Source organism: Choloepus didactylus, chromosome 9 (assembly GCF_015220235.1).
Source record: "Choloepus didactylus isolate mChoDid1 chromosome 9, mChoDid1.pri, whole genome shotgun sequence".
NCBI classification, from domain to species: Eukaryota; Metazoa; Chordata; class Mammalia; order Pilosa; family Megalonychidae; genus Choloepus; species Choloepus didactylus.
Window position 1 is genome coordinate 130,821,462 of NC_051315.1, and position 209,761 is coordinate 131,031,222.

Genomic DNA, 209,761 nt, shown 5'->3' on the forward strand with positions numbered 1-209,761 from the left:
GGTAGAGAGAGTTTGGCCAGTTAAAAGTGCATGCTTTTGCTAATTTTTAATTGCTAGTTGTTTATTTTGTGTTTCAAACATGGCTGGTTAAGCAAGCCAGCTTTTCAGGATAGTAGCAGGTGCAAGCCAACACGGTTTCATCCAAAACTGTGTGTAGTGTTGCTCACTGAGCCTGGGGCCTGGGGCCCGGGGCCCACGGGGTTGAGTGTAAATAATTAAGAAAACACTTCCCATGTCCTACTGTAGAGGCAGCGCGAGTGCAGTCTCCAGCATCCCATTGGTCTGGAGTAGGTAATGTAGAGAGAAGTTCGTTACTTCGGATCTCCTCCTCCTCTTCGGTTACTCTGGTGGGTAAAGTCATCCAGCTGCTAACCCCCTGTCGGTGTTGCAGCTTAGCTGCTTTCATTCAAAACCAGAGCTTTTATACAGGAATCACCCCTGCACTGGGCCCGAGAGAGCACCTACTCTTTGCAGCAGTATGGCTTTCTGTTGACCTAGGATTTGTCAGAACAAGTCTCAGAATGATTTTATTTTAAGAGATTTCTCTTAAGTTTAAAACTCTGTTCAGTAAGAGAGAAGAGATCCAAGTTCTTTAAAAAAATGCAATTGTATCAGTCAGGGTCTGGTCAGAGACAGGAACCATCCAGTTTGAACAGGAAAATCTTAATACCAAGATAGATTAATCTGTAACCAGAGGTTAACCATTAAGAAGGAATGAAAATGCGTTCCAGAGGGGGCCCTCGGGCTGCTGAGAAAGCCCAAGCAAGGACGGACAGACTTGGAAGTGGCTCCCTCCCCTTCCCCAAGGCTGAGCTTCAAAGACACGGGATGACAGAGAAGTGGCCTGGGTTCCCTGGGCTGAGGCTGGCAAGCAGGAGACTATGGGCCAGGATGGGGGTGTAGAATTTGCTGGAGGGTGGGTGCCACTGGGTGACCAGCTTCACACACCGCGGACAGAGTGAACGAGGAGATGGAAGGAAGCACAGCGGAACCAGGGAGGGAGACCCTGCACCCTGCAATGCCCCCCCCCAGCCCCCTCCGCTGATAATAATCTGCCAGCCACAAAGAGGAAACACTTGCTTTAGTATCCTGGAATACAGGCACGCTGCACCTATGCATCCATTTAAGTCGCAAATAATTATAGTAGCAAACAATTATATAGTACTTACGTCGGGGACTAGTCTAACACTTCTGCATATTTTCATTCATTTAATTCCCGCTGCATCCTATGAGATAGATGCTACTGTGAAACCCATATTACAGATGAGGGAACAGAGCCCCGGGTGGCTCCGTGGCTGGCCTGTGGTCACACAGCTGCACAGCCACGGTTCACAGTGGCCTCAGCTGCACCAGGAAGGGGTGTTTTCCAGAACAGCGGCTCTGAGGAAGGCACACCTTAAGTCGCCCCCTCTCTCGCGGATCCTGACCCAAACAGGAAACCAGTATTACACACACGTCCAGCCTTAGTATCCCAACTGCTATGACAAATACACACCGTGGGCTGACTTTTGCAACAGGAATGTATCGGCTCGGGGTTTCGTAGGCTGGAAGGCACACTTCCTCCCGGGGCCTAGTAGCGTCCTTGGCTTCCTTGGCTTTCCCATCACATGGCAACGTCTTCCCCTTTCTTGACCAGGTGCTGTTGACCCCCAGCTTCCAGCTCCTCCCCATGGCTTTCTCTCTGTAAGGCTCCGGTAATAGGATTAAATCCATCCTGATTCAGCTGGTCACACCTGGACTAAAAATAAGATCTTCAAAAGTTCCTCTTGACAGTGAGTTCATACTCACGGGAATTTGGGTTAAGATTAAGAGCATGTTGTTTTTATTTTCTGGGGTGCATAACTCAATCTGCCATACTCACTAATCCAAAGCAAAAAAAGGATATAGTTTTTAAATTTGCTTCATAAATTAAAACTTCCTAATGGAGCTATTGGGAATTGTTCTGGCTCTTTTTATCCCTGTAACCCGGTGTTCTCAACCTCGGCGCTATGGACCTCTGGGGCCGGATGGTTCTTTGAGGTGAGGGTCTGTGCATCAAAGGACGTCGAGCGGCTTCCCTGGCCTCTACCCACTGGATACCAGGAGCTGCCCACCCCACCACTGCAACCAAAAATGTCTCCAGGCATTTCCAAATAGTCCCGGGGATGGGGGAGAGAAGGGGTTGCAAATGTGCTCCCCATCAAGAACCACTGCTGTTACCTGAATTAGAAGATTGAGAGGAGAAAAGAGGCATTTGAAAACCTGGACCAGGATCCCTACTGTTGGTTTCTTGCAAATAGTTCTCATTTCTCAAAACGGAATGACACATACGACATAGACACTCAAAAGACATCGGGATGGGCAACATCAATCAAATGCAGTTCAGAACTGCAGAGACCTGTTATTTCCCACCTTAATAGTCCATATTAATTTTTAGATAATATAAACTAGAGAATCCAAAGTTACTGTTGACAATTTTTTAGAAAGTGCCTCTCTAACCTGCGGTCCAGATGTGGCCCCTGGTGTCCACAAGACCATCTTGGTGTGTGAAGGTAACAGGTGATATCTACTGACCTGCCCAGCTCCCTGCGGCTACACTTAGGGAGCCCCAGATCCCCAGTGTCCAGGATACATGGGGATTTAGAGGAGCGCAGCTCAGCAGGCAGCTGGCTCTGCCCTTGTGCCCATGAGTCTCCAGGAGGTGGTCCCCAGCTAGCTCTCCAGTGTCTGCAGCCACATCTCTCGAGGCCACTGCCTGTCTGCTCGCTGCTGTGTGTCTCCTTTTATGGCTGCTCCCCAACTCCTTAGCCCTGCCCCCTTCCCCTCTTGGCAGAACATCATGGTTACCACTTGCTGGAGGGCTCCTGCCCGGATCCCGGGCTCGCTGAATGCTAAGCAGCCCCCACTCTTCCTGAGCAAAGTTGCATTAACCTGGCTGGATTAGTCTCCCTTGTCAACTGCCCCCCAAGAACACAACAGCTGGTGGCAGTCATACTGAACTAGGACTTTGTAAAGCTTGATATTAACCTAAATGCCAAGAGGTCCCTTCACTGTGCTGGGATGTGGAAGGCAGCAACACTGAGGGAAGAGGTCCCCTTCGGTGTTTCTCCCTTACCCTGGCCTTTGGGCCCACCATCACCATGGCACTCGTGAGTCCCCCCCCAATCTTGGCCCCCCACCACAGCACCCCTACCTGACTCACCATGGCTTGGAATAAATCATTTCCCCACCACCAGTCCAGGTGTGCTGAGTTCTCCCTGCCTGGACTTCCCTCATCCTTGTTAGCCCAGCCACTGGCATGTAGCCCCAGGGAAACGTGGCCACAATGTCACTGCTTCCCGGGATTTTCTTAGCCAGGCTGGAATTTTGTAGATACTCAGCGCAGTCATTCTTCATCAACCATGGTTTTAAGATAATGTGGCTTAATATTTCCATATCAAAAATTTAAATCCACTATCTTTTTAAAATCTAGGTATAATTTGATTCAGATCTATCTTGGGATTCTCCAGAGAAACAAATTTATCATGAGGTCTAGGCTCATGCAACCAAGGGGCTGGCAAGACCAAACCCTGTAGAGCAAGTCGCAAACTAGAAACGCTGATAAAGATAAGGCTGAAGTCCGGCAAATCTGTATTCCCCCAGGTGAAGCTGGCTGAAACACAGGCAGAAATTCTTTCTTACTGTTGAAAACCCCAGTGCTGGCTTTAAGACCTCCAACTGATTGGATAAGGGGACTCCCCTCATTGCTGACGGCAATCTCCTTTGTTGATTGCAGATGCAATTAGCTGTAGACGCAATCAAATGACTATAGATACGAATCCATCTATGAAATACACTCACAGTAACAATCAGAATAGTGCTTGCCTGCAGCATAACCTAGCCAAGTTGACATATGAACTTAACCATCATGGATGCCTTAAAAGAACAAAACAATTGTTGCTCCCTTCTCCCATGAACCACATGGGCAGTCTGTGGGGTAATGTAAAAAGAGAAGTTGTCTGGCTTCTCCCGTTCATCCCCCCAAAAATAAAGGATCAGACACCGAAAAAACTGCCCTAAATACCAAGATTGCATAAAGTTAGCAAGGTTAAAATTTAGCGTTATGCAAAGTAAAACAAGGGAGAATGCCAAGTACAAATGTGTTAATACGACAGCAGTAGAAATAGCAAGAGAAATTGCTAAATATATAGAGACGAATGAAAATGAGAACATAACATACCAAAACCTATGGGATGCAGCAAAAGAGGTACTGATGGGGAAATTTATAGCACTAAATGCATATATTAAAAAGGAAGAAAGAGCCAAAATCAAAGAACTAATGGATCAACTGAAGAAGCTAGGAAATGAACAGCAAACCAATCCTAAACCAAGTAGAAGAAAAGAAATAACAAGGATTAAAGCCGAAATAAATGCAATAGAGAACGAAAAAACAATAGAGAGGATAAATATCACCAAAAGTTGGTTCTTTGAGAAGCTAGAAGCCCCTAGCTAGACTGACAAAATCAAAAAGAGAGAAGACCCATATAAACAAAATAATGAATGAAAAAGGTGACATAACTGCAGAGCCCGAAGAAATTAAAAAAATTATAAGAGGATACTATGAACAACTGTATGGCAACAAACTGGATAATGTAGAGGAAACGAACAATTTCCTGGAAACATATGAACAACCTAGACTGACCAGAGAAGAAACAGAAGACCTCATCCAACCCATCACAAGCAAAGAGATCTAATCAGTCATCAAAAATCTTCCCACAAATAAATGCCCAGGGCCAGATGGCTTCACAGGGGAATTCTATCAAACTTTCCAGAAAGAACTGACACCAATCTTGCTCAAACTCTTTCAAAACATTGAAGAAAATGGAACACTACCTAACTCATTTTATGAAGCTAACATCAATCTAATACCAAAACCAGGCAAAGATGCTACAAAAAAGGAAAACTACCGGCCAATCTCCCTAATGAATACAGATGCAAAAATCCTCAACAAAATACTTGCAAATCGAATCCAAAGACACATTAAAAAAATCATACACCATGACCAAGTGGGGTTCATTCCAGGCATGCAAGGATGGTTCAATATAAGAAAATCAATCAATGTATTACAACACATTAACAAATCAAAAGGGAAAATCAAATGATCATCTCAATAGATGCTGAAAAAGCATTTGACAAAATACGACAGCAGTAAGGGCATGTTTGAAAAGAAAATACATGGGAAAATCTGATTTAGCAGATCTGAAAAGGGAGCTGCAGCAGTATAGACAACTGAAGAAGCTGAGTCAGGGGAGGGTAGAACTGCCAGAGCAGGTTTTTAATGTCTCCAGATCTCTTTTTTGTTAGAAGCAGATGTCTTGTCTTTACTGTGATTTTAAAAATATATTTAATATTGTTGTTTTTATTCTTAAACACCTAGTGTGTGTGTGTGTGTGTGTGTGTGTGTGTATGTTTGTGTGTGTGTGATCATTTTATCAAGTAAGACTTCCACATTTTCTGGAAGAAGTCCTCTCTGGAGTGCATTATAACTCACTAAATATTGATCAAGTCCCTATTCAAGCATTAGGGATACAGCAGTTTTATTCTAGCAGGGAATGTAGACAATAGACTGGCAAATAAAAAGTAAATAACATTTCAGATGGTGAAAAGTGCTATGAAAAAGCTGAAACCAGGCAATGGGATAGAGAATGAGCTGGTGTGTGTGTGGTCGGGAGTAGAGCAGGGTAGACTGCTGCTTTACTGGGTAGTCAGGGAAGGCTTCATGGAGTAGGTGACATTTGAAAGTTTGTAGTAGTGCTGTCCAATAGAAACACAGTATGTCCAACAGAAACATAATATGAGCCATGTGGCTAATTTAAAAATTTCTAGTAGCCACATTAAAAAAATAAAAAGAAACAGGTGAAATTAATTTTAATAATATATCCAAAATATTATCATTTCACCATGTAATAAACATTTTTAAAATATTAATGAGATAGTTTACATTCTTTTTTCACACTAATTCTTCAAATCTGGTATATAGTTAATAATTACAGCACATTTCAATTTAGATACTAAATTTTCATGGGGAATACTTGATCTTCCTTAGATGTCATAAAATGTATTGATGAAAAACTAGATTCACATCCCTGAGTTGTTCCAAACATGCTTTAAAGTTTTCCAGTAATCAAATCCAGTACAAAAACATCACTTTCCTGTAACACCTGCACTGACAACTGAGTCACCTTTTTTGGAAGAATTGATTTGACTTTGAAGCACAAAGAAATCAGTTTCAAAATTTTATCTGTCCAAGTTAAGTAAATGTATCAACTCTATGTTGATTCTGGATTATTATCATTGAATTCAAAGAGATATTGCATACATTGAAAAGCAACTCAAAATCTATCCATATCAACAAAGCATTTTTAAAATTTTTCTTGTAGTTTTTGTAACTAATTTATATGAGGCTGTTGATTACAATTAAAATCTTCTCCATATGGATTCATGTGTAGAAATCATTATTATTCCACTATGAAGTAATAGAATGTAACACAAACTCCTGTACCTACTTAGATCAGTCACAAATAAGCATTTTCTCCTCTTGGAGCTTCAGATTTAGCTTGCTCATAGGTGATGTGACATGAGAAAACACAAATCACGCTGCCATTTTTTAAATCTTGATTATTGAATATCTGATCTTTCTTTTGTTTCAAGAAAATTGAAGTTAAGAGCACAGTAAATCTGTAAAAATCCTTCACGACTTAAACAATGAGCAAAGAACATAAGATCATTAAATCATTGTCATTTACTGTTTTCTATTTCAACCATTTCATAAACTAACTGGCAGAGCTTGACAACATTTTCATGCATATACTGAATGATTTGAACAACTGTATCATGAACCTTTTCATAGAGACTGCTTCAGGAAACTCAGAACAAATATTTTCAGTATGTGTCAAAGCAATGAAGGGGAAACAAAGCAATAAAGGGGTCATCCGTTTCTTGTAAATCCAGATTTTTGACTCTGTATATCCAGACTGCCATCGATCGTGAAAGAAACTAATTTTTTCAAATCCAGCTAAAATTCTTCTTTGAAATATACAGAGGTCACAAGTTCAATCTTTTAGGCTGTCAATTGATATTCCTTTGTAAATTTGGAAGTCCTTTGAAACAAAATGTACCCAACGTAATTTTTTTTATATCAAATGATTTCTCTAAAGTTAAAGAAAAACACTTGCAATTTTTCCAATTTTGAAACAGTCACTCTTTGGGACTGTTAGGAAGGTTTTGCATTATATGAGCAATTGTACAGGTGGCTTAACTGCAGATTTTTTACTTTTTATGAAATATCTTTAAGTGTATCCCTCGTAATTTTCTAACAAAATTTCCATCTCCATTTAAAAATGTTTTTCTTTTATGGGCAAGAATCCAAGCCATTTTATAGCTGGCCAACAGTTACAAGCTCAGATCCTGCAAAATATCACTTAAAATTTTTTTTATTGGGTGTTTAATTCTTTATCCAGGTGACTAATTTTGTTGATCCTATTCGGACTATTAAGAAGAAATGTCTTATCAATTCACTGTGTGTTAGTTTCCTATTGCTGTGTAACAAATTACCCCATAACCTGCTAGCCTGAAACAGCAAACATTTCTTAACTCACACGGCATCTGTGGGTCAGGAGTCTGGGAGGGGTTTGCTGGTGGTTCTGGCCCAGGGAGTCTCGACTCGGGAGGTGGCAGCCAACTTCCTCCAGAGGGAGAGAGCCGGGAGAGGGAGAGAACCCAAGGTGGGCAGGGCTGTCTTCTGAGAACCTAACCTTGCTGGTGGCATCCCATTGCTTCAACATTCAAGGTAAGGCAATTAAGCTTCCCTTCTTGAGGAGAAGAACATCAAAGAATTTGCGGACATATTTTTACATACGTATTTGCCTCAAAATATCTCGATTATCTTGTGCATCTTGTTATCTACAGACATGTTTTAACACAACAGTTTTTGCATTTTGCTCCTCCCAGAACACTTCCTCATGAAATTTGCAACATTTCTTCTTCCAGTCTTTTTCCTTTATTGCTCTGGTCATAGTGTTATCTTCTGGGGCTCCACTTGATTGTGAATCAGTAGTACTTCTTTGTTTTAAATCTAAAAGTTTGTTCATACTTATTTTTAACTAGATAAATAATTATAATTTTAAAAATCATAAGCACCTCCATTTAATTACCAAATACTATATATATGTGTGTGTGTATATATATATACACACACACATATATATACACACATATATTATTGGAACTTCTGTGGTCTGCATGAAACAATGAAATAAACACATTAGAATGTTATATTGGTACACAGGAAAAAAATCATTTGAACAGAATCCATCTGTTGACACCATATTGAGTTTAATGAGAATTCCTTAAAAGATTAGGATCTATAATTAATATACAGAAATCAATAGCCTTCCCATGTATCAAAACTGAATAGTTAGAATTAGACAATGGAGTAAAATCTCATTCATGATAGCAAAACAAACCAAAAAGCAATCTCCTCAAAAATAAAAAATATTAACGACCTTAACAAGAAATCTAAGGACCTATATTAGGAAATCTATACATTCTGCTAAGAGATAGAAAAGGTTTGAAAAAAAGTAGCCTGCAAACTGGTAATAAATATCATAAAGATGTAGTTTTCGATAATACGGAAAAGCACAGGCAGGGCAGACTGGTGAGCTGTAAGTTTTAGTTACTCCTCCAGGAAAGTAGGTAAAAAGCCAGGAACTGCGTGGACTGGACACCACAGAGCAATCTGTCTTTGGGCATACTTCATACAACACTCATGAAAACGTGGAACTGCTGAGATCAGCGAAATCTGTAAGTTTTTGCGGCCAGGGGACCCGCGCCCCTCCCTGCCAGGCTCAGTCCCGGGGGAGGAGGGGCCGTCAGCTCCAGGAAGGAGAAGGGAGAACTGCAGTGGCTGCTCTTATCGGAAACTCATTCTACTGATTCAAACTCCAACCATAGATAGACTGAGACCAGACACCAGAGACTCTGAGAGCAGCCAGCCCAGCAGAGAGGAGACAGGCATAGAAAAAAAACAACACGAAAAACTCCAAAATAAAAGCAGAGGATTTTTGGAGTTCTGGTGAACACAGAAAGGGGAAGGGCGGAGCTCAGGCCTTGAGGCGCATATGCAAATCCCGAAGCAAAGCTGATCTCTCTGCCCTGTGGACCTTTCCTTAATGGCCCTGGTTGCTTTGTCTATTAGCATTTCAATAACCCATTAGATCTCTGAGGAGGGCCGTTTTTTTTTTGTTTTTTTTTTTTTTTAAATCCTTTTTTCTTTTTCTAAAACAATTACTCTAAGAAGCCCAATACAGAAAGCTTCAAAGAATTGCAATTTGGGCACGTCAAGTCACGTCAAGTCAAGAGCAGAACTAAGAGAGCTCTGAGACAAAAGGCAATAATCCAGTGGCTGAGAAAATTCACTAAACAACACAACTTCCCAAGAAAAGGGGGGTGTCCGCTCACAGCCACCATCCTGGTGGACAGGAAACACTCCTGCCCATCGCCAGCCCCATAGCCCAGAGCTGCCCCAGACAACCCAGTGTGACGGAAGTGCTTCAAATAACAGGCACACACCACAAAACTGGGCGTGGACATTAGCCTTCCCTGCACCCTCAGGTGAATGTCCCAGAGCTGGGAAGGTGGAGCAGTGTGAATTAACAAAGCCCCATTCAGCCATCATTTGAGCAGACTGGGAGCCTCCCTACACAGCCCAGCAGCCCAGAACTGCCCTGGGGGGACGGCACTCACCTGTGACATAGCACAGTCATCCCTCAACAGAGGACCCGGGGTGCACAGCCTGGAAGAGGGGCCCACTTGCAAGTCTCAGGAGCCATATGCCAATACCAAAGACTTGTGGGTCAGTGGCAGAGACAAACTGTGGCAGGACTGAACTGAAGGATTAGACTATTGCAGCAGCTTTAAAACTCTAGGATCACCAGGGAGATTTGATTGTTAGAGCCACCCCCCCCTCCCCGACTGCCCAGAAACATGCCCCACATACAGGGCAGGCAACACCAACTACACACGCAAGCTTGGTACACCAATTGGGCCCAACAAGACTCACTCCCCCACTCACCAAAAAGGCTAAGCAGGGGAGAACTGGCTTGTGGAGAACAGGTGGCTCGTGGACGCCACCTGCTGGTTAGTTAGAGAAAGTGTACTCCACGAAGCTGTAGATCTGATAAATTAGAGATAAGGACTTCAATAGGTCTACAAACCCTAAAAGAACCCTATCAAGTTCAGCAAATGCCACGAGGCCAAAAACAACAGAAAATTATAAAGCATATGAAAAAACCAGATGATATGGATAACCCAAGCCCAAGCACCCAAATCAAAAGACCAGAAGAGACACAGCACCTAGAGCAGCTACTCAAAGAACTAAAGATGAACAATGAGACCATAGTACGGGATATGAAGGAAATCAAGAAGACCCTAGAAGAGCATAAAGAAGACATTGCAAGACTAAATAAAAAAATGGATGATCTTATGGAAATTAAAGAAACTGTTGACCAAATTAAAAAGATTCTGGACACTCATAGTACAAGACTAGAGGAAGTTGAACAACGAATCAGTGACCTCGAAGATGACAGAATGGAAAATGAAAGCATAAAAGAAAGAATGGGGAAAAAAATTGAAAAACTCGAAATGGACCTCAGGGATATGATAGATAATATGAAACGTCCGAATATAAGACTCATTGGTGTCCCAGAAGGGGAAGAAAAGGGTAAAGGTCTAGGAAGAGTATTCAAAGAAATTGTTGGGGAAAACTTCCCAAATCTTCTAAACAACATAAATACACAAATCATAAATGCTCAGCGAACTCCAAATAGAATAAATCCAAATAAACCCACTCCGAGACATATACTGATCACACTGTCAAACATAGAAGAGAAGGAGCAAGTTCTGAAAGCAGCAAGAGAAAAGCAATTCACCACATACAAAGGAAACAGCATAAGACTAAGTAGTGACTACTCAGCAGCCACCATGGAGGCAAGAAGGCAGTGGCACGATATATTTAAAATTCTGAGTGAGAGGAATTTCCAGCCAAGAATACTTTATCCAGCAAAGCTCTCCTTCAAATTTGAGGGAGAGCTTAAATTTTTCACAGACAAACAAATGCTGAGAGAATTTGCTAACAAGAGACCTGCCCTACTGGAGATACTAAAGGGAGCCATACAGACAGAGAAACAAAGACAGGACAGAGAGACTTGGAGAAAGGTTCAGTACTAAAGAGATTCGGTATGGGTACAATAAAGGATATTAATAGAGAGAGGGAAAAATATGGCAAGCATAAACCAAAGGATAAGATGGCCGATTCAAGAAATGCCTTCACGGTTTTAACGTTGAATGTAAATGGATTAAACTCCCCAATTAAAAGATATAGATTCGCAGAATGGATCAAAAAAAATGAACCATCAATATGTTGCATACAAGAGACTCATCTTAGACACAAGGACACAAAGAAACTGAAAGTGAAAGGATGGAAAAAAATATTTCATGCAAGCTACAGCCAAAAGAAAGCAGGTGTAGCAATATTAATCTCAGATAAAATAGACTTCAAATGCAGGGATGTTTTGAGAGACAAAGAAGGCCACTACATACTAATAAAAGGGGCACTTCAGCACGAAGAAATAACAATCGTAAATGTCTATGCACCCAATCAAGGTGCCACAAAATACATGAGAGAAACACTGGCAAAACTAAAGGAAGCAATTGATGTTTCCACAATAATTGTGGGAGACTTCAACACATCACTCTCTCCTATAGATAGATCAACCAGACAGAAGACCAATAAGGAAATTGAAAACCTAAACAATCTGATAAATGAATTAGATTTAACAGACATATACAGGACATTACATCCCAAATCACCAGGATACACATACTTTTCTAGTGCTCACGGAACTTTCTCCAGAATAGATCATATGCTGGGACATAAAACAAGCCTCAATAAATTTAAAAAGATTGAAATTATTCAAAGCACATTCTCTGACCACAATGGAATACAATTAGAAGTCAATAACCATCAGAGACTTAGAAAATTCACAAATACCTGGAGGTTAAACAACACACTCCTAAACAATCAGTGGGTTAAAGAAGAAATAGCAAGAGAAATTGCTAAATATATAGAGACGAATGAAAATGAGAACACAACATACCAAAACCTATGGGATGCAGCAAAAGCAGTGCTAAGGGGGAAATTTATAGCACTAAACGCATATATTAAAAAGGAAGAAAGAGCCAAAATCAAAGAACTAATGGATCAACTGAAGAAGCTAGAAAATGAACAGCAAACCAATCCTAAACCAAGTACAAGAAAAGAAATAACAAGGATTAAAGCAGAAATAAATGACATAGAGAACAAAAAAACAATAGAGAGGATAAATATCACCAAAAGTTGGTTCTTTGAGAAGATCAACAAGATTGACAAGCCCCTAGCTAGACTGACAAAACCAAAAGGAGAGAAGACCCATATAAACAAAATAATGAATGAAAAAGGTGACATAACTGCAGATCCTGAAGAAATTAAAAAAATTATAAGAGGATATTATGAACAACTGTATGGCAACAAACTGGATAATGTAGAAGAAATGGACAATTTCCTGGAAACATAGGAACAACCTAGACTGACCAGAGAAGAAATAGAAGACCTCAACCAACCCATCACAAGCAAAGAGATCCAATCAGTCATCAAAAATCTTCCCACAAATAAATGCCCAGGGCCAGATGGCTTCACAGGGGAATTCTACCAAACTTTCCAGAAAGAACTGACACCAATCTTACTCAAACTCTTTAAAAACATTGAAAAAAATGGAACACTACCTAACTCATTTTATGAAGCTAACGTCAATCTAATACCAAAACCAGGCAAAGATGCTACAAAAAAGGAAAACTACCGGCCAATCTCCCTAATGAATATAGATGCAAAAATCCTCAACAAAATACTTGCAAATCGAATCCAAAGACACATTAAAAAAATCATACACCATGACCAAGTGGGGTTCATTCCAGCCATGCAAGGATGGTTCAACATAAGAAAAACAATCAATGTATTACAACACATTAAAAATTCAAAAGGGAAAAATCAATTGATCATCTCAATAGATGCTGAAAAAGCATTTGACAAAATCCAACATCCGTTTTTGATAAAAACACTTCAAAAGGTAGGAATTGAAGGAAACTTCCTCAACATGATAAAGAGCATATATGAAAAACCCACAGCCAGCATAGTACTCAATGGTGAGAGACTGAAAGCCTTCCCTCTAAGATCAGGAACAAGACAAGGATGCCCGCTGTCACCACTGTTCTTCAACATTGTGCTGGAAGTGCTAGCCAGGGCAATCCGGCAAGACAAAGAAATAAAAGGCATCCAAATTGGAAAAGAAGAAGTAAAACTCTCATTGTTTGCAGATGATATGATCTTATATCTAGAAAACCCTGAGAAATCAACGATACACCTACTAGAGCTAATAAACAAATTTAGCAAAGTAGCGGGATACAAGATTAATGCACATAAGTCAGTAATGTTTCTATACGCTAGAAATGAACAAACTGAAGAGACACTCAAGAAAAAGATACCATTTTCAATAGCAACTAAAAAAATCAAGTACCTAGGAATAAACTTAACCAAAGATGTAAAAGACCTATACAAAGAAAACTACATAACTCTACTAAAAGAAATAGAAGGGGACCTTAAAAGATGGAAAAATATTCCATGTTCATGGATAGGAAGGCTAAATGTCATTAAGATGTCAATTCTACCCAAACTCATCTACAGATTCAATGCAATCCCAATCAAAATTCCAACAACCTACTTTGCAGACTTGGAAAAGCTAGTTATCAAATTTATTTGGAAAGGGAAGATGCCTCGAATTGCTAAAGACACTCTAAAAAAGAAAAACGAAGTGGGAGGACTTACACTCCCTGATTTTGAAGCTTATTATAAAGCCACAGTTGCCAAAACAGCATGGTACTGGCACAAAGATAGACATATAGATCAATGGAATCAAATTGAGAATTCAGAGATAGACCCTCAGATCTATGGCCGACTGATCTTTGATAAGGCCCCCAAAGTCACCGAACTGAGCCATAATGGTCTTTTCAACAAATGGGGCTGAGAGAGTTGGATATCCATATCCAAAAGAATGAAAGAGGACCCCTACCTCACCCCCTACACAAAAATTAACTCAAAATGGACCAAAGATCTCAATATAAAAGAAAGTACCATAAAACTCCTAGAAGATAATGTAGGAAAACATCTTCAAGACCTTGTATTAGGAGGCCACTTCCTAGACTTTACACCCAAAGCACAAGCAACAAAAGAGAAAATAGATAAATGGGAACTCCTCAAGCTTAGAAGTTTCTGCACCTCAAAGGAATTTCTCAAAAAGGTAAAGAGGCAGCCAACTCAATGGGAAAAAATTTTTGGAAACCATGTATCTGACAAAAGACTGATATCTTGCATATACAAAGAAATCCTACAACTCAATGACAATAGTACAGACAGCCCAATTATAAAATGGGCAAAAGATATGAAAAGACAGTTCTCTGAAAAGGAAATACAAATGGCCAAGAAACACATGAAAAAATGTTCAGCTTCACTAGCTATTAGAGAGATGCAAATTAAGACCACAATGAGATATCATCTAACACCGGTTAGAATGGCTGCCATTAAACAAACAGGAAACTACAAATGCTGGAGGGGATGTGGAGAAATTGGAACTCTTATTCATTGTTGGTGGGACTGTATAATGGTTCAGCCACTCTGGAAGTCAGTCTGGCGGTTCCTTAGAAAACTAGATATAGAGCTACCATTCGATCCAGCAATTGCACTTCTCGGTATATACCCGGAAGATCGGAAAGCAGTGACACGAACAGATATCTGCACGCCAATGTTCATAGCAGCATTATTCACAATTGCCAAGAGATGGAAACAACCCAAATGTCCTTCAACAGATGAGTGGATAAATAAAATGTGGTATATACACACGATGGAATACTACGCGGCAGTAAGAAGGAACGAGCTGGTGAAACATATGACAACATGGATGAACCTTGAAGACATAATGCTGAGCGAAATAAGCCAGGCACAAAAAGAGAAATATTATATGCTACCACTAATGTGAACTTTGAAAAACGTAAAACAAATGGTTTATAATGTAGAATGTAGGGGAACTAGCAGTAGAGAGCAATTAAGGAAGGGGGAACAATAATCCAAGAAGAACAGATAAGCTATTTAACGTTCTGGGGATGCCCAGAAATGACTATGGTCTGTTGGTTTCTGATGGATGTAGTAGGAACAAGTTCACTGAAATGTTGCTATATTATGTAACTTTCTTGGGGTAAAGTAGGAACATGTTGGAAGTTAAGCAGTTATCTTAGGTTAGTTGTCTTTTTCTTACTCCCTTGTTATGGTCTCTTTGAAATGTTCTTTTATTGTATGTTTGTTTTCTTTTTAACTTTTTTTTTCATACAGTTGATTTAAAAAAGAAGGGAAAGTTAAAAAAAAAAAAAAGAAAAAAGACAAACAAGGAAAAAAAAAAAAAAGATGTAGTGCCCCCTTGAGGAGCCTGTGGAGAATGTAGGGGTATTCGCCTACCCCACCTCCATGGTTGCTAACATGACCACAGACATAGGGGACTGGTGGTTTGATGGGTTGAGCCCTCTACCATAGGTTTTACCCTTGGGAAGACGGTTGCTGCAAAGGAGAGGCTAGGCCTCCCTGTATTTGTGCCTAAGAGTCTCCTCCTGAATGCCTCTTTGTTGCTCAGATGTGGCCCTCTCTCTCTGGCTAAGCCAACTTGAAAGGTGAAATCACTGCCCTCCCCCCTACGTGGGATCAGACACCCAGGGAAGTGAATCTCCCTGGCAACGTGGAATATGACTCCCGGGGAGGAATGTAGACCCGGCATCGTGGGATGGAGAACATCTTCTTGACCAAAAGGGGGATGTGAAATGAAATGAAATAAGCTTCAGTGGCAGAGAGATTCCAAAACGAGCCGAGAGATCACTCTGGTGGGCACTCTTACGCACACTTTAGACAACCTTTTTTAGGTTCTAAAGAATTGGGGTAGCTGGTGGTGGATACCTGATACTATTAAACTACAACCCAGAACCCATGAATCTCGAAGACAGTTGTATAAAAATGTAGCTTATGAGGGGTGACAATGGGATTGGGAAAGCCATAAGGACCAAACTCCACTTTGTCTAGTTTATGGATGGATGTGTAGAAAAGTAGGGGAAGGAAACAAACAGACAAAGGTACCCAGTGTTCTTTTTTACTTCAATTGCTCTTTTTCACTCTAATTATTATTCTCGTTATTTTTGTGTGTGTGCTAATGAAGGTGTCAGGGATTGATTTAGGTGATGAATGTACAACTATGTAATGGTACTGTAAACAATCGAAAGTACAATTTGTTTTGTATGACTGCGTGGTATGTGAATATATCTCAATAAAATGATGATTAAAAAAAAAAAAAAAGAAAGCATAATACAATATTTCTGTCAATTATAAAAAAAAAAAAAAAAGATGTAGTTTTCTCCAAAATGTATAGATTTAATTCATTTCCTAAGAAAATCACTTTTAAGATTTCTTTGAGGATAGTCTCAAAAAAGTATTCTAATTATTCTAACATTCCTCTGGAAGGGAAAAAAAACCAACATTGCGCCTAGCCTAGATAATCTTGAATGCGGATGGGATGGGAGCAGTGCGTGGCCTCCTGCAGGTATTTTAGGCAGGTTAGAAAGGTCAAGGACACACACGGCCCTGCGATGGGGTGGCCCGCCTGGCTCACCAGCGAGCCTGCCGCCTTTCCGCTGTCTTTTCCGCATTTCCCTCGGGTTCCCAAGGCGCGGCTTCCGTATTCCTGAGACTGCTCCGAAGATGCCGGGCTCTTCCACCTGCGTCTGAGCCACACATTTAGCCCCAGCTAAGTCGTCTCTGGCATCAGCTGGACTGCACGGTCTTTGAGAAGATGTTCCTTATGCTTTGCCCTCAGGGCCTGCCTGATACACAGCATGAACTCAGTAGATGTCTGTGGAATAAAAATCCAGCGGCTCCTGTACAGAAGCTGGATATGTGTATGGGCGATGCCGACAACGTGGAGAAGATGGCAGCGTGTTCCCATCCACTCCCCCAAAACATCCACAGTGAGGCTCGGTGAGAAGTGGGATCGGAGGAGATGTCTGTCTTTTTCTGCACATTTTTCTGCATTTTCTATATTAAACACACGACTTTAATAACGTTAAAACTAGTTTAAAATATAAGCAAAAAAATTAAACGTAAGAAATCAAACCATAAAAAACAAATAGAAAACATTGTGTGAATACTATTATTCTGCATGTGAGATGGGGTAAGATTTCCTTGCTAAAAACACTGAAGTACATCACAAAATAATTGAGGATTTCATAGAAATGTAAAATTTCACATAAAAAAAAAAAAACATAAACCTCAAATCGATGTCCTAAGTCCAGACCTGGTAGGGCTGGCCTGGTGTACAGACATGGGGGACCCAGACTGAGAGAAGCAAGGGTCCCTCTGCCTCCAAGGCTGTTGGGGAGTGTGCCGGTTTGAATGTATTATGTCCCCCAGAAAAAAAAGCCATATTCTTTGATGCAATCTTGTGGGGCAGACGTTTTGGTGCTGATTAGATTTGCTTGGAATTTGCCCCACCCAGCTGTGGGTGATGACTCTGATGAGATACTCCCATGGAGGCATGGCCCCACCCATTCAGGGTGGGGCTTGATCAGTGGAGCCATATAAATGAGCTGACTCAAAGAGAAGGAACTCAGTGCAGCTGTGAGTGACCTTTTGAAGAGGAGCAAGCTTGCTAGAGAGGAACGTCCTGGAGAAGGCCATTTTGAAACCAGAACTTTGGAGCAGACGCCAGCCACGTGCCTTCCCAGCTAACAGAGGTTTTCCGGACGCCATTGGCCATCCTCCAGTGAAGGTACCTGATTACTGATGTGTTGCCTTGGACCCATCTCTGGTGTTTTGCATTCTGCAGCATTAGCAAACTAGAACAGGGAGTATCTGGAGACAGTGTCCCCCAAATTCAAAGAGGGTCAGAGGAAGGCAGCCAGCACAGCAAGGGCACTGGAGCCCACAGTCACACGGGGCTGAGGTCACTACACAGGCATGTGTTTTCACCTGCAATAACGTGTGACTGAGTGTCTTCTGTTCAAGTGGCTCATCCTTTCCACCTTTCACCGGCCTCCCTGCCATGGACAACCGTGGCAGCCCTGCCCGGCAGCTTGTCTGTAAGCGACATCATCACAATCAGCACAGCTTACCTTTTAACACCATCTCTGTCACCCTCAAGATGTGCTTCTCTCCACTCCCTGCCCTCGATAGTCATCCAGAAGGATTGTCATGACCCCTGTCTTCAGTGCTGTGAAGCGAAGATTTCACGGATTCTGTGTTGGACCCACAGAGTAGAGATGGATCCAACAGTTCAATTTACAGTTGACAGACTTTTGTTCAGCATAGGAAAGAAATTTCAAAAAATTCTAACTACTGGAGGGGCTTTTGTGAGAAGGGCCAGGAGCTCAGAGTATAATGTGGTTTTCCACTGTCTTTCATCAAGGCTGTCATCTCATGGGCACTTTCCAGGTCACTGTGGCTCAGAACAAGAGGCCCTGCTCCAGGTGCTGTTTGCCCAGCCCAGGGGACAGTGTCCAGCCTAATATGACCCTCAATCTGGACCCTTCTTGATAGGAAAGGTCAGACTTCAGGATCTTGTCAGCAGCTTTGGCATGTCACTGCTTGGTTGCTCTTTTCACCCACCAGCAGGAAATTTAAGTCACATCAAGATGACTTTGGCTATGCCCCGTTCATTGTGCCATTTGCCACTGCCCCCCAGGGCCCAGCGCAGGAGCTGGGACCCCGTAGGCCCCTAAAAATCTGGTGAATAAGTGGTGAATGAATGAATGGAGTGCATCAGTGCATTTCAGAGGCCTACAGCCTCCTTTGGAGGGATAATTTGGGTGTAGACACAGCTTTATAGTCCCCCTCTTCAATCTGCCATTTATCCAAAGGGTCACGCATTATTCTTTAAAAGCCAAGCTCATATTCACACAAATTAATAAAGCCATGTGCAGCTCCAAACTATCAGCATCCCTTCAAAATTGTTTCTTTTTGTGCAAGTTAAAATAAGGTCTCTATCAGGCTGGGAGTGCACCCAAAATACAAGGGAGTGCCCAAAAACTCAGTAATCAAAAATATTTCAATGCAACCATCTAAAAAATCAAAATTAATGCAAAAAAAAAACAAGATGCACCAAATATCCAAATCAGCCTTCCTGATTTTCCTTTTTGCTCCAGCCCTACTTTGGCTGCACAGGGCACTGTTAATGAACCTATCTTTATTTAGAATTTGGATATTTGGTTCATCTTGTATTTTTTTTTGCATTAATTTTGATTTTTAGCCAAATGCATTTAAATATCATTTATCTTGATTCCTGAGTTTCTTAGCACTCCCTCAGATTTTGCACCCAAGGTCTCATCCACTTCACCCTATTCCTTGGGCTACGGGCATTTCAAAAACACTGTGAGATGACTGGCTGAGCCACGGTTGTGTTGAACACGAGAAGGGGAATTCATGACCGTGAAAACGACCTAAGAAGGTTTTCTGGCCACTGTGGCCGGGCCAGGTTCCCGCGGACATGAGGCGGTGATTTGGCCTCGGCTGGCAGGGGCGGCGCCTCCCTACGTTTTCATGCGGTGGCTTTGCTCGGCCGCGCGGTCCAGACCAAGGTCTCGGGCTGCGAAGCAGGAAGGTCTTCTGCCCGTGGCTCTGCTGGCGGATCCGCCACCCGCGCCGCCCCAGCGCGGGCTTCTTGCGCCACAAGTTCGAAGTCCAAGGCCTCGGGCACCTTCCCGCGCTTTTCGAGACCGCACACCCGGGCCAACCACGGCACCGCCCCTGTTCGCCCTGACCAATGGGAGTGCGCCCCGCCCAGCGGTGGGCAGGCCGGCGGCGGCCGTTACCCGACAGGCTTCGCGGCTGGACGCGCGTTTCTCTCGCTGAGGCGCTGGCGAGGAGCGGACGCTTCACGCGTGGTGGCGGCAAAGCGCTCCGAGGTGTGGCGGGGGCGGACGCGCGGGGGCGAGCGGAGCGGGGCTGCGGGGCTGCGGGGCAGTGCGGGGCGGCGGGCGCCGAGGGTAGGCGGCAGAGGACCTTCAGGGGCGGTCGGCGCGGAGGCCCGGTCCTGGCTGCGGGCGCGGCGCCTCCAAACGGCGGGGCGAAATTGGCCGTCGGCTCCTCCGGCAGGTCCCAGGAGGGAAGCCTGGTCTGCGGAGGGGCTGCGGGGCCCAGCAGGGTTTGCGGTTCGGTCAGGTGGGCTTGGCGTTCCAGAACCCCCCAATTCTGGCACATTTACATTCGCTTCCAAGCGAGTTCCCGCGGCCTCTCCTCGCGTGCGCCGAGGTGGACCTCCGAAGCTCCTTGGAGCCGAGTGGTGGGACCTGTCGTGTGAATGTAGTTATTTTCCTGGGGAAGGTGGAAATTCGTGTTTAGTCTTGAAGCAACTATTTCCTGAGCCCTTGCAACGGTCGGACACAGGTCGCAGCAGCGACAGAAACATTGTCTAGAGGGAGGCTGGATCTGCAGTGAGTTCCCCAGCCTCATGGGACGCTTCGCGGAGGTGTAGGCTGTTTCGGAGTCTGACCAACGGCTAGGGAGGTTTCCCTAAGAAATGAATATTTGGGGTGAGATCTGAGCATTGAACAGGAAGTAAAGGGATGGATGGGGTAGGCAGAGAGAATGCGTGTCCACGGCCCGACTTGTTCGGGAAATGAAGAAAGGCGGGTGTTTTCTGGAATAGGGGGGTGTCCGGGTTGAATGAGGCAGGGCCCAGACACTGTAGGGTTCTGTAAGCCATGCTAGAGCTTTTATTAAAAAAAAAAATTTGCTCTTTATTTTTTCAATTCATATTTTCATATAAATTTTTTTCTTTAAGCTCTTTGCCTTGAAATAGTTTCAGACTTCCGGTTAGTTGCAAACATAACACAAGCCCCACATCAAAAACTCCAATGTACCCCCAGATCCCAAGATCCACCAGTTTCAGCATTTTGTCTACCTTTGCTGTATCGTTCTATCAATCCATCTGTGTTTGTCTATCAGTTTTCTGAACATTTAAGAGTAGGCTGTATACATCATGCTCCTTGAATACTTTATACCTCAGTGTACATTTCCTGAGAACAAGGATGTTCACTTATGTAACCATCATAAGTCCAGTTTTCAAGTTTAAGAAATTTAACATTGATATAAAGCTTACAGTCTATATGTCTGGTTTTTTTTTAATTATGTTCTAATTTCCTTTGGAGCCTTGTGTCCATTCTTAGATCCCATCTAGGCTCAGATGTTGCATTTAAGTGCATTGTCTCTTTAGTTGCTCTTTTTTTTTTTTTCCTTCTTTTAATTGAGGAAACTTATATACAACATATACATTCCTGTCTCAGCCACTCCCATGCATCTTTCAGGCCCACCTGGTAGTAAAGGACTCCCTCAGCTATTGTTTAGGTGGAAATGTCTTAATCTTCCCCTCCTTTTTGAAAAACAATTTTGCCAGATATAGGACTCTTGGTTCAAAATTTTTTGCTTTCAGCACTTTAAATATGTCTTCCCACTGCCTTCTTGCCTCCATGATGGTTTCTGATGAGAAATGGGCACTTAATCTTATTGAGACTCCCTTGTACATGACACATTGCTTCTCTTTTACAGCTTTCAGAATTCTCTCTTTGGCGTTTGACAGCTTGATTATAATATGTTGTGGTGTAGGTCTACTTGGGATTATCCTGTTCAGAGTTAGTTGAGTGTCTTGGATGTGTATAGTCATGTCTTTAGTCAAATTTGGAAGTGTTTGTTCAGCCATTGTATCTTTGAATGTTTTCTCTGGCCCATTCTCTCTTAATTCTTCTGGAACTCCCACAGTGTATATTGAAATGTTTGTTGGTGTCCTACAGATTCCCCATCTCTGTTGACCCTTCTCCCATTTCCTTTCTGTTCCTCAGACTGAATTATTTCAATTGTCTTTATCTTTGAAATCACTGCTCATTCTTCTGCCACCTCCAATCTGTGGAAGAACCCCTGTAGGGGATATTTTTTTTTTTCTTCTATTACTGATGTCTTCAGCTCTTGTTTGGTTCCTTTTCATAATCCCTATTTATTGATGCTGTCTTTGTGTTCATCTGTCATTTTCCTGATGTCCTTTAGTTCTTTGTCCATATTTTCCTTTAGTTCTTTGAACACATTTAGGACCATTTTTAAAATTTAAGTTACTTATTCTCTACAGCAAACTAAGGAAGTAGTGCTATAGGACCATTTTTTTTTAAAAGTGTTTATCTGGTATATCCCAAGTCTAGTCCATCTTGTTGATGGTTTCAGTGCTTTAATCTTCTCTTTGCCTGAGCCATTGCTTCCTATTTCTTTGTCTGTTTTATAATCTTTTGTTGAAACCTGTACATTTTGATATCTTAATGTATTATTTGCTGAAATTTGGCATCTGTCCCTTAAGCTTATTTGCAGGAAGTGTTATGACACAGCTTTCCTTGAATGCCAGGAGTTAACAAAAACAAAAACAAAACCTTCTTGACCAAAAGGGGGCTGTGAAATGAAACGAAATAAAGCTTCAGTGGCTGAGAGATTTCAAATGGAGTCAAGAGGTCATTCTGGTGGACACTCTTATGTACTATATGGATAACAGTTTTTAGGTTTTAATGTATTGGAATAGCTAGAAGTAAATACCTGAAATTATCAAACTCCAACCCAGTAGCCTTGACTCTTGAAGATGATTGTATAACAATGTAGCTTACAGGGGGTGACAGTGTGATTGTGAAAGCCTTGAGGATCACCTTCTTTATCCAGTGTATGGGTGGATGAGTAGAAAAATGGAGACAAAAATTAAATGAAAAATAAGTTGGGATGGGGGAGATGATTTGGGTGTTCTTTTTGCTTTTATTTCTTATTCTGATTCTTTCTGATCTAAGGAAAGGGGTAAAAGATATATGGGGGTGATGAAGGCATAACTATATGATGGTACTGTGAACAGTTGATTGTAAACCATAGGTGAATGTATGGTATGTGAATATATATCATTAAAAGTGAATTTAATTTTTTAAAAAAGTAAATCAGCATTGGGGGGAGGAGGAGAATGGAATGTTTTGGGTGTTCTTTTTTATTTTAATTTTTATTTTATCTTTTGGAGTAATGAAAATGTTCAAAGATTGATCGTGATAAATGCACAACTATGTGATGATACTGTGAACACTGATTGTACACTTTGAAGGATTGTATGTTATGTGACTATATCGCAACAAAATTGCGTTTAAAAAAAAAAGAAGAGGAAATGCTTTCCCCAGTCTTTGCAGATTGGCCTGAGTGAGTGCTCCCCTTCAGAGCTTACCCATACAATGAGTTTAAAGAATAGCTTGACTAGAAGAAAATACCTGAATCTGTTGAACAGTAATCCAGTAGACTTGATTCTTGATGATAATTAATAAGTATATAACTTGTATCATGTGACCATCTGATAGTGAAAACCTGGTGACTGACACTCCCTTTACCCAGTGTATAGGTAGATGAGTATTAAAATAATGACAAAATGTATATATAAATAATAGGGGGATAAGGAATATGGGGTGGTTTGGGTGTTCTTTTTTATTCTTATTTTTTATTTTGGAGTAATGAAAATGTTCTAAAATTGATTGTGGTGATGAATGCACAACTATATGATGATACTGTGAGCCATTGATTATATGCTTTGGATGGATTATATGTTGTGTCAGTATATCTCAATAAAGTTGCATTTAAAAAATTAAGTGAAACACAAATAAAAAAAAAAGAATAGGACACTAAAGCATAGTGTCCTCCTGGATCCTTTCTGCACATATGTCTTGTCCTGAGCATGTGCACATATCCCTTATTTATATGGACCCATATGTTCCCTCTTGCCTGGGAAACAGTGTTTCCTTAAAGTGCAGGGCACTGCTTTATATGACCCACAGCCAGCAAACCTTTGCCCCAGGCCATTGCAGTTTGGCTGTTCTACAGTGTTCTGTAGAATACATGCAGGGCCGATTCTGGGACAGCAAGCCTTTGACGAGTGTCCTGATGTTGTCCTTCAGACTGTCACCAAACAAACTGACCAGACATATATGCTCCCAGTATGTACACGAGGGTTGCTCTGCTCCTTCTGGTACTGGGACCAGTGGCCTACTCTGGGAGCATGGGCCAGCTTGTGCTTAGCAGTGAGGGGAGAAGGCGCCTGCCAGGGCCCTAGGGATCCTACCACTTTTAAGTTGCCTCTTTTTTCATTTGGTGCTTGTCCTGTTAGTGTGCTCCTTTATTTCTGGAACTTTGAGAGAAAGATGTTTCTTTCTGTTTTTGATGGTTGTTCCAAACTTCTGTAGGGGACAGAGCCCTGGAGCTTCATATACTGCCATCTTGATCAGGGCTGCCTTACTAGGTTTTTAATCTTTACCTTAAGAATAATACTGATCTGTTGAAGAGTTTTAAGCAACGGGGTGAAGTATGAGATCTGCATTTTGGCAAGATTATTCTGACCAGATACAAGAGTCAGTTGTCATTTGACCAAGGTGGTGTTGGGGATTAAAATTGACAAGACCTAGTAGGGATGAGAGAGGTATCAAGGGGGTTTCCTACAATTTCTGGTTTGGTTTTGGTGGTCCCATTCCCTGGGATTGAAAACACTGGAAGAAGTAGTTTGGAGAATGAGGACTGGAAGAACAGAATAAAAAGAAAGTCAGATCTGGGTAAAATGACTATAGTCATATCATGATTATTATTTTAAAAGCACAGTGAAGATACAGCTGTAAAAATTGTAATAAAATTCAGACATAAGAAAATGTAGAAATGTCTCTAGCCTACATATTTAGCTTTAATATTGGTGTCAAGTACTCCTGCCCTACCAACTACAAAACATAAAATGACCATGTATGAACCATTCAGTGAGCCCTGGGAAACAAGGGATGCTCACCTGGCCATCTGTAGCAGCAGTGGAGACAGATGATGGCCTTGTCTAAATCAGCATTTCCCAATTGGTTCAGAAACTAGCAGAGAATCACAGACTTCTCTACGTGATACATTTCCTAATGGAAGTGCTGAAAATGTGTGCATGCATATAGACCGAACAGGAATGAAAATGACTATTGGCAATCATATGTGCAGCTCCAGCCTCCAGCCCTAGGCAATTACTAATCTACTTTCTGTCTGTATAGATTTGCCTGTTCTGGGCATTTCATATCAGTTGATTCTTACAATATTTGTCCTTCTGTGCCTGGCAGATTTACTTCGCTTAGCATAATGTTTTCAGGCTCCATCCATGTTGTAGCATGTAACAGAACTTCATTCTTTTTATGGCTGAATAATATTGAATTGTATAGATGTACCACATTGCTTTATCTGTTCACCAGTTGATGGACTTTTGGATTGTTTGTACTTTCTGGCTATTAAGAATAATGCTGCTATAAACATTCATGTACATGAATTGGCACTTCAACGAGCCAGCTTCTCTTCGGGAATTCATCAAAACCTTCACTGGATGAATTCAGACTTGCCCATCCCACAGTTGCGTGAGCCAATTCCTATAATAAATCACATAATATTTGCATACATGTGCATATACATCCTGTCAGTTCTATTCCTCTGTACAGTGGTTCTTTGCATTAAGCTGTTTTCTGGAATACAAAGTGGCAGAGGGGATGGGGAATATTTCTTAACCTTTGCTATTTTTCAGGATCACAAGGCTCAGGTAAAATTTAACATTGTCACCACTTTTGTCCAGATTATAGGAATTTTCTAGGGTATTTGTTGTTTTGGGGTCCCAATGTAGGCTACAGAATAATCTGTATTTTTTAACAAGTGCTCCAAGTGATTCTAGGGTCAGGCAAGTTTGAGAGGAAAGTACTCTGTAGTAAGATTTATGTGCATCCTTCCCACCACCCCCCATTCCATTTTTGGTAATTACTTGCTTGCATGTGCTTGCCATGCTTCTTAAAGCAAGGATTGAATACCTCTCTGCTCTGTCCTCAACACTTATTGCATGACTTAATAAACAGAGGTTCAGTCATTATTGAATAATATATTAAAGAATGTTTCCCTAGAGAAGGGTATTCATCCCTGAAACCAGAAATGTAATTGCTGGGTAATAGGGGAGGTCTATGATGAATTTTAGGAACTGCCAGACAGTTTTCCAAAATGGTTTTAACAATTTACGTTCCCTCCAGCAATGCATAAGAGTTCCAGTGTTTCCACATCCTCGCCAATATCAGTCTTTTTTTATTTTAGCCATTCTAGTAAGCGTGAAGTGGTATCTTAGTGGTTTAAATTTGCATTTCACAGATGATTAATGAAGTTGAGCACTTTTTCACATGCTTAAGAGAAATTTGTATGCCTTTTGTGTGTATGAGAGAAGTGAATATCCCAGTTTTTTTTTCCTTTTTAAAATTAGATTGCCTTTTTAAAAAAATTCTATCTGTAGGAGTTTTTTTTATATAATATGGATATGAGTTCTCTGTTGAATTTATGGATTGTGAATGTTTTCTTCCAGTCTGTCCTGTCTTTTCACTGTTCTGTCAGTGTCTTTTGATGAGAAGTATTTTTAATTTTGCTGAAGTCCTAATTGACATTTTGATCAATGCTTTTTGTATTCTAAGAAATCTTTGCCTACCCTAAAGTCATGAATATATTCTCCTATGTTTTCTTTGAGAAACTTTATAGATTTGATTTTAACACTCAGAAATATGATCCATCTCAGTTTTGTTATTGTGCTTGGTGTGAGATAGGGGCCCAGGCATTTTTTTTTCCCTAGCAAAAATCTGGTTGCTCTAGCTCCATTTACTGAATATACCTTAGCGCTTCCTTTTTTTTCTTTCTTTTTACCCTTTTAGTTACCCTTACTGCTAATCTTTATTTCTATGCTCTTCTCCAAACCTCTCTCTCCTGTCTTTTCCTGTCTGTAGCACTCTGTTTAGTGTTTCTTGTAGAGCAGGTGTCCTGTTCGCGAACTCTCTCAGTGTTTATCTGTAAATATTTTAAACACTTCCTCATTTTTGAAGGACAGTTTTGCTGGATATAGAATTATTGGTTGGCAGTTTTTCTCTTTCAGTATCTTGAATATATCATACCACTGCCTTCTCATCTCCATGCTTTCTGCTGAGAGATCCTCACTTAGTCTTACTGAACTTCCCTTGTATGTGATGGACCACTTTTCTCTTGGTGCTTTCAAAAGTCTCTCTTTGTGACATTTGACAGTCTGATTAGTAAGTGTCTTGGAGTTGGTCTATTTGGATCAGTTCTGTTTGGGGTATGCTGCTCTTGAACCTGTAATTTTATGTCTTTCATAAGAGTTGGGAAATTTTCATTGATTATTTCCTCTGTTATTCTTTTTGCTCTTTTTCCCTTCTCTTCTCCTTCTGGAATACCCATAACATGTATATATGTGTGCTTCATGTTGTTGTTCAGTTCCCTGAGACCCTGCTTGTATTTTTTCATTCTTTTCCCTATCTGTTTTTTTGCATGTAGGATTTCAGATGTTTTGTCCTCTGGTTCGCTAATTCTTTCTTCTGCCTCTTCAAGTCTGCTGTTGTATGTCTCTGTTGTGTTTTTCATCTCTTCTGTTGTGCCTTTCATTCCCATAAGTTCTGACATTTGTTTTTTTCAAGTTTTCAAGCTCTTCTGTTTGGATACTGTGTCTTTTTTATATTCTCTTTTGCCACATTTTCTTTCAACTCATTGATTTGATATAGAAGATTTGTTTGAACATCTCTAATTAGTTGTTTCAATTCCTATATCTCAATTGAGGTGTTAGTTTGTTCTTTTGACTGGGCCATATCTTCATGTTTCTTGGTGTGACTTGTGATGTTTTACTGTCTAGGCATCTGATTTTCTTAATTAGTTTATTCTGGAGGTCTTTTTCTCTCTTTTGCCTAGGGTTTTCTTGTGGGTTGTCTTTGATCTCTATGTGTTCTCTGTTTCTCTCACTTGTCAGTAGTCAGACTGGCTCTGCTCCCCAGTTCCCCCCTCCAAAAATTAGATGCCCGCAGAGTCCTCTGCCAGGGATGGGGGGTAGACACTGGACACCCCAGCAAGTTCACTGCGTGTGGTAAAACAAATCTGCTGTTTTCCAGTAGTGCTGTTTTTTACTGGCCCACAAGACCTGGGTTTGTTTCAGAGCCCTGTTTTAACAGTTGGGTGTCTCTATTTCTCAGCCAAAAGAGGGCTGGATTTCCATGCAGTGAGTGCAGACCAGCACGCGTGGTCCTAAGAGATGGTCTGGAGCATCTTTTAAAAAGTGTTTTAATTCCCTTGCACCTTCTGGACTGTCCAGCAAATGGTACTGTTTAGTAACTTAATTATCCTCAGCGGCTGGTTTGCCTCTAAGCACAGGCTGCGTCTGCACAGGCGAGCGGAAACTGCAGGATTCCTATGCCCTCACTTTGCTGGCCAAAACCTGGCTCAATGTGGGGCTTGTCCCCCACTCCACCTGTGGCAGAGGACTCCCAGCTGTATCAGTTTTCAGCCATTCCCCAAGCAAGGAAATAGCCATCTGCTGCTATTTCCCTTAGGGGTGGGGGACAGGCCTTCGGACCCAGATGTGTATGAGGTCCCCTTGAGACGTGTCAAATGCTACTATGTTCATCTGTGGTAACATGTAAATTTGAGGCTATTCTATGCTTTAATCTTAGAGCGATTCCAATTTCCTCTGCTCAAAGCACCCTGTCCACAAGGAGTCATGTGACAAGCAGTTTTTAGACGTGGTGAGGAATATAGGGAGTAGAAAAACTTAGGTGAATACCCCTTTATTTGCCAGAGTATCTACTTTAACATTTCTCGGTTTTGGAAGATTCTTATTTTTTTCCTTAAATTTCCCCAAACTGCCTATTTTCTTTTTTTATCATAATTTTTATTGTGGAATATAACATATATATGTAGAAGTGATAACTTTCCAAGTGCAATTTAACAAGTAGTTAGCAAATTTCAAAGGATGTTATGGGTTACAGTTCCACAGTTGTGGTTACTTCCTTATTGTGAAATATAATATATATGCAAAAAGGTAATAACTTTTGAAGTACACTTTAATAAGTAGTTATATAGGAAATTTCCAAAAATGTTGTGAGTTACAGGACCGTAGTTTCAATTATTTCCTTATTGTGAAATATACATACCAAAAGGTGATAACTTTCAAATAACAATTTAACAAGTAGATATAGAGCAAATTTCAAAGAATGCTATGGGATACAGTTCCACCAATTCATTTCTTCCCATCTAGCTATTCTAGTACCCTAGCAACTAAGAAAAAGAAAATTATATACATATTTGGTATTCATACTCATTTGTTAAATTCCATCATGTCTGTTGCTAGCCCTTCCTCTAGTTTAATCACTTTCCCAATCTTCAGGGATGTCTAGGCAGTGACCACCTGTGCTGGTTTGGATGTATTGTGTCCCCCAAAATGCCATGCTCTTTAATGCAGTCTTGTGGAGGCAAACATACTAGTTGATGAGGTTGGAATCTTTGGATTAGGTTGTTCTGTGGAGATGTGACCCACCCAACTGTGGGTAATATCTTTGATTAGATTATTTCCATGGAGGTGTGGTGTTAAAGATGTGTCCCTATATTATCTTCTAAGAGTTTTATTATGCTGTATCTTATATTGAGGTCTTTGATCCACTTTGAGTTAATTTTTGTATAGGGTGTATGCCACTTTGGATGTATTATGTCCCCCAGAATGCCATTATCTTTGATGCAGTCTTGTGGAGGGCTGAGTATTAGTGTTGATTACGTTGGAACCTATTGGTTCAGTGTTTCCATGGAGATATGACTCAATCAACTGTGGGCAAGACCTTTCATTGGATCATTTCTATGGAGGTGTTACCCCACCCATTCAGGATGGGTCTTTATTGAATCACTGGAGTACTTTAAAAAGAGCCATGTGGGCCCAGATGCAGAGCACATTTTGAAGAGCAGCTGCAGCTTAAGAGAGGGTGAAACACCCCAAGAGCAACACTTTGGAGAACGCCATTTTGAAATGCAACCTGGGAGCAAGCAAACACCAGCCACATGCCTTTCCAGCTAACAGAGGTTTTCCTATGCTAATGACCTTTGTCCAGTGAAGGTACCCTTTGTTGATGCCTTACCTTGGACACTTTATGGCCTTAAGACTGTAACTTTGTAACCAAATAAACTCCCTTTATAAAAGCCAATCCATTTCTGGTGTTTTGCAAAAGGGCAGCATTAGCAAACCAGAACAGGGTGTGAGGTAGGGGTCCTCCTTCATTCTTTTGGATATGGATATTCATTTCTCCTAGCCCCATTTGTTAAGAGACTGTTCTGTTCAGTTCACTGGATTTGGAGGCCTTATAAAAAAGTTGGTAGACCATAGATCTGGGGATCTATTTCCACACTCTCAATTCGATTCCATTGATTAATGTTTTGACCACTGTGGCTCTATAGTAGGCTGGAAGTATAAGTCCTCCCACTTCTTTCTTCAGTTTTTAGAATGTTTTTGGCAATTCAAGACATCTTTCCTTTCCAAATAAATTTGATAACTAGCTTTTCCAAGTCTTCAAAGTAGGTCATTGGAATTTTGATTGGAATTGCATTGAATCGGTAGATCAGTTTGGTAGAATTGACATCTTAACAATGTTTAGGCTTCCTGTCCATGAGCATGGACTACCTTTTCACCTATTTAGGTCCTTTTTTGTTTCTTGAAGTAAAGTTTAGTAATATTATATGTAGAGGTCTTTTATGTCCTTGGTTAAGTTTATTACAAGATCCTTGATATTTTTAGTTGCTATTGTGAATGGAATTTTTTTATTGCCTCTTTGGTTAGGTCATTACTGGTCTCTAGTAGCATTTCTGACTTAAGTAAATTAATCTTGTATTCTGCCACTCTGCTGAATTTATTACCTAAAGTTGCTTTTTCTTCAATTTCTCAGATTTTTCCAAATATAAGATTATATCATCTGCAGGTAATGACAGTTTTACTTCTTCCTTTCCAATTTGGATACCTTTTATTTCTTTCTCTTGACAAATTGCTCTGGCTAGAACTTCTAGCATAATGTTGAATAATAGAAGTTACAGTGGGCATCCTTGTCTCATTTCCAATCTTAGGGGGAAGGCTTTTAGCCTCTCACCATTGAGTTCTGTGCTGGCTGTGGGATTTTCATATATGCCCTTTATCATGCTGAGGGAGTTTCCTTCAATTCCTACCTTTTGAAGTGTTTTTATCAAAAAGGGATGTTGAATATTGTCAAATGTTTTTTTCAGCCTCTATTGAGATCATTTGATTTTTCCCTTTTGATTTGTTAATGTGTTGTATTATATAAATTGATTTTCTCATGTTGAACCACACTTGCATGCCAATAATGAACCCAGTTTGTCATGGTGTATAATTCTTTCATTGTGCCTTTGGATTTGATTTGCAAGTATTTTGTTGAGGATTTTTGCATCTATATTCATTTGGGAGATTGGCCAATAGTTTTCCTTTTTTGTGGTATCTTTATCTGGTTTTGGTACCAGAGTGATGTTAGTGTCATAAAATGAGATAGGTAGTGTTCCTTTGTGTTCCTTTTTCTTCAGTTTTTTGAAAGGGTTTGGGTAGGAATGGTATTAATTCTTTTTGGAAAGTTTGGTAAAATTCCCCTATGAAGCCATCTGGCCCTGGGCTTTTATTTGTAGGAAGCCTTTTGATGACTGGTTGGATCTCTTTGCTTGTAATTGGTTTGTTGATGTCTTCTGTTTCTTCTTGGGTCAGTGTAGGTTGTTCTTAAGTTTCCAGGATATTGTCCATTTCCTCTAAATTTTCTAGCTTGTTGGCATACAGTTCTTTATAGTATCCACTTATGATTTTTTTTTCAGTTCTTCAGAATCTATTGTATTGTCCTCTCATTTCTGATTCTGTTTATTTCAGTCTTCTCCCTCTTTGACTTTGTCAGTCTAGCTAAGGGTCTATCAATCTTGTTGATCTTCTCAAAGAACCAACTTTTGGTTTTATTTATTCTCTTTATTGTTTTTTTTGTTCTCCTGCTCATTTACTTCTGCTTTTATCTTTGGTATGTCTTGTCTTCTATTTGCTTTAGGGTTAGTTTGCTGATCATTGTCTAGCCTTTGCAGTTGTTCAGTTAGGTCTTTGGTATAAGCTCTTTTCTTGTTTTTGATATATGTATTCAGAGCTATGAATTTCCCTCTCAGCATTGCCTTCACTGCATCCCATAGGTTTTTTGTTTTTTGTTTTGTTTTGTTTTGTTTTGGCTTTTACGAAGGGGGTTTATTTGGCTACAAATTTACAGTTCTGAGGCCATAAAAGTGTTCCAGCTAAGGCATCAACAAGAAGATACCTTCAATGAAGAAAGGCTGATGGCATCCGGAACACCTCTGTCTGCTGGGAAGGCACGTGGTTGGCGTCTGTTGGTCCTTTGCTCCCAGGTTCTGGTTTCAAGATGGCTTTCTCCAAAATGTCTCTCTCAGCTGCTCTGAGTTCTTTTTGTCTGTGAGCTCTTATAGACTCCAGTGATCTAATTAAGACCCACCCTGAGTGGGTGGGGTAACACCTCCATGGAAATAATTCAATCAAACATTTCCACCCTAATCAACAGACTAATCAGTCTGTCCCAACAAGATTTCTTTTTGGGGGATATAATATACCCACCCCGGCACAGGGCCCTAACATCGCAGCTTGCCCCGCAGAGGACACACCCCTGGTGGGGTTTCCCTTCCCTGAGGCGGCAGCTGGTGGAGGTGGAGCTCAACACTGTGGCCCCAGCCCAGGCCCCTGCCCCAGCAGTGGGGTGGCCTCCAGGGCAGTGCAGACGCTGGGATGCGACTAACTTCTCAGCCTGGTGGTTGAAAAGCGAAGACATCTGTCCTCATGGCATGACCGTGGCCTCTGGTTGGGGACTGGGCCCGCCCTCCCAGCAGGAGCGCAGTGAAGGAATCAGGGCCTCCAGTGGCCCCGCTGGGTGTGAAGCGGAGAGCCCCTGACCGACATCCAGCAGTGTCAACACTGGTGGCGCGTGCTGGTCACTGTGGGAGCTGTCCCAAAGCGAGGGCAGGCAGCCCTGCCCGGTGGGGTGCCGGTGGGGGCAGCGAGCACACGAACAGCGTGGCGGTGGTACTCGCACCTTGTTGAATGGATTTGGGATTAGGTTACCTGGGTTTGACCACGGTCACAAAGTGAACGAGTGGCATAAGAAGATTGCTTTGCTACCAGAGATCTGCCCTGGACTGTGTTATAACTCAGTACCGGGAGTTGTTCCGGCATCAAGGAAACCAGAGAAACATAAAAGCAGACCTGTCTCTGGGTGGCCTCCTGGCTAGGGGGAGGGGATGCTTGAACGTGGACCTCCCAGGAGATGACAGCGGCATCCCATAGGTTTTGGTATGTTGTGTTCTCGTTTTCATTCATCTCTAGAAATTTACCTATTTCTCTTCCATTGCTTCTTTGACCCACTGGTTGTTAAGGAGTATGTTTAACTGCCATATATTTCTGAAATATCTGGTTCCTTGGAGATTATTGATTTCTGGTTGCATCCCATTATGGTTAGAGAATGTGCTTGGAATACTTTCAATCTTTTTAAATTTATTAAGACTTGTTTTGTGTCCCAGTATATGATATATCCTGAAGAATGTTCCATGGACACTAGAAAAGAACACATATCCTGGTACTTTGAAATCTAATGATCTGTATATGTCTGTAAAGTCTAATTTGTTTATCACATTGTTTAGGTTCTCAATTTCCTTATTGGTCCTTTGTAGAAGAGAGTGGTGTATTGAAGTCTCCCACTATTATTGTAGACATATCTATTGCTCCCTTCAGTTTAGTGAAAGTTTACCTCATGTATTTTGGAACTCCTTGATCGGTTGCATAAACATTTATGATTGTTATTTCTTCTTGGTGAATTGTCCCTTTAATTAATATATAGTGTCCTTCTTTGTCTCTTACGACATCTTTGCATTTAAAGTATATTTTGTCCTATATTAGTATTGCTACCCCAGCTTTCTTTTTGTTGCAGCTTGAGTAGAATATTTTTTCTATCCTTTCACTTTCAGTCTCTTTGTGTTGCCAGGTCGGAGTCCCTTGTAAACAGCATATTGATAGGTCATACTTCTTAATCCATTCTGCCAGCCAGTATCTTTTAATTGGAGAGTTTAATACATTCACATTCAAAATTATAACTGTAGGGAGTTCTTGAACCAGCCATCTTATCTTTTGGTTTTTAGTTGTCAGATCTGTTTTCCCCCCTCACTTTTTTTTTTTTTTCAAGTTACCCTTACTAATACTCCTCAATTCTGTGCCCTTCTCCAGACCTCTCTCTCTTCTTTCTTTCATTCTTTTTTTTTTTAATCTTCATTTTATTGAGATATATTCACATACCACGCAGTCATACAAAACAAATCGTACTTTCGATTGTTTACAGTACCATTACATAGTGGTACATTCATCACCCAAATCAATCCCTGACACCTTCGTTAGCACACACACAAAAATAACAAGAATAATCATTAGAGTGAAAAAGAGCAATTGAAGTAAAAAAGAACACTGGGTAACTTTGTCTGTTTCCTTCCCCTATTTTTCTACTCATCCATCCATAAACTAGACAAAGTGGAGTGTGGTCCTTATGGCTTTCCCAATCCCATTGTCACCCCTCATAAGCTACATTTTTATACAACTGTCTTTGAGATTCATGGGTTCTGGGTTGTAGTTTGATAGTTTCAGGTATCCACCACCAGCTACCCCAATTCTTTAGAACCTAAAAAGGGTTGTCTAAAGTGTGCGTAAGAGTGCCCACCAGAGTGACCTCTCAGCTCCTTTTGGAATCTCTCTGCCACTGAAGCTTATTTCATTTCCTTTCACATCCCCCTTTTGGTCAAGAAGATGTTCTCCGTCCCACAATGCCAGGACTACATTCCTCCCCGGGAGTCGTATTCCACGTTGCCAGGGAGATTCACTCCCCTGGGTGTCTGATCCCACGTAGGGGGGAGGGCAGTGATTTCACCTTTCAAGTTGGCTTAGCTAGAGAGAGAGGGCCACATCTGAGAAACAAAGAGGCATTCGGGAGGAGGCTTTAAGGCACAATTATAGGGAGGCCTAGCCTCTCCTTTGCAGCAACCGTCTTCCCAAGGGTAAAACCTGTGGTAGAGGGCTCAACCCATCAAACCACCAGTCCCCTATGTCTGTGGTCATGTTAGCAACCATGGAGGTGGGGTAGGCGAATACCCCTGCATTCTCCACAGGCTCCTCAAGGGGGCACTACATCTTTTTTTTTCCTTGTTTGTCTTTCTTTTCTTTTTTTTTTTTTTTTTTAACTTTCCCTTCTTTTTTAAATCAACTGTATGAAAAAAAAAGTTAAAAAGAAAACAAACATACAATAAAAGAACATTTCAAAGAGACCATAACAAGGGAGTAAGAAAAAGACAACTAACCTAAGATAACTGCTTAACTTCCAACATGTTCCTACTTTACCCCAAGAAAGTTACCTAATATAGCAACATTTCTGTGAACTTGCTCCTACTATATCCATCAGAAATTAACAGACCATAGTCATTCCTGGGCATCCCCAGAACATTAAATAGCTTATCTGTTCTTCTTGGATTATTGTTCCCCCTTCCTTAATTGCTCTCTATTGCTAGTTTCCCTACATTCTACATTATAAACCATTTGTTTTACATTTTTCAAAGTTCACATTAGTGGTAGCATATAATATTTCTCTTTTTGTGCCTGGCTTATTTCGCTCAGCATTATGTCTTCAAGGTTTATCCATGTTGTCATATGTTTCACGAGATCTTTCCTTCTTACTGCCGCGTAGTATTCCATCGTGTGTATATACCACATTTTATTTATCCACTCATCTGTTGAAGGACATTTGGGTTGTTTCCATCTCTTGGCAATTGTGAATAATGCTGCTATGAACATTGGCGTGCAGATATCTGTTCGTGTCACTGCTTTCCGATCTTCTGGGTATATACCGAGAAGTGCAATCGCTGGATCAAATGGTAACTCTATCTCTAGTTTTCTAAGGAACTGCCAGACTGACTTCCAGAGTGGCTGAACCATTATACAGTCCCACCAACAATGAATAAGAGTTCCAATTTCTCCACATCCCCTCCAGCATTTGTAGTTTCCTGTTTGTTTAATGGCAGCCATTCTAACCGGTGTTAGATGGTATCTCATTGTGGTCTTAATTTGCATCTCTCTAATAGCTAGTGAAGCTGAACATTTTTTCATGTGTTTCTTGGCCATTTGTATTTCCTCTTCAGAGAACTGTCTTTTCATATCTTTTGCCCATTTTATAATTGGGCTGTCTGTACTATTGTCATTGAGTTGTAGGATTTCTTTGTATATGCAAGATATCAGTCTTTTGTCAGATACATGGTTTCCAAAAATTTTTTCCCATTGAGTTGGCTGCCTCTTTACCTTTTTGAGAAATTCCTTTCAGGTGCAGAAACTTCTAAGCTTGAGGAGCTCCCATTAATCTGTTTTCTCTTTTGTTGCTTGTGCTTTGGGTGTAAAGTCTAGGAAGTGGCCTCCTAATACAAGGTCTTGAAGATGTTTTCCTACATTATCTTCTAGGAGTTTTATGGTACTTTCTTTTATATTGAGATCTTTGGTCCATTTTGAGTTAATTTTTGTGTAGGGGGTGAGGTAGGGGTCCTCTTTCATTCTTTTGGATATGGATATCCAACTCTCCCAGCCCCATTTGTTGAAAAGACCATTATGGCTCAGTTCGGTGACTTTGGGGGCCTTATCAAAGATCAGTTGGCCATAGATCTGAGGGTCTATCTCTGAATTCTCAATTCGATTCCATTGATCTATATGTCTATCTTTGTGCCAGTACCATGCTGTTTTGGCAACTGTGGCTTTATAATAAGCTTCAAAGTCAGGGAGTGTAAGTCCTCCCACTTCGTTTTTCTTTTTTAGAGTGTCTTTAGCAATTCGAGACATCTTCCCTTTCCAAATAAATTTGATAACTAGCTTTTCCAAGTCTGCAAAGTAGGTTGTTGGAATTTTGATTGGGATTGCATTGAATCTGTAGATGAGTTTGGGTAGAATTGACATCTTAATGACATTTAGCCTTCCTATCCATGAACATGGAATATTTTTCCATCTTTTAAGGTCCCCTTCTATTTCTTTTAGTAGAGTTATGTAGTTTTCTTTGTATAGGTCTTTTACATCTTTGGTTAAGTTTATTCCTAGGTACTTGATTTTTTTAGTTGCTATTGAAAATGTTATCTTTTTCTTGAGTGTCTCTTCAGTTTGTTCATTTCTAGCATATAGAAACATTACTGACTTATGTGCATTAATCTTGTATCCCGCTACTTTGCTAAATTTGTTTATTAGCTCTAGTAGCTGTATCGTCGATTTCTCAGGGTTTTCTAGATATAAGATCATATCATCTGCAAACAATGACAGTTTTACTTCTTCTTTTCCAATTTGGATGCTTTTTATTTCTTTGTCTTGCCGGATTGCCCTGGCTAGCACTTCCAGCACAATGTTGAATAACAGTGGTGACAGCGGGCATCCTTGTCTTGTTCCTGATCTTAGAGGGAAGGCTTTCATCTCTCACCATTGAGTACTGTGCTGGCTGTGGGTTTTTCATATATGCTCTTTATCATGTTGAGGAAGTTTCCTTCAATTCCTACCTTTTGAAGTGTTTTTATCAAAAAGGGATGTTGGATTTTGTCAAATGCTTTTTCAGCATCTATTGAGATGATCAATTGATTTTTCCCTTTTGACTTGTTAATGTGTTGTAATACATTGATTGATTTTCTTATGTTGAACCATCCTTGCATGCCTGGAATAAACCCCACTTGGTCATGGTGTATGATTTTTTTAATGTGTCTTTGGATTCCATTTGCAAGTATTTTGTTGAGGATTTTTGCATCTATATTCATTAGGGAGATTGGCCAGTAGTTTTCCTTTTTTGTAGCATCTTTGCCTGGTTTTGGTATTAGATTGATGTTAGCTTCATAGAATGAGTTAGGTAGTGTTCCATTTTCTTCAGTGTTTTGAAAGAGTTTGAGTAAGATTGGTGTCAGTTCTTTCTGGAAAGTTTGGTAGAATTCCCCTGTGAAGCCATCTGGCCCTGGGCATTTATTTGTGGGAAGATTTTTGATGACTGATTGGATCTCTTTGCTTGTGATGGGTTGGTTGAGGCCTTCTATTTCTTCTCTGGTCAGTCTAGGTTGTTCATATGTTTCCAGGAAATTGTCCATTTCCTCTACATTATCCAGTTTGTTGCCATACAGTTGTTCATAGTATCCTCTTATAATTTTTTTAATTTCTTCAGGATCTGCAGTTATGTCACCTTTTTCGTTCATTATTTTGTTTATATGGGTCTTCTCTCCTTTTGGTTTTGTCAGTCTAGCTAGGGGCTTGTCAATCTTGTTGATCTTCTCAAAGAACCAACTTTTGGTGATATTTATCCTCTCTATTGTTTTTTTGTTCTCTATGTCATTTATTTCTGCTTTAATCCTTGTTATTTCTTTTCTTGTACTTGGTTTAGGATTGGTTTGCTGTTCATTTTCTAGCTTCTTCAGTTGATCCATTAGTTCTTTGATTTTGGCTCTTTCTTCCTTTTTAATATATGCGTTTAGTGCTATAAATTTCCCCCTTAGCACTGCTTTTGCTGCATCCCATAGGTTTTGGTATGTTGTGTTCTCATTTTCATTCGTCTCTATATATTTAGCAATTTCTCTTGCTATTTCTTCTTTAACCCACTGATTGTTTAGGAGTGTGTTGTTTAACCTCCAGGTATTTGTGAATTTTCTAAGTCTCTGATGGTTATTGACTTCTAATTGTATTCCATTGTGGTCAGAGAATGTGCTTTGAATAATTTCGATCTTTTTAAATTTATTGAGGCTTGTTTTATGTCCCAGCATATGATCTATTCTGGAGAAAGTTCCATGAGCACTAGAAAAGTATGTGTATCCTGGTGATTTGGGATGTAATGTCCTGTATATGTCTGTTAAATCTAATTCATTTATCAGATTGTTTAGGTTTCCAATTTCCTTATTGGTCTTCTGTCTGGTTGATCTATCTATAGGAGAGAGTGATGTGTTGAAGTCTCCCACAATTATTGTGGAAACATCAATTGCTTCCTTTAGTTTTGCCAGTGTTTCTCTCATGTATTTTGTGGCACCTTGATTGGGTGCTTAGACATTTACGATTGTTATTTCTTCTTGCTGAATTGCCCCTTTTATTAGTATGTAGTGGCCTTCTTTGTCTCTCAAAACATCCCTGCATTTGAAGTCTATTTTATCTGAGATTAATATTGCTACACCTGCTTTCTTTTGGCTGTAGCTTGCATGAAATATTTTTTTCCATCCTTTCACTTTCAATTTCTTTGTGTCCCTGTGTCTAAGATGAGTCTCTTGTATGCAACATATTGATGGTTCATTTTTTTTGATCCATTCTGCGAATCTATATCTTTTAATTGGGGAGTTTAATCCATATACATTCAACGTTATAACCGTGAAGGCATTTCTTGAATCGGCCATCTTATCCTTTGGTTTATGTTTGTCATATTTTTCCCCTCTGTCTATTAATATCCTTTATTGTACGCATACCGAATCTCTTTAGTACTGAACCTTTCTCCAAGTCTCTCTGTCCTTTCTTTGTTTCTCTGTCTGTAGGGCTCCCTTTAGTGTCTCCAGTAGGGCAGGTCTCTTGTTAGCAAATTCTCTCAGCATTTGTTTGTCTGTGAAAAATTTAAGCTCTCCCTCAAATTTGAAGGAGGGCTTTGCTGGATAAAGTATTCTTGGCTGGAAATTTTTCTCACTCAGAATTTTAAATATATCGTGCCACTGCTTTCTCACCTCCATGGTGGCTGCTGAGTAGTCACTACTTAGTCTTATGCTGTTTCCTTTGTATGTGGTGAATTGCTTTTCTCTTGCTGCTTTCAGAACTTGCTCCTTCTCTTCCGTGTTTGACAGTGTGATCAGTATATGTCTCGGAGTGGGTTTGTTTGGATTTATTCTATTTGGGGTTCACTGAGCATTTATGATTTGTGTATTTATGTTGTTTAGAAGATTTGGGAAGTTTCCCCCAACAATTTCTTTGAATACTCTTCCTAGACCTTTACCCCTTTCTTCCCCTTCTGGGACACCAATGAGTCTTATATTTGGACGTTTCATATTATCTATCATATCCCTGAGGTCCATTTCGATTTTTTCAATTTTTTTCCCCATTCTTTCTTTTATGCTTTCATTTTCCATTCTGTCATCTTCGAGGTCACTGATTCGTTGTTCAACTTCCTCTAGTCTTGTACTATGAGTGTCCAGAATCTTTTTAATTTGGTCAACAGTTTCTTTTATTTCCATAAGATCATCCATTTTTTTATTTAGTCTTGCAATGTCTTCTTTATGCTCTTCTAGGGTCTTCTTGATTTCCTTTTTCTCCCGTACTATGGTCTCATTGTTCATCTTTAGTTCTTTGAGTAGCTGCTCTAGGTGCTGTGTCTCTTCTGGTCTTTTGATTTGGGTGCTTGGGCTTGGGTTATCCATATGGTCTGGTTTTTTCATATGCTTTATAATTTTCTGTTGTTTTTGGCCTCGTGGCATTTGCTGAACTTGATAGGGTTCTTTTAGGATTTGTAGACCAATTGAAGTCCTTATCTCTAATTTATCAGATCTGCAGCTTCGTGGAGTACACTTTCTCTAACTAACCAGCAGGTGGCGTCCACGAGCCACCTGTTCTCCACAAGCCAGTTCTCCCCTGCTAAGCCTTTTTGGTGAGTGGGGGAGTGAGTCTTGTGGGGTCCAATTGGTGTACCAAGCTTGTGTGTGTAGTTGGTGTTGCCTGCCCTGTATATGGGGCGTGTTTCTGGGCAGTCAGGGAGGGGGGGTGGCTCTAACAATCAAATCTCCCTGGTGATCCTAGAGTTTTAAGGCTGCTGCAATAGTCTAATCCTTCAGTTCAGTCCTGCCACAGTTTGTCTCTGCCACTGACCCACAAGTCCTTGGTATTGGTGTATGGCTCCTGAGACTTGCAAGTGGGCCCTTCTTCCAGGCCGTGCACCCCCTGGTCCTCTGTTGAGGGATGACTGTGCTATGTCACAGGTGAGTGCCGTCCCCCCAGAGCAGTTCTGGGCTGCTGGGCTGTGTAGGGAGGCTCCCAGTCTGCTGAAATGATGGCTGATTGGGGCTTTGTTAATTCACACTGCTCTCCCTTCCCAACTCTGGGACATTCAGCTGAGGTTGCAGGGAAGGCTAATGTCCACGCCCAGTTTTGTGGTGTGTGCCTGTTATTTGAAGCACTTCCGTCACACTGGGTTGTCTGGGGCAGTTCTGGGCTATGGGGCTGGCGATGGGCAGGAGTGTTTCCTGTCCACCAGGATGATGGCTGTGAGCAGACACCCCCCTTTTCTTGGGAAGTTGTGGTGTTTAGTGAATTTTCTTAGCCACTGGATTATTGCGTTTTGTCTCAGAGCTCTCCTAGTTCTGCTCTTGACTTGACCTGCCCAAATTGCAGGTCTTTGAAGCTTTCTGTATTGGGCTTCTTAGAGTAATTGTTTTAGAAAAAGAAAAAAGGATTAAAAAAAAAAAAAAAAAAAAGGGCCCACCTCAGAGATCTAATGGGTTATTGAAATGCTAATAGACAAAGCAACCAGGGCCATTAAGGAAAGGTCCACAGGGCAGAGAGATCAGCTTTTCTTCAGGATTTGCATATGCGCCTCAGGGCCTGGGCTCCGGCCTGAGCTCTGCCCTTCCCCCTTCTATGTTCACCAGAACTCCAAAAATCCTCTGCTTTTATTTTGGAGTTTTTCGTGTTGTTTTTTTTCTATGCCTGTCTCCTCTCTGCTGGGCTGGCTGCTCTCAGATTCTCTGGTGTCTGGTCTCAGTCTATCTATGGTTGGAGTTTGGATCAGCAGAATGAGTTTCCGATAAGGGCTGCCACTGCAGTTCTCCCTTCTCCTTCCCGGAGCTGACAGCCCCTCCTCCCACGGGACTGAGCCTGGCAGGGAGGGGCGCGGGTCCCCTGGCCGCAAAAACTTACAGATTTCCCTGATCTCAGCAGTTCCACGTTTTCATGAGTGTTGTATGAAGTATGCCCAAAGTCAGATTGCTCTGTGGTGTCCAGTCCACGCAGTTCCTGGCTTTCTACCTACTTTCCTGGAGGAGTAACTAAAACATACAGCTCACCAGTCTGCCATCTTGCCCCGCCTCCCTTTGTTTCATTCTTAGCTGGTAGAGCTCCCTTTAGTATTTCTTGCAGGACAGGTCTCTTGTTAACAAATTTTCTCAACAGTTGTTTGTGAAAATTTTAAACCCTCCCTCAATTTTGAAGGAGTGATTTGCTGGATAAAGAATTCTTGGCTGGCAATTTTTTCTCCGTCAGATTTTTAAATATGTCATGCAACTGCCTTTTTACCTCCATGGTGCCCGCTGAATAGTCAGTACTTAGTCTTATGTTGTTTCCCTTGTATGTGGTGAATCGCTTCTCTTTTGCTGCTTTTAGAACTTTCTCCTCCTCTTCAGAATCTGACAATCTGATCAATATATCAATATAGTATTGGTATAGTACATTTGTTACTATTGATGAAAGAGTGTTAAAATACTAACTGTAGTACATAGTTTGCAATAGGTATATTTTTCCCTATTCACCCCTCTATTATTAACTCTGAGTTATAGTGTCATACATTTGTTCTAGATCACGAAAGAGATTTCTAGTGTTTGTACAGTTAATCATGAACATTGCCCACCACGAGATTCACTGTTTTATACATTCCCATCTTTTAACCTCCAGCTTTCCTTCTGGTGACATTCGTGACTCTAAGCTTCCCCTTTCCACCACATTCACACACCATTAAGCACTGTTCGTTATTCTCACAATAGCATGCTACCATCACCTCTGTCCATTTCCAAACACTTAAGTTCAACCTAGTTAAACATTATGCTCATAATCAGCAACTGTTCCCAATTATTTAGCCTCGTTCTATATCCTGGTAACTTATATTTCATGTCTATGAGTTTACATATTATAATTAGTTCATATCAGGGAGGCCACACAATATTTGTCCTTATGTGACTGACTTATTTCACTCCGTATAGTGTCCTCAAGGTTTCTTCATCAGCCCTCCTTTTTAAGATGGTTTGTTCACCTACCATACATTCTGTCCTAAGTAAATAACCGATGATTCCTTGTATAATCACGTATTTATGCATTCACCACCATCACCACAATCTGTTTAAGGACATCTCCATCTCTTCCACAAAGAAGGGGGAAGAGTCAAAGAAGGTAGAGAGACAAAAGAAAAAGAAAGAAAAAAAATGACAGCTAAAAAGCAACAAAAGGAAAGATAGAATTAAACTAAAAGTAGAATAAAAGAGTCAGACAATGTCACTGATGCCAAGAGTCCCATACCCCTCCCTTATGTCCCACTCTTATAGGCATTTAGCTTTGGTATATTGCCGTTGCTACATTAAAGGAAGTGTAATAAAATGTTTCTGTTAATATAGTCTCTAGTTTGCATTGATTGTATTTTTCCCCCAATACCACTCCATTTTTAACACCTTGCAAGGTTGACATTCATTTCTTCTCCCTCATGAAAAAACATATTTGTAAATTTTATCACAATTGCTGAGCACTCTAGATTTCACTGAGTTATACAGTCCCAGTCTTTATCTTTCTTCTTTACTTCTGGTGTCCCACATGCTCCTAACCTTCCTCTTTCAACCATACTCACAGTCATCTTTGTTCAGTGTACTTACATTGCTGTGCTACCATCACCCAAAATCATGTTCCAAACCTCTCACTCCTGTCTTTTCCTGTCTGTCTGTAGTGCTCCCTTTAGTATTTCCTGTAGTGCAGGTATCTTGTTCACAAACTCTCTCATTGACTATCAGAGAATATTTTAAACTCTTCCTCATATTTGAAGGACAGTTTTGCCAAATATAGGATTCTTGGCTGGTGGTTTTTCTCTTTCATTATCTTAAATATATCAACCCACTTCCTTCCTGCCTCCATGGTTTCTACTGAGAAATCCACACATAGTCTTGTCAATCTTCCTTTGCATGTGATGGATTGCTTTTCTCTTGCTGCTTTCAGGATTCTCTCTTTGTCTTTGACGTTTGATAATCTGATTATTAAGTGTTGTGGTGTGGGTTTATTGAGATCTATTCTGTTTGGGATACGCTGCGCTTCTTGGATCTTAATTTTATGTCTTTCATAAAAGATGGGAAATTTTCGTTGATATTTCCTCTCTTATTGCTTCTCCCCGTTTTCCCTTCTCTTCTTCTGGGACACCCATGGCACGTACATTCATGGACTTCATGATGTCATTCAGTTACCTGAGACGTTGCTCATATTTTTCCATTCTTTTCCCTGTCTGTTCTTTTATGTGTAGGATTTCAGGTGTCTTATTCTCCAGTACCTGAGTGTTTTCTTCTGCCTCTTGAGATCTGCTGTTGTATGTCTTCATTGTGTTTTTCATCTCTTGTGCTGTGCCTTTCATTTCCATAGATTCTATCAGTAGTTTTTTCAAACTTTTGATTTCTACCTTATGTTCACCCAGTGTTTTCTTTATGTCCTTCATCTCTTTTGCCATATCTTCCGTGAACTTGTTGGTTTGGTTTTTGATTTGATTTAGCATATTTCTTTGAAAATCTTTAATTGAATGTTTCATTAAAGTTAAACAATATCTCAACTGTATCTTGATTGATGTGTAAATTTGTTCCTTTGACTGGGCCATATCTTTGTTTTATCTATTGTAGTTTGTAGTTTTCTGTTGTCTAGGCATCTGGCTTCCTTGGTTACTCCAGTCAGATTTTCCCAGACCAGAACGGGTTCATATCTCAGAATGGGGTTATATTCAGTTTCAAGTCTCCCTGCAGGTGTGTCTTAGAGATTGACAGACTTTCCTGTGAGGCCTCTAGCTGCTGTACTTTTCCTAACCTGCTCAGCAGGTGGCACCTGTCAGCCTGTTGCTCCCCTCTTGTGTAAGGAGGTGTGGCCACTTTAATTTCTGTTTTGGCTGTTTTTCCCCAGGCTCTGGGGTCTGGGTTCTGAAGGGAAGGCTGATAGTAGAGCTTGGCCCCACCTCCTTCCTCTTGGGGAAGATATACCCCCTCAGGAGTTATCTTCTGCATTTCAATTGCTTCTTTGTCTCTCTGACTGTGTTATCTCCACCCCTGTATGGGGCAGAGCATTATGAACTGGAAAATGGCTGAGGCTCTCTCCACTGAGCCACTCAGGTTGAGAGAGAGAAAAAGGGAAGGAAAGCCACCTTTTAGAGCCAGTCCACGGGCCCCCAGTTTCGCCCATCGGCCAGAGATAGCACCTGGTCTTCTGGGCTCCCTTTCCCAGGACACGGGAGATCTCTGGCTGTTTAAATTCAGTCATCACTAAAAGCCTCTGTCTGCTTGTTAGGGGTTTGTCTACGTTTGTAGCTTGCATTCAGCAGTCTACATTTGTTAATTAAAACCCTAGTTGGAGCTGGGCTGAGCTGTATTCACTTGCTCCGGGACTGCTGGTTTCTCCCACAGTGAGATTTTGCAGCTCCCTGCCATAGGCGGAAGGAGATTCCAGTGTAGTTCCACAGTTTTTACTTACAGATTTTGTGCTGCGGTCTCAGCTATTCCACCAAATCCAGGTTGGCATACAATGTGTGGACAGTCATGGTTCTCCCCCAGCAGTTGTTCCAGTTTATTTACTAGTTGTTCCTGGTTGTTTATTAGTTGCTCCAGGGGACTAACTAAATCCAACTCCTCTCTATGCTGCCATCTTGCCCCTCCTCCTCTAGTATATTTTTAATTTGATCCACAGTGTCTTTTATTGCCACAGGATCTGCTGTTTTTTAAAATTTACTCTTTCAAATTCTTCTTTATGCTCTTCTAGAATCTTCTTGATGCCCTTATGTCTTCAGCCATCTCTTTGAAATTGTTTTGGAGATTTGTGTGTACTTCTTTAATTGCTCCAAATTTTGTGTCTCTTCCAGCTTTTAAATTTGTTTGTTTGGCTTGTCCATATGTTCTAGATTCTTCAAGTGCTTTACGATTTTCTGTTGGCTTTGGGGTATTTGCTTCTCTTGATAAGGTTGTTTTGGGAAATGCAGGATTATTTGAGCATTTATATATAATTTGGTAGAATTACAGCTTGCTGGAGTGCGGGTTCCCTATCCCACCAGCTGGTGGTGCTCTTGAGCCAGCTTTTGCTCTCAAACTGGTCTTCCCCAAACTTCTCCTATACTCTGCGTGGGGTCCTAACCGGGTGGGACCCCTATGCACCAGTTCTCCATGCGATGTGGGCCATGTGCCTGCAAGCCTCGGGTGTGGGAGGGGCTCTTGGTACCTCTGTATGGTGTCCTCCTATTCCCACTTCTTGCCAGTGCACCCCGGACTTCCGTGTGGGGAGAGTAAATGCTGCCTCTCATGTTCTTTCATGGAAGCTCCTAGCCCTGTGGCTTTTGAGGATCACCTCCCTAACTAACTGCCAAGATGGGTGCAATGGAGTGGAGAGCCTCTGTTCACTCCCTTGCCTGGCGGCCGTCTCACCACTGCTGGCCCCAGGAGGCAGTCCTGGCCAAAGAAATTCACCCCATCCCTTGCAGTGCCGTCTCTCCATTTTTTTTTTCCACATCCCCTTCACATATTGTAGGGGTCCCTCTGTGACCAGTCACACCCCAAAACCACAGACCCGAGCGTCTCCAGCCTCTCTTTAGTTTCTTTCTCAGAGAAGAAGCCCGCTGTGCCTCACCCGTTCCACCATCTTTCCCGATGTCCTCCCCTGTTTTCTAAGTAGATAAACTTGGTAAATGTTCTAAAATAGCTTATTTGAATGGTTTGCTCTTAAATCAGGAGATTTCACTTGTGTCATATAAGAACTAGTTTTAAATTTAAATATTAACGATAATTGCCAGGGTAAGTAATTTCAGGCCTATTACCAAATGAAGACAGTCTAAAAACCTAGAAGATTATTTTTTATAATTCTTTCTAAAAGAATCTAAAAACTAACAATATAAGGAGGGACCACTAGGCCATGATCCTGGAAAAAATGGGAACCCCAAGACTTAAGCCTAAATTAGGAATGACTTTTGTTCCAAAGGTATTTGCTAATTTGGAAGAAATGGCTAAAAGACTAAACTGTGCATTTGACATCCCCATTGGACTGAAATGACAAAAGTCATATTCCTTGTTCCATCAAGGTCAGGAACCAGGTTAACTGTCCTTTCCAGTGTGCTTATTAAACCAAAGGGCTGTGCCCTAGAATTAAAGGTGAACTGCAAGTAAAGCAGCCCTCCTACAGGTAGCCTAGGAAATCTCAACTCCTGGTAGGATTAAAGGGATTCTAGATTACTCATTCCCCATGGCATCTAGCAGAAGCAAACAAAAATTCCCTCTGAAGGAAGATAACATCATCCTTGTGTTAAAGTTATTTATATATGCAAATTACCAAATACAGCATTCAGCACACAATCAAAATATAAGCAGGCACCCAAGGAGTTAAGATGTGATGAGTCAGAAAACAACATACAACAAAAACAGATCCACAGGAATTCCAATTACTGGAATTATGAAATATAGACCATAAAACAACTATATTTACTTTCTTTAGGGAGAGAATAACCAGTATTAAAAATTTTACTACAAACTGGACAACATAAAAATTAACCTCACGGATTTGAAAAAGAACTGTATGAAAATTCTAGAACTGAAAATTTCAAATAAACATATTTAGGTGGGTTTCAAACCAGAATTAGTTACAACTGAAGTGATAATCTGAAATGAAAGGTAAGTCAGAAGAAACTAACCAGACTGAAGCATGGGGAGACAAAAGGTTGGAAAAATACAGAAGCAATGTGATGTGATGAATATAGTGAAAAGGTTTAACATGGGTTTAATTGCAGTCCCATAAAGGAAATTACTTCTAAAACTCCATAGTATTTTATAAACATTTTCCCTGTCAGTAAATAGATATACCTCTTTTTTTTTTAAGCTGCATGATAGATATACCATTCTATGAAAAGGCCTTATCCCCTTGTGACAGAAGTTCTGATTGTTTTCAAAAATACTTGCTAAAAAATAATTCTTCTGTGAACATCCTTATGCATCTATTCAAATATTTGGTACCATCTTGTTTCATAGGAATATTCTTAGAAATAGAATTTCTAGGTCATAGAATAGGTGCATTTTAAAATTTAGCATTGCCAAATCACCTTCCAAAATGTTGGAACAATGTAAATTCTCATATGAATGTCTATTTCCCTGTACTCTTGATGATGCAAGGTATGATCAGTCTTTGCTAACATGATAAGCAAAACCACATCCATATTAATTTACATGTTTTGATCCATAATGAAATTATGTATCTTTTTAATGTGTTTGACTCTTAGGCATCTTCTGAATTGCTTGGTCACAACTTTTATACACTTTTCTTTTGGTATGTTATTAGCTTGCAGGGGCACTTTATGCATTATGCCTGTTACCCAGTTTGAAATGGTTTCCCTCAGTTTGTCATTTTGTTTAATTTTGCTTTCTATTTTAATTGTTTAAAAATAAAAAGTTTTTTCCTTGACATCCCCGCCATCTCCTTCCAGTTACCTCATTTTTCCATTTTCCTTTACAGCAAAAAGTTTTGTATGAGTTGTATATTCTTACTGTCTCCAGTTCTTTTTTAAGTCTACTCCAGTCATTCATCCCATTATTTGACCAAATCAATCTTTGGTGCAGGTTATTAATGTCCTCTCAGTTGCCAAATACAGTGATGAGTTGCAGTCCTCATCACACTCCATGTCAATTATACCCCTCCTTCTTTAAACACCCTCTTCACTTGTATTCCGGTGGATTGTTCACGCATCTATTGGCTTTGCTCCCACCATACATGGTGCTCCTTCTCAGACTCTGTTAGTTTCTCGTCTCTTCAGCCTTTAAATTTTGTAATGCCTCAGTGCCTAATCCTTGGGCATTTTCTCTATCTATTTTTACATTCAGTGCAGGAGATCATGGTTAGGTTTATGTACAGAGTGAAATAGCTTCTCTATTCTGATGTCTCCCAAACTTATAGTACTAATTAGTGCTGTACAGTAGAAATACAATGCAAGCAATATATGTGATTTTAAGTTTTTAGTAGCCATGTTAAAAAGCAACAAGAAACAGGTGAAGTTAATTTTAATATATTTTAACCCAATATACCGCAAATATAATTTTTTTTTAATTGAGACTTTTAAATCCAGGTGTGTGTTTTTATACCACATCTCAGTGAACCCTATTTACATTTCAAATGCTGGATAATTGCATGAGACTATTGAACAGCACAGCTCTAGGTAACTTTTCCCCTAATCTCTAGACTTCTATATCTCCATTGGGATGTCTAATAGACATCTTAAAGTTAACATGTGTAAAACCTTTCAGGAGTTACTCTTGATTCCTTTTTCTCTCACAGTTTACACCCATTCTAACAATAGCAGAAACAAATCCTCTCAGTTGTAACTTCAAAGTATCCCAGATCTAATCATTTCCTGCCACCTCTGCTGCAGTCACCATGGTCCTGGCCATTGCCACCTGTCCGAGTTTGCTAAAGCTGCTGAAATGAAATACGATAGAAATGGATTGTTATTTTCAATGGGGATTTATTAGCTTGCAAATTTACAATTCTAACTAAGGCCATGAAAATGTCCAAATTAAGGCATCAAGAGGTAGATGCCTTCTCCGAGGAAAAGCTGAGGGCATCTGGGGTTCCTCTGTCACATGGTAAGGCACATGGCTGGCTCTGCTGAACCTTCTCTCCTGAGTTTAGCTTCTGGTTTTACTGGCTTTGTTGAAAAGGTCTCTGGGCCTCTGTCTCAGCTCCTGTGGGTCCTTGCTTGCTTCTTCCAGGGCAAACTCTGGTTTACATTTCTTAGCTTCTCTCCTCGTTTTGGTTTCAGTGGCTGTTTCTAAAATGTCTATTGGCTTCTGTCTCTCTTAGCTTCTCTGAACTCTCTCTATCCGTGAACTCTATTAAAGGACTCCAGTAAAGGATTAAGACCCATTTTGAATGGGTGGGGTCACATCTCCATGGAAACTGTCTAATCAAAAGATCCCACCCATAATAGGTCTGCCCCCACAAGATTTGATTAAAAGACCTTAGTCTTTTTTGGGGTACATAACAGATTCAAACCAGCATGCCATCTTTCATCTAGATTATTATAGTGGCTTCCCACCTGGCTAGGTATCTGTGTGACTCTCTCCCTCTCCTTCAGTTCCTTTTTCAAGTATTACTTTTCGAAGAAGTGTTCCTTGACTTCTGTTTAAATTGCATACCTCTTAAAAGTACTGGAGAAAACATGGAGAGAAGGATGTACCTGTTTACTGTTGATGAGGAGGCAGAATGGTGTAGCCTTTCTGGAGGTCACTGTGGTGGCTTCACAAGAAGCTAAGTATGTGGGGCCATAAGGTCCTAAAATCTCATTATGGGGTATGTATTTGGAAGATCCAAGAGCAGAGACATAAATGGACATTTGCACACTGGTGTTTATGGAGGCAGTATTCATGATTTGCAATGGGCGGAGGTGGCCTAAGGGTACACGGACTGAGGAACGGAATGGTGAACTGTGGTGTATGTGTACAGTGGAATATTGAGCAACTGCGAGAATGAGTGAACCTGTGAGACATACAATGAGGTGAATGGATCCTGTAGACAGCATGTTGAGTGAAGTACACCAGAAACCATGGCAAACACTATAATGCCTCACCAATATGGACTAACTACAATGTGTAAGCTCAGAATTAAATCTTAGAGTACAGCCTAACAGGGAAATGATTATTGTAATGGTCCCTAGATTGTAAGCTCTTAAAACAGTCAAATCTATTCCTGAATTCTAATGGCCATCTCCAGACTCTGAGATGTTGATCCCTTAATGTATAACCTGATTGGTCTCTGGAACATTGGGTATATGTGTTACACCTGAAACTCAGAGCTAGAGCTCGGAGATATGAATATCAGTATTAACGCATACAGCAACTGTTAAAAAAAAAAAAAAAGCTGAAATAGATCCCAGACTTCAATTAGAGAGATGAATAAAGCAGATCCGGTTAAGACTAGAGCAAATCGGGCCAAAGGGTAAAGGTTGAAACTGACTGTGTTCAAACTTCAACTTCCTAGTGAGACCAAGGGAAGAGATGTTTGTTTGGTGTAGGATCTATATTTTCTAAACAATATGACTTTTACAGTCAGTTTGTTCACACTACAGTTACATGGAACTTTGACTAGGAAGTGAGCTGTGGTAGGTCTGTACAGATTAGAATGAAATAGCTACACATCCTATGCTTGTTTGAATGTATTATGTGCCCCAGAAAAAGCCATATTCTTTGATGCAATCTTGTGGGGCAGACATATTAGTGGGGATTAAGTTGGAACCTTTAGATTAGGTTGTTTGCATGGAAATGTGCACCACCCAACTGTAGGTGATAACTCTGATGAGATATTTCCATGGAGGCATGGCCCCACCCATTCAGGGTGGGCCTTGATCATTGGAGCCATATAAATGGGCTGACAAACAGAAGGAACTCAGTGCAGCTGAGAGTGACATTTTGAAGAGGAGCTACAGCCAAGAGGGACACTTTGAAGAAAGCGCAGGAGCTGCAGATGAGAGACAGTTTGAAGATGGCCATTAAAAGCAGACTCTTGCTCCAGAGAAGCTAAGTGAGGACAAAGGCCCCAAGAGCAACTAAGACTGACATTTTTGAGGAACTGCAGCCTAGAGAGGAACATCCTGGGAGAAAGCCATTTTGAAACCAGAACTTTGGAGCAGGCACCAGCCACATGCCTTCCCAGCTAACACAGGTTTTCCGGACACCATTGGCCATCCTCCAGTGAAGGTACCGGATTGCTGATGTGTTACCTTGGACACTTTATGGCCTTAAGACTGTAACTGTGTAACCAAATAAACCCCCTTTTATAAAAGCCAATCCATCTCTGGTGTTTTGCATTCTGGCCCCTTTAGCAAACTAGAACACATCCTAAAGTAATTTGGGTGTCAAATAAAAATATATATTCGGGGTCCCCTGAAGAGCTGGAGGAGAATGCAGAGGTGTTGGACTTCCTCACCTGGATTGTTGCTGATGTTCTCACTAACAGTGGGGACTGACTGATGTGCTGAGCCCTCTGTCTTGGGGCTGGCCCCTATGAAGCTTGTTGCTGCAAGGAGAGGCTAAACCTGCTTAAAATTGTGCCTAAGAGTCTCCCCCTGAGTGTCTCTTTGTTGCTCAGACGTGGCCCTCTCTCTCTCTAACTAAGCCACCTTGTCAGGTAATCTCACTGCCCTCCCCCCCTACATGGGACCTGACTCCTAGGGGTGTAAATCTCCCTGGCATCACAGGATATGACTCCCAGGGATGAATCTGGACCCAACATCATGGAATTGAGAACATTCTCTTGACCAAAAGGGGGGTGCAAAATTGAACAAAATAAAGCCTCAGTGGCTGAAGAGATTCCAAATGGAGTCGAGAGGTCACTCTGGTGGACATTCTTACGCACTATGTAGATAACACTTTTAGGTTTTAATATATTGGAATAGCTAGAAGTAAATACCTGAAACTACCAAACTCCAACCCAGTAGCCTTGACTCTTGAAAATGATTATGTAATGATGTAGCTTACAAGGGATGAGAGTGTGATTGTGAAAACCCCGTGGATCGCACTCCCTTTATCCAGTGTATGGTCGGATGAGTAGAAAAATGGGGAGAAAACCTAAATGAAAAATAGGGTGGGATGTGGGGGGGGAGGTGATTTGGGTGTTCTTTTTTTATTTTTATTTTTTATTCTGATTCTGATTCTTTCTGGTGTAAGGAAAATATTCAGAATAGATTGGGGTGATGAATGCACAACTATAAGATGGTACTGTCAACAGTTGATTGTACACCATGGACGATTGTATGGTATATGAATATATCTCAATAAAACTTCATTTAAAAAAATTGCATACCTCTCCTCCTCACACACATAAATATATAACCTTAATAGAGTCAGTATTCTCTAACCTCTTTCATGCTTAATTTTTCTCCACAATATTTTCACCGTCAGATATGCTATATTTTTGACCTGTTTGTTCATTTCTTGTGTTCTACCAGAAGAGTATGAGTAATGTAAGGGCAAGAGTTTATTTCTTTCAGTTTTTAGTGTTTTTTTTTTTTCAGCCTGGCAGATGGTAGGCATTCAAATAAGCAGTTACTGAATGAATGAGAAAAAGAGAGACATGGTTGTTGTTTTCTTGTGCTAGGTTTTAGAACAAGGGTTATGCTGAATAAGGGAGCTTGTCACCATTTCTTCTTTGCTTTAAGAAAGTTTGATGGCCCTCAGTTTGTTTCTATGGTTTGCTCTCTATTCAGCTTCTTCTATTTGTCCTTGAGTCTTTCTTAAAAAATTATTTTTCTAGAAAATTGCTTATTTTGATTGAAATTTTAAATTATTTGTCAGGGACATATATAGCAGTCGCAGTGTTTAAAAGTACCTCATTATATCTTGTTAAAATGCTCTTTTTGTTATTGCTATTTGTTTTAGTCCTTTCTTAGTGAGGTTGGTCAGTTATTTATCTACATTTATTAATCATTTTAAAAAACAGCTTTCAAATTTAGTTATTTTTACTGTGTGGTTTTATCTTAACTAATTTTATTCTAAATCTTTTTGGTTTATTTTCTTTTGAAGAATCTTGAGTTGACTGCTTAAATTGTTTATTTCTAGTTTTGTTTAATAATAAAAGCATCTAAAGCTGTGACTTCTTTTGGTCCTAACTAGCCATGTCTCAGAGGTTTTGATATTCCAATTTCTCGTTGTTGATTTAAAAAAATTTTTCCCAAATTCACACCATTTATTAAGTGGCAAAGGCAGGATTCAACAGGCTGCCTCTGTGGAACTGAGCTCTTACTGCAGTTTTATAGTGTCTTCTCATTGTAGAACAGGAAGAGTGAACTTAAATGATTTGTTCAGGATCACTGATTGAAATAGTTTATTGAGAATTAGAACAAAAATCAGTTCTTCTTTTCAAACTCATCAGAAACTTTGCAATGTCTGATCACAGAACTCCATTGAAGAATACCTCTATTTCTTAGTGGTATGGACAGTAAAGGTAAGTAGTAAGTAGGGTCAGAGGGTTCAAAATAATTTTGTGGGTTGGCTGGATATTTCTTGTGCTGGTTTTCTCTGGGGATACCACTGGAGTATCTTGGTTTTCCTGTAAGTTGCTAGCTTGGACTTCCTAATATGGCAGTTGGGTTCCACGAGCCACTGTCATTAACTTTTTTTTTTCTTTTTTTTTTTTCTTTTTTTTATTGTAAAAAGTAACATATACAGAAAAGTGATTATCTTTCAAATGACTATTTAACAATTAGAGAGCAAATTTCAAAGAATGTTATGGGTTACGGTTCCACAATTTCAATTATTTCTTTATTGTGAAATATAACATATATACAGAAATGTGATCACTTTCAAGTATGATTTAACAAGTAGCTATATAGCGAATTTCAAAGCATGTTATGGTTTACAGTTCCACCATGTCAGTTATTTCCTTTTAGCTATTCTAGTACCCTAGAAACTAAAAATTACATATTTATATAAAGATTCAGTATTTGTAATCCTTTGTTAAATGCTAGCTTGTCTGTTTCTACCCCTCTCTCTCATGTGATCGCATTCTGAATTTTCAGGGGTATCTGGGCAGTGACCACCCTGACTTGTTCATATTGAAAAGGGATGTTGACATTATGGGGAAGGGGGAGTGCGTCTGGTTGATGTTTTTGGAGAGGCTGTTGCCTCTAGATTTTGGGACTTACCTGGCATAGGAATACTCTGGAGGATTTAAGTTTCTAAAAAGTAAACTTGGTGAGTGAAACTTTTATAGAGTCTCAGATAGGGACCTAGGTATTCTTTAGTATTTTCAGGACTACTATTGATTAGGGCTTGGCTTACGGTGGACATTTGAAATATCTAGCTGAAGCTTGCATAAGAGGAACCTCCAGCATAGCTTCTCAACTCTATTTGAAATCTCTTAGCCACTGAAACCTTATTTTGTTACCTTTCTTTTCCCTCTTTCAGTCAAAAAGGCATTCTTAATCCTTCGATGCCAGAGTCATGGATACCACGATTCCTATGAGTCATATCCTATGTTGCCCAGGAGATTCTCCTCTAGGAGTCATGTCCCACGTAGGTGGGAGGGTAATGAATTTATTTGCAGTGTTGGGCTTAGAAAGAGAGAGGCCACATCTGAGCAACAAAAGATGTTCTCTGGAGGTGACTCTTAGGCTTAATTATAGGTGGGCTTAGCTTTGCCTTTATAACCGTAAGTTTCACAAGAGCAAGCATCAAGATTGAGGGCTTGACTTATTTATTAAGCAGGAGGCTCCTAATTTCACATAACATCTATTCTGTCAAAGATAAACGATTGGTGTCTCACATTATCTTCACTTAATTGTATAATCATCGTCACTCTCAATTTGAAACAATTATAACCCAAAATACCCCAAAACTCTTATCAGCTTCTAATTATTTATACTGAGCATTAGTGTGGTACTGGTAAGGTATTCGTATTAAATATAGTTACAATATGCAATAGGTAGTTTTTCCCATATACCATTCTGTTGTTAACTCTTTGTACCAGTGTCATCCCTTAGAAGTAGATCATGCAAGCACTTATTTATATTTTTAGTGCTTATCTGTGGGATACATGCCTTTAAACAACCCCTTTCAATCATGTTTGCCTTCAGTGTGGCACTGATACTTATAATCCCATTAACGAACCATCATGACTTCTGTCCATTCCCATACCTTTAAGTTTACCCTCATTAATATGTCTGTACATATTAGGTAATCATTCCCCCTTCACTAGCTTCTTTCTATCTCTCCACCTGTATTCTGCATTATATGACACTGATTTTGCATTTTCCTTTGTTCAGGGCATTCATGTTAGTGATAACATACAATACCTCTCCGTTTGTGTCTGACTTATTTCACTCAGCATTATGTCTTCAGGGTTCATCCATGTTGTCAAATGTTTCAGGACCTCATTCCTTCTTACTGCTGTATAGTATTCCATCATATATATATATATATACACACACCACATTTTGTTTATGCACTTGCCTGTTGATGGACACTTGGATTGTTTCCATCTCTTGGCAATTGTGAACAATGCCACTATGAACATAAGTGTACAAATGTCTGTTCATGTCACTGCTTTCAGATCTTCTGAGTATATACCGAGAAGTGGAATTGCCAGATAGTAGGGTAACTCGATATCTAGTTTTCTAAGGAAACACCAAACTGTCTTTCACAGGGGCTGTACCATTATGCATTCCCACCAGCAATGAATAAGAGTTCCAATTTCTCCACGTCCTCTCCGGCATTTATAGTTTCCTGTTTGTTTAATGGCAGCCATTCTTATTGGTGTGAAATGATATCTCATTGTGGTTTTGGTTTGCATTTCTCTAATCGCTAGTGAAGATGAAACTGTTCGTTTGCTTTTTAGACATTTGTATTTCCCCTTTAGAAAAATTTATATTCATATCTTTTGTCCATTTTATAATTGGGTTTTTTGTTCTTTTGATGTTGATTGTAGGATTTTTTTATATATGCTGGATATCAGTCTCTTAACAGAAAACATGGTTTCCAAATTTTTCTCCCATTAACTGCCTCTTCACTTTTTTGAGAAAGTCCTTTGAGGCACAGAAGCTTTTGCTTTTTTAGGAGTTCCCATTTATCTGTTTTTTCTTTCACTGCTTGTACTTTGGGTGTAAGGTCTAAGAGGCTACCTATTATTACTAGATCTTGAAGGTTTGTTTCCCTATATTATCTTCTAGGAGTTTTATGCTACTGTCTCTTTTTTTTTCCCCCTCAGATGTTTTTTAATTGTAGAATATAACATATATACATAAAAATGATAAGTTTCCAAGTGCAATTTAACAAATAGCAAATTTCAAAGAATATTATGGGTTATAATTCCGCAGTTTCAGTTATTTCCTTATTATGAAATATAGCATATATATAAAAAGGTAATGTCTTTCAAAGTATGATCTAACAAGCAGATATATAGGAAATTTCCAAAATTATTATGAATTATAGTACCATAGTTTTAGTTATATCCTTATTGTGAAATATGACATATATACAAAAAGGTATGGCTTTCAAATTACAATTTAATAAGTAGCTATAGAACAAATTTCAAAGGATGTTACGGGTTACATTTCCACCATTTCAATTCTTTCCTTCTATATATTCCAATACCCTAGCAACTAAGAAAAAGCAAATTATATAAAGATTCAGTATTCATAATTCTTAAATTCCATCTTGTCTGTTGCTACCCCTTCCTCTAGTTTAATTACTTTCCCGATCTTCAGGAATATCTGAGCAGTGACCGCCCTAACCTATTCATGTTGACAAGGGATGTTGACTTCATGAGCAAAGGGGACATATCTGGTTTATGTTCTTGAAGAGGCTATTGCCTCTGGGTTTGGGGACTTAGCTGGCATAGGAGCACTCTGAAGAATTTAGGTTCAACAATCGTCACCCCTACCCATTAGCACACCTTTGAATTCACCATCAACATATCTGAACATATTAGATTATCATCCCCTCTCACTAGCTACTGTCTATCACTAGATCCCCGATATTCTTATACGACATTGATTTTACATTATTCAGATAGTTCATAGAAGTGGTAACATACAAAATCTCTCCTTTTGTGTCTCATTTATTTCACTCAGAATTATATCTTCAAGGTTCATCCATATCGCTATATGTTTCAAGACCTTGTAGCTTCTTACTGCTGCATAGTATTCCATCTGATGAATGTACCACATTTTGTTTATCCACTCATCTGTTGAAGGACACTTGGATTGTTTCCATCTCTTGGCAATTGTGAACAATGCTGCCATGAACGTCAGTGTACAAATGTCTATTCGTGTCAGTGCTTTCAGATCTTCTGGGTGTATACCAAGAAGTGGAATTGCCAGATCATAGGGTAATTCAATATCTAGTTTTCTGAGAAACTGCCAAACTGTCTTCCAGAGTGTCTGTACCATTATACAGTCCCACCAGCAATGAATAAGAGTTCCAATTTCTCCACATCCTCTCCAGCATTTGTAGTTTCCTGTTTGTTTGATGGCAGCCATTCTGATTGGTGTGAGATGATATCTCATTGTGGTCTTGATTTGCATCTCTCTAATAGCTAGTGAAGATGAATATTTTTCATGTGCTTTTTAGCCATTTGTATTTCCTCTTCAGAAAAATATCTTTTCATATCTTTTTGCCCATTTGATAATTGGGTTGTTTGTACTATTGTCGTTGAGTTGTCAGATTTCTTTATATATGCAAGATATTAGTCTCCTAACAGATACATGGTTTCCAAAGATTTTCTCCCATTGAGTTGGCTGCCTCTTCACCTTTTTGACAGATTCCTTTGAAGTGCAGAAACTTTTGATTTTGAGGAGTTCCCTTTATCTATTTTTTCTTTTGTTGCTTGTGCTTTGGGTGTAATGTCTAAGAAGTGACCTCCTAATACTAGGTCTTGAAAATGTTTCCCTAGATTATCTTCTAGGAGTTTTATGGTACTCTCTCTTATAATGAGGTTTTTGATCCACTTTGAGTTAATTTTTGTATAGTGTGTGAGATAGAGTTCTTCTTTCATTCTTTTTGCTATGGCTATCCAGTTCTCTCAGCTCTATTTGTCGAAGAGCCTGTTCTGTCCCAGTTCAGTGGATTTGGGGGCCTTATCAAAATTCAGTTGACCGTATATCTAGGAGTCTATTTCCGACTCTCAATTCGATTCCATTGATCAATATGTCTATCCTTATGCCAATACCATGCTGTTTTGACCACTGTAGCTTTATAGTAGGCTTTACAGTCTGGAAGTGTAATTCCTCCCTCTTCATTCTTCTTTTTTAAGATGTTTTTGGCAATTTGAGGCCCCTTTCCTTTCCAAATAAATTTGATAACTAGCTTTTCCAATCTACAAAGTAGGTTGTTAGAATTTTTATTGGAATTGCATTGAATCTGTAGATGAGTTTGGGTAGAATTGACATCTCAGTGATGTTTAGCCTTCCTACCCATGAACACAGAATATCTTTCCACCTAGTCATTAAGTTTTTAAATACAGCTTTATTGAGGTACATTTTACTCATTTAATGTACAACTCAATGATTTTTAGTAACTTTATTGAGTGGTGCAATGATCATCATGAATCAGTTTTAGAATATTTTCACCCCCCTACTAGGATCCTTCATGCCCATTTATAGTTAATCCCTGTTCCAAGCCCTGCCAGACACCAACCTTCTTTTTATATCTATACGTTGGCTTTTTCTGGATGTTTCATATAAATGGAATCATACAATATGTGGTCTCTTGTGTCTGACATCTTTTCATTTAGCCAAATATTTTTTAGGTTAATCCATGAAGTGGCTACATCAGTAATCCATTCCTTTTTTTTTTTTTTTTTTTAATCATCATTTTATTGAGATATATTCACATACCACGCAGTCATACAAAACAAATTGTACTTTCGATTGTTTACAGTACCATTACATAGTTGTACATTCATCACCTAAATCAATCCCTGACACCTTCATTAGCACACACACAAAAATAACAAGAATAATAATTAGAGTGAAAAAGAGCAATTGAAGTAAAAAAGAACACTAGGTACCTTTGTCTGTTTGTTTGCTTCCCCTACTTTTCTACACATCGATCCATAAACTAGACAAAGTGGAGTTTGGTCCTTATGGCATTCCCAATCCCACTGTCACCCCTCATAAGCTACATTTTTATACAACTGTCTTCGAGATTCATGGGTTCTGGGTTGTAGTTTAATAGTTTCAGGTATCCACCACCAGCTACCCCAATTCTTTAGAACCTAAAAAAGGTTGTCTAAAGTGTGCGTAAGAGTGCCCACCAGAGTGATCTCTCGGCTCGTTTTGGAATCTCTCTGCCACTGAAGCTTATTTCATTTCCTTTCACATCCCCCTTTTGGTCAAGAAGATGTTCTCCATCCCACGATGCCGGGTCTACATTCCTCCCCGGGAGTCATATTCCACGTTGCCAGGGAGATTCACTTCCCTGGGTGTCTGATCCCACGTAGGGGGGAGGGCAGTGATTTCACCTTTCAAGTTGGCTTAGCCAGAGAGAGAGGGCCACATCTGAGCAACAAAGAGGCATTCAGGAGGAGACTCTTAGGCACAAATACAGGGAGGCCTAGCCTCTCCTTTGCAGCAACCGTCTTCCCAAGGGTAAAACTTATGGTAGAGGGCTCAACCCATCAAACCACCAGTCCCCTATGTCTGTGGTCATGTTAGCAACCATGGAGGTGGGGTAGGCGAATACCCCTGCATTCTCCACAGGCTCCTCAAGGGGGCACTACATCGTTTTTGTTTTTTTGTTTTTTTTTTTTTTCCTTGTTTGTCTTTTTTCTTTTTTTTTTTTTTTTAACTTTCCCTTCTTTTTTCAAATCAACTGTATGAAAAAAAAAGTTAAAAAGAAAACAAACATACAATAAAAGAACATTTCAAAGAGACCATAGCAAGGGAGTAAGAAAAAGACAACTAACCTAAGATAACTGCTTAACTTCCAACATGTTCCTACTTTACCCCAAGAAAGTTACATACTATAGCAACATTTCAGTGAACTTGTTCCTACTACATCCATCAGAAATTAACAGACCATAGTCATTTCTGGGCATCCCCAGAACGTTAAATAGCTTATCTGTTCTTCTTGGATTATTGTTCCCCCTTCCTTAATTGCTCTCTACTGCTAGTTCCCCTACATTCTACATTATAAACCATTTATTTTACATTTTTCAAAGTTCACATTAGTGGTAGCATATAATATTTCTCTTTTTGTGCCTGGCTTATTTCGCTCAGCATTATGTCTTCAAGGTTCATCCATGTTGTCATATGTTTCACCAGATCGTTCCTTCTTACTGCCGCGTAGTATTCCATCGTGTGTATATACCACATTTTATTTATCCACTCATCTGTTGATGGACATTTGGGTTGTTTCCATCTCTTGGCAATTGTGAATAATGCTGCTATGAACATTGGCGTGCAGATATCTGTTCGTGTCACTGCTTTCCGATCTTCCGGGTATATCCCGAGAAGTGCAATCGCTGGATCGAATGGTAGCTCTATCTCTAGTTTTCTAAGGAACTGCCAGACTGACTTCCAGAGTGGCTGAACCATTATACAGTCCCACCAACAATGAATAAGAGTTCCAATTTCTCCACATCCCCTCCAGCATTTGTAGTTTCCTGTTTGTTTAATGGCAGCCATTCTAACCGGTGTTAGATGGTATCTCATTGTGGTCTTAATTTGCATCTCTCTAATAGCTAGTGAAGCTGAACATTTTTTCATGTGTTTCTTGGCCATTTGTATTTCCTCTTCAGAGAACTGTCTTTTCATATCTTTTGCCCATTTTATAATTGGGCTGTCTGTACTATTGTCATTGAGTTGTAGGATTTCTTTGTATATGCAAGATATCAGTCTTTTGTCAGATACATGGTTTCCAAAATTTTTTCCCATTGAGTTGGCTGCCTCTTTACCTTTTTGAGAAATTCCTTTGAGGTGCAGAAACTTCTAAGCTTGAGGAGTTCCCATTTATCTATTTTCTCTTTTGTTGCTTGTGCTTTGGGTGTAAAGTCTAGGAAGTGGCCTCCTAATACAAGGTCTTGAAGATGTTTTCCTACATTATCTTCTAGGAGTTTAATGGTACTTTCTTTTATATTGAGATCTTTGGTCCATTTTGAGTTAATTTTTGTGTAGGGGGTGAGGTAGGGGTCCTCTTTCATTCTTTTGGATATGGATATCCAACTCTCCCAGCCCCATTTGTTGAAAAGACCATTATGGCTCAGTTCGGTGACTTTGGGGGCCTTATCAAAGATCAGTCGGCCATAGATCTGAGGGTCTATCTCTGAATTCTCAATTCAATTCCATTGATCTATATGTCTATCTTTGTGCCAGTACCATGCTGTTTTGGCAACTGTGGCTTTATAATAAGCTTCAAAGTCAGGGAGTGTAAGTCCTCCCACTTCGTTTTTCTTTTTTAAAGTGTCTTTAGCAATTCGAGGCATCTTCCCTTTCCAAATAAATTTGATAACTAGCTTTTCCAAGTCTGCAAAGTAGGTTGTTGGAATTTTGATTGGGATTGCATTGAATCTGTAGATGAGTTTGGGTAGAATTGACATCTTAATGACATTTAGCCTTCCTATCCATGAACATGGAATATTTTTCCATCTTTTAAGGTCCCCTTCTATTTCTTTTAGTAGAGTTATGTAGTTTTCTTTGTATAGGTCTTTTACATCTTTGGTTAAGTTTATTCCTAGGTACTTGATTTTTTTAGTTGCTATTGAAAATGGTATCTTTTTCTTGAGTGTCTCTTCAGTTTGTTCATTTCTAGCATATAGAAACATTACTGACTTATGTGCATTAATCTTGTATCCCGCTACTTTGCTAAATTTGTTTATTAGCTCTAGTAGGTGTATCGTTGATTTCTCAGGGTTTTCTAGATATAAGATCATATCATCTGCAAACAATGAGAGTTTTACTTCTTCTTTTCCAATTTGGATGCCTTTTATTTCTTTGTCTTGCCGGATTGCCCTGGCTAGCACTTCCAGCACAATGTTGAATAACAGTGGTGACAGCGGGCATCCTTGTCTTGTTCCTGATCTTAGAGGGAAGGCTTTCAGTCTCTCACCATTGAGTACTATGCTGGCTGTGGGTTTTTCATATATGCTCTTTATCATGTTGAGGAAGTTTCCTTCAATTCCTACCTTTTGAAGTGTTTTTATCAAAAACGGATGTTGGATTTTGTCAAATGCTTTTTCAGCATCTATTGAGATGATCAATTGATTTTTCCCTTTCGAGTTTTTAATGTGTTGTACTACATTGATTGTTTTTCTTATGTTGAACCATCCTTGCATGCCTGGAATGAACCCCACTTGGTCATGGTGTATGATTTTTTTAATGTGTCTTTGGATTCGATTTGCAAGTATTTTGTTGAGGATTTTTGCATCTGTATTCATTAGGGAGATTGGCCGGTAGTTTTCCTTTTTTGTAGCATCTTTGCCTGGTTTTGGTATTAGATTGATGTTAGCTTCATAAAATGAGTTAGGTAGTGTTCCATTTTTTTCAATGTTTTGAAAGAGTTTGAGTAAGATTGGTGTCAGTTCTTTCTGGAAAGTTTGGTAGAATTCCCCTGTGAAGCCATCTGGCCCTGGGCATTTATTTGTGGGAAGATTTTTGATGACTGATTGGATCTCTTTGCTTGTGATGGGTTGGTTGAGGTCTTCTATTTCTTCTCTGGTCAGTCTAGGTTGTTCATATGTTTCCAGGAAATTGTCCATTTCTTCTACATTATCCAGTTTGTTGCCATACAGTTGTTCATAATATCCTCTTATAATTTTTTTAATTTCTTCAGGATCTGCAGTTATGTCACCTTTTTCATTCATTATTTTGTTTATATGGGTCTTCTCTCTTTTTGATTTTGTCAGTCTAGCTAGGGGCTTGTCAATCTTGTTGATCTTCTCAAAGAACCAACTTTTGGTGATATTTATCCTTTCTATTGTTTTTTTGTTCTCTATGTCATTTATTTCTGCTTTAATCCTTGTTATTTCTTTTCTTGTACTTGGTTTAGGATTGGTTTGCTGTTCATTTTCTAGCTTCTTCAGTTGATCCATTAGTTCTTTGATTTTGGCTCTTTCTTCCTTTTTAATATATGCGTTTAGTGCTATAAATTTCCCCCTTAGCACTGCTTTTGCTGCATCCCATAGGTTTTGGTATGTTGTGTTCTCATTTTCATTCGTCTCTATATATTTAGCAATTTCTCTTGCTATTTCTTCTTTAACCCACTGATTGTTTAGGAGTGTGTTGTTTAACCTCCAGGTATTTGTGAATTTTCTAAGTCTCTGATGGTTATTGACTTCTAATTGTATTCCATTGTGGTCAGAGAATGTGCTTTGAATAATTTCAATCTTTTTAAATTTATTGAGGCTTGTTTTATGTCCCAGCATATGATCTATTCTGGAGAAAGTTCCGTGAGCACTAGAAAAGTATGTGTATCCTGTTGATTTGGGATGTAATGTCCTGTAGATGTCTGTTAAATCTAATTCATTTATCAGATTGTTTAGGTTTTCAATTTCCTTATTGGTCTTCTGTCTGGTTGATCTATCTATAGGAGAGAGTGATGTGTTGAAGTCTCCCACAATTATTGTGGAAACATCAATTGCTTCCTTTAGTTTTGCCAATGTTTCTCTCATGTACTTTGTGGCACCTTGATGGGTGCATAGACATTTACGATTGTTATTTCTTCTTGCTGAATTGCCCCTTTTATTAGTATGTAGTGGCCTTCTTTGTCTCTCAAAACATCCCTGCATTTGAAGTCTATTTTATCTGAGATTAATATTGCTACACCTGCTTTCTTTTGGCTGTAGCTTGCATGAAATATTTTTTTCCATCCTTTCACTTTCAGTTTCTTTGTGTCCCTGTGTCTAAGATGAGTCTCTTGTATGCAACATATTGATGGTTCATTTTTTTTGATCCATTCTGCGAATCTATATCTTTTAATTGGGGAGTTTAATCCATTTACATTCAACGTTAAAACCGTGAAGGCATTTCTTGAATCGGCCATCTTATCCTTTGGATTATGTTTGCCATATTTTTCCCTCTCTCTATTAATATCCTTTATTGTACCCATACCGAATCTCTTTAGTACTGATCCTTTCTCCAAGTCTCTCTGTCCTGTCTTTGTTTCTCTGTCTGTAGGGCTCCCTTTAGTATCTCCAGTAGGGCAGGTCTCTTGTTAGCAAATTCTCTCAGCATTTCTTTGTCTGTGAAAAATTTAAGCTCTCCCTCAAATTTGGAGGAGAGCTTTGCTGGATAAAGTATTCTTGGCTGGAAATTCCTCTCACTCAGAATTTTAAATATATCGTGCCACTGCCTTCTCGCCTCCATGGTGGCTGCTGAGTAGTCACTACTTAGTCTTATGCTGTTTCCTTTGTATGTGGTGAATTGCTTTTCTCTTGCTGCTTTCAGAACTTGCTCCTTCTCTTCTATGTTTGACAGTGTGATCAGTATATGTCTCGGAGTGGGTTTTTTTGGATTTATTCTATTTGGAGTTCGCTGAGCATTTATGATTTGTGTATTTGTTGTTTAGAAGATTTGGGAAGTTTTCCCCAACAATTTCTTTGAATACTCTTCCTAGACCTTTACCCTTTTCTTCCCCTTCTGGGACACCAATGAGTCTTATATTCGGACGTTTCATATTATCTATCATATCCCTGAGGTCCATTTCGAGTTTTTCAATTTTTTTCCCCATTCTTTCTTTTATGTTTTCATTTTCCATTCTGTCATCTTCCAGGTCACTGATTCGTTGTTCAACTTCCTCTAGTCTTGTACTATGAGTGTCCAGAATCTTTTTAATTTGGTCAACAGTTTCTTTAATTTCCATAAGATCATCCATTTTTTTATTTAGTCTTGCAATGTCTTCTTTATGCTCTTCTAGGGTCTTCTTGATTTCCTTCATATCCCGTACTAGGGTCTCATTGTTCATCTTTAGTTCTTTGAGTAGCTGCTCTAGGTGTGTCTCTTCTGGTCTTTTGATTTGGGTGCTTGGGCTTGGGTTATCCATATCGTCTGGTTTTTTCATATGCTTTATAATTTTCTGTTGTTTTTGGCCTCGTGGCATTTGCTGACCTTGATAGGGTTCTTTTAGGGTTTGTAGACCAGTTGAAGTCCTTATCTCTAATTTATCAGATCTACAGCTTCGTGGAGTACACTTTCTCTAACTAACCAGCAGGTGGCGTCCACGAGCCACCTGTTCTCCACAAGCCAGATCTCCCCTGCTTAGCCTTTTTGGTGAGTGGGGGAGTGAGTCTTGTGGGGCCCAATTGGTGTCCCAAGCTTGCGTGTGTAGTTGGTGTTGCCTGCCCTGTATGTGGGGCGTGTTTCTGGGCAGTCGGGGAGGGGCGTGGCCCTAACAATCAAATCTCCCTGATGATCCTAGAGTTTTAAAGCTACTGCAATAGTCTAATCCTTCAGTTCAGTCCTGCCACAGTTTGTCTCTGCCACTGACCCACAAGTCTTTGGTATTGGCGTATGGCTCCTGAGACTTGCAAGTGGGCCCCTCTTCCAGGCTGTGCACCCCGGGTCCTCTGTTGAGGGATGACTGTGCTATGTCGCAGGTGAGTGCCGTCCCCCCAGGGCAGTTCTGGGCTGCTGGGCTGTGTTGGGAGGCTCCCAGTCTGCTCAAATGATGGCTGAATGGGGCTTTGTTAATTCACACTGCTCCCCCTTCCCAGCTCTGGGACATTCAGCTGAGGTTGCAGGGAAGGCTAATGTCCACGCCCAGTTTTGTGGTGTGTGCCTGTTATTTGAAGCACTTCAGTCACACTGGGTTGTCTGGGGCAGCTCTGGGCTATGGGGCTGGCGATGGGCGGGAGTGTTTCCTGTCCACCAGGATGGTGGCTGTGAGCGGACACCCCCCTTTTCTTGGGAAGTTGTGTTGTTTAGTGAATTTTCTCAGCCACTGGATTATTGCCTTTTGTCTCAGAGCTCTCTTAGTTCTGCTCTTGACTTGACGTGCCCAAATTTCAATTCTTTGAAGCTTTCTGTATTGAGCTTCTTAGAGTAATTGTTTTAGAAAAAGCAAAAAGGATTTTAAAAAAAAAAAAAAAAAAACAAAAAAAAAAAAACGGCCCTCCTCAGAGATCTAATGGGTTATTGAAATGCTAATAGACAAAGCAACCAGGGCCATTAAGGAAAGGTGCCCAGGGCAGAGAGATCAGCCTTGCTTCGGGATTTGCATATGCGCCTCAAGGCCTGATCTCCGCCCTTCCCCTTTCTGTGTTCACCAGAACTCCAAAAATCCTCTGCTTTTATTTTGGAGTTTTTCGTGTTGTTTTTTTTCTATGCCTGTCTCCTCTCTGCTGGGCTGGCTGCTCTCAGAGTCTCTGGTGTCTGGCCTCAGTCTATCTATGGTTGGAGTTTGAATCAGTAGAATGAGTTTCCGGTAAGAGCAGCCACTGCAATTCTCCCTTCTCCTTCCTGGAGCTGACAGCCCCTCCTCCCCCGGGACTGAGCCTGGCAGGGAGGGGCGCGGGTCCCCTGGCCGCAAAAACTTACAGATTTCGCTGATCTCAGCAGTTCCACGTTTTCATGAGTGTTGTATGAAGTATGCCCAAAGTCAGATTGCTCTGTGGTGTCCAGTCCACGCAGTTCCTGGCTTTTTACCTACTTTCCTGGAGGAGTAACTAAAACATACAGCTCACCAGTCTGCCATCTTACCCCGCCTCCTCCATTCCTTTTTATTGAATAGATATTCGAGGTTATTGATTTTTAATAAGTCTGAAATTTGTTTTGGAAACATGTCAGTTGAGGTTTGACATAAATGGGGCCATATTGTAGCCTGTAAGACTCCTTTTTTGTTTTTTAGATTATGGCTTTTCAGAGTCCTAATACATTGATTTCTTTTTTTAAGCATTCCTTGGAAATGTGAAAACAATACATCTTCTGTTTATATAGCTGTTCCAATTTGCTAGAGCTGCCGTTACGCAAAATACCAGAAATGGATTGGCTTTTATAAAGGGGATTTATTAGGTTACAGATTTACAGTTCTGAGGCCATAAAAGTGTCCAAACTAAGGCATCAGTAAGAGGATACCTTCACTGAAGAATAGCTGATGGTTTCCGGAACACCTAAGTCAGCTGGGATGACACGTGGTTGGCGTCTGCTGGTCTTTGCTTCTGGGTTGTGTTTCAAAATGGCTTTCTCCAAAATGTCTCTGGGCTTCTGTCTTCACACCTCTCAGCTCCTATGCGTCCTTACTTTTTTCTCCCAGGGTGTTTCTCTTTAAGCGTCTGGGGGTCCTCTTAGCTGGGACAAACTCTGGTCTTCTAGCATCTCCAAACGTCCTGTCCACATCTCCAGTCATTTCCAAGCATTAGCAAACATCTGGGTCTGTGTCAGCCATTAGCTTCTCTCTTAAATATGCAGTGAACTTATCAAGACCCACCCTGAATGAGCAGACCACACTTCCATGGAAATAATTCAATCAGAGGTTCCACTCTAATTAACAGACTAATTAGTCTGGCCCCACAAGATTGCATTAAATAATATAGCTTTTCTGGGGGACATAATTTATCCAAACTGGCACAATAGCCCAGTCCTTTATGTGGCTGTTAATTCATGCCCTAAAAGAGTTATTCAGGTGGTCCTCCAGTTTTATTGTTTATTAGCCCTCTGATATTAGAATTTTTTACTATAATTGCTACTTTATCAAATTCTTATTTCCTAATATTTTTTTTGAATATGCTAAGTATATAATAGTTCATTATTTATACTTTTTCCAGGATATACGTCATTGAGTGATGCAGGTTACTGCAGTGATGGAGACAGCTTCTGTTAAAGGTTACTTCAGTAATGGAGGAAACCTCCAGAAAGGTGAGGTTCCAGGCCATTGACTTTATTTTGTTTGGGGAGAGGTGCTACCTGTAATTGGTCCAGACAGTACCCCCTCCAGTGTTGCCAGTTTTCAAACCTTCTTCCCTGTTATTGGTAAGAGTCAATGTATCTTAAACTTGGCAAAACTCTGGTGAGTTCTGGTTAATAAAGGCCACCTAGACAGGAACTCTTCAGGAAATGGAAGATTTGGAAAAGAGAAGATGAGCAGGAAAAGAGGGTTTCTGCCCGGCCAGGCTCTCAGGAAGTGCTGGCCAGCATAGTTGCTTTCAGGGTAATAAGTGAAGTGGAAAGTGGTCAGGTTGACCTCTGCTTCCCAGCCAATTATATATGTTTTGTCTCCATAGAAATCTGAAATTTTTTTTTCTGCATTAATGGTAGAAGAGGAAATAAGAAATGGCGAGAGCATAAAAACAAAGAAGCCTAAACTTTAAGTGCTTATAAATATATATGGTTTTAACTATTACTTGACATTGTAGATTAATGTAAAAATTCCATTCTACATTGTTCATGTGACACAAAACAAAAAGGGAAAATTTAAAGGATGAGCAAGTTTAAGAGACAAATGAACTTAAAAAATTTGAAGTGATAATATTGAGTATAATCAGTGCAGAAAGTATTATGAGAAGATAAAGAGCATCATTGTAAAGTGATAAAGTTTTATTATACAATAAAGCTATCAGCCTGAACCCTAGTGTACTAAACAACATAATTTCTATGTATAAAGTAAATGTTGGAAAATTAGGGAAAGGCTGCTGGAGATTGAACATGATTAGACATGGTTATCTCTTGTTGCTAGTAAATTCCAATAAGATTTGTCACGGAATTTGAAATATTTTCCCCAAAAATGAACTTTTAAAAATTCATGTGGAGGAGAAAATGTGAAAGAATACACAGCCAAGAAAATATAAAAAAAGAAAGAAAAGAAGAAACTTAATCCAGATATTAAAACATCACCTTTTACTGCAATAATTAAAGTGGTATGATATTGTTGTACAAAATGAAAACTGGTTAATAAAACAGAATTAATAGAAATAAACTGTTAGGAAATTATGAACAAAACAATTAGGAAGACTTTAGAGTATGGTAAACTTGCCATTTCAGATCAGAAGGAAAACTGAATTATTCAACAAATGGTGTTAGGCCATTCTTTTTGGAAAAAAATTTAGATTTCTACCTCACACTAGAGAGAAAAACAAATTCTACATGGAATTAAAAGACTGAGTGTTTTTTTAAAAATGCACCCAAAGAATTAGAAGAAATAATAAGAAAATACTTCTATAATCATGTGGTAGGGAAGGACAAAGTCACAAAACCCAGAAGACGTAGAAGGAAAGAATGTTCCTTTTAACAAACACTTTTTGAAAGTTTGTTATGATATGCTCAGGTGCTGACTGTGGTGATAAATGCACAACTATGTGATGATACCATGAAAAAAAAAAGTTTGGTATGACAAAATACTGTTTTTTTTAAAAAAGTTAAAAGATAAGCAGGAAACTAGGGGAATGTAAAAACCAAAGGATTGTACCCAAATATAACTCCTACAAATCTCTAAGGAAAACACAGTCAATCCAGAAATTTATAATTGAACCTGACACTGCTGTCCTTGGCTCCAACCCTTATCTATAAAGGCCCACTAGACATTTCTACCTGAGTGTTTTATTACTAACTTCAAATTCCACTTGCATGGAAATGAACTCATTGTTTTCCTCTCCTTGTTTTTCCTCTTCCCCCTCTAAATCTGTTCTTCTTCATAGAGTCCCTGTCTCTTTAACTCTGAATATTACCACTCAACTTTGGTACCAAGTTATAACCTTAGCATTATCTTAGAGAGATGTTTAAGCAGTTGGTAGCTAATTGGTAAGTCATGGAATCAGTTTAGCTGATTGTGATCTGCTTTTTTTCTTTTATACCAGATATACCAATGTATACCAGAGTACATTGGGCATAGTTGGAGTAATTACGTTTTATATAAGTTTTGTTTTACTTATATATATATACACACACATATGAATGTATATTCTGATTTACGATATAGAATGTATTTCTTGTTGTCTCAGTCAGAAAAAATATTTGAAAGCCAACAACCTCATTCTCCCTCATCTAGCATTTCTAAGTGGCTGCCAAGACTTGTCAGTTGTGAATATTTTGTACCAGTCCTTTCCTCTCCAGCCCCACTTCTGCATGCTTGGCCTGCCTGCCTCCAGTCTCCCCATTCAGGCCTTTATTCTTCCTGTTGCCAGAGCTGTCTGAAACTCAATTCCAGTCACATGACTACCCTTTGGAGAAACTTTCGGTCATCCTCCATTGCCTCAGAATAAAAGCCAAACTCCTTAGCAATCATGAAAAGCCTTTCACAACCTGCCTCATGCATCTTTCTGTTCACATCTCCTGTCACTCTAGTCAAGCTGGCTTAAAATTTCCAGGGAATGCCTTGTTCTTTCACGCAGCAAACTTTGCATGTACTGTTTAATTTGCCTAAAATAATTTATTCTATTTTGTTTCAGAACACTTTTAGAATGTAAAGTTTTCTTTGAAGCACAGTTCCTCTTTCTTCCCAAGCATTTACCTACTCCATCAGCACGGCTCTGTGAGCTCTCTTCTTTATATACACTATATGTGCTTCTCTATTGCCCTCATGAAAGCTGTAAGCATTAGGGAATAGCACCCATGTCTTCTTTCCCTTTGTTTCTACAATGCCTAGAGCTAGTGCTAGGAGGCACCCAATGATTTATTAAATGCTTTTATAATAAATAAGTGTCTTACTAGATCTGTTTACAAATGGAGTGGCTTTCTTACAAATAAGAAAGTCCTTGCCACTGAAAGAGTTTAAGAAGAATCCTGAGTACCATCATGAACATCTGTCATGGGTAATGAGAAAAGTATTCCTGTACAGGAAGAGAACTTGAATCAGATCATGTCTAAGGTCTCTTCTAGGGCTTAGATTCTGTAATGTTGCTGCTGTTAACATTTTATCCTTTTCTTTTTAATCAGATGAACTGTCTAATCCTAAGAAAGAAAACATGTTATCGTCCAATGGTTGTAATGAAGACAAATTGACTGTTAAAGAAGACAAAGATGACTGGGATTCCTTGTCCTTAGAACAAAGAATTAACAACAAAGAAATCGACAGTATTCATAAGATAGATTTATTGGAGCCATCTTTTTCACCAAGTCAAGATACTAACGTAGAAAGTATTCACTCTCTGTCAAGTGAGTTTGAAGACAGTATTGACTGTGCTTTCTTGAATGAAACATACTCTATACATTTTGCAGAGTCAAAGGTAAATAACGAAAGTCCTATTCATTTAAATTCAGAATTACAACCTGAAATGCAGAAACAAAGGGAGGTATTTTTTGATATTTTGGAACATCAAGGTAATAAGACCAGTGGCTTGGAAAGATGCCTCAAGATTTCAGATGATGATTATAAAGGAACTGCTGAAGATATGCAAAAGCATGATATAAATGAGGACTCACAGCAGGAATATCACAGTGCAGAAGAACAAGAATATATAAGTAACAATTTATCTTTTGACCGAGCAAAAACATTGAGTATATGTAATCCCAAAAGTGTGGAATTAAGAAATTCAGCTTATGAAGTTAAATGTTCTAGCAATCTAGAAGATAATCATGTTAGATTAGAAAGTGGTTCTATCATTTCTTTAGATTCAGTTGATGTTTATGGACAAGAAGATTCACCTGATGGCTCCAAATTTCAGAATTCTGTGATGTTAAGAGAATATCATGAACTAAAGCGTGAAAAATGTAAGGAACAAGAGACTAGTTTAATGTACCACACAGTGTTTGATGAAACTGTACTAAGAAGTAGTTCTCCTGATACCCAGGAATCTCAGTCTAAGATTGGTTTCTTGAACCTCCAAAAAGCAGTAAAAACTAAGTCTAATACTGATAAAATGAAATCTCAAATAACTGAAAGTAAAGATTTCTGTGGAAATACAATTGTTGGGAACAATGTCCTACAGCAGCTGGAAAATTCTAGTGCATTATCACACAACAAAGCTTTCGGGACATTACTCCAATCCTGTAAAGATTGTCAAGCTTCCTGGACCTCTATTTTTGATGATTCAGTGATTTCTGCCTGTGGCTATTCACATTTTAAAGTCCTGCAAAACACACCTGACCAAACCTTGGATTTTTCAGTCACTCTGCCAAAGGTTGCAGTGAAAGATAATCAGGCAACAGAAGAAGATAGCTCCCTAAAAGCTACTAATTGTACTACCACAAATAAAGCATGCTTTCATGATATGGAAAGGACATGTCCTAAACTGGTGACAGATGCAGCGAGTTGCACAGTTACAGTTAATCAGACAGTGGACGTCAGCACTGATTTTAGGGCTTGTTTCACAACCAGCAGGGCGACAAGTGCAAGATCTTCAGTAGTATCTACATCGAGCAATACAGAGATAACAATGATGAGTAAAAAACGGCCTGGCGAATGGCAGAGTGAGAAACACAGAAGTGTGGCTTGTAACACAGATTGGTCATACCGTCAAGAGTGTGTGGATACACAGATGGCTATGACAAAAGGACTGGGAAAATCCCTCTCAGTTGACAGTTTAAAACCTTATGGAAATTTCCTAAATAAGGTAACACCTATATGATGACTGATAAAATTTTATTTGACTTTATAAAGAGGCAGGGTTTGCTAATGTTAATGTTTGGTTCATTGAATTATAGCAGGGGTTCCCAAGGGTTTTGTGAGAAAATGCTAGATGAGGGGAAAGGGTGGATAGATTGCTACTAGCTCTGTCCTCTGGTGACAGCTATTGCCACAAAGTGAATTAGAAATTGGGTTTTACACTTTGTCAGTTTGGAACTCCAAATATAAGATATGTTATATGTCATGGATTTCTAATTTAATTTTAAATAATATTTTCAGGATTCCTTGGAATTAAGAAAAACATTTGATAACACAGACTTAAAGAAACAGAATTCTGAGAGGTATGTCATATGTATAAGCTTGCAGATACACGTGGAAAAAACAAAAATAGTTTTGGCTTTTTGTCTGGCATTCTTAGGCATATAAAGTAATAGCTAAAAAGGATCTAAGAGATCATCTGCTTCAACCATTTGCCTTCAAACAAATAAGTATTAAAACAATATAGAATGTTGACGCTCTTCACTTATTGAGATTTTAATCTCGGTAATTCCTTCAAAAGCTCATGGCATTTTATATTTACTTATTTGGTCCAAATCCATACTGATATGATTATTACATTTTTTTTCATTTGATCCCCCCTGTAGACCAAACCAGATTATTACCTTTGGAAAACTTCATATGTTTGAAGAAATAAATAGCTACTTGTGCCATGGTATTTTGACTTTGATTTTTAGTTCATTGTATAATGCAAATACTTTGCATTTATTTGATATTCTTCTAATTCAGAACACAATAGAGAACCCATAGGAGGGGGAGGAAAGGGAAGGTCTCTGAGAAGCCAGATTAATTATTCTCTAAGGTCCTTTACTTTTCGCTTCACTCTTCTTCTAACAAGAATTCCGACACATAACATGAAATAGAAGAGTTGGTTTCCAGAGGCAGAAGCATTTGAGAACAGCTGGAAGTGGCCACTGGTAGCAAGGGAAGATCTCCAAACACTATTGAAACTCAAAAACATAGTGACTTGGGAATTTTGTTTGTTTAACAGCCTAGAAAGATACTTGTTTATAATAATGACCCTTCATTATTAAGAAAAACCTGTCTGTTTTCTATCAAAAAGATAATACATTTAAGAACACTTTCCATCTAAAATGCTTACAGCTTTGAAAAATCTTGGCCAAAGCTTGATTCAGGTAGGAAATTCCTTGATTCTGGATAAATGAAGTCATTACTTTATAGTGGAGTCCTTTTTTTTAATAAAAGAAGACCAAGATCTTACAGAAAGTATGTATTTGAGAATTGTTTGCCTCCTTGACTACTAGGAATGTTTTCTAATGTGTTCCTGCAATTCCCTCTTTAGTTGAGATTCATACTTGACAGGGAAATGTAAGGAATTTGAAATCTGTTTTACGAGATATGTCATTAACATAGAAAAATATTTGGGATCTTAACTAATCCTATCTTTTCTTTTAAAGAGAATTTCAGCTTTCTAAAGAGATGGAGAATTTGCCATCAAAGTGCTGCCAGAAAATTATGCAGAGGGCCATGAAAGCAGAGCTGCACCTTCTAAACGTTCACTATCAGATGTGTTATCACCATTGTTGTGACATTTATAAACTTGTGTTGGAAAATAGGGAAGGATCAGATAGGTGCTTATTAATTTTAAACCTGTATCTTCTTAGATACTTAGTACTAGCTTTACATTTATTCTAGAAAAATTCTTGAATTTTTATTTTTGAAGGGCCAAATGAGGGGTAGATTATAAGTGGGTTTGTTAGCTGACCTGGAGATAACGGAATTTAAAAAAGTAATACTTTTGTATTCCATGGAATGGCAACACTGCATGGTTGGGATGAAGAGTCCAGTAAAAAGATTTGATGTTAAAGGGGTTTGCATGACATTCTGCTGCATCCTGTCTGGCTCATATTTTGAGGGTGGTTTGTACTGCCCCTAGAAAAGCATATCTACCGTAGTTCTTTTGATTTTACTAAACAACTTTAAAAGAAAAAAATTTTAAAGATCCTGTTAGAGTTAGAGCTAAGTGTATAATATAATGACATGGGCCTAAATAATTTAATTTTATGAACTTAATTTTTGTACAGGAGGTTATCAAGTAATTCTGCTAAAAAGGAATTAGGATCAGCACTACTATCTGTTTGGGGAGACTTAAAAGTTCGATATGCAAGTTTGAAAGAAAAAATAAACAAAGGCATACCACTGGAAGAGCTGCCCCCACTGTCAGTGGAATCAAAGTTATTATCTACCTTCTCTACTTTTGCTTCAAGGGTATGTATGTATGTGTTAGGAATAAATTTTTTACTTCATTTAGACAGAAAACAATTTTAAAGATTTTTCTTCTCTTTTCCCAGTTAATGAAAGAAGAATCACAAGTGTAAGTTATGATTTCATCTAATTTAGAATTCGCTAGATCTTAAAAATTGCTTAATTCAGTTGACTTAAGTTTTCTGTTTTGGTTGTTTTTCAGGACATTGGTAATTTCTTTTAACTAAATATTTACCTGTTTAGCTTTTCAGGAGCAGATTCCAGACTAGATAATCAAAGTGCATGTGACGGTGTTTCTTCAAGTCTGAAAAAGACGCCCTCTCAAGTGAGATTTTTCAAAAGTAGTTCAGCAGTGTAAATCTTTAGTTTTATTGCTTAAGCATAGTAAACAATAGTTTTCAGAATCTCTTCTTTTCACTCAACAGGCTTACTTTGTATACCACAATTTGAGGGTTATAACTGATTAAAAGGAACATAATGGTATTTTTAAGTTCGGTCCTAATGAAACAGATATCAGTAGGATATGTTGAGTAGGATGACCATATAATTTATCATCAAACCAGGAGATTTTTGATACTGATGTTAATAATTCCACGACAATAGGTATTAACCAAGCCTGTCCCAAACAGACCCATGATGTGTGGCCATCATCATGTCGAGCCAATGTGGTTAAAGCTCATATCTTGCACTTAAGTCATGTGAGGTAGAAGACAACTATATTCCATTTATTTGAAATAGGGGAAAGCTTTAACTCCTCCTCTATTGAAATGATTAAAATGGTTCCAAAATGCCTTTTATAAGCTTTTCTCAGCCTCTCTTGCTCCCCTAAGTAAATGTTTGTCAGATGACATAGTCTGTGTGAGAGCAATCTGCAAATGGTGATGCGATATAGAAACATAAGTTATATCCCATTATCAAGCAAGGAAATGTGGGAGGGAAGGTGAAGTTTGTTTTTACTTTCTGGCTTTGTTTGTTCTTAACCCGGAAGTGTCATTATTTGGGTAGTTTTGAATAATAACATGCATTCCAAAGCCAAAAATGAAATACTTTATTAAATTGTGTTCCTTTCTGTAAACTCAAATGATTATAAGTAAATTACTTTAGCAAATTATCTATTCCACTGTTCTGTTCTTTTTAAAAATAAATAAATTCTCAATTATCTATATCCAAAACTAGATTTTTATTTCAAAGTTCACATTTATTTCAAATTTCCTGCATAGTTTGCTTAAAAAACTTTTCAGCTTAATGACATGATATTCTGGAGGGTTTTGTTTTCCATCATTGTAATGGTAGTGTTTGTTTAGGGAGAAATATAAATAATTTTCAAAAGTTCAAGTTGCAGATACAACATACTTTTTATAATTTTAGTTTTGTGTTATAAAACTATTTCACATTGGATTTACACTGTAATATTTATCTTATTAAGTTATGTATGAAAGTCAGTACAGCATAGTGCACTATTGATAAAATTCAGTCATTTATGTACCATGAATGTACCATGGCTATATATTACCTATGTTATTTTCTTTGTGTTTTTATTTAAATGATTCTCCTTTTTTAAAAAAAGTAAGTGTAAAGAGTAACTGTCACTATTACATATGGAAAAGAAATATTACTTTCTATAACCTAAAGTTATATATTAGCATACATTAAATTAATTATACAATTGTTATATGCTAATGTAAAAATATTTATATGTGTACCTCCAAAAATTACCTCAAGAACTTCTAATGCATGTATTCCATACTTTGCCCAATAGTGGTAGTGTCACTGTACGCAGATTGCCTGGGTTTTGTCCTAACCTTCGTTGACTGGGTGACAGAAGCAACAAGTTGCTTAGATTCAGTTTTCTCACTGTAAAGTGGGGTTGATAATAGTTTTTCTCTCCTCATCCTCGTTGTGAGAGCTAAATAATGTCAGTGAGGAGTGCCTGTCACATAGTAAGAGTGCATTAAATGTTAGTCATTACTTAATATTGTTGTTTTCATTATTTTAATCCTCAGATATCTTTATTATCTGACAATTGTCATCCCAAACAAGATACGTCACCTAAGAATGATGGTTTAAATAATGGTGATATAAATGTCGACTTTAGTCAACTGAAACTTGATGATAAAGGTCAGGATAAAAACATAATATATTCTTATATATAATTGCCAGAAAATAAATAATAAGCTTAAAATATCCCTAATTCTTATTGATTAAATAAAAATAAATATTTTAATTGACCAAATGGCATCATTCTGATTATGAATGTTAAGTATGTTTGTGTTACTTCTCTTTGACAACTTTAAGGTTACTTAATATATCTGATAATGCCAAATAATAGTATGGACTTCTATTCTTCTGGTCATGTTTTCCAGTCTGAAAATTGTTTCTTATGTCTAATTTGTGTCTCTGTAAGTTGTATGTGTTTATTTTTTGGTTTTGTCCTCTATGAAAAGAGATTATGATCATTCCAAAATGATCATTAATTCAATTTTTATGAGTTCAAAAGCAGTAACACTGCTTAATCCCTTTAAAGATTTTTATTACTCTTTTTATAAGGATAATATGTTTCTGCTTCAAAAAGGAACAATTTAAAAATCAGAAAAGTAAGGCTTTTACTTAGCTGGGAATCAGTGTTAAAGGAAAACTGGGAAGCAGATCATTCAGACCAAAAAGTACTTTTTACTCAGGGACTGTTGGAAATCCCTACTCAGAGTATCTTTATGCTTGGTTCTTGCATTTTTCTAATCATTATTGTTTAGATGTATACAAAAACTAATAGTCATCATCATGCTGATTCATCCGTATTTTTTAGATAACTTCTCAGAGGGTTGGACACATTATACACAATTCATAGCTAATTATGTTCAATTTCTTAGACTGTAAAAATTATCAAGAACTAAGTGAAGACTGGTTTGATGCTAAAGAGAACCTTACAGTAGTTGACTCCTCAGGAACACAAGAGAATCAAATGGAACAAGACAGACGGAATCTGAAGTTGACACTAGGTGGGTTTCATAGGAGTTTACTGAAAAATCCTAACCTAGCTTATTTGTAAATAATGCTTCTCTTTTCTGTTATTTGGACAGACTGGGCTGTTTTAACGTTTAACACCTGTTAGTGGCTTCACTTTATAAATACAAATACAGAAAATTGAACATTTGGAGATTTTTTTTTTTAAGAAAATGTTCTTTTTCAGAAGACTGCCTCCTTAAATCCGGGATCCAGTTAGCAGGGAGAGAGGCTCAGCATCTGTGCCTCCCCTGGGCATCCTTTTCCTTTGCGCCTTGTTAGGCACTCTCCCGGCCTGAGAAACATGATGATCCATCAGGCAGCCAGGACTCATCTGTCAGCCTGGCATGAGAGATGGAAGCTGCTTTCCCTCCCTTCAATAATATAGTCCATTTCAGGAATGTTTTCCTCTTTAGATAGTCCTTAATTGCTTAAAATAGTCTTGAAATTTCCTTGGGAATCTGATTTTTGCTCTTCTGTCATTTCTGATGATATCTGTGCTACTTTCTTTTATTTTTTCCCATGTACTGCTGCGTATTTTTCTTTTATTTTCCAAAATAGCAGTGGTAGTATTATGATTGTATAAATAATGCTGAAGATTTTTGAACAAAGTAGAAAAGTTAAGAAAATTAAAATCAACTGAAGTTTCTCTACCCTACAGTAACCATTATTAATATTTCAGTGACCATTCTTTTATGCATTTCTGTATGCAAATTTATAATACACATATACAATTTAAAATAAATATTACTTAGTTTTACCATAACTACTTTGTTTCTTTCCTTGATTGTTTTCTTTGATACTACTTATCACCTTCTGTATATTTTATTTGATATGTTGACTGGCTGCCCAAACTTGAATTTTAGCTTGGTGGGGGTCAGAAATTCATATGTTTTGTTCACTGTCTATACCCAGTGCTAGGTATGATGCCTGGCCCACCAGGTGTTCAATAAACATTTTGTTTGAACTGGTGAAAGGGAAGTTGATGAATAGATCGTATGTTTTCTGTTTCTTATTCATGGCCTTTTATTACTATACTGTAGCTCCTCACTGCCTTCTCATCCATATGTAAAAATATCGATTATAAAGATAAATTTTTTCGTTATTTTCTCTATAGAATACGTTATAGTCCAGAGATTAACAAGTTAAATGAAGTAAATTAATAAAGGAGGGGTAGGTATTATTTGCCTATAAATGAAGGTCTCTGCCTGAATCCCAGCACTGCCACTTGCTAGATGTGTGACCTAAACTCCTGAGACCTCACAATCTCATCTATAAAATGAAAATATCAATACCTACATCTGGGGTAGTTGCGTACATGAGACGATTCTTATAAAGTGCTTGGCATACGCCTAAAACATGGGAAGCACCTGATAATTGTTGGGCTATTCTTCTTCTTATTATTATTTGATGAAAAAAATGTATGAATCTCCCATTACAATATAAAAATTATAAAACATAAATAAAAGCTATTCTTAGAATTCATTCAAGAAATATTTATTGAGAACCTCCTATGTCCCAGGTATAGATACTATTAATAATGTTGAAAGAATCTCAACTCCATGAATCCTTTTTGGTTTAAGATTAGGTTCTCCTTACTTCAAAATAGAAACCATAAAAATGCAAGAGAAAAATCTATAATCTTAATATTTGTGGTTTCTAAAATAGTGCTATCTGAATCAAGTTACTCCTCCCCGCTCCCCCATTTTTTTCCTTATGTGCCAATACCATCAGCTAGAGTGGTCAAGCTAGATAAATGTTGTTGACATTTGTCTGATTTAAAGGTTTTCTTGGTGTGATATTTTCCCAGAAAAGGAAGGTGCATAAAGAGAACTCTGGGATCACTAGCTGTAGCCAGCCTTAACACTGGCACAAGTTAGGATGCATCCAGCATTCTAGAGAGCATTTCTCTAACCAGAGACAAGTGAAAGACACTTTTCTTCATTATGATGTAAATGACCACTATGCTTGTGTGTTACTGATGCATTTTTTAGTACAAGGAACTTAATATCAACAAATCCAAGCTCTTTATTTTTAAGGTGATGTGATTAGGGCCCAGATATTCTAAAACTATACTCCAAACGTCCAGTCTTGGGGTCTAGTGCTGATAATTGCTAATAACTTTATAATAAGCTTTGTGACAGTAAAAAAAAAAAAAAAAAAAAAAAAAAAGGAAATGAAATATTTGACAGTTCTCACGTTTTCTCTTAAAAATATCAGTACAATTTTGGAAGCGTAGTGGTCATTTTCTGTTGTTTCTATTATGTTTCTCTACAAGCAGAAATGAAGAATTTTGAACCTTTACGAAGAGATAAAGGTTATTTGATACACGTTGGTGGTCTCTGTCCTTCAGTATCTGAGGTATGCCAGGGTTTCCTTTTGGAGCTTCATTTTCAAATCTACTAATTGTTCTTGTTTTGATCATTTGTTGTTTTTCTACTTTAACAAGCTTTTCTTTTTCTTCTAGGCTGATTTAAGGTCTCATTTCCAAAAATACCAAGTTTCTGAAATTTCAATTTATGATTATTCTAATTACAGGTATGTTTTCCAGATTCAAGAAATGTGCATTTACTGGGTGCCTGCTGTGTACCACAAGTTCTTTACTGGAGATCTGCTATGACAGTGACAAAGTCAAGGGCCTTTCCCCTAGGGAGATCCCAGACTCAGAGGAGACACATTTACAAATAACTACAGTCCTTAACCAGTGCTGTTCTCTATTCCGTTTTATCTGTTATTGATGGCACATAGAATAGTTCCTGAGTTTTATGTGTTTTATCTTGTGTCATAGCATTTTGAGGGAGCAGTAGCATGCATTAATGAAGAGAATGGACTCTAGAGCTAGACAACTTGGGCAGGTTTCTGTATCTCAAGACCCTTGGTCTGTCCAGTGGAGGTAATACTAGCCCTTTCCTAGCACTACTGGGGCACTGCTAGAGTTCAAATATGCAGACCTCTCAGGGCAGAGCCTGCATGTCCTGAGCACCCAGAACATTGTACTTAGTTTCATTAATCTGATTTTGATTACTTACAAGCTGATGCTTTTGTATTTTTAGATAACTATTTCATTTACAAATCATCATTTCCAATTCTTACATTGATCCTTTCTGTTTTGTGATACTGCCAGAATTTTCAAAAGTATTAAATAATAATAGTTATAGCTAATGGAGATGCCTTTACTCTTTCATCCTTACAAATGATAGCTGTTTATTTCATATATAAAAATCTTTATCAGTTAAGAAAGGATTCTATTTGTAGTTGAGGTTGAAGTATATTAAAAATAGTTGTTGAAATTTGTCTTAAATGGAATCTATTAAAATCATGTTTTTTTTCTTATTTTATTTATTTGGCTTTATTTGATATGGTGTTAATACATTTCATTACATTATAGTAGTGTTGTAATCCTGGGAGTACAACTTGATGTGAACGATTTTTTTAGTATCTTGTTGAATTTTTTTTTTTTTAATGTGCTTTTTCTTATTTGAAATATTAAAAATTCTGTGAAAATTTAGAAAACACAGGTAAATACAAGGAGGTAATAAAACATTATCAATAGTTTCATCATTCAAAAACAGCCATTCTTCAGTATGTATATCATCTTTCCATTGACACTGTGAGGGGTGGTACTTTTAGGGGGATAGCTCTTGCCAACTTTCTTAGTTATATGGTTGAAATTCTTTTTAGGTTTTCTCTGGTTTTGGTCTATATTGTCAATTTAAAAGAATTAATACTTAGCACACCCCTTCTGTCAGTAAACTTTAAACCCTACTTAGATGATTTTCTTTAAAAATGTAATTCTTTTGGTATCTGTGAATATTGCCCCTTTCCATTCCTCATTTGGGTTAATTTTATCATCTTCTAATACACCTTATCTCTTCTTGGTTTTGTTACTTCAGTGCTTATCAGCTTTATTGCGTGTTGCACAGAACTAGTTCTTAGATTGATTTGTTTCTGTTTTCTGATTTCTTCATCTATGTTAATATCCTTCTTGTTTTCTTGCATTTATTTTCTTTTTCTATTTTTTTCTAATTAAATGTGCTTTTTTTTTGTCATTCTTCCTTATTTAGTAGTGTAAGGATGTAAGAATTTGAATGTTCTTAAAACCAAATCTTCTACTGGAAGAATCCTTACTCCTTCTGTGGAAGCCTCTCTCCTTCTTTAAAGAGAATTACTCTCCCTCTTCATTCCACGAAGACATCTGTGTACATGCTGCCTCCTTTTGACCTAAGCTGGTCAAACAGGGAGGGCATAATGTTTGTTATGTATTTATTAGATTAGCCTCATCAACTGTTCTCTAGCATTTTTTTTTTTAACTTGATTAATTGTAGGCTGAAAGATGAGTTAAAGTCTGCTGCTTATACTGTGTGTGTTTTTATTGCTTTCATTTTTTATAGTTTTTATTTTGTTCGTTGGTTCTTAAAGAGTCGTTACTTTTCTCTTTTGGGGGGGATTGAATGCATTGTTACTATTAAATGTCTTTTTTGTTGGTTAATGCTCTTTGCCTTAAATTGGTCCTTTTCTGAATGCATATTAGGACCCTTACTTTCTTTTAGTTTGCATTTGCCTGGTCTGCCTCTTTCTTTGCTCCAGAATCTCTTTTATGTAGGTACTGCATATATGCTTCTGTTTTGCATATTGACCTCTTCTATAATCTTTTTCCATTAATAGGAGAATATATTCCATTTACATTAATTAGTACTTTGGCCACAACCATATCATGTGTACCTTTGACTCAAGGGAAGCCAACCAGCCCGTTCTGAGGTAACTTGACATGAAAATCTGACCTGGAAGGAGCTTCCTTTTTAGATAGCATTAAAGCCTGGGATTCTTTCCAGATTTTTTCTTTATATATATATTTCATTTATATTTATATTCTTCATATATATATTCTTTATATATATAAAGAATATATTAAATATATAAATATATAAAATATAAATATATATATAAATATATACATATAAAATATATAAAGAATATATATATTCTTTATATATATATTTCATTTATATTCTTTCCAGATATAAATGCTGCTCTGGTTGGGTTGAATACTCGGGCTCCTTTTTATAACCTGAACACCCATGAGCTGCTGCTGCTTTCTCTCTGAAGCACACTGGCACCTAGAGTGATGGTGTTATTGTGAGATCATGGTCCTGGCTGCCTCATTCCATGAATTTCCTTAAAATAAATCCTATCGCTGAAGATAATCTTTGTATCTCTTCCTTATACTCTAACAGGAATAAATTATAGAATTTAAAATAATAGAATTTAACTTATCTCCAAATCAAAATATCTAAAACATAGAATGTTAAACATTTATATTATGAAGTGTATGTACTTTGGGGCAGGTAATATATAATATATGTACACTTGAAGGAAAAAAATCATAAGAGAACACCCATGTAACCATTACCCAGCATAGAATTGGAACTTTACTGCCTCCTGAAGCCCCCTGTCTGATTACTTCCTGCCCTTCACCATAGAGATCAATCACTCTCCTGATTTTGTGTTAATCATTCTTGCTTTTCTTTATAGTTTCTGTATAGAGGTACAGATATAACGTATAGATATATCCCTGAACAGTATACCTTTTAGGTATTACTGTTGTTGAATTTTATATAAATAAAATCATACTCTGTATTTTTCTGCAGTTTATTTCTCACTCAACGTTGTTTTTGAAATTCATCCATGGTGATATGTTTAGCTGAGGCTTGCTCATTTTCATTGTTTTTTCACTTTACTATCATTGGAAATTGGAGTTGTTTCTGGTGTTTTGCTGTTTAAACAAGTGCTGCTGGGAACAGTCTTTTACTTGTTTCCTGGTCATACATATGCAAGAGTTTTCTGAGATGAATACCTCAAAGTAAAACTGATAAGTCTCGGCATCTGTGCAAACCCAGCACTATTAGATAATGCCAAACTCTTTCCTTGGTGGTTGTGCCGATTTACACTCTCTCCAGCAGGAGTGTCAGTATTGCCAATTTGGTAGGCATGAAATAGTAGCTCTTGGTTTTAATTTGCATTTCCTTCATCACTAATAAGGTTGAACATCTTTTATTGACCATTCTTGTATCTCTTCTGTGGGGTGCCTATCATTTTCTTTGCTCCTTTTTTTTCTTTTAAATTTTTTGTATTTTTCTTATTGATTAAGAGTTTTTAATATAATCTGGATACTAACTTTTGGCAGTTGCATATGTTGCAGATATCTTTTTTCACTTGGAGGCTTGTCTTTTCTATTTTTATGGTATCTTTTGATGAATGGACAACTGGTAGTTCTTATGATTTGTGCTGTTTGTATATTTAAGAAATATGTTCCTACTCCAAGGTCATAAAGGCATTCTCTCATATATTCTCTAAATGTTTTTAAATTTTTCCTTTCACGTTTGATCTATCTGGAGTTTATATATACATGTTTGTATACACGGATTCATTTAAACAGTTTTCTTAGGGATAACGAATTGTCCCTAGTCCACTAATCTGTATGGCTGTGTCATATGTCAGCTTTGCATATATGTGTAGCATCTTGATGCTCCAGTTCTTTGCTTTTCCATATTTTAAAGTCAGGTTGTCAAGTTCCACAGTAAAACCTTTTGGGATTTTGATTGAAATTGTATTAGATCTATAGATAAATCTGGGGAAATTTCATGTTTTTTTAATATTGAATCCTTCCCTTCCATGAGCATGGTATATTTTTCCATTTTCTATTTTTGTACAAACAGCTCTCAACACATCTTCTGTTAGATTTATTCCTGTTTACCTCTTTGTATTGTTTTAAAGATTGTCTTTTTAAAAATTATTTTTTCTCACTGGTGATGAGTAGAAATGCAGTTGATTATTTTATCTTATGTCCAAAAATATTTCTAATAATTGGACTAGGAATTCTTTTGAGTTTCCTAAAATATTACATTTTAATATAAAATTACTAGGGGATAATACATAAAAAATGTTGAATAAAGCTTTACTATCCTGTATTTATCATCTTTAATTTGTTTTTTATTTAGTTATCCTAAATAAATATTTTCATAATTCCAAGGTAAATGTAATAACTTCTGGTTTTTAAGAGTTGTTACTTTTGTGAAAGACATATTTTTAGCCAATAGTTATGAAATTAAGTTTGAAGCAATTTAAAGTCATTAACATAGAACCTTTTGGTTTTCTGCTTTTATATTTTAGATATGCATCTCTTGCTTTTAAAAAAAACAGTGATGCAAAGACTGCTGCAAAAGAAATGAATGGAATAGAAATAAACGGAAAGTCAGTAAACGTGCGGCTTGTTAAAACTCCTGGAGAATATACATCACCAATGTCCTCCAAAAATGGAAGTAGAGTTAGTTTGAATAATTTGGAGAAAAGCACAAACAAAGAAATCAACTCACCCTCCTCTCTTTCTAGATTGCCCAGAACTAGACCGAGGCAGTTGGCATCTGAGCAGGACAGTGAGTTTTTCCCTTTGGACCATAAGGTTAGTTTTCTTGATGGATCCCTTCAATAGTCTTTGTACCTGTCATATTTGCTGTAAGTAGCTTTATAGAATAAATAACTCTAGTCTCAGCAGTCTTGAAGTGGAAGTGAGAGCATTAATTCTGAATCATTTTTAACGTTGGATCCACCCTAACCTGCTTTTGTACGGTGCCAGTTGCTCCTGAGGGAAAACATCGATCTTTGTAGACCTCACATTCTCTTTAACTTTAGCGAGGCTCTTGGCTAATGCTTCGTGGTCTTTTTATCTTTCTCTTTGTTCCTGGACAGTACTGTGCTTTAAGTAGCTAATTACACTGCCATCATTCTTTTTTTCACAGGTAATCTTACCTCGTAATTGTTAAAACCACAAAATACAGTCATTCTATTTTTTTTAATTCAGTTTTATTGAGATATATTCACATACCATACAGTCATCCATGGTGTACATCACCTGTTCACAGTACCATCATATAGTTGTGCATTCGTCACCCCAATCTATTTTTGAACATTTTCCTTATACCAGGAAAAATCAGAATAAGAATAAAAAATAAAAATAAAAAAGAACACCCAAATCATCCCCCCCATTCCACCCTATTTTTCATTTAGTTTTTGTCCCCACTTTTTTACTCATCCATCCATACACTGGATAAAGGGAGTGCAATCCACAAGGTTTTCACAATCACACAGGAGATAGAAAGAGGGTAGAGATCAGGCATTTGATGCTGAAGGACTACAGAATGTTCAGCAGGATTGATTGTAAAGACCCAGAAATAGATAGCATAATACTGTTGATGGTAGCACAATATTGTAAATACACTGAACAAAGATGTCTGTGAGTAAGGCTGAAAGAGGTGGGATAGGAGAATGTATGACACCAGGGGTAAAGATAGATGATGAAGACTGGGACTGTATAACTTAGCAAAAACTGGAGTGGCCAATGACTGTTAGTAAATCTACAAATAGAAAAATGTTCTCACATGTGGGAGAACAAATGAATGTCAGCCATGCAGAGTATTGAAAAAGGGATGGTATTTGGAAAAAAACATAAAGCAAACTGGAGTCTATGGTCAATAGTAACATTGTAATATGCTTCCATTAAATGTAATAAAGGCAGTATACCAAAGTTAAATGTGTATGAGAGGGGGATATAAGGGAGGGATATGGGATTCTTGGTAGTGGTGGTGTTTTCTGTCCTTACTAATATATTGTATTGTATGACGCTTTTTTTCCTTTTATTATTATCTTTTTTATTATTCACCAAAAAAAACACTTTTTCATAGTAATCAATATGTTCAAGTGCTGACTGTGGTGATAAATGTACAACTATATGATGCTATGAACAACTGACTGTACGCTGTGGATAATTGTATGTTGTGTGAATATATCTCTATAAAATTGTAGGAAAAAATATAAATAGGAGTAAAAGTGCTGGAGAAAACATGGAGAGAGGGATGTCCCTATTTACTGTTGATGAGTCATTCTATTTTAATATTCCCTCATCTTCACCTCATTAGGGTTTTAAACACCATGTGGAAAGTGGTGAAGTTCTCCTTGTTCACTCTTGTACCTGCCCTGCTTAGCAAAATGCCTGGCATGCAGGAGGCATTCAGCAAATTTATTTTTAATTTACATACAGTAAATTCTCTCTTTTCGGTGTCTGTGAGTTTAGACAAATGGATATAAGCAAGTAACTGCCAAAAAAATCAAGATACAGAACAGTTCCATCATTCTAAAAAATTCTCTCATGCTCTGATCTACTTCCTATTCTTATAGTTTTGCCTTTTCCACGATGTCGTATCAATGGAATCATACTGTGTAGCCTTATGAGTCTTGTTACTGTTGCTTCACCTAGTGCATTTGAGATGGACCTATGTTGGGTATATCCATGGGGGAAACCATGCCGAATACATCAGTAGTTCATTCCTATTCATGTCTTTTGCACATTTGAGTTTTAAGACTTTACCAGAGAGATATGTAACTGATAAATATGTTTTCCCAGCCAGTGCCTTTTCATTATCTTACTATCTTTCTCAAAAGTTTCTAATTTTGATGAAGTTCAGTCTCTCAGATTTTTTTCATTTACAAGTTGTGTTTTTGTTGTGGTATCTAAGAAATCATTGCCTAAGCCAGGCTCACAGAGATTTAGAGTTAATCTTTATTTCTTGTGTGGGATATGAGTTGAGGTGTTTTTTTCTTTGGTTTTTATTTTGCACATGAAATTGTTCCAGCATCATTTGTTCTTTGGGTCTTTTGCTGCACTGTCTATTCCATTGATCTGTTTATCTTTTCACCAATACTACACTGTCTTGATTACTGTGGCTTTATAGTAAGTCTTGAAATCAGGTAGATGAAAGAATATATATTTGTTGAAGCAGTAATCTAGATTTTCCCCTTAAGAAGATAAAGGAATTGTTCCTTAATTCCTGGAATTACCCGTTCCTTTTCTCTACCATTGGCCACTCCATTTCACTTGCAAGGCTTTTCTCTCTATTTGCACTCACACACAACTCTTCCTAATCCCAACGTGTTTTCACTTGACTTCACATTCCTTTGACGTTACTGTCCTTATTTATTCTGTGTTTTTATTAGTTCACGTAAGGGATCCCAGCTGAGAAAGTCTGGTTTAGACATAGCTTCATACATTTCACCACTACTAAAAAACATGTTTTGCATGTTTTTTAAAATACAGCCCTGTACACAGTTCAAGTCAGTCTACTTTTTATAAATAATTCCATATCAAAGTAAATTTCTTAAGATTTTTATTTTATTTATAATTTTGAAATTTAATTTAAGAAGCTGGATTTCTGTAGGTAATGGCCCTTATTTAATGATATTAAAAATTCTAAAATGCTTATTTAGAACGTGAAGAAGAATTGTAAACAAATTGAATCTACTAAATTGTTACCTGATGCACCTATTCTTCAATTCATACCTCCAAATACTTTGAACTTGCGTAGCTTTACCAAGATCATGAAGAGACTGGCTGAGTTACATCCAGAAGTCAGCAGGTAATGACTAAAATTATATTGTAACTGGTTTTAAATTTTTTATGTGAACATAAAGTTCAAATGAATAACTTAACCATTTAATGAATGTGTTGCTTTGAAAAAGGACAGATGCTCATGTATGTTTTCATTTTGCGTAGAGATCGTATTATAGATGCTCTTCAAGAAGTGAGATTAAATCATAAAGGTTTTCTGAATGGCTTATCTATAAATACTATTGTGGAAATGACTTCATCTGTTCTGGAAAACTCTGCTTCTGCTTAGGAATAAAAGAAGCAATAAAGAGGTAAGTGGGTGGTATTCATTTATAGCTAGATATTACTTTAAAATTTTAAGATATTTATTTCCTTTTTTCCCATAAAAAAATATATGAAAAAGTAAACCTGCTGTGTTAGTTAACTCTTAAGGCAAAACCGGTTACCCCAAAACTGAGTGACTTAAACAGCATTTATTATCTCACAGTTTCTGTGGTCTGGATTCAGGAGTGGTTTAACTAGATGGTTTTCGCACAGGGTTCCCCACATGGGAGCCAGACCTGTAGTCACCCGAAGGCTGAGACTGGAGGACCTGCTATGATGAGGCCCCTCATGGGGCAGTTGGCAGGAGGCCCCAGTTCCTCACCACGTGGGTCCTTTCACAGGGCTGCTTGAATGTGTTTGCATCTTGGCAGCTGGCTTCCCCCATGGCGAGAGAGACCAGAAAGGAGGCAAGGCAGAAGCTGCATTGTCTTTTGTGACCTACTTTCAGAAATCACACTCCATCATTTCTGCCACATTCTCTTCACTGGATGTGCCTCACTACATGCAGCCCACACTTGTGGGGAGGGGAATTAGCTCTACCTCTGAGAGAGGAATATCAAAGAATTTGTTGTATTTTTAAATTACCACACAAACATAGAACTCCTTTTTAAAAAATGGTAAGTAGGGACGTCTTAAAAAAAACTGCTTATGTGTGATAGCGTATTTGCAAACATGGCCATAATTATTCCCTTCTCTGTATCCATGCCCCTTTGCAACATGACCTTCAGCTCCTGCCATCAAGAATTAGTTTATTTTCCCACCCCATTGAATCTGGACTGGCCCTTTTACTTGCTTTTACATGTTGTGCCCAGTTTCAAGCCTATTCTTCAAGAAGCCTTGGTCACTCTTCTCTCTCTTGCCACTGCCATGGGAAGAAGCTCAGACAGTCTGCTTGAGGACTAGAGGCTACATGGAGGATCAGCAAGGCATTTCAGCCTGTAGCCAGTGACCCCAAACATGTGAGAGAATCTATCCTGCATCAGCAAATCCACCTTCCCAACATGACAATTACTTTAGGTGCACAAGTGAGCCAAGCCAAGATTAGAAGAATCACCCAAATGATTCTATCCCAAATTAACTGGCAGAATTATAGGCAAAATAAATGGTCATTGTTTTAAGCTACCAAGTTTTGAAGGTAGTTTGATACACAACAAAAATTGATTCAGATGCATTGTGTTTAAAGAGATAAAAGACAGGATTGAGAATTTTAGGGAAGAACTGAAAATATTTTAAAAACTGAAATTCCATTAATGAAAAATAAAATAACTGAAATTAAATTCAATAAATTCTACAGCAAATTACACAGATAGCCAAAGAGAGAATTAGAGAGAGAGGTCACTGCGGCTGGAGCAGGATGGCAGAGTGAGACAGTTCAGGGCTCTGTATCCCACAGAACTTTGAACAACCAGCCAGAACTGTCAGAAACATCTTTCTCAAAGCTCCAGAATAAAGGGCTGTCATAATAGGTCAAGTGCCAAACAAGAAAGAGACTACTTAACAGCAGTAGGATCCAGTGGCACCCTGCCTGGCCCCTCCTCCATCTGTCACCAACCTGGCGTGGAGCTGGTGCACGCTCCCAGTGTGGATCCCTGGTCCCAGTTCCAGAAGGAGCAGAGTAATCCTCTTGTTCATAATGGGAACATGTAAGTCTGGTGTGATCTGTCTGGTGGTGACCTGAGGGACTTGCTGTCCTAGAAAGTGCCATGCATGTAGAAGGCAGTTCACAGAGTCTCCTACAGAACACTGTAAGAGAGCAGTCAGGTGGTTGCCTGGGACGAGGGATTACTGGTTGTAGGACCTAGCAGTGCAGGGCACAGGACCATGAGGAAACGGTCTCCTAGAGAAAATGGGGCATTTATATCCATGTAAAGGGGAAATTGTCAGGGCCATTCCACATGTCCAAGACAAGATACATTTGCAAAAAGGACCAGGGCGTCCCATATGCCTCGGCCTGGAGGTATCTAAACTCCTTGTATGGGATAATCTCTGAAGGAGATCGTCTGTACGGATCAATCTGCAAAGACTGGGAGAAGTGTTTTTGTGTGTGTGTGTATTAGCTTCTGGCATTCAAAGAAAGCTCTGTCATAACTCAAACTGGATTATGTGTTTACTTTGTTTAATTTAATTTGAGTCTAAATTACAGCAACAACACGAAGTATCAGAATGTTCAGGTTTCAACAAAAGATTACAAAACATACAAAGAAACAGGAAACAATGGCCCAGGAAAGGAGATTAAAGCATTAGAAATCATCCATGAGGAGGATCATAAATGGCACATTTCAGAAAAAAAAAATCAACCAAACATCATTATCTTGCTTAATATTAAATGGGACACATACACAAAATAAGAAATGTAACAGGGTAAAGAAGCATCAAAATAGGAAATTTGGAAAATCATGTGTCTTTTTTTTTTTTTTTTTTTTTTTTGCAGAAAAAATTTGAAAATCCGGATGAAGTAGATCTAACTTTATAGGAAAATATAATTTGAAGAAATAAATCCCAGTAGAGATAGAAAGTTTAAACAGACCGATTATCATAGAAATAATAGAAAAATGGGGCAGTGTTAACAATTACAGAGGAAGAAATGAAAATGATCCTTAAACATATGAAAAGATTTCTGTTTTACTCAAAATGAAAAAAGTATAAATTAAAATGTTTTTTAAAATTCAATTTGAATGAGATATATTCACATACCATACAGTCATCCATGGTATACAATCAGTTGTTCACTGTACCATTATATTGTTGTGCATTCATCACCACAATCAATTTTTGAACATTTTCATTATCACACACAAAAAAGAATAAGAAAAAAAGTTAAAGTAAAAAAGAACACCCAAAACATCTCATACCCCCGTCTCCCCCTATTCATTTACATTTTGTCCTCATTTTTCTTTTCATCTGTCCATGCACTGTATAAAGGAAGTGGGAGCCACAAAGTTTTCACAATAAATGGTCACACAGTGTAAGCTATTATGTAGTTATACAGTCATCTTCAAGAATAAAGGCTACTGGGTTGCAGTTTAACAGTTTCATCTATTTCCCTCTAGCTATTCCAATACACTAAACACCGAAAAGGGATATCTATATAATAAGAATAACCTCTAGAATGATCTCTCGACTCTATTTGAGATTTCTTAGCTACTGAAACTTTATTTTGTTTCCTTTTGCTTCCCCCTTTTGGTCCAGGAAGCCTTTCTTAATCACACGATGCCAGGGCTAAGCTCATCTCCAGGAGTCATATCCCATGTTGCCATGGAGATTAACACCTCTGGGAGTCATGTCCCATGTAGGGGGGAAGGCAGTGAGTTTACCTGCCGAGGTGGCTTAGAGAGAGAGGCCACATCTGAGCAACAAAGAGGTTCTCTAGGGTTGACTCTTAGGCACAATTTTAAGTAAGCTTAGCCTCTCCTTTGCAGTAACAAGCTTCATAAGGGCAAGCACCAAGATCAAGGACTCAGCTTTCTAAATTGGTAGTCCCCAATGCTTGTGAGAGTATCATTAATTCCCCAGGTGAGGAAATTTAATATTCTCACATTTTACCCCAGTCCCTCAATGGGGCTTTGCAAATACACCTCTATTCTCTGCCCAGATTACTCTGGGATGTGTTAAGGCTTCACACTAACCTGTACAAACCAACCAGATTTCATGCCCTATTCAATGTTCCATGTAATTATGTTTGAATAAACTGACCATACAAGTTAAATTGCATACTGTGTTACAAAAAAATAACAGATTTTGCACCTAATAAACATCTCTTCCTTTGGTCTCACACAGAAGTTGAAGTTTTAAAAACACCGTCAATATTGTTCTTTACCCTTTAGTCTAATTTACCTTAGTCCTAACCAAGTCCATTTCATTCATATCTCTAGTTGAAGTCTGATTTGTTTTTTCAGACTCCTTAATATTTGCTGTATGGGGTAATGCTGACATTCATAGCTGCCGGACTCTGGCTCTGAATCTCAGGTGTCACACAGATAGCCAAAGTTCCAAGGACTTACTAGATTATACACAAGAAGTTCGGCATCTCAGAATTTAGAAATAACCATTACAACTCAGAAATAGATGAAACTGCTGTAAGAGCTTACAGTCTAGGAAACTTTACAGTAAGCCTTCCCTGATAACCTATGTACTCAGACCTCTCAGAGTTTGTACATTATAGTTAGTCCATTATAATGTTTTTCTTTTCATTTCTGGTTTATTTCACTCAACATACTGTCCTCAGTGTCCGTTGTAGCGGCTTAATATTCCATTGTATGTATACACCACAGTTCACCATTCTGTTCATCAGTTGGTGTACACTTAGGCCACCTCCATCTATGGCAAATCGTGAATACTGCCACCATAAACCCCACTGTGCAAATGTCCATTCATGTCCCTCTTTCCTGTTCTTCCAAGTATATACCCAGTAACCAGGTTGCAGGATCATATAGCAAACCCATTCTTAGCTTCCTGTGGAACCACCACACTGCCCTCCAGATGGGCTGCACCATTCGACTTGCCCATCAATGGTAGGTAGATATGTCGTTCTCTCCACATTTTCTCCAGCACTTGTATCCCTGTTTATTTTTTAGACAGTTTTACATCATACATTCCATCTTAAGTAAACAATCAGTGGTTCCCTTTATAATACCATAGTTATGCATTCACCAACACTGTCTATATAAGGACATTTCCATTTCTTCCACAGAGAAAGAGGAAGAGATGAAAAAAGTAAAAAGACACAAGAAAAAGAAAGAAAAAAAAAAGACAACTAAGAAGCAAAAAAGAAAAACAAATTAAAATACAATAAAAAAGTCAGACACCACCACCACCAAGAATCCCATACCCCTCCCTTATATCCCCCTCTTACAAACATTTAGCTTTGGTATATTGCCTTTGTTACAATTGATGGGAGCATATTACAATGTTACTGTTTACTGTAGACTCTAGTTTGCATTGATTGTATTTTCCCCTCAATGCCACCCATTTTTAACACCTTGCAAAGTTGACATTCATTTGTTCTCCCATATTTGTACATATTTGTACATTAATCACAATCATTGGCCACTCTAGGTTTCACTAAGTTATACAGTCCCAGTCTTTATCTTCTGTCTTTCCTTCTGGTGTCCTACATGCCCCTAACCTTCCTCTTTCAACCGTACTCAGAGTCATCTTTGTTCAGTGTACTTACATTATTGTGCTACCGTCACCCAAAATTGTGTTCAAACCTATCACTCCTGTCTTTCCCTATATGTCTGTAGTGCTCCCTTTAGTATTTCCTGTAGAGCAGGTATCTTGTTCACAAACTCTCTCAGTGTCTGTTTGTCTGGGAATATTTTAAATCTCCCTCAGTTTTTGAAGGACAGTTCTGCCGGATATAGAATTCTTGGTTGGCAGTTTTTCTCCTTCAGTGTCTTAAGTATATCACCCCACTGCCTTCTTGCCTCCATGGTTTCTACTGAGCTTCCTTGTATATGATGAATTGCTTTTCTCTTGCTGCTTTCAGAATTCTGTCTTTGTCTTTGACATTTGATAATCTGATTATTAAGTATCTTGGCTTAGGTCTATTCAGATCTATCTATTCTGTATGGGGTACACTGCACTTCTTGGATCTGTAATTTTATGTCTTTCGTAAGAGATGGGAAATTTTCAGTGATTACTTCTACCATTATTGTTTCTGCCCCCTTTTCCCTTCTCTTCACCTTCTGGGACTCCCATGACGTGTACATTCTTGCAGTTCATTTTGTCATTCAGTTCCCTGAAATGTTGCTCATATTTTTCCATTCTGTTCCCATCTCTTATTTTATGTGTAGGATTTCAGATATCCTATTCTCTATTTCATGAATCTGTTCTTCTGCCTCTTCAAATTTGCTACTGTATGTCTCCATTGTGTCCTTTGTCTTCTGTGTTGTACCTTTCATTCCCATAAGTTCTGCCAATTGTTCTTTCAAACTTTTGAGTTCTTACTTAATGTTCGCCCGATGTCTTCTCTATATGCTTCATCTCTTTTGCCATATCTTCCCTCAACTTGTTGATTTGATTTTTGGATTGATTTAGGAGATTTGTTTGAGTAATAATTAGTTGTTTAAATTCCTGTATTTTAGTTGAAGTGTAAGTTTGTTCCGTTGGGCCGTATCTTCATTTTTCCTAATATGACTTATAATTTTTTGTTATCTAGGCATTTGGTTTCCTTGATTACCCCTGTCACAGCCCAGGGGGGCTTTACCAGTCAAAAGACCAAAGAAAACACCCAGCATCTGCTGAAACATGAACTTTATTTAGGGCTTACCCACAGGGAGGCAGAATTTAAATGGCTTTTCTCTCACCCGGCAGGTACCACTTTTGCAGGGAAAATTGGCCACGTGATTCAGAGAACAGCAAGCCCTTTTATATGGGTTTTAGACAAAGACATTCCTAAGGGTGGGAGGAGCATAGATGCAGGAATGGGTCACTCTGACCTGAGGGGTGGTGCAGGAAGGACTAGAATAACACTTGAACAATTACATTTTGCTCTTTTTGTGAGACTAAGAGTCTCTCACTTCCTGCCTGCTTCCCATAAAGTTACATTTGAAGGTCAGTTTACCCTTTTTCTCCTTACTGGCTTACAAAGACAATAGGTTAAACATTAGCTACCTTGGTCACGCAGAGTGCTGTGCACCAAAGATCTGCAGGCCTGTTTTGCTCAGGCCATGGCTTGCCACAACCCCAGTCATATCTTCCTGGACCAGACAGGCCCAGGTCTCAGGAGGAGCCTGTATTCAGTATCAGGTTTTCCTGACAGTGAGACCCAGAAGATTTTCAGACTTTCCTGTGAGGCTTCTGGACTCAGTGCTTTTCCTATCATGTCAGCCCACAGCTCCCTACTGGCATAAAGAGGTGCAGTCCCTTTAGTTCTCAGTGAACCCTGTCCTAGCCAGGGGCTGAGGGTATCAGAAGCCAGGCTTAAGTTGTTAATTGTTTGTTTGTTTTCCCTGAGGCCCTGGGGCCTGAATTCTCTGAGGGAGGGCAGCCACTTGAGCTGGGCCCCACTCCCCTTTTCTTAGGGAAATACATCCTTTAAGTAGTTATATCCTCCTCTTGAATTCCTCTTTTGTCTCTCTGACTCTGTTAACTCCACCCTTGCCTGGGTCAGAGCTGACAGTTGGAAATGCCTGAGGCTAACTCTAATGAGCTGCTTAGCATGAGAGGGAAAAAAAAGGAAAAAGTGCAAAAACCCCTTTTCAGTTTTGCCAGTCGACTGGTGTTGGTACCCATTTTTCTGTGCCTCTTTTCTGGAGACACAGCCACTTTCCAGTATTCTGAGCTCAGCCATCTCCAAAAGTTTCTGTTTTTATTTATTTATGTTTTTTTTTTTTTCTGTCAGCCTTGCCTCCTCTCTGCTGGAGGAACCTCAGATTCCTTTCCTGCTTGCTCCAGGTTTAGCTGTGCTTGTAGCTTGTATTCCGTAGTCCAGATTTCTTAATTAAAACCGCAGTTGGAGCTTGGTTGAGTTACTTTCTCTCACTCCAGGTAACCAGCCTCTTTTATCCAGAGGGAAGTATTTCAGCTCAGCCTGCTGTAAACTGGTAGAAGTAGATTTCTGGGGCAAAGATTAAATACATAAACAATTTGGGTAGATATTACTGAATGTACACACATGCATGCACGCACATTCACACCTTCACGTGCACACACAGACGTTGAATAATATTTGTATAAAGAAACTCAGGGTAAAGGAAAAGCTGATAAAATTATGGTGGGAGGGAGGGGATAGAGATAGAAGCAGAATTCTCTGAACATATACCTTAATTAGTTTGGGCTTTGGAAATAAATGCTTTGTACATGCAAATATAAAGTTGGATCAAAAAAAGAAAAAGAAATCAGTCCTAAAAAATGAAAACACAACTAAAAGGAATGAAACTAACCATATATTGAATTGGTGGTATAACCACATGAAGAAAAGAATGACTTCTATTACATTAATACAACATTTTGACTATACATCTTAGGTATATATTCTAAGGACAATTAAAGCTGCAAAGATATGTTAAACTGTGTTCCTAGTCTGACAGTGGTACTGTTGGTATTATTATTTTGAAACTTGTTTAGAGAATATATAATTGGTCAGTGTTATTGGGAACCAAGATCTTTGGTGTACAAGAATATAGATGCAAGTATAAAATCAAAAGTTGAATAAAAATTCTGTACTATTATATTTCAGTTTGAAATTTATATTCATATTTTGTTTTTCAAAAATAGCTGTGTCCACTGAAAACACTTAGAAGCAGTGACAACCCAATGATAGAACCAGCATCCAATTTGTCGTCTCTGAATACCATTTCCTACTTTCTTTTATTTCTCTTTGCATCCAAACATTTGAATAGACTTGCATTGTATTTGCTTTCTTAACAATCATCTTCTTAACTAGCTTCTTTCTTCTATCCCCAGTAATCTAGTCAGCCTAATCTGGATAATTTCCAAGTTCATTCCCAACTAATCAACTAAGTACTTTCTTCATTCTTCATCCTCTGTTCCAGATTGCTAATGCTGCTGTTATGCAAAATACCAGAAATGGATTGGCTTTTATAAAGGGGATTTATTAGGTTACAAATTTACAGTTCTGAGGGCATAAAAGTGTCCAAACTGAGGTATCAGTAAGATATCACTGAAGAATGGCAATGGCATCGGTAACACCTCTGTCAGCTGGGAAGGCATTTGCTGGCATCTGCTGGTCCTTTGCTCCCAAGTTGTGTTTCAAAATGGCTTTCTCCAAAATGTCTCTGGGCTTCTGTCTTCGCTGCTCTCCCTCTCCGTTCCTCTGCATCCTTGCTTCTTTCTCCCAGGGCATTTCTCTCTAAACATCTGGGAGTCCTCTCTCAGCTTCTCCAGCACAAACTCTGGGCTTCATCTCTTAGCTTAGCATCTCCAAACGTCCTTCTGTCTGCATCTCCAAGCGTTTGGGTCTGTGTCACCTCTTAAAGGATACCACTGGTCTAATTAAGACCCGCCCGGAATGGGCAAGGTCACATCTCTATGGAAATAATTCAATCAGAGGTCACACCCACAGTTGGGTGAGTCTCATCTCCATGGAAACACTCAATCAAAAGGTTCCACTCAACAAGATTGGATTAAAAGATCATGGCTCTTCTGGGGTCCATAATGGTTTCAACTGGCACACCCCCTAAACTGTTTTGTTATATTTGACACTTAGAACCTACTCCCCTTTATAATTATTTTTAAATGAAATATACTATACATGCAATAAAAGATACTAGTCCTAACTATAGCTCAATGCATTTTTACACATTATACACAAGTCTATATACCAGGTCGAATATATAATATTTCCAGCACCCCAAAAGGTTTCTGTGTGCCTCTTCTCAATTTTACGCACCCTCCCCCCACCACCACACACATACCTCCCCCACCGGTAACCACCTCTCTGACCTTGAGGTGCTGAGAATTCAGCAATGAAAAGATAAAATTCGTGTTCACAGGAACTTATATTCTAGAGAGGGAAAATCACAAGATAAGTTCATATAGTGACAAATTCTACAAAGAAAATACAGCAGAGCAATGGGGAAAGAGGGCACCCACTTAAAGGAGGGTAGCTTTTATATGTGGGACTTGCTGAGAATACAAAATTTCCTCAAAGACATATAGTATTTCCTTTAGATTTATTTCCCGTGGTCATGTTTGTCTTAAAAATAGTATAATAGATATTCTTTAGTAAACCAGTATTTTGAGCCTATATTTGTGACACTGTGTTAGGTGCTTCACAGTAAATGAAGATGGATTAACCCCTGCCTTCAGGTTGTTTACTCTTCAGATCATTACCACGTTTTTACCATGATGGCAGTCCAGTTAGTTGTCTGTATATATACCTGGTGGCCTATTTCTATTATTAATCTTTCAATAGAATTTAATTTTTAATGATATGATTGGTTGAGGAATAGAGTTTGATGGTAAATGAGTATATGTTATGCTCATAAATATGATAAAAGCTTAATGATATAATGACTGGTTTACTGGTAGAATGTAGTGATAAGTATGTGCTTTTCTGGAATATTTGATTTAATATACTCAACACATTGTTGATTTCTCCCTTTTCTTCCTCACTCTTTAGACTCTTCTTGGAACGCATGAGTGCCCTTCTCCAGAGAATGTTCCACAGCACTTAGGAAAAAGTGTGGTAGCAGCAAGATGAAGTAATTAAATAGGCATTATCAACAGATTTTGCTGTTTATGTTTTACTTTTTAGCCCTCCCTTAAAAACCTAGCAACTGTTGTTTCTTCAGTATTAAGACCATCTGTATATAAAATTAAAAGATAATTTAAATAAGTTTATAAGCTTTATATTTCAAACTTGTTACTTAGAGACTTTAAGCTACATGTTTTGGATCAGGAAAAATGGTATAGTTTCCATTAAAGAAAAAACACCTTTGTCGAATCAATTTATCAAAATAGTGCATGAGAGGTTTATTATTGTTTCAGAGTTCATTAAATGATTTCCACAGAGGAAAAATGTAATTTTGTAATTATTTCTATAGATGAAAAATGTGAATCATCTGAAGTTTGTGTCTTGGTTCCAGTTTTTCTAATTGCCCAAGACTCTTGGACCATAGGATAATAAATAAACTGAATTTATAGATGTAAGAAATTTTGGAACTTGTATATTTTTAAGCTTCCAAGATTATTACCTTACTACTGTGATATATTTAATGCATTTTATGCATTATAATTGCAGTATAAAACATTCAAATGTATTGTTCCTGTTTTCACTGAGAATGAACCGAAGCGTGCTTTTGGTAAAGTACCTAAATGTTCAGCAGATTGCTTGCATTCATTTTGTGTTAAATTCTGTTGTATTAAATTAGGGGATGAGTTGGAACAATTTTTAAAGCCTAATGTTTTGCCTTATCTGATAGCAATAAATAATATAGGCTTATTTAATAGCTTACTATCTTAAAGTAACATACTGTGAAAAGTTGCATTTTTATTAATAGTAAGATTAACATTTAAGTATGTTTTTCTTCTTCAGATGTTTAGAGCATTCAATAATCAGTTGTTGTTACATCATTAAAAATTACCCATTTAACACTTATATTTGATGCATTTATATTTAATAAAGACAGTTAACTTTTAGAATCATTGTAAATGTAATACTTTCTGCAGACTTGATCTCATTTTCCAAGTGTAAACTAACCTACCAGGGTATATGGGGAATACACATGGATGGTAAGGCAAGAAAATCTAACTGCTGGTTTCCAAAGTTTTGCTCTTTTTAAGAGTTTTGATAATGAGCTTATGTTTCATATATTAATTTGTCTCTGGTTATTACCGGATCATCTCCAGATGTCTCCTAGGACTTGGGTTCTATACTGTGAAAATTAATTGAAAAGGATTCTGTTAAATTAAATTGGAGAATCATTGGGTTTCGGCCATACATCAAATTAGTAGAATCCTAGAATTATGTTTTCCCCCATATGTTGAATCATATGGTTATTTATATTAAAAGGCTACATTCAGAGTTAGCGTTAAATACAGTTGAAACATGGAATAGACTGGAATTGACATTATTTTCAACATACTAGCAGCAATAAGAAGCATAGTCATTTGTTTCTGAAAGGATTTGGTGAAGTGGAATTCCCTTTTAGAATATAAATGAAATTACTGCATTTGATATGGGGAATATAGAGAAAGGGTGATTTGAAATTATAATCTTCAGGTATTATGAAATAAAGAAGTCCTTGTCTCTGAAAACTGAAGGTAAGGATCAGGCATTTTTTTTAGATCAAAGGGCTTTCAGCTGTACCAGCAAATTGATAGTTGTTACGAAGCTTCCCAAATTAAATTTAGAAATGGAGTCATTCTTCATGAATCTTCTGAAACCTCGAGTGAAAAATAAATTTTTATATTATTCTCTACAATTTCTAATATAACATTCTTCAATTTCTTTTTAATGTTGTAGTTTTTTTTTTAAGACTGATAAAGTTGTCCAAGTTTCCAAATGTCTTCACTGGTAAAGTTTCAGACAATTTTAGCTTATTTACATTATTGCCCAAAATTGTTTTCTTTTGTATTATGTTATTGGATACGAAAGAGCATGTTAGCTATATCACCCAGAATATTTGGAGACAACCAAAAAACTGGAATGTTGTAGATAGCATAGGACTATCACTAAAAATTCCCAGCCAGCTTTGCCTGAAGCTGATCTTATAGTTTCTTTAAAAAAAAAAAAAAAAAAAGTTCTCAAGCCAGTATTCTGTAGATACCAATTTATTTCTGCTTTTTCACAACTGATTGTTGTTACTTATGATCGAGTATATGCCTGGCACATAGTAAATGTTTAATTGTTAGCTCTTGTGGTAGGCAGACTAATGGTCCTCCCGAGATGCCTCCAGAGATCCCAGAACCTGTGACTGTGCCTTACCTGGCAAAAAGGCATTAGGGTTGCAGGTGGAATTAAGATTGCTGATCAGCTGACCAGAGATGGAAAAATATTCTTGGATTATCTGGGTAGGCCCAATCTAATCACATGGGTTTATGCAATGCATGCAGTTCTTGGAGTTACCAATCCTAAAACCAAAATAAAAAGGCACTCTTTTGTCGTAACTGCAGCAAAATCCCCAGGGAGGACCACTCCGATTAGGCAAATTTAGATGACATGCCTGGGTTGTGTGTCCATCCACGAGGATGAGGGATGCCAGAGAACAGAAGAGAAGTGATCCCCAGGGAGAAGCTGAATAGATAGGAGGCATTTTCCCTTCTTCTGGTAATACAAAGCTTCAGCTTGACATGACTTCAGCTTGAGAGGAGTCACTTTCTCTCCTTCCCTCTCTCCCTCCCTGTCCCTCTACCTCACACGAACACACACACACATACCTGGGTAGTTAGGAATAGATAGTTTCAGTTCTCACTAGGGAAAGAACTACTATAAAGTAAACAGGCAGTGTTCAGATTCTTGGTTTGAACATTTCCAGTTATGTGTTTGGTATGCAATTGTTTTATCTTTTCATTTAGCAGTAATTTTAGACTGCAGAAAAGTTGCAAAAATAATAGAGTTCATGTATACCCTTCGCCCAGCTTCCCCTAATGTGAACAATTTACATAACTATTGTAAAATTAGCAAAACCAGGAAATTAACATGGTATGCAATATTATTGACTAAACCACAGGCCTTATTCAAATTTCACCAGTTTTTCCTCTAATGCTCTTTTTGTGATCCAGGATCCAGTCCAGTATCACACATAAGCATGTATTTATTGTGTCTTCTTTATGCCTTCATCCCTCAGGGTATGATGGTTTGTGATAGATCTTTAACAGGGGGTGTTATCCTTGATGGCATGGTTCAGGTAGCTTCTGCAGGCTTTATCCACTGTTAAGTTACTATTTTTCCTTTGTCATTGAGGGAGATCTCTGAGACTTTGCAAATATCTGCTTTTCCTTAAACTTTCACTCACAAATTTTAGCATCCATCAGCAGATTTTGTGGTGTTTGCCTAATGCAATTTTGTATGTCCCTCATGCCTTCCACATTTATTACTTGGAAATCTAAGGAAACACTGTTCCTGCTGCCCCATTTATTTCTTTATTTCATTATGGACTTATTGCTGTTTAGTTTGTTCTGTGGTTTTTAATACAGTACTACCATTGCATATTTGTTGCTCAGATGATCCCAGCCTTAGCCTCTAGGAGCTTCTTCGGGTTGGCTTCCGTGTCCTTTTGACATTCATGATCCTCTTTCAAGTACTTACTTTGTAACATCATAGGATATTTTAGGCTCATTATGTCTATTCCCTGTCCTGGCCTTGAAATCAGCCATTTCCCCAAGAAGCCCAATTTCCTTTTATTGGAGAAGGACATTTAGAAACCAGGATCTGATCAGTAGGTGCTCTCGTTGCTGTCGTGGGTGTCACCGGCCTGAGGCCCTCTCGGGACAGAGCTAGGAAACAGGTGTATGTATATTAATCTACGGGCATACGCATCGGTACTTATGTGTGTATATCTGTGTATGTATTTAAAACCATGAGTTCATACTGATAATTTTTAATTCCACTCCTTTTTTATTTGTACCTTCTTTTACCAACAGTGATAAACCTGGCTTGCAGTATCCACAATACATTTAGTTATTGGTTCAGTCCTAGTATATGCATAAATTCACTACAAAATTGCTGATCCATCCCTGTGAGAAACAGGTTTACCAACTAGAATAGTTTTTACATACCATTCTTTTTGTCTTTAGCCTGACCGTATACAGTTTTCTAAATTTATTCAGGTTACATCTTTTCTTCTCCATTCCCTGCTGTGCATTATGGTACTCATTTGTAATACAGTTGGGTGCATTGGTTACTGTTTGTATTTCATTTTGAGTTCCCCTCACACGCTCCTTGATGGGGAGTCTGTGAACCATGACTGAGCCTCTAGGTCAAAGCCATACAGAAAGGTGTGCTTGGGGAACTCCCTCAGCCGCCGCCCCTCCTTCAGTCCCTGTGCACCCCCCTTTGTAAACTGCTAATCTCAAGTTTCTGAGTTACCCTTCTTGTATTTCTTTTGCACAAATTATCAGATATAAATGTATATTCTTATATCCTCTTCTTTCTTACATGAATGGTAACATAGTATACATAGATTTTTTTTGCATTTTGTTTTTATACGCAACAGGAATAACCTGGAAATCACTCCAAATCAATTCATAGAGATCTCCCTCATTCTTTTTAATAGCTGTATTATACTCCAGTATGTGGATGTACCATAATTTATTCATCCCTTCTCCTGTGTACACGTTTAGCTTTTCACTTGTTTTCAGTATTTTGTGATAACAGACAATGTTGTACATATGTATTTGCCTTCATTGTTGGAGGTATTTCTTCAGGACAGAGTCCTAGAAGTGGGATTGCTGGGTCAAAAGATAAGTGCATATGTAGTTTAATTCAGACATTGCAGAATTTTCTCCTGGAAGGACTGTATTAATTTGCATTCCACCAGCAGTGCGTGGCAGTCAGTGCCTGTTTCCTCAGAGCCATGCCAAGTGGATGTGTTGTCATACTCATTAATTTTTGCCAATCTTACCAGTCAGAAGTGGTATCTTAAGACTTTTTAATAGCCTTCCTGAGGTACAATTGACATACAACAAACTGCACGTAATTCTGTAAATTTTTTATTTTGAAAGAAGTTAAGACACACAAGGAGTCACAAAACTAGTTCAGAGTTCCCAAGTATCCTTCACCCAGGTTTGCCCAAAGATAACAGCTTATATAACCAAAGAGCATTAGCAAAATAAGGAAATTAACATTGATACAATACTATTAGCTGAATTAAGACTCTATTCTAATCTTATTTCACCAGTTTTTACATGTACGTTTATATTTTTGGTGTGTAGTATGATGAAATGTTATCACATTTAATTGCATATATTTAAACTGTACAGTACAGATTTTGACTTTGGTATGCACCGGTAAACCCATCCCCACAATATATTCATCACCCCCTACAGTTGCCTGGTGCACCTTTGTTCATTTGTTTCATTTGCACATATTTCTCATGGATAAATACCTAGTAGTGGAATGGCTGGGCTATATGGTTAACTTTTTAAGAAACTGCTAAACTGTTTTTTTCCAATGTAGTTTTACCATTTTACGTTCCCATGAGCAGTATATGAGAGTTCCACTTGCTCTAAATATTTGTCAACTCTTAGTGTGGTCAGTCTTTTAAAATTTAGTCATTCTAGTGAGTGTAGTATATCGTTATGATTTTAATTTGCATCTTTCTGATGGCTAATGATGTTAGGAGGCTTTTCAAAATATAAGTTCTTTATCAAGTATATGACTTACACATATTTCCCCCTGGTCTGTGGCTTGTCCTTTCATTATCTTAACAGTATCTTTTGCAGAATATAAAGTTTTTAATTTTGACAAAGCCCATTTAAACATTTTTTTTCTTTTATGGCTCATGCTTTTGTTTGAGTAACACTGATGTAGATCTAGTAAGGATATATATTTCTTCTGTGTGCTTTCATTAATTTGTCTTTCAAAGAATTTGTCCAGCAAATTTCATCTCAGTGTTTCAAACTCATTGGCATAATATTAATCTTAGAAAGCTTTTATTTCCTTTTAATAACTGTGGAATCTGTGATGGTATTGTCCTCATTCCTAATATTCGTAATGCTGTCATCGTCCTTTTTTCTTTTTCCTCCCTAATCATTTTGGCTAGAGGTTTGTCAATGTTACAGATCTCAAAGAAGCAAGTTTTAGTTGTATTAATTTTCTCTTCTCTTTTTATGTTTCATTGATTTCTGTTCCATTGTTTAGTTCCTTTTTCTGCTTATTTAAGGTTTAATTTACTCTTTCAGTTTCTTAAGGTGAAAGCTGAGGTCATTGTTTTGAGGTATAATTGACATTCTTCATTTCTAATATAGGCACTTAATGATTATAAATTTCCACTTAAATAATGGTGCTGCTTTAGTGACATTGCAAAATATTTTATATGTTCTGTTTTTATTTTTATTCAGTTCAAATACTTTTTACTTTTCCTTTTGATCTCTTGTTGGACCCATGGATTATTTAGAAGTGTGTTACTTACTTTTCCAAACATTTGGGGCTTTCCAGGTATGTTTCTGTGTATACTTGTGTTGATGCCTTGGTTTGGACATTTTCATGGCCTTTAGACTGTAAATTTGTAACCAAATAAGCCCCCTTTATAAAAGCCTGTTTATTTCTGGTATTTTGCATAACCACAGCATTAGCAAATTGGAACAGTTTTTGGTACTAGGAGTAGGGTGCTGCTCAGTTTGCACATACCAAACATGTTGGAATGGCTTTTTAAATGGATAAGGGGAAGATTCTGGAAGAATTGTGAGGAGCTTGATAGAAAAGGCCAGACTGCTTGGAAGAGACTGTTGGTAGAAATATGGACTCTAAAGGTACTTCTGATGAGAGCTTGAACAGAAATGTTGAATGTGTCCTTTACGAACTGGAAGAAAGGCGATCCTTGTTTTAAAGTGGCAGAGAATTTGGCAAAATTGTGCCCTGGTGTCAGGTGGAAGGCAGAATTTGAAAGCAACGAGCTGGGATACTTAACTGATGTAGCCTGGCTTCTCCTTGCAGCTTATAGTAAAATGTGACAGGACAGAGATAAGCTGAGAAATGAACTCTTGGGCACAAACAAACCAAAAATTGATGATTTGGAAGATTCTGGGCTTCCAGGAAATGAGACCCCAGAAGATAGTGCCCTGTGCAAGGATTTAATGAAAACTGGAACCATCCAGCCATTTCAGTACAAGCCAGGATTGGAGATGGAGTTATCCAGAAAGCATCTGTGGAAACTCCTGTTGTCTGACAGTTTTGACCTGTGTGTGCTTCATGCCAAGCCAACAAGATTTTTGCAAGATCTGTATAGACGGAGCCACTGCTGGCCTGCACTGGAGGGGACAGAGAAGGAACAAATTGAAGGAAAAATTTCTTCAAAGACATAATCATGGAAGTTGAAGTATCTGGAGTCAAGAAATCTTGGGCCAGAAGAGCAGAGCAACCCATGCATGTGGAAAGAGTGAGTTTGCCCTGGAGGCAGAGAGTGGGCCTTCCACCTGGATGCTCAGGAAGAGTGCTGCCATCCTAGGCCCCAGAGAGGGTGGAGCACATTCCCCAGGGATTGGGGAGAGCCTGGCCGCCACCCCACTGTTCAGAAAGGAGAGAGCCTTTGCCCTGGAGAGGAAGAGTCTGGGTAGCACTTCGATGCTTGAGGAGGGTGGGGCTGAGAAGAAGGTGGTCTCCCCAGTGTGTGGATATGTTGGAGCACTCACCCCAGCATTTGGAGAGAAGAGGGCTGCCCTGAAGGCCCTTGGAAAGGGTGGCACAGCCGTTCTCTCAAGCCTCAAGCATAAAACATTCAGTAAATTACTCTTGGACTTTGAATCTTATGGAGTTTGCCCTGTGGGTTTTAGGAACTGTTTTGGTCCCTTAAGCCCTGCTTTCCTTATTGTTTCTCCTTACAGCAATGGGGATGTTTATCCTATGATTGTCCCTCTTTTGTATGTTGGAAACAGATAACTTGTTCCAAGTTTCACAGGTACACGGCCAGAGGGGAATTTTGCTTTGGGACAAGTCTACACATGTAACTGATTTTGATAAGATCTTGCACTTACCTATTGTTACTGAAATGATTTAATTTTATGATATTGTGATGGGATGAATGTATTTTGTATATGGAAAGATCATGTCATTTTGGGGTCCAGAGGGTTGGAATGTGCTGGTTTGGATGTTTTATGTCCCCCAAAGTGCCAGGTTCTTCAGTGTAATCTTGCGGGGGCAGATGTATTTAGTCTTGATTAGGTTGGAACCTTTGGAATGGGTTGGTTCCATGGAGATGTGACCTGCCCAACTGTAGGTGATAACTGATTGGATTATTTCCATGGAGGTGTGGCCCCATCCATTCAGCGTGGGTCTTAATTAAATCACTGGAGCCCTTTAAGAGCTCAGACAGGAGGAGCTTGGTGTCACAGCCAAGAGAGACGTTTTGGAGATGGCCATTGAAAGCAGACTTTTGCTGACATTTTGCTCCAGAGAAGCTAAGAGAGGGCCAGACTCCCCAAGAGCAACATTTTGAAGAACATACAGGAGCTGAGAGAGGAGCTGGAACACAACCCAGGATCAGCAGATGCGAGCCACGTGCCTTCCCAGCTAACAGAGGTTTCCCAGATGCCATTGGCCTTCCTTTGGTGAAGGTAAACTTGTGTTGATGCCTTGGTTTGGACATTTTTATGGCCTTCAGACTGTAAATTTGTAGCCAAATAAACCCCCTTTGTAAAAGCCAGTCCATTTCTGGTATTTTGCATAATGGCAGCATTAACAAACCAGGACACTTTGTGCTACTGATTTCTAACTGAATTCTATTATAGTGCTAATATACTTTGTATGACTATCATTTTTTAAAAATTTATTGAGACTGTTTATGGATCTGAATACTGTCTATCCTGATAAATGTTTCATGAGCACTTGAAAAGAGTATGTATTCAGATGTTTATTGTAGTGTTCTATAGATGTGAATTAGGTTGTTCAGGTATTTTGATGTAATATTATTTGGGGCATAAAGGTTTAGGATTATTTTATGTATCTCCCTGTAGCACACTCCCAGCCCTACATCAGATCCGGTTATTGTTCCTGATAGTCCTTTCATGTGGTTCTTTTATAAGCCTTTGGGAAATTTTCTCACAGGTATGAACACGTGATCGTCAGTACTCTGACTCCTCCATACTCAAGGGGGCACTCTCTAGACCTCTGGAGCCTTCTCTCTGCCGCTCCGTCTCCAGTCCCCTTCCCTGCAAACTCTAGCTGCCTTGGAACCCCTGGACTCTCACCTCTGTCTTCTCCACTCGGGATGTCTGTGAGTTCCTTCTCCCTGCACCACAGCCTGACAACTTTCTCGAGGCTAAGTTGAGTCAGTTGTGGGGCTTACTTCATTTGTTGCCCTCTCTCAAGGATCACTCTCCTTCACCACATGATATTCAATGTTGTGAAAACTTTTTTTTCATGTATTTTTCCACTTGAAGTTTCTACAGGAAGAATCGTAGACCCATATAATAGAGTCTGACACTTTTTTTAATTCAGTTTTATTAAGATACAATCACATACCATACATTCATAAGTGGTGTACAATCAACTGTTCACAGTATCATCATATAGTTGTGCCTTCATTACCACAGTCCATTTTTTAACCTTTTCTTTACACCAGAAAAAATGAATAAAAAACAAAAGTAAAAAGAACACCCAAATTATCCCCCCATCCCACCCAATCTTCATTTAGTCCCTGTCCCCACTTTTCCACTCATCCATCCATACAATGGGTAAAGGAAGTGCAATCCACAAGGTTTTCACCATCACACTTCTGACACGTTTTGAAGTTTGGCTGCTGGCAGCTTTAAAGTCCCACCTCCCCCTTGCCCATCTTACCACGACTAAGCAAGCCAACAAGAAAGCCCACACAGGCGCTCTCTGATGCAAACCCCCAGCCCATGTGCCAGTTCCCATCCCCTATCACCTATTAAGATGTTTTAGATGTGTCTCTTGCTTACAGCATATAGTTAGGTCTTCTTTTGTAGAGTCAAATTTAAAGTCTCTTTTCTTTCAGTAGGTAATTATTGATATTCTTGTACTCCAGTCATAACATTTTATAGTTATATATAGTTATAACTAGTACATAACCAGTACACATTGACCTCTCTAGAAAGTATCTTTAAAGTTATCATTCATGTATTAAATCACTGGCCATTATCTTGCCTTGTCCATTGGTGACCCAGTGCCCATCTAGATGGTGGGGCCCTGCGAGAAGACTGATTTTCTGTCCTACCTTTTACCATTAAGAAATACAAATAAATGGGGCAAAATCTAGCCAAGGGCTAAGGGTTGTGTGCTCTTGTGATATGTATCATGGGACTGCAGGGACACATCTTCAAGAAGCAGCACCACTTTTCTACCTTTGCAGAGAGGAAGCCATCATAACTACTGGGCCATCTCTTCCCAAGATGCATGGCGCAGGTGTGGGGAGCATTAGGAGAGAGGGACACACACACACTTAGCATTGTGGAGAGGACTGTGAATGCCCAAAGCATGAGAACTTGAGACACGTACCTTGTCTTGTTGCAGTCTTGTATCTGTTACGGGTGTGCTAGTGTGTGTGAGAGAGAGACGGAGGGGCTGGGGGGGGGGGGTGGTGAGGAGCTTCCCTCACCCCAGCTTTGTCCCTTATCACAGTTGGGTTCCAACAAGAAAATGCTGCTGGCAAGAAAGATGACTGCTGAGCCTGAGGACGAAAGTACAGGAATCCCCAGTGTGCTGGGTGATGACCACAGGCTCCTATAAGAAGGCGCAGAGAAGGCCATAGGCCAAGAGCGGAGCCACAGGTTCATGTCAGAGGAGACCTGGGAGGGAGGACGAGTCCCGCAGCAGCAGAGGTGCAGCTTCTGAAACCCAAAGGAGAGCTGCCCCTACCTGGGGGCTGAGCGCGATCTTAGCAGGCTCCGTGGACCTGCCTTGGGCTAGCGCAGGCGCTGCTCCCCCTGGCTGTGTTCCAGCCTTCCCGGCCACCATGCCTGGGGCAGGGCCTGCCCTCCTGCCACTGCTCCTTTGCTCTGGCCAAGTCTCTCTTCTCCCGGCCTGCCCTCAAGGTCTGCTAGGGCTGCATTTTCTCCCATCTCCCTTTGTCCTCTCCTTACCATGCAGGAGAGGTAGAGGCCTTCTGTGCCCATCACCCCACATGGTTCCTGTATCCTGGTGCTCATATCAGCCCCAAGTTTGTGGGGGGTCATCCACTGCAGTCTTCACCAACAGGAGGCAGAGCTGCAGTGCTCAACCTTGCAACCTTGTGTGCCACGGGCGCTCCTGTGTCTGTTAGATGAAGGAGGTGGGGGTCAGGAAGTGGGGCTGATCAAGACAGACTCTGCCCTCCCCTGCCATCTGGCCCCCACCCCTCTCCCAGGGCCTTTGGAGCTCCCAGGCTGCAGGTGCACAGCCCTTGGTGCCCTCCCCGCTTGCTGGTTTTGAAGAGTGGAGGTGTGGCGCCTCTGCTGGGACCTTACAGCAGGTGGCAGCTACCTCGGCCTCAGGCCTTGCTGCCTCTCCCTCAGCCCGAGGAGGTCAGTTCACCCCGGAGGTACTGATCCACCTGTGTGGCCTGCCAGGCACTGCGCTGAGTGCATGAAGCTTCAGGAGACAGGTGTGGCCACACAAAGGGTCGTGGGCCTTCCCCTCCCGGTGGCTGTGGGGCATAAGCCAGCTCCAAGAGAGAACCAGCCCAAGGAGAAGTCCTGCCACCACAAGGGCTTTGGGAGCCACGCCCAGCTGCCCTGGGCTGACGCCCCCAGGTCAGACCCACCCCCTCCCAGGTTTCCCCTCCCCACCGGCGCTCAGGTGCCACATAGGGAGCCCTTTTCTGGCCACTTCTTACAAGCTCATACACCCAGTCTAGGCCACTCCTGCCTCCCATCAGTCAGTCCACACAGAAGCCAGAACGCAGCGCCCAGGGCAAATCTAACCTTACCTTCTACTCAGAAGCTTCCCCTTGCCACGAAGGTGAAGTTCGGCGTCAGGATTCTGACCGAGGCTCGCACAGCCTCCTGCCGGCCTCCCCGCCCCTCTCGCCAACCATCCTGAACAGCAAGGCCACCCTGGCCACCCTTCAGGCCCCGGAGCCCCAGGACCACTGCCTGCCGTGCCCTTCTCTCCACCCACGCGGTCCCTCCTTTCGGCCTCTGGGTCTGTTCAGTTTGTCACCGTGCCCGCGTGCCCCTAGATTACTACGGATCTGCCCCCATAGAGGCGGAAGTGTGGCCTTGGCCTTTTGCAGAGCAGACCCCGGGCCAGGCGTAGAGCAGACCCCGGGCCAAGCGTGGCCAGAACTAGGGGGAGAGGAAGGGGGTGGTGCTCAGGTGGGGACTGAGGTGCCTCCCGCTCCGAGCTGTCTAGAGACCCACCCTACTTTTGAGTGTCCACTTGTTCCGGGAACATTGCAGGAGCGCCCATGCTGTGGGTGGCGACGCCGTGCCTCGAGGAAGGGACCTGGGCGCTCTTTCCGCGATGTCGGGGCATGCTCGCCGTGGGCTCAGGCTGCCCAAGACGGAAGGAAGCGTTGTAGCCGCTTGTCCGGGCGCCTCCGGCCGGGCAGGTGCTTGGGCTCGCCCGTCCGCCCCCTGGCCCGGGGCCCGCCGCCCCCCGCGGCCCGCAGTGGGCCGGCCCGCCCCCGCCCCCGCCCCCGCCCCGCCGCGCCTCCTCGCCCGCGCGCCGCGCTCAGTCCCGGGGCGCGCAGCGGGCGCACTCGGCTCGGCTCCGCTCGGCGCGCCATGGCCCCGGGCCTGCGCGGCTTCCCGCGGCGGGGCCTCTGGCTGCTCCTCGGTGAGTAGAGACACCGGCGGCGTGCTCGAGCCCGGCCCGACTCTCGGAGGGACGCGCGGACCCGCTGCCCTGGAGCCGGTGGCCGGCGTCTCCAGCGCGGGGTCCCGGGCGAGGAGGGGTCCCCTGGCGGGCCTCCCACGGGGGAGAGGGGCAACGTTGGGGGCGTCTGGGAGCCAGGGCGTGCCGAAAGGCGCCGGGCAGCTCTTCCCCGCACCCGGGGAACTTACTGTCAGGCGGGATGGCAAGAGCGCGCGGGCTTCCCCTTCGTCCACCCTGCCCCTCCGGCGCCGCGCGGCGACCCTGAGCTCCTAGGAGGATCTGAAACGGGCCCCGGCGGGTAAGTGTTGGGGAGTCGGAACCGCAGCCCGTGTACCTGGAGATCAGTTAAAACTGAAAATCCGACTCTGTCCCGGGCGGCACTTAGTGCCTTGAGCGTAAACCTTCCTGGGGTACCCTCTGCGGAAACGAGGGCCGCCGGCTCCTCTCCGGGGACGTTTCTGCAGCTTTTTTTTAACTTGGCACTTCTGGCTGAGGGAAATTCAGAGAGGGCTGGACTCTTGGTGAGGTGGCGGAACGTGCTCGCTGTTCAGTTTTGAGAGATTATAAATGGAAACGCCGCCACCACACTTAGCAAGATTTCGCCAGAAATGTCATCTTCACTTTCCTGCCTGTAATGTTTTCACAAAACGCTAAGTTGAGAAACCTTTTAAACTGTTTTATCTATTGGATTCGTTGCACTGGCTAGCTGTCTTTTAATGGAAGCCCAAGGGGTCACTTGGGCGAGAATTCGGTGTCCTTGGCACGCAGCCACCACGGGCATCTGTGACTCTCCCCAGGACAGGTGCTGTTGGCCCAAGCCCCTGTTGCACAGGTCCCCAGTCCTGGCATTTCTGGAGCTTTGGAAGCCGCTTGTGTTTGTGGAGTGTGGTTCAAGCACGGTGAGGAGGGGGCCCTGAGGACTTCACAACAGCTGGGAAATTCCTGGTCTCCCCAATTGAAACACTCAAACACTCACCGAGGATTGCCTCATCTGCATAAAAACCCCCACAAGCGGAAATCGTTTGCATCTGATTAAATAAAATATACTCCCCAAACGGCTGAAGTTACCTGAAAAGCAAAATCTTGCAATAGCATTATTCTCCTCTGTTGTGCATAAGCTCTGGCTTCACGTGGAGCTGACTGTTTTAGTTTCCTAAGAAACTAACTTTGTCGGCATGGCAGAGAGGAGGTCCTGTGATGTTTCTTCACATGACTAAACAAATAAATCGAGGTTTGTTGGCGTCCGAGGCCGTCCCCTCTGAAGCGCGCGGAAGCAAAACCCTAAGTCATGTCCCCGTATAAAAAAGACCTTGTTTACCCAGGAAAGGACTTTCGTTCTGGGGAAAGGCCCAAGTCTCTGTAAGCATCGCATTATTCCGAGTGGTCTGGCTAACGTTATATCTTGGAAGAACAAACACAACTTTATGAGGTTATCACTAAATTAATGTCCTTGGAGCCCAGCAGCAATTAGTAGAATGACCGAGCACACGCTGTTCTCTTCCTTCCCAAGCAGCAGCACTGGCCAGACCTCCTTGGCAATGGAGATGAGCCGCCCAGCGTGGCCGTGTGGAGCTGCTTTCTTAAAAAGTAGGCTGCTCCGTAGGTGAAGAGCCTTGCTGGGGCTGTTGCATAGTCAAGCAGTCGGTCTTCTGCAGTCTGCTCACGTTCTCGTTACTAAGAGCTCAGCATATATGCAATTCCTGTCAGCTTCGAGCAGCATGTGTACTTTCCTGGTGGTGAGAAGTCCCTGGCCAGATGCACTTGAAGTTTTGCTTCCATCAGAAAAGAAGGCCGTTTCCGCATGATGACTGCACCGCCCGTCGTGGTCCTTAAATCTGTAGGCACTTGTAAGCCCGGGGTCCAAATCTGAAGGATTCTGATTTGCTGATCAGCTGAGTGTGTTTGTCTGCCCTCTCTGGGTATTCGCTGCGGGGAGATGTTTCTGAGTTTTTTCTTCTGTCAGGGTGCATCTGGTTGATTCTGGGCTAGGGTTTTGAAAAATGTTTCTGTCCCATCCGGAAGTGGGGTTAAGCACCCGTGGAGGAAATGCTTTAGGTGGGATCTTTGCTTAAGGCAAACAGTTAATTGGGAAAGCCCACGTCTCCTGATATTTTCACCTGGAGTGAACCCCACTCCACGGCTTCTCCTCAGTTAAACTGGCGTCTGGCTGAATGTGTGATTTGGGTGCCATGTGGTGTGCTGTGAGATCCCGTTAAAATGCTAAACCTCCTGGAGTGGGAGCCCCATTGGCTGGCTGCCAACCCCCCCGCCACCCTTGGAGGCACAGAGCCCTCTTTCTGAGGGTCCTGGGGAGGGGGGCTCTCCTCTCAGGGGGCCTCGCGGTTGTCTCAGGGATGGGGGTGACCCAGGCTGAGCACTAGGGTTTCTGCTGGAGCCTTTGGGGGGTGGCGTGGGGCCTCTCTGTCCTCCAGGCTGGAGCCGAGCCTTGGGCTCCGGACTCCACCCGTGAGCCGTGGAGGGACACCTGTCTGTGATGTGGCGAGGGACAGACAGAACTGTCCGGGCAGCATCCCCTGCAGGGCTGGTGCCTGGGGGTGCAGGCGCTCTCGGAAGGCCTGGGGGAGGAGGGTGCTGCAGCCGAGAGGACCCAGCAGAGGTGGAGATGGGGAGAGGGGCCGGGGCAGAGGTGGCCAGGTGGCTCTGCCCCCATCCTGAGCTGTGGGCCACCCCTCTGCACTGCCCGGGCCCTGCTCTGCCCCAGCAGGACCGGCCCACCCAGCCCACCACTCCCCTGGGCCCTGCCTGCCCACTCCCACCCCCAGCACCCCCCACCATCCCTGGAGGATGTCCTTGTCACCAGCCCCGTGTCCAGGATTGGATTAACCTTTCCAGAGGACTGATGCGGGGGTCACACGGCAAAACGAAAACAGGGCCTTGCTCATTTTAGCCTAACGAGCATATTGGTATTCATGGGGAAAGCTTTTTTTCCTTGAGATGATTTTATTTCAGTATTTTCTTTGACACCTGAAAGACGTCACTTCGGTGGTTGTCTAAAGCAAGGATTCCAGCAGCTTTGCTGGCACAGGCAGGCCTTTCTGATTTTATTTCCTTATTAGGCCTCACTTTGCTTTACTTCGCTCCAGAATCACTTCCCATCCTCCCATATGGAGCTCCCACACGTGGCTTCTGTGGCGCAGGGACAGACAGCTGGCCGCTGCCTCTCCCGTCTTCCATGTGCCTCCTCCCCCCCCCTCCTTCCCCTCCTCCCCCACTCGCCCTCCTCTCTGCCTCCCCCACCTCCCCCTCCTCCCTCTCCTCCCCCACATTCTCCCCCTCCTCCCCCACATCCTCTCCACTTCACCTGCCTCCTCCACTTCACCTGGGTCTCCCACCTTGCCTGTATCCACTCTGCCCCCCGTTCACACCCTCCAGTCCTCATAGGCCCTTCCAGGGTCAGTGCCACCTCCACCCCCACTGAGATCCTGCCCAGCCTCCGGGAAGCCTCCCAGGGGGTGGGGGACCCTCTGCCATGCCCCTCTACATCCCCATCAGAGCCCTCATACACCGCATTGCTGCCATGGACCCCCATACTCCCTGGGCCGCCCGCCTCCATGGGCCCCTCCTGTCAGCACCCTGGTAGCTGAGGGTCTGCAGGGTCCAGGTGGGCAGACGGCCGAGTGAGCCAGCCCAGGGCCACCCCAGGACGCTCAGCCTCACCTGCCGGGGGCTGCCCAGGTGGGACTGTCCCGGGCCGGGCTGCACCCCAGGCGGGACGGGTCAGCAGCGTCCCCACGGAGTGACATCTGCCCAGTGACCCTGCCTGCACCACCACAGGCCCTGTCACGGGCTGGCGTGGAAGTGACTCAGGCACCGTGAAGCAGAGCCCCAAGTTCTGGGGGGAAACCACAGCCCCCAGATAGAAACTGGGCAACACCAACGGCCAAGATGGGCCCTCACTCGGGTGATTATCTTATTATCCGCAAGATTCTGCGCATCCCTCCATGAAAGGAAAGATGGCTGCTGGCGGGGTGGCTGGCGGTGAGGGGTTTCTCCTGGTGCCTCCTATTTGTACCGTCGCACAAGGGGGTCATAGAGTATCACAATGGGGTTGCCTCTGCTTCTCGTGGGTGAGACCTGGAAAGCTGCTCAGCACCCTACGACGCCCAGGACAGCCCCCGCCTCGGAGCGCGGCCCACCCCTCCCGCTCTACCCTCGGCCAGTCCCTGAGTGCTTCCTCCTGAGTAAACAGCCATTTCTACGTGCTGGTGAAGCGGAGCAGGGCTCTCGGCCTCGGCACCATGCAAGCCCCAAGTTGCTTGGGAGCGAAGCTCCAGGGCACGAGAAGAGCAGTGCCACAGCCCTGGTTCCTAGAACCTTCTGGAAGCCTCTGTGACTGAAGCCTGGGAGGCAGGAGAGGCTTGAACCAAAGCTGGCCCCAGAGAAGGCGATTCAGCAGGGGGTGGCACAATCTAACGAAGGTTTTCCCTCAGTTGGCCGCGCAGAGCATTTGTCAGAGGAACGAGAGTGGAGCAGGGAGCCCAGGCCGGCCTGGGGTAAGGGCAGAGGAGCAGCCCCTCCAGGTTCAGAGGTGAACGTGGGGGACTCAAGAACAGCCACGAGGCACCTGTTGCAGGTGCAAGTCAGAGACGAGCATGGAAGAGGTGGGGGTGGGGAAGTCAAGCTCCCGGCAGGAGCTGCCAGGTAAGACCAGGGTGCCCAGGTGAGTTAGAATTTCAGATAAACGACCACAAAATTCTTTTAGCAGAAGTAGGCCCCATGCAGTATGTGAGCCATACTTATACCAAAAAATGTTTTGTGTGTTGTTTATCTGAAATGGGGCTTTACCTGGGTGTCCTGTGTTTTTTATTTGCTAACTCTGGCAACCCTGTCCACAGCAGCCACGTTGGGTGAGGTGACCCCCCAGACAGTGGCAGGTAGGCAGGTGTCCGTGTAAATCCAGGGTTCATTGAGGCATGACCTGGGGCAACATTTGGGGCAGCATCAGCATCGGATGGAGGTGAACCCGCGGAGATGGAAGCAATGGCCCGTCTGAGTGTGGATGGATGCAGAGCTCAGGGTCCCAGGGTGAGGCTGGGGGAGGCGGCAGGTGGAGGCAGGTGGCAGGAAAAGGTCAGGTGGAAGATACCTGCTGGGAAACATCTGCAGAAGTTTCCAGAAAGGGGTGTGGAGAAAGGGGTGGCACCAGAAAGCATGCCCAACGTGGGTTTCCTCCTGGGCTTCTGTGGTTTTAAAATAGGTTAATCAGCTGTTCTGGTTTGCTAATGCTGCCAGAATGCAAAACACCAGAGATAGATTGTTTTTTATAAAAGGGGGTTTATTTGTTTATACAGTTAACAGTCTTAAGGCTGTAAGGCATCAACAATTGCATACCTTCACTGGAGGATGTCCAATGGTGTTTGGAAAACCTCTGTTAGCTGGGAAGGCACGTGGCTGGCCTCTGCTCCAAGTTCTGGTTTCAAAATGGCTTTCTCCCAGGATGTTCCTCTCTAGGCTTCAGCTCCTCAAAAATGTCACTCTTAGTTGCTCTTGGGGCGTTTGTCCTCTCTTAGCTTCTCTGGAGCAAAAGTCTGCTTTCAAAGGCCATCTCCAGAATGTCTCTGTAAGCTGAAGCTCCTCTCTCAGCTCCTGTGCGTTCTTCAAAGTGTCCCTCTTGGCTGTAGCAAGCTCGCTCCTTCTGTCTGAGCTGATATAGTGCTCCAGTAAACCAATCAAGGCCCAAACTGAATGGACAGGACCACACCTTCATGAAAACTATCCAGTGAAAAATCTTGCCGTCAATTGAGTGATCACATCTCCACGGAAACATGAAATCAGAAGTCTCCAACCCAGTCAACACCAATACATTTCCTGCCCACACAAGACCGCATCAAAGATAATGGCATTTGGGGCGACATAATACATTCAGACCAGCACATCAGCTGAATTTATTGATTGGTTAGGAAGGATCCATATGAAGACTGCCTGTTCAAGGATTTCCCCATCCTTCCCATCTTCAGTGATGCCCTTCCGTAGAGAGTTATCATTTTTTCTGCATATTACTTGATCAGTTTCTAAGAGTTTTATGTTTTTTTGGTGCTACTTTGAATGGGATATTCTTTCCCATTTATTTTCCAACTAGTCATTGTTGGAATATAAGAAAGCTGCTCTTCTGTATATTTATTTTATAGTTGGTCATCCAGCTGTGTGCTTGTGTTTTGTGTTTTGTTTGCATTTTTCTGCCCCTTGGCTTTTTCAGGTAGAGCATTCTGTCTTCTGTAACTAAGGGTTGTTTGGCCACCGCCTCCCCAGTTCTGACGCTCTTTATCTTGTTCTCTGGTCTAACTGTGTTGGACGACAACCCACAGATGTCTCTAGGGACACAGAACCAATAGGAGATCTAACAGTAAATATTATGAGATTTTTATAAGAATTATCTCATGCGACTGTGGGGATGGGCAAGTCCAAATTCTGTAGGGCAGGCTGCAAGCTGGGAACTCTGATGAAGGTTTCAATGAATTCCCCAGGAAAGGCTGAAGAGAAGAAGGAAATTCTCCCTTCTGACTGTGGAAATCATCACTTCTCCTTTCAAGGCCTTCAACTGATTGGATGAGACATCTCTCGTTGCTGAAGGCCATCTCCTCAGTTGATTGTAGATGGACTCAGCCATAGATGCAATCAGCTTACTGATGATTTAAGTCCATGCACTATCCTCACAGTAACAATAAGGCCAGGGCTTGCTTGAACAAACAACTGGACACTATCCCCTGTTGTCACATGAAATTACCATCATAGTCGACCCGTTGTCAACTTGGCACCCATGCAGATCTCCGTAAACCATACTTATCTCTAAATAAAAACAGTAACAGTCATTTTTTTCGCCTAGTAATACTCAACTGTCCTGCGTATAACCAGAAATGTGCTCACTCTCCCCAGTATAAGGAGCAAGTCCTTGGGTAAAATTCACTCTTAAACTTGATACCCTATAACTTAACTACTACAATATGAAGCTAACACAACTTATGTCAGGTGATGAGAGAAGAAAACAAAGTATTTGCTTTATGTCTATATACAAACATACTCAAAACAAGGAAGATATATTCATAATCATTATAGTCCTTATTTCTATAACTGGTCATATGGTCATAGTTCATATTTATCACTACCTTCTTCCACTACCCATTCCATGTTCCCTTTACCTCAGCAAGCACCTCAGCTGGCCTTGGTTCTTTGCCTGGTGGGGTGACCCAAACCTTCATTCCTGAAGTTTCTTGGCCATTGGTAGTCCTGCCTGGATTGGGTTGTTGCAGTTTTCCATTGACTTGAATCACGGGGCATGGTAGTACTAAGAGACGCCCCAGGGGATCTCCTGTATGCCAGGAAAACTCTTCTTTACCTCCATTGTGTAGTTGCAGTGCTATTTCCCCTTGATAGTCAGGATCAGTCACCCCAGCCAGTATGGTAATCCCTTTCTTTTCCTGTTGATTCAGAGGCATGAGGAGCCCAAAGTGGCCAGGTGGCAGTCTTAACTTCCAGTTCAATGGAATTATCATTGTGTCTCTGGTGGGAGCACTCCTTTTGGAACTAAGACTTGCAGAGATCAGTGCTTAAGGTCATGAGGACAGGAAGCAAAGTTTTCCTAGTGGATCACTAGGGGTGATAGTGAGTGGTGCCACTCCCATTTCCACCCCTTGATTCCTGGACCCATGAATCCTGGCTGTGGGAGAAACAGCACCATAGAGTGGACGCTGATTCAGAGCATACACAGCCTCCTGGAGAACACTGCCCCAGCCCTGCAAGGTATTGCCACCTAGTTGGTGCTGTAATTGAGTCTTCAACAGGCCATTCCACCGTTCTATCAACCCAGCTGCCTCTGGATGATGGGGACCAGGGTAAGACCAGAGAATTCCATGAGCGTGTGCCCAGTCCCTCACTAAACTTGCCGTGAAGGGGGTTCCGCTGTCCCAGCAACAGCGGCTACCTTCCTTCGCTCCCATCCCTGGACAACACTGCCCTTAAACCTGCCATCTTTCTCCTTTTGGACAGTGTCTTCACTTCCCAGCTGCTAAAACAAATAGCACACAGTGGGTTGACTTAAATGATGGGAATTTATTGGCTCACAGTTTTGAGAAGTCCAAAATCGAGGAGTCACCAGGTAACACTTTATCCCAGAGATTGGCGTTCTGGGGTCGGCTGCCAGTGATCCTTTGTCCTTGGCTTTTCTGTCACGTGGTGGCGTCTTCCTTTCTCTTCCCGGTTCCCACTGACTTCTTTCTATAAGGTTTCACTAATAGGATTAAGACCCACCCCAATTCAATTGGGCCACACCTTAGCTAAAAAGAACATTTTCAAAGATCCGATTTACAATGAGTCTACACCCGCAGGAATGAATTAATATTAAGAACATGCTTTTCTGGGGTACATAATACAAGCTAGCACAGGCAGGATGCTTCTTAAATTTATTTTTGCAGAGAGGCAGGCGGCTGGGGTAGAGAAGGAGTATTCTTGCATGTGTAAAATATATTTTTATCATGTTAAGCAAAATCGTTCTGTTGCACACATAGCAACCTGCCTCGCTGAGAACTCCCTGCATGATGGCTGGGAAGGCCCTGGGGAGTTGGGGGGTAGGTGAGCTGGCCAGTGTGGGTTTTGTCGTGTTTTCAGGATGAAAGGAGACCCCCTGATGTTGCCTTGCTGCCTTTTAACAGATCTGGGTCTTTTTTACTAAGGATTTTTGCTTCGTTATTCCTAAGTGAGCTTGCTCTGTGCTTTCTTTGGTGGATTTTATCATCACGCTTGGGTTTTTTTCTCAAAATAGGTATGGTAACTCTGGTTCTTTCAGTGCCAGGACAGTTTGTATCAGGAACTTTGAAGACTGGAAGCATCTTCATTTTCTCCCTCAAACCCATTGGGTTGGGCTGTCTTGGAGGTGAAGATAACCCATGGCCTCCTCAGGTCTCTCATGGTTCGTGTCCAGTCGGGTTTTCTGTATCTTCTTACACTGATGAGGCAGTTCTGTGTTTTCCTGTGAACTTCCCCAGCTTACCCAACACACAATGACATAGGTATGTCGCTTATTTTTCTCGTCGCCCTTGTATCTGTGGACATTTGCCCTTTCTCAGTTCTAATTGTATTAATCAGCATTTCCACATTATTTCTTGATCAGAATGGCCAGTGGTTTCTCTCTGTTATTAGCCTTTTTCTCCCCTCCAAGGACCAGTTCTTAAGTTTACTTGGTCTCCTTTTTCCCCACAAGCACTTGACCCTTTATTCTGTCTTGTTTGGGAATGAAGCGAGCAGAGTCGTTCCTCCCCTCGGCTTCTCGGCAGCATCCCTGAGTTTTTGGTTTCATGTCCGTTGTTGGCGTCTGGGTTTTCTGTGTTTGGGGCTGTTATTTCCTCTTTATCACATGAGTTACTCCCTGGTGTCTCCCCCGACACTGCTAGTTTTACCGCATGGTGGTCAGAGAATGGGTTCCTTATGTGATGTGCCAGTTTGAAACTGTTAGAGACACAGAAGAGCCGTGATCTTTTAACCCCATCCCATTGGGTGGAACCTTTGATTAAATTATTTCCATGGAGATGTGACCCCACCCATTCTGAGTGGGTCTTGATTAGTTTACTAATCCTTATTAGTGACTAGTTCACTGGAGTACTTAAGAGAGCTCAGGAGCCAACAGAGACTCTGATGCTTGGGGATGCTTGGAGATGCAGACAGAAGGACATTTGGAGATGCTAAGCTAAGAGATGAAGGCCGAAGTTTGCCGCCGAGAAGCTAAGACAGGACCCCCCAGAGGCTTAGAAAGAAATGCCCTGGGAGAACAAGCAAGGATGTACAGGAGCTGAGAGAGAGAAGCTAAGAGAGACAGAAGCCTGGAGACATTTTGGAGAAAGCCATTTTGAAACCAGAACCCGGAAGCAAAGAACCAACAGATGCCAGCCTCGTGCCTTCCCAGCTAACAGAGGTTTTCCGGACACCACTGGCCATCCTCCAGTGAAGGTACCTGATTGTTGATGCCTTACCTTGGACACTTTACGGCCTTAAGACTGTAACTGTGTAACCAAATAAACCCCCTTTATAAAAGCAGTCCATTTCTGGTGTTTTGCATTCCGGCAGCACTAGCAAACTAGAACAGCCAGCTTAGCGTCGAGTGGCTCTTCCGATGGAGGTGTTGACGGGGTCCCCTCTGGCGCTTCCACCTGGCACCTGGTGACCTTGGGTGGGTGACCTAGGGCCAATGACCTACCATCTCGGTGCCCCGGGGCTTCATCGGATGGTCGGAGGCGACATATAGCTCTGAGCCCCAGGACACGTGAGTGTCCCCAGCGTCTGTGTGTGAGGTGCTTGGGCCCAGTCTGGACAATTTCTGTCCACTTTTCTCGAAATGTGCTTGGACTTAATTCTAGCATCTTATGTCTGTAGCTTGGTACCTCTAATTCCCTCCTACTTTTGCTTGTGGCTTGTATTTTTCTTTTCCTTTTTTCTCTCTAGTTATTTGGCAGGTGGGCAGTCTGGTTTTAGTTTAACGAGAGTTTTCTGTTATAACTTCAGAACACTTGCTTGCTTCTTGGTTTGCCAACTTTGCCAACTTCAGAAGGGAATAGTGTCTCTGCTGGTAGTGGTGGGATCTTGCCGGGTGGCGGTCGTGCAGAGGGAAGAGAGCAGGAGTGGGGGCCCCGCGTGCAGGGAACCCCTGGATGGGGTCCCCGAGCCCCTCGCAGAAGGACTGGGTCAAGCCCCGGGGCTCGGACTGAAGCTCCGTCTCCAGGAACAAACACCCTGGGGGAGGCCGCCGAGGAGAGGAGGCCGCGGTGAGCGGACATGGGCGGGCGGGGCCTTCCCAGAGGACAGGGGGGGACAGGGGACGTCGGACAGGGCACGAGCCACTGCATGCAGGTCCAGAAGGGAGCGAGAGGCGGTGCAAGGGGCAGGGGTGGCCGACGGGGAGGGTGACATCGGGTGGCATCAGGAGGAGAATCTGCGTGGAGAAGGCAAGAAACAGAGCGCGCGTCTCCTCTCTTCTCAGAGGGCCTCGGCGGAAGGGCACGTTTCCCGTGATATTGGAGCAAGAGGCCTCGATGGGGACGGAGGGCGTGGGGGCCAGGGAGAGGGAGCTGCTCAGAGAAAGCCCCCAGGAAAACCCCCCAGAGGTGCCGGGTGCCCGCAACAGATCACAGAGCCCACGAGGGAGCATGTGACCGCAGACCCTCACCGTCCACTGAGGATGGGGACGCCCTGAGAGCTCGAGGGTCCCCTTCAGAGGAGCTGGACGTCGGGGGCAGTGGGCAGCCCTGTCCAGCACCGTCCCCCAGGCTCCGAGGCCCGTGGGCTTCCAGACAGACAAGCTCCTCCTTGGAGCCGGGGCATCTCCACCCTCCGGAAGAGGCGTCTCCAGACTCCTCTGATCCTGCACCCATCAGGAGAAACGCCTGGAACACGCTTCTCCGGCATCTGCATATTTATCTACAAGTCACACGCAGATGCCACCACACTGGATGTTATACATCACAGGCCGGGGCAGGATGCACAGAGAGATGCCCCCACCATCTTCAGCAGACCTGGAGCCCTGGCTGTGAGCAGGCACTGTGCCGGGCACGGGGAATTCAACAGTAAATTGAGTTTAAAGCAAACACACCGTTTCTTTTTAAAAAATGATGGGATGTTAAAATTATTTTGTTCAAAATCACAAAACTCCTTTTGCCATCCCATCCCACAACCGTGTCTGTCCTAAGCTTCTCCACGGTTTTCCGGGGGAGTGAAGTGGTCACATCGTCCCACCTGGTCAGCCGGAAGGTGCCGGCCCCTCTGGGACCAGGAGGGAGCCCCAGTGGGGAGACCTTTGCTTTGGGGTCTTTCTTGGTCCAGGCTCCTTAGTGGGGATCCCTAGGCCCATGTCCTCGGCACCTGCAGGCTGCCAGCTGTCGGTGCACAGGGGTCAGGCCACTGTCACCTCGTGGGACACCCTCCTCTCCAGCGAGACCCCTCGAGACCACCCGTGGGAAGGGCATATGAGCCTTGAGGAGACCCCTGTGGCAGTGCCTTCATCCCAGGGGTCTTGGAGCCTCCACCTTTGGGGGCTCCTGGTGTCTCTGGCATGGAGGTCACCACACTCACGGTCTTGCCTGGGTGTTCTGGGGTGAGCACACTGGGGTTGGCATCCCGGCCCCACACTTCAGGGCTGTGTGACTCTGGGCAGGTGACTCAGCCTCTCTGGGCCCTGCTGTCCCCATCCATGAAGTGGGAGACTAATAACACCTGCCATGTTGGTTCCTTGTAAGAGTCAATAGGCTCCTGCGGGTCTTAGAATGCAGCAGCCACGGTTCGTACCGCGGGGGCTTTCCCAGCAGGGCCGTGGGCAGGAGGTGGCAAGTCTTCTGGAAATGGTACATGATCTGATCCAGAATCCGACAGATGTTCTATTCATTTTTTCGTATACAACCTGCTTCCCAAGAGGATGTATGGAAGCTCTTGGCAGAGACACCGCTATCGTAACCCCAAAGCCCACTAAGAGAAGGTCAAACGGGCAGAGGGTTTAGAGGGGGAGGGGAGGAAAACCACTTCAAGAGACCCCGGTTGAAGAAAGGTTAAGGAGGTTGAGACTGAAACCGCTCTGAGCTTTCTAGAAGCCGAGCAGAGCTGCAGAGTTAGGGAGCTGCCGCTGGCTGGCGGTGGGACATTCGCCCCTTCACTTGGTCTTCGTCAGCTCCAGAGCTTGGCAAGAAGCCCCTGATGGCAGGCTCCAGGACCCCGCAGATGGTGACCGCCCACTGGGCTTTGAGGGTTGAGTAGGAGTTTTTACTGGGCGGATGTAGTTTATTTTTGTTTTTCTCAGTCTGGTTTTTCTTGATTTTTGTTTTCTTTTTTCGGAACAGGCTGAGGAAGGCAGAGGGCAGCACGCTCAGAACAAGTTCTTTTTGCGCCGTTGTCTGGGGCCCTCTGTGACCGAGGCCGGGCACGCAGCTTCCTGTGGCTGGGGATGTCCTGGGAATGGTGTGGTTTTCACCCTGGGGACCCGGCTGTGAGCAGGAAATGGTTCAAGGCTGCAGTGAGCTCCTGCAGAGCTAGGATTCTCTGACGGCAACTAGGAGAAGAGCCACGGAACACAGATAATATTTTACAAATTATATGGTGTATCTCATCTGTGGAGAACATAGAATGGCATATAGGCAGAGAATAAAGACCAGCCGTAGCCACACCACCCAGAGACAGCCCACGGGGACGCCTGCTTCCCGGGTGTTCTTTTTAAGCAGCTTTTTTGCCGTTGCACTGACACAGTGCCTGGCTGTGTGTAAAGCGCACCAAATGAAAGGCTCGGGTGCTGCACACACGTGACACCATCACCATGCTGGAGACGGTCTCTGGAAGTTTCCTGGCCCCTTTGCCATCCGCCATCCCCACGCCTCCCCCACTGCACCCCACCTCCCTCTGGGACTCTGTCCTGGGGTTGGGTCCCTGGGTGTCCTAGGGTTGCCATGCTCAGCTGACACTGCAGACCCCACGGGGCTGGGGCTGGGACCGCCTGGGCAAGCACATCCTCTGGAAGTGGCTCCTGGGCTGGGAGTCGGAGCAGCCCGCCCGAGCCCCCAGCAGGGCTCATCCACACCTCCTGGAAGGGAGGCCCCGCTCCGCACTGGCCGCCATCCAGGGTGGTCGGGGGCTGCACCTGCCCAGCTCCCAGCCCCAGGTGGCCCGGTGTGGTGGCGGCAGCTCTGTCTGTACCTTGGGGACGGGTGAGCTCCTGGTGGGTGCTCAGTGTCGGCTGCACCATGGCCCGGGTGGGCAGAGCCCAGGACCCCCGGGGGAGCCACGCAGCCCCCCTTGCCTTCTGGCCCCAGCTCTGCTTGAGGGCCCCTTACTGCCTGGGGGGCGGCTGCCATTTCTCCTCATTTCCGGGGCACCTTCCTGCCCTGGAGAGAAGGAGCACTGGATTGCTGAGCCATGCGCAAGGTGGGGGGCTCGCAGCCCAGCTCGCCAGGGGACAGTGACCCCTCCGGCTCCCAGAGGAAGCCCCCCCTTGGCCCCACACTGCTCATCTTAAAACTTCTGGCATTTTTGTCCAGTTTTAAGATGATGATGTTGCCTCTCTTCTCCAGTAAGAGCAACCGCATCAGGCCCATTCAGGAAACATGTAAACCTTCTCCTGCAGCTGAAAAATGAAACTGGTTTCCAGATGCGCCTGAACAGCTTCCCCGCCCCTGCGAGTCCAGACAGCTGCGGCCCCTCCCCGAGGGCGGGTCTGTGTCCCAGGGGCAGGGGCGCCTGGGGCTGGGGGGAGCTGGGGCGCCCCTTGGGGACACAGGGTGGGGTGGAGGGAGAGGGAAAGACCCAGAGCTGGCCGGGGTGGCCCTGAAGCTGCAGGTCGGAGCGGCTGTCCAGGGTCCCAGCAGCGGGGTGGGGGTGACCGTTCTCGTAGCTGCGGAGCTCAGAACAGGGGAGGCTGAGCTGAAGGTGACACGGAGGGTCCTCGCAACAGCAATTAAGGGCTGGGGATCCCCCTCAGAGGCCATTCAACCCTGGAGGAAGCTGTTATTCCTTCCGGCCTGCAGCCCCTGAGCCCCTTCCCAAATTGGGGACTCTCCCCCCAGAGGAGGCAGCCCCAGCTCCCCACCTCCTGCACCCCTCAGTGTCCTGTCACCAGCCTCCTCTGTGAGCGCGTTGGTTTCCTTGCAGCCCAGAACCCCGGCCACAGCACGGAGATGGCTCCGTCTCCATCCGCCCTCGGGTTCACTTCCTCCGAGACGGCCCTTGCGGAGGGGTCCCTGGTGCTCCCCCCAGCCTGCCACCTCACTGTGCCTCACTTCCCAGCAGAGCACCCCAGTAAAGTTGGTTGTCACTGGCTCGTTTCCTTGTTCATTCATTCATTTGACAAATGTTGGCATGCAGAGCTCCTCGGGGAGGGGGCACTCATGAGTCAGAAAGGGGGTGTGGGGGGGCGACAACAGTCATTCCGAGAAAAGAGAAAGTTCCCCTGTCCTGGAGGCCCCAAGGAAGTGTGCTGGGGTTGGGGGTGGGGCAGAGGCTTCCAGGGAGGGGCAGCGGGGGACTTCCTGGAGGAGGAGGCCCTGAATCCAGCACAGGTGGGATTGGGGCTGGGGGTTGCTGAGGACAGACATTCCAGGAGCATGGCGTGGGGCGGGTGGGCCCTCGGGGTGAGGCTGGATGGGAAGCTTGGGGGTCCTTCCAACAAGCCAGTGTCTGACACCCCCCCAAAAATACTACCCCCTGCCCCTGGCACTTCATAGGTGGTGCACAGCAGGTTGGCTTTCCGGGGACATCTTGGTGGAGCAGGTGTGCGGCTGGGCAGGTGTGGGAGTAAGCAGGTGTTACATAGGGCAGGTGTGGGATTAAGCAGGTGTCAGAAATAGCCCTTCCCAAGCCTGTGCCGAGTGTACCAGCAGCTGGCCCAGCCAGTCCCCGGGGTGCACCCACTGTGCCCTGTGGACCCCGGGGAGGGCAGAGGTGGGCTTTGGATGGTGGCATGGCTCAGGATGGGTGCAGGAGCCCTAGGGCAGGGCCGTGTCCCATTCACCTTGGCGTCCTCAGTGCACAGGTAAAGTGGCCCCATCACCCTGTAAAACTGCCCCTGGGAGGACAGACCAGAGGCCTGTGGTGTCCGTCAGCCCTGGACACACGGTGCAGCATTGCTCACTAGAACAGCGGCTGAGCGTTCACCCAGCCACGGGGACCTTGCCTAGGTCTGTCCTGCCGGCCTTGGTGCCCAGAAGCATCTCCACTGCCCCCGACCTGCCCCCTGGAGAACCTCAGGAGGGATGCAGGGACCCCACCCCGGGCTTCCCCAGGGCCAGCAGCCACCTCCAGCTGCTGAGTGGCTGCACCTTCCCGCGGGGCCCCCGGAACGAGGTGCGGGAGTCTTGCTGGGGCCGCGTGATGACGGCCTTGCTGGACCAGTGCCCCCCATCCTGAGCCCCTCTGAGGAGCGTTTGCCCATTTGCCAGGCTTTGCCCTGTTCCCTCCCCCTCCCACCGTTACTCCCAGCTTCCTGGGCTGGAACCCCAGAGCCTCCCCTGTCCTCAGGAGCTGTTGGGGTCTGAATCACGCCCCCCACAAAAGGCCCGCTCAGGGCCCACCCTAGGCCTGTGGGTGGGAACCGATTTATAAGTAGGACCTTTAGAGACGCTGTTAGTAAAGGTGCCCGAATTGAGTGAGGGGGGCCTTCCTCCGATAGGACTAGAGTCCTTGTCAGCAGAGGATGCTGGACCCAGAAAGAGAAGCCACGGGGAGCAGCCGGAGGCTGGAAGTCAGCGGAACACGGAAGAGAAAGAAGACGCCGCCACGTGCACTGTCGTGTGACAAAAAATCCAAGGACCAAGGGTCGCCGGCAGCCAGCCCCAGAACCCCGCAGTCTTCGGGGAGAAAGCGGCACTTTGCCAACACCTCGATTTGGGACTTCTCCCAGCCTCTGACCATGAGCCAGTACATTCCAGTTGTCTAAGCCACCCCAGTGCCTGCTATCTGTTTAGCAGCCGGGAAACCCAGACGGGAGCCCCACTGGGTCCCGGCCCCGGCCCTCTTCAGATGAGCCCGGGGCGCCCTCCAACCTGGGCACGGGCCCTCTCCCGGCCCTGCCTGCGCCCAGGCGTGCTCCCACGTTTCCTTCCTAGGACAGTGCCCCCCACGCGGGACGCCAGCCTGCAGGGGGATCTGCCCAGACCTGGTGGGCAGCGTGCCCGTGGGGACACGCTTGAGGCAGGTGCACAGGGATGGCCTTAGCCAGGGCCCCTGGAGCTTTCCGCCCCACTGCTGCCAGCCCTCGCCTCTGCCTCCACGAGCAGGGTGGCTGTGGGGCGTTTGGGGTTTGTGTGTGTTTTATTATCGTTATTAGAGAAGTTGTGGGTTTACAGAACAATTATGCATAAAATGCAGGATTTCCCATATACCACCCTATTATTAACACCTTGCATTGGTATGGGACGCTTGTTACAATCGATGAAAGCGCATTTTAATAATTATTCTATTAACTATACTCCATGGTTTAACTTAGGGTCACTGTTTTTGTAGTTCAGTTCAATGGATTTTTTAAATTCTATTACCAATTATACAACTTAACATTTCCCTTTCAAACACATTCAGATCTATATTTCAGTGTCATTAATTGCATTCACAATGTTCTGCTACCATCACCACCATCCATTACCAAAACATTCCCATTGTCCCAAATAGGAACTTTACACATTTTGAGCCTTACCTTCCCATTCCCTATCCCATCCCCACTGCCACCCCATCCTCTGGTATCCTATATTCTAGATTCTCACTCTATGCGTTTGCTTCTTCTAATTATTTCCTATCAGTGAAATCATAAAATAATTGTCCCTTTGTGTGTGGCCTGTTTCACTCAACGTGATGTCTTCAAGGTCCATCCAAGTTGTCACATGTTGAGGACTTCATTCCTTTTTACGGCTGAATAATATTCCCCTGTGTACATCCACCACATTTGCTTTATCTACTCATCAGCTGATGGACCCTTGGGTTGCTTCCTTCTTTTGGCAGTTGTGAATAATGCCGCTGTGAACATTGATATGCAAATATCTGTTCAAGTTCCTGCTTTCAGTTATTTTGGGTATATACCTAATAGTGGGATTACTGGGTCATATGGTAATTCTATACTTAGCTTCCTGAGGAACTGCCAAACTGTCTTCAATGGTGGCTGCACCATTTTACATTCCCACCAGCAATGAATAAGGGTTCCTAATTTTCCACATCCTCTCCAACATTTGTAATTTTCCATTTCTTAAAATAACGACCATTCTAATGGGTGTGAAATGGTATCTCGTTGTGGTTTTGATTTGCATTTCCCTGATGGCTAGAGATGTTGAGCAACTTTTCATGTGCTTTCTGGGCATTTGTATATCTGTTTTGGAGAGATGTCTGTTCAAGTCTTTTGCCCACTTTTTAATTGGTTGTTTGTCATTTTGTTGTTAAATTGAAGAATTTCATAATATATTCTGGATATTAAAACTTTTTCAAATATGTGGTTTCCAAATATTTTCTCCCATTGTGTAGATTGCCTTTTTACCTTCATGATAAAGTCTTTTGAGGCACAAAAGTTTTTAATTTTGATGAGGTCCCATTTATCTATTTTTTCTTTTGTTGCTTGTGCTTTGGGTAAAGAGTCCAAGAAACCATTGCCTTACACAAGGTCCTGAAGATACTTCCCCAAATTTCCTTCTAAGAGATTTATAGTTCTCTTATATTTAGGCTTTTGATCCATTTTGAGTTGATTTTTCTATAAGGTGAGAGGTAGGTAAGCTGGTTTGAATCTATTATGTACCCTAGAATAGCCATGTTCTTTTAATGCGGTCTTGTGAGGGCAGACCTGTTATGGGTGGGATCTTTGGATTAGGTTGTTTCCATGGAGGTGTGACCCACCAGTTGTGGGTAGGATCTTTTCATCAGATTATTTCCATGGAGATGTGACCCCGCCCATTCATTGTGGGTCTTAATTAGTTTACTGAAGTCCTTAAGAGAGCTCAGAAGAGAGAGAGAACTCAGAGAAGCTCAGAGATGCTTAGAAAATGCTGAGAGACATTTTGGAGAAAGCAACGGAAATCAGAATCTGACCCCAGGAGAGGCCCAGCAGACTCTGGCATGTGCCTTCCCATGTGACAGGGAACCCCAGGTGCCACCTGCCTTTCCTCAGAGAAGGTATCGTCCTACTGATGCCTTAATTGGGACATTTTCATGGCCTTAGAACTGTAATTTGTTAACTAATAAATCCCTTTTATAAAAGCCAGTCCGTTTCTAGTATATTGCATTTTGGCAGCTTAGCAAACAAGAACAGAGGGGTCGTCCCCCTTTCTTTTGCAAATGTAGACCCAGTTTCCCAACACCATAGTTAAAGATCCTATTATTTCCCAGTTGAGTATTCTTTGCCACTGTGCCAGTTTGAGTGTATTATGTCCCCCCAAACACCATTATCTTTGATGTAATCTTGTGTGGGCAGACATATCAGTGTTGATTAGATTATAATTCTTTAAGTGTTTCCATGGAGATGTGACCCACCCAGTTGTGGGTGATGACTCTGATTGGATAATTTCCATGGAGGTGTTGCCCCACCCATTCAGTGTGGGTCTGAATTAAATCACCGGAGCACTGTATAAGCTCAGACAGAAGGAGCAAGCTTGCTACAACCAAGAGGGACACTTTGAAGAAAGCACAGGAGCTGCAGATGAGAGACATTTTGAAGACAGCCATTGAAAGCAGACTCTTGCTCCAGAGAAGCTGAGAGAATAAACACCCTAAATGCAACTGAGAGTGACATTTTTGAGGAACTGCAGCCTAGAGAGGAACGTGCTGGGAGAAAGCCATTTTGAAACGAGAACTTTGGAGCAGACGCCAGCCACGTGCCTTCCCAGCTGACAGAGGTTTTCCGGACACCATTGGCCATCCTCCAGTGAAGGTACCCGATTGCTGATGTGTTACCTTGGACACTTTATGGCCTTAAGACTATAACTGTATAACCAAATAAATCCCCTTTATAAAAGCCAGTCCATCTCTGGTGTTTTGCATTCTGGCAGCATTAGCGAACTAGAACAGTCACCTTTTCAAAAATCAGTTGGTCATAAATGTGAGGGTTGATTTCTGAGCTCTCAATTCAATTCCACTGGTCTATATATTTGTCCTTGCACCCATACCATGCTGTTTTGATTACAGTGGCTCTGTAATATGTTTCAATATTAGAACATTTGAATCCTCCAACTTCATTCTTCTTTTTCAAGATGGCTTTGGCTATTCAGGGCCTCTTACCTTTCCATATAAATTTGATGATTGGTTTTTCTGATTTTGCAATGAAAGTTGTTGGAATTTCTATTGGGATTGCATCAAATCTATAAATCATTTTGGTAAGGATTGACATCTTAATATTTACTCTTTCAGTCCATGAACACAGCATGTCCTTCCATTTATTCAGGTCTTCTTTGATTTCTTTTAGCAATGTTTTGTAGTTTCCTGTGTACAAGTCCTTTACATCCTTGGTGAGATTTATTTTGAGATATTTGATTCTTTTAGTTGCTATTATAAATGGAATTTTTTTCTTGATTTCTTCTTTCAATTGTTCATTGCTTGTTTAAGCAACACTGCTGGTCTGTGGGTGTTGATCTTGAATCCCACCACTTGGCTGAATTCGTTTATTAGCTCTAGGAGCTTTATTGTGGGTTTTTCAGGATCTTCTGTATATAGGATGTTGTCTGTAAATAGGGAAAATTTTACTCCTTTCTTTCCAATTTGGATGCCTTTTATTTCTTTTTCTTCCCTAATTGCTCTGACAAGAATATTCAGTATGATCAGTGGGCATCCTTGTCTCTTTCTTGATCTCAGAGGGAAAGCTTTCAGTCTTTCAACATTAAGCAGAAGATTAGCTGTGGGTTCTCATATATGTCCTTTATCATGTTGAGGAAGTTTCCTTCCATTCCTAATGTTTTTATCGAGAAGGGTGGTGGATTTTGTCAGATGCCTTTTCTGCATCAGTTGAGATGATCATGTTTTTTTTCCCCCTTAATTCTGATAATGTAGTCTATTACCTTAATTGATTTTCATATGTTGTGGCATACCAGTAATAAATCTCACTTGATCATAATGTATGATTTTTTCTAAGTGTTGTTGGATCCAAATTGCTAGTATTTTATTGAGGATTTTTACATCTATATTTATAAGCACTATTGGTCAGTAGCTTTCTTTTCTTGTGGTATCTTTATCTGGCCTTGGTATGAGGATGATGTTGGCCTCATAGAATGAATTAGGGAGTGTTCCCTCCTCTTCAGTTTTTTGGAAGACTTTGAGCAGAATTGGTGTTTAACCTTCTTGAAATGTGTGGTAAAATGGTAAAACTCCCTTGTGAAGCCATCTGGTCCTGGGTTTTTCTTTGTTGGGAGGTTTTTAGTTACTTATTCAGTCTCTTTACTAGTAATTGTTTTGTTGAGATCTGTTTTTCTTGTATCAGTTTAGGTAGTTTGTTGTTAAGAATTTGTCTATTTAATCTATATTATCTAATTTTTTTGGCATACAGTTGTTTATGGTATCCTCTTATAGTCCTTTTAATTTCAGCAGGGTCAATAGTAATGTCCCCCTTTTCATTTCTGATTTTTGTTATTTATGTCCTCTCTTTTTTTCTTTGTCAGTCTGGCTAAAGGTTTGTCAATTTTATTGATCTTTTCAAACAACCATTTGTTCATTCTCTCTATTTTTTTTAACTCTCTACTTCATTAATCTCCACTCTAATCTTTGTTATTTCCTTCCTTCTGCTTACTTTGGATTTAGTTTGCTTTTCTTTTTTCTAGTTCTTCCAGTTTCAAGGTTAAGTGTCTGATTTGAAATCTTTCTTCTTTTATAATGTAAGCATCCAGAGCTCTAAATTTCCCTCTCAGCATTGCCTTTGCTGCATCCCATAAGTTCTCTTATGTTGTATTTTCATTTTCATTCGCCACGAGATATTTCCTAATTCCCCTTGTGATTGCCTCTTTAACCCATTGGTTGTTTAAGAGTATGTTGTTTAATTTCCACATATTTATGAATTTTTTATTTCTCCCTCTGTTTTTAATTTCTAGCTTCATTCCATTGTGGTCAAAGAAGATAAATTGTGTGATTTCAATTTCTTTTTTTTAATTTATTGAGACTTGTTTTGCAACCTAAGATATGACCTAACCTGGAGAATGATCCATGTGCACTAGAGAAGAATGTATATTCTGCTTTTGTGTGAAGTGTTCTATATATGTTAGGTCTAGTTGGTTTATAGTATCGTTCAAGTCTTCTCTTTCCTTGCTGATCTGCTGCTGGGTGTTTTACCCATTATAGAAAGTTGATGTACTGAAATCTCCTACTATTAATGTGGAACAATCTAGTTCTCCATTTAAATCTGATAATATTTGTTCCATATATTTTGGGGCTCTGCCTTTAGGAGCATATATGTTTAAAACTGTTAAGTCTTCTTGTGGAATTGACCCCTTTATCAGTATAGGGTGACCTCTTTGTCCCTCATAACTGTTTTGACTTAAAAAATCTATTTTATCTGACATTAGTACAGACATCCCAGGTCTCTTTTGATTGCTACTTGCATGATATGTATTTTTTTCCATCCTTTCACTTTCAACTTTTGTCTTTGAAATCAAGGTGAGTCTCTTGCAGACAGCATATGGTTGGGTCATGCTTTTTTGCCAGTCTCTGTCTTTTGATGGAGAATTTAATCCATTTACATTTAAAGTTTCTTCTGCCATTTTTCCATTTAACCTTTTAAGTCTTATACCTTTTTTTATCCCTCATTTCTTCTGTTGATGCCTGCTTTTATATTTGTTTTTTTTGTTGTTGTTGTTATTGTTATAACATATTAGTGTCTTCTCTTTTGTATCTGGATATATTTTTAATATATTTTCCTTGTGGTTGCCATGGTGTTAAAATTTAATATCCTAAATATATTACAATCATATTTGGTTTGATACTAACTTGACTTTGATAGCATACAAATACACTTTTCCTATACCTCCATCTCCCCACCCTTTTTTGTGCTTGTTATGACTTACATCTTTGTACATGGAATGTCCAAAACCATAGCCGTATTATTATTTTTTAATACATTTGCATTTTAGCACCTGTAGAAAGTATGAAGTGGAGTTACATGCCAAACAATACAATACAGTAACACTAGCATTTATAATTACCCAAATGGTTCCCTTTACTGGAGGTCTCTATTTCTTTACACCACCACGAACCCCTGTCTCGTGTCCTTTCCTTTCAGTCTGAAAAACTCTCTTTAGCATTGCCTGTAGGGTAGGTCTAGTGGTGATGAACTCCCACAGCTTTTGTCAATCTAGCCCTTATTTTTGAAAGAAAAGCTCATTGGATATAAAATTCTAGTTTGGCAGTTGTTTTGTTTCAGCACTTTAAGTATTTCAACCTACAGGCTTTTTGCCTTCTTGAGAAATTGGCACTCAATCTAATTGGGGCTCCCTTGAATATAACACATTGCTGTTTTCTTACAGCTTTCAGGACTCTCTCCTTCTCCTTTGCATCCAACAGTACATGACAGGGTATATTTTTCTTCATGTTTATCCTGTTTGGCGTTTTCTGGGATTCTTGGATATGCATATTCGTGTTTTTTGCTATGTTTGAGAAGCTTTCTGTCATTTTTTTTTTTTTTTTTTTTTGGTTGTGGAGAAGAAAAGAAATTTATTCATGATCGTGCACAAACGGGCGGCAACCAAATGGTGGTGGGTGGCACACAGAACACAGCACTGTTTATGCCCTAAGCCCAGCACGCAAGTCCCTCCCCTGTTTCTCCATTGGCCGGATGCTCCTGAGTTTACAGCCTATTAGACAGGCCTAACTAACCTGCCCAAATCTGAAACATTTGAAACAAGTCTCCACCTCTGACTATAGCTTTTATGCCCACATAAGGCACTGACAAGCTTTTATGTTTACATGCCCTCTATCCTTTGCTCCTTAACTGCAGAGCCAGTTGGTAACAAATTATGAGACTATTTTAGGAGCCTCCAACCCTGAGATTCCACCTTGCAAGGACAGTGGGCGGATAAACAGGAGGAGCAGCTGTAGACAGCTAAAGCTGTGAAATGTGTTTAACTCTTTTCTCCATTTATATCTAAAGGGCATAGGTTACATTGTAAGTAAGGATTGTTAGGACATTTCCTATTTTGGCAGATGTGATATAGCGCAAACATCTAGAAATTATCTGGGTTCCAGCGGTAATTCGTTGGTTTTGAATACCTAATTTAACCTCTCTGAGTTTTAGGTTCCCCTATAGAATGAGGATTAATGATGTCTGCTTTGCCTACTAATTTTCAGGGTTGTTAGGGGATTGAGGGCTTTTGTAGATTGTAAAATGTTAATATTTCTCAGGTAGTACTATTGTGAAAAATTCTCATTGGATAATGTGAAAGGTCAGATTACTTTGCTGCTGATCGTATTAGAAGACAACCTTCCTTTTGGAGTTATTCTTAGCAAGTGTACTTCTCCAAATAAAAGCCTTAATCTTAACTGAAAATTTGCATATCCAGGAAGTGAAAGTTGCCCAAATTGTTATTCCCAAGTAACATAACAATATACTTTTGTCATATTGCTCTTGTGTTTCCTTTGATATTAATTTTAGATTAACGTTTGGGAGAATGAACCTATCGCTAGGAAATCTTAACATCTGTTGTCTGTGGATTTGGGGTGAAAGGTTACATAGTATGGAAATGTAAATCAGTGTTAAATATTTGCAGGTTATTACATATGAACAGTTTTGTGAAATGGGATTCTAAAGGATTAGTAATTCTTGGGCATTCAATAGGTTCTGCTTCATAGGAAGCTACCAATTAGTATTATGTAATTCCTGATGGTTAGTCATTTGAGGAGTTTATAGGACCTTAGAATGATTGTTTTAAACACCACAGTTTTGTGAAATGTTGTGTCCTACTTAAGAATTTGGGGTTAATTGTTTGATAATAGCAGGTTAAATGGTAACTTAAATTAGATAGCAAAAAATTTATAATGGGATTACTAGTATCTGTCATTTTTTTTAATACTCCTTCTGTACCTTTCTCTCTTTCTTCTCCTTCTAGGTCTCCTATAATGGGTATATTGGTGTGCTTGATGGTGTCCCAGAGGTGTCTAAGGCTATTTTCACTTTTTATAATTTGTATTTTCTTTCTGCTCCTCAGTCTGACTCATTTCAAGTGTCTTGTCTTCAAGTTTACTGATTCTTTCTTCTGCCAGGTCCAATTTGCTGTTCAGAGTCTCCTGGGAAATTTTTTTTTTTTTTTTTTTTTTTCCTTTTCTTTTTTTTTTTAATCATCATTTTATTGAGATATATTCACATACCACGCAGTCATACAAAACAAATTGTACTTTCGATTGTTTACAGTACCATTACATAGTTGTACATTCATCACCTAAATCAATCCCTGACACCTTCATTAGCACACACACAAAAATAACAAGAATAATAATTAGAGTGAAAAAGAGCAATTGAAGTAAAAAAGAACACTGGGTACCTTTGTCTGTTTGTTTGCTTCCCCTACTTTTCTACACATCCATCCATAAACTAGACAAAGTGGAGTTTGGTCCTTATGGCATTCCCAATCCCACTGTCACCCCTCATAAGCTACATTTTTATACAACTGTCTTCGAGATTCATGGGTTCTGGGTTGTAGTTTAATAGTTTCAGGTATCCACCACCAGCTACCCCAATTCTTTAGAACCTAAAAAAGGTTGTCTAAAGTGTGCGTAAGAGTGCCCACCAGAGTGATCTCTCGGCTCGTTTTGGAATCTCTCTGCCACTGAAGCTTATTTCATTTCCTTTCACATCCCCCTTTTGGTCAAGAAGATGTTCTCCATCCCACGATGCCGGGTCTACATTCCTCCCCGGGAGTCATATTCCACGTTGCCAGGGAGATTCACTTCCCTGGGTGTCTGATCCCACGTAGGGGGGAGGGCAGTGATTTCACCTTTCAAGTTGGCTTAGCCAGAGAGAGAGGGCCACATCTGAGCAACAAAGAGGCATTCAGGAGGAGACTCTTAGGCACAAATACAGGGAGGCCTAGCCTCTCCTTTGCAGCAATCCTGGGAACTTTTCATTTCAGTTACTGTGTTCTTCATCTCTAGTACTTCCGCTTGGTTCCTTTTTAAAATTTCTGTTTTTTTACTAAGATTCTCATATTACTCATTCATTGTTTTCCTGATATCCTTTAGTTCTTTCTCTGTTTTTTCCTTCATCCCCTTGAGCATTTTTAAGATCATTTTTTTTAAAGGCTTTGTTCGTTATATCCATATTCTGGTTTCTGGTGTTTTCTGGATTTTTATCCTCTTTCTTTGGATGGGCCATCATTTCCTGTTTCTTTGTCTTGTGCTCTTTTGTTGTATGCTGTATATTTTAATATTTTAAAATGTTAACTCTGAGGTGTATTCCCTGGGATGTCTGTTTCCTGGTTTTGTAACCAGCTGGTGATAGGACAGGCGTTTTCTTGAGCTTCAGCCCTCTGGGGGATGGAGGGGAGGTCCACCCCAGGTGAATGCAGCGAGCAGGTTCTCCCCTCTCCTGGGCGTGTGTCTGGTCCTGGGCATGTTAGTTGTTTTGGAATCCCCCCGTTTGCAGGAGTCTGAATGCCCCCACTACTTCCCAGGAGACCGCCTTCTCCAGGGGTTTAAAGCAGGCAAGTCTTTGCCCTGAGCTGTCGTTCTTTGTGGTGTCTTACACTCCTTTTTTGTCTCAAGCTACTTTCGCCTGGAGGCATGTCCTGGGGGAGGCGTGGGGGGCTGCAGAGGACTCTCCCGAGTCAGCCTTTCCCAGCCAGAGCAGGACCCACGACGGGGGTGCAGACCGGCTCCGAACGGCTCTCAGGAGCCTTCTTCTTGGCCCCTCAAAGCTGTGCTTTCTTGACCTGCCCAGTAAATGTGGCCCTTGGACTGGTCCCTGTGGCGCTGAGGACATGCAGCGTCTCCGAGTCTCCCCCGCTGCCTTTGTCGGGGGTGGGTGGGAACAGTGGGTGCCCTCAGGGCCAGGCCCTAATCAAAAGCCGTGATCAGCGATCGGCCACGCACAACCCTGTTCTTGGAGAGGAGGATTTTTATGTCCCTTTCTGTCAGCAGCGGTCAGCCAGGGGCTGGACCCCGCGGCCTCCTGCCGCCAGAGGGGGGTGGGCGCTGGTAGGGGCTGGGCGGAGAGCAGTTCACGGTTCCCCACTGCAGTCTCTCCGCCTCATCCTCCCACTCCTCCCTGGGGGCTGGTCCCCATTCCTCCAGCCCCTAGAGTTTCAAAACAGCCGTACAGACCGTTCCTGCCTGTTGTGTGGTTTCTTCTCATGGAAGGACCAAGTCCTGGAGCTCCGACTCCGCCCCCTTCCCACCGTCCTCCAGACAAGAGCTGGGGATTTACTTTTAGCTAAAATAATTAAATAATTGCCTTTATTGCTATGAAACATCACGTGGGTCTGGCCCGCCCAGTCCAGTTGTGTGGGCCTGGGTTCTGTCCTCCTGCAGCTGTCCCACGCTCACGTGGAATCCCACGAAAATCCTGGAGGAACGTGGAGGACGGGGCCAGGCAAGCCAGTGGGCCGCCACTCGGGGCACCCTGGGGGATCCTTCCCAGCCCTGGTTCCCATGTCACCACCTGGATATCAGAGCTCATCCAGACCTGCAAGCCTGACACAGTCGAGTCTGCCCGGCCAGGCGGGGAGATGAGCCATTGGCAGGAGTTGTTGGGGGGGATCCCCTGTTCCCCACCCCCCGTCCCCTTTCCAGGAGCTCCCACGGCCTTGAGGGGCTGCTCGTCCCCACAGGCCTGACTTGCAGAAGCTCAGACTTAGGCCGGGTGGGTCCCAGCCCAAGCTCGGGCGCTCCTACCCCAGCTCCTGCTCCTGGCTGGGGTGATCTCAGGTGAGCACCCACCTGTGCTGCCAACTTCCTGCACGTGGCTCCACCACCCAGACACCCCCGTGCCAGCCTTCGCCCCCTCCCTTAGCCAGCCAGCCGCCTCCATTACCTAAAAGACCTGTTCTCCTCCTCTCCCCCAACTCAACATGGCTCCTTCTTGTCGCCTCTGCCCAGCCCAAGGCCCCAGCTTCCTGGTGAGTGATCCATTCCAGTGCTCCGCTCCGGACCAGGGGCAGCTCCCCAGGTCGTGGTTGTGGAATCCGTTGGTCCATTCATTCATTCACCCATTCTTTCATTCATCCATCCTTCCATCCAGTAACTCACCTTGAGCCCCCTGGGGCCGGGCAGTGGGCAGCCCTGCAAGGCCCTGTGCAGCCGAATGGCGCTCCCCGGCGCCCTGGCAGCCATTCCCCACAGGTCTGGAGCGAGGGGCAGCCCCCTGTGCGGCACTTGCCGGCTTCCCGCTGGTCCAGCCCCACAGGATGGAGCCCGCGGTCAGCTCTGGCTCCCACCACCTCCAGCCATGGCACCTGGGGCAGCTTCGGAGCCCGGAACCCTCAGTTGCCTTATGTGGAAACAGATGCCCACAAAAGGCTCGACCCTCGGGGCAGCTGTGCGGGGTAAACACTGTGTGAAGTGTTGAGGCCAGACCCAGTTACACACACAGATGGGCCTGGGGAGCAGGAGCCCACCTGAGTTCAGGCCCACAAACCTGCCCAACGGCTGTGGCCCCCCAGGTCAGCCCACCCACCCACCGAGTGCTCTCTCAGCCGGAAGGCTGCCAGGGGCCACGGGGTGTCCACACCGGGCAGGAGCCCCTGGGGGCTGGAGAGGCAGAGATGGAGCCGGGGCCAGGCTTGGGGGCAGGGCTCACCCCAAGGCCAGCCAGGGCCAGTCAGGGAATTCCAGGCGCAGCCCAGGCCCCCCAGCTCCAGGCTCCTTGGAGGAACTTGGAGAGGCAGTGCTGACGGGGGCCTGGGGGCCTCGTGGGCAGAGGGTGTCCTGCATAGGGGTGCCTGGGGGGCTTGGGAAGTAGGTAAGTCAGACCCCCCTCCCTATCGAGAGGCTGAGGAAATGGACTCTCAGCCTGAGGAGGAAGCAGGGTCAGGGGATGGGGGGGTCAAGGGAGACGCTTTCCCTGCCAGCTGCCAGAGCAGGGCTTTGTGGCAAATAAACGCTGATTTTGTACAATGCACCGTTAACAGTCTCTGATACTGTGGTTGCACAGATTTTATTTATCAAAGTAAGAGGCAGAGTGTGGTTTATGTAACGGTCTGTTAGTTGGTTTATCCCTTGTAAACATGCAAACAATGGGGGTGGGCCTTTGGGAGCCCCTGGCCCTGGGCTCCATGGGCTGGGGGTGGCCAGGGTGGGGGTTCTCTGGGGCTGGGTGGGCTTCTTGGGGCTGGGGTAGGTCCTCCCTGGGGCTGGGGGACCCTTTCTGGGCTGGGGGTCTCCTTGGGGCTGGAGGAAGATCCTCCCCGGGGCTGGGGGTCCCTCCCTGGTGCTGGGTGGTGCAGCCCTGCCCACGGGTAGCGTCCCTAATGGGTACAGGCCAGCGCCTCTCCGGTCCCCCTCGTTCTGCCGCTCCCTGGTGGGAACTGTCCTCCTCCTTCCGAGAGGATGGCCTGGCTGTGGATCAGCTCCAGACTCGGGGCCCACAGGCCTGGTCACATCCCGCTGTCCCGGGCCGTGCTGAGCCAGGATGTGGCAGCACGCGGAGCACAGGGTCGGTGCAGTTGTGTGTACGTGTGTAAGTGCCGGCACCCAGAGGCGACACGTGCCGTGATCTCACGCAGCTGGTCGTTAGTAGTGCAGACGGAAGTACAACCTTCAAGGTCGCTCTGACCTTGACCCCACGTGGAGCAAGGGCATGATCCCCCCTGGCTGTTAGGCAGCAGGACCTTGGCTGGTACAAAGGGTGATAGATGTGGGGGCACCCGCCCTCCAGGGTTGCTCAGAGGACCCCACTGGGCCCCCAGCAGGCTGTGGAGAGGGGGCCTGTGGGTGGGCCTGGGGGCATAGGGAGGGGAGACGGCGGTGACAGCCCCTCGCCACTGTCCGTTGCAGTGCACCAGCTCTTCGTGGTCACCGCCTGCCGGGACTCCACCTTCGATACTGTCATCCAGGAGCTCTGCCTGGCCCAGTTCCAGCTGGACATGGAGGCCATCGGGGAGCCGCTCTGGTGCGACTGGGACAGGACCATTGGGTGAGTCCTGGGGTTCCGTCCCTCTGTCCCTACAGACATGGATGCGGCTGTGGGTCTGTCCCTGTCCTCAGTGCTCAAGGGCTGGGGGTCCATCCCTCTGTCCCCAATGCACACAGACGCAGCTGGGGGTCCACCCCTTTGTCCCCAGTGCCCACAGGTGCAACTGTGGGTCCATCTCTCTGTCCCTTGTACACACGGATGTGCCTGCCCAACTCCAGCTCTTCCTGTGGAGGTCAATCCTCCCTTTGAGGGCTGGCGCACAGGCAGCCTCCCCGCTCCATCCGGCAGAGCCCACCCATGTCTGCTGAATGGGCTGTCCTCTCACCCGGTCATGCCTGGAACCTCTGTCCCATCCCTGAGCTCTCTCTGGGCCGCACACCCCCCGATGGCAGAGCTGTGGTGTCCGTATCCAGAGCTCCGTCATGCTCAGCAGAGGCCAGTGCTCCCTGCCTGGTAGTTGAAGGGAACCTCACCTGGGACCCCAAGATGAGAAATTGTGCAGGCAGGGGAGCTGTGCACGCATGAAGTACTGGGACTTAGAAAAATAAACAGCCGCACACCCTCTGGTAGAGTTCTGGGGTGGAGGACTGCTCTACCCAAGGCTGCGGCGGCAGGACCAACCCAGGGCTTCTTACCCAGGACCAGAAGCCCCTGCAAGGGCGCAGTTACCCAGGACCCCGAGGGCTGGGGCAGAGGTTAAGGCCTGGGCTCCGGGCTGGGATCTGTCCTTTGCTCCCTGTGCCTCTTCCTTCCCACGGGCTGTCCCGTGGCTCCCCCGGAGGGGCCGGCCGCAGCCCCCTCTGCTCTGGGGGTCTTGGGGTCGCAGCAGCTGGAGCTCATGCCTCGGCCTGCGGGCGGAGGGGAGCCCAGGGCAGCGCTGACTCCACGCCAGAGACGCCTGTGACTGAGAGGGTGACGCAGGGCCGCTGGTCTTATTCTCATCGCATGGGAGACGGCGGGGGGTTGGTGCCTCCTCCCCGGCGTCGGGGTCCCTGTGTGTTCAGCGCTCTGCTCCCCCAGCCCCTGGCTCGTCCGGCGCAGGGTCCCCTGGGTGGTCTCCCTCCGTGGGGCTCCCAGCCGCCCCGGGGCTCCAGGGCCTCGCCGTCTACACTGGGAAATTAGCCAGGAGTTAAAATCAGAACGGCCTGTCCTGGGAGCTAACTGCCTTCTGCCTCCGCTGAGTCATTTGTATTTAAAGCAAAGATTGTGTTTTATTACGGCCCAGGAGTGGGGGTTTCAGGGGACAGGCACGCACTCCCCCCACCCCGCTGCTGCGCATAAGCCTTGTGCGTCCAGGCCGGTCACCAAGAGGCGGCTTCAGGGAAGCTGCTGGGCAGTCGGAGCCGGGTTCTGGGAGCAGCTGCGGTGATACGTGGTGAGACACGGAAGCCACCAGAGAGGCTGCTGATGGTGCCAGAAGCGCAGAGAGGCATGGGCAGTCCTCGGGCCAGGGGAGAGCTTGCCACCCTCAGAGCCAGTGATGGAGCGGACGTAGAAGCCAAGGGAGAGGCTACGAGGGGACGAGGCTGCGGGGGGATGAGGCTGTGCAGGGGTGCTTCATTTAAAAAGGAAATCAAGATAACTAAGGACCACCAGGCAGAGACCCTGTCATCACAGCATCTCGGCGCGTCCACCAGCCTCCCCGCCCTGGGGCCTGGGGTCGGCGGGTAACGCCCTGATGTAGCCTCGTTGTAAACTGGCACTGCAAACGTGCTGGGTTCCAGGACGAGCGGCATTCGGGTTGCCAAGCAGATGACTCAGGTGAGGAGGTTGTCCTGGGCTACCGGCAGGGCCCAGGGTATCGCAGGGTCCTTGTAAGAGAAAGGCAGAGGGTCACAGCCGGGAGAGATGTGACAGCGGACACAGGTCAGACATCAGAAGCTTGAAGACGGTGCCAGCCACAAAAACAGAGCAGGGGCCACAATCCAAGGACTGCAGGTGCCTCCAGAAGCTGGAAAAGGCAAGATAACAGGCTCTCCCCTGGAGCCTCCAGAAGGAACCAGCCCTGCGGCACCGGGACTTAGCCCCGTAGGACCCTCCTGCCCTCCAGAACTGTGTGAGAACAAAGGTGTGTTTGAAACCACCACGGCTGTGGTCCTGTAGCAGCCACAGGAAGCAGACGCAGGGCCCTGCCAGCCCCTGGGAGCCATGACTGAGGACCCTCTCCCCACAGAAGGCCCAGCTTAGCTGGCTCTAGGAACCTTGGAAGTGGGGTCTCCACACATCCTCTGGACACTCCACAGTTCACTCAAACTGTCTTCCAGCAAACCCAGAATCTATCCCAAGGCTAAGACTGAAAGAGAAGAAAGTAAGGTAGAGGGAAGAAAATGACATGCAGGGAGGAAAACCCAGGAACCCTCAGCAGAGCTGCAAGGCCACCTGCCAGCCCAGCCGAGGCCTCCCGGGGCCGGGACCCCATCTCTCCAGCCTCTTCTTCCCAACCCTCCAGGCCCTTGAACCCCAACTCTCAGCCCCTGAACCCCATCCCCAGGTCCCTGAACCCAGGTCCACCCTAGGCTTCCCCAGGCCCCTGAACTTCATTCACAAGCCCCAAACCCCAACCCCAACCCCTGAACCTCTCCCTGGCCCTGAGCCCCACCCCCAGTCCCCCGAACCCCACAGCACATGTGCTCAGCTCCCTGAGCCCATCACATCCTTCCACACCTCCTGCCTTTGCCCTCCGCCCCTTTAGGAACTCTCAACCATCCTGCAAGTTCCGCTCCCCGAAGCCTCCCCCACACTCCCAGGCAAATCGCACTCCTTCTCTGTGCTCTCCAAGCATGGGGCCCTGGCTCTGATGTGGCGTCATCACATCTTACGGCCATTTCCTCTCAGACCCACCGTGGGCCCCTCAGGTAGGGCCAGTGCCCAGAAAATGCTGGACGGAGAAGCAGTGCGTGGTTTACTGTGGTTGCTCCGGGCTGGGCAGTGCTGGACCTTCTCCAGTGGTGACCCAAAGGGAGAATGAACTTGCCCAAGGCTCTGAAGCTGTCAAGGGTGGACCCAGAATTCAGAATTCTGACCCAAGTCTGTCTGACCCCAGGCTCTGGGCCCTGCTGCAGGCCAGTGGAGCTCGGACAGGCCGAGCCCAGGGGGAAGAAACACGGTTGGATTCTCCTCCAGGGGGACGTGAGGCCCTGGCATCCGGGCTTCCTGGTCCGTCAGCACTTCTGGCTGTGATGTGGACAGACGGTCAGGTCTGGGTCGGGCTGGTGGACGGGGAGGAGTGGGGGAGAACTGGAAATAGGATGGCACAGGGCAGTCAGAGGTGGCCAGGGAGGATTTCAAGGCTCGGGCTTCCCTCCTGCACTTGGCTTTGAACTCCAGGGCAGCCCTGCTGAAGAGGGGCCGCCGGGTCCCCCGCAGCCCCCCGGCTCTGGTCGGTGGAAGACCACCTGAGGTGTGCAACCCCGACCCCTCTTGGGCTGGGAACATGGGGGGCCAGCACTTTGGGTCCCACCCGGCAGGAGGGGTCTGTCCGTGGTCATGACCACTGGCCACCTCCACTCAGCAAACCGTCACCGTGTTTCTACCGGAAGTTTCTGCTGGAGGCCTTCAAGTAGGAAATTAGGCTGGTCTGTGGTTCAGGTCCCAGTGGGGGTGCGGGGAGGCGGCCCCCACGTTCCTGATGGACACCGGGAGGGGGCAGGGCCCCTGCCGAGACTTGGACACTGGGGGTGGGGGGGAGAAGGTGTTAGCGGGTGCTCTTGCCGGGCAGCCTCATGGAATGGGGGGCAGCCGGAGAGGAAGAGGAAGAAGGGATGAGAAGGCTGCAGAGATGGTCCAGCTGCACAGGGGTCACAGAAGGGGAGCTGATTATTTTCCAGGGAGAGGGGCCTGGGCTTGTCTGTGCTGGCAGAGAGGGACGAGAACTGCTGGGGTGGCATCTTGGAGGACAAGGGCAGGGGCCAGATGAGGACAAGTGACCACATGCGGGTGCAGGTGGGGTGGTGAGGGGGGGAGCGGGGGCGACTGGCACAGGTCAGGTGGGAGAAAGGGCAGGAAGGGATATAAAAGCCAATCTGATGTGGCCCTCTCTCTCTGGCTAAGCCAACTTGAAAGGTGAAATCACTGCCCTCCCCCCTACGTGGGATCAGACACCCAGGGGAGTGAATCTCCCTGGCAACGTGGAATATGACTCCTGGGGAGGAATGTAGACCCGGCATCGTGGGACGGAGAACATCTTCTTGACCAAAAGGGGGATGTGAAAGGAAATGAAATAAGCTTCAGTGGCAGAGAGATTCCAAAAGGAGCCGAGAGGTCACTCTGGTGGGCACTCTTACACACAATTTAGACAACCCTTCTTAGGTTCTAATGAATTGGGGGTAGCTGGTGGTAGATACTTGAAAACTATCAAACTACAACCCAGAACCCATGAATCTCGAAGACAGTTGTATAAAAATGTAGCTTATGAGGGGTGACAATGGGATTGAGAAAGCCATAAGGACCACACTCCTCTTTGTCTAGTTTATGGATGGATGAGTAGAAAAATAGGGGAAGGAAACAAACAGACAAAGGTACCCAGTGTTCTTTTTTACTTCAATTGCTCTTTTTCACTCTAATTATTATTCTTGTTATTTTTGTGTGTGTGCTAATGAAGGTGTCAGGGATTGATTTAGGTGATGAATGTATAACTATGTAATGGTACTGTGAACAATCGAAAGTACGATTTGTTTTGTATGACTGCGTGGTATGTGAATATATCTCAATAAAATGAAGATAAAAAAAAAAAAAAAGCCAATCTGAAGTTCCTCCCAGCAAGGCTGGGATGGTTCAAGCAGCAAACGATGACAGCTGACAGCGTCTGATTATAACCCACAGAGAAGAATAAATACCCAGGAGTCCAGTGTGATGCAAATGATTGAATAAATAAACAGAGGAAGGGGATGGCTCTTCCTTACTAGAATTCCAAGTGATAAATGCAGAAGGAGAGATGAAGATAGAGAAATGCCCTCAGGAAAACTCCACAGTAATAGCTGTTGAGGCAGGAGCCATGATACCTGCCAAAATTAGGGGCGAAAAGTATGACAAAAAGCAGGGCGTTTGCGTCTTACCCTGTCTCCCACGAGATTCATAAACGTAGTGCCTTTACAGTGGGGAGGCCCACACCCCGCCCTCAACCCAGCGATCAGGTGTAGCATCTCGGAAACAGGACAGGCGCCCCTGGTCGGACTCACTCGGAAGGGGATTCCATCATATCTGAGGAATTCCTGCCAGAAAATGGATCCCCCAGTGGGAAACAACAGACAAGCCCAAGTGGAGGGACTTTCCACAAAATACTGACCGGTGTCCTTCAGGGACAGGGGGTCATGAACGGAACGGGGGCCTCGGGGCTGCCTGGGGTTGGAGGAGGGTGCAGCTGGGGCCCAGTTTGTTCTCCCAGGCAAGAACATGGGGTCCGGCCAGGGCAGGGAAAGCCGGCGAGGAAAGCTCAGGGACCCTCTGAAACAGCTCAGCAGCAGCCGCGTGTCAGAAGGGGACTGGCCTTTGCAGTAAGTGACAGGCACAGATGTGGCCCTCCAGCCTGTCAGAGGACATGTGTGTGCACAGGAATGAATGAGTGGGGGGTGCCCTGGGGGAGCCCATGCCCCGGTGTCCAGGGGCTCCCTGGCTGGTCATCTACAGACTGGAGGCCCCCATCAGCCGGCTGCGGTGGGGACGTTCGATGAAGGTGCAGCATCGTTTCTTAAGTGCCTCTCAGCAGAGCTGGGCATGCTGCTGAGACATAGAAAGCTCCAGAAGGAAAGCAGAAGTCACCGGGAGCCTCCAGGCTGTGCCCTCCGAGGGCAGCGGACAGTGCCGAGTGCCCGGCCACAGCACCGTGGGCCCTGTCATGCACAGTCGATGTCTGTAGTGTCAGTTTCTCCCGGGTCTGTGGGAGCACCGTCGGTCCTGGAGGTGAACTGATGCGGTCAACAGCCCTTGACCGTGACTGCCCCATCAGCTCTGCCCTTTGATTCATTCTGGGGTGAATGGAGTTTATCGAGGGGGGTCGGCTCCTATCTCCCTTTGTGTCTGAGGAGGCTCGGGTCGGCCTCGAAGGGTCTGAAATTCGGGGGTGTCTGGCCCCTCGCCAGGCAGCGGGGCCTGGTCCAGCGAGCAGGAGTCCAGGCGGCTCGTTCACCGGGCTCGGCTCCAGCAGCTGCAGCCCTGGTCTGCTGATGGAACTTTAATGTGATTTACTGCATTTACCCGGAGTATAATCTAATTTGGGAGGGTATAGAGAACACAGAAAAATGCATCACCAGGAAGTCTCATTTCCAGAGGCCTTCTTGGGGGTCTTGGTGGGGGAGGAAAGCAGAGCAGGAAGGTGAAAGATTCTGGCACATTCCAGAATTCAAGTAGAAAATGGTCAGTTTTAAAGTAACCACAAATCAGATTTTCTCACCGAAATAAGAAATGTAGGCTGATTTAAGAGCTTCCTGTACAGCGCTGGTGCCTGAGGGGTCACCCTGGGCCATGGGAGATGTCAGAGGTCACCTGGCGGGTGGGGGGGGGAACCACCTTCCACGACCCACTCGTGACCAGGGAACTCACCTCTGTGTTCACCTCCAGCCGGGCTCCCTCCTCCTGCCCTAAGCTCTGGGATTTGTAAGTGCTGGCCATGCCCTCCTGGCCTCTGCGTGCCCACCCCTCGGCCACTCAGGTCCCCTCTGTCTCTCCAGCTCCGGCTGGGGGAACTGCCGGCAGCCTCGGGGCACCCAGCCACAGCTCGCGAGAGCCTGTCGCTTCTGGTGGACCCTGTAGCCCTCTCCCCCGGGGGAGATTTCCAGGCCCCCCTCACCTTCCGTCCACTCACCCTGTGCCCTGCCCGCTGGCCCTGGTTCAGAAGCAGCAGGAGGAAGGATGGTTGGCACAGGCATGGGATTTTGAGGGCCTCCTCCTTCCCCAGAGCATGCCAAGATGAAACATGCATGTCGGCTTAAAGCAAAAAATACTATTTGCCTGGCTTTGCAGTGTTTGCAGATCCCTCTCTTGCCATGAGTGTTTCTAATGAATGGCCCAAATGCTGGGCTCAGGGAGGAGCAGGTGCACTGGACGAGCCACTTGGTGGGGGGGGGGATCCTGGGCGTGGCCCTCACTGAGCACTCCGCAAGCTTGCTCCACTGCAGGTCCCCCCGACACCCACCTGCCGGCCTTGGGGGCGCTGGGGGGCAGGAGGAGGGACCCATTTCCTTTCCCAGCTCTCCAAGAACTGTGTCTGCAGAGGCCGGGGGGGGTGGGGGCCAGGGGGAGGACCCGCTGCCCCAGGCCCAGAGTACCCCTGCATTGCCCTCGGCTCCCCCAGTCTTCCCCAGATGCAGTGAGGGGACGCCGGGCCTGCAGCATCTGTCCTCCGGGTGACGCGCCGCCTGTCTCGCACGCCCTGTGGTTTGGTGAGGCAATCCGGCTCGAGTCAGGACGTGCAGGTCAGAAGCAGAGCGCTGCGGAGCAGATCCGCGCCAGGGACGGAAGGGTGGGCAGGTGGCCTGCGTCTCGCTGGCAGGGCCCCCTTCCCCCGGCCTCCCCAGGACACGCTGCGGCAAACCCACGGGCGGAGAGCCCAGAGCCATCCCAGCTGGCCGTCGGGCCGGGCCTGCTGCCACCGGCTCCCTCAGGCCGGCTCGGGCCGCCTCCTGGGGTGACCGCACCTGGTGGGAGTGACGGGGTGACAGTACGCTCTGTGTGCGGGGCCCACAATGAGCAGAGCCCCTTCCTCATCCCGCCACCCCATGCCCGGCTGCAGGGTCCCCATGACGTCCATCCGTCAGTCACACCAGCATGGCCTTCTGAGCGGGCAGCCATGCTCCGTGGCAGGTGTCGGACAGGACCAGGGGTAGGCTCAGCCCCAGATGGGAGGCCCCTGCCCTGCACGTGTGTTTTGAGGACTCCTTTCCTTGCAGTGTCCTCAGGGACATCAGCCCTGGGCACTTGTGCGGAGTGTCCATGGGATGCACAGGGCAGGGGTCCCTCGGCTCCCAGCTTCTGCTTTCAGTCAGTGCCCCAGAACCCACTTTGTTAGGCACACCCTCCTGAGGAGCAAGGGCTGGCGAGCTGCACACCGGGCAGGAAGGCCCAGCTGACGTGCTGCAGCTCCCGGATCGTGCTCGAGGCGAGGCAGCTCTAGTTTTTGCTATTACAAATGACACCTCTGTAAGAACTTTTGTGCACATCAGCTTCCTTCTTCTTTTCACTAATTTCCCTGTTAGAAATTCCTGGGGGAAATAAGAGTTCTTGCAAGTGGGATTACTACAAGCATGCAACACGAACGTTCCATGGTTCTTGACAGCTTTTGCCCAGTTGCCCTTCAAAAGAATTTTGCCAATTTAGACTTCTATCAACAACATATGAAAATACTTTACTTTGCATGTCTTTGGTTATTAGGAAGGCTGAACTGTTGCCCTACAGTTGTTTTCAATTTGTTTTTTCTTCAGTGCAGATTTTCTGACCATGGCCTTTGCTATTTATCTTTTGAGTCATGGAGGGTATTTTTAATCTTCTTTTACAAACCCTTAAATATTGTTGATATTAACTCATTGTCATTTTGTTGTAAATATTTTCTCTCCTTGTTTCATTTGTGTTTATCTTGATAATGTTTGTTTTCCATGTTTTGCAGATTGGTTAATCAGTTAACATACGTATCCTCTGACTCACTCCCAGAGATCTGGGACAGTTTGATTTTGGCACAGTTGTATCCATTTCCCAAATTCATTTTCCTCAGTTGCAAGAGTCGTATGGCCAGAGAGTGGTATGTTCTGTATCATTTTAGTTGTTCTGTGTTTCAAAATAATATTTAGATTCCTAATAGAGTGGGTAGTTACATTAAGGTATGAATTAAAATGTATTTCCTTACTGTCTCAATTATCTTAACATAATTTGTTATATAATGTTTTCTTCCTCGATTATTTTATTATGCTTAACTGAATACATAACACATTATTCTAAGTATTAGAGTCCACTCAATTAATTTTTACTTATGTTTTGGGGTCACACCACACCACTTAAATTACTGTTGCTTTGTAATATTTTCTGCGATTTAGAAGGTCTCAGCCTCTCTCATCCTGTTCCATTTTCATTATATTTTGCATTATGTTTTGCATTATATTTTCCCTGATATGTTATCTATTTTTCCAAAAGAACTTAAGAGCCATTTTATCTAATTCCTTAAAAAATTTCACATTGAGAAATCACTCGAGTTGGCCAATCATCAGTGAATCGGCTTGGGAGGCGCCGGCGGGCTGGAGAGTGTTACCCGCAGCTACTGCGAGCCTCCCGGTTATCCGCAGGGTTGCCAGCCGGCCTTGTCTGATTGCGTGATAGTCACCCCTGGATTTTGCCTCTTGGCAACTGGTAGAAAACCCATCAAGACACAGGGGACCGGGCATGGAAACTCGGGGTTCCCAGTGGGACCCATCACTCCCTAGATGCTGAGGTTCCCTTTCTTTCCTGGTGAAATGGCGTAATGAAGCAAAGATTGACAGCTTCTGATTTTCTTTTTTATGGGTTTCCTTAATCGTGTTTTAGGGTCAGGTTCACATTTGCCTAATGGAATATGTGTGCCAGCTGACCATTGGGGTCAAGATTCGGGAACAGTTTTGTGACGTGAGAATTACTTGTTCCTTAGAAGTTTGAAAACCGTCTCTAAAACCATCACATCTGGGTGGTTTGGGGGATTGTGTTCTCCGGTTTCTTTCTCCACTTTTGATTTATTTGATTTTCTCTTTCTTGGTTTAATGCTTGTATTTTATCTGTTTCTTTGCTCCACTTTCTCAGTTCATTGAAACATTTTGATATGCCATATGTTCAAGTTTAGGTCTCCGTTTTTGTTTTATCTATGCTTTTCTCCTTTCTTTCTTTAATCAGGTGCTACCTCATTCATGAAAAGGAAATGTGGAGACCCACTTTCTTTTAGTTGAATGCGCCCATTTTTGTAGTCTTTTTAGAGGCTGAGAAAGGTTTTATATATAGCAAAGCCACTGTTTGTAGTTTCTCAAAAAAAATTGTTTCTTTCCAAGAAAATAATTTCAATGTTTGCTTCATTGTTTTTCCTGATGTATTTTAACACGTTAAAGGCATTTTAAAATGTGATGTTTCTCTCTTAGGACCTTGTTCATCACTTTCCACAGAATGAAGAATCGCTGCTTTTGTGTTTTTACAGAGATCTTCTTTGAGACTTAGGACATGGTGACCTGTGGGGAACGCACCAGGAACACTGAAAATGAAATATGTTCTGTTCATTCTATTGAATTGTCACCAAAGCAGCCATTCACTCTGCATTGTGTTATTCAGCTCTTTTGCTTGTTGCTGAATATTTTGTTTTCTTGATTATGGAGCATTAGATTCTCTAATTCCAATTATACTTTTTTCAGTTCTTCTTTACTTTTCTAGCAGGATTTTATGTACATTTCTTGCTCTGTTTTTATAATATTTAAATTTAATCTGATTCTGCTGCCCATATCCCATTTTAATAGTCTTGCCTTTATTTATTGCCTCATATTAATTCAGAAATCCCTGCATTCCAACTAGGTGAATTTAACTCTTTTTAGTCATCTTATATATTTCTGTCTTATCTCTCTTGCAGTCAGCTTATTGCAGGATTTTATTTTTCATCCAGAGAGTGATGAGCCTTTTTCAGGCACTCCGTTTTTTGGCTTCTTGATTATATCTTTCAGCACTGAGTATTTTTTCTCTATTCTCCCTATTGTTGAGTCATTCTGTGCTTTCTTTTATCATTTAAATGAAGTTGAAATATCAGTAAGCTGTTTTTCACAGCTGTGAAATGTGAAACAAACAGATGTTCTTATTCCTGTGTTCATTTTCTTACTTTGTCAAACAGTGTCCTTTGACCCCTCCTCTGTGAAGGAACGGGAGTCTCCAGCTCGGTGACTTCCTCCCCTTTCACTTTCTCTCCATCCTCTTCCATTCCTCCCTCCTTCTTTCCCTCCTCCCCTCCCTCCTCCCCTCCTCCCCTCCCTCCTCCCCTCCCCTCCCTCCTCCCCTCCCTCCTCCCTCCCTCCTCCCCTCCCTCCTCCCCTCCCTCCTCCCCTCCCTCCTCTCCCTCCTCCCCTCCCTCCTCCCCTCCTCCCCTCCCTCCTCCCCTCCCTCCTCCACCTCCCTCCTCCCCCTCCCTCCTCCCCTCCTCCCCCTCCTCCTCTCCCTCCTCCCACTCCCTCTTCCCCTTATTGATTTCAGTTTATGTGATTGAACCCATTCTTTGGATTCTGTCAGTTTTTCCACTCAGCTTTTCCTAACAGCTGCACTCACTGATACTTTCATCAGCAACAACCCTGGCTCTGGCAGGCCTCTTGTTAATTCAAGCCTGACTTCTTATTTTTAACATCATCCTTCCCTCGTACATGTGTCTTTTAAACAGAGACAGCTGTTTGAAGCAGAGCCTAGAAATAAGCCGTGTGATTAATACCTTCTCAGAATGCGAACATTTCTAAGGCGCTTTCTGCCGCCTGCGCTGGTGAGTGACAGCCTTGCAGGCGAGAACAGTGAGACACCGAGCAGCCACCTGCCTAGAGGTGCGCACCCCGGTGTCATCAGGGAAGGTGGGCGGTGTTGGTGTGTGTGTGCACGTGCGTGTGTGTGCATGTGTGTGTGTGTGTGTGTGCATGTGTGTGTGTGTGCATGCCTGTGTGTGTGTTTACAATCAGGCTCCTTCTCCGCCGGCTGCCGGCAGCGTCCTCCATGGGCATGTGCTCCAGGCGGCTCCGCTGAATCCGGTGGGGCTTGGAGCTCGTGCTGGGCCACCTGTGCTCTTGGCAGGCGGGACGTTTCCTTACACACTCAGGGAGGGACTGTACCTTGTTCTTCTGGCACCTTCCGAGAGCCCCTGCATCATCTGTTGCAATTCAGTGGGCTCTTTTTTGGGTCCTTTATCATATTTGGGGTTGTTGGCACCTCTCGATTCAGCCACTTTCTGGATCTATTTTTCCAGATAACCTGTTTTTATTTTCTGTGGTATACATTCTGCTTTTTGCGCTTTCCAGAAGAGTTCTTAATTAGGATATTGCAATTGATATTGATGCTACAGCAGTGAGTTAAAGCTTCTCTTATCCCCAAGCTTAGTGGACCTCATGACCTCTTGCCCGGGAGTTCAGAGTTCATCCATCGTGGGGGTGGGTGGGAGGCAGTGGGGAGGTGGGGAGGGGGCGGGAGGCCGAGGCAGTGGTTCCCTTCACCAAGGCCATGGTCAGAGCCTGGTCAGACGGACAGTGCTCGCCGGGAGGGGGCTCCTGTCCCTACCCTGTCTCGGTCCTTCCCCTTGAGAACATTAGGGAAGGGTACCCCGGTGCCCTGGGGAGGGGGAAGCTGGGCATCTAATTCAGCTGCACGGCTGTGTGCCGAGGCCATGGTGGGTGCCAGGCCAGTGGGGCCGGCAGGGTCAGGACCCTCCCCACCGGGGTCTGCACCGCCCCCCAGCCCGCGCCGCCCTGACCAGCAGCCACCGCCGAGGGCTGCGTCTGAACCCAGGGCAGCCTCCGCCCACTGGGGTGAGACCCCCGTGAGTTTTACCTCCTCCACCCTTGTCCCCCCCCACCCCCAGACCCCACCGCACCTGTCCCCTCTGTGGGGTCTCAGCTGGGGAGCAGGGGCCTCTCCTCCCCACTCCTGCTGCCCCAGGTCCAGGTTTGGGGTAACTGCAGGGGGGTCAGCCCCAGCGGGGGTCTCTGCCTCGGTTTCCTGGCTGGCGACCCCTGGGGTTTGGGGTCCTCTGCTCCCTGGTTGCAGGGCAGAGCTGCCAAGGGTGGGAGGGGTCCTCGCCTGGGCCCCCCAGTTCCCCAGGGCGGACGGGGACTCCAGCTTGTCAGAGCAGGAAGGTCATGTCTGACCCGGCCAGTGGGGTGAGGTAGGCCTCGGGGTGTCTGGGACGGGGGAAGGTGGGGACGGGAGGCTGTGGGAGCACAGGATTTATCATCTTCAAGTTCTGGAGGCCATAATGTGAAATCCAGGTGACGGCCGGGCCGCGCCCCACCCCCCGCACCTGCAGGGAGCCTCCTTCCCCGCCCCTGCAGCCCCTGCAGCCCCTGCAGCCCCTGCTGCCTTGTGCCTCGGCTCGCAGCTGCCGGGCAGGCTCTGCCTCTGCCTTCGCGGGGGCTGCTCCTCTAGTCCCTGCTTCCATCTCCCTGTAGGGCCACCAGCCTTGGTGTGTGGGGACTCACCCTAATCCACGGACCGGAGGTGAGAACCTGGACGCCTTTGTGGGGACACGTCAGCCCCTGGCTGGCAGGGTGCTCGGCTTCTCTGAGCCGTTTCCTGGTGTGTAAAGTGGGGAGACGGGGGTTCCCTGAGGCTGGGGTGAGATGTCGGGCACAGGTTCCAGCACGTGCTCAAGCCTGATCCGTGTGGCTGCAGCACAAGCCGCCGACCCTGCCGGGGAGCCCCCCGCCCCCTCACCACGTGGGTCCCCCCCGGAGCCTCCTCCGGTCCACGGTGCCCAGGCAGCCCCCGCCCTGCAGGCGGCAGAGATCTCCCAGGGGCCCCGGGACAGAGGCAGGGAGGCCGAAACAGAGCATCGCTGGGCGGCTGGCTCGCATCTGTGCTCCCAGCACCCCGTGTGACCCTGTCTCGGCACCACTGCCCCCCCCAACACACACACACACACGCTGGACCCCTGACCCACCAAGAACCCCGGGACGGCAGGGACGGGGTCCGCCCAGCTGGGCCTTTGCCCCCGGCACTGCACGGTGCCCGGATGCCCCAGGCACCCAGGACATGCTTGAGGGTGAGGGTCTCGCCAAGGGTCCCCTTCTGGTGCCACCACAGAGCAGGACCCGGAGTGGCCGGGGCAAAGGGGCAGGCCTCAGACTTGGCACAGAGACCCGCTGCCCTGCAGCCCTGGGGCTCGACTAGGGGGTGGGGGGCTGTCTCAGGGTGCAGGCCCTCCCTGCCTGGCCGCTGAGGCTCATGCAGGTTCCACCTGTAAGTGATCTCACCTACCAGCAGGTCTCAGGGGCACCTTTGAGCTACGAGGGAGGGGGGAGGCCAAATATTATTCAGCCCCCCAGGCTGGGCCCCATGTGAGGTGCCGGGAGAGGGGCACCCCTCGGGGCTCCCCGGCCAGAGGCGCTGGTGGGCGGGGGGCAGGTGAAGGTGGCGGCACAGCTGCACCAAGGACAGTGCTGACAAGGGTACCCCCAGAGGGGGTGGGTGGCAGCCCCCAAAGGGTGGTCCTCATCCTGGGTACGACCACCTCCTACCGTGTGTGTGTGGAGAGGGGGTCATCACACCGTTACTGTGAGCCGGGACCCCTGCCCCCATTTAATGGGGGAGGCCGCGAGCTCCGTGAACATTGCCCCTCCCCCACGCTGGGTGAGGCCTGTGAGCTCCAAACGAGGTGGGGGCATGTGGGTGGTGGTGAGCCCCTCGCCCCATGGTCAGGGGCCCCTGGGGGGCAGGAGCGAGGGGACCATTCAAGGCCAGGGGAGCCCACAGGGAGTCCCTGTGGAATCCAGGGCCACTGGGGAGATGGAGAGGGTGAGCAGGCAGTGCTCACAATCTGGGGAACAAGGATGGGCGAGGAAAAAGCCCATCTCTTGCAGCCCCTGGCCTTGCCTCACGAGGACAATGTCTCCAGAGCGCCGGAGCGGCCCAGCTGTCAGGCTCGGATGCCTGCCCACCCTCTGGACCTGGGTGGGATTGTGGCCAGGCAGGGGCTTCACCTGCCTGGACCTGGGTGTCCTCATGTGTTGGCGAAGCTGCACGTGGGCCTCGCCTGTTGCCTGCTTTCTCATTCCGCACAGAGCACCCCCAATATTCTGGACCTGGGAGGCAGGGCCATGGGGGACAGGGCACCCCCAGTTCTCCGGGCCTGGGATGCTGGGCCTGCGGGGACAGCCTGTGGCTTCGCCTCGGACGCCCTCCGAGTGTGAAAGCTGCAGCCCCGTCCCGTCCGCACAGCCCAGAGCCTGCTTCCTGCCGGGGTGCATCTGAGAGGAAGCATTGTGCCCCCCCACCCCACCACTGGCTTGGCAGCTCCTGGGCCGCATCTGGTGCCAGAGCCGGCTGCACACTGGGGCAGGAATGGGTTTGGAAACCCTCGCTTCTGCCCAGCCGCAGGCAGAGATGCCAGAGCTGTTAGAGCAGGAAGGAGGGTGGAGGCGGCCAGGACCCCTGCCCACCACATTGGGGTTAGCCCAGGTGCCTGGAATCTCCACAGCTTTCTCCGAGGCAGTCCCTGGGCCAGCACTAATGCCACACACCACCTCGGGGACCTGGACTGGTCACCTCAGCCCCCAGCCCCCCGTCTGTCTGCAGGGTAGGAGCTCCTGGCCCCGGGGTGCGGGGAGGTGTCAGCCCACCCAGGCCTGGCACAGCCCGAGGAACCTGTTCCTGGTATTTCCTTTGGAAAGGCAGAGGCCCAGCCCCCTGGACAGTCTTGAGTGCATGTGTTGCCCTGGAAGGACCCGGCCAGCTGCACAGGGCATGTGGGGTCGTTCACCCCAGCCTCAGTGGGCCCCCTTTGCAGGCCCCCAGCTCACTGCCTGGCTCCCTTGTGTTGCTCTTCACAGTGGGGACCCCCTAGGCCATCATGGGGTGTCCCTCAGCCCCACCAGGCTGCCTGCTCCAGGGGCTGGGACTGGAACTCAGACCCTACAGGCCCGTGGCTCCCAGCCGGCTCTGCCCACCTGCTGGTGCTGCTGCCCATCCTGGCTCCCCCTCCTCTGCGTCTCTGGCCTCGGGTCCCTGAGAATCAGAGCTCCCAGAGTGGGACCCAGGCAGCCCCTCCGCCCCTTCAGCCCCCAGCCTTCCTCCCTGGTGCTTCTGGTCCCCGGCGGCTGCCCCTTGGAGGGAGCCTGGACACTGGGTGAGGACTCTGGGTGGGGACGCCGGGTGGGGACGCTGGCTTCCCTGCTGCAGACCTGGAGTCAGGAGGCGTTTGAGCCTGGCTTGTAGGGCCACTGGGTAAAAAGTGTCAGGAATTCCAGAACAGCGACAGCAGAGAATTAAACCAACCGTGGGTGCCTCTGAGCTCAGGGTCCTTTGAATAGGGCCTGAGCAACTCCACAGGTAAGTGGGAGCCTAGTCAATCCCCCAAAGACATCCCAGTCCACATCCTGGGAACTGCAACTGTTGCCTCACCCAGCATGAGGGGCTTTGCAGGTGGGACTGAGCGAAGGGTCCTGAGGTGGGAGTGGCAGGCCCGTGTCACCCCTTATGAGAAGGCGGCAGGAGGGTCAGAGTCAGGGAAGGAGGCGCGAGGGCAGAGGCTGGGCGAGGGCCGAGGATGTGGTGCCTCTAGAAGCTGGAAAGGGCCGGGAGCAGATTCCCTCCTTTCACCTTAGCCCTGTGAGGGCCACGGAGGGCCTCTGACTCCAGAGCTGTCACATAATAAACGTGCTGCTTGCAGCCACCCCTCCGCAGTGAGTTGTGGCAGCAGCCACAGGAAACGTGCCACTCGGTGCCGTGTCGCGCCCCGGGCCTGGGTCTGGCTCTGAGGACGCGGCTGTGTCCTGGGCCCTTCAGGCCGACCTGCCCCAGGATCCCCCGCCGTGCCTGACACCTACCAGAGACGCTGCTCTGGTTCCTATTCTCCAGTTAACGACAAACAATAGCGTCAAACCCCCCTGTGCTGCAATGTCCATGAAGTTGAAAATAGGAACTGTAAAGTTGGCCTGTGCTCCCTTCCTTCCTTCTGCACGGAGGGCGCTGTGGTTGTCACGTGTGCCGAGTGCTTTTTGGGTGCTGGACAGAGGGTGTGGCCACGGGTTCCCATTTACTGCATCTGCTGCGTGGGAAGCTCTTGGGCAGTCCATGCACCCTTGCACCCCCTTTCTGCAAAGCCCTCAGCCGCCCGACTCCTTAGTAGGGGGTCGCTGTGGGGCCGCCTCCCCTGGGTGGGGTCCCTGCTTCCAGAACCGCCACCTGCCCCGGCTCCAGAGGCCCCAGCCCACCTGTGACTTGCCCCCCGCCTGGTCCTTTCCGTTCCCCTGCGCTCGGATCCCACTCCTCCCACCCACAGCTGCCTGTCCCCGGCCGCACCCACCCGCCCTGCTGTCGAAGCTGCCTCCGCTCCAGAAGAGGACACAGAAAACGCGTGCACGGCCTCAGGGTGTCACGGAGCAGGTCATTTTTAACCAGGTCTCCGGAGTGCACAGATGAGACCTATGTGAGCACAGACCTGGGGGGTGTTGGTGTCGGGGCCGGTGGTTCTCCATGTCTGTGGGACGCTGTTCCTGGAGGTGTGACTCAGTCCCGGGGGAAACAAGGCCCAAGGTCGCGCGTCCTGAGAGCGCTGGGCTCCCGAGGGCCCCTCAGGGCCTTGCTGCACCCTGTGGGAGGCGAGTCCCCCTCTAACCAGCGTTTCCCACACCCGCTCACTGGGGTTGACTTGTGTCCCTCAAACCGATACCCTCAAGTCCTAGCCCCCCATGGTGGCTCGGCGCTGTGTCCCCCAGAATAACATGTTCTCAGTCGGAACCCATTCCTGTGGGTGTGGACCCGTTGTAGGACCTCTGATGGGGTCTCCTCAGCTGAGGGTGGCCCGGCTCAGTTGGAACAGGTCTCAATCCCGTCCTGGAGGCCTTGTAGGGAAGGCCATGGAGAGAGAAGTCACAAGAGCCAGCGGCCGGAAGGGAGCGGAACCTGGAAGAGAAAGGGGAGACGCCTCTTTGTGCATCGCCATGTGACAGAAAAGCCAAGGAACCCTGAAGATCACCAGCCAGCCAGATGATATCAGCCCCAGGAAGAAGCCAGCCTTCCACCTCTGAAACTGTGAGCAATGAATCCCTGTTGTGAAGCCAGCCCAGTGCCTGGTGTTTGTTTTAGCAGCTGGGAAGCTAAAACACTCAGCACCTGTGAATGTGACCTTCGGAAGCAGGTCTCTGCAGGTGTTGAGATGCAGTCATACTGGACTAGGACACACCCTAAATCCAGTGACCAGTGTCCTCACTGGAAGAGGAAAATGTGGGCACAGACAGACACGAGAGAGGACGGCCATGGGACAGCAGGCAGAGCTTGGGGTGATGTGGCCGGAGCCACCAGAGACTGGCAGAGGCACGGACAGGTTTTCCCCTGGGGCCTCTGGAGGCCGTGGCCACTTCTCCTGGATTTCCACTTCTGCCCTCTAAAGCTGAGACAGTGAATGTCGGTGGCTTTCAGCCACCCAGTGTGTGGTAATTTGTCACAGGTAAAGTCACACAACCCTGGAAGCTGATTCAAGTTTCTCCTTCGTGGAGCATCCAGGGGCCTGGAGAACAGCCTCACCTGGGGCCAGGAGAAAAGAAGACACGGCTGAAAAGCAAGACGTGAGAAGGGACAGAATCAAGGCCCCAGCGTGGGAGGAGACAGAGGAACGGGGAGACGGTGACCCAGAGGTGCTCTCCGCTGTTTGTTTGCCGTAGTCCAAAGAGAGCAGAGGACGGTGGGGTTCCCAGTCAGCTTGTCATCGCTCACCACCTCGCTCTGCTATTTATCAACTGGCTGCGTGTTCGAAATTGGCAGTGAGGATTCCTGGGACATTGTTGCCTCCACACAGCAGGGAAAAAACTGGACCCATTTGCCATTTGACTTCCTCATGTCACTGTGAACCCTCCCAAGGGTCTTTTTCTCCGAAGCCTAATTCATCTTCCTAACTTTCCCGAGTGAGAGGCTTTTAGCCTCTTAGCTCAGCATGTCCCCAGCAGTTGGGAAAATGCTTCGCCAGCAAGTTGGGGATGAAGTCGTGAAATGGCATTTACTCCCGCAGTGCAGGGAGGATTTGCTCAGGCCTGTCGTGTTGTTTTCTGTTATTTGTTGACCCAAGGGTATGAGTGGGAACTCGGCAGTGGGTGCCGGTGAATTCTAATTCCTCGGATAGGTGTGGAGCTGGGGAAACGGGTTTGCTAATAAGATGTCCCAAGGCCCAGTCATCCAACCTGAGGCGGTAAACTCAGGTAAAACCTGGGAGAGAGCCATCCGAAAGTACCCACCTGCGTGCGATCATGGCACGTTTCAGAGCGCTCCAGGAAGCCGACTGCTGAGCCCTGGGCTGGCAGGGATTCCGTAACAACTTGTAACGCCTGGGGTCATCCGGGCTTTGCCCCTAGTTCCGAATGGATCTCTCTCTGCCCTGCCCGATTTAGGGAAGCCGTGACTGAGCAACACCCACCTGTCCCCGGCTCCCTCTGAGAGTCCCCAGGGGCTGGGAGCAGCTGCCGTGCCGCGTGATTGCAGGTGCAGCAGATTTGGGTCTGACCCCCCCCCCCCAGCAAACATTTCCCAGGCCAATGACAGTTTGATGATGTTTAAAATCAAACCATTGCCGAGATTTCCTGTCTACATTGCCCAGTGTCCAGGAAGACGGAAGATGTGCTGTCTCGGCAGCCTCAGCAGAGCCAGGCAGAATCGGAGCAGGAAGGCCGGTCCCCGGGCCACGGTGGGCACAGACGGGGACCACCCGCTCCCGGGGCTCCGCGGGGCCCCTGCTAGAGGCGAGTGGCCCCTGCCTCGGCGCGTGGCTCTCGGTGAACAGCAGGTGCAGCACCGGCCTCTCCCTGCCCGGGACGGGACCCTGCGGCGGCTTAGGAAACCTGGGGTGGGGAAGCCTGACACCGAGGACGAAAACCACAGAGGGGGAGACAGATGTGACCGCCTGAAATTTACATAAACACATTCCTGACTTGGATGAAAAGGCCTCTCATCTTCCAATAATACGGAAGGGTGTCTGTTGTTGGTTTGAGATAGAAGTTTTTATGTTTTAACATTGAGGAAAAGGTTACATGTTTGTTGTTTTTTTTTAAATCAGCAATGAACATTGAATTTTAACAAATGCCTTCTCCACATGTATTCAGATGATCATATGCTTTTTTCTTCTTTGATGTATTGAAGTGTGATTTTATAGTGAAGGTTTAAAGCCATCCTGAAAGAAACCTACATTAAAGCGTAAGATGTGACTAGATTAACTTTGCTAGCATTGTCTGTTTATAGGTGAAAGTGAAGGCTGTGTGTTGGTCTCTGTGTGTGGCTGGGAGCCCCAGGACATACCCTCTTAAGAATTTGGATCGAGGTTTTGTTAATTTTTAAAATTAACTAGGAAGCCCGACATCTTTTTTCTCTGAGGTTAAGAATTGGAAAGAGCTGCCTAGATCAATTGCCTTTTGGGAAAGTACTCTTTAATAACATTTTCTGTTTTCTCTTTCTTCTCAGGTTTTCTACTTTTTGAGTCAATGTTTAATGGCTTATAGTTCCCCAAAATGAATCCCAATTCCTCGAGGATTTTTCAATTTTTAACATACATGATAATCTCTCACACCTTTCCCAATCTTCTATCCATGGTTTTGTATGTTTTCTCTACTTTTTTTCTAGATTAGACAATCTAGAAATTGTCTTCTTCATTGTAGTTATTTTTCTAAAAGAATCAGCTATTAAATTTACTTATCCATTTTGCTATTTTTAATGTATTAATAAATATTCATTTTTAATCATTGTTAGTAGATTTCAATTCTTTGCCCTTTGAAGAGATTTATTTTGTTGGTGTATTTTAATGTCTTAATTTGGATACTTACTTCATTTCTTTTTGCTCAATAAGAAGCTAATTTATAGCTATGAATTCTCAAAATTCACTTTTGGCTATCTTCCATTCATTTTATATGTATTGTTGCCATTATTACTTTCTTAATAATCTCTAATTACATTTTAAATGCTTATTTGATCCCCAAATTATACGAGCAGTCTTTCATTTCTAAAGGATGTGATTTTTAAAAACCTACCTTTCTGTTACTAATGTCTAGTTTTTAGCATTTTGGTCAAAGACTATAGATTAATGGTTTCTACTTGGAATTTGTTGCATTTTCCTGAGTTGCCTAATATGAAACCAAGGACTTTTGAAAAGATTGTTTGTCTGTAGAATAGAAAGTTCATCATATGATCACTAGATTGGGTTAATTTTATGCTTCATATTTTCATGCTCCTTTTTTGCCTGCTTAACCTCGAGGGGTGTGTTAAAGTTGCCCACGTGAAGATTTTGTTGGTTGCATCTTGTATTACTCACAGCTGTGGGCTTCATATTTTATGGTGCTGATGACACTTGCTCAGTGTCCACTGATTTTTTTTAATTAATTTATTTTTTTATTTTTATAAACCCTCCCCTGCTTCCCCACCCCAGTAACTTTTCTTTAAGCATTTTTAATTGTGAAATATGACATATTTACAGAAAAGCGATAAATTTCAAAATATAGTTCAACAGGTAATTATAGAGCAAATTTTAAAGTATAGTGTGGGTTACAGTTCTACAGTTTCAGTTGTTTCCTTCTGGTTGTCCTAACACACTAAAAAGTAAAAAGAATATCTATGTAATGATTCAGTAGTCATAATCATTTGGTAAATCCTAACTTCTCTCTGACAACTCCTCCCTCTCATTTGATCATTTTCTCAGTCTGCAGGGATAGTTGGGCAATAGCCATTCCAACTCCATGTTGTAAAGGGGTGTCAACATTATGGGGTGGGGGGTGCAGCTGGTTGATGTTCTGGGAGACACTGGTGCCTCTAAGTGTCAGGGCTTATCTGGCAGAGGAACAATCTGGAGGTTTTAAGTTTCTGGAAAATAAACTTAATAGGTAAAACTTTTATAGTGTCTTAGATACAGCCCTGGGTTTTCTTTAGGGTTTTCAGGAACACTTTTGGTTGGGGCTTGGCATATCGTGGCAATTTGCAATATCTGGCTGAAGCTTGCATAAGAGTAACCTTCAGAACGACCCCTCAACTCTATTTGAAATCTATTAACCTTATTTTGTTCCATTTCTTCACCCCCTTTTGGAGAGGAGGGCGCTTTCGATCCCTTGATGCCAGGGTTGGCCGGGCTCGTCCCTGGGAGTCGTGTCCCGCGCTGCCTGGGCGAGCATCCACTGGTGTTTGTGCGATTCTGCAGCGGGTGCCGTGGAGACGGGCATCCCCGTCCTTCTACTTGCAGCTGCCCCGCAGAGCTGCCTGCCTCTGGTTCCACTGTGCCTTTCTGGCAAACAGGATAGAGTGAGCTGCGTTTTCTTCTTACGTTGTCCCTGCCCTCAGGGTTTTCCCTGGAGCTGTTGAGACCAACAGGCAGTGAATAATCACGTGAATTAAAGCACAGGTGCCAAGGCTGTGGCCCTGAAGTGAGGGCTGCAGGGGTGGGCAGGATCGGCCTCGTGAAGACGGGGTTAAAAGCTTTCCAAGTGCAGGACTGGCGGGTGCAAAGGTCCTGAGGCAGCAACATCGGCGCAGCCGGGGTGTGGGGATCAGGCCGGTGTGGCCAGAACCAGGTCAGGGAGAGGGCGGGGGTGCGGTGCTCAGGGAGGGGGAGGCCCTGGAAGGCTCCGACTCCAGCGTCGCGCAGGGGAGCCCTGGAGGGTGGCGCAGGGGTGACACGGGGCTGACAGTGGGCAGGGGCGAGGGTGAGAGGGAAGAAGAGGCTGTGCTGGGGGAGCTCACGGAGGCCTGGAGAGCAGGGTGGGGTGTGACAGTGCCCCTCACTGGGCTCGGAGGGGGAAGGGGCAGGGGTGCAGAGACCCGGGGGCCACTGGGGAGTGAGAGGCGTGAGCCCTTGGCCCACGTCAGTGCCAGGAACTGGACGCTGGCACTAGAGCACAGGACCGGGCGGGGAGAGTCCCTGGCCACTGGGGGGACGGGATGGCCTCTGGGGCCCTGAGCCCGGGGCTGGGCTGGGGAACCTGGGAGTCACAGCCCGGAGGTTGCCGGGGCCAAGGCTCCGGATGGGGGTGGGGGCGCCCCAGCGCAGGAGTGTGGACGCCTCTCTTGGGAACCGGGGAGGGCCCCGGGGACAGGGGCACACGAGGCCACACGAGGCCGCCCTGAGGCGGGGAGCTGGGGAGGGGTGACCATGGGGGGCCCGACTGCGAGGGGCAGTGGGTGCAGGGGGAGGATGGGACTGGGAAGGGGACCCGGGAGAGCAGGAGCAGGGCTCGGAGAGGCGCGCCCCGGGAAAGGAGCCCCGTACCCACCGCGGGAGGAGGGATCGAGGTGGGGAGCCTGGGGTGGGGGCGCCATCTGGAGGCCTCCTCCTCCCGGGGAGCCGCTGAGGGACCCGCTGCACCCGGTGCAGAGAGTGGGGTCCACACCGGGGCCCATCCCTGCTGCCCCCCACTGGCGCCCACAGGCCCCTCGGTGGCCCCCACCCTGCGCCCAGCGGTGGCGCGCTCGGAGAAGCCCCAGGTGCCAGGCCCGGGACTGGGGACCCCTCGGGAGTTGAGCCTTTACTCCCTGCAGCGGCTGGCGTGGGGTGCTGTGGTGACCCCAACTCTACCAGGAGGTTCAAAGCCCGGTCCGGCCCGGAGGGTGGAGGCGCAGCGGTGACATAGGGGAAGGCAGCCCTCGGGGCCGGGGTTCCTGCCCACCTTGCAGGGGTGAGGGGCAGGGGCGCCCAGGGTGCAAGCTCAGCTTCTCCTCTGCTCTGGCGTCCCAGCCTCTGGGGTTGCCTGTAGTCCGGGGAGGGGTCCCGGAGCTCCTTCCCCACACCGGGAGGGGCCAGGAAGGGCTTCCAAGGGGCCAGGAGGCCCGGAGATGGGTGGTCCCCAGGGTGGGGTGCAGCCGTGGTCTGGGAGAGGGTTCACCCCAGCCTGGGCGGGGAAGGTCAGGTAGAAGAAAGAGAAGGGCCTTGACTGCTCAGAGAGGTGCAGGGTCCCCAGAGAGCTGGAGGAGGGGACAACAAACCTCTCACACTTACCTCGGGGTTCAGTCCTCAGCTACTGGGGGATCCCTCAACATAGCACAATGTCAGCGCCCCTGTCAGAAGGCCCTGTGTGTCACAGATATAAGCTGCCCTTTGTAACTATAAAAACAGTGCCTGCCCATTATAAAAAACTTGGAAAACCCCAAAACAATAGAGATAAGAGAATAAAAGTCCCTCTTGCCTCCACCTGGAGGTGACAGCTCTTAGCCTGGTGTTTCCCCTCCTTCTGGGTGGGCCATTTTATGCGGAGGTCACATTTTATATAGCTTAGCCTAATCTGCTTTATCTTCAACAGCATCACATAAATATTTGTCCACATCTCTAAAATTTCTTGCTAAATATCATTTTAATAGCATCTTAAAACATTCTTTTACCTCTGCCCCACTGTTTGCTGTTTTTCACTATTGATAAATAATTCTGCAGTGAACATCTTACGTTACTGTTCTCCGTATTTCACGTTATTAACTTAGAATAATTCTCAGAAATGGAATTACAAGGTCAAAGGGTATCCACAATTTTGAGGTTGTCCATACATACAGCCAAGCTGCTTTTCAGGAAAATGTTACCAATTTATCTTGCATTGGTCATAAGTGCCCACCTCATTTTACCAAACCTTCACCAGCAGTGAGCATTCTCGTTTTTAAAATGAGTGCTATTTGGATGTTTGCTTTTTTTTCTTTCCATGATGGTGAGTCTAAACACATTTTCAGGTACTTGTTAGTCACTAGTCATTTGTATTTTCAGGAGAAGCATTCAGCCAAAAGCATCCCGGTGTCCTAGTCTGTGTTTTGCCCCCACCCACAGACCACCACCCCTGAGACCTCCCCCATCTACCTGGGGTTTTGACAGGTTCCCCAGCCCAGCCTCAGATGGACCAGCTTCACCTGCTCGGCCTGCCAGGTGCGCCTCCCCGCCCCCCAGGCAGCTGCTGAAGCCCGCGGAAGCTCCCGCAGAGGGAGGCAAATATCAGTGCAGATAAAGTGAATCAAAATCCAAAAGTGGTTCCTAGTCAGAGTGTCTGAGGACTCGGTCACAACTTTTGCTTGAGTTTAGAAGACAAGAAATGTGTGCCCCGTGAGCTACGTGCCCGTGGTCAGGGAGGAAGCAGAGAGGGAACTGCACTTACTGGGCACCTCCTGCATGCCGGGCCCTTTGCCTCTTTTAACTGTACCTGCCCAGTACCAGAAGGTCCAGTACCTTCCAAGCCCAGCCAGGGGAGAGGAGGCCCTCGGGATCACTCGGGATAAGAGGTGGAGGTGGGATTTGAACCCGGGTCTGTGGGCTGCCAGGGCTCAGGTTCAGACACACCATTTCAGAGCCAGTCGGGGCCAGTCGGGGCCAGCTGGGGGGCCACGGGGTGTCCTTGGAGCAGACAAGTCACCTGCGGGCAGCAGTGGGCACCCTTTCTGGTCAAAAAGAGAACAGCCGTGAACCCTGGTGCCAAGCCCCAGACGTGCTAGAAATTCCACTACAGTATTCTGGAACATTCCAGGCAAAGTTTGTTTAAAGGCCCAGAATAGAACATCCTAGCCAAAAAAGGACAATTATTCAGTTACATAAAAACTGAAAATGGAGGGTTAAAGCGAGAATATTTTTCCTGGATTATTTCAGGCCCCTCCACCAGTCAAAACGGTGTTCTTTTAAAGAGAGGAATGTCTGCACTCTTTCTTTGAGCACATCATTGCCAAAGTTCTCAGCTGTCACTTTTGTATAAATAAACAGGATGAAGTGGGCAGCGGACTGCACAGTAGAGATATTTTTAGGCATGGTGGCTTTGCAGACGGGAAGGATAACGTTTCAAGGAGAGTGCCTGGTCTCAGAATAGCCCACCAAGTGCTTGGCCCCAGCGTGGGGCCTGTGGTGGCCTGGCTGCTGCTGGGTCAGGGGCACCTTCCCGTCTTGTTGGCTGGCCTCCTCCTCAACGCCATCCAAGCTCTGCTGAGCCTTGCTCAGCTTTGGTCATCTGTCGCTGAGTCTGCAGAAGGCCAGCCACTGTGACAGGTGTGCTGGGTCGGAGGGAGGACAGAGGACAGCCGTTCAAACCCACATGTGTGACACGTAGCCCTGATGTAGTGGAGCCAAGACCAGCTCAAACGGCTGCACTTTGCTTTCCAACGACAGTACCCGACACATACCAGGCACACAATCTGGGCCACTTTGTTTTTTTCTCATGAGATCCCATCTGTCATGCCATCCTGAGACTTCTTCCACTTCTGTTTTCTGTTTGAAACATGCGTCTCTGTTCACTTGGGGAAACCACACAGCCTGGTGCTAGTGAGTTGTGGGGACAGGACCCCAGGTCCTCTGCTGCCTCTGCCCCCCTCCACCCTTGCATGGACCGACAGAGGCCCGGCATGCCCTGTGCCCTTGGAGTAAGGGACCCAGAGGGCAGCCGGGGAGAGAAGGCAGTGACCTCATGATTTGGGTACTGTCCGATAGGGCTGGGGTAGTAGGGAGCCTGGCTGCTGGAAGGACCCCAGCCCTTAATGTTCAGCCTTCTCCAGCTTCCCCGGGGGTCTCCTCACTGTTAACTTGTGGCCTCTTCTCCTTTTATGCACTTTCTAGATGAAAAATAAGGAAAACATGTCTTTTAAAAACCTTCATTTTTATCATTTCTGAAGCTCTTCATTTCTTTCTGTGGGTCCAAAACTCTTTTAGGTATTACATTCTTTTGACTGTAGAGCACAAGTCTCAGCTTCCCTTTTTTCTGAAGAGATCTTTATTTCACCTTCATATTTTAAAGGTATTTTTGCTGGATATAGAATTCTGGACTGACAGGTTTTTTTCTTTCTTTCTTTCAATACTTTAAAGTCGCCATCCCATTCTCTCCCAGCTTGTGTAGTTCCCAGCAAGAAGTCTGCTGTGATTCATAGCATTATTCTTCTGCAAGTGTCTTTTTCTCCTCTGGTTGACTCCAAGATTTGTTCTTTATCTTTGGTTTTTGGCAGTTTGACTTTGCTAAAAATATGTGGTTTTGTCTGTTGCTGCCATTACTTTGGTCTTTATCCTGTTTGGGCTTCACTGAGCTTCTTGGATTTGTGATTTGATGCCCTTTATTATTTTTGGAAAATTCTCAGCCATTATCTCTCTTCAAATATTTCTTCTGTTCCTTCTATGGGGCCCCTTCCTTCTGGGACTCAAATTACATATTGGAGTCAATGTCATTGACACTGCTGTTATGGTCCCACAACTCTTGATACTGTGTGTGTTTTCGTCTCTTCTTTCTCTTTGTGTTTCAGTTTGAGTAATTTCCATTGCCCTATCTTCAAGGTCACTGATTCTTTCATCAGCCATGTCAAGTCTGCTAATGAGCCCATTGAAGGGACTGTCTCAAGTGTTTTTTTTTTAAGTTTTTTTTAATTGAGATTGTTCACATCCCATACAATTATCCAAAGTTCCAAAGTGAACAATCAGTTGCCCATGGTACCATCATACACCTGTGCATCCATAACAATTTTTTTTCAATTTTTAGAACATTTCCATTACTCCAGAAAAGAAATAAAGACAAAAAAAAGGAAACTCAAATCCTCCCATAACCCTTACCAGCCCCCCTCCATTGTTGATACATAGTTTTGGTCTAGTATATTTGTTACTGTTGATGAAAGATAGTTAAAATACTACTAATTGCAGTACATAGTTTGCAATAGGTATATATAATTTTCCTATATGCCCCTCTGTTATTAACTTCTAGCTATAGTGTCATACATTTGTTCTAGTTTATGAGAGAGATTTCTCATATTTGTACAGTTAATCATGGACATTGTCCACCACAAGATTCACTGTTTTATACATTCCCATCTTTTAACCTCCAACTTTCCTGCTGGTGACATATGTGACTCTGAGCTTCCCCTTTCCACCACCTTCACACACCATTCAACACTGTTAGTTATTCTCACAACGTGCTACCATCACCTCTTTCCATTTCCAAATGTTTAAGTTCACCCTAGTTGAACATTCTGCTCATAACACGCAACCGCTCCCCATTCTTTAGCCTCTTTCTATATCCTGGTAACTTATATTTCATTTCTATGAGTTCACAAAGTATAATTAGGTCATATCAGTGAGACCCTGCAATATTTGTCCTTATGTGTCTGTCTTATTTCACTCAATATAGTGCCCTCAAGTTTTCTTCATCAACCCATTTTTTTTAAGACAGTTTTGTTCATACATCATACGTTCGGTCCTAAGTAAACATTCGTTGGTTCCCTGTATAGTCACATATTTATGTGTTGTGCACCATCGCCACTATCTATATAAGGACATCTTCATTTCTTCCACAAAGAAGGAGGAAGAGTCAAAGAAGGTAGAGAAACAAAAGAAAAATAAAAAAGAAACAGAGCGGGAAAAAAAACATGACAGCTAGAGAGCAACACAAGGAAATATAACATTAAACTAAAGTAGAATAAAAAGTCAAACAACATCCCCAATGCCAGGAGTCCCATACCCTTCCCCTATGCCCCGCCCCCATATGCATTTAGCTTTGGAATGTGGCCTTTGATATATTAAAGGAAGCATAATACAATGTTTCTGTTAATTATAGTCTCTAGTTTGCATTGATTGTATTTTCCCCCCAATCCCACCCTATTTTAACACCTTGCAATGTTGGCATTTATTTGTTCTACCTCATGTAAAAACATATTTGTGCCTTTATTACAATCGTTGAGCACCCTAGGTTTCACTGAGTTATACAGTCCCAGTCTGTATCTTTCCTCTTTCCTTCTGGTGTCCCACATGGTCGTAACCTTCCTCTTTCAACTATACTTACAGTCATCTTTGTTCAATGTACTTACATTGCTGTGCTATCACCCAAAATTGTGTTCCAAACTTCTCACACTTGTCTTTTCCTTTCTGTCTGCAGTACTTCCTTTAGTGTTTCCTGTAGAGCAGGTATCTTGTTCATAAACTCTGTCATTGTCTGTTCATCAGAGAATATTTTAAGCTCTCCCTCATATCTGAAGGATAGTTTTGCCAGATATAGGATTCTTGGTTAGTGATTTTTCTCTTTCAGTACCTTAAATACTCCACTTCCTTCTTGCCTCCATGGTTTCTATTGAGAAATCCGCACATAGTCTTATCAAGCTTCCTTTGTAGGTGATGGATTGCTTTTCTCTTGCTGATTTCAGGATTCTCTCTTTATCTTTGACATTTGATAATCTGATTATTAAGTGTCTTGGCGTAGGCCTATTCACATATTTTCTGTTTGGGGTATGCTGTGCTTCTTGGATCCATAACTTTATGTCTTTCATAAGAGATGGGAAATTTTCATTGATTATTTCCTCTTTGATCGCTTCTGCCCCTTTTCCCTTCTGTTCTCCTTCTGGGACACCAATGACACATATATTCCTGCATTTTGTTTTTTCCTTCAATTCCTGGAGTCGTTGCTCATATTTTTCCATTCTTTTCTCTGTCTATTCTTTTGTGTGTAGGCTTTCAGGTGTCTTGTTCTCTAGTTCCTGAGTGTTTTCTTCTGCCTCTTGAGATCTGCTGTTGTATGTTTCCATTGTGTCTTTCATCTGTTGAGTTGTGCCTTTCGTTTCCATAGATTCTGCCAGTTGGTTTTTTGAACTTTCCATTTCTACCTTATGTACACCCAGTGTTTTCATTATATGCTTCATCTCTTTTGCTATTTCTTCCCTAAACTTTTTAAATTGATTTAGCGTTAGTTATTTAAATTCCTGTATCTCAGTTGAAGTGTAAGTTTGTTCCCTTGACTGGGCCATAACTTTGTTTTTCTTAGTGTAGGTTGTAGTTTTCTGTTGTTTAGGCATCTGGTTTCCTTGGTTACCCCAGTCAGGTTTTCCCAGACCAGAACAGGCTCAGGTCTTGGAAGAGGGAATAGTAGCCAGTTTCCCTGAGGGTGTCTTAGAAGATTGATACACCCTGTGAGGCCTCAGGTCACTGTGCTTTTCTGCCCAGCAGGTGGTGCCTGTCAGCCTGTAATTCTAGACTGGTGTAAGGAGGTGTGGTCCGTGGCTGTTTTCCCCCAGGCTCTGGGGTCTGGTTCGGAATGGAAAGTGGGTAGTAAGCTTGGCACCACCTTCCTCCTCTTAGGGAACATACACCCCCTAGGGAGATATTATTTACATTTGAATAGTCTCTCTGCCTGTGCTATCTCCACCCTTGTCTGGGTCAGACTGCTAGGGACTAAAAATGGCTGAGGCTTTCTCCCCTGAGCTGAAAAAGGGACAGAAATCCCCCTTCAGTGCCAGTACGTGGCCACCCTCTGGCTCTCCGAGGTCAGTCATCACCAAAAGCCTCTGTCTGCTTTTGGGGATTCATATCTTGTAGTGAGCTGTCCATGTTTAATTAAAACCCCAGTTGGAGCTCAGCTGAGTTATATTTGCTTGCTGGCAGAGTGCTGCTCTCTAGTACCATGAGGCTTTGGAGTTCGGGCTGTGGGGTGAGGGGGCTCCCAGCTTGGATCCACAGTTTTTACTTACAGATTTTATACTGCAATCTCGGGCATTCAGGTACCCAATTCAGATTGGTGTATGATGAGTAGATAGTCACATTTGTCCACCCACAGTTATTCCAGATTATTTACTAGTTGTTCTTGGTTGTTTATTAGTTGTTCCATGGGGACAAACTAGCTCCTCTCTATGCTGCCATCTTCTTCCATCCTCACCATTAGATTTTTCATTAAAGGATTTTTAAGAAGGGAGGAGATGAGACCACATCTGGTCTCGGGAGGTTTGTATAACTATCTCATGTTTTTTATTTCTATGTTTATCTCTGACTTTCTTCTAGTTTCCATCTCTGCTGAAATGCTCATCTGTAGCTACATATTGTCTATCTTTTTCACTAGTCACTCTGTCAAATCAATCATTTTAAAGTGCCCATTTTATAGTTCCAACTTCTGGGTCATCTCTCAGTCTGATTCTATTGATTACTTTGTCTCTTGACCATGGGTTGGTTGTTGTTCTGTTGTTTTTGCTTTTGTGTGTGTGTCATAATTTTTTACTGAGTTTTCGACATCATGTGTGGAATAGTGGAAGTAGTGCAGAGACATGTAAATAGTGTACAGAAAAATATATACATTGAAATCAGGCTGTCATTGTGAAAGTTGATCAACCTCATTAGGAGTTGAGCTTGGCTTGAGTGGCATTGTTGCTATGGTTACCATCAGTGCACCAGTGACTCCAAATACCTCTAGCAATGAATGGGCTACTGTTGCCTCATGCTTGGGGTGAGGGCTGGGGTGCTGGAGGCTTTATACAGTGCCAGCTCTCCACCCTCAGGTTCCAGCATTCCCACTGTGGACTGCAGGGCCGTGTACCCCACACTAGGCTTGAGTGGGGCGGAGGGGTCCCCTCTCCGTCCTGGTCCAGCCTCACTTCACATAGACCCTGTGCTCCTGGGCATTGGCCTCCTCATCCCTCCTCCCTGCAGTGGCCAAACTCTGCCTTTTATCTGTGAGGGTTTTAGGGGAGGTTTCTGCCCCTTGCCCAGTGGAGGAGACCTCCACCTGGGATAGATTCTGCCACTCTCCCATGGGAAAAGAGTTTTTTTCATCTATTCTTCCCCCGGCCTGGGGGTGACAGGCTTTGCTGTCCCTCCCCCAGCAGTGTAAGGATTTTGCTTCCCGGGAGAGAGGGTCTGGGGCAGTGGGAAGGGCTTGGGGCCTTTCTCAGTTGCTGCTCTTCCTCTGGGGGCCTGAGGCCTTTGTTTCAAAGGAGACAAGAACTGGGGCAAACGCAGGGCATTTGGGGCTCGTCCAGTGGCAGCTGACCTCCCGCCTGCCCCCCGTCTCCCTCGTGAGTACATGATGGCACTTCTTGTGTAAGAGCTGGCCAGTCTTGCAAACTGCCCCTGTTTGGGGAGCCCCAGAAATTCCAGACCAGTTCTCTAGTGCTGGGAAGCTCAGGAACATGCAGCCGATTCCTTCCTGCCTCTAGGATGCAGCCCATGGCCCTCCTTCCACTGCCCTGCCACGGGCAAGACCCTTCCTGGGCTCCATCTCTCCTGGAAGCAGGTTGCCCCTCCTTGAAGTTTATGTTCCTTCACAGCCTCATCTCTCTGATGGACTCAAGAAGTGCTGCAATTCTGCAGTGGTTCCAGCTTTCGTTCCTTTTTGGGTGGGAGCTTTGCTAACATTCTACAGCTTTCTGTATTCTAAGTGGGAGCAGAGGTGACTCCCCTTCTTGAGACTATGTTTTAATGTGCACAGTCAGCCGAGGAACTGTAGAGCAGGCCCTGGGCCTCCTTGTGGGACGCAGGCTGAGGCCTTCCCGACTCCCCCAGTTCACAGACAGTGTCACCACATGTTTGTGGGGAAGCGGTGGGGTGTGGCCCCTGCACGGCCAGCTCATACACCAGCCGTGTGACACATGGGCTGAGATTTGACCTCCATAGAGTTACCGTGACCCTCAGGGGCACCCCCACTTCCTCAGGGGTGCCCCAACACACCAGATTGCAATGTGGCTATCGTGAACTCCAGGGACTGATGGCAATTGTTGCCAAGCTTGTTTTTCTGGATGCACAAATCTAAGGTGGGGCCAGAACAAATCCAAATTGAAATGCAAGAGCACTGACCGAGCTCGTACCCCGTGCCAGACGCCACACCTGCATCCTGGGCACAAAGGTGCAGCTCTCGGAGCTGAACCACTGCAGGTCTGGGGTCGTGCCAGGTCTGAAGCTGAATAGACCCCAAAAATCATGTTCTTCAAGCTAATCCATTCCTGTGGGTGTAGACCCATTGTGGTGGGACCTTTTGACTAGGTTATTTCAGTTGAGGCTGCCCCAGGTGGGTCTTAATCCTCTTACTGGAGTCCTTTATAAGAGAAAGAAAGAGAGAAACAGCCAGAAGCTGAGAGAGAAGGATGTGGAACACAGAGAGGAAACTACTGAGGCCAGAAGCTGGAAGCAATGAAACCCAGAAGAGAAGACAGAGACCAGCAGACACTGCCTTGGGCCTGGTCTTGTGGGAGAGGAGTCCCGGATCACAGGCAGCCTTTCTTTAGGAAGAAAGTATCATCTTAATGATGCCTAGATTTGGACATTTTCACAGCCTCAGAACTGTAAGCTTGTAAACTAACACATCCCCATTGTTAAAAGTCAGCCCATTTCTGGTATATTGCATTTCAGTTGTTTTAGCAAAGTGAAACAGATGGACCGGCCTGCACTGGCTCATTGACTCACTTGTGCCCTCTGCAGCCTCGACCCCCAGCGAGTGGACCAGACTCAGCCAGGGAGGCATCAAAGCCACATGCACGTCTGGCCACTGAGGCAGGGGGGTGCTGGTGGCGTGTGTGGACCCTGTGGTTGACAAGTTTCTCCCCTTCCAAAGTCTGTCTCTCCTTCTGCAAAACACCAGATAACAGTGGTGTCCAAGAGCAACCGAGACCAGGCACAGACCCCCCAATCCAGTGCCCGGCACGGGTGAGCGCCCAGTGGATGTTGGTGATGGTGGGTTGCCATGGAGATGGTGACAGTGATGGAGCGCTGCCGAGGCCCTCGCAAGGCACCGCTCCCTGAGAACAGACCCTGAGCTGGCTGCGGCCCCAGCCCCTGGCCCCCCGAGAGCTTCCCTGGTTTTCTTCCTGAATTATGGTTCTGTCATCAAGCCAGAGGTCCGGGGGCAGAGTGTGGAGTGTGAGATTTGGAGGCAGGTGCCCTGGGTGTGCAATCTGTGAGCCTCAGTTTCCCCCACTGTAAAGGACTCGGGGACTCCCGCCTCCTGCGTTGGAAGATGACATGAGAACGTGCCGATCTGGGAGCTGCTTGGAAACCCTTTTGCTCCATTTCAATTCGGAAGGGGGTCCACAAACCCACGTGTGTGGGAAGGTTCTTCAGAGGCTGGGGGGCAGTGTCGTCTTCTCCCCAGGGCCCTGCTTCCTGGGGCTGCGTGTGGGCTGAGGGTGCAGCCATGACCAGGTGGGGTTGCGATGCCGGCTGCGCTGTGCTCCGAGTTTTGCGATCCCGGGCAAGAGGAACCCCGCCATGGCCCTTCCCCTGTGTGCGGGAACCCCCAGCTGCACCCCTCCTCTGGCTCGCCTGCAGCTCCACCCCTGCTCCCCCTTCCCTCCACGCTGCCTGCCGACTGGCAGCGGGGTGGCCACTGGGTGGGCACGGCCTCTCCAGCCACCCCCCGTGGCCTCTGGGGAAGGGTCGGGGTCTGTGGTCAGATCACACACATACACACACACACACACACAGTCACACACCAAGTCATACCGACACACGCAGACTGACACCCACAGACACACAGTTACACACACTCACATGCACAGAATCATACAGTGAATCTCACACACAGAATCCCATAGACGTGCAAACACACTCACAGGGTATCCACACACATGTACAGAATCATGCAGCCACAGCCCCACATGCATGCATGAACTCGCACGCACACGGGCACACACACGCCACTCCACCCCTGAAAGTGGACCCTCCTGTGCTCCTTTGGAGCCGGCTGCCCTCTCTGCTACCTGGGGGCCGCTCGGATTCTGAAAGTTCACTGCAGAGCTGTGCAGCTGCGGTGGGGAGGGGGCTGAGCCACTCGACTGAGACCCCTGGGGGCCTGATGGCATAAGGGACATGAATGGCCCCAGGGCTATCCGCGGAGCCTGCCAGCTTAGTCAGTTTCCGGCTCTCGTAGGACAGCCCGGCCACTGGCCCTCAACCCTATAGTCCCTCCCAGGTGGGCTCCCCAGGACTGAGACCATCCCCGCCCCCCAGTTCCTTGACCACAGTCCCCTGGCCACTGGGGTGAGGGGGGAGGTGGGCGGCAGGCCTGGCCCAGCCGTGTTCTCCTCGTGGTGATGGCAGAGCTGCAAGAGGCCCCACGGTCACACCAGCCCTTCACACTGGTCCCATCACAGGCCCACCCATTGGTGGGTGAAAGCGAGTCTCATGGACAAAGAAAGAGCCGGGACGGGAAACGCCATCCTCCACCAGAAGGACCTGCCACGTCGCGTGGCAGAGGGTGCCGACGCAGGGCGGGGTGTAGAGTTGGGAGCATTAATTCAGTTTATCACGAAGAGGAAGGCCCCGTTTCTCTGAGATTCACGCATCAGGGAGGCCGCTCAACCCCCCTGGTTCGGGAGGGTCAGGGGTTTGAGGTCACGGGGCCCCACCTCACACGGAAGGACAAACTCATCAGGGGTGGGAAGGGGACCTCCCCCAACACGGAATATTTCATCCCTTGAAAAAGTTACTGGTGTCTGCTCTGTGCCAAGCACTCTTCTAGGCTCTGGGGTGGCAGATGTGAACAAAATGGGCACAAACCCCTGACCCCATGGACTTACATTCAGAAAACAAAACAGAGACAGAGCTGGGTATAATGACAGGTGATAAATGCCGCAGGGAAAATACTGGGGCTTGCAGGGGTCAGGGGGAACCTTCCAGGCTGGGGTGGCCTGAGCTGGGGGTAGCGGGAACAGTTCCGGGCCCAGAGGCTGGGGTCCCCGTCCCCCAAGGACACGGGCCGGTCCACCTTCGGCCCCTGCCATCCCTGGCACAGGGAGGGATGCCCTTCAGCCCCGCTCGCCTGCTGGGGTGGCCCTCAGCAGCCCTGGGATCCTGCCCCGTAGAGCGGGGGGCCCCGGGCACCGCCAGGCTGTGGGTGCAGGGCCCCTCCCGGGACTGCTGGCCTCTTTCCCCCGCAGGACCTATGGGGACCTCAGCGACTGCACCAGACACGCTGCCGAGACGCTGGGCTGCTTCTGGCCCAACCCCGCGGTGGACAGGTTCTTCCTGGCTGTGCACCGGCGCTACTTCCGGAGCTGCCCCGCGTCCGGGAGGGCTGTGCGGGACCCGCCGGGCAGCGTGCTCTGCCCCTTCATCGTGGTGCCCATTGCCGTCACCCTGCTCGTCACGGCGCTAGTGGTCTGGAGGAGCCAGCACACCGAGGGCGTCATATAGCCCACGGGGCGGGGGGACCCCCAATGCCAGGGCTGCCCCTGCACACCCAGGATGGAGAGAAGGGGGTGGGGGTACCCCCAATGCCAGGGCTGCCCCTGCACACCCAGGATGGAGAGAAGGGGGTGGGGGGACCCCCAATGCCAGGGCTGCCCCTGCACACCCAGGATGGAGAGAAGGGGGTGGGGGGACCCCCAATGCCAGGGCTGCCCCTGCACACCCAGGCTGAGGGATGGGGCTGGGGGAGGTTTCCGGGGGCCTGGCTCAGGGAACGCTTCCCGTAATGGCAAGGCAGCCCTGAGCTCCCCCTTTTCCCTCTAATCTGAGAAGAGCTCCAGGATTTCAGAACAGTCTGAAGCTGCCCCCACTCTGATGGGCGGTGCAGGGGCCCGGACAGGTCAGCCGCGGCGCTGGGAGGAAGCAGGGTGTGACTGATTTATTTCGGGGGCCGTGTTCCCAGCTCAGCTTCTCCTGTTTCTGAGCCCTCCGGGGCGGTGTTCTGACCTCTGAACCCGACCACCCCCCCAGGGACAGGACGGGTTCAGGGGTGAGGAGTTTGTGATTAAAAGGACGTTCCTAGCTGCGCAGTGTCCTTCTTTCTGGGCGTCTGTCCTGTGGGTAGAAGGGTGGGGGGAAGCACTCACTCCTTGGTTCCGTTTTCCTTAACAGGAGTTAACAGGTGTCCCCACGGGGGCCTTGATGGGGTGGGTTGGTGAGGACCCACGTGGCAGCAGCACCCCACGTGCCTGCCCCCTCCCCACGGGGGCCCGACAGCACCCCCCACCGCCTCTTCACCCCACTCAATCTGGAACCGCTGCTCAGACAGGAAGAGGTTGGTGTGATCCCCTCCCTGAGGATGCCTCTGTGTCCCCAAGCCCGGCCAGCCCTGGGACTCCCCACACTCACCTCCCTCCTGTCCCCCGAGTTTCAACCGGCTCGCACCTCTGCACACCAGCACCTCCCCTCGAGATGGGGCTGCACTGTCCCGGCCGGCGGGACGTTCAACGGAAGCTCCGAGTCCTGTGAGGGAGGAATGGTATGGGACAAGAGACACGAGGAATGACAGCAAGACAGGTTTCTGATCAAGCTGCAAAACTTTATTGAAGAGGCAGGGTATATATACCCTAAGGTAGAGGGAGTGGCTAGTACGAACGGGTGGCGGCCTAGGATTGGCTGCTGCTGTTGCTAGGGCGGATGGCAGATGTAAGGCTAGCACAGGATTGGTGGCTACTGTTGCTGGGGTAGAAGGCAGGTAGTAAAGCTAGCACTCTAGATGTGAATCTTAGGCGCAAACGGCTGTCACTTCCATAGAAGGCTGAGGGCAACTTAAACTGTTGTTACATCAGCCCCAGCTGTCATGTTGCATATCTCCGGCATCGCTGAGGGTGGATTTTATACATGCTACCTTAATCGTCCCCAACACTGCACCCCATTCGCACTTCTTCCCAAGGCCCCTACACAGGTTTAGAGCTGTACATACCCAAGAGAGACCTGTGGCCATGGCCCCGTTGGAAGTAGGACCTTTTGATGAGGCACCTTCAGCTCAGGTGTGGCCCACCTCAGTCAAGCTGGGGCTTAATGCTCTCACCTGAGTCCTCAGAGTCAGACAGAGAGAGGGACAGAGGGAGCAGGCAGAAGGCACCAAGGGAATCGGGAATAAAAGGGAGAGGCCAGGAGGGGCCGCCATTGGCATGGCCATGTGACAGAGGAGCCCAGCACCGGGGATCACCTGCAGCCAACCCCAGACTCCAGTTTCCAGAAGAAAGCATTACGTTGATGACACTTTCATTTAGATTTTTCCAAGCCTGAAACATGAGTGAAGAAATTCCCATTGTTTAACTTGACCCATTTCGTGGTATTTGCTTGAGCAGCCCAGGAAGCTAAAACACCCCACTTGTAGGTGTGCTTCTGGAAGGATCTGGACATGCCAAAGGAGCCCCCCCACCCCCTCCCACAAACCCCCACACACAACTTGCTCTTGGATGTCCTGAGCCCAGGTCCCTGCAGCCCCCAGCCCACACCCATCGCCGTACCCCACTCTGCCCTCCAGCTCTCCCGGCCCAACCTGCCCCCTCCCAGATGACTGAGTGCATGTCCGCTCCCCTGAGCACATGCCAACCCCTCAGGGGCTGGCCTCTCAGCCTTGCAGTTGAACACCGTCAGATTGCAGCAGTCCAATGCCACTTCTTTCTGGACCATTCAGCTTTGGGTTACCATCATCTGACATCACCACCTCCTGGTCCAGACACACCTGTGCTGCCCCTCGCCTTGTCCCAGTGGCCCCCAGCACGGGTGCACCCCCACAAAGGCAGGCCAATGGCTGAGTCCAAAGAAACTGCAGAGGGACTTCCATCAATCAAGATGGCGGTGGCCAAACCCCTACAGAATCTGTGAACAACTAGCAAAAATGGCAGAACCTTCTTCCTTAAAACTTCAGAAAACAGTTAAAGAGTTCCAGTAACCGGGCAAGTGCCAAATCAAGATAAACCAGCTTTAAAAACAGTAGGAGAAGCTCCTGGTGCCCTTGCTGGCCCCTCCCCCAACCCTCCCTGGTGCACTGTGGAGCCAGACTGAGCTCCCATCGTGGGTCCCTGGCCCTGTTCCAGAGGGAGCAGAGTAACCCCTATGTGCATAATGGGGTGCCTGCATGTCAGTGCCAAGCTGTTGGTGGCAGCCTGAAAGATTGAACCAGGAAACTCATCTCTGGCTCACCCACCCAGAACTTGCCCTGCAGGCAGAAGCAGCTTGAGGACAGCTAAAGCAGTTAATAAACAATTAAGCCAAAGTGACCAGGAGCAGGAGCAAAGGATTACTGGCTTTAAGACATACAATAGACCATGGTGGGTGGGTGGGTGGGGTGCTATAGCATAGGGGGTAGATGGAGCATTCAAACTCCTGTAAACAGGGGAAATCCTAAGGCCATGAGCAAGCACAAGCCCAGGACCAGAGGCAGGCTCAGATAAGATGAAGAGGACCCTGTACTTCACATTTGCCTCAGGCTGGTATTGATAGAAGGGCTAAACTCTGAATGCGAGCACCAGCCAACACAGAGCCAATTTGCACAGACTGTGAAAAGTGCTTTTTGGGTTGCCTGGTTTACTTTTGTTCACTCCTGACACACAAGGAAATCTCTGTCATATCACTGGCTGAATACAAACATATGGAACAGACAGCCCAGGGACTAAATCCCAGAGTAAACACTTTAAAATATTAAAATGTACAATATGACCAAAAGGGGGATGTGAAAGGAAATGAAATAAGCTTCAGAGGCAGAGAGATTCCAAAAGGAGCTGAAACTATCAAACTACAACCTAGAACCCATGAATCTTGAAGACAATTGTATAAAAATGTAGCTTATGAGGGGTGACAATGGGATTGGGAAAGCAATATGGACCACACTCCCCTTTGTCTAGTTTATGGATGGATGAGTAGAAAAATGGGGGAAGGGAAACAAAAAACAAAGAAAGAAAGAAAGAAACAAAAGGCACCCAATGTTCTTTTTTACTTTAATTGCTCTTTTTCATTTTAATTTTTATTCTTGTTATTTTTGTGTGTTTGGTAATGAAGGTGTCAGGGATTGATTTGGGTGATGAATGCACAACTATGTGGTGGTAATGTGAACAATTGAATGTATGCTTTGTTTTGTATGACTGCATGGTCTGTGAATATATCTCAATAAAATGAATAAAAAATTAAAATAGATAAAATGTATAATATGAAATGAAAGATTATAAGACAAAGAAACAGGAATGATGGTCCATCCAAAGGAACAAGATTTAAAAAATGCAGAACCCATCAACAAAGACCACACTTTAGACATACCAGACAAAAACTTCGTAAAAAATTATCCTCAATATGCTTGTTGGAGACTGACTAATGCCCCCACAAAGGCATATTCAGGTCTCAACCCCTGGTCCTATGGGTGTTAACCCATTTGTAACCAGGACCTTTGAAGGTGCCCAAAGTGAATGAGGGTGGACCTTGGTCCAGTATAGCTGAAGCCCTTAAAGCAAAGAGAAGACAGCAGGAAAAACCAAATGCTGGAAGTCAGTGGAACCCAGGAGAGAAAGAAGATGTCACCACGTGCATTGCCGTATGATGGAGAAACCAATGAACCCAGACGACTGCCAGCATCCAGAAGACACAGACCCCAGGGAGAAGAGAGCCTTCTAGCCACTGAAGCTGTGATCCAATAAATCCCTGTTGTTAAGCCATCCCATTGTATGATATTTGCTTTAGCAGCCAGAAAACTAAAACAATGCTCAAGGAGATAAAGGAAAACATGGAGAAAGGACTAAAGGCTATCAGGAAAACAATGAATGAACAATATGAGATAGAAAATTTAAAAAGAAACAAAACAGAAATACTGGGTGTTGGAGACCATAGTAACTGAAATGGAAAATTCCCTAGAGGGTTTCAACAGCAGAATGGAGCTGGCAGAAGAAATAATAAGTGACTTCAAAGGCAAGATAATTGAAATTATTTGGGCTGAGGAATTGAAAAAAAAATAATGAAAAAAAGAGAACAGGGCCTAAGAGATCTGTGGGACACCATCAAGCATACCAATATATGCATTTTGGGATCCCAGAAGGAGAAAAGAGAGAGAACATAGTGCATAGTAGTAAATCTGTTGTGTGCCAAGGTTGAGGAGAGTTCTGAAAACTGCTAGAGAAAAGCATGTACAATGGAGTCCCAATCAAATTAAGTGCTGATTTCTCATCAAAAACCATGGAGGTAAGAAGGCAGCAGGACTTAATATTTAATGTGCTGAAAGAAAACAGTTGCCAACCAAGGACTTTATATCTAGTGAGACTGTCTTTCAAACATAAAAGAGATATTAAGATATTACCAGAGGAACAAAAGTGGGAGTTCATCACCACTGGACCTGCGCTACAAGCAGAGAGCAAAGGACACTAGACCTTTGGATCGAAGCAACATAAAGAAATAGACCTCTGGTAAAGGTAATTATATAGGTAATTATAAATGCCAGGACTGTTGTGTTGTATTTTTTGGTACATAACTGCACTTTTTACTTCTTACAGGTATAAAATGCAAATGCATAAAAAGTAATTGTTTTGGTTTGCTAAAGCTGCTGAAATGCAATATACCAGAAATGAACTGGCTTTTAACACTGGGGATTTATTAGCTTACAAGTTACAAGTCTAAGGCTATGAATGTCCAAATTAAGGAATCAACAGGAGGATACCTTCCCTGAAAATAGGCTGCTGGCATCTGGGACACCTCTGTCACTTGGGAAGGCACATAGACAGTGTCTGCTTGTCCTTCTGTCTCAGGTTTCATTGCTTTCACCTTCTGGCTTCAGTGGCTCTCTCAGCCCCTCCTGGGGCTTTTTCTCTCTAAGCTCTTTCAGCATTTTCTGTTCTTTGTATTCTCATAAAGGACTCCAGTAAAAAGGATTAAGACCCACCTTGAATGGGGTGGGTCACATCTTGAAATAACCTAAACAAAAAGTCCCACCTATAATAGGTCTGCACCCATAGGCATGGATTAAAAGGACATGGCCTTTTCTGGGGTACATAACATCTTCAAATCAGCGCAGTAATGATAAATCTATGATTTTGGACATACACTGTCTAAAGATATAATTTGTAACAATTACAACAAAAAGGTGAGGGCAGCAAGGGGTATATAATATTGAACTTAAGGTGGCATGAAACCAAACGTGATTGTTACAGATTTAGGACATCAAATTTAAACCCCATGGTATCACAAAGAAAATATCTGGAAAATATATACAGAAGGAATTGAGAAGGGATTCAAAATGGTACACTACTAAAATCAAATAAGTATGAAAGTGGGCCTTAATGGAAGAATTGAGGGACAAAAAAAGTATAAGACTTACAAAGACCAAATAGCAAAATGGCAGAAGAGAGTTCTGCATTATCAGTAGTTACATTAAATGTAAATGGATTAAACTCTCCAGTCAAAAGGCAGAGATTGGCAAAATGGATGAAAAAGTATGACCCAGCTATATGCTGTTTCTAAGAGACTCACCTTAAATTCAAAGACACTAGAAGGTTGAAAGCAAAAGGATTCCAAAATGTATACTATGCAAACAACAACTCTTCCAGTTTGCTAATATTTTCCAGTATGCAAAATACCAGAAATGGATTGGCTTTTATAAAGGGGGTTTATTTGGTTACAAATTACACTTCTACAGCCATAAAAGTGTCCAATCCAAGGCATAAACATGAGTACACCTTCACTGGAGAAAGGTCGTTGGCATCTGGAAAACCTCTGTCAACTGGGAAGGCACGTGGCTGGCATCTGCTTGCTCCCAAGTTGCATTTCAAACTGGTATTCTCCAAAATGTCTCCAAATGTCTCCAAAAGCAGTAGCTATACTAATATCAGATAAAATAGACTCTGTGCCAGTTTGGACATATTATGTCCCCCAAAACACCATGTTCTTTGATGCAATCTTGTGGGGGCAGATGTATTAATGTTGATTAGGTTGGAATCTTTGGATTTGGTTGTTTCCATGGAGATGTGACCCACCCAACTGTGGGTAATACCTTTGATTAGATTATTTCTATGGAGGTCTGGATCTGCCCACTCAGTGTGGGTCTTGATTAATTAACTGGAGACCTATAAAAGCTCAGACAGAAGGAGCTTTCAGTTGCAGCTTAGAGAGACATTTTGAAGACAGCTGTTGAAAGCTGACGCTGATATTTTGGAGAATACCATTTTGAAACGCAACCTGGGAGCAAGCAGACACCAGCCACATGCCTTCCCAGCTAAAAGAAGTTTTCCGGATGCCAATGGCCTTTCTCCAGTGAAGGTACCCTGTTGTTGATGCCTTACCTTGGACACTTTATGACCTTAAGACTATAACTTTGTAACCAAATAAACCCCCTTTATAAGGGTCAATCCATTTCTGGTGTTTTGCATAATGGCAGCATTAGCAAACCGGAACAGACTCTAAGTTAGAAACTATTACAGCAGACAAAGAAGGTCACTCTATACTGATAAAAGGGTCAATTCAACAAGATGTAAAAATTATAAACAAATATGCCCCTAACAGCAGAGCCCCAAAATATATTGAGAAAATATTAACAGATTTGAAGAGAGAAATAGACTGTCTTACATTAATACTAGGAGACTTCAATATACCACTTTCAATAACACCCAGCCAGAAGATCAATAAGGAAATAGAAGACTTGAATGATACTATAAACCAACTAGACCTAACATATATATTATACTTCACACAAAAGCAGCAGAATACACATTCTTCTCTAGTGTACATGGGTCATTCTCCAGGATAGGTCACAAAACTTATATAAGGTCACAAAACAAGACTCAATAATTCAAAAATATTGAAATCATACAATGTATCTTCTCCGACCACAATGGAATGAAGCTAGAAATCAAAACAAAGGGAGAAATGGAAAATTCACAACAATGTGGAAATTAAACAACCAAGGAGTCAAAGAACAAATCACATGGGAAATTATGAAACATTGTGAGGCAAATGAAAGTGGAAAAACAACATACCAGAATGTATGGGATGCAGCAAAGGCAGTGCTCAGAGGGAAATTTATAGCTCTAAATGCTTACATTTAAAAAAGAAAAGATCTCAAATCACAGACCTCATCTCACAACTGGGGAATCTAGATAAAGAAGAGCAAACTACTTTGTTGTTGTTGTTAGAAGGTTATTGATTAATGAGTCCATCTCTTTGCTAGCTATTGGTCTGTTGATGTCTTCTGTTTCTTCTTGAGTCAGTTTAGGTAATTTGTGCATTTATATGACTTTGTCTATGTCATCTGGGTTATCTAATTTGTAGGTGTACAGTTGTTCATAGTATCTTATAATCCTTTTCATTTTTGTGGGGTCAGTAGGAACATCCCCCTTTTCATTTCTGATTTTAGTTATTTTTGTCCTTTCTCTTTTTCTTCTGTGTCAGTTTAGCTAAAGGTTTATTGATTTTATTGCTATTTTCAAAGAACCCACTTTTGGTTTTATTCATTCTATCATTTTTTAAATTCTCTATTTCATTTATCTCTTCTCTAATCTTTATGGCCTTCCTTCTGCTCGCATGGCTTCATTGGTGAATCTTAACAAGACAAAGAAGAATTAATACCAATTCTGCTGAAACTCCTCAAAAAAAACTGAAGAAGAGAAACATTTTCTAACTCATTTTATGAGGCCAACAACACCCTAATACCAAAGCCAGATAAAGAAACCATAAGAAAAGAAAATTACAGACCGAAATCAATTAAGAATATTGATGCAAAAGTCCTCAACAAAATACTAGCAAACCAAATCCAATAGCACATTGAAGAATTATACACCATGATCAGGTGGAATTTACCCCAGGTATACAAGGTTCAACATAAGAAGATTAATTAATGCAATACACCACATTAATAGAACAAAGGGAAAAAAAACATATGGTCATCTCTTTTGACACAAAAAAAGGCATTTGACAGTATTCTGCAGGACTTCTTGCTAAAAACATTTTAAAAACTGGGAATGGAAGGAAACTTCCCCAACATGATAAAAGGCAAATATATGAAAAACTCACCCCTAACATCATACTCAATGGTGAAAGACTCTAAGATCAGGAACAAGACAAGGATGCCCACTGTCACTGCTGTTATTCAACATTGCACTGGAAGTTCTAGCCAGAGCAATTAGACAAGAAAAAGAAATAAAAGGCAACCAAACTGGAAAGGAAACAGTAAAACTTTCCCTATTTGCAACAACGTGATCCTATATACAGAAAATCATGAAAAATCCACAAAGATACTAGAGCTAATAAATGAATTCAGCAGAATGTCAGGGTGCAAGATCAACACCCCCAAATCAGTAGTGTTTCTATACACAAGCAACGAACAACCAAAAGCAGAAATCCATTTTAAAAATTCCATGTGTAATGGCAACTAAAAGAATCACATATCTAGGAATGAAGGGCTTGTATTCAGAAAAATACAAAACATTATTTAAAAGCAGTCAAAGAAGACAAAGAGAAGATAACTTAGTACTTGGGAAAGCGCAGTTGGCCAGTATATATTAGTTACTGTTCCCAAAGCTGATCGTGTCCATGAGCTTCCAGGGATAAAACTGGCTGGAGGCGGGGTCTCCTGTAAACCAAGAAGCAGCTCTGAGTTGAGTGAATCGTCATAAAAAGGACACCCCCATCGGGTCCCCCAGTTAGGAGAGTCAGGCAGCCTGGGAACGGAGGGCACCCGAGGAGGCACTGCCCAAATGCTAAAGGAGCTGGAGACAGGAACAAGTCATTCCGTCTGGAGAAACAGCCCTGGGATCCTGGGGCTGGAATTTGCCTCTTGCTCATTAAAAATGATAATTGGTCTAGACTTCCTGGCAATTTGGAAATATGTACCAAAAGTCTTAAGATGTTTATTCCCAGTAATTTCGCTTCTAGGAATTTGGCCCAGAGATGTGTGGGATGATCTCTATCCAGAGTTATTTATAAAAAGAGCAAAAGAGTGGAAACATTCTCACTGCCCAGCGAGGAGGACCGATGAATTAGACTAAATCCAGATGATGGGGAGTTGAGGGAGTTTCCTAAAATTAAGTACATGGGAAATTTTTCTCATAGTGTAGTTAGTGGAAAAAGCAGATTACGAAACAGGAACTCAAGTTGATCTCAATATTGGGATGTGTTTTGGTTACCTAGCTGCTCAAAGCAGATTCCCTGAAATGCATTGGCTTTAACTATGGGAATTTCTTGGTTTACCATCTTACAGTTTTGAGGCTGAGAGAAATGGTCTGAAGAGCGGGCAGCTGGGCAGAGGATGTGCATATTTGGGGAGGAAGGGTGTAGAATGTGGGAGAGCACACAGAAGGCTGGGAGTTTTGAGAGAGGGAGAGGAAAGAGGTTTTAGGACTATTTGTTTTATATTGTGAACATAATTGCCCTTTGGCACCTCTTATAAAAAATTTTAGGAAAGACCTATGTTACTTTTCAGGGCTACTTTTGGAGGTGACCTTGGATCTGACTTGGTTGTTTTCATCCCGGGATGTGGTGAGACAGACCGTAAGGCTGTCTGCCTTTACCTGGGTTACAGAAATGCAGCTGGTATAGAGAGAATCCCAGAACGGGGGGTGGGGGGGTGGTGGTGGGGGGGAGCAGTTCACTGCACAGCCGTGAAAGCATCACCCCTCGCTCACCCCCTGCTGGCAGTCTGCTCCCTGGTTGCTTTTGGGAGGATGGGGTGGGAGGCAGGCTGGGCTGCCTGAAGGTCCATGGTGATGTCAAGTGGTGACTGGTTTCCATCCTTAATGCGGCCAGTCCTGGTGGCACCTGCCCAGACTGCCCCAGCTCACACGAGGATGCCCCTTGGACCCTCATCCTGCACCCTCTTCTGACAGGAAACAGCTCTGCATTAAAAAAATAATAGTAATAAAAGTGTAGCATAGAGGCTAGGGGGCCAAACTCCCTGGGGCTCTACCAGTTGAAAATGACGAGGCCAACCTGACAACCTCACTTCTGGGTATATACCCCCAAAAACTGGCAGTGGGGAGTCAAACAGATAGCTGTACCCCAATGTTCATTGTAGCATCATTCGTGATAGCCCAGAGGAGGAAACACCCCAGATGTCCCTCAAGGAGGAATGGAGAGACAAAGTGAGGTCCCTCCTTACAATGGAACATTCTCCAGCCGTAAAAAGGAATGGCGTTCCAATACACGTGTGACAACCTGGATGAACCTTGAAGACATCATGTAGAGGGAAATAAGCCAGACACTAAAAGACAAATGTTTTAAGACTCCTCTTACATGAAATTCATAGAATAAGCAAATTCCTAGAGACAGAAGGTAGATTAGAGGTCACCAGGGGCTGAGAGTGGGGGGCGAGGGAGTGATGAGATATTATTGCCAAATGGGTGCAGAGTTTCTGTTTAGGGTGATTTTTAAAAAGTCCTGGTAATGGAGGGTGGTGATAGTGGCACAATATATGTGAATATAATTTACATCACTGAACTGTACACATACAAGTATACAAGGGGCCTCAGTTTCCTTGCCTGTAGTGGGGATGACAATAGGAACTTCATGGGGTCTTCGTGAGGGAAGCCGCAACATCCAGCACCTGACAAACGCTCTGACACTCTTGGCGATGGGGATCCAGTCCCGCCAAGGGCCTGGGAACCCGCCGGCTGTGTATGTGCAAGCCCAGGTCCGTCTCTCTCTCAGCGTGTCCCCAGCTCCATTCCACGGAGGACAGGAGCTGAGCCGAAGACAGAAGCATCGTGATGGTGACAATAACAGCAGGGAATGATGTTCAAGTGGGGACATGAAGTCGCACGGAACTGAAGGGCTGTGAGACATCATGATAACTCGTAGGAAACGATGCTGTGGCAAAGGCTGGCAAGTACAACAGAAACATCTCAGGACTGAAAACACCTGCTTCAAGGTGCGACAGGCTCTGGTTGGAGAGCCAAGGCGCGAGGAGGTGGAGGGAGATCCGCCGGGTTCCTGAGAGGACCGGCCTTGGCCTTCGAGGGCACTGGCGGCCCCGGCTTGTCTCGCGTCTCCCTCTCTGAATGCCTGCCACAGTCTCTTCCCTGGCACCGGGGTTGCCCATGGGAGTTTTTTTTTTTTTTGGAATGGTACAATGACACAAGGGCTGAGGAAAGCGAGGGAAGCTTTCCCTGAGTGAACTGGGTCAGCCATTGGCAGCGCAGGGAAAGGAGGGAGTGTGCTAAGTAAGGCCTTTCAAACGGAGAGGAGCCCCCGCGGGTGCAGCAAGGAGAACGACTGGCTTCCTGCCGTCTGCAGTCCCAGCCTCCATCCGCTGGGAGACGGTGTCCGTCCTGCAGGTCAGGGGGCTGCGGCCCAGACAGGTGGCTTCCCCTGCCCAGGTGTGCCGGGGCACGGCTGCCGGAGCCAGGACCTGGAGGCAGGTGTTCTCTCTCTACACCGTGCTGCCGCCCTTTCCCGGGACGCTGGAGAACAGTCGAGAACTGGGGGTGGAGGTGGGTAAAGGCTGGGAGGGGTGGCTGCCTCCAGCAGGGGTGGCTTCAGGTGCCCCACAAACTGCATGTTTGTCTCTCTGGGCGCCAAAAGTACCGCGATCTTCCCTGGACGGGACTCGTGCCACCGCTGGCCACGCTCTCCTGGGGTCCCCGAGTGCTGCCCTCGGAGGGGACCCTTTGGGAGGCCACCTGCCCAGCCCCACGTGGGGAGCCCCCATCCAGACTGCAGCCCGGGAGACACTCCCTTTGTCCGTCAGGTTCTGAGCCTTCCTGGGAGAACAAGCCAGAGAGTCCGCTCTGTGGAGAAGTGGTCGAGAAGGAGAGGAGGGTCTGGAGGTCCCTCACCCGCTTCGTAAGCCTCGCCTGTGCTCTCGAACCCCTCGTGGGACGGATCCCTGCCTCTCGGCCTTCTGCGCCCCCAGGAAGGCTGGGGTCAACCACCAGAATGTCAGGCAGTGTGGCTGATGGGATTTGCACGTGTCCCCAGGAGTCCAGCTCAGTCCCCCTCCCAGCTCGGGGGGCGGGGGCGGGGGTCAGCTGGGGATGGCCGGATGGAAGGGGCGCCGCAGACCCCGTCCACCCTCCCACGGGACCCTGTCGGGCCCCTTCGGTCTCGCTCAGCCCCTCGTCCCACCCCAAGGCTGCCGCGGGGATGCCCTTCCCATCACCCTCCTTTCTTCCCAACCCCCAGCATTTAAAAAAAAAAAAAAATTCCAAAACTGGTGCTGGATTTGGAGGAGATCTTTCTTAGCTCGTAGTTTCCTTGTGATCGTAAAAAGATAACTGAGTTAAACATAGTCCCAGCAGGAAATGATTTTAAGGCTCAGAAACAAGCCAGGCCCTGTGCTGAGGGCTTGTCCTGCCCTGGTCGCCCTGGAGGACGCCTGGCTGCCGGCTGCGAGCCTGCTCCGGCCCAGCTAGGCCCGACGTGGCTCCCTGGAGGGCAGGGAGCGCGGGGCGGAAAGCCCAGGGCAGCTCGGCCGGTCCCCCGTCCCCCGTCCCCGTCCCCCGTCCCCCGTCCGGGGCTGGTGCTGGGCGGGACCGAGCAGCCCGTCGCGTAGCCGCAGCCGCCCGCTAGGGGCGCTCGCGAGCCCGAGGCCGCCCCGAGGGGCCTGCGGGAGGCGGCCCCGCAGCTGCGGGTAAACCGCGCGGGCGTCAGCCCCGGACACCGCTGACGACCACCGACCACCGACACCCCCCCACTCGGACACCCCCAACGGCCACCGACGTCCCCGAAGGCCACTGACGCCCCCCGACGGCCACCAACACCCCCAACGACCACCACCGACGCCCCCGACGGCCACGAACGCCCCGTTTGCAGGCTTTTTCAGTCATTACAATCTGCTAAAACCTAAACAAAATTATGCATGTATGATTCTCTTTAGCAAGCAAAAGTGATTCATTTTTTTTACATTTTTTTTGCGAAGTGTAACATATATACAGAAAAGTGATAACTTTCAAAGTACAATTCACCAAGAGTAAATTTGAAAGAGTGTTATGTGTTATAGTTCCACCATGTCAGTTATTTCCTTCTAGCTATTCTTATATATATATATATATATATAAAGATTCAGTATTATTCATAATCCTTTGTTAAATCCTATCCTGTCTGTTTCTACCCCTCTCTTTCATGTGATCACTTTCTCAATCTTCAGGGGTATCTGGGCAGTGACCACCTGGACCTGTTCATACTGAAAAGGGATGTCGGCATTATGCGGACGGGGGCTGTATCTGGTTCATGTTCTTGGAGAGGCTGGTGCCTCTGGGTTTTGGGACTTATCCAGCATAGAAACACTCTGGGGGATTTAAGTTTCTGAAAAGTAACTTAGTGAGTGAAACTTCCATAGAGTCTCAGATAGGGACCGAGGTATTTGAGGACGACTGTTGGTTGGGGCTTGGCACACTGTGGCCATTCGGGATATCTAGCTGGAGCTTGCATAAGAGTAACCTCCAGGATAGCCTCTCGACTCTCAAGTGATTCATTTTATTAATTGTTTTAAACCTTTAGTATTGCTCCCAAAAAGCTTTCAGTCTTGGAAAATCACAAATTACAACAGAAGAGAGAACAAAAACACATAAAAAGGTAGGAATGGTTTTGATGATTTTTTTTTTTCCAGAATGTGGACTCAGTGTTGAACAGAGGAAGTGAAAAATCAGTTTCCCTTTCTCCATCACCTAAATGCTGACAAATTTAGAGTATTCATTGGAATGGGGTTTCAAAACACCACCACGCCCCAGGGCCCCAGCCCCCCTTCCCTTGGCCAAGGCTTGCACAACTCCTGGGAGACCCCATTCGAGTTGGGCCTGAGCTGGGCGGCTCAGTGGTTCCTCCTGGTGATCCTCCCACTCTCCCTTTCTGTTCTCTTAATCTTGATTTCCAGAGGGTCACATCATCAAACAAAGGATATGACTCTTTTTTTCTTACCATTTTGTAATCAAATAACAGTTGCAGAACATTCACTTACAAGCTAGATATCCCCCCTACAGTTTTTAACAATGCTGAAGTTTAGGTCTATTTGCTAATTAAAGAATTTAATTGTTCCTGCACATAAGCAACCGGTGGACTACGTGCATATATAAAAGTGTATCTCTTTATGTCCAAATATTCAGAATTGCAAAAGCAAAAGAACCAACACAAAAACATAACTTCAGCTTTGTAATTTGCAAACACTTCCTCATTTCCTTTCCCTGTTTTGAGATAACTTAATGGCAGTAAACATGGTAGCTGGTTTCATTGTATAAAAATGTTTTCCTTATGGGAAGCTTGTATTTGTTGACCTCTTGATTCTGTATAAAAGAAAAACCAACAAATCTTTTCTTCTTAAAGGGGAAGACTTTTTAAAAATAAATTTTAAAATGATGTTACATTTATTCATTCATTTGACACATATTTATTGAGCACATACAATATGCCAGATTCTGCTCTAGGCCTTGGGGGATATGAACAGGAAAGAAATCCCTGCCCTCATGGGGCTTAGATTCTAGCGAGGGGGTCAGTGAACACACAAAGAACAAGCACATTTATAACTCCTCATGGAGGATGAGGTAGACAGGGGGCAGGGTGAGAGTGAGGGGGGTCTGTGTTTTACAGGATGGTGTCTTGGTTTGTCAGAATTACAAATATCACGCTCTGGCTGATCTAAAAACAGGAAGTTATTGTCTCATGTTTTCGGAAGCTAGAAGTTCAAAATCAAGGCTTGGCCAAACCGGGCTTTCTCCTGGAATCAGAACCGAAGCCTGTAGAGTGCATGTGCTGACGGCTGCAGTCCTTGGGGTCCGTTCATTTGCCTCTCTGCCTCCTTGCGTCTCTCTTCTGGCTTCTGGCTCCTCTGGCTATGTCCGAATTTCCTCTCTTAACAAGGCCCCCAGTCTTACAGACTAAGGCCACGCTCATCCCGTTTGGCCACACCTAATAGGATTTTTAAAGATCCTATTCGCAAAGGAGTCCCTGCCCTAACCGATAATAGTCTTCCAGGGGTCCCGTTTACACATGAGGTCATGGCCCCGGAGCACAGAGGGAGCTTGGGAGCAGGCCTTTGCCAGGGTCCATGATTCGGCCCACGCAGATGGGCAGAGAGGGCTGCACGCTGAGCAGTCCTCAAGGTGGGGAAGGGTGGAAGAAGTGGCCAGACAGGTCAGCAAGTGCCAGTGTCCTGGGGTGTGCTCACAGCGGGGGCTGACGGGACAGTGAGGGATGAGGCCACCTTGGACATGGAGGCCAGAGCCAACAGGACCGTGGGGCCATTTCCAGCAGCTGAGCTTTTACTTTGAGGGGAATGAGAAGCTGTTGGTGGGATCTGAGCAGAGGGGATACGATCCGGCTTCTGTGCATAGAGCATGATGCTGATTGCTCTGATGGACTGGAAGGAAGAAAGTGTCTTAGGCGTCAGTTTCCGAGGGCTGCCCTGACAAGGTGTCACAGACCAGGGTCCTAAAACCACAAATATTTATCATCTCCCTGTTCTGGAGATGTCGGCAGGGCCCTGCGCCTCGGAAACCTGCAGGGAAGGCTCTTCCTTGCTCTTCCAGCTTCTGGCCATTTGCTGGTGCGTGCATCTTCTCATGGCGTTCTCCCGTGTCTGTCTGTCTGTGTCCCAAATTTGCCTTTTCTTATAAGGACAACACTCAGATTGAATTAGGGCCCATCCCTGATCTACCTTCAAGTGATGTTATGCCACTTCACGTAGAGTGTAAGAATCTGTAATCAGAGACTTCCATTTCTCCTCTACCAAACTTTGTGTTATGGTCATCATACATTTTACTTCTACAAATATTATAAATCCTACTCAATTAAACAATTACATTTTAAAGAAATGTATATAATAAGGAAAAAATCTTATATTTTTACCCATCCATTACCATTCCTAATGTTCTCCTTTCCTCTGTGGAGATCCATGAATCTATCTGGTATCATTTTCCATTGTCCTTTAACATTTCTTGCAGCATAGATGTGCTGGTGAAGAATTAGTTAAAACTGTCTTTATTTTGCTTTCCATTTTTTATTAATTAATTTTTTATTGTGGTAAAATATACCTAACATAAAAAATCATTTTAACTATTCTTAAGTGGACAATTCTATGACCTTAAGTACAGTGACAATGTTGCATAACCTTCACCACTATTTCCAGAATATTTTTGCTTCCGTTTTTGTTTTGTTTTGTTTTCTGAGAAGTTTAAGAGTTTATTACTTACAGGTCCTCATTGCTTCCGTTTTTGAAAGATATTTTCACTGAGTTCAAAATTCTAGGTTGACTGTGTTTTCTTTCAATGATGTTGGTCCACTGTCTTCTCCCTTGCACTGTTTCTGATGAGAAATCCTTATTTTTGTCCTCTGTATATAACTTTTTCCTCTGGCTACTTTTAGGGATTTTTTCTTTATTACCAGTTTTGAGCCATTTCACTATGACATGCCTTGGTATAACCTTCTTCATACCTCTTGTATTTGGCATTTGTAGAGACTCATGGATCTGTGGATTTATAATTTTCATCAAGTTTGGAAACATGTTGGCCATTATTTCTTCAAATGTTTTTTCTGTCGCTTAGTCTTGTCTCTTCTTCTGGGTCTCCAATTAAAGGTAAATGAGGCTGCCTGCAGCTGTCCCACAGCTCCATGATGCTCTGTTCACTTTTTTATTTTTAATTCTCATTTCTCTCTGTATTTCATCTTAGATAGTGTCTATTTTGCTACATCTTCACATTCACTAATCTTTTTTCTGCAAGGTCAAACCTACCAATAGCTCCATCCAGTGTGTTTTTCATCTCCACCTGGTGGCCGAGAAGTTCCGTTCAGGTCACCTTATATCTTCCATGTCACTGCTTAACTTTATGAACACATGGAATCAGGTATTTATCTCTCTGTGTCCAATCAGGATAATGAATTCATGCAGTGACTTATGGAGGGGAAGTTTATTATAGAGAATTATTAAACCCTGCCTAAAGAAAAATTATGAAATATAAGAAAAATCTATGTAATACCATAGGGCCGAGGGAGAAGAGCCCCAGAAAAACAGAGAAGGTGCAGGCCCCGCCCACCGCCGAGCAGAGCGGCCTGCTGGTCGACCCTGGCCGGCGGTGGCTCGCGGTCCCCGGGCTGCAGGCGCCGGGTTGCAGTCCTCTGCAGCGTGGGCAAGAAGCAGGCACGCGGCAACTGGAGGCCGAGCCCATGGGCGCGCAGAGGCAGCGGGGGGCCTGGTAGCAACCCTCCGAGGCGCAAGTGGGATGCGGGCGAGCCGGAGTCGGTGAGCAGAGGGAACTGGGGGGCTGGTGCGGGCAGGAGGCCTGGGGTGCGTGATGCCTGTGTCGAGCGGGCCACGGGAGGGCTCCACCAGGCCGGCCACTGCTGCAAGGCTGCTGAGGGCCCACGCACTCTGGGCACGTGGCTGGGGCAGAACCCCACCCGCGCCCTACAGCCCCCGCCACGCAGCGGCGAGAAGCGGCAGGCGCGCCCCTGCTCCCTGCAGCGTCCCTCCAGCGCCCTCTGCTGAGAAAGCGGAGCATTGCGCTCGCTGTAGCGGAGCAACGCTTAAAGGAATTCTTTCCAGTGCCATAGAGTAAAATGTATTAGAGAATGTATTTGGTGCCGAGAGGCCATAAATTAATAACTGGCCCAAGTTATAATAACGCTTTTAATATTCTGGTCTGCTAATTCTAACAGCTGTGTCAATTCTTGGTCAGTTTCAGTTGACTGATTTTTTTTGTCCCACCTCTTTGCATCCCTGAATTTTTGTTTGGATGCTGAGCATAGTGAATTCTACCTTATGGAGTGCTGGATGTTTTTGCATTCCTGTAAATATCCTTGAACTTTGTTCTGGGACTCAAGTTCCATTGCAACAGCCTGATTCTGTGTTTAAGATTTGTCAAGTGGGACCACAGCAGTGCTCAATCTAGGGTCCATTATTTTCTAAATTTGGGACAAAGCCCTTGCATGTACTCTACCCAATGCCCCATGAACCATAAGGTTATCCAGATTGGCAGGTGGGAGCAGGTACTTTTCCCGGCTCCCTGGGGGCTCCAGGCACTGCCCTCTCTCATCCTTTGGCCATTTCTGTCCCCCGCATTCATGTGCTGAGACTACTTGGCTGAAAACTCTGCAGCTCTCAGGAGCCCCCTGCCTCGCAGCTCTCTCCTCTCTCTGCAAGCTCTAGCCATGTTTGTCTCCCTGATCCTTCAGCTTCATCTCCTCGACTCAAGCATTCTGCCAGGCTCTGCCTCAGTTTCCCCTCCCTTTGCTGCAGCCTGGAAACTCTCTCAAGGCAGCCAGCTTGGCAGTTGTAGGACTCACCTCGTTTGTTTCCCATTTCTCAGAGATCACACCCTTCCTTGCTTGGTGGACAGAGTCTCTAATGCTATTGTTTCATATATTTTCTCTGGGTTATTTTTGTTGTTGTTTCAGGCAGAGGGTAAATCTGGTCCTTGTTAGTGTGTTTTGACCAGAAGCAGAGGTTCAATGAGATGCCTGTAAGCATCCAAATGGAAATACTGAGAAGATAGTAGATATTTGGAGTCCCAGGAAGAGGTCCAGCTGGAAAAGTAAATTTGGGAGTCTCCAACACAGAGATGATGTTTAAAGTCATGAGAGTGGATGGGATCAGCATGGAGTGAGGGCAGGTAGAGAAGGACCAAAGACAAAGCTTTGGTCACATCAAAGTTTAGAAGTTAGTGAGAGGGAGGGGAATTAGTCAAGGAAATCAAGACCAAGCACCCAGTGAAAACAGGAGAAGAAACAAGAAAGCATAGTGCAGTAAAAGCCGAATGAGAAGAGCGTTTCAAGAAAGAGGTGTGCATTTGTTCCATAGCTACTTGTTAAATGGTAATTTGAAAGTCATACCTTTTTGAATATATGTTGTATTTTTAACTGAAACTATGGTACTGTAACTCATAATAACTTTAGAAATTTCCTATATATCTACTTGTTAAATCATACTTTGAAAGATATTACCTTTTTGTATATGTTATATTTCATAATACAGAAGTAACTGAAACTGGAATTGTGACCTATAATATTCTTTGAAATTTGCTAACTACTCGTCAAATTGCACTCGGAAAGTTGTCACTTGTATGTATATGTGTTATATTCTACAATAAAAAAATGAAAAAAGAAAAAAAAAAAAAAAAAAGAAAGAGGTGTGCAAACCACATGGAAAGTTTCAGATTAGACGGCAGGACAATGGCCGCTGGCCTTGGAAACAAGGAAGGCTTTGGTATTCTTGGAAAAACTCCTGCAATAGCTGTAAGAGAATCGGGAACCCCAAGGTTAGACCACCTTTTCCAGGACTTTTGCCACAAAGGAGAACAGAGAAATGGGTAGTTGAAGGGATCCCTGGGAGTGGAGTTAAAGGAGGGTTTTCACAACAGGTGGGAGATTTGTAGGCCATTGGGAATCATCTCATAGGAGAGGGAAATATTGATGATGCCAGAGAGAGCTGGAAGATAATTGCTTAAGGGATGTCCTTGAGGTGAGGGAACATGGACAGGTCGTCCCCGGACAGGAGGGAAGCAGAGCAGGTGGCACAGGCAGGGAGACGGGTGGATGTTGTGGGAGCGTGGGGAAGTCCCTTCTATTTATCAGTGACATTGGAAGCTGAGGGAGAGGATGGGGAGGAGGAGCTGGACATGTGAGGAGAGAGACTGAGGTGTGAGATAATCACCCAGGAGCCTGGAAGAATGAACAGGCCCAAAAAGTGTGGAAGGTTTTGCTGGGCAGCCTAGTTGAGTGGAGCGGTGATGGATTTAGGAGGACACCTGTCAGCACAGGTGTGTGTTTTTCTCCAGCCAAGTGCAGTCATCCTGGGACAGGCCTGGAGTAGGTGCACTGAACTCAGGTTGAGGTTTGTAAAGTGAGTGTGAAGAACAGAAATGAGGACGTATGTCGGAGGGATTATGATGAGGGACTTCCCCAACCTGAAACAAACCAGGCGCCACGGGCTCAGCCCCCTTGCCTCTGACAAGTGCCACATACAGCATCTTGTTCTTTGCAATTTTAGGTTTCTCTAGGGACATCTTCCCCTTCTTACTCAAGAATATGAGAGGAATCAAGGCTAGGCCAAATATAGGGTGAGCCTGTAGACAAAGGGGGAAGCTGGGAGCCTAAAGCTGGGAGTGGGGTGGGGTTGGGGGGCTGCTGTCTGCCGGCAGCATCTCTGCCCCGGGGTCAAAGGTGACCCCTGCCTGGGGTCATGGTTCTGGCAGGATGGTCCCCCAACAGGGGTTCAAGGCGGCTAGGGAGAGCAGCAGAAAGGCACTGTGGGGCCGAGGTTCGATTAAAGCCATGCCCAAACTGAAATTTCGGAAATTGACGGCCAGGTTTGGTTTCCTTTTTCACTGAACCCATTTTCATTTGGCATTACGTTTGTCAAAGAATAGGTAAAAGGTGGGAGCATGTCATCCTACAATCAAATGCAAATTGAGTACCGCCAGTCCATGAAAATGAAAAACATTCCTCTGTTTGGTTTTCTCCTCCTTAATGATGGGCTCTGGGTAGGAAAACGTTCCTGTGGTTGAATTGTTGAATCGTTAACACTGGCACTGCAGAATGTAGCAATGATGGGGGGTGCAGTGGACATGGGGTCCACAAGAAATACTTGTGCTCACAATTCAAAGATGCTGGTTTCTGACAGGTCCCCGTCCCAGCTCAGCCTTCACTTGACAAGGGCCTTAACCTCTCCCAGCCGCAGTTTTCCATCTGTAAGTGGGGAATTCTATTAGTATGTACCTAGAGGACAATTGGGAGAAGCAAATGGGGTGACATGTGTGGAACATCATAAATGCTCAATAAATTGTCATCACAAAGCATAAGAATTAACAATGATACAAGAATTAGCAATCAATGATGACACCTGTTCCAAAATTCTGCACCTTCTATGTTGACCCCCAATTGGGCTGTGCCAAAGTTGTCAGGGAATTGACAGTTTGGGGTGTGTATATAATATGTATACATATTGTGATATTGTAACTGGGACTGCCCCAACCCATGTGACAACTCCGTCTGTGAATCATTGCTCTGGAAGGATCGAGATTCTTATTTGAGATTCCAGATGGCTTTGGTGCTCCGTTTCTAGAGACCCACCAAGCAGAGTGAGGAAATAAGCAAACTCCTGGAAACTGTGCATTTTGAACTGCCAGAGTAAAAGCAGAGTCGAACATTCTGCAGAAAATATCACAAGCTTTAAGGTTTTATTTGAGGAATAGAAAAGTCAAGGAATAGATTGCCAAGAGAATGAAAGAAAGCATATGTCGTGTGAAGTAAACTCAGCTGCATGGGCACATGGTCCGTCGAAGGGACTGAGTCAGAAGAAGCCTGAGGAAGCCTCCCAACCACAGATGTGATTCAGGGCTGCCATGGACAGTTGTGGAGGTGCGCACTGCCCAACCCAGGGGCACCATCAACATCAGGCATAATTGTATATGGCAGGGTGTAGCCATTTGGCTTTTCCACATCAAATTCCTTGCACCTTCCTGGGCCAGTATCTGAGAGCCTGCTAGGGCACAATACTGGCAAGGCTCCCCTGAGCCTGGAAGCATGGCACCCACACTCTTCCTCAAGGGCCCTGGCAGTGGCAGCTTCAAAATTTCCTTGTAGAAGGCTATGGTGGGCAGACCCCCGTGGTGGCCCCATGCTTGTGTCTTGTAGACTCCTCTCTCCTTGAGTGTGGGTGGGACCTGTGGCTTGATTCTAACCAATGGCAAAGGAGATGAGATGTTGCTTCCATGATTCCCTTGCAATGCAGGCGTATGTGTAAGGCTCCATCTTGTTAGAATGCATGAGAGGTTCTCTTGCCAACTTGATGAAGTGAGCCACCATCTTGAGGAAGCCGCCATCTTGAGGCTAGACTTGCAGGCAGGCTCGGCCTCCAGCCAACAGCCAGGAAACAGCCAGGGCCCTCGGCTGAAAGGAGAGGGTTCCCTCAGTAGTCTGAGTGAGTTTGGAAGCAGATCCCTCCTCATCCAGCCTCCAGATGAGAACACGGTCCAGCCAACGCCTAGACTGCATGCTTATGAGACCCCAGCAGAGGGCCACCTGGGCCAGGGCCTGGACTCCTGACCAGGTAAAATGGGGTGTTGTTTTAAGCCACTAAACTGTAATTAAGTAGGGTGTTGGGAGGGTGAAATAGGAGACTTGTCCCCAGCTGATAAGGATGCTATTTTTCAATTGTGTGTTTATTTGGGGTGGCTTGGGGGCACTGATGGAAATTATGGTCAGTAAGGCCGGTGCAGACCACCCTGAGGCTCAGGCGCCTGTGCTGGAACCTGGGAGGTGAGAGAGGGTACTTGCCTGGAACATTCTAGTACAATTGGCTAGTGTTAATTTATACCCACAGGACTGGGGTTCGGGCTCGAACCTGTCTTTGTGGGGTTCGTGATTCATTCTGCCACACTTGGCTTCAGGGGAGACCCAGCAAAAAATCAGGGGTTTGTTACTGAAGAGAAGGATGGATGTTGGGGGAGGCAACTGGCACGGCCCTTTACTCCTTCCCCACCTCAGCATCTCTCCGCAGCGCCGTGCTCCGTGGGGAAGGAGGACAGCGCATGAGTCTCAGGCCCGGAAGAGTGAACTCGGCTTCTAATTCTCTCTCCAGCCTGGAGCAGAGCGGGCCAGGTCACTTCTGCCACGGCCCAGGAACAAGAACTAGTTAATGGCCCCACCCAACCGCAGAGGGGCTGGGAAACGGGAGCACCACACCAAGAATGTTCTGGGAGCACCCCCACTCCCCCAGACTGTAAAATGAGGGCTGACTCAACATGTGCTTGTAGGAAGAACCTTCAAGACTGATGAAGCAAGCTGTAGGGCTCGTGTAGGCTATGATTCCTCTGTGGAAACATTAGAAAGGTTTCTATGTGTAGATAAGGGTACGTGGCCATAGAAACTTCTAGAGAGGTTTGTTATGTAGCTGGTGGGGGGGGTGTCTCTTTAAGAAAGCACATACTGAATTATGACTATTATGAGCACAAGACCCAGAAAATATTTTAGTGTAATAATATTGACGTGAAATGTTAAATGTACTAATATCGTTTTTCTGGGTTTTGTCATGTTTGCAGTATTTGTGATTTATTTTCTCATTCTAAGTAGATATTTACATTAAATCCTAACTCTGTATTCGTAACTGAGTCTACTCTTTCTTCAGCTGTAGAAGCAACCCCAGACCCCACAAACCTGGTTCTGCCAATGAGTAGATCTTTCTTCCCAACAAAAATATAATTGTTTTCTTAATTTAGTCAAGATCAGTGATTCAAATCCAGTAAAAATCCACCTGCCCCCAAAGAACTAGAAAAACGTTCTAAAATTCACATGGAAGGGTAAAGATCTTAGAGCAGCCGAGGCGTTTCTGAAAAAGGAGGAGGAAAGGGGATGTGTTCTCCCTGTGGATCAAGATCTCCTATAAAACTCGATAACGACAGCAGATGCGCTGGCGGCCGGCCCTGCCCCGGGGCCGCTCCCACGTGGCCCCGAGGGCTCCCTCGGGGTGGGCGGCTTCTCCCTGGTTAGAGGCCTAAAGTCTCCCGGCCCCAGCCCAGCCCGGCAGGTCTGCGTCCCTCCGCCTGCCCGGGGTCAGCGCGTGGAGGCTGCCCTTCCACGGATCGGGTCATCCTCCATTTGGTGGCCAGTGTCCAGGGCCCGTGTGAGTGCAGAGATGCCAGCAGGCAGGACACAGGGTTGGGGGCACCGCCTCCTCCAGGACCACTCAGCACCCGAGGCCCCTCCATGAGGCCTCTCTGGGCTGCCCATCGTGGACTGGGCACTGCTCTGCAGCCGCTCCCCAACCTTCTTGGGGGCCCAGGGACCGCCCGGCCTGGTGCGTGGCAGCTCCACCATTAGCAGCCAGGGCTCCCGCACGGCATCTGTACCTGGGCAGGTGGAGGAAGAGAGGGAGCCTCCCGTGAGGCCTTTCTGCCGCCTGCAGCTCCCGCCCTCTGCCAGCTCTTGCCCAAGGTCACACACAGACAGTTCAGGGTTCTATGAGGTGGTAAGACCCCTGTCCCCACCCAATGCCATCCCACCACCCAAAGCAAGCTGCCACCTGATAGACGGGCAGGGACATACAGGCACCCAGTGTGCATGGAGGGGCCCCTCTACTCCCTCTGGCAGGACCAGGGGTCCCCAGGGGGTGCACGGGCCGGCTCCACACCACCCCAGGTTGGGGAGGGACCAGTGAGGGCTCCACAAGCTTCTCTACTGTTCTCACAGCTGTATTTTCTTTATTCAGCCCTCACCCGTTTATATCAACCCTTTAACTGTTTTCTGGAGTTTTGCAGAAGATGGCTCTGCCAGTTTTTGCCAGCTGGTCAAAGATTCTGGGGGATGGCACCCTGGAGAGTTGGAGCCTTCCATCTTGGTCCACCACTTTCCTGCCTGGTTTTAAACAATCCTCCCGGAAGGCTGTGTTAGTTTGCTTTGCTGCCAAAAGCAGACACCATGAAATGCGTTGGCTTTAACAATGGGTATTTATTAGCTTACAAGTTTATGGTTTTGAAGCCATGAAAATGGCGAAAGCAAGGCATCATCAAGACGATGCTTTTTCCCCGCAGCCCGGCTGCCGGAGGCCCTGGACCCCTCTGTCATGTATCCAGACACGTGGAGGGTCTGCTGGGCTCTCCCTTCTCCTCCTCCTCGCTGTCAGATTCCTGCTTCCGTGGCCTTCTCTCCCTTTGTCTGAATGACATTCTCTTATAAAGGACTCCAGGAAGAGGATTAAGACCCACCCTGGGCCACGCCTTAACCGAAGTAACCTCATCAGAAGGTCCTGCTTACAATAGGTCCACACCCACATGAATGGATTAGCTTTAAGAACCTGATTTTCTGGGGTACACACAACTTCAAACCACCACAGAGGTTTATGCTTCTACACACTGAGTACTCTAGCAAGTAGTGGCATTAAAAATCACTCCTTTGACATTAGAACTGTGCTCCACACTAAGGATCAATCACATTTTTAAAGACAATTTTGTGAAGACTGTATCAATAAAATAATTGCCAGTTTGGAAAACAGGAAGTCATTCAAAATCTGACCCCTCTGATACAAAAATTGTGTCATCTTTGCTCATTTACCTCTAGTCTCTGCCCATAACTATGCCTTTTTCGGACATGCAGTCGTGTATCAGTACAGTGTGAATGTTGTGTGTTTCACTCAATTTGATGAACATGACCCCCGGTTCTACATAATCTGTGTAATGATCACAGCTCATCCCCACAGGGTGTTTGGTAAGTGGACCAACAGTGCTTTCGTTGTCCATTCCCCTAACACTGGGCACTGAGGTTGCGTCCCGTTGTTCTGTAGGACTCATAACACAGTAGATATGTCCAGGGCTTTTCTGCTCTTTAATGACTTCCTTAGGGCAACCCTCAGAGAGGCACTCCTGGCTCAAAGTATCAGAAGGCTTTTAGGTCTCTTCTGGGGCCACCTGCTGCCAGCCAGCAACAGAGGCCCCTGCGCTCGGAGAGGCGGCCCCTCCTCTTCCCGAGAGCAGCCTCGGCATTGCAGTGAGCTCCTGAGAAGAACCCCTGCCCTCGGGGTTTGGAAGGGGGATCAGGGGCTGCAGGCGGAGAGGCTCTCCCTGGAGCAGGGCTGCCTCGAGGTGGGGCAGTGACTGTGTCCCAGGCCACTGCAGATCCTCAGGACGCCAAGGGATTGTGTGCAACAGGTTCCTGCCTCCTTCCCTCGTGTGTGTTCCCATAAACCACAACAGAGACACATTTCCAGCCATTTTTAAAAGGGGGATATGGTGTTTTGTGGCATTTTGCCCCCAGAACCCACCAAAGAGGACAATGTAAGATGCTTAGAATAATAAAAACTGTTAGGTCCGCTACAATATGAAATGCGAGGGCCCTGGGCTGAGGGCACAGGCCTTGCCCCCCACCAGGTCTCCCCAACGTCCTGACACCAGGCTGCCCGGGCAGCTGTCCACGGGGGATGCTTTGTGTGGATAGGCTGTATAAGTTTCCAACTGCTGCTGTAACAAACTGTGACTGAAAACAACACACATTTATTTTCTTATGGTCCTCAAGGTCAGAAATCTAAAGCCAAGGTGTTGGCAGGGCTGCTGTGTTCCTTCTGGAGGCATCAGGGGGGAGTCTGTTTCCTTTGTCAGTTTCTAGAGGCCACCTGCTTTCCTTGGCTCATGGCCCCTTCCTCAAATCACCCCAACCTCTTCTTCCTACTCTTCTACTTGCTGTGATCTTCTTGTGTCCCTCCTGTAAAGACCCCTGTGATTACGGGGGACCCATCTGGATAATCCAGAAGAATCTTCTCATTTTGAGACCCTTAATTTAATACCACCCACAAAGTCCCTTTTACCATATAAAGTAGCATATTTGCAGGTTCCAGGTATTAGATCATGGACATCTTTAGGGATCACTGTTCACCCTCCCACATATGCCCCTCCCCCCACACACACCCCTGCTGTTTAAATCCTTGTTTTAGTTTGTGAAAGCTGATGAAATGCAATATACCAGAAAAGGACTGGCTTTTAACAATGGGGGTTTATTAGTGTGCCGGTTTGAATGTATTATGTCCCCCCAAATGCCATTTTCTTTGATGTAATCTCGTGTGGGCAGACATATCAGTGTTGATTAGATTGTAATTCTTTCAGTGTTTCTGTGGAGATGTGCCCCGCCCAACTGTGGGTGATGACTCTGATTGGATAATTTCCATGGAGGTGTTACCCCACCCATTCAGGGTAGGTCTAAATTAAATCACCGGAGCCATATAAATGAGCTGACAAACAGAATGAACTCAGTGCAGCTGAGAGTCACATTTTGAAGAGGCTCTCTAGCCAAGAGGGACACTTTGAAGAACTCACTGGAACTGAGAGAGGAGCTTCAGCTTACAGAGACATTCTGGAGACAGCCTTTGAAAGCAGGCTTATGCTCTGGAGAAGCTAAGAGAGGACAAACACCCTAAGAGCAACTGAGAGTGACATTTTTGAGGAACTGCAGCCTAGAGAGGAACGTCCTGGGAGAAAGCCATTTTGAAACCAGAACTCCGGAGCAGATGCCAGCCGCGTGCCTTCCCAGCTAACAGAGGTTTTCCGGACACCATTGGCCGTCCTCCAGGGAAGCCATTCCATCTCTGGTGTTTTGCATTCCAGCAGCATTAGCAAACTAGAACAATTAGCTTACAAGTTTACAGCTCTAAGGCCATGGAAATGTCCAAATCGAGGCATCAACAGGATAATACCTTCTCCCCAAAGACCGGCTGCCAGCGAGTTTGGGCTCCTCTATCACATAGCAAGGCATGTGGTGACGTCTGCTGGTCCTTCTCTCCCAGGTTTCATTGCTTCCAGCTTATGGCTTCAGTGGCTCCTCTCTGAACTTCTGTATGTTTCTCCCTTTTAGCGTCTGTCTTTCTTAGCTTCTGTGTGTCCTTCTCTCTCAGCTTCTCTGGGGCTTTTTTTCTGTCTTTTATCCTCTTATAAAGGACCCCAGTAAAGGATTAAGACCCTTCTTGAATGAAGTGGGTCACACCTCAACTGAAGTGACCTATTCAATAGATCCCATCTACAATAGGTCCACACCTACAGGAATGGGTTTAAAGAACACACTCTTTTCTGGGGTATATACTGCTTCAAACCATCACAATCCTCTACCAAAACTAAATCATAAAAGGTGGCACTTTTTATGAAGCACCTGAAAACATGTTCATGGTTTGTGACTAACACAGAATAAAGTTTATGCTTCTGTGCAAAATGGGAAAGAGAGTGACAAAGCAGACAATTTTAATACGTTTCTGCGAGAGAGTAAAAGCAGATTGTCTCATGCATGCTGTCCGCCAGGGCCTTGCTGGCTTGGGGTCCACTCTGAAGGGCTGCTCAGAAGGGGAAGAACCACACAAGTGCAGCCTGTGGGTGGTGGCCCTGCAGGGAGTGTGGACCAGCCGATTATATGGCGGCTCAATCCCAGTTAGAGTGAACGACCTTCGTTGACGTGTGCCCAGTGTGGCTTTTGGGGTAAATGATGAAAATCTTGATCCCAGAATAAGATTTAAAATATCACTCTGATTCAGTCTCTCACCAAGAGAGCCATGACGGCCCTTGTATTTTATTTTTATTCTTAAAGGGAATGAAAGTAAACATGCTGTTTTCTCTGGTAGCTAGTTGCAGGAGCAGTCAAGTTAATTATACCAGCTATATACAGTCATACTATTTAAGTATTACAAATAATGATGATGGTAACAGTAATAACAATAATTTTAGTCCCTGTCTTACCCACCTGCCAGAAGTTTGGCCCCTTCCCTCATGCTTCAGAGGATTCCAGAACTGTGTCACCAAGAGTGCGTGGGTTTCCTGGTATCACCTTTTGCCTTCTGTTCCTAGGGCAACCACCCCCAGCATCCCACAGCCACTTCCAGCCACTCTCGGGCCTCATCCTTCCCTCTCCAGATTGAGCCTGGGCACCGCCTTTCATCCAGAAAAGCCCCCAAAAGCTTTTCTGATCCAAAGCACACCACCCCTGTCTTAGTTTCCTGGCTGCTATCACAAATACCACAAACTGGTTTTGTCTTCAACAACAGGAATTTGGTGCTTATGGTTTTGGAGGCTGGAAGGCTCCTTGCTCCAGGCTTGGCATCATTCTGGCTGCCAGCGATCCTTGGGTTCCTTGGCTTTCCTGTCACCTGGCAATGTCTTCTCCTTTCTCTTCCAGGTTCCGTTGACTTCCAGCCTCCGGCTCCTCCCTGTGGCTCTCTCTGACTGTGTCTGAATCTTTTCCGCTTACAAAGACCTCCAGGAATCTGGATTAAGACCACCCTCATTCAGTTGGGCCACACCTTAACCAAAATGACACCTTCAAGGGGTCTCATTTACAACAGGCTCACACCCCAGGAGCACGGGGTAAGGCCAAGGGCATGTCTGAATTGGGGTGTACAATTTAATCTACCACAAACCCTGTGGCCCCTCTAGCACCAAGAAAAGTCAATGGAAAGCTGGATGTTTGGCTTCTGTTTTCACCCTCCCCTGCTGGGTTTTAAGGCAGGGGGTGTGGTCAGCACAGCTCCTTTCCCTTCTCCTTCCCCCACAGCCTCGGCACTCCAGAGTGAAGTACAGGCTCCGCTCTCACCCACCAGAGCAAACCTCAGGGTATGGTTGGCCCCCCGACTCGATGATGCTGTAAAGGGTATTGGTTTCCCCAAGAGGCCATGCCGTTGGAGGCAGGGCCTGCGTCTCATCTGTGTGTCTCCTCAGGTAGATTCTCACTCTATCATTCTTGACTTGGATTGAAATGGATTTTAGAAGGCCCTTTAGGGACACCCCAAGTTGCAGTGGGCTCACCGAGCCAGGCTGAGTCCCTGTGTGTCCAGGTCTGCTCCTGAGTGCCCTGGGCCTTGCAACCAGGAGCACCAGACACGCCACTTGGAATAACCTGGAACAACATACAATGGGGTGGGAGTGGGTGCTGGCGGGGGCTGAGTTGGACCCTTTCCCCTGTATCTGTCTCCTGATCCCCACGATGGGGGCTGGGTGTGGAACATCACTGAGGCCACACCCTGGGAAGGCTCTGAGTCCACAGGACAGTGCGGGAACGAGGAAGGGGCCTGGCCCTGAAGCCAAGTCACCCACCCAGGCTGCATGGGCTGGGGCGGGAGATTTAGCCTCAATGCCTGAAACCTCCTCTGAAATGGGGGCCAGGAGTGTCTACCTCAGTGGGGTGCCCCTGGAAGATGAGAAACCAATGTTGGCAAGTGAGGGCCTCTGCTCCCCCTTCCCAATGAGTGCCGGAGGGAAGGGCGGGTGTCACACCTAAGGAGGGTGTGTGTGACAGTGACCGTGTCCCCCCAGACCTGCCACTCCGCTGACCTCTGTGGCTGCATCCACTGCGCTCTCAGGGTCCAGTGGCACCTGGAGGAAACCAGAGATGCCCAGGGCCCTTTCCAGGAGGTGGCCGTGGGGCTGTGGCCCTTCCCTGCACTCCACTGCTCCGGGGTAGGGTGGCATCTCCGTGACACTGTCTTCCATTCCCACCCCCAGTGAGGGCCATGTCTTAGTCTCCTGGAGCTGCTGTAACAAAGTCCCACAAACTGGGTGACTCAAAACAACAGAAACTTATCGCCTCCTGGTTCCAGAGACTGGAAGCCCAAATCAAGGTGTCTCCAGGGCCACGTTCCGCCCGAAGACTGTAGGGTCCTGGTGGTGGCTGGCAGGCCCTGGCGTTCTTTGGCTTGTGGCATAACTCAACATTTCCTCTCCTTATAAGGACACCAGTTGTGATGGTCAGGTTCATGTGTCAACTTGGCCAGGTAATGGTACCCAGGTGTCTGGTCAAGCAAGCACTGGCCTAACCGTTGCTGCAAGGACATTTGTGGCTGGTTGATAAACCAGAAGGCTGGTTTATTAGATCAGCGATCAATTGGCTGCAGCTGTGACTGATGACATCAACAAAGGGCATGTCTTCCACAAGGAGAGAATGCAGTTAGCTGGATTTAATCCAATCAGTTGAAGACTTTTAAGCGAGACAGATAGAGGACCTTCACTTCTTCTTCGGCCGACCAGCAAAGCGTTTCCTGAAGAGTTCGTCAAAGTTGCCAGTTCATTTCCTGAGGAGTTCATCGAACATCTTCATTGGAGTTGCCAATCTGCTGCCTGCCCTATGGAATCTGGACTTATGCATTCCCACAGTTGCGTGAGACACTTCTATAAATCTTATATTTATAGATATCTCTCCTTGATTCTGTTTCCCTAGAGAACCCTAAGTAACACACCAGTCCTACTGGATTCGGGCCCACCCTCATTTTAAATAATCACATCTTCAAAGATCCCGTTTCCAAACAGGATCACCGTCATGGGGCTGGTGGTTAGGACTTGAATATGTCTTTTGGGGACACATTCCAATTCATAAGAGGTTGCCAACAGCGTCCAGGCTCTGGGTGCCCGCTGGCCTGGGGTACTGCAGAGCCCCATCACCTTCCCCCTAAGCATGCCCAGTTCTTGGTATCTAACCTCTTCATTACTCTTCGTTCAGTTACTTGATCTGAGTGACCCCATTTCTTGGGGGCCCTGGCCCATACAGAGGGTTTCTTAGAAGGGGTAGAACTTGCCTTGGGCAAGGAAGGACCAGCAAGGTTGGGGAGGTAGGAAGCAGGGAGGAGGCTCCCGGCAGGAGGGAGGGTGTGGGCAGAGGCACGTGCTCTCCTGGGGTTTGCCAGCTGGGTAGGGTGACAGTGGGAGCCATGGACTGGTGAGAGAGGCTTCACCTGAGGCAGCAGCTTGGCCCTGCGGGAACTAGCTCAGCGGCAAAGGTCCAGGAGACCCTCCCCTCACCCAGGAGGTATCCAGGCCACCAGTTACAGTTACTCAGCGGTGCCGTGTCCTCCAGGCCAGCCAGCCGGGAGCAGGTGGGGACAGCCCCTGGGACTGGTCCTGCAGTTGTGTCCAGGGGCAGGCCTGGGAAAGCAGATAAGGGACAGGTCCTCTTGCACACCCTGCAGGTCACTGGGGAATGAACACGTGGGGAGGGGCAAGCAGACACCGCATGGATTGCTCCTGCCCCCGCCCTTCCCCTGACATCAGCACCCCCTGGGAGGCTCCCCAAGGCACGCACACGGTGGGGACATGACTCAAATCCAGCCAGTCCAAGTCCCTCCCAGGGATTGTGAAATTGGGCCCAGCTCCAGCCCATGGAGGCAGCGGGGAGGACCAGGCAGCACACGGGGGCCAAGACTCAGATGGAGCAACCGAGAGCCAGAGAGGCCTGAGGCCAATAAATTCCTGGTTCTGTCCCCAGGCTCCCGGGGCTGCCCTCCGTGGTTCTGCAAGCACATCTACGGTCTTCTGAGTCCGTCCCCTTTTGTGCCTGAGCTAGTGCAGGTTTGGTAAAAGCAGCAGCCCTGGGTGGTGCTTCTCCCGGAAGCCTGAGGGCCAACTTTGCCCCTTCCCTCACTGCCCCCATCATCACACTCCCAGATGCATCCCTGGCACAGTGTGTGGTTGAGGGCAAATTCCGGGGTGAGGTACTTGGGTTCAAAGCCCAGTTCTGCCACATCGGGCAAACTACCCAAAAAAATGCCACGTTTCATGGGGATGAAATGGGCTAGTAACCTAGAGCCCTAAGTAAGCCTTAGGGTGAAGGCATGGCCTCATAAAATGGAGCTAGAGATGGCTTTAAGTCTCACCCACTGCCTTGCTTCAAGCCCTTATCTTCTCTTGCCAGGACTCATGCAACAAGTTCATGCACTATTTGCCCAGCAGATGAGTTTTGGTCACCTGTTACCGGCTAGGCCCTGGGGCTTGGGGGTGGGAGGGGGGCAAGGCAGACATGGCTTGAGGTCCTGAGCTTGGTCAGACAGTAACAGACTG

At 44.7% G+C, this 209,761-nt stretch overlaps 2 protein-coding genes and 2 long non-coding RNA genes across 6 annotated transcripts; 3 read left to right on the forward strand and 1 right to left on the reverse strand.

Annotated features, from left to right (window-relative positions):
- The first annotated feature begins 20,054 nt into the window (after positions 1-20,054).
- RBM44 (RNA binding motif protein 44) lies at positions 20,055-100,060 on the forward strand. Its single transcript, XM_037850188.1, has 16 exons — positions 20,055-20,094; positions 68,325-68,415; positions 71,428-73,043; positions 73,337-73,398; positions 74,533-74,706; positions 75,160-75,343; positions 75,427-75,449; positions 75,584-75,665; positions 77,344-77,458; positions 78,208-78,336; positions 80,622-80,701; positions 80,808-80,878; positions 85,511-85,799; positions 88,658-88,806; positions 88,944-89,089; positions 99,190-100,060. The coding sequence occupies exons 2-15, from the start codon at positions 68,343-68,345 to the stop codon at positions 89,065-89,067; spliced, it is 3,171 nt and encodes a 1,056-aa protein (XP_037706116.1). The 5' UTR covers positions 20,055-20,094; positions 68,325-68,342; the 3' UTR covers positions 89,068-89,089; positions 99,190-100,060.
- An 8,796-nt stretch (positions 100,061-108,856) lies between these two features.
- On the reverse strand, positions 108,857-112,834 carry LOC119544269. The gene is made up of 3 exons (XR_005218804.1): positions 112,173-112,834; positions 111,528-111,660; positions 108,857-110,442 (listed from the first exon to the last, which is right to left on the reverse strand). It is a non-coding gene; the product is annotated as an uncharacterized LOC119544269 (long non-coding RNA).
- Positions 111,818-177,598, forward strand: RAMP1 (receptor activity modifying protein 1). Of its 3 annotated transcripts, none has more exons than XR_005218802.1 (4): positions 111,818-111,945; positions 141,388-141,526; positions 176,765-177,085; positions 177,200-177,598. XR_005218802.1 is itself a non-coding variant. In XM_037849603.1 (3 exons), exons 1-3 carry the CDS (start codon positions 111,894-111,896, stop codon positions 177,018-177,020), a joined length of 447 nt encoding a protein of 148 aa, XP_037705531.1. In that variant the 5' UTR covers positions 111,818-111,893; the 3' UTR covers positions 177,021-177,166. The 3 variants fall into 3 exon arrangements, 1 of the variants encoding a protein (XP_037705531.1); XR_005218803.1 differs by lacking the exon at positions 177,200-177,598 and adding an exon at positions 177,143-177,166; XM_037849603.1 differs by lacking the exon at positions 177,200-177,598 and having other exon boundaries at positions 176,765-177,166.
- On the forward strand, positions 125,694-126,782 carry LOC119544270. Its single transcript, XR_005218805.1, has 2 exons — positions 125,694-126,176; positions 126,613-126,782. It is a non-coding gene; the product is annotated as an uncharacterized LOC119544270 (long non-coding RNA).
- Positions 177,599-209,761: the final 32,163 nt, after the last annotated feature.

What these genes read in the sequence shown, in the direction of transcription:
- RBM44 (XM_037850188.1), top strand. Translation starts at nt 68,343, where the DNA reads ATGCAGGTTACTGCAGTGATGGAGACAGCTTCTGTTAAAGGTTACTTC. An exon ending in ATGGAAATTTCCTAAATAAG is followed by an intron (nt 73,044 to 73,336) that starts GTAACACCTATA and finishes TAATATTTTCAG; the next exon opens with GATTCCTTGGAATTAAGAAA. An exon ending in TTTTCCCTTTGGACCATAAG is followed by an intron (nt 85,800 to 88,657) that starts GTTAGTTTTCTT and finishes ATGCTTATTTAG; the next exon opens with AACGTGAAGAAGAATTGTAA.
- RAMP1 (XM_037849603.1), top strand. Translation starts at nt 111,894, where the DNA reads ATGGCCCCGGGCCTGCGCGGCTTCCCGCGGCGGGGCCTCTGGCTGCTC. An exon ending in GGGCCTCTGGCTGCTCCTCG is followed by an intron (nt 111,946 to 141,387) that starts GTGAGTAGAGAC and finishes TGTCCGTTGCAG; the next exon opens with TGCACCAGCTCTTCGTGGTC. An exon ending in GACTGGGACAGGACCATTGG is followed by an intron (nt 141,527 to 176,764) that starts GTGAGTCCTGGG and finishes TTTCCCCCGCAG; the next exon opens with GACCTATGGGGACCTCAGCG.